The 242,613-nt window shown below is 40.3% G+C and overlaps 7 protein-coding genes across 10 annotated transcripts; 5 read left to right on the forward strand and 2 right to left on the reverse strand.

The window, feature by feature from the left end:
• Positions 1-20,928: 20,928 nt before the first annotated feature.
• On the forward strand, positions 20,929-113,477 carry LOC146314534 (nesprin-1-like). Its single transcript, XM_084737083.1, has 69 exons — positions 20,929-21,430; positions 26,413-26,474; positions 33,218-33,313; positions 33,978-34,061; positions 36,952-36,972; positions 37,140-37,232; positions 38,774-38,955; positions 39,377-39,573; positions 40,355-40,467; positions 41,760-41,798; positions 44,236-44,343; positions 44,791-44,928; positions 45,202-45,366; positions 45,559-45,671; positions 45,806-45,974; positions 46,250-46,346; positions 48,399-48,604; positions 49,077-49,241; positions 49,943-50,095; positions 50,887-51,030; positions 51,195-51,371; positions 51,658-51,816; positions 52,065-52,229; positions 53,183-53,317; positions 54,327-54,488; positions 54,587-54,795; positions 54,885-54,993; positions 55,466-55,630; positions 55,719-55,886; positions 56,578-56,742; positions 57,793-57,933; positions 58,025-58,185; positions 59,917-60,073; positions 60,862-61,089; positions 61,196-61,294; positions 61,411-61,598; positions 62,904-63,027; positions 63,872-64,038; positions 64,161-64,314; positions 64,452-65,107; positions 65,535-65,714; positions 66,165-66,318; positions 67,125-67,283; positions 68,507-68,689; positions 68,808-68,909; positions 69,299-69,502; positions 70,230-70,437; positions 72,268-72,380; positions 74,079-74,284; positions 74,378-74,539; positions 74,635-74,914; positions 76,412-76,584; positions 78,905-79,214; positions 79,356-79,520; positions 82,477-82,836; positions 85,575-85,711; positions 90,764-90,941; positions 94,314-94,496; positions 95,803-95,946; positions 97,277-97,432; positions 99,131-99,295; positions 99,882-100,054; positions 100,259-100,412; positions 100,613-100,756; positions 101,208-101,372; positions 101,892-102,209; positions 103,900-104,055; positions 106,763-106,933; positions 113,145-113,477. The coding sequence occupies exons 1-69, from the start codon at positions 21,286-21,288 to the stop codon at positions 113,475-113,477; spliced, it is 11,715 nt and encodes a 3,904-aa protein (XP_084593209.1). The 5' UTR covers positions 20,929-21,285.
• A 535-nt stretch (positions 113,478-114,012) lies between these two features.
• LOC146314535 (nesprin-1-like) lies at positions 114,013-129,007 on the forward strand. Its single transcript, XM_084737084.1, has 15 exons — positions 114,013-114,161; positions 114,417-114,584; positions 115,965-116,141; positions 118,025-118,171; positions 118,951-119,076; positions 119,204-119,380; positions 119,471-119,736; positions 119,974-120,130; positions 120,346-120,744; positions 121,525-123,129; positions 124,996-125,333; positions 125,466-125,610; positions 126,651-126,869; positions 128,380-128,663; positions 128,803-129,007. The coding sequence occupies exons 1-15, from the start codon at positions 114,021-114,023 to the stop codon at positions 129,005-129,007; spliced, it is 4,554 nt and encodes a 1,517-aa protein (XP_084593210.1). The 5' UTR covers positions 114,013-114,020.
• Positions 129,008-129,135: 128 nt separating this feature from the next.
• Positions 129,136-157,111, forward strand: LOC146314536 (nesprin-1-like). Its single transcript, XM_084737574.1, has 26 exons — positions 129,136-129,287; positions 130,390-130,542; positions 131,541-131,723; positions 132,449-132,586; positions 132,909-133,094; positions 135,040-135,162; positions 135,369-135,551; positions 136,349-136,492; positions 139,620-139,850; positions 143,794-143,934; positions 147,007-147,120; positions 147,288-147,449; positions 148,934-149,128; positions 149,232-149,405; positions 152,556-152,747; positions 153,783-153,914; positions 154,076-154,176; positions 154,394-154,544; positions 154,791-154,919; positions 155,060-155,230; positions 155,331-155,546; positions 155,682-155,783; positions 155,894-156,013; positions 156,352-156,552; positions 156,647-156,820; positions 156,938-157,111. The coding sequence occupies exons 1-26, from the start codon at positions 129,177-129,179 to the stop codon at positions 157,097-157,099; spliced, it is 4,089 nt and encodes a 1,362-aa protein (XP_084593700.1). The 5' UTR covers positions 129,136-129,176; the 3' UTR covers positions 157,100-157,111.
• A 1,564-nt stretch (positions 157,112-158,675) lies between these two features.
• Positions 158,676-195,734, forward strand: LOC146314537 (nesprin-1-like). 4 transcript variants are annotated; one of them, XM_084737570.1, is made up of 36 exons: positions 158,676-158,809; positions 158,976-159,125; positions 159,845-160,021; positions 160,105-160,260; positions 160,358-160,513; positions 160,607-160,777; positions 161,212-161,345; positions 161,471-161,675; positions 163,073-163,255; positions 163,390-163,536; positions 163,666-163,820; positions 165,012-165,159; positions 165,247-165,341; positions 165,426-165,660; positions 166,617-166,811; positions 169,202-169,327; positions 171,660-171,815; positions 172,816-172,974; positions 173,391-173,557; positions 177,770-177,932; positions 178,492-178,679; positions 179,089-179,239; positions 179,937-180,119; positions 180,358-180,495; positions 181,160-181,351; positions 181,993-182,311; positions 184,403-184,471; positions 184,920-185,053; positions 185,586-185,712; positions 185,822-186,033; positions 187,199-187,405; positions 188,155-188,283; positions 189,158-189,421; positions 189,711-189,800; positions 190,453-190,511; positions 194,272-195,734. In XM_084737570.1, exons 2-36 carry the CDS (start codon positions 158,982-158,984, stop codon positions 194,546-194,548), a joined length of 5,811 nt encoding a protein of 1,936 aa, XP_084593696.1. In that variant the 5' UTR covers positions 158,676-158,809; positions 158,976-158,981; the 3' UTR covers positions 194,549-195,734. The 4 variants fall into 4 exon arrangements, with proteins under 4 accessions (XP_084593696.1, XP_084593697.1, XP_084593698.1 ...); XM_084737571.1 differs by lacking the exons at positions 158,676-158,809; positions 158,976-159,125; positions 159,845-160,021; ... (11 more) ...; positions 166,617-166,811; positions 169,202-169,327 and adding an exon at positions 171,160-171,295; XM_084737572.1 differs by lacking the exons at positions 158,676-158,809; positions 158,976-159,125; positions 159,845-160,021; ... (14 more) ...; positions 172,816-172,974; positions 173,391-173,557 and adding an exon at positions 175,633-175,882.
• Positions 195,735-195,797: 63 nt separating this feature from the next.
• Positions 195,798-213,575, reverse strand: esr1 (estrogen receptor 1). Its single transcript, XM_084737575.1, has 9 exons — positions 212,877-213,575; positions 211,727-211,956; positions 208,168-208,284; positions 206,728-206,909; positions 206,386-206,539; positions 203,110-203,248; positions 200,837-200,970; positions 198,927-199,110; positions 195,798-198,128 (listed from the first exon to the last, which is right to left on the reverse strand). Exons 1-9 carry the CDS (start codon positions 213,311-213,313, stop codon positions 197,783-197,785), a joined length of 1,923 nt encoding a protein of 640 aa, XP_084593701.1. The 5' UTR covers positions 213,314-213,575; the 3' UTR covers positions 195,798-197,782.
• A 4,733-nt stretch (positions 213,576-218,308) lies between these two features.
• On the reverse strand, positions 218,309-224,049 carry dcph1 (damage control phosphatase 1). Its single transcript, XM_084737577.1, has 5 exons — positions 223,775-224,049; positions 222,578-222,683; positions 222,225-222,466; positions 221,147-221,312; positions 218,309-219,312 (listed from the first exon to the last, which is right to left on the reverse strand). Exons 1-5 carry the CDS (start codon positions 223,831-223,833, stop codon positions 218,530-218,532), a joined length of 1,356 nt encoding a protein of 451 aa, XP_084593703.1. The 5' UTR covers positions 223,834-224,049; the 3' UTR covers positions 218,309-218,529.
• Positions 224,050-229,312: 5,263 nt separating this feature from the next.
• zbtb2b (zinc finger and BTB domain containing 2b) lies at positions 229,313-238,999 on the forward strand. The gene is made up of 3 exons (XM_084737899.1): positions 229,313-230,097; positions 235,301-235,481; positions 236,786-238,999. Exons 2-3 carry the CDS (start codon positions 235,309-235,311, stop codon positions 238,203-238,205), a joined length of 1,593 nt encoding a protein of 530 aa, XP_084594025.1. The 5' UTR covers positions 229,313-230,097; positions 235,301-235,308; the 3' UTR covers positions 238,206-238,999.
• Positions 239,000-242,613: the final 3,614 nt, after the last annotated feature.

Raw genomic sequence — 242,613 nt, forward strand, 5'->3', positions numbered from 1 at the left:
GATGTGACTGAGTGGGGTGAGGTTAAACTGTCAAGGTAATTGATTTGCCCCTGGCTTTGGTTTATGGGTTAGGTATATAATTTGAATCCATTATATTTATCATTGTATGTTTTCTGGGGAGTTTAGAATTTATCTGGTTGTGAATTTTGCCTTTATTACCCCACAAACAAACCCTATAAACAGAGTTGCCTGTGTTTGGAAATGACGAGTTTTTCATGTTCAACAATTCCTAAATCTAAACAATCACCCCTCCCTCCCCAACTCTGTTGTGGCTAAGAGTGTTTTTTTCCCAGTAAACATCATGTTTACTCAGTCACTGTAGACAAATAGTTCACAGCAGAGCTTTTAAAGGGAGCCTCAACCATGCAGATGCAGAAATCTGGACTCACAAATAGCCTGTGGAGGGCTGTTCTGTTGTCCTGTTGATTCACACCCATAAATCCCCCCATTCACCTGCTCTCAAAGCCACTATCTTATTAACATAAAGCCATTCCATAAATTAATCCCGGAAGCAGATTGCCCAATACTGTCATCACAACAGATTGAACTCAACATGCATCTGTGCGTTTCAGTCTGATTCGTCTACCAAATAAATTGAGCTGAGGATCTGCCATCAATTCATCATTTATCAGCTTTTCTATTTTTCACGGCTTCTATCTCTCATTTTATTGAATGAGGCTTTGGCCGGAGCATGTGCATCTCCCCTTTCAGCTCCTCTAAGAGCTCTCCTGAGATGATGATGAAAGGACTTGTCTAATGGGATTACACATCGTGATAAGTGCTCAGAGCCTAGTGGTTCATCACACCTCCCTCCTGCATTTCAAAGAGTGGCATTGATCTGCTGTGTGCAGTAGCATATGTTGGATATAGAGTTTTGGGGAGATGTTTGATGGATTGTTTATGTGAATCACAGATTGTCTTAAAAACTGCAAAACATGCATATGAGTTCGTGTTTTCTTAACACTTCTTAGGAAAATCCACCCTTTTATAAAAATCTGCAGTTTTTTTAGAGAAGTTGCTCAAGGTTTGATTTGTGAGTTGGAGAAAATCCCCCTTTAACCCAAGCAGCAGTAGGGTAGACTGAAATGGTGATGTCATGAGATAAATCCTGGAGCTGCTCACTAAGCAGTGAATAAAGGACCGACCCCTAGTACACTCTAGGAGAACATGGTGACTAAATTATGAGGACATTTTTACAGTTGAAGCTACAAGGAGTTTTTACCTGGTTATAAGAACAGTTTCAAATTTTCCTTGGCAAAGCTACAGTGAGAGGAGATTTTTATTTAGATCATTTTATTTTTGACATTTTATTTTCTGATTATCACTGTGGAAACACTACCCCTTTTGTTCACAGGAGCCTCCAAAATCAAAATATGAGAGTTCCTTGTAAGAGCTTCATCAGTTTAGTATGCACACACTTTTTTTTATCTGTTTAGTGTACTATACATTTCCACAGAGGTGGGTTCATAACTGTTGAAGAGGCTGCGGTTCACATAGAGTTCAGGATCAGCAACTCCAAATTCAGCATATCTTACAGATCTAACTATAATGTAATAGAACAAAAAAAGGAAAGAATTTTTAAAAAAGTGCATCTTTTAGGTGACCAGCAAGTATTTACTGTACACTAATCCATCGAGATAACATGTATACTTACTATCAAGGTACAATCATACCTCAATAAAAAGTCCACAATATGATATTTATTGTGATTTTTAAAAACAAAGAGAAATTATGAAAAAAAAAGTCCTTTGAATCTGATTTGTACAAAAATTTGCCTTTTTGTTTTCATTTAAAGTGCTCTGCTCTGAAATAAAATAAAAGTAGCCAGCTATGACCTCAGCACATGCAAAAAAATGGCATGCATTGTCTTTCATAATGCATAAATGATGTATGTTCAATTTCAAAACAAAAACAATGCAACAGTCAATAACAGTCTCATTATAAAATAAAAATAATAAAATAATATACCATGTAATATCATGGTAGATATTGTAACTGTCCGGTATGGTAATGTGTCAGTTCTGTTTTAGGGTGGATTTTACCTTTAACACAAATAGAATGCCTGCCCTTTCTAAGTAAGAAATGTGTTGTTACCATCATAAGTGAGGCTTGCTGCAGCTAATTCATTTCCCTCTTTTCTCCGTGTTGTGTCTCTTTGTCATTTTCTCACTTGCTGACATACACACACACTCAAAAACCTAACACACACATGTCATGCAGTAGAACCATGAGAAAATAAGCTGGCATGCTATTGGTCCTGATGTCTCAATGAGAGACTAGATCCATCCCTTGTGATTGGACAGCAGGTGGCAGTGCATACAGACCAGGAAGCTGTCCTGTCTGCAGAAGTGACGAGGCGAACACACACACTCTGTACACATACAGTATACACTTACATCATCATCATCATCAGGAGGGGGAGGAGCTTCACAGAGTGTGAGGATTGCAGACTGCTACTGCAACAGGGATGACTTCAGAGGAGAAACACAGCAGCATGGGCACGCTTCAGCCTTCATAGCCTGCAGTCAGAGTGAAAACACAGAGCTGCTGCAGTCCAGTGAGAGTCCTGATCACAGCATGACAGCCTCGCCAGGGTGACGCACAGGAGTAAGGACGTGACTTTGTTGACCTTAGGACAGCGGCATGGCATCACCCCGGCGCTATGGACACTCTGCTCGGGATATAACCAACGTGATGCAGAAGCTGCAAGGTAGGCATAAAATGCTTACTCACTGACACTGCTCCACCTCGGCTTGCAGCACTTTTAGAGGTGACCTAGTGCCTGTCATGACACAGCAGAACAGTATGATCTGACTGTCACTGAAAGAATGTCTTACATGCATCTTGTCCTTCCTGGTAAGTCTTATCTGTGGGGTGTTGGAATGGTTTGGTATGGGAAGGACATAACTACTGGAATATGCAATGTCACAACGTGCAGCACTCAAGTTCACTGGAAATGTTAAGGTTATAATCTGTTATATTTTGTCTATGATTCATTTGCTATCAGTGCTTTAGTTTGCTTTCTGTGGAGTTTTTTTCCCCTCATAGAGATGCAGCTGTTAGTCAGTGCGTAAAACTGCACAGTATGGCAGGTTTAAGGCTGTTGAGTTGCAGCTTTTTCTACTTTTGGGGGCTGAAATAACCAGTAGAAATGAGATAAATTTGAGCCTGTGTGTGAGAGATTGCATTATTGCATTTTTCTTGTATGTATTTACTATTGCTGAATAATTAATTGAAAGTTTGTCAAAACTGCAGTGTGGTGCACTGCAATTTTCAAACTGCAGGATGCACAACATTTGTTAAAGGAGAAAGACATAGCAATTGCAAATGCAAAAATGAGTACTGCAGTCCAAATATCGAGTTGGAGCCATAGACTGTATATTAAATAGGTTGAAATCCTATTTTATATACAGTCTACGGTTGAAGTGAGTTGTTTCACCTTACCCCCTCCTCCCCAGACTCAAGGAAGTTCAGGCAGGCTGCAGGAACACTGCAGGAGCGCAAGACAAGCGTAAAATTGTAAATTGGCAATAACAAGTAAGGACGGGTCCTACACTGTACATTGTCTGTCAATGTAAAGTTAAGCCCACTGCTCTGAAAATAATCACTCTGGAGTTTGAGTTCAGTGACTGCTTGTCTCACTGTCTGCCAGACTCAATTCTCATATTGCTCAATTTATAGATATCTACTCCCTCTAAAAGATGATAATGACTTGTTATGACTTGTAAACAGACAATTACTCATTTGGCGAATATTGTTTGCTGTATGGTTGCTGTGTGTTTCTCTGTGTGTACATGCTCACATGTGTGCAGATACAGTACAGTATGTGACCACATGTGAATAGACTGGAAAGCAGACAATAGCAAAGCTAATCCCCAGAGAAGCTGACATGATGAAGTCTATTCCTCCCGCCTCACTGCTGTAGTAGCAGGACTATCTTATTACGGTGATATTCTCACCCAACAGTACGTATAACAAACTGGCATGAATTACAGTTTACCTTTGGCACATTAAAATAAGCAATTCGGTCTTTCTTATCTTATCTCACCTCTGCTCTTGAAACTTTTTTCTCATTTGTACACTATATTTACAGCAGATATCAACATTTATTCAGTCTTTTCCCCGTCCTAGAAGTCAAATAATGTGGGTGTATCATTTTTCTACTCTAGTTCACTAGCTTCCACCTGTAAAACAGTGTATTTCTGCGTGGCAAAATCACACAAAGTCCTCACTGAATGAATCTGATTGATGACACTCGCAAAATAGCAGGAAAGTCAGGTGACACCAGAGCTGAGATCCAATATGGCAGCTCCCCATGTGGCTTCTGAGGTGGCAGTTTCTGTGAGAGCTGAGACCAGCGTCACCAGACACGTGGCTCCTCTGCATCACTGTGTGCAGGTGTGGGTGCACACTTTGAATCCCGATTGATCTAATTTTAGAAGCTTCCCCTGAAGCTGCCTCTCCAGTGGTACAAAGACAGACCGATGTTTTTATACATATTCAGTGAGAATTAAACAAGTTATCACATTGCATAGGTGTGAAATCGATCCATTATTTATGCATCATTCAAAAAATAAAAAGCAGAGAGATCTCTGTTTTGTAAAGGCTGCAGAATATTTTATGCACACTAAAAATGTTGTTCCAGATATCTTTGCAAGCTAACAAGGTTTACCTGTAGAGAGTATGCTGTCATATGGGAGTCCACTGCTTGTAGCTACATTTAGCTACAGTCTCATTTAACACTACAAGGTAGCAAATGACACAAGCTGTAAATAATGCAGTTTTGTCCCGAGTGTGGCTTGCTCCAAAAATACTCTTCAGACCGGGTCCTGCAGTTGGGGGTGTGTGTACGCTGGCTGGTGAAAACCTTTATCTAATTACACCAAACAGTCGTTCACCAACAGTTGCTTTGTTGTTGATGTCTCGTGGCATCTCGCCATTTCAGATAAGATGTGTCTAGTTGCCCTGGTTATCCTCACAACATGGATGGACTGAGGATTTGTGGAAACAAACTGCCACATTTGTACTACCCAGAGAGACACATATACAATTTCAGTGGCATCTGAATTACATTGGGTGTCTTCTGCTTGCCTGGAGTAGAAATATACTTTAAAGGGGTAGTTTTGAGTTTTTGGATTGGGGTTGTATGAGGTACACACCCCCATTTTGGAGAAGTAGAGATGAGTACTGGCACAGAAGCTAAGCAATTTACTGCTGTGGACAGGATCAACAGTGAATATGTTTTAGCCACCTAAAAAAAGGCTACCTAAAAAAAAAGCAGCTTAAAGTACAATACCAAAATCCAATTTAATATACAGTCTACAGTTGAAGTGAGGACACTTAGGCAGAAGAGCAAAACTAGCATAACATTGTGCATTAACAAAAAATAATCAATGACTACTACTAGACTCTAGGTTGCTCAGCTATTTATAACTCTCAAATGTAAAGCTAAGCCTATTATCCAAAAAACAAAAACCCACTGCTCTGAAAATATGCACTAAAGTTTGAGTTCAGTGACTGCCTGCCAGGCTCCATTAACATATTGCTCAATTTAACCGTTATAAACAATATTTTCACTGCCTAACTTTGCTTTATCAGACAGCCTTTCCTGTGGGAAACTACCATTATTTAAACCAAATGTTGCTCTCTCCAAATCCACCAGACTCCTTTGACAAAACTACTGATTTTATCTACCGCTGCCTCAGTCTGTTAGTTTTTTTTTCTGCTATTGTGTGACTTTTGTGTTTTAAACTGTTAGCTTGGATTCACTAAAGTCACACAATGACACAAACAAATTAGCCAATTGATGCAGCAGTGGACCAGTAGTTCCTGTATTCTACAAGATACAATGAGTGTGTTTACCAGTGGATTCTGGTTGCTTTGGAGAGAGCGATATTTGGTTTTTATTACAGAAAACTCCTGTCAGAAAAGGTTGCCTGACAGCAATGTAAAGCTGTGAAAATATGCTAAACATAGCAAAACTTTAACTTTGATTGATTTTTCTTTGGTGGCTAAAATACATCATGTTGCTTATCCTGACCACAGCAGTTCATTGATTAGCTTCCTACACCTGCGCTTCTGCAGCTTCTTTAAAGTGGGGGCACTGACTATGGATAAAAGACTTCTGAACTATTTCTTTACGTCTGTGTGTGAATGGATTTGCTCAGATATCAGCTACATACAAACCACTCTTCTTTATTCCATATATATTCTCCTCTGAGTGCATGATCACATTAGCTTATTTACGAGGGGGGGCGCGGAATCTAATTTGACGTGACATTTATTTGATGTGCTCTGGTTGCCATCCATCTCCTGGGAGACGAGAGCTGAACCTGTGATGATATCATCAAGACGTGTTGTAAGAATCAAAGAGCAACACTTATGTTTTCATTAGTCTGAACATAAAACATCTCATAGCATAAGTGGAACATAACATCAGCATGTGTTCCTTGTCTTTGGTATCATGCAGCGTTTCTATAGGAAGTCACAGGCTTGGTCCCAAATGACAGCACTAAATGAAATCAGTTTCCCCTTTGGTCGGCTAGCTTGTTTTTCATTTCTCAGGGTTGCAAAAATCGTGTCTCTCCGATGGGATAATCATTCAGAAATTTGTTATATTGATGTGTGACGTTCACATGTTTTTGGGGAAAACTTGATTGCAATCTAATTTCTCACCTCCTGAGAATTAAATACAGGTAATCCAATACGATTTGTATCTCTTTTAACACCTGATTAGATTAACGTATTTTATACCTCCTCTCAAGAGAGGACAATGTTTTCAAATTAGCCACGTTTCACAAATCACCAGATACCATGAAATGAACTATCCTCCCTTCAGGCTCAATTTGGAAGCTGTTAGCAACCGCTCAGTGCAACATCAAAACAATCAAAACTTTCGCCCCAGTTCTGGGTCTGTGTTTTTCTCCTTTCAACCGTCTCTTTTGGTGTACCTCTCTGTCGCAGCGAAAAAACAGCAATTAGTGACACCATATGGCAGAGAACGGCGAGGCCGCTTTGAACACCTCCCAGCCTGAACTCCTCCATATGCTGTGGAATTTCCTGTTTGTTGTCTCTCATTAATGAGAAAAGCGATGCACTGTTTTTCCTATTTCAATTCCTCACCTGTTTTTTGCCATCATGGGCGGCAGAGGCGTACATTCCCACCCACACCTCTGGGTTTTACCGTCTGCTAGCCTATCAAGCGAACAAGTCTGCTAAGTCTCTCTGTGTTAGGGGCACCTGCTGGAGTTTTCTGAGCGTAGGCTGCATGTAATCCTGTGCTGGCAATTTCCTTGTGATCAGATACAGGCAGAGATTGCAGCAGATTGAATTTCTCAATCAGTGCAGGTTTTATGCAAAGCTTAGTGGCTGCGTTTAAGAAAATTCTGCAGTATAGTCCAATTTAATGTACTTTTGTTTAAGGAGGATGGTGTGTAGGAAGAGAGGTGAAGACGAGGGTAAAGGGCAAGGGCAACAGAGGTCAGCACATCTGGGAGACGTGAGTGCCACGCTGAGAGTATTAGATAGATGAAATTGGGATGAGACAGACAGCAGGAAAAGCAAGAAAATGAGACTGGACGAGCTGAGAGCCCACACAGTGAATCTGTGTTTTTCAAATCTGGTCTTGTTTTATTAAGATTTTATGTATGGAAACCCATTTCTAATCATTTTAAGTCTAAATACTGAGTTAGTATCTCAAAGTAACAAGAACATTTTTTAAGGAAATTACTTAGCATGTCAAAACTTGGCCAGGCTTTCTGGTATGTTTTGTGCAAAGTTTAATGTCTATAAAGAAATGCAGTATGGTCTAAATTTAATGTCATTTTGGCTAAGGAGGATGCTTAGCAGGAGGAAAGGTGAAGAAGAGGGTAAAGAGCAAGGGCGATAGAGGTCAGCACATCTGGGAGACATGAGTGCCACACTGAGAGTATTGGATGGATGAAATGGGAATGAGACAGGCAGCGGAGAAAAAGCAAGAAAATGAGACTGGACAAGCAGGGGGGAGACCAGTTTTTAAGCTGCTGATTGCTAGTGGGACTGGCACAGATCCTCATGTTGGCACTGGGCCAGGGTGACATCCTGTTGCCAGGGGCGACATTATGGTTTGGCCGCAGCCAAGGAAGGCCCAAGCAGACGGTCACCTTGAGCCATGCCAGCCTCCTGTTTAGTTCTGACACCACCATTTATCGTCTGTGGCTGCGGATACCGTGGCTTCACACACACACATATGCCCACACTCACACTCAGACGCCGAAACAAACACTTGGTGTTAAAAATAGCCGCGATGCATCTTTTTTACCCCCAATCATACCACTGGGAGTCAGCAGTTTAGCTGAGTGGTTAAACAGATGTATAACAGCTCTTCAAGGCCGCCGGACCGTTAACATGAAGCCATTACTCTGTTGTAGCCTCAGAACTGTGGCAGTAAGGCCAGTGTGGGATAGAGCTGTTATTTATTCTGCAGTTTCTTCTCCTTGTCTTTCCAGATTGTGTTTGTGACTCGTTGCCATAGCGGCGGTCGCATGACAGCCAGCACAGGCTTTTTTCGCCCTGTGGGCTTATTGGCCGTATCTGGTTCAGCTTCTGCTTCTGAAACAGAACATTATGTTTGATAAAATGACGTGTGTGTGTCTCTGTTTGTGTGTCTGTGTACTAAGAGGTGTTTAGTCCATGCTAGTTTCTCAGTGACAGCTTCTATTGCAGATGAGATTATAATCTGTTTTGACCTGACAGTCAGTGAGGGTTTGAGTGACATATCACAAGATTAGGTCACTGGGGGTCCCACCCTCACAATATGGAGGGCGGGCCAGACTTCATCTACTATAAAGCCTCTTTCAAAGATCCCACCTTCATGAAGGTCAGGGTGTTTTCCAACAATAGTTCAGTCAAGCGAAATATCAAACATAAGCATCTTTTGTATTGTTAGTTCAAACCAGGAGTGAAGAAATTGTATGTATGTATGCAGTATTACTTTCTTATGACATTTCTGTGTGTACATTTCTGCCAAGCTGGATGTCTGTTGACTTAGCTGAATTTTGCATGACAGATTGCTTAAAATGTTATGCAACAACTCATGACATTTAAGAAACAACTAGGGTCAGTCCCCTCAGGAGTTTTCAGACTTTTTCATGATTATTGTAACTTAAAATGCCCTATTTCAAGGCAGGTTCTTTAAAAACAATATGCTGCATGTTTTGATTTTTGCAATGAAATTGCAGTAGCTAGTAAAAATTGCAATAAAACTGCACGAAATTATAAAAGTGCACAGAGCATTGTTCAATATCAACAACAATGATAAGCCTTGTGTTCTTCTCAGTAACCATGACAACATAAGATATAAAGATACCAAAAAATGGTAAATAAAAAGCATTCATTCGCTTCATTGAGATGCATCTGCATGATGCTTGCACTTTGGTGCGTATACCCTCTGAGTAGTTGTAACTGTAACTAATTCACCTAAGGACTCACGCATATGCATTAGGCTACAGCAGTAAGCACAATTTCTATATTTTACATTCAGACCTTCTCCCATTACAATGGTCTGGATGTCTTGTTGGCAGCACACAGCACATGTAGTTCCTTTTTATGACATTTAACATGAAACATTAAATGTGTTGAAATTATGTCTTTGTGTAGACTAGATTTTGCCCACCAGTAGAATATGACTTCGAAGAAATGCCTTCACGCTAATCAGCATCGTCCCTCTTCAGCCTACTGAACACCTACTACTGAAGAAATTATCAGAATGATTAAACAAATTTGTGTTTTGTCACACAATGTTACAACCTCATTGTAGCTGGTTGAAAAGGAGGCGAAAAGAAGTCATAGACGTTCAGGCTGAATATTGCCCAATTTTTAACTAGATATCAACATTGAATCCTCACTTGGAGCTCATTGGGAAGCAGCATTTGATTAGATGCAGATGCAATGAAAGGAGTATTTACGGGACCCTGCAGTACGAAGTGTTGTTGACCCAGTATGGACCATTACATTCAATGTGGAGAAAAATTACAGCTTTAGGTCACACTGATTCCACGATACACTTCCTTCAGCATTTCTGGAACATCTCTGATTCTGTCTGTCAGATTGAAGGATCAGATAGTTTTGATGGACATCCAGAACAATGTCCTCACAGATAAAAATCCTGACGCTTGAGCATGTGACCTTAAGACACATTCAGCCTCTGTCTGTAATACTTTGAGTCTCGTGCATGGTCTTATCTTTCACCCACAGACACCTCTGTCCCTTTTTTTTCACCTGTCATGACGTGATTGGATGGTGGAAAATTCTGCCTCTGGCGGTCCATTTAGCGCTCGTTGGTTTTTAAATAGAGGTCAGATTGTGATGGCCCGACCTCTGAGGGGTCAGCTGGCCGGATAGCGTGATGGTTTCAGCGTACCTGAGTAAGTTAGTGGTGAAATAAGTAATTCACAGTTTTTATTTTAATCTCCTTTGAGCTTCAGGTGTGTTCATCACAGCAGCAGATATTTTTAAATAATCTGTCTCTCACAGACAGCATTAACATTCTTTTTTTTTAGATGGGTGAATTATTTAATATTTATGCACACCATGTTTGTAAGGTAGGCCTATTACACCTTAGACAACAGTCAAATCTGCATGTCATGACTTCCACTGAAGTGTGTTTCTGAAACAAGTACACTATGGCCTATATTTACTTTTAGGTTTTTGAATAGATAGTTTAATTTTTTTCATTTTATTTAGATTTTTTTCTTTGTATGTTGATGTCCCATGCTACAGCAAATCTGTGTTTTTCAAATTTGGTCTTATTTCTATGTTTGGAAGCCATTTCCATCAGAAAAACAATCCTGTTAAGTTATAATAATGAGAAACGTTAGTTAGTATCTCAAAAAAATGACTTGGTGTCTCAGAGTAATGAGAGACTTTATTGAAATAATGGAAAACATCATCAAAATAATAAGAAAGTCTTTTTTAATTTTCACTTTTATACTTAATATAGACATACAAAAAGAAAACAATCAGACTCACAACTAACAATAACAATGCAGAAAGCATTAATGTTCAAAGTACATCTGAGATTCTCTGAATCTTTCATCACTTATTTTATTATCCATATCTTTGTAACATTCTGCACTTTCTCAGCTGTCTACTTATGTAGTGTCATTGTTTATTCATTCAGGATTCAATTACCATGTCCTCATGTTCCTGAAGGGAGGGGGTCCATCATCCCTATTCATTTATCTTCAATGGAAAACAAAGCAATAGAAATGCTCTATCTATGAAATGTTATTTCCTGTTGTGTTGCATGCTGACATCTGTCCCCTTGGGCCTTTTCTCACTCGGAGGCTTCCCACTCCAGACAGAAACACAACCTACCACCTGACATAACAAACCCTGTTTTTCCCTGCTTTTTAATAATTCAACAATGTTCAGAGAGAAAAGGGGAGCATTCAGGGGATATTTAGGAAATCTGAAGGAAATGAATAATGCCTTTACAGAATGGCTTTACTAACTGGACAGGTGGTGGTTGTGTTTTAGAGAAAAACAAAACACATACATCTGCTGGTTGCCAAAAAATTGGTTTGGATTCACTCACAGCAAGACAGAAAATGGCCACAGCTGTATACACATAAATACACTCAAGTGGCTGTGTGCGACAGGATTTTGTAGATGATTCTGGCTTTGATCCAGTCAGTGCTTTTATTTCACAGCAAAGACGAGACTTATAACTGAATTTACGGCTCCGGCCACAGTGATTTATTTAGTGTGCTGACGCCAGGCCTTTCACTTTACTCGTCCCTGTAATGTGCGGCGGGCCACTGAACCTGGATAAAGAGCTTAGACTGTCTGACCCACTCCTGCACTCCCACACACAAACACAAATCATCACGCAGGCGTGCGCACACACACACTCATGCACACACACATTCAGAGAGAGCAGCAGAGAAACATCAAGCTGGAAATATTTTTTCAAAGCCAAATTGAGTCTTTCTAATGCTCTTAGTGCCTCTGAGTGGCGTTTTGATATGACCCCTGGTGCCTCCATTGGAATAGATGCTTTGTATTAGCTGCATGTTCAGTCTGTTTGTGTATGGTGTTAAAATGTGGTTTTGTTCAGCTGAATGCATTCACCTGATAGAAGAGCCCCTGAAAAGCAGGAAGAAGACTATGCGATAAGGTGCAATGTAACACTGTTTTGCCACAGAATAGTCTTTGATTTTACTGTCAGAAATGAATCAAATTAACAACATACATGACTATATTTTTATACCTTAGGTGATAATAGTTTTTCACATTTATTTGACAAAACAATGTTATGTCTTTATTATTATTTTATTTTATTACAGGCCTACTAGACAGGATTTTTAAAAAAAAACAGCATATAGTGGCATATAAAAATATTCCCTCTCAATCATCACTGGACCTCTAGAGGTGTGTGTTGGTGTTTGTTTCTGCAGAGACCCTGCCCTCTGCCTTAACCAGTAGTAGAAATTGGGAACAAACAATCAATCATTTAATCATGAAAGGAGCAATAAGTTACAATTGTGCATGCAAAAATGAGTACTGCAGTCCAAGTAGCGAGTTGGAGGCATAGACAGTATATTGAATATGTTGAGCTCTTACATAACATACAGTCAGTGGTTGAAGTTTGAAGTGGTTGAGGTTTTTTTACCTGGCTCCTTCCTCCCCAGACTAATGGAAGTTTAGGCAGCCTACAGGAACACCGCAGGAGTGCAAGACGTTCACAACATCATACATTAACAATAATAAGTGAGGACGAGTCCTACACTTAAAGTTGATCAGCCATTTATGACTGTCAGTTGTCTGTCAATGTAAAGTTCAGCCTGTTATCCTGAAAACAAGCCCACTGCTTTGAAAATACAGACTCTGCAGTTTGACTGTCTGCCAGACTCCATTAACATATTGCTCAGTGTCACCATTATAAACATCTACTCCATCTAAATGATTAGTAGTTATGTCTTAGGACACTTAGGACACTGAGGCTGGTGCATTGTTATCAGACAAGTGTGTATTTCAACTTAACCTTGATCTCTGGTGACTCATTGTGGTCATTTAATGATTCATTACAATTTATTATTACAGATTTTTCCTTAAATAAATTACAGAACACATGCTTTTTTCCCCTCATTTTTATTTTTTTTCTCTTTTGATTTCTTTATTCAACAAATGGCTCCACTGGACAAAACTATGTCAAATGATGGCAGTACTGCCATTTCTACACTATTGATTAATTATCAATTAATATATTTTTAATCAGTCTAATTCCTAACAGCAATTGACTGGTAGATGATAAATATTAATTTCCCTATGTGGGCCGCTTAACCACCCAAAGTGTTGGTATTTGATGACCTGACAATGTGACTCAACAATCAACTATCTACATGACTAAATGTCATCTTACAAATCCTGCGTGTTCTACCTTTAAATTTTTACTACATATTGTTCTGTTTGATTGTTTTTGCATTTTTCCGTAAATACCTTTTACTTTTTTTTACTTTAATTCATTGGCATGCTCATCTGCCCCATTGCATTTTGTGTGTGTGTGTGTGTGTGTGTGTGTGTGCCTCAGTACTGCAGGTGCTGAAATTGCTCAAATCACTGTATCAGTGGCCTGGCTTTAATGAACACTGTGATATTTGGACATTTTTTGTTAACCACAAAGTGCCTTCTCCGCACATCTGGTGCTGAAAAGGGAGTGATGGTGCTTGAAAGAGGAAAGGGGTTGTTTTGATAATCACTTTGACTTGTTCCCCCCTTCTTACTCTCTTTAATGTGGTGTCATTATTACTGAAATGTAATTAGCTATGCTAATGGGCTGGCATTTGGACTTCCGTCTCAGCACTTATGTTGGGACTGGTAAAAATGTGCTGTAAGTGAAGTGGGATGGCGAATGGAGAGGCTGAATGGGCACGTGGGGGTTGAGTGGAGGTGCTGAGGGGTGTGATAGAGGGTGTTATTGAGTGTTAGGGCTAAAGTACTCCAGCGGAAGTGCAGAGAAGGGTTTTTTAAATTAGGAATTGTTGGGGTGAAAGAGAAGAGCTGGAACCAGGAAGTGGATAAAGAAGCTTTTGGGAGGAGTAGAGGGGCAGAAAAGCTTCCAAAACCTGTTAAATCACTTTGTGTGTTAGTGCGGTGGATTATGTGTGTGTGTGCATGTGCTGGGTGTGTTCTCGCGAATGTGTTTGTGCAGTATGGAGCAATTACGGGGTTCCTCTCTAGTACACAACAAAGCCATCCATTTAGTGCATGATAGCTTTAACAGGCATGTTCCATTAATGTTGTACTGCAGAAGAAAATGTATTATTGCCAGAGAAGCTCCTAAAAAGCTCCTGTGTAGCAGCATGGTATCAACTATGGCTGCAACTAACAATTATTTTCATTATCAATTTATCTCTAAATCACTTTCCTGATTTATCAATTAGTTTTTTGGCTCATAAAATTTAATAAACCTGTGAAAAATGTCTTTTTTTTGTCCACAATCCAATGATATTCAGTAGGGCCCATCCAATACTGTACTTTTGGGACCAATACAATATTAAGGAGTAAAAAAAAATCAGATACTGATATCAGATATTCTTTACAATGAATCTAATATGCAGAATATATCCATAAACACATATTTTTTGTAATGATTCCTCCAAAGTGGTTAACACTGTAATATGTTGGCAGCAGGATAGTGTACACTTCTATCTAGAAGAGTTCACTGAGTAGAGTGCAGATCCCCGCCAGACAACAGAGGTGAAGCACCTGCTGCAATCCCACTACAACTAACTGCCAGATACAATCAGCAGAGATTTGTAAAGTTCATCCAGAATTAACATGACCCCTGCATACATTGTCCTGAGCTGAAACAAGATTTTAAACTGAAGTAGTTGTTGATCACTTGCGCCACCTAGTGGTCAGTTAAGAAGAGGGGGAAGTCAACTGTCAATGGTTGTATAAAACAGAGCAGTCAAAAAATAGAATTCTTACTGTACACGTCTGATTCCAGTGAATAATTTCCAGTGAGAAACATGCTGTCTTCACTTTAGGACTATTTTATTGATAGAGAGCTGAACACCTTTGACCTTTGACCTTTTGGGTATATATCACTTCATCATTTTCTCCTATTAGATATTACTTTGTTATTTTGTCATAATCAGTGTATGAATTTTTGAGTTATGGACAAAAATATGTTTAGTGTGGTCACTGTGACCTTAACCTTTGACCTTTGCCAACCAAAATCTAATCTAAGTTAATTTTAGATGTCAAAGTGAACATTTGTATCAAGTTTAAAAAAATTCCCTCAAGATGGTCTTGAGATATTGAAATTGAAAATTGAAATTCTGAGTTACAGAGGTCCTTAAGCATACAGTCAAGAATGTGCACAAAAAATAAGCCTAATTAGTCCAGTAGTGAGCAAGATGAGCTGCAGACAAGCTGTAGGTCTTTTGATAACATAGCACACAGGTGACTGCATGATCCCCTCCCTCCCCTGACGGCTGGCAGGGGCAACAAAGAACATTATTATCCAAAATGACATCAGGACACTGAAACAGTAAACTTTCACCTGTATTTTTAATAACTATAAATACAAAAAAACACAAATAGGCCAAAATATGTATGTATTAAACCTAAACTAAGAAAGATAAAATTCTGTCTATAAAGCTAACATTTAAAAACATTTTTTTTCTTTTTTAAAGTTTCCATATAGGTGCAAATGGGACATGTATGTCAATACATGTATAGACTGATATGGCTGTGGTAGGCCAATATCAGACCGATAATCTTGACTGATATAGCCGTTGACTGACACTGAGCCACTGGTTGTGTTCTAATATTCAGTTTACTGTCATAGAGTTTTAAAAATAACAGAATATATTCACATTTGAGAAGCTGAAATCATAAAATGTTAACATTTTGTCTTCACAAATGACTCAAAATTATTAATCAATTAAAATTTGCTGTCAAAATTAACACTGGTATCAACAGTGCCATTGTGACTCTCACTAGAGATGTATTTGCTATACTGGTCGTGTTCTTGGAATTTAAATGTCTAGCAGCGTGAATAATATTAAGATGATATAATTGAATGAATGCATTACTAAATTAATACTTGCCAGTAGAGTGTCTAACCTTGTACAGTATATGTGGAGTGCCTGTCTGTATCTGACCGGCCATAATCACTGCTGGTGAGTTGTGGAGTCATTAATAGATTAAGAGAGATCAGAGATGGTCAAGTGCAGAGCAGGGTCATGTGGGAGGCTGCAATTTAAAAGCTGAGCTTATGCTGAGCTTGTTCATTTTTCCCTGTCCTCACATGTCCTATGTCATCTTGTGTCTTCCGTCTGTCTTCAAACCAGACACTTATAAAGAGAGAGAGAACATTGAAAGCTTTACTCATCCACTAGGTGGCTCTGTGCCTCTATTCACTCCTCATGAGTCTAAATAAGAAGTCTTGGCTGCTCAGAAAGCAAACCCAAATATCCTTGGGGTGAATAGATTACAATACGAGCAGAAGCAGCGATATTCCACCCTGCAGGAGGCCGTTTGTTTTTCCTTTAATGGCTGAAAAGAGGCTGTTCCTCCTCTCCTCAGGAAGCCTCGCACCCTGCAGACATACCTGTGTGAGCGCCGGGCGCTGACCCACGTCCAACCTCCACAACCTCAGAGAAGGATCTGGTGTTTTGTAGGGCTGCCAGGGGCTCCATTAGGGATCCAGACCAGCTGAGGTTCAGTCTGTTTTAACCCTCCAACCCCCCTCCCTCCTCCTCCCCCCTTCTCTCTCTTGGAGAGACGGGAACACTCTTGAGGTCTGCAGCCTAAAGGAGTCTGTTGGTTTATTCTCGCACATACAGTAGACGTGAAAATGATTCTGTCTCTGTTCAACGAATCTTAGCGTGTGTGTGTGTGTGTGTGTGTGTGTGTGTGTGTGTGCACCTGCTCGCTGCTTTCAGCTCCCATGGTGAAGTCTAATAAGTCCCATGAATCCTCACCATCTTGTTTTGATTTTGTCCTGGGGTTGTTTTTCTAAACAGTTTATCTCTCCAGGGATGTTCAGCTTTCTCACTTTCTGCTCTATGGCTGCTAACTGGAAGAATTCTTTAAAACATACAGACAAGAACAGATATATTGAGTTTTAATAGACTTCATCTGTGTTAATTTTGACAGCGAATTTTGGTTTAGTTTGAGTCATAGTCAAAAAAATTACATTTCTTTAAACCTGCATTCTTATTTTTTTTCTTACATATGACGGCAAATCACTAATCTTATAGACACAGTGTTTAGTGTTTACTAACACTAAAACAGTACTCCAGCACACCCAGTCACCTTTTTTTACCTGGGGCATTATGTTCACCATGGGTGTCTTTATGTCCTCTAAATTTACAGTGGGAGTTAGTAGTAGTAGTGGTAGTAAGATTACATGAGGCTGAAACTGAACTTCAGTCTGAAAAGCTTGTGTAGTTTGTGTAATATAACTTGTGTAATGGTGTCCTTCAACCATTGTGGGGTATTGTACGATAGTTTTGCTGTTTTATGTTCCAAAATGCAAATGTTACTTTTTGTAATGTGTTGCTCAGAACATGGTAGTTTATGTTGGTAGTGGCTATTTTTCTGTTGGTTTATTGTTACACCATGAGTGAGGCAGCTAGTGCATTTCTTCATTTCAGCTGTTTTGCAGAATATTAATTTGGCTGCTGTTCCCTTATATTACGTGCAAATGCAGAGTAGAAATGAAAAGTGCTACTAAACTTCAATTTGCACCTGCCATGATACCTATATTAGATGGGATCAGTCCCATCTCTAACAAAAACTATGACAAGAACTATCAATAAAATGAACGCTGGACTATATGGACTTCCAGCATGGCTATAATTGGTCTCTGTTGCTTCCTTGTTAATTGTCTGCGTAAAACCAAAATCACTGTCAGGCTACAAAGAGCCTTGCTGACAGGTTCAGCACCTTGGATAGTTCCTTCACACTTCTGAATTAAAGTGTAGCTCTCCAGGAATAATTTATCAGACAACACCTCTGACTTGGGAGACAGGCTGATATAAATAAAAACAAATTGTCCATGAGCTTGTCAGTCAATATCGTCTGTTTCATTATTTACATCATTGATATTGTGTGGGCTGCAGAAACAGCAATACGTAAAGAACAATAGATTTTTGCTCTTTTCTCTGGCTGCAGTTTGGGCCAAAGGTAATATTATTGAGTAGAGATTGTGTGTGTGTGTGTGTGTGTGCACTGGATTCAGCTTTCTACTGGCGTAAAATTGTGTTTTTATGGTCGAGAGTGTGTAAGTAAAGGCAATGTATATGTAAATACAAATAGAGGACTGCATGAATATTTCTTTGAACTCTTGCTCTCAGTCTTTCTACGATACCTGTACACTTATACACACTCGCACAGAAATCATACTGTGTATACAGAAAAATAGACACTGGTCTCAAAGACAGGTCTGTGGAGCAGAGCTCATGGTGGCACTATAGCGTCCAGTTTCAGGGCTGTTACAGGGAGGAGTGTCAGCAGTGTGATTATCAGCAGACAGATAGCGGATGACAGCTGCCATTGGTTATTGATGACTTTCATAATTAAAATCCCTTATGGGGGGAACCCAAAGAACAAAAGGGAAAATCACACAAATGATGAATGGTCCCTTCATCTTTAAGGCTGATATAAGACCCACCAGCCTATTCTGCATGAATATTGCTTTTCCTGGAAACTCTCTGAATGTGGTTTCAAAGAAGAGCCCAGTGCTTTTAATATTGCCAGGGCTTGTGTGTGTGTTTGTGTGTGTGTGTGTGTGTGCGTGCGTGTACATTAGATAGGATGAGGGCAAAAATATGAGGAAAATAGACAGAGTGAATAAAAGAGAGCATAGGTCAGACAGAAACAGAGATACAGATCAGATAGTGAAAAGGAGAAGAGGTCAACGTACTGCAACACTCACATTTTCTGCTATAATTGTACTGCAGCAGTGAAGGGGGTTGGTGTAATTTTGGCTCAGTAACATTGGTTTGCTTCTGATCCAGTTCTTTGTATTAGCTGTGGTAGCTCTTGCAGTTGGAGAGTGTCTCTTTAGATGCACAGTTGCTGAATGAACAATACCGCCATTGTCTGCACTGTTTGTTTTCCGCCTGGTTTAAAGCTTAAAGGGATAGTTTGGATTTTTTGAAGTGTGGTTGTATGAGGTACTTATAGATAGTCAGAGTATTATGTACAGAAGATGGCGGTTGGAACACCCCCAGTTTAGAGGAACACAGAGGAGTACCAGCGCTGAAGTTTAGCAGTTTACTGCTGTGGACAGGAACAACAACAAAATGCATTTTAGCCTCTTAAAAAAGGCTAAAGACTTCTCTAATGGGAAAAGTGATGTTACATAAGCCAAATGACATGAGATTCCGGTAGGAGAAGGACTCCATTTTTACATCTATGATGCTTTTTGGCCATTCCTTGAAATATCACTCCTTACAGACCAACCAATCTCCGGTGGCAAAATCAGTAATTTTACCTTGCAGAACACAGGACGTGCAGGTCTAGTGCTGCCTCAATCAGTTAGTTTGTTTGTGTTATTGTGTGACTTCTGTATTTTTAAAGGATAGTTGGTTTCACCAAAATCACACAATATCACAGAGAAACTAACAGATTGAGGCACTGGCACACCAGCAACTTCTGTGTTCTGTGAGGTAAAATGATTGATTTCCACAGAAATTTGAGAGGCAGAAAGGAACATAACTTCCATAAGGATTCACAGACTCGCACAAGATTTAGTGGAAAGGTCACAAGCCAAAAGACAGCTGATTAACTGTTAATGTCAACATGTCAAAAAGGGGGCCTGGGAGTCAAGAGGCAGTGGCCTATAACAAAAAGGTGCATTACTTTTAAATTGTTCGCCTGTAACATGACCAAAGTCGAATAATTTGTCGTAGACTTTTGTGGAAAGCATCATTGCACTTAGCAGAGTTCCTTTATCATTAATGATATGTACCCCACCCCCTGCGATTTGGGGCACTTCTGTTTGACTTAACCATTTGTCATCAAGCCTTGTAGCAGGCATATGTACATAGCTGGTCTGGGCTATTGCAAATTTGTGCTTGTTTTTTTAGGTAGCTAAATACCTTTTTTTGCTGACCCTGTCTGCAGCATTACAAATTCAAATAATCTGATAATCAGAACTATCCTTTTTACAAGCAGCAGCACAATGTCCACTGCAATACACATGCCATGTTCAGAGTGAAATGAGGTTAAAACACACTTAACATCAGTTCCTTTGTTCTGGACTTTCCTATATCATCTATAGACACTGAATTCCTGCTGTGTACACCAAACCTAACCTCAAATATTGTATTCCCCTCCATTGTATTCTGTTCCATTCACCGCTCGCTCCCCTGGAGAAAACAAACAGACAGATGTACTGTATGTGACTGTGGTTGAGATGAAAGCAGATCCCTTTTGAAGAGAGTACAGTAGCAGATCAGACAGGACCACTGCCAGTGATAGTGTGCTCCCCTGCAGGCTCTGTGGAGTAAAAAGCTGCAAGCCTCAGAGCACCGCATGCTTTCTGTGTGTGTGGATGAGAGACACAGAGAGGAGGGGTATTAGAGTGCCTGCAACACATAGGGAATTCCTGCACGTCTGTCCCAATGCTGTGTTAGAGCATTTGTATGTGTGTGTATGTGTGTGATGCTGTCAGACTAGAGCTCCCACTTCCTCCCCTCCTAACCTGCTAAACGGTCCCCTTCAACCCACCCACCATCCTCCTCACTGCTCACTTCTCTCTCTCCACATCAGGACGGGGCTGCTGTGACATCACTCATTCCCACGCGCTCTGATTGGCTGGCCAGTGGAGGGAAGTGTTCCCGCAGCCCTACAGTGAGAAATTAAGAGAGAGGGAGAGACAGAGTACGTGGGAGGGAAAGACCGACGTAGAGAGTGAGGGAGAAAGGGACTAAGCAAGACAGATTGATGCTGAGGCAAGCCGGTACTGTGCTGCTCACACACACACACTTTGCATCACGCGTACACTCAGATCACACTCCCAAGCTGCTTAACAGGCAGGAAAACCACTGAGTCTGACTGAGTCTGCAGCCCCGATACTGCAGGACAGGACAGAGGACAGCAAAGACGAGAGGAGAACAGGAGGGTGAGAACATCCTCAGAGCAACAGTTTCATCGCCGTTGTCATCTCAGGAGGTCCAGTGCTATAGGGAGTAAAGACACCTCCCCAAAAACAGGGGGAGAGGCAGCAAGGGCAGGAGCAAGGGCAAGTGTAGCCTCTCCCGGAGGTTTGCCGTGCCGTGGATGTCCTCTCAACGTCCCCATGAAAACAGGCGGGAATCAAGGCGTAGTCTGGGGCACAAGATGGCACGACGAGCAGGGGGTGAAGGCTCCCCGAAAAAGAACACATCCCTCAACCTGGTGACGGGGTTCTTCCACTACCTCCGTGGTAAGTGGGACAGTGTGTGCATGAGTGTGTGTCCCATCCTTAGACAGATAGTGTGAGAAATAGAAGTGTGTGCGTATATTTTGCATGTGTGTAGCATGGCACTGCAGTGTGTGCCTATACTGTACGTGAGCATTTTGCAGTGTAATTTCCTTACTAAGAGTTCCCTGCAGGGGAGGTTTATTTTTGGGTTGTGGTGTGGTGCGTGTTAAGCGAAATGGGCAGACATTTGAAGGGGGCGTTTCCACCTTGGCAGAGTGTCTGTCTGTCTGTGCGTGTGGAGGTCGCTGAGCTCTCTGAGCCCAGAGCAGGTGAAGCAAGCACACCCAGCAGTTCAGTGCATGTGTCACAGCACAGCGGGCTGACTGTCAAAATGTTTGATTTCTTATCTCTCTGTGCGACCCTGTGGCAGTCTGCCTGTCGGCTCCTCTGTGTTTGACTGTCTCACTGTCTGATAGATTAGATTAGATAGGAAGAGACATTGCAGTAATGTTCCTTTGGATTTGTTTACTGTCACATTATGAGGGAATGAGCAAATGAACAGAGAATTGGCCAGGATGGCTGCTTTATAAATTTTTTTTTTTTTTGCTATTAGTCTATTCATGCAGGGGAGAGTCACAATAAAGGGACAATTCAGCCCAAAATTAAAAAATAAACTTATTTTTCCACTGACAAGTATTGCTCATCATCTATTTAGATTTTTTTAGTGTGAGTTGCAGATTTTTGAAGATATCAACCATAGAGATGTCTGTCTTCTGTACAATATGATGGGTTTAAATTGCTCTCGGCTTGTTGTGAGCAGTTTCATGAAGGAACTAGTTTCTTTCAAGTAGAAAGAAGGTAGTTCTGGGATATTCTACTGCAGAAAGAAAGTAGTTCCTACATAAAACTGCTCACAACAAGGTGTGTGCATTATATTGAGTAACTGGGTCATGATTTCTGAAAAGAGACACTAGTTTTGAATTTTTCAAGTGCATTTTTTGGTGTTTTGAGCACCACAAGACACGTGTAATTTAGTCTCATTATATTAGAGAGAAGGGAGGCATCTCTACGATCAACATCGCCAAAACTCCTCAACTCACACCAAAACAATCTAGATGAATATATAGCACTACAGGCCAGGGGCAAAATATGTTTTTATGATTTTGGGGTGAACTGTCCTTTTTAGATGTAATGCATTACAGCTGTAACACACATGTTTACTCTTGCACCATAAATGTCATCGTGACATCTTCATATCAGCATGTGGCCACTGTAGTTCTTAACATCTCATCTCTGAGAAATATCAATGTGATTTGTGCACTCTACAGGGAATGGCACATGGAAAAGCTGTTTAGCACACATGTAAAAGTTAAAATCCAGGAGAATTTTTTTGAATATAACGTTTTGTTATGTTGTGGAGCTAGAATCTACATGTTTGTCTGCATGTATCTGTTCTTCATCAGTTAGTATTTAGTATTTTCCTATATTATGCTGCTGGTCTCTAAGGAACAGAAAAAGGATGGGTGCAACCAGTGGCTTGGTTGTAACACATTAATAATCCATTATTACACAGAGCATCCACAAAAACAATGAGCTGTATTGACCAATAGGCTGCTTGCATTTAGTCAGATGTCATTTAGTTATATTGAAATCAGATTAGGGTTGTATGGCTAAGTAGGTGTAATCAATGTACTGCCAATAAGGATGGACACAAACGTACCAACTGATATTTTTGATAAGTTGTAATAGTATTATTTTGATTTATACAGAATGTGACCCCATCCTTGGAATGAAATCAATGTAAATTTAGTTGATTTAATGAAATATTGTTGATTTGCCATGAAAACTATTTGTTTAATGCTGTTTTTAGCCACATTACAACCGTAGCTCATGTTGTTACAAATAAGACTCAAATGCATTTCAGTTCTAACTTTGGACAGCATCTAGTTTCCAGTTTCAACTTGTTTTCTCTATCTAATAACTTAGAGAGGTTTATGATAGCTAGCACATGTAAAATGTTTGCTAGAAGAAAAGTAAAGCAAGAAAAATATTACAGTTGCAGTGACTCTCCCCTACTTCCTTCATTTTCTGTCTTTTTAATTATAATCCATCAATAGACACAGCCTCTGAGACAGCAAACTGGATTTTAATGGTATTTCATTAAGGTCATCTTCACTATAGGGGGTCAAAGTGGGCTGCAGATGAGACTAATGATGATACAGGCCAACACTAGCCGAGAAGGTAATCAAGTGTGTTAAAACGCTGCTGCAAGGCTTGGTTTGCGGAGGACGGCTGTTTCCCTTTGTGATATTGAAAGAATGTGACTGTGTGTATGTGTGTGGTTAAGTGAGAGTGTGTGCGCGCATAGTTCAAAGTCACCTCGTCCCTGAGACTGAGAGGCTGGCACCGCGCTTGTGCAGACATGTTCTCCGCCACACGTGTTCCTGCTCCAGGATGAGGGAGGCTAAATCTTTCTCATTCTCATCCAATATTACCGCCCATCAATATTTGATTACTCCTGGACCCCAATCATAAGATTAATTCATAGACAGGGGACCTGCTCAGTGGCACGTATGACTATGCGTGAACGTATCTGCATTATGTATGAACAACTCCCTCCTTCTCCACCTCACTGATGCACATACACACACACACGCACACACACACACACCGCTTACTGTTCACATCTGCCCGCAGTACCTAGTGACACACTAACCAACTTGTGTGTAATCAATCCGTCAGCATATTTCATTAAGGTAGAGGAAAGCACTGTGTCAGACGTCCTTTCTCACTGATAACGTGCTTATCTCTGGGATATTGCGCTGTGGTGCAGACAGGACAGAAAAAAACTTGTCACATGTGCCAGTCACTGTACATGATTGGATCCGTACAGTCCCAGGTTGGCTATAGATCTGTTTTGTGTATATTATAATGAGATGTATATGACAGTCGCGCATGAATTTGTCGATTACAGATGTAACCGTTGCAGAAGTCCCAGCTGTTATTGCGTGGGCTGCAACAACAATGAATTCTGCTGTCAGAAGGGAATCAGGAAGGAAAAATTACAGCAGGAAAGCAGTGATTGGTTCTAAAAAGCCTGCAGAGTATATATATTTAAAGCTATCTCTGTACTTCAGTTTAAAGGAGAAATAATATATGTACTGTAATGAATCAGAAAATGACAATGACATGTCATCAGAGATCAAAGAAACATGCAAAGTTAAGTGTTCTCCTTTGAAATTTCTATTTTGCTCCAGAATAACTGTTTAAGTTTCTCTGTTTCACTTTTATGAAAGATCAAATTAATTCAGAATGTTCACAGAAGGAGTCTCTGTTTATGATTTGTAAGAAATCATAAATAATCTTTTAAAAGCAAGCAATATGCTGATGGAGTCTGGCAGGCAGTAAGTCAAGCAGTCACTGAATGATTGACAGACAATTCAGTACAGTTATAAATAACACGCTTAAACCATAGACTGTATATTTAATAGGATTTCATCCTATTTAATATACATCCTAAGGCTTCAACTTGCTATTTATTTATATTATTGGATGAGCAGTTGTTACATATTGTTTCTTTAAGGAAACCTGCTTAGTTGAAATACTGGCTGCTCCAGCAACAATACTAGAGCCAACATGTTCACCTTTCAAATTTCCACTCCTGTACGGAACATCTGTTTTTTTTCATGGAGCTCAAATTAAAATAAAATAAAATAAATTTAAAATTAAAATTAAAATTAGTGCTGAATCTTGACCGAATGAGTTGTGAGTGTGTCTGTTTATGAGTTGTAAGAAATAATTAATAATCTTTTAGAAGGAGTAGATGTTTATAATGGTTAAATTTAGCGATTTGCTATGGTGTCTGGCAGGCGGAAGGCAGGAACTCAAACTCTGCAGTGTGTTTTTTCAGCACAGTGGGCTATTTGTTTTCAGGATAGCAGGCTTAGCTTTACATTGACAGGCAATTGACAGTTATAAACAGCTGATCAACTTACAGTGGAGGAGGTGTCGTTGCTTGTCACTGTCAAAGTATAATGCTCATCTTGACTTGTGGAGGTTCATCATCCCTGCAGCCAACATGCCTCAAGTTTGAGTCTGTGGAGCAGAAGGCAGAGGGACACAGCTTGCTCCAGTATTTTGACTTTGGACTGCATCACTCGTTTTTGAACACCGGGTTGTTCAATATTTTACCTTTGAGCTCTTATCCTCTGCACTTCTGCAAACCACACTAAAGCTTGTGCATTTAAGTTTGCTTTTTTACCTTTTACCTTTTTACCTTTTTTACCCTTATATGTATCCCTGTGTGCGTGTATATAGATATATAAATATTATATATATATATATTTTATATATATATATATATATATATATAAGACGAGGTTTGATTTACTTCTTGTCCTCATTTAAGTTAAGTGGCTTTTTAGGGGACATCGTCAGCAGACATCTATGCTATTGATTGTGCTTTTGCTAAATGGGCTTTATCATTGCAGCCACCACAAACAGTGCCCCTCCCCCCCCCCCCATGCATAGGTAAATCTGGTCATTTAGATTAAGGCTGGCTTCGTGTGTAGTTCTTATTGTACTGTACAGTATTGTAGCAACAGATTGCATCCTTGATCTGTGGTCAGAAAAGAATAAAACCCTCTTATAGATCATGGCAGAGGTACATGTCATCGTATAGGACTTATAAGAACCACTGCCCTTCTATCATCTAAAGGGCATCTTTGAGAGCAGGATTTTCTGTCCACACTGAGAGGAGTCCAGCTTTTGAAAATGTCATCTTTAAATGTCAAATGCCTTCTCTTACTGCATCAGTGTGAGGTATGATGCAGTGCAACTGCGTTCAGACACATTAGATAGGAAGTAATAATATCAAAGTTAATTACAGTTGCCAAACCCAATCAACCCTCAAAACAATAGACAATGAGAAGATTGTGTTTTAATCCCCTCTTTGTTTATTATTGCATGTGACTGATAGTGACGTTCTGGGCTCTGATTTACAGATGAGCAGGAGGCAGTGCAGAAAAGGACATTCACGAAATGGATCAATTCCCACTTGGCAAAGGTAAGAGAGTCTGGTTGATTCCCACTGCTACTGCCAGCATTGTGTTGTCTCTTCACACAAACACCGGTGCTGCTGTTTATGGATTGAAAACTTCCCCATCTCATTGCTTTTCCACCTCCAGTCACGTACTATGTCCACCGTGCTCTCTGTGACGTTTGCTTGGTTTCCAAAACACACTGTGGAGCTGGTCATGGGACTCACCATGCCAGCTAAGACCACACACACACAGTCTTTCTTACTTGCATGCCTTTCATATTCCTTCTCATTTGTCCAATCTCATATAGCTTGTAGCAAGGATTTACTCTCACTCTAATTATCACTTTCACATTTAATACACTGTATATCTTTTTTCCTGCAAGCCACTGTCAGTAATTTAAGGCTTAGTAACGTATAAGCTCTCTATCTCACTATAGACTAATTTAGATTGTTCAGGATAAAAAGACTGCCCCTCATTTGCCTCCTCAATGAGCTTGGATGCTAGTATTTCTGTAACTTATCCTAAACAATTACACTTGATACAGCTGCGTGCTGAGGGGCCATCGTATGTGTGTAATTATTGCATTATACTGCATTAGGCTCCTCAATTTAACCCATTACTGCTTGAACAGCGTGTCAGGAATGGATGGACAAGGCAAATATGGCACACTGAAACACAATTAGGTGTTATATCAATCTGCGACGCTCCTCTCAAGGATTCCTATTTGATTACGACAGCTGTGGAGGCCTTAGAACTGCAGTGACGTGGAGCAGAAAATTCATTTGAAAAGCACTCTAGAGGGAATAAACCTTGACGTAATATTACATATCACGTCTCAGGACCGTGCCAGCAGAAAATTACACACAGCCCCAACACTTAAGTGCCTTGAATTTTTGATAACGTTTAAGGTAAGCACATAGTTTATTTATTAAGTAATTTTGACGCAACAGAGTAGAGCCACCGCCCTTTTGCTATTTCATGGTCGTTGAAAATTCTGGAGTGTGAGTGATTAAGGAAGACGATGAGAATACCAAGGAGAGGGGTCTCCAAAAAGTCTGGATTTAAAAGCATGAAGGACATTGTGGGAAATGCACTTATTCTCTGTTCTGAGAGTTAGATGAAAAGAATTATACCATTCTCACATCTGCATCGTAAATATTTGTTGTCACAATACTAGAATTTCTAACTTTGATATAATAGCTTGAAAAATATTAATATTCAATAACCTTTTCAAATCATATAGAATATAACATGACAACAGATATTCAACCAGAGCAAATGAGATGAGTGACATGAAGAAGACAGAACTGTTAGTAAGTGAAAGGAGGCGGGACTATGTCAGCATTGAAACAGTGTGTATGTACTTGTTGTCAAAGAGAAGAGAGTGAGAAAGCACAATCAGTACCAGTGTATCGATACTGCACAAAATGAGCACTGAAAGCATTTCAAATATCCCAAATCAATATGTATCGATAAATCACTATTTTTGATATCACTAGTAAGTATCTAGATGGATCCAGCAGCTTAGCTTAGCATAAAGACTGAAACCAGATTTAATTTATACTAACTAACACATTACATCTTGTTTAATCCATAAAAAAGCGCAGTGTAACCCAAGATTTAATCTAACACACAACTCTCTGTAAAACCATAACATTTTGATTTTGCACTTAAAGATGCAGTAAGTGATTCTGAAGAAAGATGGTTGATTAATTCCAGTGCTTTAGATTGGTGGCTCAGACCATCCAGGGATTGAGACTCAACAATCAACTATCATTCTCCAGAACTGTTTACTCTGCATTTACAAATCCGTACACATGAAACAAACAAGATATAACACGTTATACAGTGAGCGTTACAGGTACTGGTAGGCAGATTTTGTTACCTTCAAACTGACCCAGACCAGCTGCTTTCCCCTGTTTTAAGCATTTATGCTATGCTAAGCTAACAATCTGCTGATGCCAACTACATATTCACGAGGGATTCATGATATTGGATTTTTTTCCCAATACACCAGTATTTTCCAGCTCATATTGGCTCATCACACTCACCATGTAAGCATATTATTCAAATGTTTGACTATACTTGTGAGATTCTTGTGCTAAACTTAAGATGTAATACGTTGTGTCTGGTGGACCACTAGTCCTGAAACTGAAGCCAGATTCTTGCAAAAACAACACCAATAAACTGGCTACACAAAGATCCTGGAAATGTCATTTTATTTCATTTAAATTCCATTTAAATTCAACTTAATTAACCGATTCAGCTAATCAATAGATTAGTGATACTATCACAGTGCCATCAGGAGAGATAAGCCTCTCTCTCTACCTAGTTGATCAAATTAGTTGCTCTCCTCCTTGCCTATCATGAAACTGCTTACCCTTTCACCTGATGCCTGACGTTGCCATAGTGACACTGATTGGCCTGTATTTGTCTTCAAAAATGTCTCTTGGTCGTCATGGCAGCTTGGTAAATGGTCGGAGAGCTTTGTGATGAGTAAGGGGTAAAAGTCAACTCAGCCAGTGTGGAGGATCTGTTGTAATAAGGAGGCGCATTTCTTGAAGATGTCATTCTGTAGACGAGTAGAGACACTGCGGCATTTTATGGGTTCGTCTCACATCTATAAATACTCTACAAGGAAGCATTTAAAGAGACAAATGTGTGTGAGAGTCAGACAGACAGAAGGATAGAGAGAGGGAGGAAGCTTTAACAGTTGATTTAGCTTTACTCTCAGAAGAATAGATCATGCCCTTGGCTATGCAGATGATTAGGCCACTCCAGTTATCACAGGTCTTTAATTCAGCGCCTAAAGGTATGTGATTAATCGTTAGGTGAGTTGAGACATGGCATGAGGGCTTCCTTTCACTATCACTCCCCTCCCCCTTACTTTTCCACTCCACAGGTACAACAAAAGAAGTCTTATGAGGTCTGACAAAGAGTTTCTATGAGGGGACGTATTGGAGCCGGTAATTTATACAGAAGATTAATGACTCTCATTACGTGCAGTAGTTCACCAGATTAAGTCACCAGTTATAGACCAAACTGGAAGAAAGCAGCGGGGCAGTCCTTTAACAGGTTGTTCATTTCATTTAAATTGAGGTGACCATGCAGTTTCATATATAGTATATTGGAGGATATTGTTTGTCTGTGAATTTTGCTTAGAATGGTAAAATTCTAGTTCTCGAGCACGTATCAGGCTTCAAAGTTGCACCCTGCACTGCAGTCGAGTGACGGGGGGGGGAGAATTCAGTAAACGGGTCCCAAGTTTCCATTTTGACAAATCCTTTCTGAGAAGGTTAAAGCTTAATTACAGAGTGGCCGGTGTGAGCAGCTGAGGTCTCATCGTCGCACAGTCGTTTTCCACGCAAACAGCTTTAGTACAGTAATCAGTGAACCAAGTGTTCTTAGAGATTACAGCAGCAGGAAAGTGAAGCTCCCCAGCTCACACCAACCCCCTTTTTTTCTTTAGAGGGGGATTGAGTGGATGACATACTCCATGCACACTAAATTCAAACTCGGCACATCATGGCGCTTGGTGTGTGCCAGAGGCAACTTAGCTGCAAGGATGTTCTTTGTACTTTTTCAATTTTCAACCTGCCAGCTATGCTTGTGGCCTCTTAGATTTCCTTTTCTTCCGTGGGTGCAGTAGATAGCAGTTTCTTTTGGATGGCAGCGGGACAGGAATTTCATGCAGGCCACGAAGGCCATGGCCACTGTTTAACTGCGATATGGAGTGGCCAATGTTAGCTCGCTCACACGCAAAACAAGGATGCTGAGCATTGTAAAGTGCATACCTGCTAGACATCACTCTGTCAGCACAGTCATTGTGAGCATGTTAGAATGCTGACGTTAGCATTTAACTTGAAGCAGTGCTGTGCCCAAGTACAGCCTCACAAAGCTGCAAGCATGGCTGTAGACCTGTTGTCTTGTTCTCCATCATGAAATAATAAATGAAGCCAAAATATGATTTAGGCCACACAATGGCTGAAGGAATTTTAGAGTACTGCGAAATGCCATTGTTGGAAGTTTTATTGTTATTTTCAAGCAAACAAGTTGGTTGACATAAGCAGCACTATATAAGAACAGGCTCTTTGAATGACATGTAATGGGATATAACTTATAGTTAGACATCTATAGTCAGTTTTTTTTTTGCAGTATTTTACATATTGTTCATGGCACAAAGGTAATTCTCTCTGTACAGTTATTTTTATTGGCAGTTGTAGTCCAGTCATCATTTGTTGCAGGGTTTGCTTGCAGCCATTTTTTGGCTTTCGTGCTAGCAGCCAAAAGTATTTTAAAGAGACATTCGCACATCATTTGGTACCATAGGTTTGTGTGGGGTTTCGGTTTTCGGGTTTCCAAAAGTATAATGTAACCTCCTGTGATTTTAAAGAAGAAATTTCTAATATATTTGTTTGCTTTAACGTACAAATTTTGGCCTTTCAGAGGCTTGCAAATAACTTCACCTTCAAAAGATATGGACTAAAGGCATCTGGTGTCAATTGTTCCTTCAGACTGGATGTATTGCAATTCAAAATGAAACCGTTTAGTCGTCTCTTTGTTTCTGCCCCTCCCTCTGTCTTTCATACTGTTGATCTTTTGGAATCCACCGAGTCAAGTGTACCAGGGGAATAACATGAGAGCACAGACAGACGCACATCGAGAAACTCCTCTGCTCACAATCAATTATGGCCCAGACACTCATATGTAATTAGCTCATTAAGCCCTTGATTTATTTTTTTTTTTTAGCTCATGCGGCTGAGCAGAGGAAATTGATATGACTTTCTTATTTTGTAATTAGTCAGAAATTTCCTCATTAGCTTTAGGATTATAATGAACAAATAGGTAAATTTAACTTCAATTAGCTCATGGTATAATTTATGCATTTGAAGGGCTCTCTGTATGTGTTTCTTCAGTCACTTTATGATAGGGGCACAGTTGCTGTCTGTATATTCTAATATCTAAAGCCATGAAATGACATTAGAAGAGGAATTAGCGAGAAGAGCTACTGTGTTTGCTAATTAATTTTGAAAGACGGGAGGTTAGTGTCCCTTCTCGTTGCCTTCTATCATTTTTCTCGCTGCCACTCTTTCTACTCAATTATACCACTCTCTCATGTATCCACGATGCTGCGGGTTGTATGTTTTTCACTCTCACACCACACACACACTCCACTTGCACGTGCTAACACTGTCACACTCGTGCACACATCTTCGCTTCCGCCTCTCCTTGCGTCGCTCTTTCCCCCTCACTCCCTTTGCCGCTAATCTCCCTGTGAATGGCCCGCTCGTCTGAATGCTTTCCCCCCTCTAAACCTCTCCTCAGCCCCAGCATGTGACTGTGCTTTAAGAGAAATCCTTGATGTGGCGCCGGCAAGAAACAGAGATATGTGGATTTCCCCGAGTCTACAAGTCTGTGTCAGGTCAGGGAGGAAGTCAATGAGAGGGATACAGTTTGAAATCATCAGCATATTTTAGGATTTGAAGACCTCATTCAGAGCCTGCTGAGCCTCTGCTTATGGCTGACTCTAGCTGTCAGTAATACTTGGCATAGCCAAACTCTTTTGGGGCTTCAAGAACATTTTTTGCAAGATTTTCCTTTATCCATGTTTCACAAGTTGAAATTAATGTCTTACAGTGTAATATATTTATTGTATTTTGGTTTATTTATGCGCTGCGCTACTTGGAGTGGGATAATGTTCAGAAAAAAAAAAAAAAAACATATCTTGCCTCATAGTTTCATGTACATTGCAAAAGCTACTAAGACTTAAATCCCAGGGTTTTACATTCCAGAAAAACTGAGCAAGCTTTGTGTGAGTTCATGGCATGTGGAATTTATGTAAACAGTGAGTTAATGTAGCTAACAATGCCCAATTACCAGGCACCTATTTAGAAATGTCTCTTACACATCATAAAAATTGAGTGCTGCAGGAATGAGTCCTAAAACCCCTTTAAGTTTACATCTCTGGTTCCCTCGTCTCAAAGTCAATTTTTTGAGTAGCTTTTTGGATAAATGTCTGAAATGAAGTCTGTGTTTAACACAAGCTTTACAGATTTTCATGTATTTTTTTTTTATACAACATAAAATACATTAGTAAATACCCCACTCATGAATTTTAAAGCTTTATGTGTCTTTAAAAAGGCCACCATCATCATCACGCCAAACAAGAGTCACTTAGTGGTGGTGATGTGAAGTCATGTGACTGTGATGTAGTTTGTTTATTAGTGATGCCAGAATCAGACTGATACTCAAGTACTGATATCGGTATCAGACATGAAAAAGTGGTATCAAGCCATCCCTATCATTTATATGCAACATTAATGATTTAAGCGTTTTACTTTTGCATTTATGCTTCAAAAATCATAATAGTCATATTTATTTGTGAATATTATCTTGCTGAACAAAATCTGTTAAGAATCAAACTTCTGTTTGCCACAGATCTTATTTTCTGCACTAATCCAGACTTCAAAGGAAAAATCCCATGAACTTTTTGTGGTGGAAACCAGAGTGATACTAACTTCTGGGCTGACCTACAAAAATACATCATCCCTGCAGTGCTCTATTGTGCCTTAAAAAATTAAGATGTTTTGAATTATTTTACTTACCTTGATCTTACGTATCAAAAGTCAAAAGCCCGAACTTTTACCATTTCCACAGGCATTACATCATTTCTATGTGTGCTTGTTTGAACATATTATTTGACAAGACTGAGGTCAAGAACATTTTCACAATAAAGGCTCATTGGTGTGCTTGTTTTCTCATGTAGCGTGTCCCGCCTCTGGTGGTGACAGACCTGTTTGAGGACATCAAGGATGGTGTGATGCTGCTGGCTCTGCTGGAAGTCCTCTCTGGACAAAAACTGGTGAGTCTCATTGTCATTTGTACAGCATGTGATTTGGCCGCAGACTTCAAACACTATGTATCCTCTGATCTTTCTGGATTAAATTTTTAACTTGAGCGTGATCTAACAAGGAACAGGCTGATCAAATAACAGAGAGTCATTTGTAATTATTTATATAATAACAATGCAGCTGCCATAACATGTTTTCAACAAATTATAAAAAAGCTACAGACTTAATGCAGTGCATGTGAAATGAACCACAATTACATGGAAATGCTGATTGATCGGCTTTTATTGGGAAGTTTGAATGGAATAGAAAAGCCCAGATTAACCAGGACAGATCATAGTTCGCACACACAACACATACAAAGACAAACACACACATCTTGAGGATTTTACTTGGCCAATATTGCCTTAGGTCTAAGCCGTCTATGTCCTATTGATCTGACTGTTTATAGTCAGACACAGCCCTGCTTGGACCTCTCTGTCTTTCTCACGTAATTCCTAATATTATTTATTCTAACAGTATTTGTGTTTGTTGTTGTTGATAATGTCTGACTGTAATTACCATACTTGTGCTATAGCAAAATAACTTTTCCTTTTAGAAATTGCATTGTTGTTCTTTACCCACATGATCTATTTCTTTCTTTCTTTCCGTCTCCATTGTTCACCTCATTCCTTCCAGCCATGTGAGCAGGGCAAGAAGCTAAAGAGGATCCACTGGGTCGCCAACATCGGTACAGCTCTCAACTTCCTCGAGGGTAGGAAGGTGAGAGTTCAGCTCCTTCTTTTCATGTGTTTTTTTTTTTCTTCTTCTCTGTTTTACCCCTCCCGCTGCTCTCCCTGCTCAGCTGCTGCCTCGTGGGTACGAACATTGAATCCTGACCTTGTGTGACCCGCTTCCCCTTCATCCCCGCCTCTTACTGGCTCCTCCTTCCCGCATCTCTCATTTTCCCCCGAAACCAATATGCTCTGTTTTCACAACCCTGCAACGATTTATTTGAGTACATAAATGAAAATGAGAAATCAGAAATTCAAACACAGACTTTGATATATGTTTGCAGACCATAAAAGCTAAAAAAAAAAAATCAATGAAAATGCAATTATTGGACTTCGACTTTCCTTATTCTATCACGTCAACTGATCCAGCACGCTTGCACTTTGTGATATTAGTACTCTCCAATTTTCATTCTTCCATCTGTTGTCTTCACTTAGGATGAAAAAAAAGTGGTTTACAATTCATTTTCCAAGCTTCATTTACAGAATTGCCTCCAAAAATGCTTAATGTGGCTTGGATCTAATCATATAACTGCATTAACTGCCCTTTGGTGAGATTGGTAAAAAATTCCCAAAGCTTCACCCAACTCGTCCTTGGATATACATAAATAAAGCCATAAGTAAGAGCTGGTGTCTGCAGGGACATTGATTTGTCTTCCTCAAGTGTGACAGGGTTAAAACCGTAAATCCTGCACCAGTAATCTGCAGTCTGGAGATGAGACGTCACTGGGCACTCTGCTGTTTATGTCTATGTGTATGTGTCTGTGTGTGTGAGACTGCGTAAATCTGTGTGTAGAAAATTAAATGTAAATACGCTCTGTGTGCAAACCCGATGTATGTCTAGACTGTATTTACATTTTGCTTTAGAGGCTCAATCACTTCTTGTCTGATACATGTCTGATCTTCTGTCTGTATCATATAAGCACTGTTGAGTGTTCAGTGGTGTTATGATGTACTATTTAATCAAATGTATCTGTGAATTGTTGAAATTCTGTAATATACACGGCTGGGACAATACAATTATCTCCAGATTCAGTATCACAATACTTTGGTGCTGATTCAATATGAATTGCAGTTCTCCAAGTATTGCTATTTGATATTAGGTGATATTTTTGTTTTCTTTTTCGACACTAGAACATGTGAAAAAGTTGAATCATGCACTTTCAGAGACTGTACATCATGAGTCATGTTTCCAGAACCACTGCACATCACATGCAAGCCAGTTTTTGAGTTTTATTTAAGCAGAATCACTGCTATCCTGCATTTGAAATTCTTCAAGAGTACTGCTACATCTAGCTGTTCCTCTTCAGCAAGCTAATGCTATAAGAATATTATAACTAAGATGGTTGATAAGATTTTAGGTCAAAATGAATAGAGCCCCTGAAAACTGCACACAGCACGAATGTGAGTTTTGACCCTTTGAGGCTGCTGTAGCTGCTCAGTGTGGAATGCTGAAGCCAGATTAGCAGATTGAGTGAACAATGTGAAATCAGCAGCTGTTAGTTAGTTTCCACACAGCAGAGGAAATATATGGCTGATAGTCTGAGCTTACATGTAGCTTTATGTAAAGCATGTGATGTAAAATGGATCCATCTGTTAAGATAATATTTCTGCTATTGCAATGCTAATTTCTGCTAGCTTGTTAACTGGAATTCTCATTATGTGTTAGCATCGAGCTAACAGACTACGCAATAGTTAAATATATAGGAAAACATTGATTCACGAATCGTACAAATCACTGCTTGACATCAGGTGACTGAGTCGCTGACTGATGATTCAAACCTTCAAATTTAAGGAGTGAAGTGAGTTCAATGGCAGTTGAGCAATCTTGATGTCTCAGTCAACTTTTTCTTTTCCTGTTTCCTGTAATTAAATATTCTGTGCGCTAGGCTTCACTATGTTGAAAAGAAAAACAAAATGTAAAGGTTAAAAAACATTGCTGTAAAAGTGACATATATAGTCACATCTTTAAAAAAAAACAAAAAAAACAATTAGCTAACTAGCTAGGTAATCGGCATCAATCATTGGCTGCCTAGCTAGCTAGCTAGTATTTTGCAAACATTATCTAGCTAGTTAGGTAACATTTTGCTAACACTAGCTAACTTAATGTGGCTTTTATGGAAAAGGAGAGAAAGCTGATCAAGGTGCAAAGCTTGCTCAACTGTTAGTGGACCACAGAGCAAACAGGATTGGGACTTAGGAAGGATAAAATAATTCTCAAATATGTTTGTGAATAATTTGAACAAGACAACTAATCTGTTTACCTACACAGCAATGAAACGACGCCTGCATGTTTACCTATGTTCTTGTTGCTAGTGTACGTTGTCATGACACGGAACACTTCCATTAACCCTTCTAGCACCACACTGCTATGTTGAGTTGGCGGGGTAGCCTGCTGTGTTTTCTAATATGAAACCATGTATTGCATGTATTCTTATCAGCCGCTATCCCACGTTTCCCCGCGATGCCCTCGCCTGCCCTCAATCTCCGCCTCCATGCTTGTTCATCTGTACTGAGTGCCGTGTATTAACATATGATAACCTGTTGTGCTGCAGCGCCTCAGTAATATAACCCTCTGTGTGAAAATATAGAATACTTCATCATATCAGGTCATACAGCCCTCTCTTTCTCCCTTTTCTCTTGCTCTTTTCTCTGCCCCTGTATCACACTCTCTCTGTCCATCTCTGCTGGATATAATCCCTGTTGCCTGTATAGTGGTGATAGATCTCTCCTCTCAGCCAACCACTCAAGTTATCTCACCTCAGAGATGCTACAGTATCTGCTATCTCACAGTCAATGAGCCGTCCCTCCTCAATCAAACACATCCAGAGTGCCTCTAAATGCTTTCTCTCTGTCTTCTTCTTTTCTTATCTGCCCTCCAGTCTGCTTACAGAGGATCTCCGGTCAGTATTCCTAACGTTACTGCTCTTGTTTGTTAAGGACAAAGAATAGATAGGGTCAGGATTATCTGCATCCAGTAGTGTTGAAGATTATGTTCATACTGTGTATTGTTCTCTTATTGTTCTGTGTATTGAGATTTTGAAATATTGGATATTGTGTTTTGACACAGATCAAGCTAGTGAACATCAACTCCACAGACATCGTTGATGGACGGCCGTCAATTGTGTTGGGGTTGATGTGGACCATCATCCTTTATTTCCAGGTAACATTGCCTTTAGTTAATTTATAAAGGATTAGCAAATGCAACAAGCATAATTCAAGAATTAAAGGCATAGTTTAGATCATTTAAAGTATTTAAGTATTTAAAGTGGGGTTGTATGAGGTACTTATCCATGGTCAGTGTCTACTTTAGATGTACTGTGTCTACTGAAACATATTTTAGCCATCTAAAAAAGGCAGACAGCCTTTTAGATTAGGAAACTGCTGTTATACAAACCAAATATCGCTCTCTCACCAAACCAACCAGACCTCGTTAGCTAAATCAGTCATTTTACCTTGCAGAATGCAGGAGGCTGCTCATACAACCCCACTTCAGCTAATCCACACTATCCCTTTAGATTTTAAAAATAAAAAAGCGAGATAAAACAAGGAGAAGAAACATGGTGCTAACTATGTTTCGTGGTGTAAACATCTTATTCATCAAATCACCACTAATAGCTCATTAATAGGACTTCAGATTGACAACTTCATGGCTGCATATTATTTTGTACATCCTCAAACAAATGTTTTAACCCAATAAGTAGCCAAGTGTTGTAAACTGGCAGTGCTTATTAGGAAAACAGGAGGCTTGAAATATATGTTTTTCCAGCTCACAAAAAGCTGAGCAATTTGAACTATAAAGAAATTTAAGATGGGAAAATCAATCTTCCAAAGCATCCCCACTGAAAACGAACAGTTGCTACCTAAGGCTATTGAGATTCACATCAACACAGACTTAATCACAACACTACAGTCTCTTAGCAACATCAGCACATGCAGATGCCTGCTATTCCAGCAAACATAAGGATATTAAATAAGAGATGTACAACAGTGGAAAATGTACTTATTCACTTACTGACACATAAATGTATTTCATTTCACAGTGATGTTTATGGATTTTCTGGGTTGTGAGCAGCAGAGAAGAGGAACTGAGAAGTAGATTATGTGTGTGCATGTCAATAAATCTTCAGCAACTGACCAGCCGGCTGAGCTGGAGTCTAATATTACACATTGTGATAGTTGCCAAAAGTTATACACACATTTAGATTTGTGTGAAGATTTGTTTCTCCATGGATTGATGATACTGTCAAGGCTCTGGGTTGTTAAATATGTCATCATTTGACAACTGAATTGCAATCCTGTCCAAAAAAATACAGTAATTTCTGGGTGATGTGTAACATTAATTTTCAACTTTATGTGAATCAACAAGTGCACAGAAAACAAAGTAAATATATAAAATGTAAATGCACATGAAAGTAAAGTCAGTGCATTGGAAAGTGAAGCGCAAATGATCTCTCCAACCTATTATTAAGTTGCCCTTAAGCAGTGGGAAATGGGTCTTCCATAAGTGCTGTTTATCACTAACGAATGTCCGCTGCATCAGTTGCAAGAGCCAGACACGAAAGACAGTTATACTTGTATTAGTAATTACAGTTATTAAATTTAGTGCTCTTCAGGCAGGCATTATTATTAATGAACAAGGGTCATTCTTGAGTAAGTATAAATGGCCTGATTTGTCTTTGCCTGATTTCTTGTTCTTTTCAGATTGAGGAGCTAACAAGTAGCCTACCAGCACTTCAGGGCTCTTCCAGCAGCAATTCTTCTCTGGACAGCTCCACCAGCAGCACTGAGACCACCAGCCCACCTGTCAAAAGAAAACTCCTCCCACCTCTGCAGGGCGGCGCCAGAAAGGCTCTACTAAGATGGGTGCAGCACACAGCCACCAAGTATGTCCTTCCCTCCGTACTAGTTAATTGACCCCCTCTCAAGTCCTGTCCCCTTTTTTGGTCTGTGCTCCAATAACTGTTTACTTAGTTACCTAAGTTAGCTAAGTTATCTTATTTTAGCAAAATGATGGCTAATTAGCTAGTAACTAGCTGCTAGTTTTGCTACATCAGTCATTAGCTAGCTGGTTACATCTGAGTTACACCTCAAAGTTGTATGGAGAAAGTTGATTGAGGTGTCGCCACTGCCAAGCTTGCTCATCTGTTATTGGAGCACATAGTGAAAAAGGGATGGGTCTTGGGAAGGGTCAGTTGTCTCGCTCATTAAAAACACAAGAAGAGAGAGAGAGATAGTTTTTCTTCTCATCAAGCTAATGAGCCTTTTTCCACCTGCTTCAATGTTTCAACTGTCTGTTCCTTTTAGACGTCTGGGAATTGAGGTGAAGGACTTTGGCCCCAGTTGGCGGACGGGGTTAGCATTCTTTGCAGTTATCCATGCCCTTCAGCCCAATCTAGTTGACATGGAGCACGTATGGAGGAGGCCCAACCGCGAAAATCTGCAAGAAGCCTTCTTATTGGCTGAGACAGAGCTGGGCATTCCACAACTTCTTGACCCAGAGGGTAAATGACATTTTTTTATTTATTGTATTTTGTTGAGACTTTGTCATTAAGTTTAGGAAACTGAATCGGTAACAATATCATTGGATCAGATTAATTCTGCAGATTGTTACTCACTCAAGTAGGGCTGCAACAATTATTTTCATTGTCGATTAATCGGTTGAGCAATTTCTCAATAAATCAATTAGTTGTTTGGTCCATAAAATGTTGAAAATGGTGGAAAATGTTGATCACTGTTTCCCAAAGGCCAAGGTGACATCCTCAAATGTCTTGTTTTATCCACAACCCAAAGATATTAAGTTAACTGTCATAGAAGACTAAAGAAACTGGAAAATATTCACATTTGAGCTCCACACACAGATAATTGTAAGAGTAACATTTCACCACATAGTTGCTCTGATGATTTATTTATTTTGGAATATTGAAATACATTTGCGAGCATCTATCGCAGCCTCAGATGTGCACCTCAGTGTCACTTCCAAACACCATCTGTGCCCCTTCACGCCTGCCCTTCACAATGAACCCTGACAAATTCAGCTTGACATCAGTATAATTAGGGTCCATTAGGCCATGAGATTTAGCATGGTGGAACCTCCAAACAAAAAAACAAAAAAACAAAAAAAAAACCACTGATCTGAAGTGCTGAAGGTTGTTTTCATTTAAGGTGCCAGTTTGTTAATATATGTCAGTCAAATGCCTCCTTATTAATTCCAGTTATTTTACTCAATGAGAGAAACTGATCTTGATTTGACTTCTGATTACATTCATTTGGTTCCGTCCTCAGATGTCGATGTAGACAAGCCGGATGAGAAATCTATTATGACATACGTAGCCCAGTTCCTGAAGCATCATCCTGACCGAAAGCAGAGCGACTCAGACGGACAGCAAGAGGAAGAGGTAACCAGCTGTCAGATTTATCTCAGTCTGGACATGCCATTCATTGTCTTCTCTCTTTCTGCATCCTGTGTGTTTTGTCTTTCTCTTCAGATGTCTTCAGTCGTCAGCTGTGACATATAGATGCCATTTTGTCTTTGTTTAATTAGTGTTTAAGTGAAGTGTGCACAGCTGGAGCTCTCTAAATACTGTTTGATGCTTGTTTTAATCTATGTAAGTTTGAGGTGGGTGAAGCTTCCTTCAAGGCCACGCACAGTAAAAGTCAGAACAATTACAGAAAACTGAATTTCCTTATTTTAAAATGTACTTAATGCTTTCGAAAATCACCACCTATTGGCCACACTGATCCACCTCTTTCAGTTTCAATCTGATTCTAAAATCTGAATTTGGATATCCGCCAATGCAATACTAACCTGAAAACAGTGCTTTTTTCTTAAAGTTTAATATTATTATTATTATTATTATTATTAGTAGTAGTAGTAGTAGTAGTAGTGTCATTATTATTGTAGTAGTAGTAGTAAGATTACATGAAGCTGAAACTGAACTTAAGTCTGGAAAGCTTGTGTGGTTTGTGTAATGTAACTTGTGTAATGGATGCATCCTTTAGTCATTGTGGGTGCGCTGTAGGATTCTGGCTTGTGACATTCATATGTGCAGTTTATAAAGGTAAAATTTTATATAATTTCCCACAATGCATTGCTGATAGTTTAAGTTTGCTATTTTATGTTCCAAAATGCAATTGTTACTTTTAGTGGTTTGTAGTGGGTTTTGTTGGTAATTGTCATTTTTCTTCTGGTATATTGTTACACCATAAGTGAGGTGGCTGGTACATTTCTTCACTCCAGTTTTATAACAACAGATTTATTTGGACTTCTTTTCCTTGTATTACATGTAAATACAAAGCAGAAGTGGAAAGAGCTCCTAAGCTTCAATTTGCATTTCTTAGCTCCACTTTTACCAAATAGAAAACATGCGGCAAGCACAGAAATTTAGATTGGGATGCTTTAGATGGGAAAGTGGATCTGTGACATGAGTATGTGATACATGACAAATGTTTTACAGCAAAATCGGGCCCTGACACTGATCTTAAATCGGATAGATCCCATCTCTACGTGCTGCTCCACATAGGTTAAAACAAACAGTAATTTCACTCATCATGTGACTCAGGTCTGGCAGTGTCTTTCCTTTCCTTGTTGCACATCTCTCTCTGTGTATTTCTCCTTGTCTTTCTCTCTTTGGTGTTTGTGTGTGATGACTGCTTTCCTGTGGTTGTTGTGCTGGCCTCTGTCCTCCAGCATGGTCTTACTCCTCGCGATATAGAGGAAATGTTGGAGGTAGGTTATATAGTAACTTAAAGATCCTAGGGGCAGGTTTTCCATCATTTTCCGCAGCTCAATGCAATTAGCACCCATGCACATTCATAGTTTCCATATAAATATGATTAATGCTTATTTTTCTGTCTTTTCTATTGGATTACAGTATCACTGCCTACTGTACAGTGTACGGCTGAGATTAAACATTGTTTTTCCATGTCAAAATCCAGCCTATATGCTAATATTGGCTCTTTATCTTACCTGATGGGATATTCCTGCCGCAGGGTTTTTGAGCCATGATAACAAAAGGAAGTCCAGTATAATAAGACGTGATATTACCATTTATTAACGTTACCACCTAGCGCTATGGCTCCTGGTTCCATTAGCATGACAATGAAAGCCTCTGGCATTGGCAGTGTGCATTGATACAGCGTATTTGATGGAAAGCTTGTGAATAGAGCTTGCCTGTTTTTAAGGTTAACGGTGTCAGGAGCTGGGATGTGCTGTAAAGCCTCTTTAACTGTCTGCCTTTTGTGTTTGACTGTGATTTGTTGTCTTACAACACTGATTAGGCTTTTGATGGTTGTTTTGTTTCCCACCTGCTTGTTGTTTGTCGACACTTATTGCTCATACACTAATGTTTGTTCTGAATATTCTCTTTCATTGTATGAAAGTCAATTGTGTGTTCATATAAAACAACAAAAATGGGTCGCACATTCACCAATAAGATGTAACAAGCTGTACAAGCTGTATCAAATTAGACAAAAATGAGAAACAACATAGTATTAAACCCTTTATCAGACCTTGTTAGAAGCTAATTAGGGACACATTATTACAGAACAGTACTGTAAACTAAAGTGTATTTTTTCTGCTGTTAGACCCTTATTAGACTTTATTAGAGGATAATTAGGGGCACATTACAACAGAACTGGCAGCATGGTGGCGCAGTGGTTAGCACTGCTGTCTCACAGCAAGAAGGTCCTGAGTTCAAATCCCTCAGCTGGCTGGGGTGCTGGGGGGGAGCTGTCGAGTCTGTGGCTGGGGCAGGGCCTTTTGGTCCGGAGTTTGCATGTTCTCCTTGTGTCCCCGTGGGTTCTCTCCGGGCACTCCAGCTTCCTCCCACAGTCCAAAGACATGCAGGTTAATAGGTTAAGTGGTGACTCTAAATTGCCCATAGGTGTGAATGTGAGAGTGAGTGGTTGTCTGTCTCTATGTGTCAGCCCTGCGATGAACTGCCGACTTGTCCAGGGTGTGCCCCGCCTCTCGCCCAGTGTCAGCTGGGTTAGGCTCTGGCCCCCCGTGACCCTTCAAGGATAAGCGGTTGCAGATAATGAATGAATACAACAGAGCTGTACTGTAAACCTGAGTGAAATCACATATCTACTACTTCCCCATGTAAAAAACAATATATCAACCAGATCTACTAAGTAAAGGCCAGAAATATTAAAGTAAAGGAACATTTTTTACTGTTATACTTTATACAAGCCAAAATAGTAGGCATCAGTCTTGGGTACTCTGTCAATTGTCTGGACGTTTTATCTCAAGTGGTAGATATGCGATTTCACTTTAGGTTGCAGTACAGTTCTGTTGCAATGCATCCCTAATTATTCTCAAGTAAAGTCTAGTAAGGGTCTAAAGGTGGGGAAATAACGCACTTAAGTTTACAACACAGTTATGTTGTAATGTGTCCCCAATTACCATTTAATACTGTATAATAAAGAACATATTTTTAGTTTTTGCCTGATTCAATGCAAAGTACAATGCTTGTTACATGTTATTAGTGTACTGTAAAATGAAGTGCAAACCAAAAGTGTAGTTTTATAAATACAAATAGCAACTGAACTGAAACTGGTTATAAAATAATTTGCAGAAGTTGCGGTGAGAATAATGTTACAGATAAAAGTATGCTTCCAGTCAGAATTAGCTTAATCTGTGTTAACGTCTTAGGCTGTCATAAAGAATAAAGTTTATATCCCTACATGAGCGAATGTGACGTGATAAAACTGAATAGACTGAGAGTGAACAGCTCTCAAACAGAATAGACTATCCCACAAGCTTTTGAGCAGCATAATATTGTCGTCATGGTTACTTAAAATCCAATGAAATGTTAGTAGGGGGTCTTAGACAAAGTACCCTGTTTAAGCTGAGTGTTTTTGGCAGCTGTGGGTTTTTGACGTTTTTGTCCTACAGGGAGACACAGAGGATTAGGGGAACACATGTTTAACAGTACATGCCCTCTCTTTCACCCTCCATCCTTTCATCAACCCCTCAAACATCTCTCCGGCTAATAATTTTTTCTCTCCATCTTTTTGTTTCTCCCTTTCCCTCACGCCCCATCGTCCTATCTTTCATTTGTTTTTCATTTCCCCTTTGCACTTCCCAATTTCCATGTCCATCTTTCCACCCGTTGATCACCCCGCCACCCCTCCACCACCCCTCCGTCACCCTGGCCTCCTAGAGAGAGCAGCGAAAGAGCCTGAGGGAGCTCAAAATGTGGCTCGACCAGCTGGAGAGAGACGCGATACAGGCCCAGGAGACCGAGGGCAATCTCGCTCAACAGTACCAGGTTAGTGTGTGTGTGCGTGTCGGCGTGTGTGTGCAGTTTCAACTGGGCACACTGGGCACAGACGCTCCTATTATTAGCTTAATCAGTGGCATTACACTGTGGGGATCAGACGGCAGCCGTCATATTTTCAGTCAATCTGGCTTATTTCACCAAGCCTCAGGATACTTTCCATATTCAACAGCATGTGGGATATCCCCATTTTCTTTGCACATTATTCAGAAGAAGAGTCTGAGAATCTGAAGCCAGGAAGAGGGGACAGCATTCAGAGGCAATTAGCCACAGATTTTATGAGGGTCTGATTAGATACCAATGGGAAGACGGTGTAACCCCTGAGAGAGCGCTTGGTCTGATGTCTATATACTGCGATTTGAATATTTTTAGACGTACTTTCACAAGCGACAGAGAGCTGTGAATTCTGAACAGATTTCGCATCTCCTTTCTTTTCAGTCGTTCAAGAGTCTGCGTGTCCAGTTGGAGATGAGGAGGAAGCAGGTGGAGGTAGCTCTGCAGTCCACTCAGAAGGATGGGATACTTACTGTGGATCAGGCTCTGGTCAAACAGGCCTGGGAAAGAGTCTCCAACAGGGTGAGAGACGCAGGAGGCACCAAATTAAAACAATAACAAACAAACTATCAGATCGACGCATTAATAGACCAGAAACCCCTGTGTTCTGCAAGGTAAAATTACTGATTTTGTCAAAGTAGTTTGGTTGGTTTGAAGAGAATAATATTTTGCTTATGTAACAGTGATTTCTAGTTGGAAAAGGCTGTCTGACAGCAAGGTAAAGCGGTGAAAATATTCTAAATATAGCGTAAAATTAACTTAAACTTGACTCCTAAACTGTGTTCTTCATTTCAGCTGCTGGACTGGCATCTGCAGCTGGACAGGTCTCTGCCGGCTCCTCTGGATATGGTGGGGGTGTGGCTGCATGAAGCTGAAGGAGCCCTGCGACAAGAAATTATCATCCAGCAGGCACATGACGTGACAGCGAGCACCGTCCACAGAGCTCTGGAGCAGCACAAGGTTAGAGAGACACAGACAGGACAGGCACAATGCAGAAAAAAAAACCAGATTAATTGATCATTTTAAAACTTTGCTTAATTCATAGATTAGTACACTGCAAGCACAGATTCTTTTAATTGTTATAAGATTTTCTGATCAGGAACCAATATTTCGCTCATGTGTTCATATGCTGTATGTGTTTTCACTGTCCAGGATGTGTTGAAGAGCCTGGAAAGTCACCAGCAGGTCTTTCAGAGGATCCATAAAGACAGAAGTGTTGATGGAGTCCCTGTTCCCCCAGACCAGCTCCAAGACATGGCTGAGAGGTAGTAAAGACAATTATATTAACCACCTCACTTGATCACAGTATTTCACATTCTGCTTTTCAGAGGAGAAGCAGGATGTAAGGGTCAAGCTGTAGGTCTGATACCCTGTTTTTGTAAACTTTGTCTTTTTTTAGGATGAACTTTGTTTCTACATCTTCTAGCATCCACTTGGCTAGAATGGAATTCTTGGAGAACAAACACCACATGCAGGCCTTCCTCACTCTAGCCGAGTCCAAGCTCAAGTCCTGGATCATAAAATACGGCCGACAAGAGACTGTGGAACTGATGCTCCACAACTATATTGTAAGCCCAGGTTTTCACCACAGTTTTCACTTTGTACTGTACATGATGGGCTGAAATGTTAATTAATCTTTAGGGTTGGAAAGTTAAAAAAGTATGGAAAGTTTTTTTTTGCTCTAATGTTTATTTTTTGGACATTATTTGATAAAAGTCATGAGGTTAAGAAAATATTTCTTGCTGCAGAGTATATGACTACTAGTTTTATTGCTGTGTATCCATCATGATGTTACTCTCATCACATGTGGTATCATTTTCCTATTTGAAACTGTCTTCATCAGTCATTTGTGGAGAAGCAACATTTCTTTGAAAACTATGAGGTATTGTTCCAGTCCCTGAAGCAGTCCACTGAGGCCTACGTCAATACTGACAGCTCAGGTGAGAAGCCAAAATGTATACAATAAATTTGTTTGATATAAATTCAGTAGAGAATTCCCAAATGGCCAGATTCTATCTCAGGCCTCACAAGGATCTGGATCAGTTAAAACAGCCATTTTCAACCCATTTTTATAAATATATTAAGAAATTTCAATATTAACAGCACTGAGGTGTTTCATAACAGTAATACACTACAGTACACTAATATATTTTAGTTTTCAGTTAAAAAATCATCTTAAAGTGTTTCACTACCTTTTTAACATACAGAATTAACTTTCTTGGATCAGGTGCTGGTTATATGTTATTATATGTACATATGTTTTTGATTAACAGTAAAACCTTGGACTTTACTGGTAACTGCTAAATGATGACATTTTGAACAACCAGACACTCTTTTATGTATAAAATAACCAGACAGGAGTGTCTGTTTTTGGCTGGTTCAGCAAAGTAAATATTTGACAAATTAATTTACGTTACTGCCAAAATTCAATATTGCTGTAAAGCAGTCCTGCTCATTGATTTGCAATCATTGCCCACTTTGGTCAAACACATCCAGAGTTATTACTTGTGGGGTTCTAAAAGACTCTGCTGGGCCCATTACTGTTGTAAAATTTATTCATAAAGGACTAATTTCTATTTGCAGACTGAAATAAATTCTAAAAAAAACGGATAGATACCTTCATGTGGCAAAATCACTCACTGTTTATAAATTTATATATGATCATATGATCCAAACCTAATCGCAGTCTTTTCCTTTGGATGTTGCTTTTATTTGAAATTGACTGGCACCAAATATCTCAGCCATTGCACGCATATCTCAACTTTATTCTCCCCTGTCAACAACTCAATATCCAATCAGGTTTTCTCTTCCATCAGCACAGTCTGCCCCTGTCTGCTTTTATAGCTCGATAGATGGGGAGAGTCTGCAGGCTACAGCTAAATGAGGTTCCTCCACTCCCAGCTCTCAGTGGGGAATACGACCCCATTTGCTAGTTAGGGGCTGCTCCACTTCTGCAGGTCTCTGGGCGCAAACTGAGCTAGCTTGTTGGTTTCATTAAGTTTCAGGGTTGTGCTGCTCTAGGGTATGCAGAGCACAGAAGTGAGGTGTGGCGAGAAATCAGGACATTTGAGGCTTGATTGGTCGACCCCACAAATGAATTGCCCCCACCACCGCCATACCCGCGTGAGCCTTGGTGGTAGTTAGCACCTTCTGCTCTGATTGGCTGGATGAGAGCTCATTTGGATATTTTTAAAGCCTCACTCTGACATTATTGCAAACTCAAGATGGAGATGAGGCTAAGGGGATTGACATGCATGCTACTATCTGATTAATGTGTACCTGAACCTGGGTATTTGTATTCGGCGGAGACATTTATCAGCCCTACACTGGCTGACAATAGTTTGTGGCACAGGACTTGTGAGACCAGAGCGATGTTACTCATGAAATGGAACACAAGCAAATATACTACATCTCCCTGTAGTCAGAGTTTTTGAGGTCAGAGATTTATCTGCACAGGCATGAGGCTCCATCAGCCTGTATGTGCTCTTTGTCTGCTGTTTCAATGAATATGTTTACCATATCCTGTGTTTTAAAGCAGGTGTTATGTAACTTTTGCTGCACTCAGAAGTGACAGTTATATAGTATATGTTAGGGCTGGATGATGTCTACCAATTTAGCATATATGTGTCCACAGTGAAACAGCAAGGTGAAAGATGATTTCATTGCTAGGTCTCTTTGTTTAGTTGTGTTTCAAGTGACCTAAGCATGTGCAAATGTCCTTGGCAGTGTATGCTTGAATTGTTTATGTAAGATTGCAAAACAAAAACAATGCACCAGCCAGTAGCAGTCCTTTTATAAAAAATAAAATAAAAATAATAATCATATCACGGTAGATTTCACAGTCGGGTATAGTATTGAGACATTTTTATTGCAATATTCAATATATCGTTACATCCTGGTATGAGGTAGTATTGCTAAAAGAAGGACGAGACTAAACGCAGAATTGTCTGTATACCGAACCACACGGACTAGGTGATGTGTCTCTCCTCTAGCGGATGAAGGTGAGATGGGAGTGCGCAGGTTCATGCGGGAGGTGGTGACCCAGTGGAGGAGTCTGTCCATGGAAGTGCGCAGTGTGAGGAGCATGCTTGAGGAGGTGATGTCTAACTGGGAGAGGTACAGCTCCACTGTGGCCTCCTTACAGGCCTGGCTGGAGGACGCAGAGGAGGCCCTGAGCCAGCCAGAAAACATAAAACGGGTATGAGATGAACTCTTAATATCATAGAAAACCCCACCATACACTTGGCAGTTTTTTTTTGTGTGTGGAGAGATTAAGCATCCCCTCATATATGCATTTATTTGATGGACTCAGAGTAGTACTGTAGCAATCACATCTACGTCAGCCCAATTTCAAGCATTTGGTCTTCTAAGTGGAATCCTATTAGCAGTCTCCACTCAAGTATCAAATGATCTCCTTGACTTACAACAAGCCACTAAGGATATTCCAGTTGTCGCATTGCCATGGTTACCTCAGATTCACATCCCCACCAAGGATTAGACAGCTAATTACCCCAGTTTTTTATTGTCCTCTCTTTGTTTCTTTCTTTGAATACCTTTCTTTGTTTCTTGTTAGAGTAGCTGTCTTTGTTTCTGACACTCGTTCTTTGTGTTGTTCTTTGTTTCTTTTAATTTCTTTGTGTCTCTGTTTAATGAGTCTGTCTCTCTTCCAGGAGTTTTTCAGGAATCTCAGCCACTGGATGGATCAGCACGCAGCCATGAACGACGCAGGGAACTTTCTCATTGAAACGTGTGATGAGACCGTGTCACTTGATCTCAAGCAGCAGCTGCTTCTTTTGAATGGACGATGGAGAGACCTCTTCCTCAAAGTCAAACAAGTAACACAAAAAAATTCAACTAAATATACCGTGTGTCAGAGAAAAGACAGAATTGGATTAAAATGTGTTTCCAGGTGAATTTAGTGTTTTTTGCTGATTTAGTCACAGGATGGTAATGACAAAATGAGTCTTAAAGGGATAGTTTGTATTATTTGAAGTGGAATTGTATGAAGTACTTTTCAATAGTCAATTTATTAGCTACAAGTAGAGCCCCCAGTTTGGAGAAGCAGAAAGGAGTACCAGCATGGAAGCTAAGCAATTAACTGTTGCGGGCAGTGTCAGCAACAAAAGGTATTTTAGCCATTTAAAAAGGTACACCTTAAAAAAGTTAAAAAGTTTTAAGCGTATGCTATATTTCACCACTTTGCCGTCTGACAGCCCTTTCAGGTGGGAAAGTGCTGTTACTTAAGCCAAATAGCGCTTTCTCCAAACCAACTGGACTCCATCTATGAGAGTACATTGCACAGCTTCCTTGCCGGAACTCCTCTCTGCTTTTCCAAACTGGGGCAGCCAGGCTGGCATCTGACTATGGAGAAGTACCTCATACAACCGCCATCAAAAAAATCAAACTATCACTGTCAGAAAGTTTTCTGTTTTTCCATTTTAAATGTGTGGTACTATTTAACACAGGCTTGAAGAAGTTATTGCACTCCCTCAATAAAATCAACCCTCAAGTTTGTTTTATCTTTCCTTTGCTGCAGTATGCCCGTGCAGATGAGCTGGAGAAGTGGAGAAAAGACCATCTAAAGGCTGTGTCGGCCCTGAAAGAGCTGCTGGACACAGCAGAGGCCAAGCTCACTGCTCCTGTCCAGGTGTCTTTCCTCAATGTCAGAGCTTTTCTGCAGGACGTGGAGGTAAGAAAAGCTCCAGATTAAAATTACCCTGATAGCAGCAAGTAGTGAATAACAAACAGGATTTCAGGTGCCGATTAGATCACTGATTCATTTACATTTGGACTGTAATGAGACAGGGGCCTGTGGCTCATTCTCAATATGCATAACAGCACATTTTGACATTTAGAGTGATTTTGGCATTGGGATGCACTAGAACATGGCTAACTCCACAGCCAGAAACATACTCCACAAAATAATTTCATTATAATCACAGTTCATACTGGTGCTGGAAATTCTTGAAAACTTGAATATTGGATTGCTTGCTTGGATTTCGGATAAAGTGCTTGAAACTGCTTGAAATTATCATTGCCTTGTTTATATAATAAATTGTTACGTGACTGAATGCTTCACTTTTTAGATAGAGAAATAAAACAAATCAGATACCCAGCCTGGTTGTATATGATATCAAGTCTACTTAGACAGGTATATATATATATTTTGGTATATGTATATAAATATGTATTTTACCACAGCTTACCACCTTGAAAATTCTTGAAAAGTGCTTGAATTTTACTTTTAAAAAAGAGTAGGATGCCTGTATATTTCCATTATTTTATTAGTCAATGAATTTTCCCCTTTAGGCCTTTGATAGAGTTTCTTAGAGCGTTATGTCCTGCTGTTTTGAAATCAGAGCTGCAGACAACCATGTTACTTATACTGTAGTTTCTTTCATTGCCAAAAGCAGTTTTGATCAAAGTGCATTCAATTTAAGAATGTCTGAGATGACCCTTTGCCTCCACATCTCATCCCAGAATACCAAGCAAAAGGTTGTTGCCATGGAGACACAATACAAGTTGGCTGCCCGCAGTGCTCAGCTCCTTGCCAAGGATGCGCCACAGGATGAGGCTGCCAGGGTCATGGCAACTATGGCAACAGCCAAAAGTCAGCTGAGTAAAGTAGGTATCATTTAAGAGCGAAACATGAGTAGCGTGAATCTAAGTCTTTCTTTGAGAGCAACACAGTTACCTTTCCTCTTTGGTATGACTTTTTTCAAATTCTCATTTCACATCACAGTCGCTTTCCGTGTCACCGTTTAATGGCCTGTGTCATTTGTCTCCAGGTGAGAGAGCGGTGTCCCTCGCTTGTGAGGGAGTGTCATGTCCTTCTGCCGCTGTTGGAGGAGATGGAGAAACACATCACTGCTTTTTACCAGGCCCTGGAGCGGGCCAGTCGCATCACTGCTGCTGCCAGAGAGCCAGACTCACAGACCCAGACCCAGCAAAAACAAAAGTGGCAGGTTAGATGTAATGACAATGAACAGACTGAACTTAGATGTTTACCAGGTAGAAGCCATGTTTACAGCTAATTTTAGTAGTTTTAGTCATCATTCTGCATATATATTGACATACATACATTGACATACTCATGTATCTCGTGACTGAAAGTAATATGTTATCCTAATCAAAATATTTCTCTTTATTCTTGCAATTTGTTCTTGTTCTTGTATTTTTTTTGTTTGATGGGAAGGGAATTGCTGATAAAAAAATAAGTGTTACAATTTTTGTTCCCACAATTGTACTCAGGATTTGTTAAACCAGCAGCAAAGTTGTAAACGCTGTCTGTCAGTGATTGAGAGGAATCACCACACCCTGCAGAGGGCGCTCTCCACCAGTAAGGCGCTCCGAAACTTCGACCTGTCTTTGCTGCAAAAGAGAGTGGCTGAAATCCAGAGCTCAGCACAGGTTAGCGTTAAACATACATGTTTACACGTACATATAGCAGGATGCCACCCAGGCTCTGCATTACCCACAACACTGATTATATTAATGAGATTACAAGAGCATCAAAACACCCAGGAGGCAACAGTGTAGATTAGACGTACTCATGTGTTTCAGTATTCATTTGTTTGCTGTAAGATAAATAATGTAATTACACTGTATTACCGAAGAGACCAATTACAATCACCACTTCCTGCTGTCCGTCCTCCCAGGCTTTGCTGAAGGAGGTCGGGGAATGGAGGAGGCAGGAAGAGGCCAACAACTGCCTGAGGAGGAGGTTTGAAGAGTCGAGACAAGAGCTGGAGAGAGTGCTGAAGAAAGCTCAGAGCTGCTTGAGAGAGACTGGAGACGCTGAGGAATTACTGAAGAAACACACTGTAAGATCAAACTTGTAACCTTCTGTACGAGAACTTGAAGGGTACAGCTAATCTGTAAAGAAGAATACTGGTCTCTTAGTGTGTGCTGTAGTTTTACAAGGCTTCCAAATCTTCTCTTTACCACAAAGATAAACAGTTAGGGTGTACAAAACAACAGAAAACCAGAACTCAAAATACATTTACAAGTAATTTTTATATGGGAAAAGTACAGTTAGGGTTTTAGATATAACATAACTGGAGGGGGCTGGAGTCTAGGGACATCAATTACTGCACGAGGCAACAGAAAGGGAATTTTATTTAGTTACCTTTAACGTCATCAAGTTGGCAGTCTGTAATGATCATACAAACAGAACAAAAAGGACGATAAAGATCAGTTCCATGTATTACTCAACTTAATCAAAATTATTCTTAATTAGCATTAGCAGCAATTATCAAACAAAATTCCTGTATCCCGGGAGTAACCAGTTAGGCTCCAAATCAATTTGAAAACTAAAAGGGAATCAGTGTAAGGAGGCAACCACAGGGGTGATGTGATCACTCCTCTCTTATGGGTAAAGAGTTAAGCAGCAGTATTTTGTACCAACTGGAGATGGCAGACAGAAACCTGGCTGATACCCAAGTAAAGTGCATTACATTAATTTAGCCAAGAATAGATAAAAGCATGTACAGCTTTTTGCATATAAAAAATGTATGAAAAAAATGCCTAGTTTAAAGAGATACAATTATCTTGAGCTGGAAGAAACAAATGTTTTTGACTTGATTATCAAAACACAGCATAGCTAACCCTAACCCTAGATCACTGCTTCCTGCTTAATATTATTTGACAGACCGCCATGATTAGCACCAGAAAAGGTGATAAAATTTGGGGAACCAAGTACAGAGAATGGATTTATGGTTGTCTACCTCAGTGTCAAGCAAAATGCCTGCTGATTTCATCCTTTTTTTCTGCATAGGATTTTTTTGGCCAACTGGACCAGCGAGTACTGAGCGTGTTCTTGAAGGCGTGTGATGAGCTGACTGACATCCTCCCACAGGAGGAGCAACAGGGGCTGCAAGAAACTGTCCGCAGGCTGCACAAACACTGGAAGGTCAGGGGTCAACATGCTTTAACACTCTCACTAATTACTGTACATCTCTGGAGGCGCTTAGCCGATACTTCATTAACTTAACCAGGAAGACCTTTGGCTTTGATAGAGTTCCCTCCAGTGTGATTCCAATTAACCTGTACTAGTTGAATTTAACTGTAACCTTCTCAGTGTACTCACCGTCTCTCTGGACGATATTTGGTCTCTGACAGTTTTAGGGATGGAACAACAAGAGACTAAAAGTCATTTATACTACGCTCCGAGTGAATATTTAATTTGGATTGGCTGCAGGGTGTCCTTGAATTCCTGATAATGAACACCTACTAAATAATTCCAGCGAACTGTCTGTTCACTGGTCCGAAAATAATGAGTAAGTAATGAGTAACCATAGCAACAGGGACACAACCAAAGCTTGTGTTTACAGTTTATTGTGACACATTAACAAGCTAACATCATTTTTTAACCTGTTCTGATGATAACTTTAATTAACAGTCTAGAAGTGGCAATAATTGTGCCACATTTGACATCGTTTTGTCAGGTGGAGCCATTTGTTGAATAAGGACATTTAAATATAAACTTAAAATGAGAAAAAAGAGATTAATTTTTGTGTCTTATTAATCATTAATGATTAATTGATAGTTTAAGGAAAATGCATGTCTAATTGCATAAGAAACATATAGGATGGTAATGATTGTTCTAGATATAAGTCAGACCCTCATGTGTTACCAGGGAAAATGAGCTATGAATTGTGAAAACCTGTGAAAACACATGAAAATATAAATTAAGGTTGTTATTGTTTTTCTTTGGCAAGTGACAGTGGTAAAAGCAGGATAATGACCATAGAGTTATCTAGTATGTCTAGGATAAAGTACTGTGAGCAGGTCATTATTGTGAAATAAACCTGCGCTCACATTTGGCATTATACCTTACATATATTATACAGCGTATACTGTACAGCATATCTTACCTACCATGTCTCCTGTGCTCTGTATCTCCTCTGTCTTTTCTAAAGGACATCCAGGGTGAGGTACCGTCTCACCTGCTCCGTCTAAAGGTGGAGGTGGAGAGAAGTCGTATGGCTGTAATCATACAAGACTGCAGAGCAGAGTTGGACAGAGAAATGCAGGCCCTCTCTGGCACCTGCACCAGCGAGCGTGTGATCAAAGAGCACAGAGTGAGCCTCGGATTAAACCAAGAGTGAGAGTAAAAGAAAGATGAAATCACTTAGCGTCATCTTCATCAGTTCAACTTTTCCTCCTCTCTTATCTCCAGACTTTCTTCAGGGAACGCAAACCTCTGACTTTGTGCGAGAAGAGGATTAGAAACATGGAGGATCTGTGTCACAAGTTGCCTGACAACGACCCGGCTTATCGAACGCTCGACTCCACCAGAAGGGTTGTGGAAGAGGTTACAGAACAAATCAAGAGCACCCACCTCAAGCTGGAGCAGCACCCTGATAAATGGAAAGAGTGGAATGAGAGGTGAAGAGTCGTCGCTGTATCTCCAGCATCTTAAAGTCTGACATTTCCATCACTCTAAAGGTGTTCAAAGTAATTGTTCCTCTTTCTAGGTTCTGTGAGCTCTCTGATTGGCTCTCATCTCAGAGGAGGCAGGTGAGGCTTTTAAGAGAGACAGCGAGAAATTCCAGTCATCGGGAGCAAGTTGATGCTGCTGTTCAGGTGAGATACCACATCATATTTGCTGCTGTAGACTTAAAGGGATAGTAGTTATAGTTATTTTAAGTTGTGTTGTATGAGGCACTTGGCAATAGTGAGTATAATACCTACAGCTGATGGGGGTAGACACGCCCACAGTTTGAGGAAGCAGAGAGCAGCTCCAGCATGGAAGCTAAGCAATATATTGCTGTGGACAGGGTTGGCAACAAAAGATATTTTAGCCACATAAAGAAAGGCCCACCTGAAAAATCAATATCAGTTTAAATGTACGCTATATTTAGAATATTTTCACCGCTTTACTTTGGTACACTTGTTGGAACACTGATATTGTTTCGTTTAAGTAAGTGGACCCTCTTTTTAGGTGGTTATCCTAAATAAGCAATATTAAGTAATACGAACTATCCCTTTAAGAATTAAGTTATGCTCAGCTTCAGTGAACCTGCATTCCCCTTTTTTGTGCTTTCACCGCTTTCAGGCACTGCAGGAAGCAATAGATGCCAGAGAGGAAAGCCTGTTGTGGCTTAAGAGCCGTCTTACTGGGTTGTCTGAGGTCAGCTCTGAACTGGAGGTCCAGAGACAGAGAACAGCCCTCGCTAAACTCTCAACTGACCTGCGGGCACTCTTTTCTTCACTCTGTCAGGTATACCAGGATGTTCTCAAAGCTAGAAATTTGTCTCTCTGCAGCATTTCTATCTTTCTGTCTGATCTTTTGCTTCCATCGTTCACAGTGGGGTGAGGAGGGCTCAGCTATGTTCCAGTATGAGGAGCTGGGGGAGGAGGTGCGTGGTGCTCTGGAAGAGGTTCTGAAAGCACGAAGAGAGGCTGAGGAGCAGACCAGCAGGATTCTGGATGCTGGAGGCCTGGAGGAGGCCAAACAACTTTACCTCATCCACCAGGTGTGTATAGAGGGTATGCACTGTCACTTTACCACTGGGACACGGCCCTTCAGTTGGACTGAGTGGCAAAACATCCTGCAACATGGCAGCCTTTAGTAGGGAAGCTGTGAAGCCAGGAGTAAAACACTTTACTATCTGCTTTAAGTAAAAGCAGTTGGTCTCGACTGTGATCCTTACAATATACCAAAGAAGCAGTGATTCGTGAACAGGAATGGAGTTTTCTGACATTTATATGTGCCTGATTTTGATGCTGGGGAAACACACAAAGCAAAGAAGGAAAACAAATGGACGACTCCTAGGCAGGTTTTGTTGGCGAAGTTAAAGTGACCTTATATTATTAGAGAGACATGTTGGCATGCTCTGATGCGATGTGTTTGTAGAACAAAGACTCAGTTACATGGAATATAAATGAATCTCAAATGCATCCCGATTGCCTTCAGAACTGTAATTAGGGCTGTCCACTTGTGACTGGATCACCCAGGAAGCACGTTAATACCAGGTCTGAACAGGGCTAATCATGCTGCAGACTGATCCTTCAGTTTTAATAGGCTAACTTTGAAAGTCATGTAGTGTGACCACCAAGGCATTACTTTTTAAGCATTTGCTTCAAGTAATGGATTATATTGTCATTTTGCTACAGAAAAACGCATTTGGTTCTCATCTGATATGTTTTCATGTGCATGTGTTCTAGCAACACCTAAAGCGCCACCTTGCTAACAGGAGAGAGGCGGAGCTTCTGGTGTCCCACTGCCGCCAGCTGCAGAAAGGGGAGGGGCTTAGTCAGTCTCTGCGGGAGCTGGAGGGAGCATTCAGAGAGGTTGACCGTAAATCAGAGGCGAAGGAGCACAACCTGCAGGTAGACAGAGCCTGGATTTTTCTCGTGTCAGTGTGCTAATGATTGCATGTGTGAGTGTCAACACACGCCTCTGCAGTGATTATTGATCGCTCCATGTTGAACCTTAACCAGATATTGATTGTTTTGTGGTATGTTCATTTTGTTTATTTCTGTTGTCTTGGGATTTGTTTATACACTTCTATCAATGTCCCCAAATTGATCAGAAAATCAACATGCTTCTGCAAGAAAATGAAGATGCCTGGAGTGCCATAATTCATTTTCAAAGGGAAAACCACCATTAAACAGATGGTGACTTTGTCCATGTTTTCCAAATACTGAAATCTGAGATATGGACTTATCAGGCCATAGCACACTTTTCCACTTTGCATCAGTCCATCTCAGATGAGTTCAGGCACCGAGAAGTCAGCAGCATTTCTGGATGTTGTTGATACATGACTTTCTCTTTGCATGGTAGAGTCTTAACTTTCATTTGTAGATGCAGCAACAAACGGTGTTCACTGACTGTGGTTTTCCAGAGTGTTGTTGAGTCCATGTAGTAATATCTTTTATACAGTCCTGTGGATTTTAATGCAGTTTTTAATGCATGCCTGAGGGATTAAAGGTCGCAGGCATTCAATGTTGTTTTTTGGCTTTGCCCCTTATGTGCAGCATTTCCTTACAGTTTAGTGGTGAGCAATGTTTTTATACTGTTGGACTATTTGCCCCTGCAGTTTTTCACAAGTGGTGAACCTCACCCATCCATGCTTGTAAACAACTGAGCCTTTCAATGATGCCTCTTTCATACATGATTATGATCCACCTGTTGGAAATTCCTGTTTACCCGTGGAGATGTTTTTGAGCATTCCACAACTTTCTTTTGTTGCCCTTGTCCCAAATTTTTTGAAACATGTTGCAGGCATCAGATTTAGAACAGTGTGTATATATACAAACAATGGAGTTTCAGTTTGAACATTAATTATCTTATCATTGAATTTTTTTTGATAGATGTTGTTTTTTCTGTATGAAACTTTACCCACATACATCATTCTGCTGTTTCTTCATCATCTCAAGGCAACTCTGAGCTCCTGGCAGAATTTCGAAGAAGAAAGAGAAGCAATTCGGAGGTTTATCAGTAATACCAACAACGAGCTGCACAAAGAACTTATTTTCAACAGCCTGGACAGCCTGAAAACTGAACTGGAGCATAACAAGGTGTGTATGTGCAGCATGAGCGTGTGTATGTTTATAAAATATGTGCTCTGTGTTTGCTCATACAATATAATGGTTTCTTTCTTGCCCTTAGGGACTCCTCACAAAGGTTGAGGAGTGTTCTGTGCGAGTGGATCTCCTCCTGGAGAAGGCAGCAGATATTCAGCTCGGTCCAAAGAATCAGACTCTTCTTCTTCAGCAGGCCCAGTCCACCAGAGAGGCAGTCACACAACTTCAGGACCACCTCAACAAGAAGTATGCCCTATCTCGAGCCTACCATCTCCTCAAATTATAATGAAGTGTACTATCGCTTCTGATTTTGTTTGATGAGTAAAATTCAAGTGAAGAGCCAATTTTCACTATGAAAATAGCATACTTATTCTCATTATGGTGATTTATTATGGCTTGTGAGCTGGGCTTTTACTTTAACAGCAAAATTGAAGTTCTGTCATAGTAATTTTATAGAATGTGACAGCAAAATCACACTTTTTTGCCTCTTTGATAAGCCTTTTTATATAAGTGGAAGTTGGCACTCACACTTACATAAAAGGGCTTTTGATGTGAATCTAGAGAAAGTGAAGCACATAATTACAGTAAGATTATATTTTACTGACATGTAGAGGCTGTTCATACCTGGTAGGAACATGCATCCTGGCTGATCCGATGACAAGTGGACAGGTGTGAATGCACCCAAGACTAATTGAAGAATCATTTGAGATATAATCACTCAGACCACATTTTTAGGTGGTCTGGGCTGCATGTGACAACATTCTTTCAGCAATGTGTGCACAACGTGTCCTTGACCATGCTGAAGGACCGCCTACTCAACTGATGTCCTGTAAATACGCCAGTTGGTTCACTGTAATGCAAATTACATGTTTGCCTGCTAGGATAGGCAGCAGAAGTTTGTGAATGTGCTAGTAGCCAAATATTCTCAGACTCACTTAAAAATAGCACAGTTTTGAGTTTTGAGAATTTTGTAAAACATTGTCTATGACAAATTCATAATTATATGGGCCTTCTTGTGAATTTGGCAGTTTTTTTACATTAAGTTATTTCTTTCTTTATGTGAAATAAATTTTGTCTCTTTGTCCCAGTGTGTTGCTTGCTACTGGTGGGCCACCAGTTAAAAACAATAAGGCATCTGCAAAAGTCAGCGAATGTTCTCTTTGAACATTAAGTTGTTTCTTTCCTTGTAAAAAACATTGTGTTGCTGTGAAGAGCAGACAGGAGAGACGCTTTCTGGTGCGCTGGGACATACATTTAAAATTTCTCCCCTGCAAACACAATATTTCCCAGCAATGTTGTGATTGTGGCCGTTGTAATGATGTTACTCCAACATTACAGTTGCAGCGTTTCCAATAGTTATGTTGCTGTTACATTGCTGAAACATTACAACATAATGTATGTATGGTAGAACACCAGTGCTTGTTCAACGTCCTCTGCATGACGTTTCCTGTACTTTATGTATTGACGTTGCTGTAATGTTGAGTAACAACTCTGTCATTAATACTTCTGACATCTGTGATGTGAAAATATCAAATTTCCACACAGTCAGAAAGTAAAAGTACATGTGTGCATCCTGCTTTTAGCTCAAGTTTAAAGTCCCAGCACATCACAAGCATCTCTTCTGCCTCTGTGCGCTGCTGACAGGGCAGGTATAACATGAGACTCATGTAGGTTTGTATGGGGTTTATTGTGGCTCTGAATTTAAAAAAAATAAGAAATGAATAGTTGAAAATTTGAACTGACAAAAAAACCCTGTTCATTTGAATAAAAAGCAGAAAAGTGAGGTCCAATTACAAGTGGTCACTCAAGATGCATTGTAATGCCAGGTGTAAACAGCCTCTTAGTGTGTGTTTCCTGTTTGACCTGCCGTTTGCGTGTGTGTCATTGTTTGCTTGCATGTTTTGATTCCTACAGTACATCTAGAAATGCACACAGTAAGTTTTACTATATTTTGCTGCCTAATCTTGTGTCTCCCAGTGTTGTCCAGCTGGAGATGATGTGTATGTGGTGGGAGCGCTTCAGCAGCGAATCAGAGGCCTTCTCTCAGTGGATCAATGAGAAAGAAAAGGAGCTGGAGGCTGTCGACGCCACCTCCTCCGTAGATCCTCTGGACAAACACATCAGCACAGTGGAGGTATGTCTTCTGTCTCATTCTTTCTTACAATTTCACTCTTTAACCTTGTTTTTTACCCCTTGGTGGTTTTTATTTCAGGGTAGTCCTCTTGAGGAGATTAAGTTCCCTACCCTGACTGCACATTGCTGCAATTTTTACACAACTCCTTTAATAATCCACTGATATTTACAAATAAATATGCATCATCCACACATTTTTAGTAGCTCCACGTAAAATGAGTTTAAATTGCTGTCTAGCCTTGTGTCTGTAATGTACAGTATCAGTGTGGCCTCAGGGTTATTAAGATAAAGATGAAATATGATGACATTTTAATCTAACCCCGAGGGGAAAGTGGGTCAGAGCTGCGGCAAAGACGAGGATATAGAAAATAAATTGATCATATTGAAGGAAATATAATCTTGGTTTGCCAGACCTCAGCCTTGTCAATCTCACGGAGGGCTGGAGAAAAAAATGTCAGGAAATATTTGGGATAACAGGACTTGAGAAATCCTGCAGCAGCCATTTGATAAGTTGTGGATTTGAACACACTTACCCTCCAGTCAGTATTTTTTTCTAGCCAACTTTTGTGCTTGATTTTTTTCTAGACCTTCACGAACCTGATGAGACACAACCTTTATCTGTGGCAGATAAAGGAATTTCTTGAGGATAAAGTGTGCTATTGTATTAGGCCAATAAAGAGCGTCTTTTTCTTGTGCTATTTTTCGTTCTGCCTTGTTTATTGTATTTTTTTACAACTCGTGCCTCCCACACTTTTTCCTGACTATCATTCTGCTGTTGTATCCCTGCAGGCTGTGGGGGAAGGTTTAGAGGAGAGGAGGGCAGCCCTGTCCCACATGGAGGCAGACTGCGAGGCCCTGTCGAGGTTTGTGACCCCCGGAGAGGCTGGACACATTCGTGCACGGCTTACGCAGATGAGGCGCTACTGGGAAGAGTTGAAGGGAAGAGTAGAGCAGCTGGGAGGGCAGCTGAACCAGAGCGCATCGTACAGGCAGAGATACAACGATAACCTTGAACAGGTATACAGCAACACAGAATGGAAAAGGTCTGTGCAGAATTTGTAATTAAGACTTTGCAGTTCCAGTGTGTTATTTTTTGAATAAGTTATTTTTTTGTCATTATCAGGTCAAGAAAACAATGAATGACCTTAAAGAGAAGCTGGACTGTCCAATCACATACTGTACATCATCATCTGAGACCTACAAAAGTCTCCAGGATCATATGGTAAGAAAAAAAAACGCAACAAAAAATGGCTTAATGTTTAATCACTGCATCTATATGGAATTATTTATTTGAACATTTTTTTACATTCTACAACAAGTGCATTTCCATTTACCCAGGAGGTCTGCCAGGCTGTTGAGCAGCTGAACCCCAGGCTGATGGCTCTGTGTTCAGCCATGAAGAGGCTCGGAGAGGGCAGCCAGCTGGAAGAAGAGGTGGCTAACCTCAAGAGGCAACAGGGAGAGTTTGTGGCGAAGGCCACAGAAAAACAATCTACATTAGAGAGCCTTCTTGCACTGTGGCAAAGGTAAACAGTAGTGTGTGCCAATGTCTGTGCATTTATTTAGAAAACTGGAGCCCTGGCAAAATTAATGACAATGAAACATTCATACTTTACCAGTGTATTTGTCTTAAAAAGAACACAAGTCTGTTTTTACTTTATGTGCCTTGTACTCCAGGCTTTCTTAGTAGTCTGCTGAATGTTTTACCATGTTGAATACACAGACATGAGGCATCCTTTCCAACTGTTAAGTAAATAATGTGTGGAAACTCCCAGAAGTGTTTGTGTCTCCGTTATTGTGTGAAAATTCATCTGTCAAGTTCTTAGGATCTTATCTAAGATTTTATCAAGGCTGCTGTGTCTTGCTGGGCTGACAGTGTTGCTCTGTGCCTTGTGTTTTCGTGTCCTTTCAACACCTAGAGGAGGTGTGTTTGAATATTTCAGGTGTGTCACATTACAAAAACACAGGACATATGAAAATGTTTCATAAGAAACATTTGGAGCACAAACTGCTGAAGGAATTATTTTACTGTACTATGCTCTTTTCCTTTTTTTCAACTGTTTTCCTGTCAACTTTGGCCTCTGCTCACACATATATCTAACTCTGATTGTATAAACACTGCTATTTCCCCTTTTATTGTGCTTGTGCTCTTTCTGCTGAATCCTCCTCTCTCTGCCAATTTCCTCTTTTATTCCCTGAATCATTCCCTCATCTCAGTGTGATGTAGAGGAGCGAGATCTTGTCTTTGACTCAATCTGTCTGTCCCCCAGACAGCCATCGCCTTTCTATTCTAATAACATGCTTTTATTATCACTTGCTTTGATCACACAATAGACTTTCACTGGAGCGATTATTGCTTAGTCTCTGTATTATTAAGGAGGAAAAAAATAATGATCCAGACACACTGTAGCTGTTTAAGTGCTGGAGCTCTGGAGCTTATTTTTAAGTATTTACCCAGCCAGTAACTCAGTTATATTTCTGCTGCTGAACTTCATCTTTGTTCACATGTGTGTCTGTGTGGTTGTCTGTTGCTCGGTAGTCAACCTCATCTCCTCCCCTGCAGGTGTATGTATGAGGGATTACTTGCAGCACTGGGTGCTCTGGAGAGATATGGTTGCCCCATTATGACCCTGTCACTGATACTGAAGCTCGGCCCGATAAAAAAATAACACAGGCAGCACCACTGTCTGTGTGTGTGTGTGTGTGTAGCATTGCGTATTCACTTTACGATCACAGGCTGCTCCTATCAGTTTATTGTTTATTCTATTTGTTCTGCATAAATTGTATTTTATTTGAATACATTTTTCTTAGTGTCACCTTTTCACCTACAGATTTGAAAAGGAGAGTTCGTCCATGAAAAGCTGGCTGGACAGGTGTGAGTCTGTTTGTTGTCCAGACACCGACCTGCTCTCTGCTGACAAAGTAAAGCTCAGGAATGAACTGCTAAATGTACAGGTAAATCATGAGACTGTCCGTCTTTTTTTAGTTCCACATAGAGTAGGAATGTTAACGATTAATTATTAACCAGTTTATAGCTGTTGAGAATTTAACTGATTAAAAATGAATTAATCGATAATGTAGCCTACGAAACCATTTTTTTTCACACACCATTTTCTCACAGTTTGGTTTGGTCTGCCTTGTTTAAAATTCCTCCCCATTTGAGGTTGTTTTGTTTGGCGGTGACATTAAGGACAGACAGACAAGACCAGCCATTTAGCGTGAGATCCGTGTTGTTTAATTATCTATTTGTTGTTTGTCCTTCATGAATTAATGTTTTATACTAATGTACTGTGAGAATTCGAGAAAAAAAAACAGGCATTTAGTATCTTATTATTAATTAAAAATTGATTGTTAATGTTCCCACTATTGTTAATGGAAAATTCATCAAATTTGTAAGCCTTATGTAGAGTGTTTATCTGCTAGTGTTGGGCGATATATCAGTGAGATTGAGCTGGGAGATATGTGTGAGTGGCAAGTTTACTACATTACATATGCACGGTATCTTGCACACTACAACCAATAAATACACCAAATAAACTTACAAAGTCTCAAGAGAGGAAATATTTTTACACCTATTTTCTTTGTTAAACAGAAAAATACAACTGTACACCTTCTGAATTCAAGTTTGTCTTTTACTGAACTAAAACTAGCTTAACTGCTTTGATAACTCATCATAAAACATGCACACTTTATTGAAAATAGTCCGAAAAACAATAAAAATCACCCAAACCAGTTTTATTTGTTTTTTTTCCAGTTATGTTGTATTGCATAATTTTTAAATATTTTTTCACCAATACAGGAAATGCAGAGGGAGACGCCGTCCTATGAGGCTCTCCTCCAGGGTCTTGTGAATCTCGGAGTGTGTCTTTACCCCACAGCGCCTGAAGCTCGTATCAAAGAACTCAGTGATGACCTCACGCAAATACAAGAGAGATGTACTTCTTTGAAAAACAGCATATCACATAGGCAAATGATTTTCTATACATCTTATACAGATAATTAAATTAATTAATTAATTTATTTATTTATTTTTAACTTCGGCCCTCATATTCTTCATCCACACTTTTTCTCTTCCTCCTCCCCGTTAGACGTAAGCTGCTGGAGCCTCAGTTGTCACAGTTGGAGCAGTTTGATCAGGCACTGTTGACTCTGACCCAAAGGAGTGAAAACTTCCTGTCTGGCTTGAGAAGTTCTTCCCAGGTTGATATTGCTGATTTCGAGGCCGCAATTACCAAGATGAAGGTGTGAAATCAATAATTTACTGTCAGCAATGATGTCCTTTATGGGCTTTGTTAATCAATGCAATTACAGTAAGCAAGTTTATATTGATTGCAGCTGGAGTTTATATAAATTTGTCTAATTGAGCCATCTTGTTGTAGGAGCATGAGGTGCAACTACAGACACATGCATCGCTGAGAGAGACTCTCCAGCAACGAGAGTCCTCCCTGCTTCGCTGCTCCACCCCGGAGGCCCAGCAGCAGCTCCAGGGCTGGAGGGAGGACTGCCTGCAGCCCCTCAGTGAATCCCAGCGACTCCTGCTCCTCCGTAAAGAGTGCCTGACTGAGTTGAAGACTTTCCTTCAGAAGCACGGAACGGCAGCTAAGGCTGTGCGCCACCTTCACGAGGCCGTGGAAGGCAGGGGGAGCTGGGACCGCTCCAAAGCCGAAGAGCTGCATCGTGGGATAGGGGAAGTGGCTAAAGACGTGGCCAGGCTCGAGGCTGAGGCGGTCGGGTTAGATTGCCAGCTAAGCAAAGCACACCTTCACCTGTGTGGGGCCGAGTGGCGGGGCTCCAAAGATGTTAGCCATCCTCAGGGAAGAACATCGTGCAGGGGACAGGCAGTGGCCCTCACTATGGCTCTGGAGGAGGTTCAGAGGGGTGTGGGGTGGAGGCAGAGTGAAGCAGATGCTTTAGGGGCGTTGTGGAGCTCCTTCAGAGAAAGGAGGGAGGAAGTGATGAAGAATCTGAAAAAACTGGAGGATGAAGCGAGGCAAGAAGGGGCCCGAGAGAGCTCTGTACAGGCATACCAAAACAGGTGTGTACAGTACCTGCTAACCAAGAAACTTCAAGCCACTATCAGCATAGTTGATATCAGCTGATACTGTATGAACTCATTACTCATGAATCTGAGTTCACCCTCCCAGACACAAACATTATATAGCTTTTTTCAGGCTAACAAGTCACCTTATTAGAAACAGACGATGAAAAGATCATTGTTAGAACACATCATTGCTCCTATACCAGATATGTTGCTGTAGTGTTTTATTAAATGATTAGTCCTGTGAGCTTTTGATTCAGGTACCTATTGTATACCAAACTTCTCCAGGCTATGCAGTGCATGAATAAAGCCAAACTATAGATGAAGAAATCCATTTAAATTTGATCTCCTGAAAATTGAGATATATTATGCTGGAATCAGACTAGTAATCCCCATTGTTTTCTCCTGCATCTATTTCTCCCAGGCTGCGTTTCTTCGTCCAGCTGGAAGATGAGCTCCAGTCCCTGCAGCACTCCCAGCGGTGGTTAGAGGAGAAGGGAAGCCAGCTGGCCCGGAAGGACAGCGAGCTGGCTGGGGAGGCTCTCAGGGAGGTAGCACTGGTGCAGACAGCCTGGGAGAACGTCAGGACTCTGATCACCAGCGGGTAAGGAGGGGGGGAATGACAGAGAGGGATTTTGACTTATTCATCTCATTTAAATTCTTTTGCTGTGTTTGTTTTTAGTCCCACTGTGCAGAGTTTAGAGAAGCAGAGAGTTGAAAAAAAAAAGTTGCCAGTTGCCAGGACAACAAATACAGACGTTTTGTGTTGGTAAAGCCTTCCAAGCACAGGAAAATAATGAGAAAATAAGAAGGTACAGGCAAGGGGCGGGATCTTAACAAATGCAGGCTGTGGGCCCCACCACACACTTGTGGTGGGTTGTGGGTGATGATTGAGAGAGAGGGATTATTTTCATATGAGTCTGAGTCTCTGCATTGTTTGTTTGTTTGTTTGTTTGTCTTTTTTTTTGGGGGGGGTGGGGGTTGCCTTTAATATTCAGTGCCAAATGATGTGCCACTAATAGCCTTGATGCTTTTCTTCTCTTTTCACATGCAGTCAGGAACAAAGTGGAGTTGTGGTGGATCTACTCCGCCAGTTCCACCACCTGAAGCTGATTCTTGCCACTGTTGTGGAGAATGCTCAGGCCGTCGCTCACAATCTGCCCGACCACAATCATAACGCTGAGGAGGCCAAAAGGACGTTCACACGGGTCAGTGTCTTTTGTAGGTTTGATTCATTTTATTTAGATTAAAGTAACTGCTACTGTTACTTTATTTAAATAATTTTATTTTTGATGTTATATTTTGTGTTGCAGCAAACATTGCAGCTTTTGTTCATAGGGGCCTCCAAAATCAACTTAATATGAAAATTCCATGTAGTGGCTTTAAGAAACCAATTTTCGAGTTCTTCGAGACTTTCAAGGCTTGTGAGATGTTCGAGTTGATTGACTTTGCTTTCCTTTTTTCCTTTCTGGTTGTTTGTTTTTTCTTAATCTCTGTGTGTTTTGTTCTGTTTTGATTATGTCTGATTTCTTTGTGATAGGGTGAGGAAAGCCTAGGGCTGAATTGTGTCAGTTGTTTTGCTGTCATGCTAGCATAAAACAATTAAATTTTATCAGTGAATGCTGATGATTTCATGTGCACATTTTAAGTTTTTTTTTTTTAATCAGCACTTGTCATATCCTTAAGTTGTGCATGTTAGATCTTTTCTTTTGTTTTTTTTGTGATGCTGCTACCTATTCTGTCCTTTCTTCCAACACCATGTTTTGTATGTTTATACTTCAGACAATTTAGACGGTTTGTTCCTTTCTTAAAATCACAGCTCTATATAGTTCTGCAGCTACAGATTTACACATATCAGACTGTGAGGTGCATGATATTTCCTGAATATCAGTCACTGAACAAAATTTTCTGCATTTCAACAGCAAACCCTCCTCTCCCTCCCAGTTTGTTTAGTATCTCTCCCTCTAGTGGTGAACTCTTGTCATTCCCTCTGTGCTGCTCTCTGTCCCTTCAGCATGAGACGGTCCAATCCGAGCTGAGAGACAAACAGGAAGACATGGACCACCTCATCAGCACAGTGGAGGACCTGCAGAGAGAGCTGGAGAAGGTTCCCAACTCTGATGCGTGCTCCATCCAGAGAGACATGGAGACGTTAAGAGACCAGTGGCTGGAGGTGAGCGGAACTTGAAAACACGAGAGAAATGTAGGCAGGACTTTAGAAATACTGAGGTCATGAGTCCTATGCCCTCCTTAGAAATATTTGATGCCTATGATATCAATTTATGCATTTTAATGTATTTTGAGTAAAAACAATCACTTAGGAAATAATGTATTTACCAACGTATAAACTAGATGAAAATTGGGCTAGTGGGACACAGGATAAGTGGCTAATATGGCCAGTTTTGAAATTACTTTTTCAGTTCAGTTTCTTATTGCATTGAACTTACTTTCACTGTCAAACAAACTGCAGCATCTTTCATGTTTTGCCCTAAATTACCTGTTAAGTGTTCTAAACACTCATTACTTGAGTTCATGAAAACAATAAGCCATAACCTAAAAGTTTCACATGGCATAATAAAGAAAAAATAGTGTGTACAATGTCTAAAAAGCTCTTTAAATTTAATATATACCAAAATAATAAATAATGTCTAACAAGTTGTGCATGTAGAAATAATGCATACCAAATTTTGTTTACAAAACCTAAGCAATTTGACACTTAAATTTAATATTTTAAGAGAAAAATTAAAAAAGATAGTAGCAATGGGCCTGAACACATGTTGTGCCATGCAGTTGTCTTGGTGAACAGACCGCTGAAATCACCTGGCTGCTTTTTATTTAGACAAATGCATAACTCAGTCACATTCTAAAGCTACCCGTTCAGACATGGTGCAATAAAACTTTTATTTTATGATATTAATAAATGTCCTCATCATGACATGTTGTACTCCATGATTTTTCCAAAAAGTGTCTGTTTTACCCAGGTGTGGACCCGAAATATGATAACGACTGTGAAAACTATAAGAAGATTTGTGCTGTTGTTTACTGTAAAAAATCAATTATGACGTCCATGGTGCAGCTCTTGCGCTGCTCTCCTCTTTTAATGATATTTATTTCTGTCTATTTTTTCCCCTTTTTTCCATTTTCTCCTCTTGTGGGATTTAGTTGGCTGCTCAGCTGTCACAAATGAGACAGAAATATAAACAAGTCTAGACACGTTATCTGCCTTTCTGTCTCACTCCTCATCCCCACATCTGTCAAACCAATTAAGTCTCGTTTTCCTTCCGTCTCCCAGTAAAGCACACCGTCCCTCGTTACAGAGAGGGAAAACTAAACACAAAGAGGAGGAGAGATTCCACCTCTCCTGTTGATTGAGATGTATTCTGCTGGTTCCTTCAGGTCTCAGAGAGAATCCAAACAAACACAGAGAGACTTGGCTACTGCGTAACCCTGTGGGATGACCTCAAGTCCATGGAGCAGGACATTAACCAGTGGACGTCCAACTCCATCCCTGATCTCACTGACATTGTCACCAATCTCAGCGATAAAGACATGACAGAGGCCCAGCTTGCAACCTTTCAGGTCAGAGCACAGTGGACAGTCTGCATGAGAGAGTATGTGAATGATGACGGTGGAGAGACACTCAGTTCACAGCGGGTGAGTGTGATTTAATTGAAATGTCCTGCACTTTGATCTACAGGCTGAGGTGGAGAAGAGGGAGCAGAAGCTGGATGCCCTGCAGGAGAGAGTGACAGAGCTGAAGGACCGAGCCAGACTGCAGGAAACCCCGTTACAAATGCAGGTGAGCATGATGAGGAAGAGAAATGCAGGGGCATTTGTCTGAAACAGAATATTTAGTCCATTGTTCTTTAGGCAGGAGGTAATCTTACACCAAAGATCTGATATAAAGCTCTGTGTAGGTATAGCACTGAATATGGAAGCCAGTAGTGAAATTGATAATAATACAGCTATGTGTTTGTTATAATTAATTTAGTGAACATCTTGATATTATTGTTGAGTGGCTGAATATTTTGTGTTTTCTTGAAACAGTGTTCATCTGTGATGCAAGACAAATTTAAATTAGAGCTCTAGTCCTAGATAGATATACTTAAAAAGAACATGAAAAGCACATGAAGGCACATTGTTCACTTTTTGGTTGTAAAATGTTCCTAAATATCTTTATTTAACCAGGTCCTGGAGTCAGACCTGAGGAAGAAAATGGCCCATGCACAGGAGGTGTACAACCAGGCCAAACACACTCTGACCTACTTCAGTTTCCAGAAACAGCGACTGGAGGATCTCATGTCCCAGATGGCCGAGAGGCTGAAGGCAGTTGAGGGTTCATTATCTGACCTCACTGAAGCCACTTCTCCTGAAGACATTGGTACAGTAAAGGTATGACACTTTTCCTCTGTGGTGCAAGAACACAATAATTCAAGAAATTAACATATTGTACCTTATATATAGAATACTAATACTTAACACCAAAATTAAGCAGACAGTTTTCCTCTACTTATAACTATTTCTATTGCTTCATATTACTACTGACTATGTACTATATGAAGACCCATTAACATAGTAACCATACAATATTAGATTGGTAATCCCTTAATTATTTAAATTACGGACCATAACTAGGTGAGGCAAGACAAGTTTATTTATGTAGCACCTTTCAATCACAAAGGAAATTCAGAGTGCTTTACACGAAGTGAAGGTATGCATTGTAAGGCATTTAAAAACACACACTCAAGAATAATCCATTGAAATAAAATACATGAGAAGTTGAATTAAAGATAATTATTATGATGGTTATAGCAGGACACACTTTTACTCAAGTCCCTACATTAAATTCTGAGCACTGACCATGTGCATAGTAGGCCTCAAATAGCTCAGGTAACCATTGTAATTATGGTTAGGACCCGGTTTATGAAAAAAGCCCGAAAAAAGCCTGAAAAAATGTATCTTAGACTCTTCCTCTCTTAATTAAAGACTTAGGATAGGAAGTTTCTTTAATACACAGGACACATCAGCAAGGTGAGTACAGTTCAGGTCAATGTCTCTTTCCACCCACCTGTAGCCCTAATTATGAATATACATGAAGCCTACTGCTTGTCATTAACAGGACCTGCAGAGCATTGTGCAGCAGCAGAGGGCAGACATGGACTCAGCAAGGGATGCCCTGAGTGCCCTGTGCAGGTCTCATCCCTCGCAGGAGCTGTCGTGCCTCTCCTCTGACCTCACCTCCATCGCCAAGCAAACAGAGGCTGTTGCCCAGCGCTGTGCCAAGACCAGGGGCAACCTGCAGGATGGACTACAGCTCCACTTCAACGGTAAGAGATATGAAGGTGTACTTCAGTTTATTAGTTTATCAGAATACCCATTAGCTCATGCAATGATGTCAGCGAGTCTTTCAGGGTCCAGCACAGACATTCAGCAACAACACATTACTTTTAAAGTCCATTTTCAAATCATTATACACTACAAACAAATTAAAACATCTGGTGTTTGTTCATGCAGTTAATTGTGTTGAGTAGTCTCTTTGTTTTCTTAAAAGTGGCTCTGGTGTTTGTTTTAATGACGTGATTTGGTGAATAGTTCCATCCCGTAATGGCTCTGTAAATTACATATAACCTAAACTGGCCTCGCTAGTCAGATGGTTATGTCTGCTTCTGATGTACACTACTTGGTCAGAAAAGTACAGTGGTTTCTTGCCACTCAAGACATTCCTGGAGAGGAGCAGAAGACGGCATTGTAGTCTTTTCTTTGCAGTAAGTCAGGACAGATCACTGTGCATTTGATAAAAGTTAGTGTACATTGAACAGAGAAATGTGGTAGCTTTGTTTTTGAGCAAGTTGGATTTTTTTTTTTTTAGATCTTTCTTAGCTGCAGACAACCAAATGACTGAACAGCTTGAAAGCTCGGATCTCTTGGTTCGAAGTGTTTGATGTTACATACCTACAACATTTCCTTCTAACGGCAGAGCTCTTTCCCATTTTAGTAACAATATTATCAATATCACACAAGTCTAGCATCCAAAATAATTCCAAGTAGCTTAGTTTTTTAACCTGTTCTGTGGGCTTTTGGTCCAAACACCTTACTTTTTTTTTTTTTTTTTTTAAGAATTATTTAACACTAATTTATTCATCCCATTCAGCCACTGTTCTGAACTCAGTGCCCAGTATCTGTTAGCTTTTGATACGTTGATGCCACACTGTACATAGTTGAGTCATTCACATACATAACCATTCTTGCTTTATTTAATACTGGCGGGAGGTCATTGGTAAGTATAGAGTAGAGGAGAGGTCTTAAGCAACTACCCTGAGGAACACCACATTTCAGCTCCTTGCTATCAGAAAAGCTTCCATGAAAAAACACCCTCTGCTTTCTCGCAGACAGGCAACTCTCCATCCTGGACAAAGCAGTGACTTTAAAACCATTACATTTGAACAGACAGTGATCAATACTGTGAAAAGCAGCCTTACAATCCAATATTAGTGCACCTACCAGTCTCCTGTCATCAATGCTTCATGCAGTTTTGATTTTGTGGTGTTAGGTTTAGTCTAGATAATCTCTGATTATTAAATTCTTTCCTAGAACCTTCATACAATACATCAAATAATAACAGCACTCAGGTAGCCACTATGACTTCTTCCCTTTTAAGGAGAAATAAACATTTTATTAGCATTTAAAATCTCATAATCACCCAATCAAACAGTGCACAACTACATGATGCAATGTCATTTGTTCATGTTAGTGGAGCAACAGATTTAGTGTTGATTATCCTACATTTTTCCCCAGAGCACACTCAGTCCGCCCACCACAACACACTCTCCATTCACACACATTGTCTGGCACACCGGTGCGCTCTCATTGCTCAGACACACACCTGTGCCTCAGAGAGTAATGCCGCTCTCGTCACATCTGCTCTCGAGGGAGTCATTTTGGGCTTGTTGGCAAGGCAACCCAGCGCTGCACAGCATGGACACGCCCACACTTCCCATCTGTCTAAACATATCGCCTCTTCTCGCTCTCCTCCTTCGGGTTTCTTTGCTCTTAAATCTTCTTTTCCTTTATTTTACCACACATCAGTTTTCCTCAACTCGTCACCATATATGTTATTTGCTTTTAGTTTACCGTTTTTTTTCTATTTCTCAAAGCAGAGCTTGTCCAAGACTTCCACTCCTGGCTTGCAGAGCTGAAGTTGGAGCTGAAAGATTGTTCTAATCAATCAGGAGACGTTGCTGTCCTTGGAGCCAAGTTGCAAAGGCTAAAGGTACTGTAAGATTTCATGTTTTTATACTATATTTCTCATAGTGCAGTTGTTAGGGCATCATGGTAAACTGAAAGCATTTTTGATAACTTCACTTGTTGATACCAGCATGCTATCAAACTTTGACACCCCGAAATTACTTCATAGTGAGAGGGATACATTAAAGCAAGTAATAATTCTATCACGGTAAATATTTAAGTTAATATTTAATGTGAATATTTAAAACTACCATGAGGAGTTTTTGACTGGTTAATACTGATGCCTCTAATGACCCATGTCAGGTAACAAGATCATCATCATGAAGATCGGCTGTGTTTACATTTTTCCAGGCAAAGTTACAATAAGTCATACGATAGCCAGTTAAAAAGAAGCGGGAGCTGATTTTAGGAGCTGAGCTTAGATAATTTTATTTTTGTCATTTTATTTTGTTGTTATTGCATTGAAGCACTACCGCTTTTGTCCAAAATCAACAAAATATGAAAGTTCCTTGTAGTAGCTTTAATATGAAATACTGTCTTTAAGTCTTGTTCTGAGGATTGTGGCTCATTATTCCTTGAAATGATCAGGGATACCTCAAGAAAGGTTGTAAAGACATAAATATTTATTAAACATATTGCTGGTAGCTGCTAAAAAGACCCTCAGGCTTTGTTTTCACAAATCTTTGATTTTATTGTATGGTAAAAAATTGAGCCCTAACTGTAAATAGTTTACACTGTTTTTTATTTCCCCTTTTGTTTGTTACCGTGCTCAAAATAGGGCAGAGTCCTGCACAAGTATTGTTTTGCAACCCCGCCCTGGCCGACATCCCCAAAGCTGAGAACCTGAACTGACGCATTATCCACAATTATCTCTAAATCAGCACCTGCCTGGAACCGTTAATATAAGCCTCGTGACCTGACCTGCACTTGTGATTGAACATACAGGCACAGTTACTGACTTGGGATGTTCTCAACTGGCGAAACAACTTTGCTCCTGCAGCTTTCAAAAGTGTTTCCATAGTGACGACAAGCCTAGGCTGTCAAAAGTTAATGCTTTTCAAAACTTTTTACAAGCACCAAAGAAACTGACAACGTTATTTTCATTAGTGCACCAAAATTCTCCCAAATGTCTGACTTGATTTTTGATGTACTGTCCACAATTTCATATCCTCAGCTGGCTCTTTTTGCCTTTATGTTATCTATTTTAGCTATCAGCTGATCTGTAGCGCTGACAGATGAAACAGTGAAGTCCCATTGTCTTGCAGGACGTGGGGTCCAAGGTTGTTTTGGATTTTGGCAATAAAATCCTGCCGGCTGATTATACTTGATATTACTGTAATAATGGATATAAATGTCAAAAATACTGTAGAATTATTTTAATTTCTGAGTTTTCCAAGGAAAACAAACATATTTAATGCATTGTATTTGTTATAATATTGTTCTCATCTGTTGCTCGCCAGCAATTAGTTCATTTATATCTGTATCCACACTGTGAATTCATACACAATATTTTGGGGGGTCACCCACGTACCGGATCATGTGCAAGACTGTAAAAATAGGGTATTTCAGATAAATACAAATGGATGATGAATGTATGCAATATCTGATACTTAGTTTTATCTTTTAAGAAATTATTTATTGACATTCAGCAAACGCATTGCCATAAACTATCAGGGACATATCAGTTTTTATTTTTACCATGTTCCTGCTCCTACATCTACAGGTGTCAGTTGAGCGTACATCAGAAGGTGAGGAGCGTCTCTCTCGGGTTCGTGAGGAAGCCGAGCAGCTCCAGCTCCACCTGCCTAAAGCTGGAGCAGCACAGGTCCAGGAACATCTCTCCTCCTGCCAGAGAGAGTGGAGGATCTACCTGGACATCTGCTCTCAGAGCCAGCGAGACTTGGAAGAGAGCATTGACCTTGTAAAAAAGTAAGTTATCTCCCTGGCTGTGTAATGTATTTATGCAAAGGAATTTTAATTAAATGGAAATGTGCCTCTCCTCTCCCCTCCTCTCCTCTCCAGCTTTAATGGCTGTGTGAAGGGTATAAGAGACTGGCTGAAGCAGATGGAGCTCAGCCTCAAGAGCGAGCCTGTTCTTGGGGCAGAGAGCCAACAAGGGGCCTCAGACCCCACAGAAGAGCTGGAGAGGATGGAAAACCTCCAGAAGGAGCTGCTTGCAAGAAGGTGTGTATATAGTATGTGGGGGTGTGAGGCTGTATGTTACAGATTCCTTAACAGGGGTCGTTAAATATTCCGAACATATCATCGTCTCTTACAAGGGACTCCATCGAGCGTCTCTGCCAGGAGGCCCAGTCGCTGTCTGAAGCAGGCCGGGGGTCAGGAGGAGAGGTCAGAGTGACAGGCCAGCTCCAGATGGAGCACCAGGCCCTTCTGAAGGCGGCCAGGGAGAGGCTGCGAGGCTGCCAAGAGAGCCAGGCCTTTGGAGAGACCCTCCAAGGGGTGTGGGCCTGGCTCGAGGAGATCCAGGAGAGACTGGGTACAGTAGACAGCACCATGGGGACCAAAGAGCAGTTAGAGCAGAGGCTTGAGACAGTGCAGGTGAGTGCGTATCTGTGATTTATATGAAATATCATATACAATGAAATGCATTAAGTGATTGTTGTTGGAATCTTTAAAGGGATAGTTCTGATTATTTGATGTAGGGTTGTATGAGATGCTACTGGAGAGTCAGTGTATTGGCAGCTGACACACCCTCACTTTGGAGAAGCACAGAGGAGTACCAGCACAGAAAGAGCAATGTGCTGCTGTGGACAGGGTCAGCCATTAAAGGTATTTTGACCACTTAAAAATCTGTTTAAGTGTATGCTATATTCAGAATATTTTCACCATTTTTATATAAACCAAATATTACTCTCACCAAACCAACCAGACTCCATAGGCTAAATCAGTGTTTTTACCTTTGAAAACACAGGAGTTGCTGCCTCAATCTGTCATTTTGTTTGTCATTGTGCGACTTTGGTGTTTAAAAGATTAGTTTGAACCAAAGTCACACAATAACACAAATTAACTAACAGACCAAGGTAGACCAGCGACTCCTGTGGTCTGTGAGATAAAATGATGGATTTTGCCTGTGGAATTTGGTTGGTTTGAAGAGAGCGGTATTATATTTGGCTTACATAATGGTGGTTTCCCATCAGAAAAGGCTGTCTGATGGCAAAGTAAAGCATTCAATATATTCTAAATACAGCGTACACACTACACTTACAATGATTTTGAGTTTTTTTGGTGGGCCTTTTTCATAAGTGGCTAAAATACCTTTTCTTGCTGACCCTGTCCAAAAGCATAACATTGCTTAGCTTCTGTGCTGGTGCCCCTATCTGCTTCTCTAAACCGGGGGTGTGACTTCCATCTACTGCAGCTAATACACTGAATATTGGATATGTACCTCATACAACCCCACTTCAAATATTACAAACTATCTCTTGTATTATTAAAGGAATCTTTATGCATTTTTCATATTATAAAAATAGTAAGCAAAAAGTAATTTGAATTAAAATGATGCATATAGCATTTAGGCTAAATAAACACACAATTTTTTCTCGTTTTTCTCCCAGTTCTTTTTGAAGTTGTATGTTGCACTGTAGGTCATCTGTTCTAGAAGATGTAAGTGTTTAAAAATATTGACAAAAAAGCCTGCAACGGGACAGTTTTTTTTCTGAAGCCAGTGCTTTAGATGGCAAGTATTATCTTTATGCAGCTTGTCACTGATGTGCTAGAGAGATGTGAACGTTCTGCTGATTCTAAAACCCTGGATTTCTTCTTCCTTCCAGAAAGTCTGAATGGAGGGACAAAACCAGTAGACACGAGCATAATCAACCATAATTCCTCCATATTTCCTCCAACAGCAAGAATGCACATATCTCTATTGTTCTTTACCTAATCAGTTTACTCTAATCAAACTCATGTGAACAGACTTCTGTCTCAGCCTATGGTTCTTCTAGTGGACACAAGAGGGTGCTGTTTGCTTGATAAAATATTCATCCAACAGTCTGATGTCTAAATCCAGATCACTGTGACCCTGCTCTGTTTGTACAGGACATCCTGCTTTTGAAGGGGGAGGGGGAGGTCAAGCTGAATATGGCGATGGGTAAGGGTGAGTTGGCCCTTCGGAGCTATGGAGCCGCCGGACAGGAAGTGGTTCGCTCCCAGCTACAGGAAGTGGAGGATGCTTGGGCCACGCTGCTTGTGACTGCCATGAGCTGCCACAGGTAGACTGCTCCTTGTGCTTTCACCTGAAATGTAATCCAATGGCTTAATCCCCATATGTGTAATTCAAGAAGTGGTCTTGCCTTTAACTTAATATTCTGTCATCATTGCATTGTACAGCCCCAATTCAGAATGCAAAACCTTTCAACCTCTATTTAGGTTGATTACAGTACAAAGACAAGATATTTAATGTTCAAACTGATTAACTTTGTTGTTTTGTGTAAATATAAACTAATTCTGAATTTGATGCCTGCCACATTTCAAAACGGTTGTGACAGAGGTATGTTTTTCACCTTTTCTTTTAACGCTCAGTAAGCGTTTGGGAACTGAGGACACTCATTTTTGAAGTTTTGAAAGTGAAATTCTGCTACATTCTTGCTTGATATACGACTTCATGGGCTCAACACTGTGGGTTCTCTGTTGATGATGTCCATGATTTCCCAAAACAATCATGAAATGTGGATTTTGTGAATCTTTTAATGATGTTATGATTGTAGATGGTTAAATCTCTACATTCCTTGCAGTTTTGTGTTAAACTGTTGGACTGTTTGCCCACACAGTTTTTCACAAAGTAGTGAACCTCCATCCATGCTTATGAGTGACTGAGCCTTTCGATGTCCCTTTAATACCCAATCATGATACTGTCACCTGTTACTAATTAACCTGTTCACCTGTTGAATGTTCCAAACAGGTCTTTTTTGAGCATTACACAACTTTCCCAGTCTTTTGTTGCCCCTGTCTCAACTTTTTTTGAAACATGTTACAGGCATCAAATTCAGAATAAGTATATATTTACCTAAAACAATTAAGTTTATCAGTTTGAACATTTATTATCTCATTTTTGTACTTAATTCAATTGAATACAAGTCAAAAGAGATTTGCATGTCAGTGCATCATGTTTTTATTTACATTTAACACAGTGTCCCAGCTGTTTTGTTTAGAGTTATAGAAAAGACCTTTTTCGTGGCAGCCAATTTGATATGAAATAGGAGGATAAACACAGGTGTTACCAAAGATAATAATTAAGGTCCAATACCACTTAGTGTAGCAGGAACTTTCCAGTGAGCCCATATGCACAATAGCAGCACCTTGACTCTGTTTGACCTGCATGGAACAAAACTTTAATCAATATCATTGGTAATGCCTGTGTTTTCTCTACTATTTCATGTCAGAATAGCTGCTGTGGAAAAGATCTATTGCATCTGCAGGAAGTGGAGGAACTCCAGTGAACTCTGCACACATTTTTATTAAATTCATTTTTGTCTTTTTTTTAATGTGCCATTAAAACATTTACCCGTGGACATTTTAGAGCCAAAAATCCCATCTCTTGGGATGAGGTTATTTTCATCATGATAGATTGATGTCTCAATGCCATTAATTACCATTAGGTTAAATACATAATGAGAAGTATTTGTCTCTTTTTGTAACTCTGATTGATGTACCTGATTTACTGTGTTCTTTTCTGTGTGTGTGCGTGCATAAAAGCATGCACATGCATCTGTGTGTGTTTGTGTGTTTGTGTGTCTGTGTGTGTGTTTAATTGAGCAATTATGGCCCCTCCTAGAAAAATTTGATCTCATTAGGGCCTAAATGGCGGATGGCAAACAGTGGGTCACACATGGGGTGTGTTTTGGTTTTAAGGGGAAAAGGGATAACAGGAGGCACGGGGTAGCAGGTGAAATAGAGGGGTGTGTGTGTGTGTGTGTGTGTGTGTGTGTGTGTGTGTGTGTGTGTGCAGATATTGGCGTTATTTGTACATGCAGGGATAACAGATGGCAGGGAAAATTGTGGCTGTGTATCTGTGTCCGTGTGTGTTTGAACCACCCAATAAAAGGGGATAAAGGCACTCAGCCAGTATTGCAGACCATTTATATTTCTTGGCCATATCATGGGTTTGAAATATATAGTATACTGTGCCTGTATATGTTGTACGTTGGGCATTATATGAACAGATTTTACAGATTTTACAAAGATGGTCTCATTTTAAAGCAACTGCAAGGAGTTTTAAACTGGTTATGAAACTGTCTCAGTTGAATACAGATGCTTCTTTGACCTACATAAGCAAACAAGACAATAAGAGGGAAGACTGGCTGTTTCTGTATAGTTACATGAAAGTTCCTTGTAGTAGCTTGTGCATTTTGTTGATAATGCATACTTTTACTTTTGTATGCAGGACTTTTACTTGTAATAGGGTATTTTCACAGTGTGATACTAGTACTTTTACTTAAAAGTAGTAAAGGATCTGACTACTTCTTACACAACTGATAATCCCCCTGTGTGGCAGTCACAGACTAACACAGAGATCAATTGTCTTCCGTCCAGTCGATTAGAGTGGACCGTGTCACAGTGGGGAGGATACCTTGAGAGTGCTGCCCAGCTGCAGTGCTGGATGGAGGCTGTAGAGCGGGAGGTGTGTGCCCCTCTCACCCCACAGCCAGGGCCCAGAGAAAAAGCCTCCCAGTTAGAGAGACTTCGAGCCCTGCTAGCGGAGCTAGAAGACCACCAGGTGGCGCTGTCCAGCCTAGAAGAGAAAGCCAGAGAACTGTTCAAGAAGACTGGTGATGCCAGCTTTAACCATGGTGCCCGCACCCAGCTGCAGGCGCAGTTTGATGACCTCACAGCCTTGGTGGAGGTACGATGGTTCTGTATCTTTCAGTATATTTTGTAAATTAAAAAAAAACTTGAAACTCCTGAGATTACCTAATTTTACAATATTACAAACTACTGAATAAGTGCACTGTAATTTTCGAGTCATTGTTGTCTGTCTCTTTAGGAGCGAGTACGTCTAGCGCAGGCAGTGGTGTTGGAACACCAAGAATACCTGGAGGCCGTGAGAGAGCTCACCGACTGGCTGATGACTGCTGGAGAGGAGCTACAGCATTGGTCTGATACATCAGGAGACTCTGCCTCCATCAAAAAGAAACTGTCAGAAGTGAGGGTAAGGCAGAGTGTCATCATAAAAAAAATTCTCTTTTTGATGCCAGCTGACACTTCTTTTGTTCTCTTTGTATACACTTTTGTCTAGATTTGACAAGTGGACAATTCCTGAAAAAAAAACCCTGATCAGTTCCTGATCCATACATTGACAGATAATAGTCCGCCACATCTGACAGGTGACAGGCCTATTGTGCAGTAGAACCGGAATAGGTGTGATTTATTTTATTACTCTGACATTATTGTCAAAGCAAACTATTTTACATTTATTTGAGATGCATCTATTGAAAATCAAATGAGCCTCTGTGTTAACACAGTTCGGACCGTTTGAGAAAACAGACCCATCATATTGTCCATTTAGCAGTGTTTTCAGTCATTTCACATCATCTTTATCTGAAGTTAAGATTGATTCTTGGGATGTCACAAAAGTTTTATGTCAGAAATGTAAAATATGTGTCCAGAGCATTAGCATAATTAGAATTACTGAACATACCTATAGGGACAATTTTTCAGCCAATTTGGACAATATTGGAGTGGTTTTGTGGGTTATTGTGGAGCCATTTCTGACATTTTTAAAATGACCGTTTTCAAACCAAAAGTGTGGTGAGCCAATTTTGATGAGGTATCAGTCAATTTTGAAGCTTTAGATGACACAGATGCAGATAACTTAAGAAATATCTGAAATAACTTGATTTTGTTTATAATTTGTAAATAAAATAGGATGTTTATGAACACAAGTACACAAATGATGCAGGACAACATCACAGTTTGTTATTGGAAGTAACAATAAAAACAATAAATCCCAAGTACATATTTTGATGACAGATGACAGTCTGAAGAAGGGGTCAGGACAGAAATCACTACTTTGACCTATGGTTACTTTACTGTTAGCCTAAACATAACAGCCTTTAGCCTGTAGCCATTACAAACATCATGGAACATACATGTAGTTGGTTACATGGCAGTGCCAGCTGTCTCAAACAAATATAATGGTAACATGTATTTCAGCATAAACGTGTCAAGGATAGCATTTAAGAAATGTTGTTAATGTTACATTGATGTTAACTGAAACTAGAAAAGCGCTATTTGTGCCAAAAAAGATTTTAGGCTCTGGGGCTTCAAACTCAGCAAACACAGTTACATCTGGTGGTTCGTTGAAGTGATAACGGCCCTCCAGGTTGTTCCATTCAGGTGAGGTGGAGGTGCTACAGCTGCACTTGCTGCTGTCTTCAACGTGTTGTTGATGACAATGCCTACCATCACGGAAGAACAACAACTTGATGTAGCGGGGTTCTGCTTCTTCTTCTTTTGGCATTTAACGGCACACTAGAACACTAGTACTACAGCACTAGGCGTATATACTATCCTGTCAAGTCAGGAAGGATAGACCCTTCTTATGCTCCTTTCTGCTCTGTGCTCCAATGACAGTTGAGCTAGTTTGCTACCTTGGTGGACTTTCTCCTTTTGTTATTCCTAACTTGGATATGCTATGTGCTAGGTTTGTTTATGTTGAAAGAAATATACATTTTGATGGCAGTTAAAAGATGTTGTTGGGGAACCTGTGAAAGTGATACATATTCACATCTTAAGTTAGCCAATGTTAGCAAAATAGTAACTAACTAGTCTACATCAGTCATTTGCTAGCAAGTTAGCTAGCATTTTGTTGGCATTATCTCGCTGGTTAGCTAGCGTTTGATAACATTAGCTAACTTAAGATATGACCCTGTTTGAAAGTTAAGGATTTAGGACTTAGGCATTGACTTGGTACCCAAGCATTGGTTCTCATGACATCCCTAATTCATTCATCATCATTTGGACCATATTTGTTTGCTGATCCTTACCTATGATGATTATTAAGCAGACGCTAATTTCATTCAACACTGTAAGAGCAGCTGAATAATCAACCCAGTGTCATTCTAAGTACAATATAAGTATTGTTGAGGTACAATAAGTGTGATATCAGGCAAGATTTCACTTAATTAATGCCACTGTCAGTGTAAGTCACAGACATGTCTCAAGGATGGGTGTATTTTTTTTTTTTTAAACTACACACAATTGAAAGGTATTATATGTATTATCTGTTGCTAGGGTAACTGATTGCTGAATTATCTGAACCTATCTAATCTTAATGGACTCCTGCTATGAAGGAGGGCAAACTATGTCGGGAATTGGAATTGGCTCTCAGTTTGTTCCCATATCACAGCCAAATATCTCTATTTCTCCTGGAACATTTTACTGCAGTTGAGTTGGTCTATTACTGTGTAAAAAAAAAAGAAGGTAAAAGAGAGCAGCAGTGGAATTAATGGATAAGCTTTTCGCTGCTCAATATTTCTGCAATTACGAAGGAGAAAAAATATGTGAGGAGATATTGATTTGCATTTAAATTTCACACATGGGTCCTAATTATCACATTATAAATCTGTGTTTGTAGAGCCATGGTGTGAACATTTCAGTAGAAGAGAAATATAATTTGTTGTTTACACAAGCTACTTTCAGCATTTTCATTTCCCATTCATGGTCTCAAGGTTAATGTTCATATCCTTCTACTCACAATCACAAACATGATCAGATGCTGTTTTTTCCCCCCTTTTAATCCCTCAATCAGCTCACTGCTATCACATCACACTCAAGTGTTTGCTTTTCACACCCTCTGTCTTCCAAGTGCTACCTTTACACACACAGAGGGATGAGAGATGGAGGCAGAGAGGGATGGAGACAGGAGATGAAATTAGTAATAGAGAGAGAATACTGAGATGGCAAATGCAAATGCAGGACATCAGAACAAATGCTGCAAAGACAGAATCAAAGAGATAAAAAAATAGAAAGTGAAGGAGCAGGAGACGTATAAGATCTACGTGGGCAGCTTTAAATAGAATCAACTGCACATCCAGAGGCTGCAGTTTCCGTAGCCACAGTTTCCGTAGCAACTTTGTCTCCTGTCCACCCCCCCATCTCATCAGGAGCGTGTGGAGTGTCGGCTGTTGGAGGGCCGAGAGCGCCTCAGCCGCGTGCGTCGGAGCGCAGCAACCACGGCAGAGCACACAGCAGCGGGCGGCTGCGAGGCCATGGACCGACAGCTGGGGGCGCTGTCCCAGGCTCTGGAGCAGTGGGAGGGGGCCGCCCTGAGGGCCAGAGACGGTCTGGAGGGGGCCCTGGCTGCCGCTGCTGCCTCGGAGGAGGAATATGACCGCCTGACGGCTCGGCTGGAGGACGAGTTGAAAGAACTGGATGGACGGCTGAGAGGGTGGAGCCAGGAGTTGATTAAAGCTGAAGGGCGGAGCAACGGCGAGGAAGCAGTGGAGGGATGGCAGCTGGCTAAGGTATAGTAACATGAGATTTAAAGGCATATTATGAATGACATGCATAATATTCCTAAAAAAAACAATGTACAGACTAGGGTGTAAGAAAATATTGATACAGTTCAGTATTACATTGTCATGTTTTGTCATCCTGTATTGATTCTCAAAACGTATCGTGATATTGTGATGCACACAACAATTTGTGGCAGTGATTTATTTTGTGATGTGTAAGAGCAGTGTAAGAGCAGAGTTGTGACATTGATCTTTAATGTTCTGATTGCGTTAAAAAAGTAAACGTTTCCAGATTTTATGCATATGTTGACCTATTATTAATACTGACAGTTTTTCTAAAATTAGATTTAAAAATAGCAATATATCACCTTGCTTACAGTATGGCAAAATATGAAACCCCTGTATCGTGATGCGTATCGTAAAGCCATATTCTTAACAATACACAGTCCTAGTGTACACTCAGATGAACACAATCCCTCTGAAGTGTCACTTATGACCCACTAGAAGTGTGTGGTGGTGTCTGTATCTGCAGAGACCCTGCCCTCTGCCTGCTTACTTTCTCATATTTTGCTTTACTCTGGGCGCTCCTGGGCTTCACCCTGTTTGGCAGTCATGTGTAGCGCCCAGCCAATACAGCACACAGATTTTGAGGTCAGAATATGCTCATTTCTGCCCCTTTTTGGTGGAGGCAACGAAGGCTTGTCTCTTCCATTTGTAATTTCTAGGACTCTTTTGCTCCTTTTTCATCCATACACATGACTCAGTACGTCAGCCCAACACAGCAGAGTTTGCAGTGCGTATTTATTTATTAATTTCTGATGACCGCTCTTCTTGAGTAAAGCATCTGAACGGTGGATAAATGCTTCATTTCCTATAATTTATTTCCCACAATAAAAGTCTCCTGTTATTTTCTTATCTAAAAGCTTTTATTATGAAGCAGCAAAATCAAGAAATGTTGGTTTTTAATTGTCAGTAACTGACACCTACCTAAATGACACCTATCACCTGAAAGCAAACATGAAATAGTAAAATAAAGCAGACACCTAAAAATACAAACAGATACACAGGAGAGACATTAAACATTAAACCACAGAGATTCAGTTAGAAGTTACAAAAGTACTGACAGCTGAACACACAGAGACTTTTAAAAATGCCTTTTTCTCTGCGTGTTTAAAAACCCTGCATATACACACTAATTCTGGTGTGAAAACGTTTACATCTCTTTCTGTCGCTATTGTCTGTTGAGCTGCAGAGGATGAGCCAGCTTTGACTGGTGCTTTTACAAACAATCCTGCATATTTTACCTTTAAATAAATGGTGACACAATGTCTAAATTATTCACTGTTCATCTGCTCACAATAGTTTATTTAAAAAATGGTAAATAATAAAAAAAAAATCTTCTATTCAAGCGGGATTTGGGTTGGCAAACTGAGATGTGTATAAAGCTGACATTGGCTTGACTGTGCAGTGCTGTACCATGTTAATTTTAGAGAAAGTGATTATCATGGTTTAATGGAAAGTACAGGCGCACACACACACACACACACATACACAAACAGTGCAGACATACATCCTCTGCATTCAGCTGTCAGTAATTATCCATTCTATTGGTAAATCCTGAAAACAGATTAGTTTGTAAATCAGCTTTAGCGGGATGACGAAGGAGTGACAGCTACAATCCCATCAGTTTTCCTTGTTTTCTCCTCATTCTGTCTTCTGCCTCTGTCCCCTCCTCCTTTTGTTTTTTTGGCCATTATTTTCTACTATCTCTCCCTCCCAAACATTCCCCCTCTCCATCTCTTCCCCTTTCCCCTTTCTGTCCTCTCACTTGTTTGAACTGAAGTGTATAGTGATGTCTTTCTCGACTGCAGGGGTCGTTTCTTCTTGCTCCTCGCCTCCCCTGCTGGTCTGTGTCTAACCTCCACAGGATGTTTACAATGTGACAATTTCTCTGTAATGTCAAAGACCACGCCAGCACGCCCTCGCACTCCTCCACTGGGGTTCTTCGGCCATGCCTTTCTCCGGTTTTGCTCAATTTGGGGCTGTCAAAGAACAGAGGAGGAGTCTTCCCCCTCCTCTGCTTCTCTCTCTCCTCCTCCTCCTCCTCCTCCAGCCTGTTTCCTGTATCGAGCCTTGTTTTCGTTACGCGCTCGTTTGTGCGCGTTTGAACCAATCCTGCATCTGTGAGGGCTGACAGCTGAATTCCACCGGGAGAGAGCGTGAGAGAGTGAGAGGGGAGGAAAAATGTGTGAGAGGGATTGAGTGCGAGGAGTGGGAGGAGGGATAGAGTAAGAGGAGAGAAGAGAAAGTAGTAGAACGTTAGGAGGAGAGAAGGAGAAGAGAGCAACGAGTCCATGAGAGCAGGGAGGGAGGGAGGGTTGTTTATTGGTCATACGTCAGACCGGAGAGCTTGTACATATTTCATGGGACAGGATTTCATGACTGTGTGAGTCCAGAATGTGAGGCACGCTGAGGAGAGCGGGAGAACGGTACCCTTCCACAGCTCCTTCCTGACACACTCCGCGAAGAACAGAAATGCTATTGTACAAGCAGCACTGTGAGTATGTGTTGGAGCGTGTGTGTGTGTGAGAAGAGTGAGAAGGACCAAGCCAGGGTGTGAATAGGAATGCGAGTGCACTTATTGAAGGGTGTCATGCAGATCCGTTGGGTGCTTGTCTCTTCCTTGACACACACACATACACACACACATGCTCTGAGCCAGCTGGTGTCTGTTTTGTGTTGTTTAGGATATACTGGAGGGCTTGCAGAGCGCCGAGCCAATGGCTGAGAAGTTGAAAGGCCAGCTGAACGACCTGGTGCGATACTCAAGAGACCTGGGCTCACAATCAGACCGGGTCACTGCTTTGATTAAGCAGCACAACAGGTGAGAGGTGTCTTTGAGCTTTAGTTAACTGTGTGTGTGTGTGTGTGTGTGTGTGTGTGTGTGTGTGTGTGTGTGTGTGTGTGTGTGTGTGTGTTTTCATCATATGGATCTGGAAATGAAACTGAGATTTATTGGCTAAGGCTGGGTGGTAACTTAATATGACTTTCAGTGGATAATATGATAATATATTGTTCTATAGATTTCTGTTTAATTGAATAATTAAGATCAAGTTGTTATTAAAAACTAACAAAATTAGTGAAGAATGAATAATAGGGAAACAGGTGTTTTGCATAATTAGATAATTTCTTTAAATACAGAAATATCAAACATGAGGGAGTGTTGTTGCACTGAAAATTAGCACAGCTGTGATTTGGTCATAGATAATACTGACGGCCATGTTAGTCTGACTCACCAGATGTACGACTTGTTTCAGTCAGCACTGTGGCATCCACTATCTGTGTTTTCGAAATCCTTGGGAAACAACAACCACCTCTGAGCTGCAGCCTACACACTGAAAATGGCAAATTAACGCCTGGGATGCTAACAGTATCGATATAACCAAGCTAGCGGCAGTTACCTTTCATTTTGCAGCGATACACTCATTTTAATAGTCAGGCTCACCTTCCAATGTGCGCTGTGGCTATGTGAAACTGCAGCTATGCTAATATTCAGTACAACAGCACAGCCTTAAGTGTGATATTGCTTTTATACAACAGTTTTACAAGCACCATTCATTAGTTAACAATTACAAGCAACAACACATTATGAACTGCTTGTTATTTATTTGTTTGTTTGTTTGTTTGTTTGGCTCTGACAACACAAGTAGTTCTGCAGCTGGGATGGGACTGGACAACACATAAACATTAGCTACTTTGTGTAGGTTGACAGATTACAATAGGGCTCCCCTTTACTTTTCCAGATGGATCCATAAAACTGCCTTGAGACTGTTATCAGCTTTGTCTTCTTAATGAAATGAATGTCAATGTTTATGTTTTTGAGACCCATCCTGGTCTGAGCCAAACAATCAGACCAAGACTGCTTGGAAAGGGTCGTCTCGGCCTGATTCCAAGCGGACTCAGGGGCGGTTCATTTCTGGTCTGGAAGCAAACAAATCAACCACAGGATTTTATGATTGCAGGTGTGTGATTTTAGCAGATTTGAAAAGTTAAACACCAATAAATCCATCTGATGATCATGCAGTCTTTTTAGGAAGCGATCTTGTAATTGATCTGTATAACCCATGTATATATTTCTGTCAAAAGCTGTTAAAACTGGCGTGCTTGTATTCTACTCTGAGTCCATTTTCAGTTCATTAAGAACAAAATCCATACTTGCATTACATAACCAAAACACGTAACCTTGGTAACCTGTGTCAACAATGAACTAATTTAATAAATATACTACCCCTAGCAAAGTTAAACTTTATAATTACACTTACTGAAGCATTATTGACGTTACGCTTGAGCTGCCTTGGTCACTGGCTGCCTTACTCTGTTATATTGTTGGTTTTTACTCCTGCCATACATTGTTGGATTTTTCTGCCAGTCTTTCCAGTGCTTTCACATGGTAATATTTATCTGAGATAGTACAACCTTAAAGTACTATTGGTTTCGTACTAAGGTTTTGGATACACTAAAAAAACCCCACATACTGTTTTAGTGTACAAAAAAACATAGAATTACAGATGCAGCCTCAGTGCTGTTATACTCTGTGTCAATGCTCATTGAATGCCTCTTGTCCAGTCAAATTATTTGGTCGGAACTAACTGTTGTAAAATGTTGCATATACAGTATATGCTGCATCGTAATAACTGACTCAGAATCTATCTTTAATAATGCTGTAATTAATATTTAAACTATATTGCCGGGCCCTGTGGAGAAAGTGATCAAAAATGTACAAAACAGAGTGCATAACATGCTCATTCATTCAATAACACAGCAAATGAATCCAAAAACCACACTAGAAGAAGGGCAGAGTTCTCCCTCAAAAACACCCCTCGTATTTCTGAGTGGGCAGGATTAGCGCTCAGTTTTACAGGCTTATTTGTGTTAGAGGAGTGTGTGCATGTGTGTGTGGCCATCTCGCACACAGAGCCCTGACGCACGTGTCAGCTAGTCGAAGGTGAAGGATGACAGAGAAACACCTCAGCCACCAGTTGCTATGCGACATTTAACTACCTTGCGTTCACCTCCTCTTGTTCACTGTGTTTGTTGTGGTTTGTGTCCTTCTTCGCCTTAATTTTATGCAAGGCTGAGTATGATTTGAGGGAAATCAGATACATTTGGGTGGTTGGGTTTTCCATGCTGATAGATTGCATGCCTTAGTCTATTTACTGAGCCCTAATTGCCTGCTTTTGAGCCCACAAGTTAGCTTGTGTTCATTTAGCACTTGTTTGTGAACACAGCATTCAAATGAACAGCCGTGCGTACAAAAGAACATGCACGATACATATTCAACACATGCATACACAAGCATAGACTTTTACAGTAGCACAAATTATCCACTGAATTTGCATGAATGTAAAATTAACCCAGTTATTTTGAGACTTTGCAGTGAAGTGTGAAAAAGCACTGTGACTAACATTTATTGGCAGACAACCTGAGTGAGGTCAACTTGTTGGAGATGCTTTGGCGGGTAATTGGCTTTGGCTGCTGATTGGCAAAAACAGCACCCTGCCTCATTCACTTGGCTTTTTAGTCTGTAATAGACTTGGCCTCTGTGCTCTTTGCACCTGTCCTGCATTAAGCACTGCGGAAAGAAGAGCAAGGAGAGAGGCAGAGTGAAAAAAAGAGTTAGAGGAGAAGAGCAGAGATAGAGGAGGAAAAGGCAGTTTCTCTTCATAGCACATGCCAGATTTTGTCTGTCACAGCAGAAAAAAGTGCTTCTTCCACACTCATCCTATTCCCACTGTGTTACCCTTTCATGCCCTCATCGCATCATTAAAACTCAAGGGTGTTTGTGTGCATATGTGTGTGTATGTGTGTGTGTTGTGTGTGATTTTGCCTGTTTCTTTTCATGCCTCCCTTTGGACTGTAACTCTTGCTTAAACAGCTGCGCACCTTGTTTCCCTGCTGTCATCCTTTCCATCACTTCTCCCACTCCCCCTTCTTTAACCTTCACCCACTGCCCAATATGTATGAACCTGTGTGTGCTAGTGTTAAGAAAATCAGAATAAGAAAATAATTTTAATGATCATGTCATGTGAAATCACACAACCTATACTGTATTCAGGCCAGAATCCCTAGAAATTATGTCCATATTGTACAATAACTACCAGTACATGAAGTAGTATGTTCTATAATTAAAACTTTAATACAGTATTACAGACCTTTAATTAAAGATCTATGTGGGATTTTAAGAAAAACCTTGTTATTAATGACACCAGTGCAGTGGTATCACTCCATAGGGAATTCTGGGCATTGGCCAGATGTGACATACACAAGACTGAAAGTGATTGGCCAGTATCATGTTGATAGATGAGGTTAGTAAAGTTAGGCTTGTGTTGTGGTAGTCTGACTCACCAGATGTACTCTGTGGGTATAACCCTGTCATTGGACGACTTGTTTCAGTTGGCATTATCACATCCACCATCTATGTTTTCGAAGTCCCCGGTAAACAACAGCAGCCTCCAAGATGGCAACCTGCGCACTGAAAATGGCGAGTTAGTGCCTGGGACACTAGCCGTATGAATGTAGACAAGTTAGCAGCTGTTACCTTTTTCTTTAGCAGTGATTTAGTCATTTTAATGCCAGGGTTCACCTATGACGTGCAAATGTTCAACAAAAACAAGTTTCCACCCAACACTATTTTGCTGGGGAACCACTGCTGCATCCTGGGCCTAGTGCTGCCCAAGATGATTGTGATTGGTTTAAAGAAATACAAACAAGGCAGGGTGTTTTTCCCCTATAACAGAATCATAATGTGTGAATCCTAACTTTCTTCAGCGATATGCGCTGTGGAGGTAGGTCTGGTCATACGAGACTAGTGTTGTGGTGGATGCTGGTCATTTGTTGTCAATAACAGACTCAATTTCTTAGCTAATGTTAGTTAGCGTTGCACACTGTTGGCGCTACTGGGAAGCTGAAGAAAGGCAAGACACAAGCATGTGCACATCTGCCATATTCTGCTAATAAATCCCCTTTAATCTTACACACTGGACTTTACTCATACTATACTTGCCGTGCACTGATTTTAAAAACATTGACATTGGACATAAATGTTGCACAATTGTTCAATATCGACATTATTGTCTGCTGAATAGGCTGCTTTACTCACTATTGACCTTAAAATGTGACTTAAAGTATTGTGGTACATGGTCTCTGCTTCCTTTTTCTATTCATTCTTTCTTTTAGAAATCTTAGCTCTCACCTCAAAATGGACTTCTATCTTGTAAATTTCAGTTCTGTTCAACATGTCGAAATCATATACTAGAAATTTGTTATCACCAGTCTGTTGTTGCTGTGTTCCATGGTTCATGTTAGAAATTTTGAAGGATTTATAACAGAACAACAGGAAAAAAAACTCCTGTTGAAACAATACAACCCACTAAAATGTCAAAGTATGCCTTTAATATATCATTACCCTTTAGTGTAACCTCTCACTCACATACTGTATCCCTGCCATATCCTTTCTGTCTCATCCTTTTTCTTACAGCATCAATCTGTCATCCCTTGTTCCCTCCATCTTGTCACCCCTGTGAACTCTTGCCCCACTCATATGTTGCCTCTCAACCCCCTCCTACGCACTCGCCCTCACCACCATCCCCCACTCTCCCTCTTTCCCCAGCGCTTATTCCTTCCACTTCACCCACTTTGCCATTTCTCCACCTGCCTGTTTCTCACTCCTACTCAGGCTTCACCTCCTCCTCCGCCATAGCGTGACGACAGTTTGTACAGTATCTGAGCATCTGCACATGTCTTTGTTTTGATGAGCACATGGGCAGTAGACAGCAACAACCACACTTCCTCTGGTTGGAACCCCTTTCTTTCTTTGTTCATTTCTCATGCTGGATTTCATGTTAAATCAGTCCTTGACGTCTCTGTTGTCCCCCAGTCTCAGCCTTCGTGCGTCCAGGGAGTGTCAAAATAAGGAGCGCTTGTTGGAGCAGAGGTTCCGGGCAGCCCTGAGAGACTTCCAGCAGTGGTTGGTCAACGCCAAAATCAGCACCGCCAAATGCTTTGATGTGCCACAAAGCGTCGCAGAGGCCTCCACCGCTCTGCAGAGGATCCAAGTAAGAGATATAGTTTTCTCAGCTCTTGTTTACAGTGGACACTTGTTAAATTCTTATTATGTTCTCAAAACAATGGTGCTATAAAATTTGTTACTATGGTGTTTTTGCATTACACGTTACTGATATCACTTGGAAATCACACTTTTTCTGCCTGTTCAGCTGCTCTTTCCCAGTTTTAATTCTGTTTATTGCTGCTTGAAATATAAAGTCCATCACCTCCTGCACACCGGAGAGTTTTCCCAGGACAGACCTACCAGACACAGAACAGCAAATATACAGATTGAATCACATTTTGGTTTATTATTCAGGGATGGAAAGCACTAGAATTGATATTTATTTGAATGTCACTGAATATTACTTTAATCCCGCCTTTTGAGAAGGACCTAAATTTTTAATAACCTGCTTTGGTTGCAGAATAGATAATAATAATCATTCATGCTGTCATGTCTGAGGACTGCCACCCAGAATGGCCATATAGTCTGACACTATTGGCCATTAACTAGCTCCAGTGAAGCAGTAATGATTTCAGAGCAAGCAGCGGTTGATAGAAGAGTTAGGGGAGTGTAATTTATTCAGTTACATAAACCAGAGTTATACAGGCTGCTGAGGTCTTTTTGTGTTCCTACACTGTTAAGCTGCCATTTTAAAGGAGTAGTTTGGATTATTTAAAGTTGAAATTTATGATGTACTTATTAATGGTCAGGACCAGCAAAGGAGTTAAGCAATGTACTGCCGTGATTAGGGTCAGCAGCAAAAGGTATTGTAGCCACTCATTAAAAGGTCCCCTTAAAAAACAAAACAAAAAACATCATATTTTGAATAATTCTTTTCTTTACTTTGCCTTCAGACAGCCTTTTCTGACAGGAAATCACTGTTATGTAAGCCAAATATTGTTTTCTCCAAACCAACTGAACTCCATAGGCAAAATCATTCATTTTACCTCACAGAACACAGGAGTTGCTGGTCTCTCACTGCCTTGATCTGTTAGTTCGTTTGTGTTATTGTGTGACTTCTGTCTTTTAAAAGGTTAGTTTAGCTTCACCGAGGTCACACAATAACACAAAAAAACAGAACAACAGGACAAACAGGTCAAGGCAGTGGTAAACCAGCAGCTCCCATGTTCTGTAAGGTAAAATTACTGATTATGCCTATGGAGTTTGGTTGTTTTGCAGAGAAACATATTTGGCTTCTATAAAGGCAAAGAAGGCTGTCTGACAGCAAAGTAAAGCAATGAAAATATTCTAAATCTAGTGTACACTTAAACTGATATTGAAATTTTCAGCTGGACCTTTGTTAAGTGGCTAAGATAGCAGCACTGTAGGAAATGCCCCAACTATTTATTGATCTCATACCATCCTACATCAAATAATCCAAACTATCCCTTTTAAATCCTCAGAAGATTGTGTGCGCTCTTAATCCACAGTTGGCAATTACAAACTAGTGCTGTATTTTAATTTCATTCAATGGATTTTTCGCAGGCTAAACAAAGCTTGCTACCACAAAGGAAACTGCTCAAAGTAAAATGATGTAACAGTTGAAGAATCAATCCACTTTCAATGGGCGATTGCTCAAGGGGATGACTGTGTTGACATGCCCGCTGTCGAGTGTCCTCTGGTGGGCTTGTTGGAGTGGCGGGACCTGCCGTGGGCTGGATAAGCCAAAAGTGGGCACATAGCCAAGAGGGATGAGAGAAAGCTCCACAGCGGGGTCTCTGTGCCATTCTCTTCAAAAATATCTGTGTCTCTCTCTTTCTGAGAAGTCTCTGTGTCTTTCTCTGAGAAGCTGGCAGGTGTAACAGTCTGGCAGCCTCTTTAGAGCACCCCAGGGCCCTGGCTAAGAGTCGGGTGCTCGTCAGTTAACGTAGACGTCCCTACATCCCTGCACCAGGCAGTTAATTACCTCTCAGACACCTGACCATGTCCACCACTGCATTACCACCAAGGAATTATTATTGCTTTGAGCTGAGCTTAAATAGTAAGACAGTAATTCTACAATAATAAAGAGCAGAACCTGATTTTACTCCAACATTTAAGGTTTTTAGTCAGTGCAGGTAATACACATGGAACTTAAAGTTTGGTTGGTTCTGAGAGAGCGATATTTGACTTTTACAATAGTTGTTTCCTGACAGAAAAGGCTGTCTGACAGTAAAGTAAAGCAAAGAAAATATTCTAAATATAGTGTACACTTCAACTGATATTGATTTTTTTTTTTTTAGGTGAACCTTTTTTAAGTGGCTAAAATACCTTTTGTTGCTAACCCTGTCCACAGCAGTTCATTGCTTAGCTTCATTGCTGCTACCCTTCTCTGTGTTGACCGCCATCTACTAGATAGATAATACATTCATATAATCCCACTTCAGATAATCCGGACCATCTCTTTAAGTTATTTAATTAACACTCACTTGAAGAAATAGCTCAGAACCAGTTATTTTAAGCAGTTATTTTAATGTTAAAAGCATGTCAAAGAAGGGAAGTTTTTGTGTGTTCTCCTTCAGAAGTTTCTTGTGTAGCTCTGAAGATGAGAGGGAATGTCATAAGAGTGTATGGCTGTGAAAGAGAGAGGAATATAGAGTCGGTCATGTTTTATTTATTATTGACTTGGTGAGGAATGTGGAACAATGTTTCCACATGGCTGACCTCCAGGAGGGCCAGTGTGGGAGGGGCGGGGGGCATCCATTGTGTCACGCTTAATTGGTGGTATACAGTTACATTGGCAGGGGGAGAATGGTGGTAAGTGTGAAAAAAATACAGTGAATGAATTGAGAGAGGAGACACACACACAAAGAAAGACAGAGAAGGACACTGACTTTCTCTGTTTGTGTTTGGCTGTAGTGTGTGTGTGTGTATGTGTGTGTGTGTGTGTGTGTGTGTGTGTGAGGAGGCTGAAACTGTAGTGTGTGTAAGTGATGTGCTGACTGCACAGATGGTGGAGTGGTTCCTGCTGCGCTACTGTCATCGGCTCAGCTCTGAGGGAGGGGTGTGTGTGTGTGTGTGTGTGCGTGAGGGTGGGTACGGAGGAGCTATGTAAAAACCAACACATTTCAGGCTCGCTGACTTTCCTTATCTGCCTCCCTGGGTCAGACGCCTCCTTCTGCCCACGCATATGGAATTGGTAATGGCTCGGTGTAATTACTACTTTTGACAGTGTAAAGTGAGACTCTGGGAATGGCGAAAAACAGAGAGAGAATGGCTGTATTGATTTTGGTTACCCATCAGCCATTGCATCAGAAATGGAAGACAAAAAGAAGTTGGGGATTGTCATTCAGTCCATTTTTTTTTCTCCTCCTGTCACTTTCACAGCCATCCTCCCTTTGTGTGTGTGTTTGTGTTAAATAGTCACAGTCCCTTTGTCTTTGTCTGTGTATCCCCACAGGAGTTCTTGAGTGACAGGGAGCATGGCCAGGCCAGGCTGAGTACAGTAGGAGCCAGCGGGGAGCTGCTGATGGCGGTGGTGTCCAAAGACAGAGTGGAGGGAATCAAGGCCAAGGTGGCGAACGCCAGGGACGACTGGAAGAGCCTGATGAATAACCTGCAGATGAGGGAGGATGCACTCAAGGTTGGTCAACAATGACTTTTGTGTGGATGCTGCTGTCTTAGCTGAGGTCTCCCCTGGAAAAGACAGTCTGGATCTCAAAGGGACTATTTAGTTAAATAAAGGTTAGCCATGTGGTTGGGATGTTGAAATGAGTGTGTCTGTTTTCCTGACAACAGATGTTTTATGGCACAAGGACTGATTTGGTTTAATTTGATTTGTGTCAGAGGGCCTACGCATAGAGACATGGATATGATAGTCATCTTAAATCTGACACCAGAGTGACCAGAATTTTAGCCACTGCTGAGGAAGCTGCTTTAAAACTGTATTTTTAAACCACTTGCTACTCCACAATGAAAAGTAGTGAAACCACATCTTAAAGCTACCGCAAGGAGTTTTTAACTGGTTACAAAACTGTCTCATTTTAATATTGATGACTCCATATGACCTACATAAGCAAACAAACAACACATAAGCTGAGAAGATCAGCTATTTCTGTACAGTTTCTCTTAATGCCTGCCACCAGGCCAGGTTCTTTAAATATCATATAAAATGAGCCTGTTTACATTTTCCCAGGCAAAGTTATAGTGAAGAGTACATTAAGCACTTGACATTAGTCAGTCAATTTGTGCAGAATCATTTTATATGTGAACTATATGAGAAGCTCTCAAGTTGTATTTGACAAATTTAAAGAAGAAATCTGTAATAAATCATAAATAAGGGCCATGATATGTCATCAGAAAATAAGGAAATACTCACAGCACTGACAGCAACACTACCGCCGTGGTGTCCTCCAATTAAATTTCTGTTCTGTCCCAGAATGACTGTTTATGTTTGCACAGTGTTGCCAAATGATTAAGTGTCTGTGTATAAATAGTAAGAAAATCATCAATAATATTTTAGAAGGAGTAGATGTTTATAACGGTTAAATTAAGCAATGTGTTACTGGAGTCTGGTGGGCAGTCACAGACCTCAAACTCCAGAGTGTGTATATCAGATCAGTGAGATTTTGTTTTCAGCATAACAGGCAAGTGACCGTTATAAACAGCTGATCAACTTACAGTGGAGGACTCCTCCTTGCTGGTTATTGTAAAATTACAAGGTTGCGCTCATCTTGCACTCCTGCAGTGTTCCCTCAGCCTGAATGAGCGTCCTCAAGTCTAAGGACGAGGGGACGGGGGAAAACAACTTGCTTCACCAATAGATCATCTATTCAATATAATTTCAACCTATTTAAAATACCACCTATGGCTCCACTTCGCTATTTGGACTGCAATATTTTTTGGACGTGCAGTTGTTACATACTGCTCCTTTTATGTTATCTTTCCAGAACCTGCAGTCCCAGATGACAGAGTTTGAGGCCAGTGCTGAGCCTCTGCAGGACTGGCTGAACAGCACAGAGGTCAGAGTTCAGGAGAGCAGTGCTCGGCTACACGACCTTCCAGCCAAGAAACAGGAGCTCAGCAAACTACAGGTACGTGGAGGCCAAAGTCATGCTCATTACACAGTTACACTTGACTGCAGTCAACGTTGGGTTCTTAACCAGCAGATGTCTAATTCCTTACAGTATTCCTTACAGCGCTCATGTTACTACCTATAAATTGTGTGGTTATTAATGGGTCTGCACCCTGGTTTTTACACTGTTTCATAGCCACTCTTTAAGCAATACGTTATGCAGTACATCAGCATTGTAATCCATACTACAGGCACCCTTTTCCGTTAAACTGCATTATGTCATACTGAGAGTGCACCTTTTATAGCTCTCTTCTCAGCTGCGATCACTGACATTCTCTCATTTCCTCTCTTCACTCAAGTAAGCCCTGTCATTACAACATAAATTGAATACTAAGTAGGTTTTCCAAGGATACTAAATAGTTGTAGCTCTCCATCAGATATGCATCCCTCAAGTATAATCTCAAATCAGCTGGGAAAAAGGGAAGGACCTAATTACATTTGTCGAGCACCACTGGATCAAAATAGAGCAGCGTCTTGACACAATAGTCAGAGGAAAAGTCCAGAAATCTAATTAATTCTCCTTCTGTCACAGCTGAAGCGCTGCGTGGCTAAAAGGCCCTTTTCAGGATGCGATAACAGCCTCTGCCATGTCTGGCAGAGACAAAAAAGGAAGAGAGGCACAGAGCGTTAAAAAGATAAAACTGACAATAGAGAAAAAAATATATCAAGCCCATCTCAAAGCTCTGCCCTTATCGTTGTTGCTATTTTTGTATTTACTCTGTCGCCCACTGTAGCACTTCTCTTCGTCGCCTTTTGTCTGGCCCTGCAAGCAATTACATTTCTTCCCCCAGCACCTCAAGTATAATACAATACATGCAGGCGTGAGTGTCTGAACCTGTGTTGGCAAAATCCTCTTTACCTTTTCACATGTATACCCCCTGCCTTTGCAGTATTTTATCAGGCTCGTCTCCTCTCCCTGTGCTGTGCTGTGGTGTCTCACTGAATAACTGTATTTCTGTTTAAAAAGGAACATCAAGAGAAATACTGCTGATGCTGTCTTTTATGATGTTCTTTCCCCTGTCTTTATCCACGTATTTTGATGTGTTCCTGTTGCCCTGTCTGTTCCTGTGACACCAACCTTGTTTCCCCTCCTCTGTGCCTCTCACACCTCCCCCTTCTGTCTTTGCTTTCATATTTTTTGTCATTTCATTTTGCCCTTGTCTCAAAATTTCACGGTGCTTACACACAACCTGCTCCACTTCTTCTGTCACTCTTAACCCTGCCACCCCACATTCTGCTGCTCCTTCATCTTCATTTCCTCATCACCCTCCTGCTTCATACTGGCCCAGTGTGTATTGGAGGAGATGGCCAGTCGGGAGGCAGAGCTGAGCAGACTCAGGGAAAGAGCTCATCGTCTCTGGGAGGGACAAGCAGCCGGCAAGGGTTTCGTCCACCGTGTGTCCCAGCTGTCAGCACAGTACCTAGCCCTCAGCAACTTAACTAAGGTAACGCTGCTGCCACCCCTTTCACCTCCTTTATTGTCTCCTTACTGTATCTGTGCTTCTGCCAAAAAAATGCTGCTGCATGCTGAACTGTGCTTCGCTTGATTCATGTACTATTTGAGCTTAAACCTGTGGAGCCTTTTGTCCAACCACGTTGTTTACTGCCATTCTCTGTTATTTGCTGTGTCATGCATTATTCCCAGTCACACATCAGTCATGGTTGCTGTAATCAGTTTGCCTTGGGTAAAAAAGATTGGATTGCACTTTATTTTACAGTGCACTAATTAAACATAACAAGCCATCCTTTGTATCAAATTAGACAAATACTAGAAATAATATGTTCTTTATTACATTGCATTATCTTTTATTAGACTTTATTAGATGGTAATTAGGGACACATTACAACTGAAATGTACTGCAAACTAAAGTGAAACCACGCACCATTTCAGTCAATATGTAGATCAGCTCTACTAAGTAAATACCAAAATTATAGTGGGCAGGAATATTTTGTCTTTATTTTGTCTTATCCCTTTGCACCTGGTATTAAAATGTGATCTGGATAAGTTATCCAGATTGATGTATGTAAAGATCTGAACACTATGCAAGACAGACTACCTCCAGACGTGCTCTGACAGAGCCAATCACATTCTCAGGTAGCATTTACAGCTTGCATTAACATGCAGTTTTCCTTTTCTGGGTACCCTCTCCGAATACAGATTGTGTTTTAATACCAGGTATAAATGGGGTGTTTGTAATACTGTAGGGAGATAATGTGATTTGATCAAACAAGTAGGAGTTGGTCTTGGCCACTCTGCCAATTATATGAGACCACCGAAGGAAGGTGTGTCTCAGGTAGTAATAAAGGTAGGTAATAAAGGTCTAGTAAAGGGCTAATATTGTCTAATAAATAACATTTCTTCTTGTTGTCTAATTTGATACACAGTACAGCTTGTAACATCTTACTGGTACAGTGTAAAATAAAGTGCGACCCTGTAAGTCTCGGTATCTGTAGTAATTTACCTGAACACAGTAATCTTTCACTTGCAAAAGGTCCATGTGGTTGCAGCCTCATCAACATATAAAAGGCCAAAGCTGTGGAGCTCACCCTTTATCCACTGAAGCACTTCCAAAATGCCAGAGCTGAAATGTGTCAGAGCTTGAGAATCTGACCTTTTTGAAGCTCTCATTAGTTTGGTCACACTTTTATGATTAATTTAATACAGCGAAGAACAAAACATTACACTGACCGGAAAGCACAGTTCTCTTACCTCAGGACAATGAGAGTGCCCTAACAATGATGAATGAGATTTATTTTCTTTCACTGTCTAGCTAGTGGAGTGCTATTTTTAGGTCTTCTTCCCTGCCAGACATGGAAACAGGAATGAAATCATTTAAAATTGCCACTTGTAGATTGTTATTGTAGCTCTGCCTTTCTCCGCTCTACAGTCACACAGATGTTTAAGATGTTCGAGTGATGACTGAAAAGAAAATACATTGTGTTTGTACTGCACTGGGTGGGTGGGGAAAGTCTCTGGAGACAAATGTGAGGAAAAACAAGGCTGTAATTTCAAATGTAAACATACATATATGAAGACACTGTTGTTGTGCGCCCAAAACAATCAATTTAGCACTACCCTGTTTCTCAGAGTCATTACATGAATTAAAGAGAGTATTTACAGTGCTGTGCTCTGATCTCTAAAGGACAAGGCTTCCAGGATTGAACGTATTGTTGGGGAGCACCGCCTCTTCTCTCAGGGCCTCAAAGAACTCCAGGACTGGGTGTGTGAAGCTCAGAGGGTCCTCAACACCTGCATCTCCGCCACCACTGACAAGGGCGTGTTAGAGGACCGGATGTTACAGCTGGAAGTAAGGAGGGACAAAACGGGTGTGGGATCCCTTAAAGGAATGCACCACAATTTTCAGAGATTGGGCTAATGGTTAATTTTAGGCACAAAAAACTATGGATGTCTTTGACCATCTAGAAAGCATTTGTTTAACCTGTTCCTCTCCACCCTTCCCTACCACAGACTGATTTTTGTCATTTTTAGGGACATAGAGTAGGCCAAAATAACAATTTTTACTGCATGTTTTTTGCCCAAAACACATGGGATTCACATAAAGTGGGTGTGTCTGTAAAGGGGGGACTCTTGGGTACCCATAGAGCCCATTGTCATTTGGATACCTTGAAGTGAGAGGTCAAGGGAGTCCTTTGAAAATGGCCATGTCAGTTTTCCCTGACCAAAACTTAACCTAGCTTTGTGTTATTTAGCCCTCTCCCTGACAAACTAGCATGACATAATACCAATATCTTCAGTCTGGCTCTAAAACTGAGCCCGCTGCAGCCTCTGAAAGAGGGAGTTGAAGAGGTTAATGGTGTACAAAGCAAAATAAAGATATGTATTTTAGACTTCAGATAGTTATTTTATGTCTGTGCCTCCACCTCTGTCTGTAGGCGCTGCTGGCTGCTCGTCAGGAGAGGGAGATCCAGTTAAAGATGCTTCTGACTCGGGGAGAAGCCGTCCAGAGGAACACTTCAGCTGAGGGGGTCCCAGTGATTCGCAAACAGATCCAGGACCTCAAAGACTCATGGGACTCCTTGCTTTCTGCCTCTATTCAGTGTAAAAGGTTGTGATCATTAACCAATCTATCTGTCAAAGTCAGCTGATAAATGGGACTGGGAACTGTCTAGTTCAGCTTGATGAATTTCAGTTGGTTGAAAGGTTACGGGGGCAATTAGATTTAAATGCAAGTGTATGGTGTGTGTGTGTGTGTGTGTGTTTGCTTTAAATTTGCTCCCTGTGTGTTAACATTGTTATGTTGATGTAACAGCCAGCTGGAGGGCGCTTTGTCACAATGGACCAGCTATCAGGAGGACGTGGGTCAGTTTGTCCTGTGGATGGACCGGGTTGAGGAGACACTCAGCTGCTCAGACAGACAGTACTCTGAGATGAGAGACAAGACCGCTAATCTGGGAAAGACCAAGGTATCACATCAAACTCAGTTTCTTGCTACTTTTGGGAGAAGTTTTGCACTTTTTTAAAAATGTTCTCCCCAAATTTCACCTTTTTTTATGGTATGGCCTACATCAGATACTTGCAGTTAGACTCATTGATACACCAGAGACTGCCAGTCGAGTAAAATTTACCAGACTGAACGACTTTATGTGCTTTTATTTCATTCCAGCTTCTCTATGAAGAAGTACTGAGTCACAGCAGTCCTCTGGAGACCATTGCCACAAAGGGGTCCAATATGGCTGAACACTACACTACCCAGCAGGAGGTGCAGCAGCTGCAGTGTAGATACAACTCCCTCAAAGAAAAGGCCAAGGTACTTACAGTCCAAACAACATACGGCTTCATCTTTTCCTCTGCAGGCATTTGAATAATAAATGATTATTTCTCTGTACTGACTTCATCTTGTTTCATAAATCTCAATTGTGTTATTGAAGAACGTGACCTGCATGTTGAACACTTTAATAACTTCTCTAATAATCAATTCATTACACATTTCATTTTGTTTACATATTTAAAGAGAAAGACATTATTTACAGCTTCAGAGTAGATTACATACATTTCGCTGCTCACATATTATGTTAACGTGTAGCTTAGTTCAAAATATTTGAAGTCAGTAGTCAGGCAGGTAGTCATTCTTTTCAAAAACAATTGTTTTTGTGTTTTGTGAGTTTTAAATAGTCAAAATGATAAAACAAGATCCCACTGTGATATTAACTGGATGAAACCCTTCTTTCCAGTGATCTCTCTCACCTGTTGTATTGCAGAATGCTGTCAGTAAGGCCAAAGGGCTGGTGCTGGTCCATCAGGAATATCAGAGGGGTTTACATGTGTTTGAGGACTGGCTGGAGCAGGAACAGGCTACTCTGGCCTCGATGTCCCATCCAGAGGGAAACGTGGATACACTAGAGAAGACACTGCGACAGCTACAGGTATTAATTCTGTGGGGTACTGTGTTATAAAATACAGTAGTAGTTATTGGAAAGCCCTGCAAAGTTTAATATTTGTTTGGTTTCACAGTGTGATTTTGCTGCTTCAAAATAAAAGCTTTTAGATAACAAAATAACAGAATAACAGGGGGCTTGTATTGTGAAGAATTTTCAGTAATTATGTTTGTCCGCCATTTTTCAGCCACTCAACTTGAAAATTAGCGTGTCTACACACATGTCATGTTTCCATCAGTGCTGATAAATACCCATGACTACTGCAGAGTCATTTGATGTGGGAATGAATGCCGATTGTATTGTTTCCCACTGAAGACAAAAGCCAGATGTTAGTGGGTGTTATTGGGTTATTTGTCTAGTATAAAAGTGGCTTTACTGTCATTACACTTGGCTCAAGGATAAAACAGAATTTTCAAACAAGTCCGTAGGTACCCTGGGTTTCTGATAACTAAACCACTATAAACTCTTCAGTCAATCTTTGTTCCTGTCTTTTTATTTCCCTTACAGCTCCTGCAGGAACGCTGCTCAAATGGCCAGTCTCTGCTCTCCTCTGTGCTGACCAGCAGGGAGAGAGTAATCCCTTGGGGTATACCTCAGATTGAGGACCGAGCGCTGGACACCGCTCAGCGAGAGTGGGGGGCCTACCAGGGCCGTCTGGAGGAGACGCAGACCCAGCTGACCTCCACACTGACCAGACTGAGGCAGATGGGCCAAAGGTTCCTGAGCCTGGCTCAGTGGCTGGAGGAGATGGAGAAGGTGGCAAACATCAGGCGTCACCGGAGGTCAGACAGAGCCACCAAGGAGACTCAGCTAAAGAAACTCCAGGTTAGAGAGACACTTTGAAGTGCATATAAGATTTGACCTCTTGTAATATTTTGTACAATTGTCATTTAAAGCTCAAAAGGAAGATAACTGTAAATTCTGCACTTTTGATGTGGATGTCCAATCATTATTGATCATAAATGTATCAGCTAAAGCAATAAATTCCTCAATGTGTGCTTTATTGACCAAGAAAGAATTCTACATGTACTTAGGTGCATTGCATGTGAGCTTCTGACACTCATATCACAGTGTATCATCATCCTAACTATAGCTATTACTTGCCAGCCAAAACATAGTGTTAGGTAACAAAAATACTCATCTAGCACGCCCCCTGGCTACCCAGAGGAGGAGACTAGAAATCCAGTAGTGCATTCAGTGACATCATTGTGACATCACTGAAAGAGGAAGAACAACAGATTTCATAGCAGAAGAGCCCAGTTTTCTCAGTCAATACAGCACCCACTGGGGAATTTATTGGTTCATCTGACTACATTAACCATCAACACTGATTCCTGCCTCCACATTCAAAAAATTTTCTTTAATATTATCTTCTTCTGTAGTATCGTCTACCAATGTCCTTTTGTCGTTCACTGGCACTAGAGCTGCAACAGTTAGTCCATAAGTTGTCAGCTGTTAAATTAATCTACAGCAATTTTTGATAATTGATTAATCATTTACAGTATTTTTGTAGGAATAAAAAGTCCAAACTCTCTCATTTCAGCTTCTTAATATGAATATTTTCCAGTTTCTTTAGTCCTCTATGACAGTAAACAGAATATCTTTAGGTTTTGGACAAAAGAAGACATTTGAGACACTTTGGGCTTTCAGGAACCCTTGATCAACATTTTTCAACATTTTCAGACATTTTCTGGACCAAAGGAATAATCAATTAATTGAGAAAATGGTTGATAGATTTAATCTTTTATTAATATAGTTGCGGCCAGAAACTCACAGTAACAAATACCTTTCGTCAGCAGTAACACTCTACTATACTGTAGACCACACAGTTACTTAAATTCAATTTTGGACAAGAAGAAGAAAAACAAGTGGCTAATTTTTTCCTCGATACTAATTTTAGATCCTAAACAGCAAAGAGGTAAATCCTTTAAAAGTGCTTTAAATGAATCCTGTCAGAAGTCATTGTGCTGTCTCTGATTCAGATTTTCTCCTTTGACTGTCAGTCATATCAAGCACGTTCTCAAAACAGCAGACTAATTTACTCACTAAAAATGCAGCCACATCAATGTCCAAACCAAAATAAAGATTTTGCCTTTAAAAATGAAAGTTATGAAGCATTCCAGGGTCGTGTACTACAATGCATAACTTTTATTATTTATGTATGCACTCGACTCACATCAGGCATTTGAATGAAAACAGCAGGGGACAGAATATTTCCCTACTGGGTCTCCTCCCTTTGGAGTACGCTTCCTGCCAGTGTCAGGATGTCAGACGGTTTCAGTATTTTCCTTCCCTGCATTTAAACAAGCACACTCATACATCCACACATCCAGATACAGACCTCTTGCCCCCTATCTAGTTTATAACATGATCTGTTCTTTCTTGTTTTTTTTCACTCATGTTTGCCCTTTTCTTGCATTAAAAAACATAATTTACAGTTAAATCATGAATATTTTTGACTGGATTTAGCCAGAATGATGTTAATTATACATTTCTCTCTGTCCGCTCTGAACAGGGGTGTCTTGAAGCAGTGCTTGCGCGGCAGGGAGAAGTCGATGGCCTCTCCTCTCTGGCCCAGCAAGTTCTGGAGGAAACCTACATCAGTAGTCGTGTCAGCGTTACTGCCACCCAGCTCACTGCCCGCTACCATTCCCTACTGCTCAACATACAGGTAAGAAACTCGCTGCTGTCTGCTGTTTAATCATTCATATCTTACAGATACAGATGCTTCCATTTATTAAAAACAGAACTACTTCCAAACAATCAACATCATGTCTTAATATATGTGCTGGTTTCATACAAATCAGAGACAAGTCTAAGATTTAAGTGCAGAGACCAACTAGCCAAACTTGCAGAGTCAATGAAGTGCTATGGGTTATTGAAATACAGTTATTAAACTATATTTATTATGTAGAATGAAAAACAATAACTTTGATTTGGGACAAGGGTAAGGAAAAAGGAAAAACAAATAATTTCGAGCCCTGTACATCTCTCTAGTCTGTTAATAGGTCTGTATAGAATAAAGAAACTCGACTCCTCCCTTTTAGTTTTAGAACTGTGAGATTTTTAAAGTTGTGTGACTTGATTTCTTGGAGACGTACAGTACAGCATGTAGAAGTCATCAGCTGTTGTAGTTATAACCCTTATCGAATCTATGCTGGGCATTTTTACTTTGTCTTTACATTAGGGTCAAGGAGTTTCTCTGGTGGTCAGGAAGTCCGGACCTGTGCAATACTTAATTTCCTGTCCACCAACATATTTTCCTAGAAAATACCTTCCTGTCAACAGCAGTTGAGAATTGCAACACGTAAAGCCTTAATGAGCTTTTGGGTGTAGGACAAACGACTTTTTTGTTATATTGTCTCACTGATGGATAAAGAAGTTGTGTGCATTGCCGTTGGGTTCTCTGGCCACAGTTGGCTTCTCACACATGGTTTTGCTCTCTCACCATGGAATTTGCCCCAGTGAGAGTTTGGACTTTGTTTCTGTAACACCCCATTGAAGTAGCTTTGAGAGTTATGCCTGTGAGCCCGGCCTGTGTTGCTCTGTATACTCAGATCCAGCCTCTCTATTTGTCTGCTCCTCTGGGGGGGACTAAAGGAAAATCAATGGGGCTCCTCTGGTCTGGGGCTAAGGCTGTAATTAAACGCTACAGAAGGCAATCTCACACCCGGCACCAGCAGTGGAAAAGCTTTGCCTGCGCTACATTGATTTTTACACCTTCAGTAACACATCTGAGTTTATGTGTGCGTGTGTGTCTCCCCCTCGCTCCCTCACTTTGTTTCTTTGTCTCTGTTATACCCACACCCCTTCCTTCCCCTCTCAAAATTGACTCAGGCATGTGTATACTTACCGTCAGGTCATTGCATATGGATGCAGACACATAACATCCCTCTCATACCACGGATGCCTGTAATTATACTGTGTGAAGAGGGGGCCATATGGGCTTGAGGTGGGAAGCTGTTACCTCTGTCTAGTCAGGAAAGGTGTGCACTCAGCACTATCAGCTAATTGGAGCCTCTCACCACAGGATTTGCAAGTTGAGTGAATAATGTGTCAAACCTGCAAGAAACCCTCTCCATCCTCATGGTGTTATTGACTCAAAATCTCAGTCAAGTGGATAATGCGTCAAAAACATAAAACCCTTCTCCACCTTGTAGTGAAGCTATTGACATTCGGCAGATGAATGACAAGAGGAGAAACAGATATTTTCTGTTTTGATGGTTGATCAGAGAGATTTTGGTCCTTGGTGGCCAATGTAAGGCTGCTGAGGCACATCTCACACTTTAAAAGAAAGAGATACAACCCATGTTGGCTGAATTTTCCCCTGACCAAACAGAGGCAAAGACTTACTAACAGTTTTAACCTCTGAAACAAAAAGGTGTTGAAGTGAGGTTATTCATTTTTATTTCAATTATTAATACATTGTATTAAATATAATGTGAATATTGTTGGGTAGTACGGTTATGTTGTTAAAATCTTGTCTTGTCAAATTAAATAGAAAAAAAAGAAAGTACTGGGTCAGTATTGACTTTCTATTAACCCTTTATGGGACACATTATGATGCCAGTTGGTAAAAACCATGGTTGTAATGGTTTACAATGGTTCTTTAAGGCAATATTTTACCATAATGGTAAAGAAACTTAATTTCAACAGTCAGTTAAGAAACTGTAAAATAAAATAAAATAAAATCACCCAGTCTTACATTGATTGAACAGATAAACCTAAATACACACTACCAAAAATGTAACGGTGTGAATCCTTAATGGGACGATCTTAGTTCAAGGCAACATTTTATTCATTTTATTTAAGTTTACAACTTTGCTAACACAGCCATGTCTATTACATAGTTACTTACTATGCCCAGTTCCATGTCTTTCTAGTAGTCTTTTATTTCATGAACCAACCACTAAAAGCCAGTCTTTTGTCTCACAGGCCTCTTGCTCTGTCATTCTCTTTTTTTCTCTCTTCTTATCCTCCGCCAAAGTCCTCTTCCGTCTCTTCCCCTCTGCCGTGTTGTCTGCAGCCTTAGACGCTGAGCCTGGTTATATTGCCCGATTGCCTGGCTCCAGTTCTGGCCCGACACTGGCATGGCTCTCAGCAGCTACATTTAGCAACCATTTACTGTCTATCATGAAACTATAAATTAGAAAAACAAACAAAACCAGAAAACCTGAAACCATGAAATTTGATGTGATGCTCTCATCACATTTTACTTACAGTAATTTGTTCCATTAAAACATGCAAAAATCTGTTGTAGGGGCACTCTGCTAACTCAGGTGATAGAACGCGTGCTCCATGTACTGCGGCTGAGCCCTCTGCAGTGACCAGAGAACTCTTAGAATTTACTTCTGACTTCTCATCCTCTCATTTTTCAGGACAACATCAAGCAGCTACAGGAGGAGCTGAAGAGCATCGAAGAGGCTGAGAACCTTTGCGTGTCCTTCACCGACTGGCTCAGCTGCACTCAGAAAAGCTTCACGGCTTTAACTGACAGTTCTGAACCTCTGGACCGGGTTGCCATGGAGAGGAAGATGAAAAAACTAGAGGTATGTACCTTAATCTGTACTGTAATTAACATGTGGTGGGTAGATGGTTGAAAATTTCACAGTCAAGGCTCTGAACCTGCATTTGTCAGTGAGGCGTTGGATACGAGGTGCAGCGCAGTGCTTCATACATCTCCCTGAACAGGTTGCAATAAATCAGCACAGACGTTGGGCATTACTGTGGCAATTTGATGAGTTAGCAAGACTTTGGTTTGCAGAGGAGAATATGAGCACAAACACACGAGTCCAATATCCAAGCCAGCAAAAATGTCCTTGTGCTATCTCGTTTCCTGCCAAGCAACATATGGTACCTGCTAGTAACATGAAGTCTACAGATTTCTTTGGCAGCTAAAAATGCTTGGCCAGTAAAATATGTATGAACTACCTGTAAAGCATTCAATGTATTTATAATATTTGGATAGCACTTTAGACTAAATAAACCTAATTGTAACAGTTTCTGTTTGCGCTGTTTGAGAAATGGGCACTGGAGGGAAGTTGCCCTGTTCAAACACGCACAGACTGTAATAAAAAGAAAATCACGACTATCGTTCGCTTGGCATAGTTGATATCGAGTGTGTGGAGGATTGGATGAGTATGTGTGTATCGATCGGCTCTTTATGAAGACAAAGCGGGTGCCGCTTTAGAGGAAGCACGGTAGCAGGAAGAGACCTCCCACTGTGAAGCAGAGGATGAAGAAGCGCCGGTGTCAGGAGCCTGCTGGCACAGACGCTGTAATTGATGCAGTGCCCTTACCGCTTCACATCACACACACTTTCACACACACACACACACACACACACACACACACACACACACACACACACACACACACACACACAATTCTCTCCTCTCGCACTCGCTTCATATCACAAAACCAAAGTACTAACTAACAAGCTGCAGCAAACTCTCAAACCCATGAATCCTCTGTGATTTCACATATTTTTCCCACTGTCTTTCGCTATCTATCACCAGATCCCATTTCTCTTTGTCTTCTTTGCACACATATCCATTCACAGACACACACATAGACGTTTACAATACATCATCTGGTGTGGGCTTTGCAGTAATCCCAGTCTGGGATCGATGCTCTGTCTCTGCATAGGGACTGAAGACATGCTGTCACCACATGTGTCTTTCCAGCACTGCAGATAACACGCGAGTGCTCCATCACTTTCTCATTCTCCTGTGGCGAGAGCTACAGGGCCTTTCAGTGAGCTGGGATGATTATGCATTGACACAAAGACCAGTAGTCAATATCTGTGTCAAGGACCATTAGTTGGATTTAGACTTCATTTTATACTGAATAGTACCTGTAAAAGCATGAGTCATACAGTGCTGCTGGCCCAGTTAACTAGAAACATATTGTAGCCTCATTACATTATTGTGGTAATGTATCATGGTTAGACATATATTTTTATTCTTCTGTGCTGGTGTGACAGCTGTGGCCATTACATTTTCAGGTTTTCCGTCTGATTCTCATGAATGCAATATCTTATCTAATGCTTTGACTGAATTTCTTTAAACTCAGCACAAGTATTGACTAAGTATTGACTCAGTTAACTCAAGAATTCATACCCTAATTTTGACAAAATTTCACACAAATAGCTCATAGGAGAAAATGATGAGGTGATGACATTTTATATCTAAACGGTCAAAGGCTTCACTGTAACATCATAATGTTCAGCTCTCTATCAGTCCTCTGTCCTTCTCTGTAAAAAGTCTCTTAAGTGAGGACGTCATGTTTCTCATTGGCAATTATTCACTTGAATCAGACATGTCAACACAGTGATACATGTAATAGCCTTTAAATCCCATCAGAGTCTGTACTACATATACAGACATGCATGTAAACTGGAACTTGTCTGGTTGGCGGAGGCATATAACCACAAGGTAGTAATTCTGTTTTCAGAAGGCATTATTTGTCACTTTGAACATCTACAACTATGCCTTTTTCTTAAAAGCTACAGTGTCAAAAACATTCCACCTTGGCAATGAAACATTTTTCATGAGGTTCGAAGTGGGTTGATTTATGCTTTATTAGTGTATTATCAAATTGCACGGTTTACTTATAAATCTACAAGATGTAAGGCTGTCAGGATGGGGATGGTTTTGACAAACATAATCTTGGATAACAAGTTTAGCTGAGGTTGCTGGAGTTTTCCAGATTCGATAAAAAAAAATGGACAGAACTGCTAACATTATTCTACACCCTGATATAACAACATCCAGTACTGGCGTCCACACAGTGGGGACCTGTAAACCCACAAAATGTTTTATTCAGCTAAAGGGAATGATCTTTGGCCTTGGAAGTAGCACCATCCTGACTGTTAACACTAGCATTCATTTAATTTATCACATCTCTGTCCCCATTGAGTGCATCTTAACCTTTTAATGTCTTGAAAGACTTTAGTTGTTATATTATGTTGTTTTATACAGCAGTGTTCCCCCTAGGGTGCTTCAAAAAACACCCTCCACAAAAACTGGCTCCCACAAAAATTGTATACAGAGCAAAATGCAAAAAAGGAAAGGGTTTCTCCTCCTCTTAATTAAGCCCCCTCATCTTCTCCCTCCATATTTTTTAATTTCACTGACATTTCATAAATGTTCAAGGGCAAGTCCCTGTTGCTTTCTAAAGCACACAGCCAGGGTTTTTCTCCTCAAGGTAAAAGCAAATAGATCCATGTTTAAATGTCTTACTTGTTATCAGAAATAATCCCATGTTTTGGGTTTTACAAATGCCACTAGAACAGATAATTGGCTTATTTTACAGTTCTGGCTCAGTTGTTTTCACTGGATTTCTGCCTGTTAGGGACAGGTACTGAGAACTGATACTAAAGCGGTATCAGTTCCTGACAGGTCACCATTGAAATATCGACAAGCTTGTGGACAAATGATACTGATATGTTACATAAACAGGGCAAAATGTTCAAAAGTCTGGATTCACTATTGAATGAAAATGCAGTTAATTGCAATAACACAGGAATAATAAGAAAAATAACCGTTTAATCTTTTTGCATCTTTTCCTGCCATGTCTTTTTTTAAGACCATCAATGAGTACTATCACTGTTGACATCGGTATCAATAACATCCTAATTATATCCTGTGTAGAATACAGTAGAATGCTTCTGTGCAGCAGTTTGCCGCAGTCCATATATTTAAATCAATATCAGCAGAGCTAACTGCTGCTCCCAGGGTCACCTTAGTCATGTCCTACTTCTGTGAGTAGATAATGTAACTGATGAACATGGTTGTCAGTGCCACAGTAGATGTTTCACAGTAGATAATGGAGCCTGAGAGAACTGATGCAGACTAAGAAACAGAGTCGCTGGTCCTCATCATTTACAGCGGGTGCACAGAACACTTGACATGGATAATTGGGGCTGACATGCTGCAAGACAGTTTAGAGCATAAAGGGCACATTGTGTTCAGGGGCTCATATATAATGTTAACCAGATTGTCTGCTACTGGATCATAGTATTAGCATTATTCTATGATATCAGTCTAAGCACGTTTCCAGCCGTCCATCGGTGCCTAATTTCATCCTAAGACTGATTGTGGCACCAAACTGTGAAAACCAAGACCACTGAATTCTTATGTTGTGCTTGCTGGAACCATTAGATGCTGAATTAAACTATGAGCGGCCTATTTTTTTGGTTGTATGGGAAAAAAATAGCAACCCCTCCAATAAAACAACAGAGAAAAAAGAAAAAAACAATTAAAGAAAGAAAACAAATAAAATGAATAAAATAGCCATAAAAATAATTTTTAAAAATATTTGGGTAAGCACTGGTGTTACTTCTACTCCTATTTCAGTCGCTCACACTGCCTTTTCGTACCAACATCATGATTACAGGAAAAAGGGGAGCAACAGGAATCACCACAGATTAGTAGATCACATAAATAATGTCACATAATATCACATACCAGGTGCCACTGCCAGTCAAAAAATTTGAAGACAACTATAGTTAAACTCAATAAGACAAAAGCTGGGAGATGTGTGCAAGGTGAGACAAAAAAAACAAAACAAATGAACTCACATATGTCAAGAAAGAAAATATTTTCACAGCAATTTTTATAAACGAGCTTTATTTGCCTCGTTAACTCCTTAAAACACACTTCATTGTAACTCAAGAGACAGACAAAAAATAAAACTCATCAAAACCGCCCTGGTCAGTCCCTTCACTTATGAGCATTTTTTCATGTAAAAATCATATATTTGAATGGTTCTTCAAATAGTATTTGATCTAAAACACACAATAATAATAGATAAAAAAAAAAACCAGAATGCTTACTAACCACCAGTTTCATCCAGATATTACAAGTTGAATTCAACATGTGGACAACCAGTGGTGTTGCTAAGAAGGATACTTCATGTCAGGTATGAGATGAAGGCAGATGTTTCGATATGAAGCAGAGATAATGAGCCATGCAGAACTAAATCTACTGTAAATGGCAATTACTTCCGACTGCCTTGTTTTAGCTCGCATGTCAACCATGCAGATTTGTATGGAATTGAGATATGCTGAGTGTCTCCTATTAAGGTCATAAGGCAGGGCCGTCAGCATTGTTACTGGAATGATGAACACACCTGGAGCTTCATATTAAACAGCAAACATGGACGTGTGCACACAGACACAGGTCTTGTTATATTATTATCAACAGTAGTAGCTGGAGGTCTGGGGTCGTTGCAGTGTGAAACCACTCTCTACTCAAGCAATAATAGACTGATGATGAAAGCCAGATAGCATCCCATGGAGTGGACGGCTGTGTGTGTGCGGGGTGTGTTGTGGTTGCCCTGGAAACCCCCGCAGCTACGGCTGCCTGTTAAGGGCCCTTATAATTGGGTCCTCCTTTCATATTATTCACTGTGGTTTCTCCACACCATGACCTCCACATCTCACCGTGCAGGTGTCAGCTTACCTGATGGGTTCAAAGCCTTTCAAACACACTGCCAGGCTGGTCTGGGTGACTGGGGCAGCCTGGCAGGTGGAGGTGAAGGACAAAGAAATCAGTGATACTGTGTTTGAATGTTAACCTCAAAGTCATGGAAACTTTGATACTGGATTTCATTCATCCTAGCGCAGGGCCATTCACTTACACTTTTAGAAGGGCCAGATTTGCAAACAGTAAAATGCCCAGGAGCTGGATGTTTACATTTCCTATGTCTGATCTGTAAAGTTAAGAATTTAAATGTGTAAAAGAATGCACCTTTTTATGTTTTTCTTTATTTTATTATTTTCTCACACCTGGAAAAAGTACAGGAAAATAACACTGCCTTGTGGGAATTTCTTCAGGTTCAGTACACATATTAATTTGGACTCAAGGATGAACCAGATTTTAGTGGTCAAAGGTCAAGGTCACTGTGACCTCATGACCTTTTCATTCTCGTGAACATGGTATCTCACAAACACATGGAGGGAATTTCTTCAAATTTGGTACAGACATTATGTGTCCATTGGGACTCGAGGATAAACTGATTGGAATTTGGTGGTCAAAAGTCAAAGATCAAGGTCACTGTGACCCCACAAATGACATTTTTGGACATACCTCCAATATACCATATCATAAATTCCACACAAATATCTAATCGTACAAAAATGATTTGAGTTGATTACATTTTAAATCCAAAAGTCCAAAGGTCAACTTAACTATGACATCTATCAGTCCTCTGTTCCCTTCTGTAAAAATAGTCACTAAGTGAAGACAACATGTTTCTCACTGCATACAACTGCCTTGTGTCTTTCAGTTTGACTCTTGTGAATTCCTGCTGCACAAACAACCTGAGTTACAACTTTTTAAAAGCATCCCTGTCTCTGTGCTTAACAGACTTAACCAATGAATGGGCCAGTAGCCTACTAATAAAATTATGATTTTCTAATAAACAATGTTATCACCTATAAACTTAGAACCCTAGCAGGTTATTTAGATAAAATCACAATGATATCCTTTTTTCATATTTATAAATGTTCAAAGGGCCAGATTGTAGGTGTTTAAGGATTGGATTTGGCCCTCTGGCTCAAAGTTAAAGGTCTGTCCTAGAGAATATCTTCTACAGTTTTGGTATACCAGTACAGAGAAGCAGTCTTTTACTTTCTCTTCTAAAACTCAGCAGTATGTAAAATGCTCTAGTTTAAGTCTTTCATTATAAAGTACTGGTGATAACACTGTGGCAGGATTCATGCTGAGTTGTATATCTGTTCCCTCTTTTACCCAGACTCTCCAGTCTGAGCTCCAGCATGGGCACAGCTTCCTGAAATCGCTGAGGGAGCGGGCAGAGCAGGCAGCAGGCTTCCTGAACGAGGCTGGTGCTGAGACTTTGGGAGGGGAGGTAGAGGCTCGTCTTGCGCAGCTGGAGGAGCTGGCAGGTGGGCTGAGGCAGAAGCACAGCTTCTTACAGCGGGCCTTACTGCTGGCGAAGGAGTTCCAGGACCGGTATAAAGCTCAGGCCCAGTGGTTGGTGGAGACCAGGGCTTTGCTCAGCACCCCGGTTGAGCCTAAGGCTGAACTGTACCAAAGAAGAGCACTGCTGGCTAAGTATAAGGTATAACAGCAACTATGTAATTTCTCAATATTTTCTTTCTGATTATGGTGTATTTACTCTGAAATCATGAGCCTACCGAGCACCGCATGAAGACCACTCCACGCTTAGTAATTTTGCACTTTGGTGGGTTCAAATGGCAGCAAGACCTTACTGAATATTGTTAGATTCTTCTTTTTTTCATCTCCAACATTTGGCATCCAGTGTAATGATGCATTACTGCCAGATATTAACAGACCACATGGATATCCTCCAAAACTGAATATACTTTAGATAACTGCTTATCATTTTCCAGAGTATACCATTGTTTTTATATTGATAAATGGTGTGCTTTGGAAACTAGATGACAGTACAGAAGAACCCATTGGTCTTAAATTAGCTAAAAAGGCAGCAAAATCACTGGTGTAATCCTCCAATATTGTTCAATATTGAGGAATACAACACTAGTAACTCCACTTGACATACTTACATGTACTATGGATGGTCTTTACTCTCTACTAGAGAATACTAAAGATACATGTTATCTGTCTGTGTCCCCAGGCTCTGTTGCAAATGGTTCAGTCCCATGATGGATCCATCAGATCAGTGGTGGAGAAAGGAGACGCTCTGCTGGCCTCTGTCCACTACCCGTCCATCAGAGACAAAATGAACAGACTGAAAAAAGACTACACTGAACTCTGTAATACTGCCATGGTATGTTCTCAGATAACAGCAGTTATGTAAATTTCCATGCACGAGACTTAGCAGATTTGCAAGAAATACTACATATTCACCTGCTGGTAACTCTTAAAGTAATACAGATAAGATCGGTTTAAGGATTTTTAATCTTCACAATAAATCAGGCATAGATAAAGGACATGTAACTCAGTATCAGGAATGTGGTTGTGATGGTTTGTTGCATAGGCTGATTGCAATCAGTATAATTTGTCTGTTAATGATGTTGTCCAGGCCCATGTGGAGAATCTGGAAAGCCAGGTGAAGGAACAGGAAGCGTACCACAACGAGCTCCAGGAAGTGGAGCGCTGGCTGCTCCAGATGTCCAGCAGGATGGTGACTCCTGATCCCACTGTGGGTGGCAGCCTGGAGGCAGCTACTCAACAGCTGGCAAGGCACAAGGTGACCAATCACATTGCTTGATTTGTTTACTGTTGTTTGCCGAGTTTGTAGCAAGCAGCCTTAATTAGAGAAAAAAAAGAGCTCAGTTGCACTCATGTTGATCCTCAAGGAAATTACAAATATTTAGACTTCAGCTACATGGTATATATTGAGCTGTCTGACTCAAAGTGTTAATATAATTTTTGATATCTCATTATTATAATCAGTGAACATCTTTTACATCTAGTAGAACTTCCATGTGTTTTTTAAGATTTCAAGAAAACTGTTAGGATGCTACAGTTACTGTTTTGTTCAATAAGTATTAATATAATTATAATCAAAATCATATACTGTGTTGCAATTATTAATCATTAGTATCACTTCTGCTGGTAGCTAAAGCACTGTTATTCCATTAACGACTTGTTGCTAGTGTGATTTTTCTCACACACACACACACACACACAGTACCTCGTGCCCAATGTTTTTGCAATTTATTGTTCAGATCAAAAGTGTAAAAAATACAAAAATAGGTTTGCACACCAGAAACTGCTCCTTTTGGAAATTTAATAGTAAAATTATTACTATCACCACGTTACATGTGGTGATACTATTAAATTTCCAAAAGGAGCAGTTTCTGGTGTGCAGACTTTTTTTGTATTTTTGTATTTGTTCTTCTGTCCAGCACCCAGTATTTATCGTTTTTGAATGTGCGTGCTGTTTTTGAGTCGTAAATCAAAAGTGTGACACAATACATTTGTGGTTGAATCCATAATGATGGATTATGACTGCTATTACATGTTTATATTGTCTGCAAATTCTGGTCAATCTGGTTGTCATGTGTGGCTTCTCACACCAGACGTGAAGCAGTTCTTGACTGACTGATATGGACACCGAAGTGAAAAGTGGGCATTTTTCTGTTTCTGCGGTTTTCCGTTTTTTCCAGTTCGTGGTCATGGAATAAAATAGCCTTCAGGGTTTCTGCAACTATGATTTTATTGCCTTTCTGGGAGGAAGCTTTGAAGGCTAACTTTTCCCAACAGCGCATCATTAGGGTGACTGTCTACTCTCAGAATGCATGTGCGTCCTTTGACTCTAGCTTTAGCTCGATGCTAGCATATAATGGAAATTCCCATAGATGTGCTAACGGACATTAGCATTGTGGCCGCTGTAATATTATCTCAACAAACGGATCCATTTTACTTCACATGTTTAACATAAAACATCTAATTTCAGGCATATATTTCCCCTACTCTGCTGTCCTCTGCTAATTCTCTTCTTTCATTCAAGTCTTTCCATTCAGGCGTGTCTAATACCATGAGACCTCATTGTGTCTTATCAGTCTGCTCTGACCTCCTGTGTCATCCTCCTCAATGATCCTACTTGTGACTTTGTCCTCCACAGGCCATCATGGAGGAAATCGCGGGCTTTGAGGATCGCTTGGCAGGCCTGAAGGAGCGAGGAGCCCACCTGGTACAAGGCTGCAGTGACCGTGTGCAGAGCAGGCTGAGACAGCACGTCCAGGCTCACCAGCAAGGCACCAGAGACAGCTACTCTGCCATCTGTAGCACAGCACAGAGAGTGAGTGAGGAGGAGGAGATGGAAAGGGGGAGGGAGGGGACACAGATGGGGAGGAGGGGGAGCAGGAGGGAGGGGGTGGGAAGATGAGAAAGACATGTATTCTATAATTGAAGTAGTAAAACATTTATAATGTAAGACACATCAGGCATGTGTGTGCACATTTGCACGTGCATGCACAGACAGAAATGCTCTACATATCAGTGCTGTTAATATCAAGGTTAGGAGGGATATTTTAAAAATGTATTCTGATACAATTACTAATTACCTGTTAAAAAAATATAGCCAGTAACCTCATTCAAGTGTCACAGTGTTAAAATCATGTAACTTGATTATTTCCAGTTACTCTTGGATTACCTCAGTACTAAATATGGTGAAATTGTTCAGCCTAATATAATGTTTTATGTTCATTATATGGTTAAATAATTGTTTGTCCAGCTTTTTGTGTAGCTAATGTTAGCAGTTGTTTCTTGTTACTACTGTTAAGTGTTAGTCTGTGTAGTTAACCTTACAGGTTGGTTAGCGGTTGTTTTGTGTAGCTAACATTAGTGGTTGTTTTGTGTAGCTAATATTATCAGTTGGTCTTAACTGTAAATGCTTCTTAAAATTAGATGTCGAATCCTTGGATGATGACAGTATTTTCACAGCTGAAGCCAGAACATGCACTGTACTGAGCTGTTGTTCCTCTTTTCTGTTTTAAAAACAAAGTAATGTTGAAATTTCTACCCAGTGAAGATTTTTTTTTACTAGAGGCCATGATAATGAATTGTCTGTAAGATTAGCATGTTGTTGTATTTTAAAATTGTAACACCGCTAATAACTTTCATTTCTACTGAGTGTATCCATAATCTGATTACCTTTTTTTGGTATTCTAATTATGTAATCCCATTACATGTAATCTGTTACTCCCCAAGCCTGGTTAATATTCCAACAGCCTCGGCATCCACTTAATCCTAACCCATTCTGACACTTAAACCCATCTCTCAGTGCAGCCTTTCACTGCCAGCGTAGGGGGCACGACCAATTAAGGTTGCCAAAGTGGAGCTCAACAGCAGCCATACTCAGACAGACCCCACCAGCCAAAATCACTAACTCAATCTCCTCATATTAATCTCCGCATATCCCCTGTCAACTCCACTTTTTCATGCCTGAGCCAAAAATGGTCACACGCCACTATTCAGTAGATCTGGCGAGCCCTCTAATCCAGCCCCACTCTGTCATTTTGGCAACCTCTACTCTGTCATCATAGCTCACCTCCCAAGACACCACCTCCACCAGCACTCGCACATCCAATCTGGCATTGTGTGATCCAGCCACACTTTACCACTACGCTGCTGGCTTCTCTACAACTGCGCCTCCAGTGTTACGACGGCTGCCAACTGTGTCCCAGCACAACACAGCTCTAATATCCTGCCTGCCATTTGCCACTATGCCAAACTTCTAGCCTTTGCCAAATACACTGGGCAGTTCGCCAATATGGCACCCCCTCCTCCTTCTTCCCCTCTTTCGGGCTCTCATATTAACACTGTCAATCAGACCTTGCTGTTTCACTCTCCCCTGGAGGGCATGGACGCCTCCACATTCAACACCTGTCAAATACAACACTGCATAACTGCCTAGTACTTGTTCAGGCTTTATCATTTAATGTGCCTTTGTGTTTGGCCATGCTGTACTGGCTTCAAAGCTATCCAGCCGAGCAGTGTATATATACAGCGCTTATGGTTTCTTTCATTTTACATTTGTGTCAATGCATGTGTGCATTGCTGTTGTTAGTAGAAACCATTTTGTCCAATTTTTGGGTTGAAATCCTTAAGCATTTACAATATTGAAATGTAAGTCTTCACTTGAGCTGTTATAGCACTGAAAATTCTGTCTGTGTCTTACAGGTGTATCAGAGTCTTGACCATGAGCTACAGAGACATGTGAGTCTCCAAGATACACTACAGCAGTGTCAGACCTGGTTGACTTCAGTCTCAGAGGAACCAGAGCCTCCTGCACATCCTCCTCTCAGCCTGGAGGAGGCGCTACAGCAGGTCAGTAAGCCATTATTCCTTCCCATGAAACGGCTTGCAGAGGGCTTGTTGCTTATGTGTTTTATTTAAAAACAGGCAGCTAGGGAGGGACTTGTCGCGGATATTGGTTGGCATTTACTGTGACGTTGAGCACCAAATTTGCTATTACACCCCACATCATACAGTTAAAGTGGTGCATGGTTATAGGAAGGAGAGCGTTCCTATTAGCTGACTCTTTTTAGACTGAGAGCTCCCAGTGAACACGGCCAGACCAGGACCAAAACAGCCTCTGAGACCAACAGAGGCCAGTTTAATGACAGGGAATGGGTCACAGTGCCGATAGTTTTCAGGCCAGGTTCTGCTCCCAACACCCTGTGGTTGAGTCACGGCTAACCGAGCTAATGTCAGTTAACGGTTAACTCTGTTACTTTAGGAATAAGTAAAGATATCTTTACACCGGGCAACTCTGTAAACAACTTCAGTACTGTATTCCCCATCAGTCTCAGAGGCTCTGTGTGTGATAAAAACACTTTTAAATATATTTAAACATTAATTTTGACTTAATGGGAACTTTAACAAAGACAGGACTTAATTGACCAAACTTCCATACTTCCTAAATTATGAGCAGATGTCTGAGTTAATGGAGTTCATATACATGGCTGTCAAATAGCAGTTTGCTTGATTGCATGTTTTGGGGTGGGGATTAAAATGTGGGTACATATAGTTTTGCAGATTGTCCAGAAGGGATAATATGATCAGTCACTAAAATCATAGGACCATTAACGGACTCTTTTTGGCAGGTCAAGCAGGAGCGGGCTCTCCAGGAACAGGCCAGCACTTACCTCCAGCTTGTGTGCTCAACATGTGACCTCTCCGAGGTGAGAGTCAGAGAGACTGCAGCAGCTATCCAGCAGGTCAAACTGCAGGTCAGTTCGTTTTAACAGATTTCAGTTTCAATGTCAGTGTTTGCAGCTGTCGTAGTCATCTGCTCCACTTTTAAAATTTTATACTCATACTCATTAATTGATTCCACTGTGTTTTTTGGGGGGCTAGATTGAGGAGCGTATGCTGCTTTGTGAGGAGGTGGCAGACAGCTGGAGGGACATTGAGGAGCAGAAGGCAGATCTGGAGGTCCAACTGAGAGAGACAGAGCAGCAACTGCAGAACCTCATCAGGAGTCCCGCAGAGCTGGAGCCCAAGATCGCACAGAACCAGCTGGACAAGGCACAGGTTTGTTTGGTTTATATGCTGATGATAAAGGATTTTTGTTTTATAAGTTTACTTCACAGCAACACTGTAATGTTGTAATCTTTCCTGCAGGAATTCCTTCAGCAGATTAGGGAGAGACAGTCTGAGGTAACCCATTTGAATGAAGCCACCAGTAGACTGACAGATGGACAGGTCTCTCCTGCCCTGGAGGAGATAAGGAGACTGAGAAGAAGCTGGATGGACCTGGGCCAGCGGGCAGAAGAACTGGAGGCCCAACGGGGGGAGGACATGCAGCGAAGTGGGGAGTACCAGGAGATTGTTGTTGCTGTGGAGGAACTCTTTCACCAAGTATCAAGAGAATGGGACTACCTCGCCAGGTATCAAGCTTCTCTGTGGAGGTTGTGATGTTTCTTTTTTCTATAGATTTTTTAACATTTCCTGTTGGATGTTTGTATTTATCAACAGGAATGGATAGACAGTATTTACTGTATAAACACACACGTCCTCTGTGTTATAATCATTCCTTTGTCTTAATCTCAACAGAGACAATTTTGTGTCTTTATTTCTTTTGCTTCTATATAAACCAGATGTCCCTTATGCCTATGTGTACCTAGGGCTGACACAGAGAGTACAAGTGAGCATCTCGAGGCTCTGAGGAAGCTTTCCAGTGACTTGGAGGAACAGAAAACAACTCTAGAAGACCTTAGAGACCAGAGACAAGCTATCCTGCCTCGACTTAGCCTGCTAGACAAGGAGCTGGTGAAGCAACAGGTAGACCTCCGTTCTCATAGTTCTTCAGCTGCTCTTTAAAATGGAAATAGACAGCTTCTTTATTGCACGGTACAAACCATAATACAACTTGAAAACAAAAACAAAAGGTTGAGAGTTCAAAACTTGTCTGTTTCCACTTTAAGATGGTTGAAAAACCATAGTAGTGTAGAGTAAAGGTACTGGTTCCAGTTTCACATTGTTCTGTCTCTCACTAGGTGGGTCATCTGGAGCAGCGCTGGGCCCAGCTGGAAACCCTGATCCAACAGAAGATCCAGGACTCCGCACTAACACTAGATGATCTGGCTCGGGTTGAAAGCCAGTTGAGGGATGCTCGGGAGTGGGTGGAGGAGCAGCGGCCCGCTCTTACCTCTGCGCTGAAAACCAGCCCGCCCCCCGATCTGGCCCAGAGTTTCCTGTTCGACCACCTGAGTGTGTGCGTAGAGCTGGAGGCCCGTCAGCAGCTGCTGGGTCAGGCAGTGAGCGAGGCCCAGGCTGTGGCCTCCAGACTGGGACTGAGTGAGAAGAGATGCCTACAGGAGCTCGTCGAACAAGCCCAGACTGAGGTGGAGGCTCTGGGGTCTCGGGTGGCCCAAAGGAGGAAGTACCTCAGTAAGGTAAACAGATGGATTTTTGTACTGGATGCAAGTAAAATTTTAATTATGTCCTAAAGGATGTAACTTTCTCCTGATCAAATAGTCTGATTAAAACAAGAAAACCAGGCAAGAATTTAGCTGTAAAATAATCTTCATGTTATTGCTGATTAGACTCTGAGGCTGGTCAGACCTGGTATAAACATACATCATGGATGATCCGATCACAAGTATGTCAGTCCACACCTGGCAGTACAGTGTGTCTCCAGAAGTCTGTCAATTGAACACTTGTGATCACATCTCACTTCCTTACTCTATATGCAAATAAACACTAAACTCATTTCATCATCCATTACTGTCCATCTGGCTGTTCAATATGAAGAATCAACTATTTGTTCCTTTTTTTGTTAGCACCATGCTAAACCTAATTATGAGCAAGGTGCACACTTTTACTTTTTCTGACTGTGTGGAAATCTTTCACATCACAGATGAAGAAACGTGTTGATGACCGAGTCAAACAAAGTAAAAGTGTCCCAGCTCACCATGCAGCATCTCTCCTGTCTGCTCTTCATAGCAACACAACTTTTGCACAAAGAAAGAAACAACTTAAGGTTATGCATTTAATGCAGAATTTAAAACTGATGATACATTCACTGAGGCAGTTTCAATAAACACATTTGAAAAATGTAGAACAAAATGTATTTTAAACCAGATCTCAGTGCATCTTGGGTGCATTCACAACTGTCCACCCAGGACACATGTTAATACCAGCTCTAACCAGGCTTTTAAATTCTTCCCCTGCAGGCCTTCACGGAGAGGACACAGTTCCTTCAAGGTCTGGGGAGAGCATTGTCTTGGGTACAGCAACAGGAGAGGAAGGCTTTGATAGATGACCACATAGCGCTTCTCCCTGAGGACCTAGCCAAACAGGTTGCTGCTTGTCGGGGCGTCCAGAGTGGTTTACGAGCATACCAGAGAGAGCTGGCATCTCTGTGGGTACAAGGGCGAGAGCTGGAAAGAGATGCCACTGACAAAGAGAGAGCAGAAACCCTGGCGAGACTTGAGAAGCTACAGGCAGCATTTGAAACCGCCCTCCAGAGGACGACCCAGCGTCTCACAGACTTGGAGAAAGCTTTGACCTCCAGGAAGTACTTCCAGGTCGACCTGGACAAGACTTGCCACTGGTTGAGACGAGCAGATGCTATCACCTTCCCTGAAATCAATTTAAGCAATGTTGAGGATAGCTCAGAGTTGCAGATACAACTGTTGAACTTTCAGAATGTCCTGGAACAAGCTTCAGAGTATGAGAACCTTCTTCTTATCGTCCAAAGAATAGGCCAGGAGATCCTCCCTACTCTGAATGAGATTGATCATTGCTACCTAGATGAGAGACTCAATGCGCTGCCTCAGCAGTACAATGCCATCCTAGCTCTAGCCAAAGAGAAGAAAGACAGAGTCCAACAAATAATCTTAGAGCGAAAAGAGTTCAGCACTTTCTTTGATATTACTCATAATGCACTTGAAGAGCTTCAGGAGCAGTTTGACAATCTGGAGAAACAGACTATCAGTATTAAAGAGGAGGAGCTTGTTCGTCTAATTAATGAACACAGAAATATTGATGAAAGTATATTCCATATTAGTCCCGCTGTGAGAGAACTGCATGGTAAAAATGAGGGGTTTCTCAGCAGGGGTCAGCAATACAGAGCTGAAGAGACACAGCAGCTTGTGGGTCTGCACAACAAGCTGAAAAGGACGAATGATCAGAGAATTAAACACTTAGATGATTGCTTGAAAACACTAGTTGAACACAACAGAATATCCACTAAGTTGGACTCAGAGTTTAAGTCTGTGAAAGAGAAGCTGGCCAGACTTAAGCCAGACACAGAGCTTGGTGTCATGGATAAAATCACAAGTCTCTATTCGCTGCTTGATAGTCTGGATTGTGTGAGTTCTCAGGCTGAAGAATGTAACCAACAGACTAAAGGCCTCAGTCTGAAGTTTGATCCCGCTGCCTTTCAGGAAACTACGCTGCAACTTGAATCATTGCAGTCTTTACGTTCTGAAGTAAAATGTTTTGTTGAAGAAAGTGAAACGAAGATCAGAAAGAATGAAGATTTCACAAAAGAAACTGAGAAAATGTTGGAATGGTTGAGGACTATCAAGGACAAATTAGAAAAGCCATTGACCCTTTCAGAAGTCAAAACTGAGAGGATTTATGAGGAAGTGCGCAAACTGAAGATTGTGGAAGAGGAAGTGAAAAGTAGATTGAGGATAGGGGATGCATTGGGGAGCAGAGAAAAGCAAAGATTTTGTAGTAGAAAAGAAACTGTTCCTGCCCTCATAGAAGAGAAACTACAGGAGCTGGCAAAGCTGGGAGCTGAAGTTCAACAAGGAATTAGCAAAAAACAGGTATGTGTTTATGTTATTACAATCATTGGGACATTTTCTGTTTTTTGTCTTTATTGATTATGAAAAGCAATACAGAAATGCAAATGCAAATGCACTGAAATAATAATAATATGATAATTTACGTGCCTCATTTGATGGTCATCAACTGATGCTCCAGTGGCGCACCGCATCAGATTTGAAATGCCAACACACAAGAACCAGCAGTATTTCAGGGATAGGTCACCATTTATATATATGTTTATTTGTTGAGTATCATTATTGTTCATCACAGTTTATAATAATGCAGTGACAGATGTTTCTGAGAGGAGATGAGCATATATAGAGCAGATCTGTCTATTTGTTGCTGTTAACAGCGTCTCTGCAGTGTAGTTCACTTCACTGATAAACCACAGAAATGTTCGGTAACATTTATATTGATGATCAAAATAGTCTTAGAATCACCTTGACCTTGTACTGTTTATATTCACACACTCTTTATAAAAAAACAGATGCTGTAGCTGCAGAGAAAAATCTTTCGAAATCTTTCTTATTTGGCCTTCCAAAATCAAAACTGTCTAGTTTGGGCCTAAAGGGAAAAACACATGGCAATAACACATTGACTTATGACACTATGATGTTGTTAACCTGTTAGATCATTAACTAGTCACTTTAATTTTTAAATCAGGCAAATGACAGGTTTCCAGATTTTCTAAAATAGTCTGTTTGACATTATGAATCTATTTTTCCCTAGATGTTATACAAGGTACTTTTCCTTTTTCCTTCATCCACATAGTAAACACTGGGAGCTTCTCAGGTTTCCAGAGTTGTAGCAGCAGTTTTCTGGCCAGCAGTGTGGATAGAGAGATGGCCTGGGCTTTAGGCCTACCTTTCACTCTACCTGGCTCAGCCACCCCAAATACTACAGTTAGACGACAGGAGCAAAAAATCTAATAAATTACCCCGACCTATGTATAATATTGAATTGTATCAAAATCTGCCTCACATTTATAGAACTACTGCTTTCCACATTTTGGTAATTTACAGTTTCAGTACCCAGTTATTTCTGCTAGTCTTCATGAAATTAATTTGACAATGGACTATTTCAGTTTTGTTGGATGTTGTAAAAATTAAACACAGTGTCTTAAGTGTATGATTCAACACTTAAGAGACTACTCAAAGCAACATGGTGAGGTTTCTGCTTGCTCGTACAGTGGGACATGAGTCCTTTATAGTGTCACAATTGTAGAAATATGGATACTTTCCATTCCTTTATTTTTCTAATTGATACAAATCTGATCAGAAGAAGATGGAAATCACTGTCAGGAATCTGATCCATCATTCATGGCCGGAACTTACTGAGTATTATTTTCCGTCTCCTGTTCACCCGTACAATCAATATTAATAGGACTGGGGAAGTTAATTTCCCTAGAAGACAGTTCAGAAGATTCCATGAAGTTTGAATAAGCACTGATGTTATCATTAATTTATAACTGTTGTGGGGATTTAATGTGCTTAAAAGTCACACCCCAAAGACTCTATTATGGTGAATAATAAGTAAAAGTTATAATGACAAGTAGCTGAGCCTTTTCCTAATCAGCAAAGTTTTTCAGTGATGAGGAGGAGAAATTTGACCTTTGACATTTTAAGACAAAGCCGAAAAATACTTGTCAAATTCCTTTTACTGTGTCGCACATGTTACTACAATTAAAACTAAACATTAAAGTGAGTCTGGAACATGATTTTTTAAACACATCTGCAGAGATAGTGTACTTAAAATTGTTGTTGTAATGATTTTGGCATGCTTTTCTAACTTAATTTGTGTGAAGAAATTCATGTAGAGAGAAGCGAAAAACTGAAGTTAATGAGATCACCTTCTGCGTGTTCTAGCTGGCTGTGGATCAAGCTCTTTCCCTGGTCCAGAGGCACCACTTATCTCTGCTGTCCATGCAGACTTGGCTGGACTCTGCTGCGGCTGAGCTCCAGAGGGCCAGCTCGGGGGTGGAGCTGGAGAACCAGACAGATTGTGTGCGGGACCTGGAAGAAATTTCAGCGCAGGAGAAGAACTTCACAGCTGGTTTAGAGGAGCTGAGGACTTTGGATCCTCTGTTGGAGGATTTTATGGAAGTAGGAACGATGAGTGAACTTAGAGAAAAAGTTGAGGCACTGCAGCTGAAAAACACTGAAGTCAGACAGCAACTGGATGCTTACAGGGAGCTGCTTCAGAGGTGTGTATTAGTTTTAATGTGGAGCATAGTAACATGTATACACAGCTGGCATGTGCAGTCCATATAATGCATATTTTAATAATTTTCATAATAAATCTCCCTCACTAGTCTGTGATTTGTATTTTATCTCAGCTGTGCAGCTCTGTGGGCCTCCTTCCAACATGAGAAAGAGACGCTAGTTGAACAGATGAATGACGCAGAGACCAAGATGGCCATGTTCACTACAGCTAAAGCCATCAGTATCCAGCAAGCAGAGGAGAAGTGTCAGAGATATAAGGTGGGACACTTTAAAACACTCTGAAAACAGAGACACTGTGGAAAGTATTAGAAGTTGTTGATTTTTTTAGATATCATCTAACTTGCATGTGCCGTGTCCCACGTGGCTGTTACATTAAACTCCGGCATTTGTTCTTGTTGTGGCAGCAGATGTCCATTAATATTTAAGTAGTGCAGTTTTTATATATTATTCCTTCTCCACATAAGTGTCTGTAGAGTTGCTTCTTTTATGAGAATTTTAGTTCTCCATACTGCAAATGTCTCAGAAGCCTGCATTTATGAAATATAATGGTTGTATCTGCTTTTATCTTTTTTTCACTTTAGTTTTTACTGATAATTTTAACATTTATGAACACATGAAACCAACAGATGAACTTGTAAACAAACAAACCCCAAAACACAATGATGCAAAAAAAAAAAAAATAGAAATCTTTGTTTAGGAGTTATATTTTTAGTAGTCCATCCATCCTCTGTTTCTTCAGCTAAATCAGTCATCCTTTCCCGTAGTCTTTGTTGCTGTTTTGGTCCTTAATAATGTCCATCTCTCTGGCTTTTCTTCCAGCTATGTTTCTTGCAATCTCAAACAATGTGTCCGTTTATAGAATAAAAGCCTTTAGCCTTTAGCACACACCCATATTAACAGGGCAGTGTAGCAGCAATCTAATAGCACCATAAATTATATTCAATAAAGAAATTTGATTAAATTATTCCAAATGCTACTTAAACAGCTGCAAGAAATAACCTAACATAGTCTATATCAGCCCACTGTGGTTCATGATATTTATTAATCAATAAATGTACTTCAAAAACCTCTTCCCTGTGGGCAGAGCAATATTTTAAGTCATGAGCAGGGTGTGCTGTCATGGTGATTGATCATGTTATAAATGTCTAGTTGACCAATCAGATTGCTTGGTTAGAACTACTTGTTGTATAACTAGCTTTCTTCTCTCTGTCATCATAGATTTCTTTAAAAGTTTACTTTTGACCCTGCAAATGATTTTGAAATAAACATCTGTCTGATCTGTCATCTTTTGTCTTCAGTCTCTGGTGGCTCACATCGACCTGCTGGAGTTGCCTCTAAATGCTTTGAAAGAGAACGCAACAGAGTTAGAGCAGATTATCTCTGAGTCCAGCAAAGCAGTCACCAGCCACTCTGTGTCGTCACTGTGGCAACGGTGGACCAGGTTCCGCAGTGTAGCTCGGGCCCAGGAGAGGGCGCTGGAGGACACGGCGAGGGAGTGGAGGAACTTCACTGAGAAGGTAAGACAGGATACTGTTGGTGTAACGGTACTGGATGTGTATGTGTGCTCTGCATGCTTAAGTGCATACGGTATGTGTGGTGAGTGTACTTCAATAATAAGCGTGTACAGTGTAAAACTAACCATTAGTGTGCCTAAAGAAGCTGTTTACACTCACATGACTCTTACAGCTGACAGACACTAGTCTATAAAATTGCTCTTCCTTCTACAGATTTAGGTCAAATGCAGCAGCAGCAGCAGCTGAATACCAGTTGGTGTGCTGTGATGTAACTCCAGGCTTCGGGCCAGTAGTTTCCTCCTGCCAAAAACACTGTGTCATGAAGCGTTTTCCCGCCTTTCGACCTATTTCAAGTGTGAATGCTGTCAGCTCGTAAGAATTCCCACAAAGCACTGTTTCTAAAGGGAAAATTAGGTCACACTGTAAGGACTGGTGGTCACTTCCTCATATGTGGCACGTTTCCTGTTGTCCACTAGTTTTCAATGGCCTCTTTGTTCTACTGGACATGATGTCATTCCCTGCACTTGAATCTCTGTAGACTGTTTCCGCCTTGACCACCACAGCGAATACTGTGTTGCAGCCATAGATACCCAGCTTGCTTTGCCCAGGGCCTACTTTTGCAAAACAACAGGAGGCCTGGAGCCAGTTAATAAACAGACTTTCATATTTATCAGACAAAATGGCCCATAACTATTTTTTCTTTGAAATTCTTTATTTTCAAATCAAATTACTTTTTAACTTATTAACTATATCAGTTTGGTACAAGGATTGACACCAGGTCTAAATGACAGATAAATCAGGAATTTTACTGTATTTAACAGCTTTTATCCTTTTGATCATCTTGTGTACTTTTAAATTCATGTGTCATAAGGTTTGAAACCTGTGAATGACTTTTTTGGCTTTTTATGATAGAATTTGTGAATGCAGTTTTTTCACATTCCCTCTGTGGTCCACAAAAACTAAGGGTCTGTGAGCACAACATGGTAAATCAAATATAGAGGCTAGAGTCAAACTTAAAGGTGCCCTGTGGAGTTTTCTTATAAACAACCAAAGATATGTTGACATTGAGTGTGTCTACTGTGTGCTAAATGCATTTTACATGCTCAACACGTCAGTCTGACTGATGTATTGAGCGTTTCTTTCCTCATAAAACTGTTGCAACTATGGGCCATTTAAAAAAAAAACCATAAGATTCATCTTGTTTACATCAATGTTTACTAGCTTGCAGTTGTCTTCTTACTGCTATTGCACTTTGCTACGCTTTTTGTGCATTACTGTCACCAACTGTGGAGGAATTTGCAACCTGTTGCCATGAAAATATGCCCTGTATAAACAAAACAGGGATGCACTTATAAAAACATTGTGCTACAGTGCTACTACTAGTGATCAAAAGCTCCACTGGGTAGCATTAACTAGTCAGTCAACACAGATGTACTAGCCTGTCAGCAAATTATTAACCCTAAATCTGCTGCATCAACTGATCCTGACATTTTGAACATATACTTTTCCTCAGATGGAGAAGGTGCGTTCTGTGTCCCAGGACCTCCACAGTCGTGTCCCAGACAGCACAGTTGAGAAGGCTGCGACCAGAGCGGCCCTTCAGAGCCTCCTGGAGTACCATGACTCCTTCAGCTTGGAGGTGGAGAGGGAGCAGTCCATCCTGGCCCTGCAGGGACAGCACACTCGCAGCCTTAGAGGGCAGGAAGAGGAAGAAGCAACGGAGAAAAAGACAGAGAATGGACATGATGAGACACCATGTCTACAAGAGATCAGAAGCATGCAGGAGCAATATGACAGGTGAGCGACCCAGTTAGAGGGAATAAAAGGCGCTCTCTTTTGGGCTGACTCTGTTATATATGTACTAAAAATGTATTGGTGTATCCCTCAAACATGTATGATTACCTTTGAAAAAAAAACATTTTTATCTCTTGTCCAGCCTCATGTTGCGGGTACGAGCCAGCAGGGCTCAGGTACACCAGGAGTTGAGGGAGAGAGAGGAGGTGGAGAAGGAGCTGGGCTTGGTCAAAGGCTGGATTCAAGATACTCGAGGCTTACTACTGAGTCCCACTGCAGACCTGGATTCACTGCTACAAGAGCTTGAGGTAGGCCGCTTTATGGATACCCACCCACACAAGACCTAACGACAAACTGGGGTACAGAACTCTGGCTTTTCTTTGTTTTTTTTTGGGTCATAAATGCAGTATCATGTCATGACAGAAAAGACTGTGATTTGCAGCTCATCATGTGATGTTGTCTGTGTTGTAGACTGCACATGGCGAGGTCATCAGCAGGCGTCAGAGTGTGGAGCGCATGACAGAGCTGCAGCAGTCCAAGTACCAGGACCTCCAGGCTGGTCTGCCTTCTGAGCTCAGCATGCAGCTGGCTGAGGTGGCTCTGGCTCTGGGCTCCGCTGAAGACCAGGTGACCTCTCTTGGCAACAGTTTATATTAATGTTCTGTTGTGTCAAATGGGCGTTTAGTGCGTTTGTAGTTGAACAGAGTGCCTGAACGCTCAAAGTTGGGCTGTTTCGATTGTTGATGTATTTATTTTTGTACTGAAGGAAAAATGGTACCACTTTACAATAGGACTACCCTTAAAAATTATTAATAAATGGTTTATAATTAGGTTGTTAATTAGCTTGTAAACAGTTTACAAATATTGCAAGTTATAACAAAGTTTTCAATACATTAATGTCGGCTCACTATTTGGCAGGATTCAGTTACTGCTAACTACCAATGAATCTAAAGAGATTATTTAATTAAGAGATCATTGTTTAACTTAAAATTATGTTGTACCAAGCTGCTTTTTAGTTAGCTAGCAAAAAATATACATTTCTAAACGTGGATTTACCAAACTGAGGTTGGTTTTTAATTGTCCAACAGATGTCTGCTTAATTTTAAATCCGGTTCTACTCACCTAGCTAAATTCTGATTAAAACCAGTCTTAGTTTGAATTAATCTTTGTTGGTTGCCTGGTAGCTCAGTCAATAGAGCGTTCGCCCCATGTTTTGAGATTGTGAGTCCTCTGCAGCACTCCTTCCCCCATTTCCTGTCATGTTTTTCAGTTGTCTTGTACTTTTCAGATATGCTGATGCTGGGTAAATGCTAGTAACTTCTTAACAAATAGGATAAATGCTGCTGAGCTCAGTAAGCATTGAGATCTGAGGCTTACTGATTAATGTGAGTGTCACTATGAAGAAAGAAAGCAAGAACTGAGCACACTGTATGTCGAAGAGGTGCTGGATTATTTACACAATATTATTATAGGTGTATTAATAACATGCTGTAAATATTATTTTTTTTAAAATATCACAATACTATACCTAGTATGCACCAGTGTAAAGCTTGCACCCACTTGTGTGAGTTCTACTGTGTGATCCAGAGACTGCAGTCCCTGCCGCAGGGCTCTTACTGTATCTGGGGAGTATATGCTGAAATATCCACAACCATTTAGCATTGTTTAAAGGCTTGTGTTAGTTTCTGACCGTATAGTGAAATGCGTGTACCTCTGCCATCTGCTTTAGGTGCAGGCACGGGAAAGGGAGGTGCAGCAGACCAGAGACGTGAAAGAGGACTTCAGCTCCAGACTCCAGGACATCGAGGCGAAGCTGAAGACCATCGCTCTGAAATTGGAAGACAAGGGTGCCGACCTGGAGGAGGCCAAAGAAGACACCAAAGTAATCAACCAGACAGATTGACTAATTAACAAGCAATTAACCCCTGTTAAATTGGCTATTCATTTTGCAGATGTTGAGGTTAATGAGTGTGTGAGAGTTGGAATGGCATGAACTGAATTCTGCCTTCAACACTGACCCACTTCTGAGAGGAGTATTCCAGATGGGAGTCTGAGCCCCTTCCCTCCTGTTCTCCTTCTTGTTGCCCCAACTTTTTTCTTCTCTCACTTCTTTGTCCATCTGTGGACTCACAAAGTCTGGAGTGTGTGTAGTTAAAGGGATAGTTTGTCATTTTTGAACTGTTCCCTCTACCAGCACTTCTAAAGCTTTCTGATTAATTGTCGCATTTGGTTTTTGTACAAATTAAACATACCACAAGGAGTTTGTAGCTGGTCTTAATTTGATACTGATGCCTCTGTAGTTATCTACAGCGTGCAACTGGAAGAGCCTGTTTACATTTTCCCAGGCAAAGTTACAGAGAGTAGTATGGTAAATAGTTTAAAAGAAGCAAGAGGAGATTTTTCTTTAGATAGTTTTATTTTTAACATTATATTTTGTGGTTATTACAGTGTAAATACTACTGCTTTTGTCAACAAGGGCCTCAAAAATCAACAAAATATGAAAATTCATTTTAGCTTCAAGCAAGCAAGATGTAATGTGTTGAATATTAAGCTTCAGAGTTTCTAGTAGGCAGATTTTGTTACCTTTGGACTGCTCACCCCTGTTTCCAGTCTTTATGCTAAGCTAACTAAATACAAAGCTACAGATGGCTATAGCATTGTAAGTGTATATCCCAAAATGTCAAACTATTCCTTTAAAGATTCTGTTCTTAAGTTCAAACAGACAGAGATAGCCACTGGGGATGTAAGGTTTACTGATGTTCATTTTTCATTTTTAACCCACACTTGCACTCCCCATGTTCTTTCATCTTTCTCCACTTGACATCTCCTCCTTTCTTCTCCCCTTTTGTCTAACCTTCTTACTCCCCTCCTGTCTTACAGGCTCTTTGTGAAGAGTGTGAAAGCTGTGGTCGCACTCTGGCAGAGTTAGGAGTAGCCGTGCAGGAGTTTGGGGAGCAGAACCCTCTGCTGTGTAAGCAGCTGGGCGATGCTGTGGCCAAACTGACAGAGGTGCAGCGCCACACCACGCAGCAGGTCCAGGACAGAGCCAACAGACTGAAGAAGGTGAGATGTCTGTTCAGTTCTACATAGACCTCCTTAAAGACAAGTCCCCAATATCGCTAGCATCTTTGTACTTTTTTAAAGATTTTATTTAGACTGTTTTGCACCAACAAAGATTAATTTGATCTAAGATAAATATTAATCAGAATTTAGTAAAATTAGGTTTAAAATTAAGCAGAGCTCTGTTGTACAATTTAAAATCAATCCCCGTTTTGTAAAGCCAGGTTTATTTATGTAAACCGAAGTTTAATAGATTTTAATCAATATGGAGATGCTTGCCCAAATTAAAATAAGTAGATAAAAAAAAATAATAAATTGGAGTGATGTTGTGATTTAAGTAGTGAAAGAGGGTGTAAAAAGGTTTCTGCCCTTCTTCTTTCTAGTAGAAAGAAAGTAGTTCCGATAGATTCTACCATAGAAAGAAAGCAATTCCTACATGAAGCTGGTCACAACGAGGTCTGTGGATTGAGTTTGTTAGGAGTATTTGTTTTGGCACTTTGAGCACCACAAGCTGAGTGCCATCTAGTTCCATTATATTGGTGAGAAAGAAAATTATGTAGATGGATAAATAGCACTACAGGTAAGAGGCAAAAAATAAGAGTTTTTGATTTTTGGTTGAACTGTCCCTTTAAAGGCCCTTTTTTCCCAGTTCAATTGAGATAATATATGGTGTTTTATTCATTTTTCTCTGCATAAATTCTTCTGTCTTTCCGTCCTCTTGTGAGCAGGCAGAGAGACAGGTGGAGGAATATCAGGGTATGAAGGCGTTCATTTTGGGCTGGACAGAGAAGGCAGAGGCTCTGGTCACTGGGAGTATCATCTGGAGCTCTGCGTCCCAGCTGCAGGAGCAAATTCGAGCACATCAGGTGAGTCTTAATGAGCCACACAGCAGGGAGTGGGAATGTCTTAAAGATGTCTGAGAGCTGCTGCAAAAAATTGGGTTACAACAATTAGGATAGATTTTATTTTTATTTTTCCAAAAAAATAAATACTATTATTATTTCCTGCATTAACCTCGTAAATCTGAAGACACCCCACAAATTCAGAGCTAATTAGATTTGCATACTTGTTTGATTTGTCAGTGAAATGTCATGTACTGTACAGCGTGTTGGCCAGCCTTAATTAGTGTAATTGCATACATAAAAGGCTCCTCTTCCTGACTTGTAATTTATGTTCCTATGGTGACAGGCGTTGCTGCGGGAGTGTCGGGGTCTCCATGGAGACTTGGAGGCCATGGGGGAGAGAGAGGGGCAGCTGGGGGAGGTGTTGCAGACGGAGGGGTGGGTCCAGCAGGTGAAACACCTCAGCAGATGCACGGAGGAGCTGCAGCAAACTGCCAAGACTCGCCTCCAGAGTCTGCAGGATGCAGCAAAGGTAAACAACACTCACCTTCACAAGAATCAGACATCAATAATACTTTACGTCTTAATCGTTTTAGGGCACACTGATCAAATTATCTTCATCAAGAAATGTAGCTGATCTGCACATCCCTTTGGAGTGAGTCAACCAGAGCTACAATGCAACAGTGCCCCCTTGTGGTCATTAACTAAGCATAACACCATCATAATGGAATGCATTTTTTAGCTTGTGCAGCAGTAATCTGTTAAACTAATCTGATTGCCATACAGCTGGTACCCAGATGACAGTCTGTTGCTGATTGTTGCTAATAACATTGTGTGTTTGGAAATCTGTTTATGAATTCCTCCTGTGATTTCTGACTTTTCTGGGTCTGGAGGGTAGACACAGCACAGAGGTTATTTATACTGACTGGTAACTTGATTTCCTTCACATGAAATATATCTAGGTCAATTATATATTGGAGTTGAAAGGTTTTGTTGTTTTAAAGAGATACCTGCCTTTTTATTTAGGGATCACTTTACACGCTTACACATTTAAAGCAACAGTAAGTAACATTGTGTGTCCAGAAATGAGTACTGCAGTCCAAATATCAAGTTGGAGTCATAAAGGGTGTATAAAATAGGTTGAAATCCTATTTCATATACTGTTTATGGTTGAAGCAAGTTGTTTCCTCCTGCCCCCTCTGGTGGTGCTCCGGCAGGCTTCAGGAACACTGCAGGAGCAGAACACAAGCACAACATTGTAATTTGACAATAACAAGTGGTGACGAGTCCTACGCTGTAAGTTGATCAGCTGTTTATAACTGTCAGTGACTGTGAAGTTAAGCCCGTTATCCTGAAAACAAAACCTCACTCCCTGAAAATACACGCTCTGGAATTCGAGTTCAGTGACTGCCTGTCTCACTGTCTGCCAGACTCCATTAACATACTGCTCAATTTAACTGTTATGAACATTTACTCCTTCTAAAAGATTATTAATGATACATAATAAATCCTTATTTTGTGTCTGAAATGTACCAGCCACTTTCATATTTTACAGCATTTGGCTGTTGCTAATTTCCAGCCCTGATTACGACTCATAATCAGACGCTTACTCGCTCGGTGAACATTCTGCATTAATTTGAGCTCCAATTAAAGTGGAATGGGCAAACAATAACACAAGTTATGGGCCAGAATACAGATTTTCAAAAAACACCGCAGCTGTAGTGTTGTTGTTAGAAAAGCATGTATTTCAACTGTGCTGACACATCATGGTCATTTTACAGTAAATATATTACACATTATAATTATTGATTAATATCTATTGCTGCAAACAGATCCACATCATAATATTTTTTGAAAATCCATTTTTACCTCTTGTGTATAAAAGCCACATTCTGTGATTACAATACAAACAGTATTAGGTGCTCCTATTAGAGCAGTGGTTCTCAAATAGAGGTCCATGGAACTCTATCTATAATTAGACTTTTAGCAAATATTACTTATTTACCCAAACTATTTATTTCTTGCAAACAATTTTATAAGCTTATTATATTCAAGCCCAGGCTAGATCTATTGTGTCTGTTGTTCTTTTTGTTTTTTATTACACCTGTTTTGTATTTTATATTATTTATAATTTAGATATATTTTATATTTATATGGTATATTATTTTAATAACCAAAATTCAGTTTAATTGTTTATTTCTCAGGGACAATGCATATTAATAAATACTGGTATAAATATGCCAGAATTAGCCAAAAGACTAGTTCATCCATAGACCCTGACCGCATGTAAACCTAAAACTGGTATAAAAATCTGTTTTGTTTTATGTATGCACCAAGAGTGAGACACGCTCTTTCAGTGTGTCTGATTGCATGTTATGAGTGTTCTGTGTTGACATGCTACAAATATTTATGTCTAATAACTTTCATATACATTTCTCTTGTGTTGCTCTGTTGTTGCTCTTGTGTCTGTGTCTCAGGACATGTTGCGTTTGGAGGCAGAGGTGAAGAACCTCCATGCTGCTGTAGACCAGATCCAGGTCACACTCGCTTCCCCAGATCTCAACAGGCTCAGCCTCAGAGAGCAGCTCACACAGAGACAGGTAAACGATCACATTTAAAATCTGCATTATTGCTTCATAATCAGCATTTAAACATGATTCAAGTATAAGATTCAAGAAAGAGAATTCTGTACAAACACACAGTGCGTGTCTACAGTTGCATCACTTAAACTTACAAGCAGCCATCCTGAACACAGTATTGCTTAATCCACCTTATTCTGTAACATCCTCCTCCATTCCTTCATAAGCGTCTGCTGGTGGAAATGGAGGGCTTCAAGCAGCAGGTGGCAGCGGTACAGCAGTGTCAGAGCGCCCTCCGGCTACCAGAGGAGGTAGTGGCTAGCCTGCCGATCTGCCGCACAGCTCAGACTCTGCAGCAAGAGGCCAGCCAACTGCAGCATACCACCATCCAACAGTGCAACATCCTACAGGTAGAGGGCAGTCCTCTTATTGCAAATGCTGTTGATCAGCTGTCACATGTCAAATCTGAAAACGAATGATAGAGCTGAGCTGAGTAGAGTTGTTGTCCTGTTAATGTAGATACTGGATTACCAAGTGTTTGTATAACATTTCCTTTCTCCCTAACACTACCAAATTATCTGTGAAATGACTTACTGTACAAATAAAAATCCCCATACCTCAAAGCAGGTGGGGTGTTTTTTACAGTGGGTCATTTGTTGGCCTATTAGAATATTAATATAGTTCTACATTGACTTATCAGTTGTTGAAATTGCTCTGAAATCTGCTGCAGTGTCCTAACAGGCCCTCTCAGGAATGTCTATGTTTTCTTTGAGCCCTCATCAGACCAGTATAATCCTCCAATCCTTTGGTTCTGGGCTGATTTTGCTTTTAAGCTCATTTTAGTGAAGATTAGCCTTTAGAGGAAGAAGCAAACGACCTTCTGAGACTGTCTGGAGGACAAACAGCTAAAACATCATCGTTTTAACCAAACACACCAAGACTTGAAACAATGAACCTCACCTCTTTTGTCTGTCTGATCTGGTGTAGAGGCCCCTGTTGGTGTTTATTTTGCCATAATAACGTACTCACTGTCATGGTAGCATTTTCACAGTGGAAGTAACTTCACTCAGCTGACATCTGCACATGACACCTTTGATCTCACAACATCGTTTCCCTTCAGAGATCAATAACATATATCACATTTTATGATTGTTTTTAACTAAAGATGCAGCCTCAGCTTTACCTTGTTATGTTTCTCCTTTCCCAGGAGGCCGTGGTGCAGTACGAGCAGTATGAACAGGAAGTTAAGAACCTCCAGAGATTAATAGAAGAGGCTCACCGCATCATCCAAGACCGGCCTGTCTCCACCAATAACATACAAGAACTTCAGGCTCAAATACACCATCATGAGGTGAGAGAGGACAAACACTTTGTTTCTTATATATATTTTAAATACAAGCATGTGGACACACAATATATGCTTTTTGAACATTGCATTCTAATGTGGGTATTGATTTGCTGCTATAACAGCCTTCACTCCTCTGAGAAGGTTTTGTCAATCAGATTTTGGAACCACGCTGCAGGGATTTTCTCTCATTTAGCCATGAATAGTATTAATGAATTCTTAACTCATGTTGGGCAATAAGGCCTGACTCGCAGTCTGCCCAAAGCTGTCCAAAGGTGTTGGATGGGTTTTGGGGTCAGGGCTATTTCTTTATTGACCTAGCTTTGGCTTTGTCATGTTTAAACAGGAAAGGCCCTTCCCTGAACTGTTGCCACAAAGTTGGAAGCATACCATTGTCTAAAATATGATTGTGTACCACAGTATGAGGATTTCTTTAACTGAAGCTAAGGGACCCAGCCTTAACCATGGAAAAGAACACTACAACTAGAGTTTCTTTCAAGTAGCACACTTTAAGATTAGTCTTTATTTGCTGAAATTGTTTTTACTCAATTAATGCACAGCTTGTCGTGACAAAACAGGCTGTGAACTAACAGCAGCAGTATTAAAGAGCTGTGGGAGAGGCTGTAGATGAGCACCGCACACGAAAAATCTTAAATAAACCAGGATAACAACTGCCTCAAAGGGCACTTTCTTCAGACATTTAAAAACATAATAATCTCATGTCTAAAAATGGCTTTTCTAATGAGGCCAACTTCTCCAGCATCAAAGAGCCGAGAGCAAGAGAGGCAAGGGTAGTTTGAGTCATTATACAGTATGTTTCCTGTACTTTGTAACACAGTAAAACACCATAAAAAGAGAAGTTGATTCAGCAGGAAATATACTGCCTATCTGAGAGGAGTTGTGGGCAACCCTCAAGACTGAATCACACTGTCAGTAATTTAGTCATTGACCCATTATTGTTACTGATTGTGTCAAAATTATCAGTTCAACATCACTTTTCTTCTATTTATACATATTTGCTGCCCTTGCACAATATGGTGTCTTCTTCCTAATGTCTTAAATTGAAATGCAAGCAGGCAAGTACTTGATATTCCAGAAAACCCAAAACAAATACTACTGATTTCTGTCACGCTTTATTTCACGGGACATTAATAAGATGTAACAAGCAGTGCTTTGTATCAAATTAGATGAAAACTAGAAATAAGAAGGTCTCTATAAGACAGTATTAGACCCTTTATTATTATTTAGAGTGAATTACTTCCTAGGGCGAGTTATTGGTATTCAGTATCTTTAAGGTATCGACTGAAATAACCCAGTACCAAGTGGTATCAAAATTTCTCCAGTCAAATTCTATCCACATTCAATCCTTTTGCAACCCAGATCTGGTACTGTAGTTTTTAAATGATCCTCAGCCCTATTATTTTCTACTGTCCCATATTAGACTTTATTATAGGATAATTAGGGACACATTACAATAAAATGGTGCTGTAAACTAAAATGAAATCACGTGTCTTTGAATAAAGTACTAACAGGTGAAATTCATGCATTTTTGTTTGCAGTAAAGTTCTGTTATAACATGCCCGAAACTACACTCTAAATCTAATAAGAGCCCTAACCGTGGGAAATCATGCTTTTTTTTACAGTACAGTTCTGTTGTCATGTGTCTTGAATTACCCTTTAATGACATCTAATAAGAGTATAATAAAGAGTCTAATACTGTTAAATTCAGGACCTATTTCTAGTTTTTGGCTAATTTGATGCAAAATACAGCTTGGTTTGTCTTGTTGGTGTACCATTAGGTGTATCATGTCTAATTAGGGTATAACTATTGTGGAATAAGGAATGTATTCTAATTTGATATAAAGTACAGTTTGTTACTTCTTATTAGTGTGCTGTAAAGTAAAGTAAAGTGGGACCAGTTTCTTCCCCCTTTAACATCAGAGCAGTGCCACAACATACAGCAGCTGTGGGAGAATACTGTGTTGTGTCTCTACAAGCCCAAGTCAGGCACATTCCTCATTTATCTGATGGCGCATGTAAATATAATCTACATAGACATCCTGTTTGAAGCAGTGTGGACGTTGAGGTGGTTTTCACCTGAGTTATTTCAGCCCTGCGCTCTCGGTTGCAGTTGTACTTTGCTGACTAAGTGTGTTTGATCTCCCATGCGGAGTGCGAGATCGAGAAGGAAGGGGGTGGCAGACTGAGGGAGGCACAGACCTGCAGAGAAACAGATCAGGTCTCTACAGAGGCAACACATTTTTTTTAATTACATTTTAACATTCTCTGCATGGTTTCTGGCAGATTTTATCTACGAAAATATGAGCCCAGAGATTTTCTTCAGTTTCTGTGATACTGCTGAGTGACTTGGCGTGGCAGTGTGTTTATGTCTGAGTTTGATCTCTAAGCTGAGCTGCAACTCCACTGGCCCAGTTAGTCACATGACCTGATTATCAGTGCATTGACCATCTGCGGGACAGAGGGAGGAGAAGGAGGAGGAGGAGGTGGAGCTGGAGCCGGCATAGCTGTAATTTGACACCATCTATGTCATTCTTGCTCCCTAAACACTCCCTCTCTTCTTACGGCTCTCTTTTGTTGAGAGGAATCTGCGTCGAGGATTGGTTGGAGGAGGGCAGCGGCAGGCAGAGGAAGGGGGGGGTTCAAGCAGTGAGATCACTTCCTGTTTTTCCTTGCCATTTGTGTATGTGTACAAGAGGGAGTGTCTGAGGGATTTTGAACTATTTCTGCGAGGGTCTCTGTCTCTCTCGCTGTCTCTCTCAACCAAACATCCTGTATGTTAGCTTCACCGCTGCACTGAGTCACCCGCCTCTGTGCTGCTCTGATTGGCTCAGAGATACAGAAGAGAGGGAGTGAGGCAGTGCTGTTCTCTTTCTACGCTTACACACTGTGAAGCCAAAACGCGAGAGAGACTGGGGGAGAGAAGAGAATGCTTCCACTCCACTTACTCCCCTCGCACCGGCACCACATTCAGCACTGAACTGCCTCAACTACCCCCCTTTTTTCAGGATCTATTTAACCAGGAACTATTGATCTTCCATTGTGGACTGAACCACAGACTCCTGACCCTGGGGGTGGTGGTGTTTTCTGCTTTCTGGGGGGGATGTTTTGACAGGAGCTAGCCCAGAAGATCCGTGGCTACCAGGAGCAGATCGCCTCGCTCCACTCCAAGTGCAAGATGCTGACGGTGAAGGCCAAACACGCCACCATGCTGCTCACGGTCAGCGAGGTGGAGGGCCTCTCGGACGGCATGGACGAACTGAGTGATGAGGAGCTGCCCAGTGCTGTGGTAACCGCCGCTGCTGCCGCCGCCAAGCAGCTTCCAGCACACCCCTCTGTCGTCATGGTGAGTGGCAAAGCCTTTTTTGGACACATACACAATCACCCAGAGACTCACACATGTGCATACTGTGTGGCTATACGCCTGTCTGGCATATGTTTGTGTATGTATGTTTGCATGGGTGGCCTCCGTATCCCTTTCTGTCCAGACCACTGGTTCTCAACGTGGAATTCAGGGAACCCCAGGGGTCCTTTTGAGGTTTCTAGAGGGTGTTTACAGTTCATTACACTATAATGTAATTAGTTTAAAGTTATCCCAAATTAGAGGATATTTGAGGATTGAGGATGACAGTTATGATTACTGGTTTAACTCTTGAGTATTCTTATTTTCCTAGGAACTATTTACAAAGTTATGTCAGTTCAAATCCAAGTTAAAGAGAGAGTTTGGATTATTTAAAGAGGACTTATATGAGGTACTTATCAATAGTCAGTGCATAAGCTACAGTAGATGCTGGTTGACATGCCCCCATGTTAGAGAAGCAGAGAGGAGTACCAGAGTGGAAGCTAAGCAATGTGCTGTTGTGGACGAGGTCAGCAACAAAAGGTATTGTAGCCACTTAAAAAAGGGTCCATCTAAAAAAAATATCAATCAGTCATTTTACCTTGCAGAACACGGGAGTAACTGGTCTATTGCTACCTCGAAAGGTTAGGTTGTTTGTGTTATTGAGGACTACAGTGTTTTAAAAAGGTTGTTTGGATTCACAAAAGTCAGACAATAACACAAACAAACTAGCAGATCAAGGCGGTGGTAGACCAGAAACTCCCGTCTTCTGCGAGGTTAAATGACTGATTTCATATATGAAGTTTGGTTGGTTTGGAGAGAGCGATATTTGGCTTTTATTACAGCGGTTTCCTGTCAGAAAAGGCTGTCTGACAGAAAGGTAAAGCTGTGTATATAGGTCGACCTTTTGTTAAGCACCTAAAATCTACTTTTTGCTTAGCACTGCTTAGCTTCCGTGCAGGTACCCCTCTCTGCTTGTCCAAACTGGGGTTGTGCCGACAAGTATCTACAGTAGCAAATACGCTGTGCATTGATAAGTACCCCATACAACCCCACATCAAATAATTGAAACTGTCCCTATAACAAAAATATAAAAATTTCTCCAAAATTTGGGCTCCTGGGATGAAATTTAAATTGGGCTGCAGGGCTGCATCTTCTCAGTGATCCATGACAAGTAACTGTAAAAGAACTCCTAGTTCAGAATAGGCTTTTTCTCTCTATTATTATACTGCTTCTCTGCTGTCTCTTTTTTGTATTTCACAGAAATAACTCAGGTTTTTTCTCTCATCCTCTCTACACCTCAAGTGTTACTATTCTGGCTGCTCTGTATTACTGCACTGAGACTGTGCTGTGTCACTTCACTCTGCTTCATATTAGCCTAAATCTGTCTGCCTTCTACTACAGTGTGTCATCCTCAGCTTGATCATTCATTTTTCTTGTGTGTTGGCACATTAGAAACCGCCTCACTGCCTTCTCTTCCTCTGCGTCTTTCGTTTCTGATTCAGATTTCTTTACCTCCTTGCTCCGTTACTGCTGTTTGTGGTGTGTTTGGTCTCAGCAGGCCAGGAAACAGGATATTACTGCATGAGTGTGTGTTTGTGTGTGAGCAGAGCCTGAGTCTGTGTCTATGGCAGGTTGCTAGGACTGCCGATATCCTTGATTTGTTATTGTTGACATATTTAGCATTGTGTTGTTGTTACCACTAATCTCACTCTGTAGAACTACTGACTTTCCCACGCATGCCGGTGTGCTGATGCCCTTCGTTGCCTTGCATTGCATCATAAAGCCCGGGAAAAAGTCCTCAGAATATAACAAGGTCCCGAGTCAGTCGGCCAAGTTCTGCATTAACTGCCAAAAAGCAGCCCAGTAGGGCTTGGCTCACATTTCAGCTCTGCCTCTCTACTGAAGCATGCAGGCACAGACAACTGTGCTACTTCTAGGACAGCTGCTGCTGCCGCTGCTACTGCTGCTGCTGCTGTCTCACCAGTCCAGTCTTTGTTGGCTGTGCCATGATTTAGTTTCAATTTGGGCTTTGGTCTTCCTGTCGATTCCCTAGGACTTCTTCTTCTGACTCCTAATGTAGTGGTCTTTTCACTCTTTAACATTTTTTAGACTCTTCCTAAGTCCCACCCCTTTTTACTCTGTGCTCCAGTAAGAGTTAAGCAACTCTTTATAACAGTTGAGGTCAACTTTCTCCTTTCCTGGTTCCTGCACTTATATATGCTATTTGCTAGGTTTTGTCTATGTTGAAAAGAAAGCCACATTTTGAAAATAGTTAAAAGATGTTGCTGTGGGACCTTTGAAAGTGACATATAGTCACATCTTAATTTATTCAATGTCAGCAAAATGCTAATTACCTCGCCAGTCTACAATCATTAGCTAGCTAACATTTTGCTAATGTTAGCCAACTTAACATGTCAGTGTCATTTTTACTGCAAAGGAGAAAGCAAACTAAAGTGCCATGTTTGCTCAACTGTTATTAGAGCACAGAGCAAAAAGAGACTAAAGAGTTTTTGAAGTGGAGTTGTATGAGGTATTTATCCACAATTAGTGTGTTACCTACAGTAGAGGGCAGTCAGTATGCCCTCAGTTTAGAGAAGCAGTAGAAGTACTGGTGTATAAAGTTAAGCAATGTTCTGCTGTGGACAGGGTCAACAACAAAACATATTTTAGTCACCAAAAAAAAAGACCCATTTAAAAAAATCAATCAGTTTAAGTGTACGCTATAATATGTGTATTTTCACTGTGTTACCTTGCCTTCAGACAGCCTTTTCCAACAGAAAGCCAAATATTGCTCTCTCCAAAGCTGACGGACTCCTTTGGCAAAAACAGTCATTTTACCAAACAGAAATCAGAGGTTGCTCGCCTACCGCTGCCTTAATCAGTTAGCTTCTTTGGGTTATTGTGTGACTTCAGTTTTTTAAGGGGTAGTTGGAATTAATCAAAGTCACACAATAACACAAACTAACTAACTGATTGAGGACACGAAGACAAGCACCTCCCATGTTCTGCTCTAGCAATATTTGCATTATGTAACAGCGGTTTCCCATCAGACAAGGCTGTCTGATGGGAAAGTTAAGAGGTAAAAATATTCTATATATAGCACACACTTAAACTGTTTTTTTTTTTTGTTTGTTTGTTTGTTTGGTGTAGGTTTTTTAGGCAGGCCATTTTAGGTTGCTAAAATATGTTTTGCTCAGTACTTCTGCAGCTTTTCCAAACTAGGGACATCATCTACTGCAAACTGACTGTAGGGAAGTACCTCATCCCACTTCTAACTATCCCTTTAAAGAGAAATTACCGTGGTAAAACACAGATCAAGCATCTAAGAAAACTTTAAACCTTATTTGTGATTTGGATAAGGTCTGGAAGCCACTTACAAGGGAAGTCTGTCTGTAATGGAAAGGAAATGACTGTGGTTCTGAAACTGCAGCTCTACAGTATGAGTATGTGTGTGGTGTTAGTGAGCAGTGTCAGTGTGTTTTTATGTGTGTACTTCAGCTTCGACTTCCTGGTAATGGTCATTCCTTTCCCCTGATGTATCCTGTAAAAAATCTGCGTGGCTCATTCATCGCCAGTGGAATCCAGTGTTTGTCCATTTGCTAGCACAGAGCATTGCTACAGTAAATTATGTCTCTTTAACGCTGTGCTATGGCTAAAGCGTTGCAGTGTTTGATGTCAATAGCAGTAATATGATCTAACTGGTCTTCCCTCAGTGTTATTTGATTACTCACTGTGTAATTAATCAGCAATGTGCCTACTGCAATCAGCCTAACCTGCGCTCCCCCATTAATTTTTATGCTCTCTCTTCTTCTCTGTCTTCATTTTTCTCTCTGTCTGTCTCCTCACTCTTTTGATCCGGCCGTTTTCTGTTTGGTCCCCCTCCCTTTTCCTCCACCTGCTTCTTTTGATGTGTGTGTTTGATGTGTGGTGTGTTACGTGTGGTCAGATGACAGCCGGCCGCTGCCACACACTCCTCTCCCCTGTGACGGAGGAGTCAGGGGAGGAGGGCACCAACAGCGAGGTCTCCTCTCCCCCTGCCTGCCGCTCCCCCTCCCCAGGGGCTAACGCTGATGCTCCTCTTAACCAGGTACTGCAAACCCCACCCTGGTTACCACCAAACGCCCTCCTGCATTACCTGACCTGCTCAGCTTCCATACTACCACCCTCCACTTTACATTTTACCCTTCAAATTCTCAAAATGTCATAAGAGGACACCATCTTAACCTGTGCAGCAAAACAATGTCCACCTTAACGAGTCACTAACCAAATATTTAGACTTAACATTTTCTGTATAAAACAATGGAGAGCAGTTTGCTAATGGGATGAGATTACTTTACTGTTTTACTGTTTATTTGTGCAGTTTTTAGTACGCATTAAATTCAAGATGTCAAAGATTATTGCAGCAAGTGAGTTTGCATTGGAATTATGATAGTAATTATGAGTTTTTTCTTTGTTTCAGTTACTATAAGATTTTAACCAGAGGTTGACTGATTATTGGCCTGACCCATAAAACAAATTAATTGAAAAATGTGCTACTTTGGTTCTGATCCAGTTGCCCGTCTCTGTCTGTAGTACAGTCGGTAATGTAAAGTGTAATTAGGATACTCTATATACTGTTGGATATTTTAAAGGAACAGTTCACCCCAGTTCTCTTTCCAGAAATCGTGATCTGGTTACTCCACAGACCTTGTTGTGAGCAGATTCGTGTAGAAACCATTTTCTTTCTAGTAGAAAAAAAGTAGTGTATTAGAGTATTTTGGTTTTGGGGTCAACCATCACTTCTATACTAATACATCATACATGTCTTTAATGGTTAATTTATCTTTTGTATTAATAATCTGAAATACAAATTTTCATTTTTACGGCAAATGTTTATCGGTCTCCTTGATTTCTTATAATCAGTATCTGCCCTGAAAACCCATATAAATCAATCCCTACTTTAAAGACAGAATGTCGACTATGTGACTAAATGACTTATTGAGATGGACATGTTAGCTCTGCACCCCATCCCATCACCACTACCTGATCCCCACCACCAAACAATGACCTCCCCATCATCACCACTATCAACACAATGGGTGTTTGAAACAGCCGGAGAGCTGCTCTGCTGCCCCCGCTTTTCCCTGTTTATCAGCATTATGTTTGCAGATTTACTTTGCTCAAGAAGATTTGTTTGCCACTTGCTTTTTTGCTGAGATAAGAGAGAGAAGCTGTCATTTTCTACAAAACATCACAAACAACTTTATTAATCCCACTGGGGGCAATTTGTTCGGAGCAGATTGTTGTACATAAGTAGAGCTATATTAGCATAAAGTAGGGGTTTTTTTTGCGCAATGCAGCATTGAAACAACAGTGTTATGTTGTTACGGGACAAACAGTAAAGGTCATAGTTGTTTGTCATCAGTGTTCTTTTTTTAGAAATTATGAAATGAAGATGCAGTGTTTCTGTCTTGTGATTGGTCAGTGACCTTAGCTGTTGAAAGAAAGCTAAAATCAATAAAGACAAGGCAGTTCGAAAGTGATGGAAAGGAACTATCATGGGAGAGAGTTTAAACTAATCTCATGGGACCTCAGCCAGATGCTGCTGAAGTGAAAACGTCCCACGACGAATAAAACAGATGGAACTCATAGGTGAGAGACAGTCCTTATTACTTGGGGATTCTGGAGAGAGATAGTTGATTGTTGAGTCTCATTCCCAGGTCATAAAATACTGATAAGAATGAGATTCAACTATTTTACCCACATGTAGGTTGAAGTCTCCCCTCACAGGCTAGATTTTCTAAAGTCTGAAAACAGAGCCAAGACAGAGCAGAAGTCTAGGTTATCTCAAACCACTTGAATTACTTTACGCTTAAAGGTTACTGTGGAATTGACTAATTATGCCAAAAATAAACTGAAACTATTCCAGCTTTAAAGTTTGATCCATATCCTCTCTGTGAAGTATGCGAGCTTGTGGGTAGCCTTATTTACCAGAACTGAGAACTACCATAACCACCATATGAATGAATGGCTTACTGAGTTTGATTGCCATTCCAGGGGAAATGTGTTCATAATGCATTACAAACTAGAACATATGTTCAGTGCTGTATGAACAGCAGATGTGAGCACATTTCCTCCAAATGTGGCACTTCATAGTCTTTGTTGACCGCATGTTTGAGGACATAAGGACACATCAGAACCATCACATGCTCTTCAGTGAACATCAGAAATACTGTAGAAATATATTCTATATATTGCAATAGGAGATAGCTCAGAAAAAAGTTTTAAAAAATAATTTTGACAAGTTTCTTTTTGAAAAAATAATTTTTGCATTAATGTTTAGAATAATGCAGGTCACCAGTAGATAAAAAAAAGCAAAAAAATTGTTCCATCGAGGACCACCCACATTAGCAGACTGGTGTAATGTGACTCCAGGGTTTTACAATAAGGATTACACACCTGGCTGGAGCAAGTAAAATGCCATGTCAGGCTAGTATATCTAGCAACTCAAAATAGTTTAAACTATTAAACTCTTTTGATAAGTATTAATGGTAAAGTTTTTCATGCAGAAATACTGTTTTCAGCCTCTCAAATATGGAGATTTCCTGTTTTTTCTCCATTTATTCTCTCATTAAACATATCATTGGGTTTTGGACTGACAAAACAAGACATTTAAAGACATCACCTTTGACCTTGTGAAACTGGAATGGACGTTTTTCACTATTTTCTTACACTTTATCGATGTTGCAGCTCTAGTTTAAACATGATATTTAATTTTGGTCTTTGTCATTTAATAACTGCTAAGAAAATGATTTGCAGAGGGCCACGTAAAATTTGATTTTGGGTAAGTACATTTCTGAAAAAAAACAATAATGTTGAGCTGTGAATGCATGATATTTTTGTGGTGTAAAAATTAACATTTACTTCAAGACTCAAGACAGACATTTGATGTATGTTGGAAAAGATGTATTGAGTTTATCAACCATAAAGAATAGTGTATTCAGTTGTATTGCACCCCCTGGTTCTCACAGACTTATGTTTGGTTTGGTTTCAAAAACACTGTATAATGCAAGAATCTCTGTACCTGTTGACTTTTTACAGAACTAACAAAGAAAGCATAACTTGTACATCGCTCTCGCACACAATCGAAACCTGTTCTGACTGCGTTGTTGTGCCACAGGGTCGAAGCGCATTAAGTCGAGCACCCCTCCAGGAACTGTACGACCCATCCATGGAGACCAGTGCAGCTAACCTGGATGACCTGCAGAGGTCCTGGGAAACACTCAAGAATGTGGTACGTCACATCACCAGCTAAAATTAGAATTTGGGGCAACTTGAAGTGATATTAAATTGAAAACTAAAAACGTACCTACAACCCCCTCTACTACCACAAATCACTTGATAGTACCGTGGATTTTACCTTCTCTCATTGCTTTTTTCTTTCCTTCTCTCCTACCACAGATCAGCGAGAAGCAGAAGAGTCTGTATGAGGCTCTGGAGCGGCAGCAGCATTATCAGGAGTCCCTTCAGTCCATTTCCACTAAGATGGAGTCCATAGAGGGAGCGCTCAATGAGGGGCTGGAGCCTAACAAGAGCCCAGAGAGCCAGATGGCTGCACACCAGGTGAGAGGAAGAGGGGGGACAGAGAGGCCTGGAGATATTGGGGGAGTTGTGTTGGTGACAGAGAAAGACAGAGGAGGACTAAGTGCAGCTCAGATAATTACAATGAAAGTAGCAGGAACATAACACTATACCGAATATCATGATATTGTAATTAAAAAAAATGGGTAACACTTCCTTTTGCAGGCCCCCAATTTCATGGTAAGTAGGTGGTAATTAGATAAAAAAAAAAAAACATAATGTCAATTTTTTTGGAATTACCCCAAAATTACCCCAAAATTTACCCCATATTTTATGGTAAGTGGTGGTAATTAGTGGTAAAGTGGTAATTAGCAAGTAATATATTTGAACTATCTATGAAATTACCCCCAAATTACCCTAACATTTTCCCTAAAATTTATTTCTGTTTTTCCATGCGTCAGATCAGTAGAGATGCTATTCATTTTATAGAGAATTTTAATTTATTTTGAATATTTACATGAGGGCAGCATTGTAAATGCTTACTTATATGTAACTTCTACATAACAGGCATGTAACTGAATTGTAAAAGCTTAATTTCCAGTTACTGTCTAACTTATGCTGATCATGCCAGCTCAGCTTCCAACCACTTTCTGCCTAACTTCTGCTAAGTAGGCCACTAAATTGAATTTGTTGTATTTTAATATTCAGCTAGATTCTGCCTAATCTCTGCTGATAATGATGTGAATATTAGATATAAATAAGGTGTCTGTGTTAAGAATATGATATTACTACTGTTCTGATCTCCCTTATTAGCTAATTATCACCTACCTACTCCTATGAAATTATTATATATTTAATTAAAGAACTTATATTGACAGCTTCATTGTTTTTATTTTTGCAACCGCACATACATAATTCAAGCATTCATTGCAAATTTGCACATTCTTAGGACGTGATTCATTTTATCAAAGAAGGAAAACTTAAAGTATACATATATGTTGTATGCATCAGGTTTTTTTTTATTTAATAAAGGACAAGTTTCAAGCCATAATTTTTGTTTGTTTTTTAATATTCTGATAAATATCATATCATGGACTTCTTACTGTGGTATTATTGTAGCTTAAATTTTTGGTATCATTACATTCCTAGCAGTACATGTTAAATGTAAATTCAAAGGCAGGCAGAAGACATCTCTTGGGAAAAGCTGACAAAAGACAAGCCTGTTCAGAGAAACAGAGAATGATTGAGGGGTTTAATATTGCACTAGCTTGTGCAATGGTTGCACAGACTGCATGGCACTGCTCTCCGTTGCTATGCCAACTTCACAGCGATGGCCGATACAGTTCCTTTTTGTAATGCTACTGTCAGGCAATTTGCACAAACCCTCCTTAACTGCTGTCTCTCACCATCTTCTTGTCAGTGTCTTCCTCTTCTTCTTTCACATTTTCATCTTTTTCAGATCTTTTCATTTTTTTAGACCATTCTCTGTATTTTACCTCATACTTTTCTGATCGCTATCTGTCTAGGCTCTGATGGATGAGATCCTGATGCTGCAGGATGAGATTGGTGAGCTACAGACGTGTTTCTCTGAGGAGTTGGCAGACAGTGACAGTGACGGCGAGGCTGGTGACCAGCTGGCTCTCCAGTCCACCCTCACTGTGCTGGGAGAGAGGATGGCCACCATTCGAATGAAGGCTTCTGGGAAAAGGCAGCTGTTGGAGGTGAGCACTCAAAGATGATGTTCATTTAAATTTTCGAAATGTGCATACTCTCGTTCTTATTTACATATTGAATCTAACATGTCTGCCACATTGCCCACTGTAGGAGAGACTAAGTGAACAGCTAGAGGAGCAGCGACAGGAGCAGGCGCTGCAGCGCTACCACAGCGAGGCTGAGGAGCTCGACCACTGGTTGCTCAGCACTCGTGCCACTCTGAGCTCTGCCCTGCAGCCCCTGAACGAAGACCTTGACATGGAGGAGCAGCTCATTGACTGTCAGGTGAGATTTACATTTCTGCTGTCATCAAAGGCTGGACTGAACCATTTTGAGTTTGGTTTATTAAAGGAATAGTATGGATTATTTGATGTGGGATTGTGTGAGGTAGTTATCCATAGTCAGTGTATTACCAACAGTAGATGCTGGGCGACACGTCCTCAGTTTGGAGAAGTAAAGAAAGGTGCCAGCACAGAAGCTAAGCAATGTACTGTTGTGGACGGGGTCAGCAACAAAAGGTATTTTAAAACATGTCTACTGAAAAAAATATATATATCAGTTGAAAGTGTACACTATATTTAAACTATTTTCACCGCTTTACTATGCTGTCAGATAGCTTTTTTGTTGACAGGAAACTATCATTATACAAGCCAAATATTGCTCTTTTCAACTCAACCAAACTCCATTGGCGAAATTGGCGAACATTGCATCACCGAACACAGGTGATGCAAGACTATTGCTGAATCAATCAGTTCATTTGTTTGTGGTATTGTGTGACTTCAGTGAACCCAAACTAACCTTTTAAAACACAGAAGTCACACAATTATACAAACAAACCAACTGATGAAGGTAGCAGTAGACCAGTCTCTCCAGTGCTCTGTGAAGTAAAATGATTGATTTTGCCTATGGAGTTTGGTTGGGTTGGAGAAAGCTATAATTGACTTCGGTTTCTCTTTGGAAAAGCTGTCTGACAGCAAAGTAAAGTGGTGAAAATATTCTAAATATATCATGCTCTTAAACTGATATTAATTGTTGTTTTTGTTGTTGCTAAAATACTTTTTGTTACTGACTGTAGTTAATATACTGATTATCAAAAAGTACCTCATACAACCTAATCCAAATAATCCATGGTAGATTATATGCATCCTGTTGCTCTCCTGATATGAGAAGATTTTTCAAGTTTTCCTCAACTGACAGTCAAGGAAAACTGAATTCCTATGACTGCCCTAGGTGCTGTATGAAAGTCTGTATGCAATTGTTTTATTAAGAGGGAGCTATGAAAGGCTACAGTGAAGTATCTGGCTGCTTCACTGTTCCAAAAATAGCGCCTGTCCTTGGCTTAATTCCTTTGGTATTATTTTACTGTTACTATTTCAGTCACGCACAGACTGTTCATTTCATCCTCAAAAAGCTGAAAAAGGAACCATTTCAAAACAGAACTGAATAGGAGGCTTCTACTGTTCAATATATTGACACTTTTTTTAGGATTAATACAATGGGATTAGGATTAAGGTCTGAACCCCCCCCCCCCCCCCCCCCCCCCATCTCCCCCTCCTCACTAGTCCTCAAACATTCTTCCACCAGCCCCACTCATCCAGTTTCTATGGTAACATCACCTTTATCTGCGTGGTAATTAGCTCCTATGGCTAAATGTTAGCAGTCATGTGTCCAGTCATGTGTCTTTGTAAAGATTTTATTTAGATCTCTGAAACAGGAAGTAATATACCAGTTTCAGTGTTTTGACCACCAATCAAAAAAAGAGAAAAGAAAAGATTAAAATAGCTTGTTTACGTTTTTTGTAACAGGGTTTAACTTGTGCAGTGTAATCAGCTTTATAAATGAGTACCACTGCTTTTTACTGAGGCCCCAAACTGAACTATCCCGACACTTGTACTCAGTTCTGATCTTTTATATGCATGTATATTAATTTGTTTTTTCAGTATGTAACATTTCCACTTTAAAAATGCCTAAAACTGCTAGACATATGTTAGATATCCGGTTGAGTTGTATACTTACATGATCCCAAATGTTCCCCAACAATGTACAAACACAGAGAAATCCATAATTTAGCCCAGGTAACAGTTCATTTTCTGCTAGTTGCTATAACATGCAGGAAGACATAGGATACATCAAATATGTCAGAGAGTGAGGAAGGAAGTCGGTGCACATGATTAAACATGATGTGAAGAAAAATTTAATATTCCATCATCCATGAATATGATTTCTGTTTGAGTCATGTCAGATAGATTTTAATCATGCTGTAGCTCTGCTCAGTCTTTTGTTATTATTTTAATGTGAGAGAGACCCCTAGCAGCAGAACTTACATATTGCGCATTGAAGATCTTACAAGTGATGGTTTGACAGCTTTTTTGTGGAGGCATGTAACTTAAACCCTTTGATACCACATAAATAAATTAATATCTTAGCATTCATTCAATAATGCATTGTAATTGGCTCATCAGCAGTGATACTGTCAGTTCTGTGCCTCAGCCAAAGGAAATCAATGTTTAAAGTGTGTGTTTGTAGCAGCTGAGAGACAGTAAGCTGATTACAGCTCACATATGGGTCCTGTGGAGCTCAGGTCTAAAGGTCCAGCCTATGTGGATCTTCATCTCCAGGGGGTAAAAACTGTCTGCAAGCGTAGATTATTACAGTATGAATTCAATGGTTTGGGCAAAGTGTGAGAGGGGATATGAGGTTAGAGAAATGAAGTGGAGTGACTCAGACAGGGAAGGAGCAGTAAAAAGTCTTTGGTCAGATAATTTTGAAATGTTTTCAGTAATTTTTGCACCCCTGTTTGTTTGGCTGAATTAACTTTGTTAAGTAGTTAAACAGTTTTCTTCCCAATAAATGACACAGTGACAGCACTGGATAGAAAAGGAAAAAAGTTATATGGCGGCCCTCTGTATTATAGAGAAAAAAGTCTTTGTGGATTTACTTCCCCATTTCTGCAAAGGGCCCTTGTATCCTGGTGTGAACGAGGGGGATACAACCTTAACCCCCCTCTTTTCCACCTCCATACAATTGTACCACTTTTCACACACACATTCTGGACACTGAAAGGGAGGGTCTCGTTTTCTGTTCTCCTTGTTAAGAAATGTCGAGTGGGATATGTTGAAAAGGATTTGAAGGGAAACAGAGTAAGCTTGATAAAAAGAGAGAATGAGAACTGATTAAATTTAAATCTCAAGAACAGTGGGACAAGGAAAAACTGAAAGTTCCATTCATTGATTGATTAATCCACTAATCATTGCAGTCCTTAACTGCTGCTTAATGATACAGGCAAGTAAGCCCCCGAAGAAGATTTAAATTATTTTTTTCCACATGAATGACTCCTTTGGCAGATTGCTGCTGACAGTCAGGATTATGAGATGGTTACTTAAGATTTAAGGCTGCAGTTTGTTTATTATCAACTGTGGCTCTTGGTTTTTCCAGAACATGCTGTTTGAGATCGAGCAGAAGGTGTCGTATCTCTCAGAGCTGTCCGTCCACAGCGAGAGCTTGCTGTTGGAGGGTCGGGCTGAGACCAAGGAAGAGGCGGAGCAACTCACATTCAAACTACGCTCCCTCAAAGACAGCCTGATGGAGCTGCAGCAGATGCTGCAGGACAAACAAGTAGACATACAGGTGAGAGCAGAGGTCATGTGTGCCTTCATTAATCGTCTATGTTCTTGTCCTCTGCTGTTCGTTATTTTCAGTTCTCTTCCCCTACGCATTCCCACATATTTTTTCCATTTCCCAGCTTTTCCTTCCTCCCTTCCTCTGTGTCATCTTTGTTGTGCTATGCTGCATTATGTGACACTGTGTAACCGTATCAATGGTAGTATTGTGCAAATTCTAAAGGTCACGTCATGCTCCTTCATAAAAGTCCACTGTTTTCCACAATGGGACAACAAGAGGCTGTGTGTCTCACAATGGGCCTCAAACAACAGACAAAAGGATGGTACCTCATCACATGCTAACACTAAATGTACTGTATCAGGTGTGTTTCTGATGACACAACAGTTTGGTATTTTTGCTTTGTGGTTTTGTCCCATTTGGGAAGGTAAACTAAAATACCTTCTTAAATCTCTCAGTTTCCACTGAAAGTAAGCTGTCCCTTGTTGCTGACCTCTTTCTACGTGTTTTTTTAGTAAATAATTACATTCATTTATTCATAAAATCACTCTATAACACTTAGGAACTACAACAGCTTAGTTGTCAGAGATTATTTGAAATGCGGCAAACTCAATGTGACTCGCAGTAATGTTAAAATGTGCTGAAAATGTGGATGTTGTTTCTACCTTTGGTTGATGCTGGATAGTATTTTCTCTAAGTTTTTCAAAGCAGGTAATTAAACATGATTTTAATGATAATTTAAGGTAATACTAAGTGTCTGGAATTTTAATGTGGTTTATCTGTAATTGTTTTTTCCCCTAATACACTGTATACTGCACTGTATATATAATACTTCAAAATATCGATTTATTTTAGCAGAGACATCTTTGCTAGACTTTAGTTAATTGAAATGGACATCATCATAAAGGTCACTTAAGTTTGTGCACTGTATGTACAGCATATGTACCAAACTTTCAGTCCTAAGAAAGAAAATTATTTTTTTTGTCCTCCTGTTTAACTTTTTGAACTGAATTATGTGTTCAAATCTCTCTTTCTCTCTCCCAGGGGTCATTGCAGGAACAGGAGGACAGTGAGCCAGACTCATCTCTTTCCCAGAGTCCTAATGTCCAGGATTGGCTTTCCCAGGCCAGATCCACACGCACACAGCAGCACCACGACAACCTTCTTCGACAGAGGGTAAGAGGAAGCTGAACATATAATTTTATGAGCCTGTTCTGATGACTCTTTTGACTGCCTGGAGTGCCAAATTGTTCATGGATATTATTATAGATAGGAAGTGGATACTTCTTTTTTACTCCCACACTTCATGACCTAAATGCTGTCTGGTGATTTCCTAGGAGCTGCAGGAGCAAGTAGCTGAACAGAGGAGGCTGCTGCAGTCTGTGGCAAATGTTGGAGAAGAGTTACTGAGCCAGCAGACCACACCCAACGGGGACAGGTACTGTTTTTTCTCTCTATTCTTCTCATGCTTACTTTGTTCCCTTCCACAGAATAAACAAACATTCTCCTGCCACACATTCGCTCTGTAATTAGGAATTTCTGTAATTGGAGTTTTAGTGTGATTTTATGTATTTTTATATGTTTATTTTGAAAAACAGCGTTAACATTTATCAAAGATAATCTCACATGACAATACACCCCTCTCCCTCCCACAGTGAGGTGTCCATCCCAGGTGGAGTGCTGCTGGAGACTGAGACCCTGTCTCCTTTGGACCAGCTGAGACAGCGCTGGGAGAACCTGAATAAAGATCAGAACACAAAGCTGCAGCTCTCTCTCAGCTCACTGGAACAGGACCAGCTTAGCCCGGTACACAGCTTACATCTTTTCTGTTTTTAACAGAACTTCTTTTGTGTTAAGTTTTTATGTTTTGAGTTGTCTTAAACTACTACAATTTTAAAAAAAATTCAGTGTGGGTGCAATAGTGACTTCCACTCCAACTTGGGATGTTAATGATAAATCAGTAATTGATTTATTGCCATTAAGTTATTTTTGCTGCCCCTCTGATGTTATATCATATTTTCCTTGCATCTCATTTGTCACTCCTCTGTGCAGGTGCTCCACCGATCCCGTCTGTCCAGTCCCAGTGTGGTGTTTAGAGGTGAGTCTGCCAGCCAGGACACTCGCTCGCCCAGTGCTTTGTTTGAGATCTGCAGCCAGACTCTGGAAAGAATCGCCGAAGAGGTGAAGTACTACTTCATTTTAGTATCTCATTAGTCATGGTTTCCTGTTCATTTATGTGTTGTTAATAGAACAAAAGAATTCTTACAGCTTACAGACAGCTTTAAATGTACTGACTAAATATTCTTTGCTCATCCTCGCAGGCAAATGGTGACAGCAAGCTGTTAACGTCTTTAGGAGGGACAACAGTCCAGCAGGACCTGTATGCTGCAGTTTCAGCAGCCTCCTCATGGTTGGATGCTGCTGAGAATCAGCTGCTCTCTGGTCCTGTGCTGCTGTCTGAAGACACAGAGACACAACTTACAAATCTAGAGGTACTAAAGACACTGCAAGCAGAGGTTGTTATAGCCACAGGTTGACATGAACATAAAGCTACCGGTTGACTAAGTTACTGACTTCAGCTCTTCTGTTCAGGGTCTGAATAAGCAGCTAAAGTCGATGACCAGGGAGGTGAACCAGTGCAGAGACCTTCTGGGTGGAGGAGCAGGCCGGCTGTGTGGAGGAGAGGAGCAAACCCTGATGGAGGAGACGCTGGAGGGGCTGCAGGAGAGGATGGGTCTGCTGGACTCCACCCTGGAACAACACTGTGACAACATGAGGGACAGATTGCAGGAACACTCCAACTTCCAGGTACAATTGAAAGACTGATGCTTTGAATTGCTTCTGGAAAAACTCAGTCCAATTTTGATCAAACTTGGAGCATCTTTTTGGTGATGAGGAAACTTGCCTTACTTAGTGTGAACATTGTTTCTGTTGTCTTTCCAGAATGAACTGAGGATGTTGTTCACAGCTCTGAGTGAAAGTAAACATCAGTTGTTACAGAAGATGGCGGGAACTGTGGACAGACCTGCATCCAAACAGATAGAGGTATGATACAGACCAAGGGCAGATACAAAAATGATGCAAAACATAGAAATTCCACAGGTGCAGTGAATTCTGTGAAGACATTTTCTTTGAATATGTTGCATCTTTTGTAGACACTATCAGAGGTAGAGGACAGTCTGAGAGAGTTTGAGCAGAGAGTGACTGAGCTGAAGACCAGAGCAGAGGGACTCCAATCAGACCAAATCTCCAACCAGGAACTTCGCAAACTACAGGTAATATCATTTATGTTTCTCTTCCGCTGCTCACCTAGGGTGATAACCTTCCACACCAAAATACTTAAGGGATAGTTCAGGTTTTTTGAAGTGGGGTTGTATCAGTAGTTACCATATTACCTACAGTACATGGTGGTTGGCATGCCCCCAGTTTGGAGAAGCAGAGAGGAGTACCTACCTTCCTTCACCAGTACTCCTGCTGCTTCCCCAACCTCTGGGTATGTTGACCACCATCTACTGTAAGTAGAACACTGACTATTGATAAGTACCTCATACAAGCCCACTTCAAATAATCTGAACTATCCCTAAATGACTGACATGTTGATGGTTTTGTGCAGGATGCATATGAGGAGCTGGTGCTGATGGTGGGCTCCAGACGTAGCAGCCTGAATCACGGCTTGTCTCTCAAGGCTCAGTATGAAGCTGCACTTCATGACCTCACAGACCTTGTGGACACCGCCCAGGACAAGATGGCAGCCGATCAGAAGATGACGGTGGCTTCTGTCATAGAGGTCCAGATGTTACTGGACAAACATAAAGTAAGGATGGCGGTAAAAAAGGGCAGGATAAAACTGTTTGTCATTTAGACACCAATTTCTTTCTTCTCTAACATTGTCTCCCATGTTAATACAGGAGTTCTTCCAGGGTCTGGAGTGTCATATGATCCTCACCCAGACGTTCTACAGCAAAGTATCTGGTCTGGTGGCACAGAGGGAAAGCCAAAACCTGGAGGAGACCATGGCCTTAGCTCACAGTGTGCTCAAACAGGCCCACAGGAGGGGGGTGGAGCTGGAGGGCATACTTGAGGTTGGATTGAATAGTTCATACAATGATAGCAAATATAAACTGTACAGTTAAGTTGAAGGAAACAACTTGTAGAATACGATAACTCAGCCATTCTCTTCTTTGTCCTCTCTTTGACAGTCATGGAGCAGGCTTGTGGAAGACTACCAGGCTCTGTGTAGACAGCTGGAGGCTGTGGAGTGTAGCATCCCCACCGTAGGCCTGGTTGAAGAGACAGAGGAAAGACTTATTGAAAGGATCAGTCTCTACCAGGCAAGGAACTTTATACACACAGAGATGTAGTCAAGCAGAATGTTGGAATATTGGATTTTTAATTATCCTCCCGTCTCTCCTCCAGCGTCTGAAGGGCAGTCTGACAGAGCATCAGCCCCAGCTGTACCAGGTCCTGGAGGAGGGCAAGAGGCTTCTTCTGTCTGTTGGCTGTTCAGACTTGGAAAACCAGTTGACCCAGCTGGGAGAACACTGGCTCTCCTCCACCACCAAAGTCAACAAGGAGCTGCACCGCCTTGATTCTACACTAAAACACTGGAGCAGGTCAGCGTCCAACAATAGTCTTGTTTGTTTTGTTTGCCAATTTGTCAACAATGAAATCTCAGATCAATTATGTAGCTTTGTGAGTCAGTCATAGAGTTTTGGTCTGTAATCCTGTTTATGATCTCTTGAGGCTGAATACAATGAATATTATCACTTAAGACTGGATTGTACCAACAAAGACACATATAATCTGTGATAAATTTCAATCAGAGTTTGGCAAAGCTAGGTTTAAAATCAATAAATCCAGTTTTAAAATTAAGCAGAGCTCTCTTGCACAATTAAAAACGAATCTTAGTTTAGTAAGTCCAAGTTTATTGATGTAAACCGAAAATCAAATAGACTCGAATCAATATGCTTTCTTACCCAAATTCAAATGAATAAATAAATAAATAAATTACAAATTTGACTGCTGATAGGACCTAATAAGTAAAAAATAGGGTGAAAAAACTTTAACCACTCTGTATTCTGCTCTGTATTTCTTAACAAACTGTTACATTGTTTGCTAACTAGCTGAAGAGTAAAACAAAATTTTGCGTTGTTTGCTAGCTAGATAAAAACTTGTTTTTTTAAACAAATGTTATATTTTTTGTTAATTAGCTAAAAAAAAAAGAAGAAAGAAAGAAAAAGACACATAAAACTTGAGTCTGGTTGATTCTGTTCCTTAGCTCTCTTTGATTTTTCTCAATCCACCTCAAAAAGACAGCTATTTTAAAGATTAAACCTCCTCAAGTGTAAGTTTCAAGTTAACACTAAAGCACATTTTATATTGGAGTTTAAATTTAATCTCGTTCAGAGTAAAAATAAACTGACGTTTGAGGAGAAGTCTAAGTTGAATCTTTCTTCAGTTTAAGACAATTTAAAAGTTTGGTGCTACAGAATTTCAAGTTAAACCATGATTTAAAAATTAGAAATTAAAAATTAGTCCTTGTCATCGCAAACAAGCCTAAATCTTTCAGAAGCTAAATTAAAATATCATGTTTGTATAAATGCATATCATGTGTCTATGTGTATAAATTTCAGGTACCAGAGTGAGTCAGCAGAGTTGAGCCACTGGTTGCAGTCGGCTCTGGATCGGCTGGAGTTCTGGACGACCCAGTCAGTAACAGTGCCTCAGGAGCTGGAGACCGTCAGGGACCACCTCTATGCCTTCCTGGTAAGTTTGTTTATCTCATGTGCAGCAAAAATGTATCACATATCACATTATAACAGTGTCTGTATTTTTAATATATAAATGGTTAAATTACAACTTGTTGCTGTTGTTTTTCTTCTTGATAGGAGTTTTCCAAAGAGGTGGATGCTAAATCTTCCCTGCGTTCATCTGTGCTGAGCACAGGCAACCAGCTTCTGCGACTGAAAAGAGTAGACACAGCTGGTCTCAGGACTGCGCTGGGCCAGATCGACACTCAGTGGGCAGAGCTGTTGACTCGCATTCCTGTCGTACAAGAGAAGCTACACCAGGTATGACAACAGCAGCTGTTACACTTGAATGCCTGTCAGCTGTCGCTCAATTTAGGCATAATTTTAAAAGTAATTTCTTATGGGGCTAATCGATATTAGCATAGCTGGTGATGCTGTATTTTGGCTTTTTCTGTGACATTGTAACCCCTCTGCTCTGATCCCTTAGTTGCAGATGGAGAAGCTGGCATCACGGCATGCAATCACTGAGCTGATGAGCTGGATCTCTCTCATGGAGAACATCATAGAGGAGGACCAGGACAAAATCATGGGAGCTGTAGGCTCAGAGGTGGTCCAGAACTTCTTGCAGAAGTACAAGGTAAGGAGCTATTTTTTTTTTTTTCTGTTAAAATGCAAAGAGTTCAGAAGTTATACAATTCCTGCCAGGGTGCAAAAGAAGCTCTCTGTCACCCCTCTTTTCTTTTATTCTCTCCACTTCATCACAAGACGTGAATGTATCTAATTATCAAGTGAATTTGAAGCAAACTTTTGAAATGCAGAAAAAAAACATGTTTCCATCAACTTGTTTGGAGCAAATAAGTTAGGATATACAAAGCCTAATTTTGTCAGAAGTTGGCAGTATAGAGTAAGTTATATAAGCTATAAGTTATTCATGACTGTAATAAACAAAGAGAAGAAATAGAGGCCGAGTTGATACTGCTTTAATTAGGGTAATCTCTCTTCCTCTACAAATATATGATATTGAGTGACTGCCCCTTGCTTCATTGTCATTTTGTGAGAAAATCAATAAACAAAGTTTGGAAAAAAAAGAAGAAGTAGAGGTCATGAGCTGGAAACGAAACATCTGATCAGTCATGTGAAACGACTGTTCACTATGTCAGGACTTAGTCAAAAAAGTTTTTTCCATCCATCTACCATTAAGTGCATCAACCCTTTGTGTAAAAAGGCAAAAATGGGAGTTTTTTTGAACTACACCATTTCCATCAACCTCTTTGATGCGATACTTGAAAATGAGAATATAAATGCATCTATGGAAACAGGGCTATGGTCTCATCAAGTGTCATTTTTATATCACAGGGTTTCAGCATTGATCTGACCTGTAAGCAGCTGACTGTCGACTTTGTAAATCAGTCAGTGCTGCAGATCAGCAGTCAGGATGTTGAAGGAAAGCGCAGTGACAAAACCGACTTTGCTGAGAAGCTGGGAGCGATGAACAGACGATGGCAGATACTACAGGGGCTCATCACTGAAAAGGTACTGTTCCAGTCACAGTGTAGACCTGTTCTTAGACTTCAGCTTGAGTTCTTGAGCTGTTCTGAATTGTGTTTGTATTGTAGATTCAGCTTTTAGAAGGACTTTTGGAAGGTTGGATGGAGCATGAAAATGGAGTTCAGGCCTTGAAAACCTGGCTCACGCTACAGGAGGAGAAACTGAAGAAGAGACACAGGATAGAGGATGTAGCATCGGTGCAGAATGCACTTAAAGACTGTCAGGTACACATACATACAGCACTGCTCCGCCTGCCACACACAACTGGAGTTTTTATAATGTTTATATTCCTGAAAATTAAACATGTTTTTGTTGTTTCAGGAGTTGGAAGAATTAGTGAAGGAAAAAGAGAAGGATCTAGAGAAAGCAGAGGAACGAGGAAATGCTCTCATCCAGGATAAGAAAGGAGCAGCCTGCTCTGTTGTCAAGGAGACGCTCAAAGGACTGAACCAATCCTGGGCTCATTTGGACCACATGGTGAGTTTCTCAGATCCCTTACCCTCATGACTGTTTAACTTTTCCCACTGTGCTTTAAGACACACACGTTTTGTCGTCTGTGCTTTCTACCAGATAAGTCAGATGAAGGTGAGCCTGCGGTCAGTGCTGGAGCAGTGGACGCTGTACCGGCGAGCTTCAGAGGAGATTAATGGGTACCTGATGGAGGGGAGGTACTCTGTGTCCAGGCTGCGCCTCCTTAATGGGTCTCTCGAGGCAGTGCAGCAGCAGGTGGAGAGTCTGGAGGTGAGGAGCGCAGAAAATAGACTACGCTCTGTATTTTGGGAAGGTGGCACACTGCTGAAAAACTTTGCTAATAGTGCATTAAGTCATGTTTGAGGCATTTCACTTTGACAACTGTTTGAGGTTTTTCACTGAACGTGAACATCTATTATAGGGATTAATATTTTTCCAGGAAATTGGACATGTTCTATCCCAGGGAAAAAAAAACGCTATCTTGGGAAACTGCATTTGTTTTTAAGTTATAACATCAGCTACAGCAAAATGCACTGGTTATATTTCAGTGTTCACGTTATTATATTTCCTGGGAAATGTTTTGGTTTCCCAGGATTAAACCCTGATTTACAGAGTTCAAAAGACAATTGTCAGTGACGTCTTCATGAGATTCTTCATAAAGATGAAGATGAAATTAACTTTTTGTGTGTATGTGTGTATTTAAGAACCTGCAGGAGGAGATGGATAAACAGGAAAGTAGCCTGAGGAAGTTTGGTTCAGTCACACATCAGCTACTGACAGAGTGCCACCCGTCTGTGACTGAAACACTCAACAGAGCCCTCCGGGACGTCAACATCAGGTCGGACTAACAAAAGCACGTCTCTGAGTGACTTTGAATCAAACTGCAGCTATAATCCATCAATATCAACTAGCCTCTGAGCTAAGGTCAGTACGTAACAGCATGTTTCTCTTCCTCCGTTATAGGTGGAACAGTCTGTTAGAGCAAATCTCAGAGCAGCTGAGAAGCAGTAAAGCCCTGCTGGGGTTGTGGCAACGCTACAAGTTATTGTATGGCCAGTGTGTGGCGGTGGTTCAGAAACAGGAAGAATGTGCTGATCGCCTGCTGAAGAGCGCCACCGACAGGGACATCACAGAGGAGGAGAGCAATGCCTGGATAAAGGACTGTAATGTAGGTAGAGATATAACACAGGAGTCATGCGTATGATTATATGAACATGTTTTCAGTCAGTAGTTAACAGGTCGATGTTTTTAAACATTTTCTCCTGTAGTTATCTTCCAGGACCAAGATCTAGTGTTTGATTATTACTACACCCACACATTTTGTGTGGCTTAGAATATACTTTTTTCTGCTCACCCTCAGTCTCCTTTCGTCTTGCAAATAAGCCCTGAAATGGCTCGTCAGCTCACTATGAGAATTCACGAAGCCCCTATCCCCTCTGCAGAATACCAAATTGCACCCTGTCCTTTTGTCTGCTTGAATGTAGATTCACAGCACAATCCAACAAAAGCCTTTTGAAAAGGAGACTGCAAAGGGAAAGACAGGCCCCTGATTTACACTACAGGGATCCCCCGGTGTCATGCTGGGCTTATAGGGCTGTGCTGCACGATGTCTAAAGACACGCTGTCCTAATACTGTAAGCAGACCGTTAATTTTAACTGTGGATCACTGATAAACAGTTGGTAGACGCTAAGTGGGTTGAAATTGTTCTTGGTGCATGGGGCTGTCCTTTCTTGAAAGATATTTTTACAGGAAAGCTTTACACAAAATCTTTGTTTTACTCATCCTTAATTTATTTATTTTTGAAAAAGGATCACATTGCTCTCTTTGGGTCGCAAAAAACGTACCACTCTTCGGCAAATTGGGCCCGTTCACGCTATTAGACGAACACCAAAATATGAAAATTATGTGATAGTTTCTGTTTTTCATGACTTAAAGTTTATTGAGTTTAATATTAATCAACACAATACAACAGCATATCAAAACCCAACACAGTCCAGCACCAGACTGAGGAAATAAAGTGCTTATAAAATAGTAGGTAAGACTGTAATACTAAGAGTAAAAAGGACAATGAGACCATAACAGAACAGATAATAAACTAAGGTAAATGAAAATAACAGTTGTAACATGACATGTAAAATAAATTTGTCAGATGCCAACCATACAACTGTTACATGGATATTCATAGTCCTTCAAGGATAAGTGTTAAAACAGTGTCCATGTGTCTCAACAAGATACAGAGTCTCTGAACATTTACAGATGCTTGTAACAACATGTTGTAATGCACAAATATCAATATGAATGTACACTACGAGCTGGGCACTTAATGAAACCAATCAACCTATTACTCAAAAAGTGAAACATTACATATTTGTGACCCATTTTTCCACCTTACGTATTATTATATGTCAAGGCTGTGATTGCCTTTGCATTAGATATACAGTTCTGTTGTTCCTGTGCCATTAGTGTACATGTAACTACCATGACTTTGTCTTAACTTCTCAAAATTCTTATACATTTGGTGATTCTGTTCCTAACCTGCCTCTCTGATGACTTTACTGTTGCAGACGTGCCTTAGTGAGCAGGCCTCAGTGCAGCAATCCCTCGAGCAGCTGCAGGCTTTAGGGGAGCAGCTGAAGAGCCAAGTTGACGCCTCCTCCTCTGCAGCCCTACAGTCCGACCACCTTTCATTCACACATCGCCTAGCAACACTGGAACACGCCCTTCACAGGCAGCAGGAAGTACTGCAGGTTAGGACAGCAGGGATGGGTTGGCAGAATGACATACACTGTTTCCCACATACAACCTCATTATATGATTAAGAGGATTTGATTTGTAGGCCAGACCTCCTATATTCTGACTGTGTTTGTCTGATGGTTTGTAGTCCGGATCTCAGGCCTGTGAGGGTTTCAGAGAGCAGTTGGACATGCTGATCCATAAAGCTGAGGAGGCTGAGGAGGTGCTGAAGGAGTCCGACTCAGTCGGCTCACCAGAGCTCACTGTGGTGCAGACACGTATGGAAAAACTGAAGGTATGAAAATGCTGCTGTCTTGGTTTTTCTTGTGTTAATTGTGTTTGAGCTTCTGCTGATTTTCCCACAAAAAGACTGAGCATCTGCTTAAATTCATTCCACTGAAAATGTGTAATAATGTGTTCCCAGGTTCACCTGCTGAAGCTGAGCAGTCTGTCTCCAGACCTGGAGCGTATTAACGAGCTGGTGTACAGACTGCCGGTCAGTGACAGAGATGTTAAACGGCTGCAAAGTCTCAACAGAGCCTGGGCCACTCACACAGCTCACCTCACTGAGAGATTCAGGTACCTAAAACCTTCAAATTAAGTTTATAGTAGGACTGAGCAAGTGCCCACCACACTGCAAGTCAAACAGCCACCAAAATAAATATAAGAAGCTATATTTCTGAAATCAATCAATCAAGCAATATTTGTATAGCACCTTTCTTACAGGTTAGTTTAATTCAAAATGCTTAACACATGACTGACAACCTGATAATAAGACAGAACAAGTGTAGACTGAAATAGAGTGAAATAAAAACTATAGATAAACAGTAGTAAAAGGACAAAAGAAAGAATAAAAATGATGTCATTTCTATACAATAAAATACATTTAAAAGCTATGATAATAATAAAATAGATTTAGATTAAAGCCTGGCAAGCCCGGCGATGAACTGGCGACTTGTCTAGGGTGTACCCCGCTTCTCGCCCAGTATCAGCTGGGAATAAGCGGTTACAGAAAATGGATGGATGGATGGATTTAGATCAAACCAAGATAAAATAAGCTAAAAAGACAAAATAAAAACAAATTAAACTTACAAAAGATTGAAATTGCAAGAATTATTTTTTGTTTTTGAAATATAAGAAAATTAATTTAAATTTCATGTTCAAAGTGCAGCAAAATTAGCCGAAATTGACTTTTTTTTTTTTTGACATGTTCAAGAGCTTAAGAAATGACTGCTTCTGTTTTTCTTTTGTATAACTTTGCAATGACAACATGTTTGTAATTTCTCCCTAAAAACCTTATTAATATGAATGATTTACACATAATATGCCAATATAATTGATTACAAATATGATTACTGATATGAATGAATATGAATGTGATTAATTCGGCTTGATGATTTTAAATTTACAATAAGTCACTAAGCCTGCAGGTATAAATGGTGGTGAGTCATGAAACAACTTTTTGCCATGGTACTTTTACACCTTTTTTCAGAAAGTAGGAGGCCAAAAAGTTCTTGGGGTCCTTACTGATAAATAATGGTTAAAAAACCTAAGCAGATATATATGTGAATGTGTCCTTCACTTAAATATGACCTAACGACCTGGCAACATATTATTTTTATTTGGTGTGTTATAACTAATCTGTAAAGTACGAACGAAGAAAAATAAAGTTAATAGTGACATGTAAAATATGTATTTTAAAGACGTACTAATCTTCTTCTATGTTAAGGTTGTTAATATTCCTAACAAAGTCTCTTTATCGCTCTCCAGTAAACTGCAGGCAGTGTTGCTCCAGCAGCAGAGTTTCCTTCAGAAGTGTGAGGCGTGGATGGACTTCCTGTCTCAGACTGAACAGAAGCTGGCCGCTGAGATCTCAGGCAACTACCAGAGTCTGCTGGAGCAGCAGAGAGACCATGAGGTCAGAGAAGCACTAAAAGTACACGTGTAGTAGTGGCTGTATTTGCATGTACAGTGTTGTTATTAATATAAATGTGTTCATTTGCAGTTGTTCCAGGCAGAGATGTTTAGCAGGCAACAGATTCTCTATTCCATTATCAGTGATGGACATCGTATGTTGGACCAGGGACAAATGGATGACAGGTAAACACATGCACAGTCACCTCATTAAAAAAAATCCAGTTGTGAGGAGCTTACATGTTATTCTCACTGCTGTCCCTTTGACAGAGACGACTTCAGTGTGAACCTGGCCTTGCTTAGCAACCAGTGGCAGGGTGTGGTGAGGCGGGCGCAGCAGCGAAGGGGCATTATTGATAGTCTGGTACGCCAGTGGCAGAACTACCGTGAGATGGCAGAGAAGCTGCTACAGTGGCTTCAAGAAGTGACCCGAGATCCAGATGTGCATCAGCCAGGAGAAGCAGTCGCCCTGCAGCAGGCCAGAAACCTGTTAGACCAGATACAGGTTGGTTTTGTTAAGTCCTTCACTCATCACCTTGTTCAGATTTCTAATGTTGTCTAAAATATTTATGCTTTATTATGTCTGCAAATGACAGTTCTGATTAAAATTAATTTTAAGTACACAGCACGTGGATGAGGATGGTGATGGGTTCAGTCTCTGACACTCCCACTTCACCCCGCGCTAATTATCTTCTCATAGAGCTTGTTTAAAAAGTTTGCATCATTTATGAGGTCACTGGAAGAGGACACTGAGACAATTAAAAACTTCAGAGCCTCATTTTTCACATCCACCGTATTCAATCTTATTGCATACAACATACAATCATATAACTTAACATGTATCATATGATACAATAAAATATAATACAGTACAACTTTATTGCCAGTTAACACTGAGATTAATTTTGTATCCTCAGGCAGTTCTGTTTTAGATTACACAGAGATTAAATATGCAGTACACATCTGACAATCAAACATACAAAACACAGCAAACATTCATGACAAACATCAAGTGCATATGACATTATATCCTATTTAAAAATACACCAACTTCAAATTTCATATTTTAAACACTATGTCAACTGAAGCAAATTTAAAATCACAGAATATAATTATCTCTTCATCTGGATTAATGAAAAACTCCTTTTTTCCTGGGGGCTTATTTGTGTGCCCCAGACACAGATCTGAATTTAAACTAGATGACTCTAATCCCTGTAGCCATAGAAACCCTTTCCTTGAACTGTAGAATCAGTATTTTTACTTAACCACTGAATAGAACAAAAATAAAAATGCCTTTGTAAATGAGTCGCCTCTCAGTGATCTCGAGTATAAATAAAGGTTGAATGATTGAATGAATGAATAAACCTCCTACTAATAAAAAAACAACCCCTCCTCCAACCTTAGACTCCTTTAGTTAACCTGTGCACCCTCTGCCCCCCGTCCCTGTCTTCGCTCCTCCAGCTGAAGGAGCGAGTGCTCCAGAGGCAGCAGGGAGGCTACATCCTGACGGTGGAGGCAGGCAGGAGCCTGCTGCTGTCAGCCGACACCAGGGCCGAGTCCACCCTGCAGACGGAGCTGATGGAGATTCAGGAGAGGTGGAGGCACGCCCACCACCGCCTGGACCAGCAGAGGAGGGAACTGCACGGCTTACTCAAGGTCAGACAACACTGGAATAAGAGTGAACATGTGTTCTTGTGTAATTCTTTGTTTGTTTGTTGCTCTCTTGGCTCTTTCCTGCCTAAGCTAAAAATCATATGACAGCATAACATGCAGACTGTGGTGTCTTTTTTATTTAAAGTCCAGATGAACCAGAATTTTGAGTGTATCTAGGTGGGACATAACATTAGGAGAGATTTAATTTTGAATGTTGAAAAGTAGCCGTGTCTGTGTCCTGCTACTGAAGGTTAAAGATTATTTAAAGGGTGGATGATCAAATTGCTTGGGTCAGTCCTACATAAGCACATCATATTTTGTTTGTAGAGGAAAAAGAACATGATTGGGTTTTGATATGAGAATACAAAGAAATTTAGTTTTTTTTGTTTGTTTTCTGGTGTAAATTGTTAAATGGATGTATGATAACTGAAAAAAAAACAAGTACAAAGTTGTTCAGTCTGGTGTGATGGGAAATGTAGTGTCAGTTGCTAGGTAACAGACATAAAAGTTGATAAATGATGTTGGATTGAGTGTTTAGAGTTTCCTAACCAGAGATAAGATAGGATGAAGCAAGGTAAGATAGAATTCTTAAAGCTAGTTAGGTTAGGATTTGCTTGGAAAAAAATTTTATCCTCTTCCTATTTTAGATAAGAAGATTGGAAGTTTCTGTAATATGGCCTCTTGCTGGATTATAAGACATCCTGTACTAATGCAGCTACATGAAGCCTGTGTTGAAGGCTAAGTTAGAAACTGTGTCTCTACCAGCATAAAGGTGCTTTGAAGGGTGCTGAAGGGCATCCGAGCTCTTAATGAGTCCACCCGGTTGTACATGCAGGACAGTGAAACCAGGTTATCGCATGAATTATGCAACGCTGCACCTTATGTCCTGAAAAGAAGCGAAGGACAGAGATGGAGCACCCTCACTTCTGTCCTCCAATAAATTGCTAAGCATCTGCACACACTCTTTCACACTTAAGCATTACAAAATTGCACAAAAAAGTGCCAGCCCAGGGCACACATCCACATTAATACGCACACACACATGCAGAGTGCAGAATCTGTGCAGTGAGCTGTAGTGATTTGAGCCCTGCGAGGCTGTGATAATGCCCCGTTCTGAATGGGACTGAGTGACGCAGTTTAAAAGATGCATGTAGGAATTTGGCTTTTTTTTTGTTCAGCATGGTTCTCTCCTCTCTTCCTGTTCTTCTACGATCTCAGCTAATCTCTCTGTCCTCCTCGGTTTGCACATAGAGAGCAGCTACTGTAGCTATTCTAGTCCTGCCCTGCATGTTCTTTTACCATGACTCTTTCTTCAGGTACACTCTCAGAAATAAAGGTGCCAACTAGAAGCATAAACTGTTCTTCAGCTTGTCCCCATAGGAGAACCCTTTTTGGTACCTGGTAGAACATTTTATAAAGGTTTCACTTAGGACCCTATCAGACAGTTCTTCTGAGAACCCAACATAGACCCAACTGTGAATGGTAGCTCCCAGAACCTTTCAATGGTTTAATGGTTCTACACAGAACCCTCTCTGGATGTTCCATCCCAGGTTTTCCACCTTCTAATGGTGCTGACAAGAACACATTCAGGGGATTCTAACAAGAACCCTTTAATATTCCAAGGATTTTATGTAGAACCCACCTTTTATATTCCAGATGTTATATCTACAACCCACCCAGGGGGGTCCAAAGAACCTTTACTCAAAGAGTTCTTCAATTATTTCAACATCAAAGATTTCTCTGTCCTCCAAAAATGGTTCTTTGGATAAAAAGGGTTCTTGATGGAACCCATAGTCTTTCACTGAACCCTTGACAAGCCCTTTCTTCAAAAAAAGAGTTCTTCTGAAGCAAATGGTTCTGGGTAGAACCTCAGCCCTTCAGGGAGAAATCCTTCTGCTACCCTTTTTCTCAGAGTGTATGCCACATTGCAGCAGCATTTCTTACCAAATATTACCCTGTTTTACCCTGAACTGGACCGTTACTCAGACTCTAAAAATAGCTGTAATCTGCCCTTTGGAGCAGAACCTCCCTCTTTTGTCATGAAGCAGTGTTAACTTTCTTTTTTGGCTGAAGGATTCGTGCTGTATCACTCTGTCTTATGGTCGCTTGGGAGGTTCAGAGCTGAGTGGGTTGTCTACGGCATGATAATTGATGTGGCTTGACTTCAGCACCGTGTTGATGTGTGTGTGCGCTGATGTGTGTGTATGCCTGTCAGTTCATGATTTTGTATTCTGCAGCTTACCCACACTGACGCTGATACTGCAGGAAGAACTCATAGCAACTTCACAGAGTACAAAAAGACCTGCAGTCTGTGTGCGTGTTTGAGTGCATATGTGTGTGTTTTATGCTCTAATTCTTACTGTGTGTATGTGTGTTTGTGTGTGTGTATGTAGAACTGGGAGCGATGTGAGAAGGGCATAAATGCGTCACTGGAGAAGCTGAGGGCCTTCAAGAGAAAGTTGTCTGTACCCCTGCCTGACCACCATGAGGAGCTACACTCAGAGCAAATCAGATGCAAGGTGAGGAGAACATAACACACACACACACACACACACACACACACACACACACACACACACACACACACACACACACATATATATATGTTCAAACTGCTTCCTCCTTCCAAGTTAATTTTTTGCATCTCTGAAATGTCCCACTTGCTTTTTCTCTCACTCTCATTCCTTGCATTATATACACATGCTTACCCTCTTTGTCTCTCTGTCTCTCTATTACACACAAACACAGACACGCATAGACACACACACACACACGCACACGCACACGCACACACACACACACGCACACACACACACACACATAGGCACAGACCCAGACTTGTCCTCACTCTGCCCCTTTAATCTGGCTACGGGGACAAACAGATAAACAGACAGACCAGTAGCAGAAAAAAAAAAAAACTTTATCTATCAGCTGCTGTCTCATTGTGTGACCTTGTCTGTTTGGTTTCAGACTGTTGGTATAAATTTTGTCTATTGTCCTGCAGGGGCACAGCTTTTGAATTCTTTTTGTTTTATTAAATAAAGTTATGCTTTATATAATTAATTTTCTGTATTAATTTTTCAAAGAAAAGGAATGTCTGTCCTAGTAAAAAAAAATGTTAATATGATTCAGGCTGAAATAATGCCAGGATACTCACCCTTATTTCTTCAAGGGCTGAATGATATACAGATAAAATCATATTGAGATTATTTTCACAAATAATGCAATATGAGTTACAATTTTAGTAAGAAAGGTATTTTTTGGATTTCATTTTCACTGAAAAAAAAAATCTATCTAAAAATTATGATGTGATTTTGGCTTTTTTTCCCAACTGATATATCAGTCGACTGAAATCATCAGCACAGCTACACTGGTATTTGCATATATGTTGTTTGATGTGTGCCTGAATGAAAACTTAAAAAGAAAAAAACAAAAACATAATTCAGATTGTTTTTATTTGTTTTGTTTCTTAATTAATTATTTCCATCGGGTTGGATTCTCCTTGAAAACAGATGAAACAAGCTTGTGTTTACATTTTCCAGACAGAGTTACAGTAAGTGGTATATTAGCCAGTTAAAAAGAAGGTTTTTATTTAGATGATTTTATTTTTGTGGTTGTCACAGTGGAAACACTACTGCTTTTGTCCTCAGAGTGCTCCAAAGTCAGCACAATATAAAAGTTCCTTGTAGTAGCTTTAAACTGTAACTCAATTTACATATCTTCATCTCAAGTGTTAACTACTTTTGAGAGATCATTGCAAAAATGTGTGTTTATGTACAGCGTATATTCTGTATATTGTACTTTGTATAAAGAATACCATCTTATATATTGGTATCAGAGTTAATGTTAATATCAGCAATGGGCCCAAAGATCAATTAAAAGATCAAGGTGTCAGTCTGTCCCAAACAAACATGTTCACATATGTCTGAAGAATATGATGTGTAGGCCAGGGCATCTCTGCAGCACCACAGTGCTTCATGTATAATGATATATCATGACACATTTTACCTTCATAAAAAAAAAAAGTTACAGCTCCTGTGATCTGGATATTTCACTTTCACTTAATTTTTCAGTCTCAGCAATCATCACATTTTTGTGTGAAAATTCGCATTATGATCATTTGCAGCTTGTGACAATGCAGGTATACATGGTGGTTTTGATAGTACTGGACACAGTGTGCAGTCATGTTTCATGCATGGCACGTCCTCCTCAGGGAGGAGGAGGAGGGAGGGCTGTAAGAGTAGCATCAGCTGAGGAGAGAGGGGGTGGGGAGAGAGAGAAGGAGAGAGAAAGAGAGGGTGCGTGCGCATGAGAGAAAGAGAGCGAGAGCATCCCTGTCGGCAGTGGGGGTGTATTTATGTATGTTTGTGTGTGTGTGCGTGCTTCCTTTTGTGTGTGTGTGTTGCGTAATGGAAACATTCTCCGGCTTCACAAATGACTACAGCGCAGCAAAACCGTCACAATGACGGAGGAGGAGGAGATGCAAGGTTAGATGAGTCTGTTACCTTATCCTGCCTTTCACCTTGAATGTAGCTGTTTTGTTGTCATTGAATGTGAACGTGTCAGTGTTATTTTTATGCTACTTTCATTTAGGTAAAACTTCGTGTCGTTTTCCGAAATGTCTTGCTGTAATCATCGTTGTCAGTTTGCTGCTTTGCTTTTCCTTATCACTGTTTCTGAGGGTGCAGCAGCTGCAGTTGAGCTTCAGTAGTTCTGCTCTGTGGTTTTCCTGCTCTGTCTGACTGTGGCTATCGGTTTTGAGGAGAAACACAAATCAGTCTTTGCATTTAGGACTGTGGATGTCCTGTCTGTGTATTGAACATCATTTCTCATCATGTCATGTGGATACAGGAGTTGGAGAGCAGCGTGGAGGGCTGGACTGATGACCTCACTTCCTTGTTCTTGCTGAGGGACTCCTTGGAAGGTGTGGTCAGTGCAGATGACATCACAGTCCTACAGGAACGCCTCCAGCTGCTACAGTGCCAGTGGGAGGAAGTCTGCCACCAGGTAGATTCACACAGTTCACATGAGCATGATTTATGTTTTTGCTTGGGTGTTTCCCCAATAAGTATGCAGAGCACTTTTTCTGTGGTTTTGTTACATCCTGAAGTTGGTCCTCACTTAGCTGAAGCATTCAGAAGACTTGAAAATAAAGCTGTAGAATAAAGATCTGCCTTATCTGAATTAAAGGAGAAATCTGTAATATATTTTCTGTAATAAATTATAAAAATGACCACGATATGGCATCAAAATTAAGGAAATATGCTAAGTTGAAATACTCGCTTCACTGATAGCAATGCTACAGCTGTGGTATCCTCCTTAGAAATGCGTACTCTATAACTTGTGTTAATGTTTGTCCATATAACGCCATGATGTCCCTGTAGTGAGTTTGTGATTACTTTGCTAAAGATGTCTCAATCTTTTACATGGCTGAAGGTGATGTCTCCATCTACATATCTGTTTGTTCTGGCAGATCGTACTCAGTGTATTAATCTATCAAAATGACAAATGGCCTTCAAATTTTTCTGTCTTTGGTGGTGGAAAACATTAGGTTGATGCAATCTCTGGTTCTGATCCCAGCTGAAAATAGAGAGTGTTAACAGCTGTGGTACATTTGATAAAGTGAGAGTTCAGCTGTGGCTAACTTTCCATATCCATGGTTAACACTGAAGGCGTCAGTGTTATTGTGAGCTGTGTGGTTCTCTGAAGTGGTGTTTGTTTAAGAATGAGAGAGGATTAGAAGAACAGGACTGGACAGATACTGGTTGTTGCCTGGGTTATTTTTCAGCTTTCCCTGGTTGATTTTAGTCTTCATTTTGCAATCAGACCTCCGATCTTGTTTCTTTGGCCAATTATTTTTTCTACTAAACCACAAAATTGTCACATAGTTTTCATGTTTTTTTTTCTTTTTCTTATCATCCCTCTACATTCCTTTTTACTCATATCCTTCCTTCTTCCTTCCTCTTGTCCTTTGTCCCGCCATTCCCCTCCCCTTTTGTCCCCCCAGCTCTCCCTGCGCAGGCAGCAGGTGAGCGAGAAGTTGAATGAGTGGGCAGTGTTCAATGAGAAGAACAAGGAGCTGTGTGAGTGGCTCACACAGATGGAGAGCAAGGTCTCTCAGAATGGCGACATCAGCATTGAAGAGATGATCGAAAAGCTGCGCAAGGTGATTTCAGCACACAGCCTTAACAAAAGGCACATCTGAAATGCACACATTATACACAAACACAACACATCTGTGAATGAAGGAGTGCACTCAGTACAACCAGGGTCACAATGTCGGGTTGAATCCAAACTGTTTTGACATTTTCAGATCTTGGCCTTTGTGATGCTCTGATTTATTTGCTTACTTATATAATATATCTACTGCCCAAATCATCCATAAAATATGATGTTTATTGTGATTTAAAATGATCATTCTTCATAATGGTATGTAGTGTGCAGTGGGTGCATTGCACCTTTCACAGAGCATGAAACAGTAAAAAAACAAAAACATAATGCACAGTTGCATGAACACACACACACACATACACAACACCCTCACACCTCCTTGTGTTAACCTGTTTGGTGTCTCATTCTCAGGACTACCAGGAGGAGATCAGTGTGGCTCAGGAGAACAAGCAGCAGCTGCAGGTTATGGGAGAGCGCCTGGCCAGGGCCAGCCAAGACAGCAAGGCGACCGAGATCCAGCACAAACTCAGCAAAGTCAGCGAACGCTGGCAACACCTGCTGGACCTCATCGCTGCCAGGTGGGTGTATGAGGGTCTCACAGAGACAGAGTCATTTGATTGGAGAGATTGAGTGGGCTATATAAGGCAACCCCAAAAACTTGAACAACTAGAGACAAGTCCTGATGAAAAAAGGGAGGTAACTTTGTCATCATGCTTACTCTTCTCCATACATATCCCACACTGCATTGCCCACATGTTTTTTTATTAGTGAAGGCATGCCTTGGCCTTGTTACCATGGTATCTTTCCTGACACTCCAGCACTCGTGACGGGGAATTCATTTTCCCACAATGCTGCTGAGGCATTTCCTGAGTTCCTTGCTGGTGTCAGTGGGGCCTCCACTCAAGTGGAGCTTCAAAACAAGCAGAGAGAGGTCACATTCCTCATCCCTCCTTGACTTGCTTCTTTTGTCTCCATCTACCTTTTTGGCACTCTGGACACTTCCGCAGAGTTGGAAGCAGTCTTGTACTGACCAAGTGTCTCCAAAATGCACTCAAACTGGAGCAGAGTTGGTGGTTTAGCATTCTTTCTCATTACTGTGTCAGTTTAATCTAACTGTAAAGCAAGGCTTCTCTGTCTGAATGTTTGTATGTATAATTAGTTTATCTCAAGACTTGTGCATCTGATGTACTTCAAACTTTGCATGTGTGTTTCTGGATATCCACAGAAGTGCAGTGTCAAATTTGGTGCAATTTAGACATGTGGCATGTTCAATATTAATTAATGTTGAATAAACAGGCGAACAGTGCTCTGTGCAGCAGCAGGGGCTGAGACCCATCAGTGTCAATGATGATAAACAACTGTGTGTCACAGTGGTGGCTGCGCCCAGTCAAAGCAGGATTCCTCTAGAGAACAAGCTGCAACTAGAAAACCTTGCTCATGATCATCTTAAGTGTTTCAACACAATGTGGTGCTTTATAAGGTCTGCAAATTGGAAATTTCTTCAAATGTCACAGTAGCACAACTACACTGCACAAGCACTGGAGTGCTCTGTAGAGACAGCAGCATCTTGTTTAATTTTTATTTTTATGTGTCACAGTAATCTTTTAAATTTGATCTCCAGTATTTTCCCGATGAAGCATTCAACAAATCTGTCTAATATTATTATTAATATCATAACAGCAGTAAACGGCAGCAGTGCCGTGGAAATTAGATGATAATGAACAAATGATTTTCTAACATATTGAAATATTAACATTTATTTGGGGCCAATTAATTGATAGCCCATATTAATCAAGAAATAAAAAATTGTCTCTCGAATAATCACTAAATTAGTTGATAGATTAATCGACTAATCAAAAAAGAGTTATTTGATTATCAAAAAAGTTAGATGCAGCCCTAGACTTTATAACCAGACGTGTAGAGGCGCTGGGAAGTTTTAATAACCCTACATAGTCAGTGTTGAGTGAAAGTGTTTTGAAGAGCAACATCAGAGGCCAAGCAATCAGCCCATTTTGAACAGCTACATTTTGAACAGGCCCTGGAGCAGCATAGAAAATATGGAAAACATACTAAACTCTTCTTTCTGAATGCTGTGAATTGAATGTGACCTGACCCAAACTTTGCCGCCAACTACCCCTCCCCCAGTTGCCTTCCGGCTGTTGCCCTCTGGGACAGTACTGGACAAGGGAAGAAAGACAGGCCAATGTCTGACCTCATACAGACAGCTGCACTCTCTTTGTCTCTTATATCCGTCCTTTACTAAAAAACAACTGGAGAAGCAGTTTGTATCCATAGCAGAGAGCGGAATATCTGACAAGTTTTCTTGAGAATTTTTATCTTGTGGATTAATTTTTTTGACAGTTTTTATTTTCTGAAGAAACAAAAATCTATCAATATTCTCCTGCAAGCATCTTTTATTGGAAAACTTCCAACGAAGTTTACTGACATGCATGGAGCCTGCAGCCTTTGTCTTTGTGTGTATTTGGTGTGTGAGACTCAGATACAGGCCAGCTCTGCAGCACATGCCTCTGACTGTAAGTCTGTTTTTAGAAACAGCAGCACTTGTCACTCTCAGGCACTCACTCACACACACATACACATATACACTCACGCCTGTTTGGGGTTCTCTTTTTTTAACCTTGGAGAGCAACAGTTGATCAGTCACAGTTGTGCTACCCCACAACTCCGTACTCCCCCTTCAGCACAGACAGACGTTAGAGAAAGTCCCATGTGGAGCACACAGACGAAAGAGAAGAGTGTTTGGATCAACACCGTAACACTTCCTGACGTTAACGTTGTCTTTGGGAATTCCGCACCCCCATGGTTTTGGATTTAGGGACGGATGATATGGCGGGTTGCCCGAGTGAAGAGGATCTGCCTGACTGCGACTGCGATGTCAACAGGCAGGACAAACTTGAGAATTTACGTTGAAGACTTCACTGGAAACAACAATGTTGTGTCTTGGAAAAGAGTGAATCAGACATGTGCTGTCTTCATGGAAAGCTATGTTTTCATGCACCTTAGATAGATTATGTTCTTTTGTTAACTGTGTAGAAGTGTGAGAATGATGGCACATTTTTAATCTTTGCCATGATTATTAATGTGGAGTGCTGCAGCGTTAAGACTGTTACAAGTATGTTTCTGTGACAGATTGTTTTATTTATTTAGTTTTGGCTTCATAGTGCAGATCTGGTTTAACTAGTGTGTCAAAAGAATTTCTTAAATGTTGTTCTAAACAGTCTGGGTTTCCAGCAGAGGGTGGAGATTGATTTACAGGACAGAACAATAAGTTCCAGACAGTTTAGACAATAGCAGGAGTGTTGGTGTCACTGTCAGTCTAAGTATAGCATAGTTTGATTGACATTGAAATTAACCCCACCTTCAATGAAGTTGTGCAACATTGTAAGACAAAAAGTTAAAACAAAACAAAACAAATTTATATTTGCAGGTCGTATTTGACCCAAGTCTGGTGTGCAATATATTGCCCTATAGTTTAAACAGTCAAACTACTGCATCCTACACTGTGTTGCATTGTAAGATGCTTCATAGCAGACTGAGGAATTTTGAGATGTGGTGTGCAGCTGACACCATGCAACACATATTGCCACAGCTTATTAGAGCTGCAGGATGACACGTGATAGTAAGGTGACCAGCTAAATCTGTCTATTGTTATCAGATTATAGTGTTTAGTTTGTTTGGCTGCTGCCTTCATTCTTAATTAAGTCTGTGTTGAGACAGTGAGAGTTGCATTGCTCTGCAGGGTGCGGTGGTGAAGCTGGCTGTTGTAAGAGTTGGATGTTGGCTAACTTAAACATGTTTCACATGTCACTGATTGCAGTGGTGAGGGCTTAGAAATGTCAGGCATTGGCAGATCCAAAATGGTTCCCAGTTGTCGTGTAGGTCAAGTAAGGATTCATCACTTCCCAACAGAAATATCTGCACAGATCTGAAATCATTCTCATCATATTCACATTAGTCTCTGCTCTGCTTAACTGAACATGACACACAGTAGCTCTTTGTTATGTTGTGTCTGCAGTGTAGATTCTACCAAAGAGTGCTTTCCGTGGGATTTTTTCCATTCTTACTTTAAATTCACAACAAGCTCCAAAGAGATTTGTGTGTAGGCCTTTTTTATGTTATGTAGAGTTCTACATAAATAAAAAGAAATAAGCACAATTTCTAAGAAAATCAGACATTTTGCTGAAAATGTTTAATATGTAACTTTCATGCTTTTTTTTTCATTTGCCTCATCCACTCCTTCCCTCAGCAATTTTTGGGTTCATACCATTCATAACACAGATTTGGTGCAAAGTTCAACCATTTTGACCATTTGAGAATGAATAAAAATGGTCAAAAATCACTCCAAAATATCACATTAATACACTCAAGACCTTGCTGAACACCAGAGAAAAATTAACACTGTGATTTGATTTAAAACACTTTTGACATTTTGGAGATTTCTGCAAGAACTTCATTATTCCTCGATTAGATGGGGAGCAATTCTGATTTGGAAATTACTCAGAATCCTCCTTGTTGTCAATATACCTAGGAAATCATTCCATGTCCCAGGCCTCTAGTTTAATACCACCTCCGATATACTTTTATTTGACCCTTTAATCAGAAAGTGAATTATAGTTTATATTTACATTTATATTTAGCATATTTTATAGTTTGGTGTTATGTTGACTGAGGAAAAATCTGTCAACAAATGTCTCACATACCAGACTCCCACTCCTTCAGCGTTCACAGTTACATGTGCTGACTTCCCTTTGACTTTGTCTTATGTCCAGGGTAAAGAAGTTGAGGGAGACCCTGGTGGCGGTGCAGCAGTTAGATAAAAACATGAGCAGCCTGCGTTCATGGCTGGCTCACATCGAAACCGAGCTGTCCAGGCCCATCGTCTACGACACCTGCGACGACCAGGAGATTCAGAGGAAACTGAACCAGCAGCAGGTAAGTGGAACCAAGCACAACAGTTCTTAACATCCTATCTTAGACACATACTACGAGACATAGGCACACTCGGACGTACAAGCACCTTCACACACTCAAGCAAGCACACATGTACTTTTCTGTAAATACTAAATAACAACAGAACAAATGACTCAAACTGAGTTGGTGGAAAATCAGTGACTCTGAGCCACATGAGGAAATCACAGCATGACTCATGGATGCATCTCTGGCTGTTTGTTTAAAGCTAGCCTGTAGTCAGTATCAGTATCCTTCCTGCTGCCAAGATGCCGCTCTAAATGTGGACTGGATTCTGAGACCCCACTGACCTCCTTCCTCTCCAGAGCTGCAGAGTTAGCTAACACATGCATCTACTGTAGTTTTCGTTGGCTAATGTGCTCCTTCTGCATACTGTAGTGAGACATTTCCTGATTTAATCTGCAACATAAAAGGAGCTTGATTTCTATCATAAATAATAAACACATAGGAAGCAAAGCCATGGCGCCATATATACAACCGTAAATGCTGCAAAAATGTGGTTATAATTCTGAATGATTTGCAGGAGCTGCAGAGAGACATTGAGAAACACAGCACAGGTGTGGCGTCTGTGTTGAACCTGTGTGAAGTCCTGCTGCACGACTGCGATGCCTGTTCCACAGAGACAGAGTGTGACTCCATTCAGCAAGCAACCAGAGGGCTGGACAGACGATGGAGGAACATCTGCGCCATGTCCATGGAGAGGAGGCTTAAGTCAGTGCCTCCTGGATAAATTCAGTCATTTATATGTCATTTAGACTTTGTTAGCCAGTGTTAAAAGAGTTGATCATACACTTTTAGAAATGAGGGCTCCAAAACCCCTTCCTAAAGGGCTGAGGTTCCACCCAGAACTATTTGATTATGAAAACCCGTTTTTTGAAGACAGGTTTTGTCAAGGGTTCTTTGTAAGACTAAGGGTTCCCTTAAGAACACTTTTCATCCAATGAACCCTTTTTAGAAGACAGAGTTCTTCATGGATTGTTGAAATTCTTGAACATTTTCATCAAGGGTTATTTTCTTAGTGTACATAGTCGAGATGTTCCTATATAAAATAATAATAATTTACATATTTATTTTTTAGAAGATGTATCTGTGACGTTACTGAGTTGGTTTCTCTGTGCAGGATTGAAGAGACGTGGCGGTTGTGGCAGAAGTTTCTGGATGATTACTCCAGGTTTGAGGACTGGCTGAAGACCTCAGAGAGAACAGCAGCTCTGCCTAACTCCTCTGGAGTTCTGTACACTGTCGCTAAAGAAGAGCTTAAAAAGTTTGAGGTTTGTCTGTCTCACTTTTAGTATCAAAATGTGGAGCAAAAGACAGCGTGAATGTATAAATAGCTGCTGCATTCAGTACTGATAGAGTAAAAACTAATGGAAAGAGATTTTTTTTTGTTTCAGACATTTTTCCATGTGTGCAAACAAAATTTCTAGATAGAGAATGTCACTGCAAGGTAGAGGAAGAGAAAAGAGTGTCATGTTGCTAAACTCGTCTGCACTGGTCTGCTCAGCTGCTGCAGTCAATCACTGTGCACGTGCACATTCCTGCTAGTTGACTGTCTGGGATCTGCACTACTTGTGTCTGATTACAGAGTTCATTTTAGATAAACATACAGTGGCTCTGCATATTTCAGAATTGGAATCGTTAACATGAACTGAACACTTATTAATTAGTTAATTAATGTTTTGTTTTTTGCATTTTCTTTCTCACTGCAGAACAGAAAATAGGTTTACAAATCCGATTTTACAGGCCTTGTGTCATCCTTGTGAACTGCTTGCTTTCTTTGTGCACGCACTTAAAAATGTTTTAAGAAAAATGTAATATTGTGGGGAAGAGTCCCGTGTACCAGGGCTGGGTGCTTATTGCAGTAGCCTGGATTTGATTCCAGCTTATAGCCCTTTGCTGCCTTTCCTGTCTGTCTCAGCCAAAATGCCTCAAAAACCTAAAAATCTGTGTGTCTGTTTTCTGTTGCAGGCCTTCCAACGTCAGGTGCAGGAGTGCCTGACCCAACTGGAGCTCATCAACAAACAGTACCGTCGTCTGGCCCGGGAGAACCGCACTGACTCCTCCTGCCGACTCAGAGAAATGGTGCACGATGGGAACAAGCGATGGGATAACCTGCAGAAGAGGGTGGCCGCCATCCTACGCAGACTCAAGGTACTGGTTTGTCAGCTCACTGACTGAGGTTTGAAAGAGTTGGTTATGCAACTGAGGGCATTTGGGTCTAATATACATTTACAGTCTCCATTAGTTCTGACATTCTATATTCAAATTGGCTACAGAGAGTATAAATAAATGCCCATATTAAATATCCAATGATACATCAACTTAGTTTATTTGAAACGATAATGCAGAACAATAAACCATGGTTGTTTGTACGTCTCCCTCTGTTCAGCACTTCATCAGCCAGAGAGAAGAGTTTGAGACGGCACGAGACAGCATCCTGGTGTGGCTGACTGAGATGGACCTGCAGCTGACCAACATAGAGCACTTCTCTGAGTGTGATGTTCAGGCCAAGATTAAACAGCTCAGAGTAAGACAAACAGACAGAGTGCTGAGTTCTTAGATGCAACACAACAAGCCAACATGATTCATAACACGACTGAGATGTAACAACAGTAAAGTGTAGATTCCATGTTTCAGAGCAGAACGTCTATTGATATCAGTCTAAGTCACATCAATAGTGCAGAAGTTGAAATATAGGATTAAAATATGTTATAGAAGAATAAACTAATATATAACATGAACGTTTTACTGAGGTACACAGGTGAACAGTAGTGATGAAAAGAATAAAATTCTAATGCAGACAAGTTTTGTAGTATTACTCGTGTACATATATGCTTAACTGATAATGTGTGGAAACTGCTCTTGTAAGTGTCTAAGTTACTTATCAAATAAAATGATCAAATATCTCCTGGTTAAAGTTCCTTAGATACAAAGATTTTCTTGCTTTCCTCCTGTTTGCATTACTGTAAAATGAAAGCATTGCAGTTTTATGACAATTTTGATGCCTTGCTTTGAGTTTGGCTAAACTGTGCTGGGAATTTTCTGTGATTTTAACATTTTATTGGATACATGATTAATTACGTACTGAAAAAATTTCAATAGATAATTAGATAATCTGCATTATTGTTTGATGGGTTTCTGTTTTACACTGACCTGTGCTGTGTGTGTGTGTGTGTGTGTGTATCTGTCAGGCGTTCCAGCAGGAGATCTGCCTGAACACGGGGAAGATTGAGATGGTGTTCAGACACGGTGAAGCTCTGATTGAGAAGAGCGAACCTCTGGACGCAGCCGTCATCGAGGAAGAGCTGGAGGAGCTGCAGAGATACTGCCAGGAGGTGTTCGGACGAGTCGACAGATACTACAAGAAACTCACACGACTGCCTGTGAGTAAACATACACACATCAGGAAGCCTGCAGAAATACTCATCTAACAACACAACAGTATGTCCCCAGTGAAAATTCACACTAAACTCAAATATGTTAATAAGACATTTATGCCTGATGCTTGCAAGGGGTCAGGGGAATCTGCTTTCTTGCTTGCTTTCTCTCCGCATGCAGAACTACATTCTCTGTAATTTGTTATGCAAATTACTGTTTCACTGAGCAGATTTGCGTCAGAAATACATATCAAATAGTGGAGTTAATGTGTTTACTGATGACAGTGTCACAGTGAAGAGAAGTGAACTTTTATGACAGTTGACTCTGTGAACTCACAGTGTTCTGTAAACACATTACAAGATTTACACTACAGCTGTCCTACTCCACCACCTGTGACATGGTGAAAACATGTGTCCAACATAGTTTCATGCTGACAGCTGCTAAGGAACACAGTACACACTCATGTTAAATGCACGCACACACACTCACCTCACAGTACCCCACAAACTGCACTCTCACACGTCACAGTCAAACATACTTGAACTTCTGCAGCCTTTATAATGTTCAAGCCTTTAATTTCTGTGTGTTGTTTTGCATTATTCTGTCCCTCCCTTCTTTCTAAAATTTGTCTGTCTTTGTCTCCCAGCTGGCCGACGATGAGCTCGATGGTTCAGATAGAGAGTTGGACATGGAGGAAGGAGGTGACCTCTCTGAGCTGCAGTGGGGCGACTCCTCTCTGCCCCGGACATCCAGCCGACCAGCCTCAGGCACGACAGCCCTCATCCGGGCAGACCGCTCGGGACGCGACACCCCGGCCAGCGTGGACTCCATCCCTTTAGAGTGGGACCACGACTACGACCTGAGCAGAGGCCTGGAGAGCCCTGGAGGACGAGGCCACGCGGAGAGGAGCCGAGAGCAAGAGGAGGAGGATGAGTATCTGAGGACAGCTACCACAGTGCTGTCAGGTTGGTCCAACTTTACTACTTGACTATATGATGGATGATTGGCTTTATGGATATTTGCTGTTCGCTTGTGGATTTAACCATAAAATATTTTTGGTAAAGTGCTATTTTACAGGTTTGAAATTTCCTAAGATGTTTCCCTGAAAGAATTATTTGGTGCTTATTATAGGGAAACAGCAACAGTGTTGATTCCATTCTTGCACCCTGCAGATCAGCTTAACATGCAAACATGAGTAGTTAACATACAATGTATGATTTAAAATACATGTAGGAAGAAATTTTATTTTTCCTTATATATGGAAACAATAAACCAGGTTGTAAACATGTTGTTGTTCTGCTGTGAAGTTGGACATTTTAATATGGGGGTTTATGTGTATTGACTTTGGAGACTTTGGACTTTGGAGACAGCCTTAAGTGGCCTTTGAGGAGCTGCAGTTTTTGGCGTTTAATTAATTTTTTGCTCTGTATAACCAGATTAATTTTTTTTTTTCCTGGAAACTTCCAAGGTCACTATTAGGTAACATGTATTTCCAACACGTTCTCATCCCAGATCCTCAAATACCGATGTGTTTGTCACACCTCTCAGCATCTCGTACAATGCAGAAGGTACTTGTTACATCTCTTTCAGATGTTTCTGACAGGAAACTTCTCTGACAGTTAAATTTGTGGAACGGTCACAGTTTGGTTAGGTCAAGTCACCAAAACCACTTGGTTAGTTTTTGGAAAAGATCATGGTTAGAGCTAAGTACGTTATGTAAGACACATGCATGTAATGTTATTAATGTTAATTATGACTGATGTTCGAACATTCATTAAATTATAAAAAAAATCGAATAGTTCATGTGACTATCATGTTTTACCGGCACCTGGAGATAATGTGGTACTACAGGCCCAGGTAGCTTCGCCGATAGGACTTCTGCAGACCCTGATGTGTTGTATTTCAGAGTGACGGGCTGTTTACTGAACATTTACCGGCTCCAGACTGACACCATGTCAGAGAAGCAACACAAATCGTTATATCAGCCTCCAGCCTCAGGAGACACATTAGTTGAGTAAGGAAGTGAGTAAGACACAGTAAGTGTATTTTTGAGGACAATGTGTGTGTGTATTTTAGACTGCTTTCTTAACGAGCGCCAGCCGGTATCGGTTCAGGCTGTAAGATGGTTGAATACCAGCTCTCGTGACCGGACTTCAAACTGGAAAGCTGTAAGTTTTTTGTTTTAGTATTTACTCTGTAGCTTATCCTGTTGAATTTGGCGCTGCTATGTTGCTAATATGGCTGTTCCTAGAGGCTTGGGTGTTGTTGCGTTGTTATCTGTTTTTCAGGTTGCTTTTTGTGGAAGTTTATACAGTAGCGCGAGCTGCTGAGCTGTGTTTTATGTACGGAAGCCGGTGTGGCCCTCGTGTGTGTGTTGCTGCTGTGTATAAATGGGTCTGTCTGGCGGGGGACCTTGCTGTCGTAGAGCTCAGGGGTTTACAAACTGCGCCTCCAGGCAATTTCAAATAATTGTCAAATAGTGTCTAGTGAATATTGAATAGCATTTTGGTTGAAATGCCCAACCCCACTTAAAATAACGTTGACCTCGGGTTTCATATGGGACACAAACCTGGATGAACCTCCTGTGTTCATTCAGCCTCATCTCCTCTATACAGAGACTCGCTCTGTCTTGAAACTGCTTTGCCTGATGTGGATAGATTTACATTGAAGTTATGCAGACACTAAAGGGTACTTCGTGTGTCTGGTATTGACAACCTGTGAATGAGAACAAGCTGGTATTTCCAATATTGAATTGTGTTAACATTTTGCTGTGGAAGTCATCTTGAAAGCAAGGCACTTAAAGCAGCCTTTAAAATGAGGATAATCCCCACTAAGAAGTATTCAAATGATAGAAACAAAAAATAAAAACACTGCTCTGCCTTGGTGAGAAAACACAAAAATCCTTCACACAAACATAAAAAATAAGAACAGAAGAAACAAGAAAGAAAGTCAAGATAAAGTGACCTAACATAAAGACAATTCATAGATTAGCACAGATATCACATTCAATCATTGCCGCATTATAAGTAGTGTATGTCGTATGTCTCTCTTCCCAGATGTAGTTATCCCAGAGAGCCCAGAGGCCTATATAAAACTGACTGAGAACACATTGAAATCATCCTCTGGTAGGAAACAGCAGCCTCCTGGTGCCGCAGCATGAGATAGGAGAGCATGCCATAAACTATGACTAAAACAAGCTTTTTTAACTGAATTTTACTACCATACATGAAAGCTTCATTCAGGCTGCATGTCCCACCATTCAGAAAAATCTTTGTATATTAAAAATGCAAAGATGATATCACTGCATGCTGACATCCAGATCACTAAATTCTCAGCCATTTGCATTTTTATTTGTCTGTTTTTTTGTCATTTCACAGCTAATGTCATCATTAACATGTTAAAACCCGACATCTGTGTTGTTTTCTGCCATGCCTTTTATTTTCCATTTCAGACTAATGCATGCCATCACAGCATTAGTCTAAACCAACAGCATGCTCCCAAAAAACACTGTAATTTAAAACTATGTTTGTTTGTTTGTTTGTTTTTTTTTAACCTGTTGTGGTCTCCGTGCAGGTGAGCCAGGCCAGCTGGAGGCCAGTCTCAGACAGCTGGACCAGGCTCTGGATGCTGGACGATACCACCTCCAGCAGAGAGAGGCCACCGCCAACAGCTCCAGCCCTGACATCGACTCCACATACATGGGCTATGTGAGTCTTCAACATTTGCTGACATACTTAAAAATCAGCATTACATACATTGCAACTAATATTACACAGATGTACCTGTTGTCAACACCAAGGCACTCACCTGGTTATTACTTTGGTAATTACATGACAGATACATGTGAAACAATTGATCCAACCTTGCAAAGTGAAGTGAAGTGATTCTTTGACAAAACCCACCAGAAATTTGTGACTTAAATCTCCAACAATTACACTAACTTTTTTTTATTGCAAAGTTATACTTTTTTTACATGAATTTGAACATGAGTTTTTCTTGGAAAATTAACCCTCTTTAACTTTTTTTTGCCCTTCAGTGTTCCTAATATATCGTTGTACTTACAGCATTTTCTATGTTTTCCATTTCTATTTTCTTCTTTAATCTTTGATTGTAATGTATGTAAGTAGCTATGTTTTGACATTTTTATGTGCACACATTGCTACTTTTTTTGTTTTTAAAGAAAACAGACAATTTTAAGAAGTGCTGTCTAAGTACATGTAACTCATATTGTCCCTCCAGATGCGTCTGATGGGAGAGTGTCGAGGCAGTATCAATGCAGTGAAGAAAGTTGAGGGAGAGCTGACTGAAGATGAGGACGACATGCCGGGACTCACCAACCCCACCAGCACTGACACTCAAGGAAAGGGTCAGTCACACACACACACACACACACACACACACACACACACCACACAAACAATCTTCAGACTCTGTGTGAGCTGGGCTGTTTAACTGACCTGATTGTTTCCCTCCAGGTGTGATCGAACGCTGGGAGCTGATTCAGGCTCAGTCTCTGAGTGAGAAACACAGGCACAAGCAGAACCTGCAGCAGTGGCAGCAGCTGATCTCAGACCTGCAGACCATGAGGGCATGGCTGGGTCAGTCTGAGGCTGAACTCAGCCAGCTGCGAGGGCTCGACCTCAGCACCGACATACACACCATCCAGCAGAGGATCAAGAGGCTCAAGGTTTGTTTACTGCACATCTCTTTGCGTCTTGTCTCAGTTGCTTTTTCAAAGCACCAAGATATTGTCTTTAAAAATATATATATATGTAATCCTATTTACTGCGATTTTTGACTAATGGTATAATAATATGTGATATATTCTGTGACAATTTGTGTACACAAAGAAGACTGGAGGAAAGCACACCAAAGAAAACGCAAGAAACCCCAATAATCCAACATTAAAGGGTCGGATAAAAAAAAAATAGTGCGTTATCAGATATGTATTTGTAAAAGAAAAAAATATTTTTTTTTACAGGGCTAAGAACTGAATTAAGTGAACATGGATAATTCCATGTTTTTTCCCCTGAGTATTTTATTTTCTCTAACTTAAGAAAGTGCTGCAAATCCTTGTTCCAGTGAATAAAGTTAGGATGTTGTGCATCTTTCCATTAAAGTAAAATTAGGTGTGAATAGTATTAGAACTTACAGGCACGAGCAGTGGGAGCTGAGTTGCTGCACTTACATGAGGGACCAACATCCAGGAAGTATTTCAGAAGAGTTTGTCTTGACAGTGGTAAAAAAAAATAGGGGTAATTACAAATACATTTATCGGCCAAAATCTCCTTGCAGCAGAAGAACACCCTTACTAGGAAGCTGTTATGAAATAATGATTTTCATGTTTTCTTGCATTTTGAAATTGCAACCATCAGTTTTGCAGTGTCAGTGTCTTGTTATCCTGCACATGTTGTCCTCTCTGGATCAGTCCCTGTACAGTAAACTTTCAGGAACTGCACATGAAGTACAGTTTGTCTGCAGTAACTTGACCCCACTGGCCTTGTTTATAATGTCCTACTTCACGTGCCAGGTGCTGACAGTTTTGCCCTTACACTCACCCTCACACACTCATATTCACACACTCACACTGTAATACCTTGTACAGCTGTTGCTGCCTGTAAAGTATTAAACAGATATCACTAATCTATAAATACACACATCTGAAGCCTACTAACATACATCTATCATGTCCCAACCATCTCAGCATAATTCTGCTGCATTCTTGTCTGCTGGCACACACGTATTCTCAGGTTCTTCTGTCTAGTATCCACCTACGGTCTGACCTGGTTCAGGGTTCAGAATATCATGTAGATGCTGCTTTAAACACTTTCTTATTTGACTCATCTCTTCAGGAGCTGCTGAAGGGGATGGACGCCCACAAGTCAGAGGTCTTATCCATCAATCTGAGCAGTGCAGACTTCCTCCAGTCGGAGCCCGACTCTGAGGAGGCGTGGGAGTTGCGGGACGGACTAAAAGAGATGAATGCACGCTGGGATCGGCTTGGGACCTCGCTGGAGGACTGGAGGGAGGAGCTGCAGAGGGCGCTGATGCAGTGCCAGGTACTAAAAACACACACACACACACACACACACACACACACACACACACACACACACACACACACACACGCACGCACACACACACACACACGCTTGGGAAAAGTGTCAAAAGTAATAGCTATCTTGTGTTTTTCCTGTCAACTTGTTTTCTTTATGAATCCATAATTAAAACACTTACTAGACTGAAAAATTTGTCAAATTGTATCCACACTTTGCAGTGTAATATTTGCCTCTGCAAAAAGCACTTTATCTTTTGATGAAATAATGCTAGAAATTTATACTTCAAACACGAGCAAACAAACAGACATATGCATATCGACTCCACGTCTTCATCAGGGTCTGGCAAGCACATTATCAGTCAGCGTAAAATCCCAGCTGTAGGTGATATTCTAGCACATAATCTGTAGAGGGCGCTAGATTGATGCCATACGCCCCATACACATACATGCCCCCCAAAAATAAATATTTTTGACAGTGTTTAACATTAAGTGAAAATATATAAAATTCTGATAAAATCCAACAAATGCTTAGAAACAATAATATTCAAGAAATTGGGGGCAACAAAAATCATCCATAGCCCAAAATATATGATATCAACTTCACATACATTAATGAATTCAATTAATTTTCAATAAAAATATAATTATATACAAAGAAAAACATCAAGCTAAAAGTTGCAGTGCTTTTACACCAATAAGGGATTTACAGAGACCAATATCTAATGATGATTACACCATCTGTCCTTGCAGGAGTTCCACGAGATGAGCCACGGGCTGCTGCTGTGGCTGGAGAACATCGACCGCAGGAGGAACGAGGTGGTGCCCATCCCTCCCAACCTGGATCGTGAAACATTACGAGCTCATCACAAAACACTGACGGTATGTTTCTCTCATAAGAGGTTCGTGTACAGCAGGCTTGTGTTTTGTGTGGGTTTTTTTCCCACTTCACTATTAAAGCTTTAATATTACAGTATAATATCACCTCCAAAACTCACTCAAACCACCAAAACACTTAATAGAAAATAAGCTCATTCCAACAAAACATATGCAACAAGTCTGTCAGAAAGCACCGTCACCATAACACAGTGACCTAAAACACTAACTTTTGTCTTTTAAGTTTAAAGTTTTAAGCACCACTGGGTTCTTTAGAGTAAAGTGAAATTAAGGATACCAATAACTTGTGATCTGTTGTGATTGTAAGGTTTTTGTACTGTTTTTTTAACCCTTGTAACCCTTAATGTGTGTGGATTGGTTTGGTGGTCTTTGATGCAAAACAGTCTGAGAACCTCTGTTCTAAAGATAACAAATGTTTACACTTTATTAACACAGAGAAAACAAAGCAAACAGCAAACTAAAGCAAAGAAAAAGTCTCAAAATTCGTTGTCTCCTGATGTCTCAAACCAGACATGGAGCAGAACAAGAATAACTGATAAGGACTGGGCATTTTTCCATTTTTCTATTTTCACAGCATATCATGCAATGGTAAAGGCCTCAAGAGTCTGGAAATTTTTGTTTTAGGTACCTTGAAAGTACTTGAATTTTACCATTAAAACACTGTACAAACAAAATAACAGAATAAAAACATTAAAGCAGAGCAGGTCTGATTACCTTTAATTGATTTTAACTTTTAAAAAAATTATTTTCCCTCAAAAATATCACAAACCCATTGTAAGATGAAGAGAAAAATATTGTTCATTGTAAAGACAAGATGTTGAACATTACTGACTCCTCTGTCTCTTTTATTTTCTTGCAGCAAATCAAGCGTGAGCTGCTGGACTCGCAGCAGAAGGTGTCGTCCCTCCAGGAGCTGTCAGCTCAGCTGCTGGTCAACACTAAACCTCAGACCCTGCTGCTGCAGTCTCAGGCCTCGGAGCAGAGCCGGGCTCAGGGCAGCGAGTGTCTGGAGGCCCAGGAGAAGGTGCACGTGATCCTGAACAGGCTGAGGCTGCTCCTCAGGGAGGTCAGCTCAGACCTGGAGGGCCTGGAGAGGAGACTGGAGGCCATGGACACACGGCAGGTCAGAAAACGCTGAATGTAGATTGAATGAAGGAGGGGTGACTTTACAATCCGATGAGCAGCTGCTGCAGAGGCCTCACAGCCTCAGTCACCTGCTCTACCAGCTGAGCTACTTGTCTGCCAAACCTCTCTTAAACAGTTAAAATAAAATTAAACGTTGCAATCATGAGGAAAGTAGGATTTACTGCAGGACTGTTGCCGTAGACTGCATGAGTTTAGCTAGTTGTATCTAGATAGCAGGTTTATTTAGGTGTGAATATTATACTGACTGTTGTTGTTTTATTTTTCAGGATTCTGTTCCATTGCCTGTCAGCAAATCAGAAGTCTGTCGATCGGCCGGTCCTGTGTCAGAGGTGACCGTCCAAAGTCGCAAACGATTGGTAATGTTTTTCCTCATTGTGTCCAGCAGGGGGGGGTTTAGCCTCTTTGCTCAGTAACTGACAGCAAAATAACATCAGTCAACCTCCCCTCTTGTTCCTGAGTAGATATTTCTACTCTATCACCGTTTCATTTTTATTGTTAATATAAATGTTTTCCCTTTTTCCAATTGCTCTGCTAATAAGTACATGTAAAGATGTGTTGCTGGCCCCCACCCCTCCCTTTTTTTGAGATGTTTTTTGCTGCCCACATATCATGTTGATCTGCCAAAAACGTACAAGAAAACCTGGCTTTTCGTTTCCCATGAAAAAAACTCATATCTCATTTTGTTTTAAAAAAAATGGAAGAAAGAAATTACTTTTTCTGTTTTATGACTGTGTAAATAACAGTTAAACATTTAATTTTGCCAGTTTCTTTTTAACTCACCTTGTCAGGATTTAGTCTTGAGAAGCCAGATTTCTTGGTCCTGAAAATCAATCACCGTCATTGATTATGTTGCTGCTCTTTGGTTGTCGATGAATCCTTCTCGAGCGATGTTATGGCTCTTTATGTTATTTGTTTTTTTCTCTCATCTGAGGCTTTTTGCCTTTATTTGCCCTTGACTGAAACATTCTTTTCTTTCTTTTACCCCTCCCTGCTCATTACGTGGTACAGCCCCGAGGCAAAAGTAGTCAGGCCCACCCAGGACACCCTGAGAGCGGCCCGCGCCACAGGTACCTCTCTCCTGGACTCTAGAAACACGGGACGATGATGGAACCAAAGCTGCGCCTCATAGAAACTTGATTTTTCATTAATTCAACCCATGAGAAAATCAATTAATCACAATCAGACATTGTAAAAAGAATATTGGATCATTAGATCGTTTAGATTTTTAGCCTCATTAATTGATTGCTTTTAAGGCTTTAACCCTGCGTTCCATGATCGTCCCTTATTCTAGAGACCATGTTACCAGCTCTTAAACGAGTGGGGACTCGCCTACATCAGGCTGCTCCCTTCTTCCTTTAAATGTTTGATTTCACTGCTTCTCTTTGCCCTGCTGCTTCTTGAATGGCATCATGAAATATTTGCCTCGTCATACTTTTTTTCCCTTCCCTCTCAGAGTGACTGTAGCACTCTCCTCCTCGCCCACTAGATGGCGTTATCTGAATCCCAGTGACCCCCTTGTTCCTTTTAGCTGTTTTTTCTTTCTCGTGTTTCCTTCCTCTTTCATTCTCCTCATAGATGAAAGCAGGATGTGATGCAATAACTCCTGCGGGTTTTTTTTTTTTTCCTTCCTCCTTAACTCCCACTTTCTTTCCTATGTTTCCTTTCCAGACCTCTTATCTCTCCCACCTCTAACTCTCTCGTCATTTCTGATTTAACTTTCTATGATTTTCATAAAATGCCAACAATAAGACACAGGCCCCGTGAAGACTCAGCCTAAACTAGTCTTGCTATGAAATAATGTCTTTGTTTTCCCCTGATAACATCCTCTATATGACTAACAGGGAGTCTGTCACAAACTAATGGGCTGTGGAAACTGATCCAGCAGAGCAGGAGGAGTCGCCACGCCTTAAAACATGAGCCACATACAGTATGTAAGGGTCATTCTACAGAACTGGTTCAAAGTCACGGTGGTAAACATCTTAAAAGTCTTTGTCACCAAACTTTGTATGTAGAATTCTAGTAATTGAACAGTTAAATCTCATTTTGTATTTTCACAAAGTTTAGTTTTTCCTCTCCCAAAATTTATCACCACTGAAACACAGTAATAAATATAGTAAGTATATTGACCTATTAAACATTTTGTTTATATCTAAATTGCAAATATATTTTTTATATTTTAAAAAAGTTTTCACAGGTTAATTAATAGAAATTTTAATTTAAACATTTTTAAGTTTTTTTTTTTTTTTAAGATTCGGTGTATTTTTTAATTCTTCTTTATTACATAGGGCATAAAATTGATCATATTGATTTAAAAGTTAAGGATAATATACACTGAACAAAACACTATTATAACATCTCAGTTGGTAATTCAATGTACTTAATTTTTGACCAAACATCCCGTGTTTTGTTTGACTGTTTTGGCAGTGACAACTGTAGAAGTATTCAAATAACATCATATACAGAATTTTAAAGGAGTAATCTGTAATTAATCATAAAATTATCATGATATGTCATCAGAGATTAAGGAAACATGCCAAGTTGAAATACTGCAGCTGCAGTGTCCTGTGATTTTTTTTTTTTGTTTCAGCCTGTAACTTGTTTTTACTTTAATTAGAGTTCAAACTCAGTTACGTTAATTAGTTCAAATTAAAATTAAGTTTATATGAAAACACTAATTTCCATAACTGGGATAAAATTTTGTTAATTTCCTCCAGAATTTAAGATAATTTTGAGCCAGTCTCAAAGATGTTAGTCAGTTGTACACACATAAAATATTAGATTTTTTCCCCGAAATAACAACCAAAAATGTTTCCTTAATTTCAGGCAAAATAGGTGCATGGACACATGGACTCTTATACAGTGATGGTAGTGACATGAAAATGTGGGTCAATTTCTTTTGCATAAAGCTTCATGATTTACAAAGAAAGTACAAAATAAATTTAGTTTTTCGATTTCTGCTTTCAATAAAATCGAAAAGATCCTTTTAAATATGGGGGAAAAAGCAAAAATCATTTTAGTATCTATGAGTAAATCAAAGTCCCCTAAAAATTATGTTTTTATATATATATTAAGCTTACTGCTATCTCAAATGTTATTTTGGATTTCAGTAGATAATAGGATCTTCGTGAACATCTAAGATTTGCACGTTTTTTTCCTGTTGCTTTTTAAATGAGTTTTTTGGTTGTGGGACAGCAGTTTGCACCAGTTTGGTAGAAAGGCCCGTAAACACTCACTCGATGTCTCGTGTTGCTCACAGCATCGGGGAGGCTGGAGGAGTGTCGGCGTTTCTGACCCTCCTTCAGCCTCCGTCAGGATGAGTCGCAGTGAGAACATGCTGTTCCTGCCCCTGAAGTCTTGGCTCTAACAGTGGAAATCTCCAGAGAGGCATTTGGCGTTTCTCCTGCATCTGTTTGGAATGAGACGTGACATTGAACTCTCACACACTCGGCACTCAAGCCGGAGTGTTTCCCCCTCAGAGAGACACAGCCGACTGTCTCTACGGCTGCTTATGGTCGATTCTCTTTTGTGTTTGTGCCCATTTTGTGTGTGTATGCAGGTCTACTGTACATGTGTGTCTCTGTGTTCATATTTGTGACTCTCTCGATCTCTCTACCTGTTGGATTTGTTTGGTTCTATTTGCTGTGTTTTTGTTGAGTGTTTGTTGTGTATTCATTCTTTTACCAGACATGGGTGAAACAGTATTTGCAGACATGTTTGTTTTAACCTACTTAAATGATCAGAATTATCAGATTTATTGCAACTGCGAATTATATTCAGTTTTGATTAATCTGACAGCTATTTTCTCAATTAATTGTTTGGTAAAAATACAGTGAAAAATGCTCATCACCATTCTCTAAAGCCCAAGGTGACGTTTTCAAATGTTTTGTCCAGCATGCAGCTCAGTACCCAAAAAATTTTAATGTTTGAAGTATGTTTATACAACAACTCAGCAGCCAGTAGCAGTTCTTTTATTGAATGAACATAATGAATGTAATATTATGGTAGATGTCGTCACAATTCTTCATGGTATCATGACATTTTTTCATCATGATATTGGAATATTTAAGACCTCAAACAGAACTTAAGACAGTTTAATACTTTTTAAGGCCTTTTATTAGTAAATGTGGATTTAAGACTTTTTAAAGAAGCAGTACTGTAATAAATCATAAAATGACCATATGTCATCAGAGATTAAGGTAATAAGTTAAGTTGAAATACTCGCTTCTCTTATAAACGCTACAGCTGCAGTGTTCCCCATTGAAATTTCTATTCCAGGGTGCAATAACTGTTTCACGTTAATTAGACTTCAAATTGATGCTGAGTAAGTGTCTTTTTATGAGTCATAAGAAATCATTAATAACCTGGAAGGGGTGTAAATGTTTGTTAAGGTTAATTTGAACAATATGGCAGTGCAGATGGCAGCCAGTTACTTAACTCAACATCCAGAGTGACATACAGTCATAAACAGCTGATCGATTAAGTGGAAAACTTGTCCTTGTTGTCTGTTTATGATGTTGCATTCGTCACGCAACCGCAGAGCTTCTGCAGCCTGCAGAGCTTTCTAGAGGGGAGAAACAACTTGCTTCAACCATACATTGGATTTCTGATATTCAGTCTATGGCTCCAACTCAGTATTTGGACCGCAGTAAGTCTGTAACCACCTGTGATCGTCATTCTTTTCTTATGATGTTTGAGCATTTTTCACTACATAGATGAGCACAAAAGAAGAAAAACCATCAAGGGGTTTTGACAACAGTGATTTGCAAATACTAGTGAGCTCAGGTCTGCTCTCTGCCGTGTTTAACTTGTGTCTGTGTCCTCCTGCAGCCGGAGCAGATCACCCGGCGCCGCTGGCTGCGTTTCCTCCCGTTCTGACCTTCCAGACAGCGCCTCATCGCCAACCACCTCCCCCGCCAAGGGCCAGTCCTTCCTGCTGCGGGTCCTCAGGGCTGCGCTCCCCGTCCAGCTGCTGCTCCTGCTCCTCATCGGCCTGGCCTGCCTGGTGCCCATGACCGAGGAGGACTACAGCTGCCATCACGCCAACAACTTCGCCCGCTCCTTCCATCCCATGCTGCGCTACACCAACGGACCTCCGCCCATATGAGAAGACGCAGCTGAGTATCGTCTTACCCACTGCTTTGCCAAGGACTCCACTGACTCCTGTGAATGTTTCCTCTTCACCCCGTGCCCTAAAGCTACAAACTGTTCCCTTCGCTGGGGAGCTTCATGCATGATGAAGTGATTCAGAGGTGGTATGAAGACTTCTCTCACTAACATTGCACACCCTGAAACCCTTTAAAACCCGCTCTCCAGACTAAATGGACCTTCACCTGGAGACCTCCTCCTTCCCCAATCCAAATATTTCACGTTGTTTTAACTTAAATGTGTATATTATTTTTTAAGGTTTCTGAAGGAACCTGTGAAATCAACGAAAAACAAAGCACTATTTATATACTGTTTGTTGGGAGCCAAAGTCGACCGTGCTTTTTGTCCATGATATCCAGTGCTGCTACTATTTATTTAGTGTTCAATCAGTTCATAGATTGTTAGTATTGATGAAGCTAAAGCACCACCTTGAGTGTGGGATATTGTACCTGACAAACTGTACAGTAATACATGCAGTCTGAGTAGCAATCATTCACGATGAAGAGTTTGTTTCCAAAAGACACATTTGAAGAATTACTCAGACTCGACAGGAGATTTTTCTGAAGGATGAGACGTCGCTCAGTGTCTTTTTGCTGGCTTGAGTTTGGAAATGAAGTCTTCATACGATTTTAAAGCTAAAATCTGAACCTATAGCACTGACATGAGCACTGTCGAAGGTACTGCACTGAAGCCGTCCAGCCAAGATGGCCGACTTCTTTCCCCAAAAGCCAAGGCTTGTATTCCTGTTTTTATTCATTTCAGTATTTAATCAACTGGGGCAAATATGAACAAAAAAAAACATATGAGCTCTTGTTAAAAAACTTCAACTGATTTGTATATTATTGTTGAAAGTTATTTTTTTATCTTTCTGTTTGAGCATGCACTTGAAAGTCCCCCCTGCTTTTAAGAAAGCCAAACAATCACTGGTAGTGTTTTAGTAGACAGCTGTGACATGAATATAGTGTGCTTTGTAATAACTGCGATAATTATTCTGCGGTGATGAGACACCAGAATCACTGCCTTGTTAAAACAGAATCTGTAAAAAATGATGAAATATGAAAATGGTTATTTATGTATGTACAGTTTGCTAATGCCGACTTCATGAAGAATACTCTCTTTGCAAATAATAAAACATGAAATATTTACTTCTGTGTATTCTTTCACTTGTTTTTGCCACACAAACTTTAGAGAAACACGGTGATGAAGAATATTTTCCCAATTAATGCTTTTATTTTTATGCACAGTAAACAAATGACAGTCAAGTCAGGTTTGACTGGATTTACAATGTTTTTTTTTTTTTTTGGTTCTGAAAAATAGTCTGATCTGAATAGTTTCTGACTTAAGAACAGGTGAAAAAAAAAAAGTATCGTCTCAATTTTTTTCCACCTGCCACAACTTTTTTTCCAGGGTTACGAAAGAAAAACGAAACTTAGGTAAGTGATCCCGGCAAAATCTTTCTTTCATCTGTTTCACAGATTAAAAGAAAAAATTAAGGAATTTATCTTGGCAATCCTGTTTTACCTGTTCTTAAGTCATAAACACAGGCGAGGAAACAATTTAGACCAGATTTCCAAAACAGATCTGATTGTTGGGCATAAAAAGAATATGTCACTTTGGGCTCAAGGGATATTTTTCCACTATTTTCTGACAACCTATTACACTTGTACTTAGTGTATAGCAGCAAATAAAGAAAAAAACCTTATGTCCATGTCAGATATCTTCTTAATTGTATCAACAAATAAAAACAATTGCATACAGCGGACATACAACTAATAATATCTGGGTTTTTGGAGGTGTGTAAATCCAGTCAAACTCAACATGTAATCACTGGATGAGTGGATGAATAGTTTGTAGCTGGTTGATATGTTGAACAACTGCATCAAGACAAAAATCTATGCCTCAAATCAGCTTGGAGCCACTCAGAGCTCACAGATTTCTTTCTCTCTCTCTCTCTCTCTCTCTCTCTCACACACACTCTCACACACACACAAACACACATATTTAAGACATGACAAATTCAGAAAAAACTTTGGTGCAAGTAAGCATAAAGAACAAACCTACTATAGACAAAAAGCTGAAGATAGGGTGAAGTTACCCAAAAGTAAAGCTTGGCTTCCTTCATTATGTTTTCAGTGCTCTAGGATTTCATTGTGACATTTCAAGCCACTCAAAATTAAACAGATATATCCTCAGCCACTGTTCATTTCATAATTTCATCATTCAAATATGTTTTTTCCAAGTATATCAAGTTAAAAATTTGTGCGCATAAGACACGATACCTGACATGTAGTCCTTAATGATATTGGAGTTTAAAGGACCAGTGTGTAGGATTATTGGCATATAACCAACTGACTACCGCTTGCCTCACCCTCCCCTTCCAAGCATGTAGGGGTGACAGGGATCTCAAATTCAACTTCAGGGAGGGGGAGCTGTGCTGCCAGTCTGAGTCTCCTCTCTAGAGCCAGTGTTTGGTTTGTCTGTTCTGGACTACTGCAGAAACATGGCGGTTCAACATGGCAGCCTCCACGGTAGAGAACCCACGCACTCTATAGATATAGATGGCTCATTCCAAAGCAATAAAAACACAGCGATTCTTATTTTTGGGTGATATACTAATATATTATGTTCCATTTCTGCCATATTCTGCCAAGAAATCTTAAAATCTTACACACTGGACCTCCAATTCTTTTTTGGCTTTAAATTCAAACATCATTACACATTCATTTTAACCAGTTTTATCATAGTTTAGTGTGGAATCATCATCAAAGTGTAAAAGTAGAAATAATGCCCAATAGCCCCTTAAACCCAAGAGGAAGTGCACTTTGGTCAAAGCGAATACGAAGAAAAATTAGCTGCTCATCATTTTAAAATCACCGTAGCTGAGAGAGTGCCACAATATAACCTAACACCTGGAAATAAGAAGCTGTACTGTAAAGCTGTCTGAGACGGACTCAAAATCACAGATATTATGAACGGCAGCGCAGAAGATCAGCTGCATTGAAGCTCACATTATGGTGAACTGGAGTAGTGCAAAGGAAAAATGTCTCCCTAAACAGCTACGACTATAAAATCACTTAATTTTTTAAATAATTTACTCATGATGCAAACTTCATCTTTCACTCTGTTCTACGCTCTCCACACATCATCCATTAAATGACCTTTGACCTTCACATGTTGCTTGTTGTGCTCTGTCTCATAGGATGTGGGCGCAGTCAGAGCGGGACCCACCGTACTGCAGGACACCGGGACCTGTTGGGGCTCGGCTGCTCACGTTCTCATGGCTGACTCTGGAACTTGAACCAGCTGAACAGGAGCCTCCACCTCCTCCTCCTCCTCCTCCTCCTCCTCCTCCACTGCTGCTGCCGCTGTTATTGTTGCTGCTGGTGGTGAAGGGAGGCTCTCTGTTGGCCTGGGACCAGGACTCGGCCGGTCTGTCTGGACGGTGGATGCGGTGAGCGTCCAGCATCTCCAGCAGCAGGTCGTACAGAGGCACTTTGTTCTTGCACTTCATGCTGTAGAGATGCTCCATGCCTTTGTTGCTGCAGGCAGCGTAAACAAAAGGGAGACGAGGAATTATAGCGAGTTCATGAATCAGTGTGTTAATGAGTGAAGCTCCACTCATCAAGCACACAGTCAGAGGAGCTGTGAAAACATTTGATAGAGTGTAGGACCCCTTTCTCTCTTCAACAGACACTTAATAGACACAGTCTTCTCCAGTTTGAAGAAGCAGCAGGAGTACCAGTATATGAAGCTAAGCAACGAACTGTTGTGGGCAGGTTCAGTAGTAAAATGTATTTTAGCACCTTAAAAAAGTGTATGCTATATTTAGAATATTTTCACCATTTTACTTTGCCATCAGACAGCCTTTTCTGACAGGAAACTGCTGTTATATAAGATAAAATGTCGCTCTCTCACTCAACCAGACTCAGTCATTTCACCTTGCAGAATACAGGATTTGCTGGTCTACCGCTGACTTAATTTGTAAACTTGTTATTGTGTGACTTCAGTGTTTTAAAAGGGTAGTTTGGATTCACCAAAGTCACACAATAACACAACTAAACTAACTGACTGAGGCAGCGGCAGACCAGTGACTCACATGTTCTGCGAGGTAAAATTACTGTCCTTGCAGATGGAGTCTGGTTGAGATTTCTTTTTTCTTAGTGACTAGAATACATTAGCTTCTGTGCTGGTGCTCCTCTCTGCTTCTCCAAACTGGGGGCATGTCGACCACATCTACTGTAGTTAATACACCAACTATCAGCAGAACATGTTGAAATAGAAGTAGTTTAATATGGTGAAAAAAAACACAAAAGAGACCTTTTCTAATTTGATTTCACCTCATGTGCCTGATGTGGGAGAGCAGGAGGAGCAGCTGGGCCTGCCGCCTCGACTGCTGCTGAGCCGAGCATCCTGATTGGCTGATGTGATGTATGAGAGCGTCCGTGATGGTGTCGAGCATGTTCTGCACTGCCGTGCCGTCGTGGAGGGGCTCCATTGTGCCGGTGCAGAAAGAGAAGGCACCTGATGGAGAGAAGAAATAATGGACCTCTCTTTTAGACACCACTTGCAAGAGATTCAAGCTAAAAACACAAAAAACAACTTTTACTTGATAAAACATCTGACTCACACATGCATATAAAGCCAGGGCATTAACTGCAGATGTTTTTGCCCAAATAGCAATTAAAACTTCAACTTCAGCAGCTCTAGCAGCTGTGCCAGCAGTGTCATCTCGCTGGTATTTCAGTCTACTCAGTTTCCCATATAGAATATCTCAATCACCGGGACAAACACAACCCTCTGTGCCGTCTCATGTTGTCATGGGAACAGTTATCAGGCATATTGACGGTACAGGCCTTTCCAGAACACTCTGTCCGCCTAAATGTGCCTGAGTAGCGTTCAGACCAACACCTCTGTGGGTGTAGTTAGTTTGAAGCCATTCGGTATTTACTCTGGGGAACAGAAACATGCGACAAAGTGGTGTGCATGCTAGCAAAACTGTGTTTTAAATTAAGGAATTAAAGGTACAGTACGCAGGATTTGTCAGTTCTTTTCTATAAACGCACCAGAAAGACAGTTGATTGTTGAGTCTCACTCCCACATCACAGTACTGACACTTTGGCTTAGTAAAGTGTCCCGAAAACAGCACATTAATGTGAAAACACGGAGGCGCAGGCAGAGGGCAGGATCTCTGTGGATACAGCCACCATCACACACCTCCAGTGGGTCAAAAGTGATAATTGAGAGAGATTATATTTATGAGTCTACACTCTGTTTTTTTTTTTTTAGGAAAATCCTGTGTAGTTTACCTCAAAAATTATTTGATGGGGGGGTGTATGAGGTACTTAACAATAGTGTATTAGATACAGCAGACAGCACAGCACCAGTTTTGAGAAACAGCTAGTACACTGCTTAGCATGGAAGCTAAACAATATTCTACTGTGGACAGGGTCAGGAGCACCAAGTATTTTGGCCACTTAAAAAAGGTCCACCTAAAAAAAATAAGTATCAGTCTAACTGTACCCTGCATTTAGAATATTTTCACTGCTTTACTCTGCTGCCAGACAACCAATTCCAACGGGAAAGCGCTGTTATATAACACTCTCCAGACCAACCAAACTTCATAGGCGAAATCAGTCATTTTACCTTACAGAACAAAGGCGCCGCTACTCTGCCGCTGCCTTGATATGTTAGCTTGTTGGTGTTATTATGTAAGTTCGGTGAATCTTAATTAACCTTTTAAAACACCAAAGTTGCACAGTAACGCAAATAAACTAACAGATCGAGGCAGAAGTAGCACCGGAAACTGCAAGGTATAATTACTGATTTCACCCATGGAGTTTTGCTGGTTTGGAGAGAGCGGTAATTGGCTTATATAATGGCTGTTTCCCATCAGAAAAGGCTGTCTGGTGGCGAGGTAAAGCAGTGAAAATATTCTAGATATAGCGTACACTTTTACTACTACTGATATTGATTTCTTTATATTGACCTTTTTTAAGGGGCTAAAATACCTTTTGCTGCCGACTCTGTCCACAGCATTAAAATGCTTATTTCCTGTATGCCTCTCTTCTTCCCCAAACTGCGGGTGTGCTGACCAGCATCTGCTGAGGATAAGTACTCAGTATGCTGTTATTAGAGAAGTGTCTCTGCTGTCCACGATCACAGTTTCCAGGCATCTGTTTGCTCTCAGTTTCTCTGAAAATGTTTCACAAGACAGCGACTTAAATTGTAAACACATATGTTGCCTCACCAGAGTTGAGCAAGATGATAGCTTTGAGGCAGACAAACTCCTCAGGTTTGAGTTTGAGCATGCGGAAGCGGGACGTGGTGGCCAGCAGCATGTCGAAGATCTCAGCCATGCCTTCGACACAGTCGCCTTCGTTCCTTAAGGACAGCATGAGAGAAAACATGAGGAATGTGGTTTAGACTTTAGAGTTTGAATTTCTCTTTCCTTTTGTATTTGAAACTCTGTAAGTCACACATGAATAAATGATCTCAATGCATAGAACATTAATTCAGAATGCTTACTATTACTATCTGTTTATCTCATCAGGTATAGAGATACAGTCAACAAAAACATAAACACAACACTTTTGTTTTTGCTGCCATTTTTCATGAGTTGAGGCAAAATATCTAAGACTTCTTCTATGCACACAAAAGGTTTATTTCTCTCAAATTTTGACAGGTGGTCATGATAAAAGATCACCCTAAAATGCTAATTTTTTATCTTGAAAAAAAAAAAAGATATATATTAGGCACTGAACTATGGTTATTTTACACAGGGCTAGAGATACTGTTTTTTTTTTTTGTTTTTTTTTCTGGCAGGGCAAAGTCATGACCTGCTCTACTCTGCCTCTGATTGGTGCTCAGTGTCTTCATTTCTTTGTGTTGGTTAATGTTATGCATGACAAGTGATTGTTTAGGGTTATGGTACAAATATCAGGGTAAACCAATCAATGTTTCTCAGTGCACAGTTGCAAGGAATTGGGATTTCAGAGTCTACAATTTATAATATCATCGAAGATTCAGAGGATCCAGAAAAATCTCTGTACATAAGGGACAAGTCCGAAAACCGACATGACTTTCTACAAGATATTATACTAGAACAATGAAAAGACACGTTTTGCATGTGTTACAACAGTGTGGCTTCATAGGTAAAGAGTTCAGGTACTAGACTGACCCGTCAAAAAAAACAACAGTGGTATATCAAGTAAGAATGGGAAATAATTTCACTTTCAAAACTTCAACAATTAGTGTCCGCGGTTCACAAATGCTTACTGTGTGTTGTTAAAAGAAAAGGTGATGGTAAATATTCTCCCGTCTCAGTGTTTTTGGAACATGTTGCAGGCATCAAATTCATATAAATACTTAAATATCACGCCTTTGAACTGTATTCAATTGAACAGAGGTCCAAAAAGATTTGCAAATCATTGCATCATGTTTTTATTTACATTTTTACACAGCATCTAAACTTTTTGGATTTGTCAAGAAAGGTCATTAAAACTTAGAAACTGAACTACTGATCCATATACAGCTTGAACATTTCAATAAGCAAAACAAAAACGGTTTGGTTTTTCCTCGTACAGTGCAGCGCTGCAGCTCAGAACTTGGGTTCTGACTTCATCTGCGACCATGAAACTATCCAAAGAGCGGCCAGATAAACAACTAATGGACTGAATCACTGTGACGCTCCATTTGTCGGCACAGTTGAAAAGTGACGGAGAGATGGGTGATATCCAGTGGTTGGAGAGCAAGATAAACTTGAAGCAGAGAGCCAAGGGAATTTGTCAACCCTGACCCACAGCGTTTTAGTCATCATGTCCAATTGGTGAGGACACTCATATGGGGACCAGGTTTTAGAGATAATACTCTCTAATACACTTTTGAATCAAATGGGACCATCAGGCACATCAGAGGGTAAAAGCTCTGTCTGTCTGTCTGTCTGTCTGTCTGTCTGTCTGTCTGTGTATGTCTGTCTCTTTCTCTCTCTGAGCTGGGTTTGGTGAGCTTGTTTACTTTGAACATGGGGGGGAGGTGGAGGGAACAGGCTGTGCCTGCAAAGCAGAAAACAGCTATGTCTCATGTCTCCCTGCATCTCTATTTTCTTCTCCTCTCTGTTCGTCACTTAGCTCTCTCTCCTCCACCTCCTTCTCCGTCATCTCTACCTGCGTCCTTCTTCCTTTTCCATCATTCCTTGCATTGAGGCTTTGATTAAATCTCTGTCCTGGTTGCCAGATCAGCACTGTAATGATGGGGGTGGTATTTCAGGTTAGGGAGAGGCTGCTCTTCTCTCCATGGGGAACATGTAATTAGTCTTTCACTCTATGACAGGCGTGTTGGGATGGCACAATGGCAAGCAAGGTGTGAAATGGAAAATCTACAATGCTGATGTATCACTCTTAAGATCCGTGTGAGAGTGACGGGGGAGAGAGAAATAGGGAGAAAAAGCAGGGAGGGAGTGAGAGATAAAGAAGTATAGAAAGGTGCATGTTGCACAGAAGTCGGGCTAGTATTCGTCGCTACCTGTCCAATATGAGGTCCTGTGCGAAGATGAGTTTGCCGGGACAGTGGATGGACCTCCAGATGAGCCCGATCATCAGCACCTCCAGCCAGGAGCTCTCCAGCAGCTGCACCTGGTCGTGGAGGGACAGCTGCAGGAAACCTAAAAAAAAAAACATGGTAACATTTTAAAATAATCAACATTAAGACTTGGTTATTTTACTGTCAACAAACATTCAAATTACGTTTATATAAGCTTTATAAAACATTTATTATTCAATTATTAAGTATTATGAACATCAGTTGCAATGTTATAAAGGCTATCCAAATAATGTTTATAGATGCACTATACAGTATTTATTAACCATTTATAAAGTATTATAAGGAGAGTCTTGCAAAGCAGTAAAGCATTCAGTAAAGGAGGCAATTGCTTAACTCCAACTGTGTATTTTTAGAGCAGTGGGCTTTTGTTTTCAAGATAACAGGCTTAACTTTACATTGACAGAAAACAGTGCTAGACATTTATAAACAGCTGATCAACTTATCTTTTAATTATTAAATTTATTTTGAGGCTTTTTGCCTTTCCTGGACAGTGACAGCTGAAGACAGAGAGGAAAGTACTCAGAGTAAGAGTGTTACAAATACTTATAAGGCTTTTATTAACATTATTGAGGAGTCTATACACTGTGCTAATAAATGTTGTATAATCTTAACAATACGTTGCAAAAGGACTCCTGCACACTATGTAACTTGCAATATATTGTTTATTTGTGACATTTTGCTACTAGACTTTCATCAGGCAAATGTTTGCCTGATGATGATGTTGATATATTGCAAGTCAGACTGTGTGAGAGTCCTTTTTAGTTGCCTCTCTCCAACGAAACTATCTTATCTAACAGATGTGCAAAGTGTTTCCTTTGTATAATCTAACAATAAAAATGTTTATGATGCTATTATTAACACAGTATGTGGATATCTTGATAAAGCAACAATAACAGCTTAGTAAGGGTTTAGCAATGACATTATGTAAGTTAGTCTGTTAAGTTGCTATTATGAACAATTCTGAGAAATTCACAAGGCTTTTATTAATGTTCTTAAGCAGTATACAGTATAAACTGTTCATAATAGGTGATTATAACTGTCTTATTATCTAACAACAAACATGTTTATGCTCATATTTTAAGATTAACACAATTATTAATAACAATTTTTTAATAAACACCTTATTAGGGTCTTATTACCTATAACTAATGCTTATTATAAGCACCTTAATATGTTGCCATGTCATAAATGATATCAACTATCAATTTAACATTTATTAATGATGTTTATTATGAAGTGTTACCAGAAATAAAGTGCACATTAACAAGCTTTTTTGTTAAAGGACGACCGTGACCGACAGATGACAGTTAGAGCAGATTTAACACTATTTACAAGTAAACTCCAAATAATCGTCACTAAAAACTTAACTTATTCATTAACACTGAACAACATGTGTTGTATCCTGATCACAGTAATTAAATGTAAAGTGTTGTTGTTACAGCAGTGCTGATTATTTGAAGCGGTGGGTGTTAACTGCAGTGTGGCGGGGAATATTAACACACACAGAGTTAAATGTTTGTGCACCTTTAATCCCACACAGAAAAACATGCACGCTCTTGTTTTGCGGCGGGGAATGGCTACTTAAATGAAACCATCTGCAATCTCTGTGCTCTCATAAGAAGCCTTATCGCTGGCACTCAGCTGTCTCAATTCATATGTAATTACAGCCAATTCATTCCCATTGTCCCCCTCTGTACCCTGTTTGGGACCCCTCGCAATTAAAACTGTGTGCCTTTGGGCTTTTAGTGACGCACAAGGTTGTAATACCTCAAAATCAGGATTTACTCACTTAGAGAGCTTGTCATGTGTGTACGTGTGAGAGTGTGTGTGTGTGTGGGTGCATACAAAAGGGTGATGTGTCCTATACCGCATTTAGGCTCTATGGGGTGCCAGCAGATTGGCCAAACAATCCTCTCAAAGGTGATGACTGCAATTACGGTTGCTGTAATGGCTCTGCATTTGTGTGTTTGTGTGTTTGTGTGTGTGTGTGTGTGTGTGTGTGTGTGTGTGTGTGTGTGTGTGTGTGTGTGTGTGTGTGTGTGCTTCCACTATAAAGGTCTCCCATCACCTTGCTGTTGCCTCAGCAGTCGAACAGACAACAATCGAGGGCCATCACCTCTGTCACACAATATATCTCTACATTCAAGTCTTTAAGAAAGACGCCGTTTCCGAGTTTTTTGAAATCCTAATTTGGACAAGACATGCAACAGGTGTCACTGTGAACCTCGAGCAGACCTGACTCACATGTTGTGCACCTGCCCTCACCTATGCACTATTTCTGAACATCTATCCAAAACTACAGGCATAAGCTTGAGGCCAAATGTGTGGACAGTTAGCTGCGAGGTTAAAAAATAATCAGAAACAACAACTAAAAGTAAATATAATATCTGCTACAATATTTCCAAGAATTTTGCGACTGCAACATGGAAATGATCTTATCTCTAAGCAAACTCTAGACTTGACTAAAGTGATCTTCCTGTAAGTTATGTCGGCATATTGCAGCATGTGGGGAACTTTGCATTAACTTTAAGAACAATGTGACAGGAGTCATCAATTAAAGATGTGGGGAATTAATAGCGACACACTCCGTGGCTACGTTTGTCTTAATATGTGTTGCCAAGCTTCAGTCTCCTCCACCATCGCCATGATTTCAGCTTCCAAAAAGTTTGTTTGTTTGCTGTTCTCTTTTGGTTTGGTTTTGTGCTGCATTATATGAGGAGAAATCCCTGATCGTACGGCAGGTGTCATTAATTTGAGATAGATCTTAGTATCTTTTAAGAATCAAAATTAAGCATACCATCAGAAGTGATCTTCAGACTAAGTTCAAGTACAAATCTAAGAACAATTTTAATTGAGGCCCTGAGCCCTGATTATGTTACTGAAAACTTAATATGAAGTTAAAATAAATGTTTATGTTTTCAGTAACTGTCTGTGTTTAAATGTTATGCTGTTTATTTTTGCACTCTGTCAATGTTGTTGTCAAACAGGAAGCATAGTTTCTCATCATTACACCTACCAGGTAGCTCCTCCTGTCTCATAAATTTTAACCACTGTGCTCAATCTAAATCACCCAGAGCACTGTTTTCTGAATTATATGTTCTATAAAAACAGTTCCCATATCTGCACACATGCCAATACTGATATATGATAATATAATATATCGGCCGACAAATACAATACGGCCAATCTAAGCAGTACCTGGAAGCTTCTTGGCCCAGGCGATCATGTGGACCAGCTCCTTGTCGGCCATGCTGGTGAGCAGGGTCATCATGGTGACCTCGGTGTAGGGTCGGCTCAACTTCTGACGGGAGCACAGTATCGGTGGCTCGGCACCCTGAAGCAGGAGGAGCACCTGAGGAAGCGGTAGATTAACAATCTGTCGGTAAATTCATCCAGAACCCACTGTGCCCTGAAACTTAGTACGAATATTCACGGCCCCTGGAGGATGATTCCTAATGTTTCTTTCAGATCCAGATAGTGTCCAACACCACAACAAGGCATTTCAAAAACAAATATCACTGTCTCCACATGGATGAGCACCTGGTCAGGAGACATGCTGATCACAGATGATCTTCCTCCTCCACCACCAGCACTGCTGCTGCTGTGTTTCCTCCTGTCCTGAGGAGGCACTGTTCTGTGCTCCAGGTCCTTAGAGGCCTTGTCGCTGGTGCCGGTCCGTCGTTTGTCACGCCGCAAAACACGCCCACGGTCCTTGCGCACACCTTAAGCACACAGCAGGGGCTTAATACTAAATAACATGCAGTTGCGCAGAGATATGCAGACACGCATGCACACAACCACACAGAAACACATCGTCAGGCTTTTTCCAGACGCACACGTCACCACATATCCTGTTCATACCACAAAGTTCAGCAGAGCAGATTAAATGGATGCCTGTGTGATTCAAGAAGAATGAAAACAAAAATGTGGGTGTGTGTTAATCAGTAGTTGTACTCCTTGAGAGGAAATCGCTTCAAGGTCATGTTAAAGTTAGTCTCAAGCTTATCTGCATCCACCAGCGCTCTCATATGTGAGCCAGGCCTCTCAGCAACAAGCCATGTCTGGGGGACGGCAATTAGTTTGGAAATTTGCTCAGAAGATTGGAATCAAAATTATCTTATTTTGCTGAAAGAAAAATAATATACAGACAAGACCTTTACGCAGGTTTTAACAGGGGGGCAGCAGGTTAAAATCACAAAGGTCTGCAGAGGATCTTGACTCATTTTCAGAACAACTGGCCCGACGGTCTGTAATGAGTTCATAAAAATGGGATTTTGATAAAATTGAGAAAAAATAATAACAGCAGACAACAAAATGGGCAAATGTGCAGATGAACTGAGAGATTAAAATGTGAAACAATTTTGTGTCTAGGCCGAGCTGATAATTGCGAAAACATAAAATTTGTTGTTAAAGCACCACCTTGAGGTCAGTGAGTGTCATTTTTTTTGCCTGAGAAGTGTTTGGATTTTGTTATGCGACTGCTGAGTTTTGTGAGTTTCTTACAGTTTTTGCTGCACAAACACTTCTATTGGAGAAAAACAAGAAGAAAGAACAAAAACATTCACAGAAGCCTTTTTAAACAACTGAAGCAAGAAAAAAGCAAAAACAATAAGGTAACACATAATAACGTAATGCAAATTTACTAGTAGGAATGCAACTAAATTACTTTCATTATCAATTATTTTGCTGATTATTTTAACAGTTAATTATTTAGTCTATAAAATGTCAATCCCAGCAAAGTTATTTCATCCAACCATCAGTCCAAAACTGAAACTTACTTGAAAAATGACAAAAAAACAACAAAAAAACAATTATTCAGTAGTTGGCAACTAATTTATTTTTAATGGACTAATTGTTGCACCTCTATTTACTAATAGACAGAAAACTGCAGAGAAGAACATATAAAATAAAACAAGCGACAAAAGGAGATTGGTCTTGGAAAAGATGGAAACTCTGCTGTCTGTCGGTGCTTCTACCCACCTCCTTTCATCATGCCCACTTCGTAACACTTCCTAAGACGACAAGCCTGGCAGCTCTTCCTCCGATTCCTGTCAATAGTGCACTGATTGGTTGCTGGGCACATATAGTCATTGTGACCTGAGATGGAAAAAAAATCTATTACCTCAAGCTCCGCACTCCAGTGTTCAGTTCAGATTTAGGTTATTTAGTAGCCAGGAACACTCCATTCCCATTCAGAAATGGATCTCAGATGGAGAAAATTAAAAAGTGGCATCTTGGTTTTGTCATTGCCATGGAGACTATTGGTTTCTTTATGACCAGTCTTCCATTGCCAGACTTATCGATATGACAAAACATCACAAACATGACTAAGCCACCAACAGCACATGATGCTTTTGTCTGCATGGAGGTTTACTGTTGTGTTTACTATTAACTAAATTGGTTATTTTTTGTTATATTGTTTACCCATTCTTGAAAACTGGGACAAATCAAATTCTATCACTAAACTTTAAAAATGATTGCTACTAACACTCTAATTACATGTTTTGTTCTGCTCTCTTCTTTTATTTCTAAATTTGCCCTTGTTCCAGACAAGAGTTCACAAATTCAAAAGCCTTCAAAATCTAAACTTAACAATAACAACTGACAAAATAGGTATAATAATGTGCAATTATAATCACCTTTATTTTAAAATATATTTTTAATGAAAATGCTGGCCCCTTCTTTGTAAATATTCTTTGTAAATATACTTTGCTTGTAAATGTACTTTTTTTGTGTAAATGAATTTTTGTACATGTATTTCTAATTCTGCAATTTTGTATTGTTTCTGCAGTGTGTTGTACTTTGTATATCTGCATGTGTGATCACATGATCTGTGGGGTGACCACCACTGGTTGTATAAATAGAGGTGTGTGTCTTCATCTTGTTCATGTCTGATGAAGGGCTAGTACCCGAAACATCACATGTGGTACTATTAAATGTCTTAAAGGAGCAGTTTCTGGTGTGCTGACTTATTTTTGTATTTTTGTATTTGTTCTTCTGTCCAGCACCCAGTACTTACTGTTTTTGGATGTGCATGCTGTTTTTTTAGTCTTCACTTCCTGGTTTAAAAAATGACCATAAGCCATAACAAGTCAATTCTGTAGCTCTTCTAAATGAAAACTAAATAAGAAATATTAAAACTGTGGATTTTGAATAAGCATTAAGAGATCTCTTAGCAACTTTAAAAAACTAAATGGCTGCTCACTACAGCTACGATGGGAAATGAAAATGTGTCACATTTTGTCAACTCTGTCGGATATTCCATCTTACAGAGCTGACGTCTATGCTCTCGGTTCTCTTTAATAACTAAATAATGTTGCTGAAATTAGAACTTTTTTAAATTCTAGTCAATTCAATTAAAAAGTAATAATAAAAAGTCAATGCCCCACTTGGGCCCAGTCAACATGCTCCTGACACATAACTGACATGAGTTTTTCTTCTGTTGTATTCATTTATAAAATATGGTTATGTCAACAAATAATTTTATGGTACACCTAATGTGTGTGTTCTTTGTGTTATAAAGGATATTATATGTTGTTTATCCCAAGGAAAAATACTTATCAAAAGAAATTATAAGGGGGGAACATTATAATAGTATGTATTTCTTGAATAAAAACATGTCAAACTTTTTGATTATACAACTTATTAAATAGTCTTGTATTTAATGCAACAAAAAACATTAAACATTTCCTGTGTTTTATATAATAATACAATGACTTTATGTGTGTCTGACAGAGTTGACAGAATTCATGTCCTCAGCCACAATAAATGCTTTTTAATGAAAAATTAAATCACTAGGAGTTAGGCCCATTACAAGGTTTAACAGCCAAGAGTTTGATCTTTTATAATATATTTTCTCAGCATAAATGAAGAGTAAAAATCAAAGCCTCCTCAAAATACTGTTTTCTCTAAATTCTCAAGAGTTAGTGTATTATATATTATATTTTCTTTACATATATATATATATATATTTAACATGTCTCAAATAAAGCTATTCTATTATGTTCTATTCTGGGTTGCACATTATGTCTTATAAAACGTTTTCAAATACAAACAGAAGAAGAAATGGTTAAAACAAACCTGTGAGTGAAAATCATAACGCTGTAAAAACAACCTGATGAAATTTAAATTCTGTTCCCTTAAAATTTAACAGCTCTCACTTTCACAATGTCAAAACCTATGACACATTTATTCCCACTTTCTCTCCTCTGCTGCGTTCCAGTTTGGCTGTTTATGTCTCTGTTAAGGTTTCAGTCAGTTCACTTCAGTACCATGAGCCGACCGAGCAGCTGGCAAACTAAATCATCGTCCTGTTACAGCCAGACTTTCACTTTTTCTTTTTTGGATGTTCTTCAGATTCTCACATGTGCCTGATTAAAACACTCTAAATTTTCTTTTGCTCACTGACAGGAAAACTTTTATGAGTGATTACTGCAGTAGTTTTCAAACTGGGGTCCTCGGGTGGGTTGTAGGGGATCCACATCAAAAGGAGGAATAAAATTATTTTAAAAATATTTTTTGGAAGTTGGAACAACAAGAAAAGCAGTAGAGTTTGCCAATTTGACCGACTATAATTAAAAGCGATCCTTGTTTGATCAATGAGTCACTATGTTTAGATTCGTAAACACAAAACCCTCTCAGATTAGGGGTTCATAGTCTAATGTGAGGGTCCTTGATATGAAAAAGTTTGGGAGGCCCTGGACTATTGTATTGTTCTTTTTTTTCACATGGGCATATTTTTCACAATAGATGGCATAAAAAAATCACTTATGAGCATTTATTTGTCTAATTAAGTGTAGTTTATGTGTAGAATTTGAGAAAATTCTTCAGCATTTTTGCATGAAATATGAAAACTATACAGGTAACATTTGAGAATTACATCCATCGATACTGGAGAAATTCATATCATTATTTACTATTCCAAGAAATACTGGTTAAAATATCTGATTTGACAGATTATGCCAAAGCATTTAATTTTAATTCTTAAGCAAAATGCACTATCAAAGTCAAAGCAAATTTGTTTGTTGGTGTATTTCACTTTAAAAAGGGTCACACTTTTATTTACAGTACACTAATAAGACAGAAGAAGCTCTACTTTGTATCAAATTAGACAAAAACTAGAAATAATATTCTTTATTAGACAGCATGAGACACTTTATTAGATCTTCATTAAAGCAGACACATGATTTCACTTTAGTTTTTAGTACAATTCTATTGTAATATGTCTCTAATTACCCTCTAATAAAATATAATAAGGGTCTAACTGTGGAAAATAATACACTTTAGTTTACAGTTCAGTTCAGTTGTAATGTCTCCCTAAAATACACTCAAATAAAGTTTAGTATGTGTCTAATAAAAGGTCTAACAGACCACATTATTTCTAGTTTTTGTCTAATCTGAATCAAAGTACAGCTTGATGTGTGGTACTAGTGTATTATAAAATAAAGTGCAACTGAAAAAATGTATTAACATTTGTTGTAACAGTGATGTCAGTTAGATTTGGTTCGGTCAGCACTGAGGAATATTAAAGGTTACTTACCCTGGATGCTCCTCTTAAAGAAGGCCTTGCAGCCCTCACAGGACCACACCCCATAGTGGTACCCAGAGGCATAGTCACTGCACACGGCACAGAAACGCATCTCTTTGGCCATGTCAAAGCCACCACCAGCCCCGACTCCAGCCCCCGACTCCCCCACACCGTACGAGTCGTCACTGGTACCACACTGATCGTCTCTGGGAACCGGCTGCTGATTGGATGGGACACTGGACCTGCCATGAGGAACAGATTAAATAAAAGTACTAAACTGTAATGCAGATTAAATAATGTTAATAGCTCTTTTCCATAACATATGTGGACACTGGCAAAAAATTGACTTTTGTCTTATATTTTGCCTTTATCTTTGTTTACATAAAAAGTTAGCAACTACTTAATTACAGATCAGTTCTGACATTTATCACAGCAACTTTACTCTGACAGTGGCAGAGACAGAAACAGAGTGCTATTTTCCACCTGAGCCAGAAAACAATCTGTACGAGCACTTCTGTTGTTCTTACGTATTGTTCCTTTTTCAAGGTCCTTGACAAAGTCCTTAATCTCTGGAATTAGAAACCCGGGCGAAGCTTGATCCTTTCCACAGAGATAGTGGCAATGTTTTGTATAAAGCAAGAGATTAAAAAAACAACAACTCAGTTATATAATTATTATTTTTTTGTTTATAACTGCATTGTGGGGAGTGAACAGAACGCTGATGCTGTGAGTGAAGGATATTAAATCTACTTATGTGGGAATACTGAGCCCTACGACCATTCATAAAGAAACTCCAAGTAAGGATTTATAGTGTTTTTATTCATGGATATTATTCTTTAACTTTTTATTCAAATCATGATGGTGTTGGCAAAAGAACCACAGTGAATAAATAAATCTGGAGGGTCTATGATCTGATTGCACCTCTCATATCAGTAAAATAATCACTGGAGTACAAAATAAAACTGACCGAACAAGATTCAGGCACTGGAGTGCCATCTCTCCCAAATAACCTTCCCTGCAACGAGATACTTTACTACATTTAAAAATAAAGTAATTCATACCTGTTGATGCAGACTCTACAAAAATAACTTTTTTCCAAGCACAAAACAGACACTTTCTCTACTCTGGTGCTCCGCAATGAAGAAAAATGATCTTTCCTCACCTGTAGACGGGTGTTGAGGTGGTTTCCAGATAGTGGTGGCTGGGAGGGTGCATAAAGGGGCTGAGCCGGGGGCTGGAGGGCACAAACACAAGAGGACTGGTGGGCCCGCTGCCCAGGGACTGAAGGCTGCCATCTGAGGGTGGTCCGTGGGCGTCCAGAGGAGCAGAATAGTAGCCAGGGGTGGAGTGGCTATAAAGAGGAGTCGGGGCAGGGGTGGGGGCGGCATAGTCGTACGTCCCTTCCAGGAAGTCCACAGTGGCTACCCCTCCGGACTCCCGGCTCTCTTCGGGGTACATGTCACTGAGGGGGGCACGCAGGGGAGGCGAGGGACGCTGTGGGGAGAGGGTCTCCAGCTCTGAGAAGGCTGGGTTGATCCTCGGTCTGACTACTGGTCCGCAAGGCTGCCTGCTCTGCACCGGGCTCTGCCTGAGCAACATCACAGCACAACAGCACTGATATGCAACATGATTTAGACTTGCTCTCCCATTTGCTGGGAGGGGGAGTGGAGTGCTGCTCTCCCTCTCTTGCTGTCTCTCCTGCCTTTTTTTTCCAATAAAGCCTGTCAGGCAACTTGAAGAGTCCACTATTCTCCCAGTCCCTTTGCCCTATCTGTCTTGAGCTTCCGCCCACCAAGCTGAAAAAAAGAAAAAAACACCCAAAAAGACTCCTCCCAACCTCCATGCTTTTTTTCCCCCTGCAGCCTGTCTCTTATTTCCTCTAATACATATCCACTAATGTGCAGAAGGAATGGAGGATGGACAGATAAATAGTCATTCCCAAATAACTTCCCAATTCACCTTTTTCTTAAATTGAAAAGATTTTATTGGTTGCAGCTGGTGTCCAGAGAAAAAGCAACTGTAAAGTAAACAGTTTCATTTAGCTGATACTCAGCACACTACCAGCATGACGTACAAGCGGTCTATTTGTAGCCAGATTATTGAATACACCTGAGACCCTGCAGTAAATCAAATCACTGTGGAAATGAGAAACATTAGGACAATGGTTTTAAACAATGAGCAGTTTGAATAAAGCCAAAATCTACCAGGATACACCACTCACCTCTTACATATGAATCATCCTTGTATCTGTTGTTTGAGTCTTCTCTCTGTCTCCCTCTCTGCTCGCCTCTCTCATCTCTCTGGCTCTCAGACATCTAGCCGGGCTCAGATTGGACACAATGGGAACAGTGGAAAGGTTATAAAAAAGGATAAACAAATTAAAGATGCGGCCAAATCGATAATCGCAGTGTGTTTAAGTGCCAGGTCACCATAACACAGCAAACAGAGCAGGAGGTCAAATCTCATTCCAACAGCCAATAATTACACAATCAATCCCAAATTAGGAGATTGATGGTTATTTTCCTACAGATGCCATATGACCCAAATTGTGTCTTTTGATTAACATTACAAAGAAATTAACAGACATGTTTCATTGAATTTTCATTAAAAAGAGGGCGGCATATGTTACAGGAGCACAGTATGGACTGGTTAATCATAAATGTATCAGCGCTGGACACAGATGAAATGGAACACCGTATATAAACAAATCAAAGGAAAGGGGCAGAGTATTATTCATGCAAATAAAGATTTGAGGGAATCAACGTTCATGTTTACAGCACAAATGTTTGTGGCTGTCAGGGATACATTTAGTTCTTGTGTGTTTTGGGATGTTCCGAGCTGAAACACCCCTAAGAAAACTAAGAAATTATAAATGTGGGGACTTTTTTTCCAAACATTCATAGAATGTGTAAAATAAAACCAGTTACAACAGGGTTTCTATGAAGAAATAATTATTCAGCACTTTTTTTATTTTATAAAAGTGCTGCTACTGACTGCTGCATTGTTTATTTCAACTTCACAAAGATAATTCAAACATTAATTGCCATAGACAATTTATGACAATTTTTGCATGTCCTTAAGTCATGGCTGGCTACTTTCATTGTCATTTATAAAAGAAGGAAAGCAGAAGCACTTTTAAAGGGATTACCTATAGTGCTATTTATCGAACTGTCCTCTCTCCAATATAACGGGACTAAATGCCACTCGGACTGTGGAGCTTCAAAATACATTTGACAAACTAAACAGCAATGTCAGTTTCTAGTAATCATGACCCAGTTACTCAAAATCATCCACAGACCTCGTTGTGAGCAGTTTCATTTAGGAACTACTTTCTTTTTATGGTAGAATCTACTGGAACTACTTGATCTCTGCAGTGAAATCTACCAAAAGTACTTTATTTCTACTAGAAAGAAAATAGTTCATGATTGAGACATTGCTGTTGAGTTTTTCAAACCGATTTTTTGAGCACCAAAGCCATTGCCATTTAGTCCCATTATATCAGACAAAAGGCAGCCATAACAAAAACAATCTAGATGGCTAAATAGCACTACAGGCCAAAAGAAAAATACATATTGTATATCCAAAATTTAAGACAGTATCTAGTCTCCTATCTAGTCTCAATATAATATTGATATACCGCTCAGCTGTGATTTAAAAAAAAGCACTCAATATTTTGAGGCTTGAATTAAATATACTTCCATGCCAGCTGACACAAACTGTCGATTATGCAAAAAATTCATACAGATCAAGATGGTCACAAGCAACTCTATGTCTATCTCCCCCTCTGAGGAAAACCTGAACATTTGGCACAGAGCACCTTTTCCCCTCCTCTGTGCAACATCATTCTTGAGTAAACAACCCAATTTTCAGGACATGTCAGGTCAAGTGGAAAACAAGTAGTGCTGATGATGATATATATATATATATTTTTGCATTTTCCCTTGAAAAAAAACGAAGACACTGTTGCATTAGAGAACAGGAAAATGACAGGTGAGAAACAGCAAAATCACCTAAATGGCACTAGATTGGCAGGTTCTTGGTGTAATTGACTTCATTTTCATAACAGACCACATTCACAAAGCATGTCAGCAGCCTAAATGATACCATTCAGCTTTCTCTGCTCATTCTGGAATTGTAACGCACATGTTGCAGCATTTCCAGCCGTTTTGTTGGCTGTTTTCCTGGGTGCAACCTGACCGTGAGTGCACGAAAGGTCATCAGGCAAAAACTGTCGTAAAATAACAATGAAAAATGTCACGTTACTGGTGAACATTACCTAATGATGGTTTATTTTGAGTGTGTACAGATGCATTGCTCACAATTTAAGGTAAACAGACTTTTTTGACAGCAGCCATTTTGACATGAAATGGTACAAATTCCAGTTCCAGAAAATTTGTGATGCTGTGCAAACCGTGAATAAAAACAGAATGCAAGGATTTGCAAACCCTTTACAACCTATATTCAATTGAATAAATACGAGCACAAGACATTCAGTGTTCAAACTGATAAACTGTATTGCATTTTGCAAATACACACTGACCCTGAATGTGATTCCTGCAACATGTTCCAAAGAAGTTCACCAATGTGATACATCACCTTCTCTTTCTACAACACCCAGAACCCTGAGGACACAATGTCCATGATTTCCAAAAAAACAGTCTGAGATGTTGACTCACAACCGTAGCACACTTTTCATCAGTCCATCTCAGATGAGCTCGGGCCCCACAGTAGTTGGCAGCATTTCTGGACGTTGTTGATATATGGCTTTTTGGTAGAGTCTGAACTTGTATTTTTAGGTGCAATGAACTGTTTACTGACAGCAGTTCTCCAAAGTGTTTCAGAGCCCACATAGTAATATCTTTTATAGAATCATGTCAGTTTTTAAAGCAATACCCTCTGAGGGGGGGTCAAAGCTCAAAGGCATGTTGGTTTTTGGCGTTGCCCCTACGTGCAGATTTCTCTGAGTCTTTTAATATTATTAATGATTGTAGATGGTGAAGTCCATAAATTCCTTGCAGTTGTGTGTTGAGAAACATTTTAAACTCTTCTGTTTTGAAGGCAAAAAAAATTCAGAATGAGTCTACACTTACAAAAACAATCATGCTTATCACTTTGAACATAATATATCTTGTCTTTGTACTGTTTTCAACTGAATAGAGAGGTCAGAAAGGATTTGCAAATCATTGGATTCCATTTTTAATCAATGTTTTATGCAGCATCCCAACTTTTTTGAAATTGGGGTTTGTAGGACAAGCACAGGCATAACCAATAATACTAATTAAGGTGTCATTCCATTCAGGTCAGAGTCAGGGTGCTGCTATTATACATGTTGGCTCACTGGGAGGGCTCTAGACTGTGTTTACTCTACTATTTCATGTCAAAATGGCTGCCTTGAAAAAGGTCTATTGGATCACAGTATTTACTGCACAGGCACGTAAAGAAAATACTGTTGCTGCACTTGACCAATGTTGAGACAAATAAACTGACAAAATACGTCACTGTTAACCACATCATCCATTTCTCATGTTTGTAAAGTACGACAGCAAGGAAAAAGACCAGTCAATGCAGTTCTTTATTAAATCAAACCCATTAGTGAAAATGTAATATTTCCCCCAGCAGCAGTGAGAAGAATCCAGTTAACATCACCTTTGAGGTACTGACACTGACAATGAAGATTTAGATGACATAACAGCGTGCAGAGAGAGACAACCACTTTTATCTATGAAGATACAGAGGTCTGGGTTGCCAGTTTACACAAAACAAGCACACACAGTCACTGTTATTGTTACACTACCCCAATAACAGTCTCCCATCTTTCAAACTCAGCAAAACAATTAATCAAATGATGTTATGATCTGCCTTAAGAGATTTTTTTGCATGTTCTGATGCATGCATATCAAGTAAAACAACCTGAGCTGAGCGTAAGTAAAAACAACCGTATATTACATTTAACACTCCTCAAATGCATGCAAAAACTACAACAGAGATTTATACAATCCAATTCTTAATCAATAAATGTTAACATCTATATTATTACCCTGTAAACAATAAGACTTAATACATTGTGCAAAACACCTAAGCTATTTGTGATAAAAATGCACAACACATAAGCTATTTGCAATAAAAAGCAACTTTGATTTGTCACCTCTGAGGATAAATTTGAACTGTGTTCAAATTATGGAGAAATACAGAGATCTAAAAGTACTAACATATTAACTATGAACTCTTCTCATTTCTCTATTTTGTGCCCCCTCAGCCTGTCTGGGACCTGAAAATCAATCTCAGCATGCCATCTGAAGGAAATTTCTTAAATGCATCTCGAGGAGAGAGGAGGCTTGCCGAAAAAACTATGAGCAATGACGCAGAGGTGAATTGTGAATAAAAGAAAATGTAAGGAAGGACTTTTGGCCGAGATCGTATGATACAGTGGTAGAGCATTGCAAAAAAGATATCGCCACATTTCTTTCATGTTGGTCATCTTTCATCTGGGACAGCCCAAAATTGCACGGTGCATACGCAGCTCGAGATGCAAGGGGAGGAAGCGAGGAAAGGAATCAAGGATGTACAATCTGAGAAATGAGAAGAGAGGTCTGACATGGTACAAATCTTTAGTGAAAATATTTATTAAATGTTTGTTACTGTGCATTTCAGTATCAACCATGATGTGCTAACCAACGACGAGAAACAAAAACACCATTTAACAACCTTGTGTAACTTAACTGTTTTATGGCTTAAAGGTAACTCCTGCTTATGGTACTTCATAATGTAATGTTCTTATGAATCCACATCTTCCCAGTGAGATCCTGAGGTCAGTCTTACTGTTCTGACTTTGGGTTGTAGAACTGAATGACAGCGTACTTGCCACCTGTCATCCAGTCTGGCTCTTGGGAGGTGAGTTTCTCCCCTTGGCCCACCTGCAGACCAACCTGAACGTTGGCCTTTAGAGTCCTCAGACTACACAGTGGTGCGGGCCCAAAACCTCTGAGCGCAGTATCAAAGCCCACTGTGTGATCCCAGTCCCTATCCCCCACCAGCTTTCTGTAGTTAAGATCACCTTTAAACAGAACAAGGTCTGCCTCCTGCAGGCTCGCATACAGGTCAGGAGCATCAGCTGCCATGTCACAGAACTCATGGGGCAGTGTCCAGAAAGGATGGTCATGATAGGACCACACGCCCGCCTTCAGGTAGCTCTGCCACTTCACACCACTCTTGGACATCCACTTGTGATTGGCCGCCGTGGTCTGCCGAATGACCCACTGAAAATCGTTGGCTGTGACATCAGAGACAAACCACGGGAAGGATTTGCCACGAAAATGGACCTCACGGGCAAGGCCGGAGGAAACCAAGAAATCAGCAAAGACCAAGTCAGTGACTAACTCAAACCCGGCATTGTCCAGAACAATGTCCACTCGGCCTGCAGTGGTTTTCCCCGGCTGTGCTGGTCTCTGGGCGGAAAGAAGAGTTGACCATACCATGTTGGAGTCATCCACCAAGATGAAGGACTGCAGGCTACTGAGGGAATCTATTGGACTGATCTTCTGTGAGTTGTCTTGACCAGCAGAGATAGACAGATCACACTTGTTTCCCCATAGAGAAACCTAAGATAAGATAAGATACACTTAATTGTCTCCAAGGGGAATTTTGGCTTGGGCAATAGTGCTACACAAAGCACAATAATAAGAACAGAAGATATGTCAAACACTGCATATACCTAACAAAATAAAAAATATTAACACATTATAAAACTGAGGAATAAAGCCCAGTTCAGGCCAAAGATGAGGCAGTTTAAGAACATTGCAGGGAGACGTTGCAGCAGTGCGAACAGGCCCATCTCAGTTCGACTCAAGCCAGCTGATGGCATCGCCTGCAACAAAGCTTGTCAGTTTTGGACAGAGGAAAGGGAGGATCACGTCATTAGTTTGTTTGAGGAACAGCTGTGTCTGTACAACACAAGGCTTTAGGCCGCATTCAGACAGAATCAGGCGTTGTGCAGTGGTGTGTTAAGAGTGTATTTGAGCTGAGTACATAACTGCTGTGAAACAATCAGATAATTGCGGTTTATTTCTCTGATTCACCAGCTTTCTCTTTACCAGCCCTCACTCACCTGGTCGCCCACAGCTGTGTGTTGTGTCTCTGGGTCATCTCAAAAGTTCATGAGATTTGTATGTCAAAGTTCATAGTTTCAGTTAAAATCACTCTTACAAGATCTTTTCATGGGGTTCCCTTCTAGACACAACTGTGCCTCTTTCTGCCTCTCCCTCCACTCCACAAACACCTTTTATGTGTTCGACGTTTAATCAACATCAATGCAGAAAATGCCGATCACTGTTCTCATTCATATTTTCAAACACTACAAATTATATCCAGCTACCTGAACTGCCGCAGTCAAAGCTTTAGTACAGTGAGTCATTGTGATGGAAATGATGCAACATCTCGTCTAGTTGCATTGGTCTAAACTGGCACGTTTTCAGAACGTTGCAGAGCAGCACATTGCAAATGGATGAAAGTCTCAACTAGTCTCGTGGCAAAATCTTTGGTCTGAACAGGGCTCCAGAACATAAAAACCACAAAAACTATCCTGACACACAATAGTGTTGAAACGTCTGTTTGCATTATTAAAGCTCTAAATTGAACAACTGTGCTCCAGCTCTTTTTTGTGCCTTTGAATTCGATGTCCTCGAGCTGAGAAGCACCTAATTTCAGCCACATGTTTGCTGAATGACGGGTGGGGAACCCTTGTTCTATACTGTATAATGTATATACTTATATAAGTGAGGACTGTCAGTGGTTTGACCAGTACATATATAGGTGTAGGAATGAAGATAAACCTGAAAGTGTTGTTTTTGCATTTAATGAATGATTTGCCTGATAGTAAAAGTTCCAGACTGTATGATGTTTCCTGGGTCCCTCAGTATTTAGTTTGCTTGTCAGACAAAGATTTTCTCATAAACAGCATGAAGGGGTGTTCTTTTTCCCCCCATCACTTTCATTGCCATTTTCATCACATTGTCAATTCTCGCTTTTAAGAAGAGTCAAATAAAAAGAATTAAACCTGAACCTATTTCAATTTTTTCCCATATGAACCTGAATAGGTTAACTTATAGAGAAAATGGATGAACCAACAGATCAATTTGCATGACTTGATTCATTCATCGCATAATTTATCAGAGATTTTTCATTGAAAAGCAGCGTGAAATGAGGTTGACAAGATCAGTGAGACCCTAAATGATACTAAAAACCTCCATAGAGCTGAGGGGACCTGCAGAGTAGTAATTATTACCTGTGGTTCGTCATTTCAAGCAACCTGTTCGGATTAAACAATCAACCGAACCACTGTTGATATTAAAATATCGATTAGTGCAGCTTCTGCTTTCACTCACTTGATTGTCATGTTTTGAGCTGGTATAGAAGACACATGACACACATACTGACCTGCAGCAGTTTGTTAAAGTGCTCAAGCAGCTGATTCTTAGAGAGTTCCTCGATGTTCTTGTTGATGCCCTCCAGGTACGTACATAAGGTCATCACGGCCTGCTGAGACTCAAAAAAGCTTTGAGTCTTGCCCTCATTAAAGACGTCATAGTCACTGATGGGAGGACTGAAATAAAAGCAGAAATTAAAATTCTGATTGGAAGAGAACTTGAATACAATATAAAGAACGAAAAGCTGTATTATTTTTGCAAATAATTGAGTTTTAACAGTACAATATCTTTGAAGACTTCTTTTACAAATGGAAAATGACAGCACTCAATTTTGCTGTCTGAAGGAACAATCTAACTATGCTGGATTTTTCAAAAACACCTTTCACACTTACAGTCTATCCCTTCAATGTTCAGGATCATCATGTTAAGTCAAACAGCTGAATGGTAGATAAACAATTTATTTCCAAACGTTCCTGTTATTTTGTTAGCAATAAGCTTTTATTATGAAGCAGCCAAATCAGGAAATGTTGAGATTTTATCAGCAGTAGCTTGACACAACTTCTACATCTGAAAGCAAACATGAAACAGTAAAGTAAGACAGATATCTGACAGTGAAAACAGTACTGTCATAACTGCTTACTGAACCTTTGTGGTTTGAAGTTTAGTTTCTCTGCTGCCTCCCTAGGTATAGCCACTTTTTTAAAAACATGCATATACATACAAATTTTGGTGTAAAAAGATAAGTAACTACTGTAGGTGCCCATGATTACCGCCACCTGCCTGACTGTCCCTTGCCTCATCTATTCCAGCACTGCCATGGCATGTAAAACTTAAATGTTCCTGAATAAAGCTGCATGTGTGAATAGTGAAACTCAGAAGCAGTGCTTGGAAGGTTGTCCCAGTAATTCACTGGGAACTGTGTGTGAAGGACTGACAAGAATGCTTTCTGAACAACTGAAATAGCAGAAATCAACACCTTAAATTACTATTGTCGTATTATTGGCAGTCCAGTGTGACTAACTTTTCCTATGATTTTGCCTATAAAAACAACTTTAACCCAAGAGAAATATACTAGAGATGCTTCTCACTTGAGCCAGAGGGCCTCTTGTATCCTGCGGTACATGTAGCACTCCACATAAAGCCATGGAGACTTGAACCAGCTGACAGACTCCTGGTCCCCTTGCTGTCTCTGGTGTCTCTGCAGGTACTCATTCCAGGTCTCTGTATCTTGCAGGGCGTCGGTCAGTGCCAGCACTGGTTTATCAGTTTGCAGCTCATTTCTCAGCTTAGACAGCAGAGATATTGTTTGTTTCTCTGCTTCGATACCTTCCTGTATGAAAATAAAAGGGCACACAAACAAGAACAAATTCAACTTTTCAAAAGAGCCTGTAACTAGTTAAAGAAAACAACCTGAATTCAGCTAATCAATAACACTCCTTACCTCTTCATATTCTTCAAAGAACTTGTTCTTGTTGCGATGTATTGTATCTATGACTTTGGTCAGGATGGTCGGCAATCTGTCTTTCACAGTCAAATACGCAAATGACCTGTTGAAAAACAATATGGTAGAAAATTACTAAGTACATTTACTTAAGTACTGTGCTAACAAAAAGAACAACTCTAAGGTACTTATACTTTACTTATTATTGTATTATATTGTACTTTTTTACTCCACTACGTTTAACAGCTTTACGCACTAGCTACATTTCTGATTAAATTTTCCATACCCCTCCTGTCCAATGAAAACAATATATCCTCAAATCAGCTGATTTTGAGTGTGGATTTTTCCAGTAAACTAAAGGATTAAGCATCCCTTTATGGGTTGAGAAAATTCTCCAACTTTTTAAAAGTTAAATAAACTATTTCAGAAACCTCTTGGGTTAGTTGAGAAATGCACAAAGATAAAAACAGGCTCATGGAAAGTTGACTTGTTAGAAAAATACGTGGTTCTCACAGGACAACGACACTACATTATATCATACAGAACATGATGCAATGCTGTAGATAAAACTACCCAACAGTATATAAAGTAGTTTAAAGTTAGCTCAACATTAAACATCTACAGGAGTAAAATGTAACATCCACACTGATGCAACAGTTAATCAACATTATAAACACTGTCAGGGACCATTTTACTGCACAATGAGTGCTTTTACTTCGATATTTAGTACATGTGGCTGATACTACTTTATTAATTAAACAGCAAATAAACAGTAACTTTTAATGTGATATTTTCATAGCAAGGTATCGCTACTTTCACTTGAGCAAAGGATCTGAATGCTTGTCCCAACACTGTAAAGCCATCGACGCTTCACTTAAACTTCCGGATTCTGTAGCAGGTGTGTGTACTAGTAGCCTAAGCTAGCCAGCTAATTAATATAGCAAGATTTAAAGTTAGCCCTTGCTTTTCAGACTGTAAAAATGATACCTGCCTATATAACAAGTCAACGTCATATCCTAGCAGGTGTGCTCTCTGTAATTAAATACCAACTGAATGAATTTCTGTTAGCAATGAGCTAATGCTGCTGTTGGTTTGAACACGTCAGTCCTAACGCCATAGCTGTTTTAGATGCAGGAATGCAGTTACCAACATTATTTAGCGAACAGTAGTAAGTACTTAAATCAGCTGTCAACATACCCAACCACTTTGGCAGACAGTGAAGGGGGAACTCCGTGCACAGTTTGATCCGCGGCCATGATTTTTGCAGTAGCAGATTATTCAAATCCAAACTTTATCGACAAAATTTCCAGGACACGAACAAAGTTTCGGGCTCCGCGTGAAGCTTGAACGCGACTTGTGGCGTTTTTCTTTCTGTGGATGTTACGTGATAAACCACATTGTAAGCGGTTTGGCGTGTTTTTCTGGTAATTTCACATTTTTTTCTTTTCTCTTTAGCTGCAGACTTGGGGGTTTATTTCGTGTACGATGCTACCATCTAGTGGTTTCAGTGTAAACTGCAATGTTGGCAAGTTGTGTGTCACAAGTATGTTGTTGCTGCGATATCTACGTATTTTAAAGATGTCACATTGTGCCGTGTTTAATCTAATACAACTGGCTTTCCGTACCACATATCATCTCTCATGCTAAAATGCATCAAAATGCGTGATTTCTGTGGTGTATAAACGCGTAGTATGCGCTGCCGCATTGCGCATGGCAGTCTGCTGTTGCGGCACCACCTCGAGCATCCCTTGTTGTCCTGAGCAACGGTTGTCATGGATACATTGACTCGGCCTATCAGGGAAGGGGAGAATTCGAACCCCCAAGGCTTTTTGGCGGGAAAAGAAGGAGGGGTAGAGTACGATTTTGGTACAAGAAAGCATTTCTCTACCGTGGCTGGAAAGCCTGATTACATACTGATATTCATGAATATATGGACATGTTATAAAGTCATTTGTGAGTTTAAAACGTTGAGTTTATGTAGCAAATTGCGTAGATCTGTATTTTGTGAGACACAGCGATGATTTTGGCTACCAAAATCGTTTTAATAACACTTCCTGTATCTATTTTCTTTGCAAAATGACTGTATTTAGTGGCTGACTTCTCTTAATTTTAGTATCTTACAAAAACAGTCTGTTCTCAGGGATGCTTTTAGTTGCTTATCAGATTCCACGCCGATATGAAATTCGAAAATAAAAGGATTAAACACTGTGGCACTTACAGCAGAACCACCCCACATTGGTCTCACCCTAGGACAAAACAAGAGCACAGACAACAAAGTAATCACACATAAGGTTTACGGTCAATTTTGGAGTTAGGGACCGGGACGGCCTCTCTACTCTTGACTCTCTTTTTTTGGAGAACATGACCAATTGATTGGCTGCAGCCACGATCACTAGGCTGGAAAAATACGCATATCAATTAATTCTGGCGGTGTTTTTTTTTTTTTTTCTTTCTTTCCTCTCTCAGTCACTATGGGAACCCGGCGGGCCGTTGTCAGGATGTGGGGTCCTTGGGAGTGGGAGTCCAGCTGCGTCCACCTCCGGTGTTCATCACCGCCCGGCCTCCCATCCCCCCGCCGGGCCCCAGCCTGCATGGCCGGATCTGTTTTTCTAAACCGAGAGAGGAGTGACTCACCACTCCGGTTTCAAAACAGGCCATGGACGGAGGGAGGGAGGGGGGAGGGCGGCAGTTAACGTTAAAGGCCCTGTTTAAACAGGTGTTTCAGCTCACCACAGAGCCGTGTCATGCAACAGTAGGCTTATGAAGTATTTCATTTAAATGTGTTGTCTGCACAGTCTCGAAATTCTGCACTGACGTCAGGATTGGCCAAATCACACGGAAATCTCTATTTTTTTTTTTTTTCACGTTTTAAGCAATTTCACGCAGACAGGGCTGTTGGTTTTGAAAATGCATTATTGCAGGAAAAATCAATTTGGCGGAAACCATAGAAGGGAAGTCATGTGAAAGTCCAGTCTGCATCTCTTTATCTCTTTTGAATAAACTGTCCTGAAGAAAGGAGACACAGGAAGCTACACCGACTGAGGCAGACAAGAGTACATATTTTTTCCAGTGATCGAGGATTAAGCATAAAAATCTATTGCAATGACTGATTTTAAAGCTACTACAAGGAGTTTAAACTGGTTATGAAAAAGTCTCAATTTAATACTGATGCCTCTATATGACCTACAAAATTCAAGGCCACCATCCACTTTCTTTTGTATTCTTAATTCCTGCCGCCAGATCAGAGTCTGTGAAATTAGATGAAACAAGCCTGTGTTTAAATTTTCCCAGACAATGTTACAGTGAGTGATGCATAAGCAAGTTGAAATGAAGCAGATTTTTATTTAGATATTTTATTATACTGGAAACACTACCCCTTTGTCCACAGGGCTTTGAAAATCAGCAAAATATTAAGGATCCTTGTGGTAGTTTTAATGATGAAAAACAGTGAGCTGGTGTGGTAACAGTTTATCTGCTTCTTTCACTAACCCCCGCTGTGAACCTTTCAGCAGAGTAAACATGCATTTCTTCTGCTGTCATTAACATTCACTATTGCTCTAATTAGTGTTTGTTTATTAAACATGCAGTGCTCCCACAGGCCTTAATTTTCATTTGCGGGTTTAGTTTCAGTTAAGTTGAAGACAGGATCAGATCTAGGTTTGTTTTTTGTGGACAAGACAAGAGACTTTGAGGTCCTCAGGCCCTGCTTCATAGGCATTTCTCCCCCCCTCCCATGTCCCCTGTCTCCTTTTACAGACAGACTCTCTCCACCCATTCTCTGCCTGCCCAGAAAGCATTTTCAGACAGCTACAACTTGCTTAGTCTGGTCCTCCTGTGGACTCCCTGTCCTGAGGCTGAAGTGCACCTCTGTAATAACAGGTCTGAAAAAAAAAAAATTGTTGTTTACACTGGGACAACATCCACCAACTCACCGATGACACCATGTGATGATGACAAAATACTGATGTGATTCCAAAGTGCGTTTGTGAAAAGGTCCTCCTACACTTCCTGTGCCTTTAGACAGGCAATGTGTGGTTTGGTTGAAATCTAGTTCCAAGACCTAAGCTGCTTCCCTCTACTGATTTCTATGCAAGCAACCCTTTGTTGAGATCACAAAATAACAACTGGAACAAACCCATTAGGGCTGTGCAACTAGCAGAGTAAATGCCCCTTTCACATAAAAGCAACAAGTCATAAAATGTTTTTTTTACTAATGAAGTGATTGCTTTATTCAAGCTACCGTAGACGTCTGACAATACTGGATTATGGTATGCAAGGGTGAACACTACTGCTGTGCTGCCCCTAATAGCAGCCTTTGAGTAAAAGTCTTTTGTAGAAATGTAGTGTTGTGGACAGGGTCAGCAGCAAAACATATTATAGCTACCTAAAAAGGTGCACATAAAAAAATCAATATTAGTTTAAGAGTATGCTATATATAAAATATTTTCACTGCTTTGCCTATATTAGCCAAATATCGCTCTCGCCAAAGTTACCAGCCTCAGCCTCTGTTAGGCTGAATACAGCTACCTTCTATCGATTAGTTTGTTTGTTTGATTAGTTTGTTTGTGTTATTGTGTGACTTTGGTCAGTCCAGACTAACCCTTTAAAACACATACACAACAGATCGCAGAAGTGGTAGACTAGCAATTCCCATGTTCTGCAAGGTAAAATGACTGATTTCGCCAAGGAGTTTGGTTGGTTTGGACAGAGCAATATGGCTTACACAACAGCAGTTTCCCTTCAGAAAATGCTGTCTGAGGGCAAAGGAAAAGTGGTGAAAATATTCCAAACATAGCATACACTCAAAGTGATAGAGATTTCTTTTTTGAGGTGGCTAAGATACGTTTTACTGCTGACCCTGTCCAAAATAGCACATTGCTTAGCTTCTGTGATGGTACTCCTCTCTGCTTGTACAAACTTGTGGTGTGTTTTCCTCCATCTACTATACCTACATTGTCCAACAAAAACTACTTAGGTGCTTGGAAAAACGTGTAACTTCACAAATTCAAGAAGGTTCGGGACTGCCCAAATAGCACATAATTTAACATTAAAACATATAATTTTGTACTTACAGTGACAAGTACAACTACAAGGCAGTATTTGCTAGTAACCAATATAACCTGCTATGAACCTGTTTTTTATTATCTTGTGTCATATAGTTAATAAGACTTGTGTGGGAATTAGGTACGATGCTTGTGAGACAAAATTAATGGGGGTAACAACAAGGAAGGGAACATGTTTTCCATTGTTTGCACATATATTTCACATCCAGCTCCCACAAGGAGACCTAAGGTAAGACAGAAGCCTTGTCAAGGGTGAATCCACACTGTCCCCTTCACACAGAACCAATGAAAGCTTGGTCATTTATCCTTTTCAATTTTAAGGTTATATAAAGCAGTTAAGAGTATGGATTGTGTGATTTAATACAAACTTGCCTTGCTTGATCATTTGCTGTAGTTTTCACATTACTTTGTTACCAAAAATGATGGTCTCAATGACAGATCAAATGATTACAGTAAAAAAAAAGGCAATGCTGCAATTCTAAGAGGAATACGGTTCTGTTTCTCAATATGTTCTATCATTCAAATACTCAAATAAAAGCTTCACACTTTTTATTATTGTCATTAATTTCACTGTAATTCCATCTATAAATAAAACAATGACAGAATTCTGATGAATATTTGGTCATGATTCATTCATTCATTCATTTAGCAGTGATACACCAATTACAACCACTCTCATATGTATTGACAATGTAATTTAGGCTTAACAGTAGCTATAACTAAACTAAGTGTAGTCCAGATGCTTTAGAAGTGATGTTCAAATAATCATTAGAAAATTCTGACATTAGAACCCCGTGGATTGAAACCCCATTTTAAGCATAACTAAGACTCAAACAGCAACAGACATGAGACAAAACCAGAATTATTGCCCTAAGCTTTACAGCTGTATCGAAATTACAGAGGAAACACTGCACCTTCTGTAATAAAACATCTAAAAGCAAAACTCGGACCAAAATCTTAATAAATCTTGTGTGAAAACATTTGCTTTAGAAAGCAGTTAACCTATGCCAACTTCAGTTACTTTCATTGGTGCATTACACCCTAATAATATTCAAATGAAAAGTACCTTGGGTAATTTATTAACCTGGCACTGTTTTTTTTTTTTTTAACTTTAGTAGATTTTCAGTAGTCTTCCCACCACTCCTGACTAGGGCTGCACGGTTTGGTTAAAAAGTCATATTGCAATTATTCTGACTGAAACTGCAATTGCAACACACAATATGATTCATGGAAATTATCAGTTTTGCGCAACAATTTTCATGTTCACTAAAAGAAAAAACCCTCAAAATCGTGATGATGTCATATTTATTGGAAGTCTGTACCAAACAAACATATTTTCTTTCATCTTGAGAACAAACTTTTTACACCAGGTCATCTGTGCACTATAATGGTGTTTTCTCATACATTTCTCCTTTTTCAAAGAACTGCAATTTGGTTCTGTGATTTGGATTTTGTACTTGGCCATACTGTGATTTCATTGCAATTGCAATTTACTGTACTACTCACAATAGTCTTTGATATCAAAACCTCAGAGAGTAAAATAAAGTTTTCAAACATTTTTAAAAAAATTAATATTGATACCAAAACTTGTTGAAATGTTATATTTTACAGCAATAAAACGTATTTTTAAATTTATAGTGGCATTTTATGATTACCTCATATTTTGTATTATTTTGTTTTATCTCTTTGCATCACATAAATCTTGTCACTCATTACTTAGGTAGGATTCAAACGGGGGAAAGTCACATTATAATGGCCGTAATGTAGATTTTCACCTCTAAGCTATGAAAATATTTTACTGTTCGTGTTATTAAAGCTAGAGTCTTGTTTTGATATCGATATAATATCCACAGAAAATATCTGAAATGTTTATGCCTGTTAAATATACGTATGCGTCCTTTTATCCAGTTGAAAACTATCATTTCCACCGAAAATTCAGATGCAAATGAGAGTCAAAAGTGGGCGAAGCAATGTTATTTCAGTCTGAGAGGGTGGGAGTCGACACACGTAGCGTTAAACACTCACCAGCAGCCACACTTCGGTTTTATGTTTAACGTGTCGTTAACGGCAGAGACAGACGCAGCCGTTAACGTGTCTGTTAACAGTTAATGTTCGAACTGACCGGCTGTCAAAAAACCTGGCAAGAAGCAGGAGTTGATGTCACGACGGTTACACAGTGCGGGAAATTAACGTTAACTCAACCGCCCCCTTGCTCAACGGATTTTACAACGGCTGTTTTTTTTTTTTCTTTTGGCTGGTTTTTACCCACAGTCATGTGATTGTAACGTAAAACCCCTAACCGGAAAACAGCGACGGACGACCCTCTCCGCCGCCAACGAATGCTGCGTTTGCGAGGAACAGTACAAGCTGCTGCGAGCCCAGAGAGGACGGACGAGTCCCCGGTAACAAACAAACAACGGCGACACGGCAAACTCCACGGATTTAAGCGGAGTGCAGGTACGTGTCTCTTTTAGCCACACACTCGCCCGTTCGTTTACTGTTGGTGTGACGTTATTTGGCTACTTGTGTGCGCTTTGGCTGTCTGTAAATTGTCACGGGGAAGTTAAAAGAAACGCGTTCGTGACCAGCCCCATCCCCCTTGCGTCTCTCGCTCTCTTTCCCCCGTGTGTGTGTGCGTGGTGTGCGCGCATGTCCGTTTGCTCGCGTTAGCAGATAGCAACCGAGAAGGCAGAGGCAGGGGTCCGTCTGGGCGCGCTCCTTTTTCTATCCCCCCCCTGTTAAAATGCTCCACGCGCTTTAGCTGTTATTTTCTTTTCTTTCGCGCTGTTGAGCCGTTTTGTTCCCATGGCGTGTTTACGTTCTTCACGTGCTCTCCTCACAGGCAGTTTTAACGGTGTATTTTCAGAATAACTGAAAATCTCACCGCGGAAGTAACTGTTCTTCCACGTGTCTACATCTCATCAGGGGCGGTGCTTTATTGTTGCAAACAAGTTAGTATTGATCAACACATGGTAACGCACTGTGGCCGTCTTGCTGGATCATGTGAATAAAGGCTGAATTCACATGGTCAATGGTAAAGTGGCTGATCATCAGTGGTGTCATCCTAAATCGTGGCAGTCAGTGACATTTTCATGGTGTTCTTTCAAAATAAGCGCTTCAAAGATCTGTGCAGCCACCAAGGCACCATGCCTGAGGCTCATGGGCTGACCTGTGTCAGGCAAACCATAGCCCGTGTGTTTAAGAGTGACACTACTAAAACTAAAGCCTTTATTTAGAGACAAATGTATGAGTTGGCAGATATTAATGTCCCGATATGGTGCCAGCACAGCTGTATTGTTTATATCGGTGTCAATATGTGTGGGCGATATGGCACTAAAATAATATCACAGTATTTTTCTCACCACAGCTGTTGAGCTCCCTTCTTGAGATTATTTGGCTCCTCTTGTACATAACAATTGTAGGTGATTAATCGACTATTAAATTCATTTTCAGTTATTTTGATAAGGGATTAATTGGATTGAGTATTTTTTTTGGATAAGTGAGTAAAAACTCTGATTCCAGCCTCTTAAATGTGAATATTTTCTGATTTCTTTACTCCTTTATGACAGTAAACACAGTATCTTTGCTTTGTGGACAAAACAAGACATTTGAGGACACACTGCACTGATGGACATTTTTCACCATTTTCTTACATTTTATAGACCAAACAACTAATAGTCGATTAATTGAGAAAATAATCAACAGATTAATCGACTATCGAAATAATTGTTAGTTGCATAACTGAACAGTTGCACTTCTCACATATTTCTCTGGCTTGTTGCACATCTGATCTTTTGTTACCAAGCCAGTCACACATTACTGAAGTTGCTTCCCTTTGTGAAACTAACTCTCTCACCATAATATGCCATTATCACAATATGAATGAATAATATTGTCATGCTGTCATTATCACTATATTCATTTGTAATTTTGCCATGAATTATACAATAAGGCACACCCCTAGATATCAGTGTATATGTTGTCTGATATTTTCTTACAGAATATAATGCAGATTGTGGTGGCAAGGCAGCTCAGTGGGTAGAGCATGCGCCCCATGCACTGAGGCTGTGAGTCCTCTGCAGTGGCCGTGGACTTGACTCCCGCCTGCGTCTCTTTGCTGCATGACATCCTCCTTTCCTGTCCTCATTTCTTCTATCCTAACCATTAAAAACATAAAATCCCCAAACTGTAAATTGTTTGCTTAGAGCTGCGATGTTTAATTAATTAGTTACATGTAAATTAATTAACTGTTAAATGAATCACCTAAGTCTAAAGTCCTAAACTTTGAGTTTCAAGTCCTAAACAAGTCAAAATTTAATGCCATTTTAACAATAGAGGCTCAACTTAGGGTTCTTTGTGCAACTTCAAATGTCAAACCAAGTTGGAAGTTGTTGCCTCTCCATCTGTAAGTTTGAACCCACATGTTTTTCATTTTGCAATTCGATTTTTGTTGACCACCACATAATTTTTGGAAGCGAAGGACATTTTCTTTGGGATCATTTTTTCCAATACTATTTTTAAGTCAAAAGTCTCAAGTCCAAATGAAGTCATGAGTCACTGGTGTTTAAGTCCAAGTCAAGTTGCAAGTCTTTTTTGTCAAGTTGGGTCTGAAGTCATCAAATTTGTGACTGGAGTCTGACTTGAGTCCAAGTCACGTGCCTCGAGTCCACACCTCTGGTATAAGATAGATCATTCCAAACAATTGTGCTGTGATGTACCCATGGGAACGGAGGCTAAATAGGGAAGAGAAAGATCCTGGCAGAAAGGTCTGACAAGAAAGCTGATCCTTCAGCAAAAGAGCAATGGTTTGATCCTTTTAATCAATGGACCTGACTGTTAAGATGAGAAGTAACAGGCAATGAGAATGTGTAAATGTCTTGTGCTTCTGTCACATGTTGTTCTGGATCTGAAAACCAAATAAACCTTTTTAAGAAAATGTTTATTTTTACTTCTGCACAGTTGAATTATACACAGTTGCTTTGTTGGGAAATGTTTAAAATGAAAAGAATGCTATTCATAGTTTGGGAAATAACCACTGACATTATAATTAATGGCATTATGTGCATCCTCCTGGAGAGGAGTCTCCAAAAAACTACTGCTACTGAAACTACCTTTAAAGAAACAGATGGTAGTTTTGGTCACATTCACAATTAAGTCAGTATTGCACGTTGCCACAGTGGTCAACTAAAGTAAATAAGGAGCCCATTCGTTTAAAAACATGTCTGTCTTGATATGGATTTAGACAGTGGGTCTTGTGGTAAAGTATTTCTTTAAATTCTGGACTATCCTAAAAAATGTATGCATGCCAACCACCAAGTGAAAGTGGCTATCTTCTACAGGTGCAACAGCTAACAAGTAGTGATAAAGAAGTAGGAACTCAGGAAAAGGGTTAGCGCAACCGTAAAAATATATATATATTGTTTGGTGTGTGGCTGAAAGTAACACAACTGTTTTCATTATCCATTCATCTGCTGATGATTTTCTACAAAATGTTATGAGGAACTAAGCTGACATATTCATGGTGTATTCACTTGTTTTGTCTGACCAACAGTCCAAAAACCCCACAATGTTCAGTTTAATGTGACTAATAAAAGCAGCAAATTTCACATTTGAGAGGTTGAACCAGAACCAGAGATTGTCTGACATTTTTGCAATTATCAAAACAGCGGCTGATGAATTTAATTTGAGGTCTCCTTCAGTCTGTCCTCTGACAGAAATGATGTGGATAGAATATTAGAAACACCCCTTTAGTATAGATGTAAGGCAATACAATGCAGAGCAACACAAACTACAGCCTTGAGCATGACCCAAATGTTGAATCAGCACCTCTCTAAAACAGTGTCAGCAAAAACTGGACTTTATAAATATTATGAAGGTAGGCTTTACTGTAGGGCTGAAGTATTTGTAGCTAGGTGTGCCTAATAAATTGACAGCTGAGTGCATATTGAAGTTATGTGTGATACGAACATGGTCGATGGCTATTTTACATCTTCAGTGCCCGTTGTTGCTGTCACCCCTGCACAAGATACGGAAACCTAGCCTTTTCCTGGAGCACTGCACTGCCAGCATCTTTGCCCTCTGACCTCCCTGATGAAATACACATGTAAAGGGCTTTTTCAGTGTTTTTGTTACCAGCAGAGTTATGCATTCGATGATGAGGTTTCCATCATCTCCTGTCTTCGTACCTTTTCTTGGCTTTGTGGTGTGTGCGGAGAAAGTGTTGGAGAAAGGAGATCACCCTGCCCACAGGGCTGTTTCCATTCTCCACTGGAAGGGGGTAGAACCAGTTCTGCTTCAGGAATGTGTGTTGACACCCACAACCCTGATCATGTGATGGCTCGAAGCCCTTGTAGTCCTCTAGTGACCTTTAGGGTCAAGAGCTCCCATCTCATTGGTCAGCAGAGCACGCAAATGTCTGATACGTCCCCTGAGATGGAGTTTGGACGGCTTGGGCTCCATTAGAACCAAGCCATTAGGCTAAGGCACATACAGGAGCTGCAATGAACGTTTGTTTTCATTATTGATTAATCTGTCGATCATTGCTTTGATTAATCATTTACTTATTTGGGTCATAAAATGACAGAAAATGAAGAAAAATGTTAAGTAACTGTTTCCCAAAGACCAACACCACATCCTCAAATGTCTTGTCCAAAACCTAGAGATATTCAGTTGGCTGTCATAGAGGACTAAAAGACAGAAAATATTCACATTTGAGAAGTTACTCAAAATGATTAATTAATTAATTATCATAATAGCTGTAATTATACATTTCCAAGTAATTATAATGGTTGTAACAATTAAAAAAAATATTTTTAAATGAATCTCCATCTATTTTAATAATTTCTCCTTTTCCAGCTTCTTAAATATGACTACTATCTGGTGTCTTTGCTCTTTTATGACAGTTAACTGAATATCTTTGGGTTGTGGGAAAAACATGAGTACATCATCTTTGTCTCTGGGAAACTGTGATGAAAATTTTTACCATTTTCTCACATTTCATGGCCAAAATCTTTATAACTAATCTAGAAAATGATCGACAGATAAAACCGACAATGAAGACAATCATTAGTTGCAGCCATGTTTTGTCCAAGTATACCATCATCTCTAGAGTCTGATCAAAGATATTATGTAAGAATGGTATCTTGAAGTTGTCAATAAATAACTCTCTCTGTCTGTGTACACAACTGGTTTAAAAACTATTAAGGCAGCTTATAATTAAAACAACCTGAACACTTTGGACTGTAATTGTTTTAAAATGCTGTTTGCTGTTTATTTGCTCTTTATTTAGAACAAAAATGTTTCCCATGTCCTCAAAGAAGTTTTAATCCACAAATAACTTGTTTTTAGTCAAAATTAGCGTAGTAAAACATGTCCAAACGCCCACTTGAGTGATACAGTGAAGAAATTAGACCAAGATGTTGTTGTTTTGCTAAACTGTGTCATTAATTGGCATACACTTCTGTGACAGTAGTGCTAGACAAATTGTCTCCAGCATCACAAAATGATTCTTCATTGCTGTGTTAAGATTAGCCTTCAGTAGGTCGTTAGATCACCACTGTCAGCTTGACTCTCTGCGGTCACAATAAACTCTGGTCTCCTTCCAGACAGGAAACTCATTGCTGCTTGTGTGTGTGTGTGTGTCTGTGCGCCTTTTGTGCAGGTTGAAGAATGGAGTTGGCCAACCATGGTCTTATCCTGCTGCAGCAGCTTAACGCTCAGAGGGAGTTTGGCTTCCTGTGCGACTGCACCGTGGCTATAGGAGATGTCTTCTTCAAAGCCCACAAAGCTGTCCTCGCTGCCTTCTCCAACTACTTCAGAATGCTCTTCATTCACCAGGACAGGTACAGGAGGAATGCATTAACATCTGAGACGAGCTTAACACCTGCTAAGATACTTTTTGTTGTCACACCAAATTCTGGTGCCAAACATACAGGCACCACGTCAAAATAACGCTGACTTGTTCTGATGTTGTCAAACATTGAAAGATGTTTTCCTCTGTAGTTGAGCACTGGAGTGTATCTAAATCTTTTGGTGTGATGACCCAAAACTAATGTCATTGTTCAATCAATGGAACAGACTGAGGTGACAAGTTGGAGGGTCCGTAAGGGCATGAGGATCAAAACATGGTATCTCTGCTGCCCTGTTTGAGTGTTATGGCGAGGTTCCCTCACTTAAAGGGATAGTTCGGATTATTTGGTGTGAGGTTGTATGAGGTATTTATCCATAGTCAGTGTATTACCAACAGTAGATGGTGATTCGCACACCCCCATATTGGAGAAGCAGAGAGGAGTATCAGCAATGTCCTGCTGTGGACAGGGTCAGCAACAATAGGTATTTTAGCCACTTACAAAAAGGGCCAACTATAGAAATCAGAATCATATTAAATGTATATTATATTTAGAATATTTAAATAGTTTTATTTTGCCATCAGGCAGTATTTTCTGATGTAAAAATCACCATTATATGAGCCAATTACCGCTCGCTCTCAACCAGCCAAACTCTCTGGAGGAAATCAGTAATTTTACCTTGCAGAACACTAATGTTGCTGATCTACCACTGCCTCAGTCAGTTAGTTTGTTTGCGTTGTTGTGTTACTTCAGTGTTTTAAAAAGTTAGTTTGGATTCACCAGCGTCACAGAATGATACAAACAAACTAGCAGCTCAAGGCAGTGTTACACATGCAACTCCCATGTTCTGCAATGTAAAATGACTGATTTTATGTTTGGTTGGTTTTGAGGGAGTGATATACACACACTTTAAATGATATTGGATTTTTTAGTTGGCTAAAATATGGTTTGCTGCTGACCCTGCCCACAGCAGTACATTGCTTAGCTTCCCTGCTGATGCCTCTCTCTTTAACCATAGTAAATACACTGACTGTATGGTATGAAAGTACCTCATACTACCCCAGTTCTAATAATCTGAATTATCCCCTTAAGGATATCCAGACACAGATTTATTCACAAGTTTTTAACAAGCTGTATCCAGAGAATACCATGTTTGTGAAGAAATGCAGAGCAATCACTTCTGTGAGTTGAAACCTGTATCAACTGTTGCATCTTTTTATTACGTAAGCTATTATCTAATATTATCAAGACCTCAGACATCGTTATCACGAGTTAACTGTGACGTCTTTGTGTTTCAGTGACTGTGTGCGCCTGAAGGCTGCTGATATACAGCCAGATATCTTCAGCTACCTCCTCAACCTGATGTACACGGGCAAGCTTGCACCCCAGTTGATAGACCCCGCACGACTGGAGCAGGGCGTCAGATTCCTGCATGCCTATCCACTCCTGCAGGAGGCCAGCCAGTCTGTGTATTCACACCCTGAGCACAGCATCAACCTCTCCACCTCCCTCTACGGCATCCAGATCTCTGACCAACAGGTAGCGCTGTCAGCTAGGGTGCCCGCTCGACGGCAGCTCTCCTCGCCATTTGACATGGAGCAGCTGAACTCAGAGGGGAAGTATCCGTCCACACCGGCTGCCACAACTTCATACGCAAATTCCTTACCGTCCAAGCAAGCTTCCTCACCCCTAGAAGTGGAGGCCTCAACCAGTGGCACCAAGCCGACACTTGAGGACGGGCGAATGGACTTGCTAAATGCAGATGGTTCCTCAGCCAGTGCCATCCTCCATGTGAAGCCGAGCATCATGAAGAGGAGTTCCTCCTTCAGGAAGCATTACTCCTGCCATCTGTGCAGGAGCCGATTCACCCAGAGAAGCCTCCTGAGAGAGCACCTCCTCCAGCACACGCAGGCTCTGCAGCAGGTACCAGTTGAGCCCAGTAACGCACTCTCACCTGTCACAACTGGAGAACACAGCACGCTGGAGGTGGAGGGGGTCCTTAAGGGAAGCAAGGGGGCATCAGGTGCCCCGGCTTCCACTGCAGCGGTAGAGATAATCAGCGACAGCGAGCAGACGCCCGTTTCAGGCACCAACTCGGACTCTCCCCGAGCAGAGGTGTCCACGTCCAGCTGGGGGGTGGGAGGGTTAAACTCTCAGGCAGACACACCGCCTCCGTCAGACATTGCGGACATCGACAACCTGGAGAGCGCCGACTTGGACCGGGAAGTGAAGCGGCGTAAGTACGAGTGTTCCACCTGTGGGCGCAAATTTATTCAGAAGAGCCACTGGCGTGAACACATGTACATCCACACGGGCAAGCCCTTCAAATGCAGCGCCTGTGGGAAGAGCTTCTGCCGGGCCAACCAGGCAGCCCGCCACGTGTGCCTGAACCAGGGCGCCGACACCTACACCATGGTGGACCGCCAGAGCATGGAGCTGTGCGCCGCGGGCGACGACAGCAGCCAGATGGAGGCGATGTTCATGGGCTCGTCAAAGCCTTACAAGTGTAACATTTGTGCGACCACCTTCTCCAGCCCCAACGAGGTGATCAAACACTTGTGCTTCACACAGGGGGGGTTGATGGGGCTGCAGGGAAACGCGGGCGCCACAGAGGCACTGCTTCAGCGGGAAGAGTTCTCCAAAGATGAAGGCTCTGATTTGTCCAACTCTGGCACCCCACTGGAACCCATAAAGACTGAGGAGATCCTCGTAGAGTAGTGCCAAAACTGTGTGTTTGTCCTTTTTAACATGTTAATTTTCTAAATTATGGTTAATAGGTAAGGTAAAGGTGAAGATAGTCAGGGTATGTGTGTTGGAGGCTTTCAAATCTACTAAAACTTTTTTTTAATTCGGTGTAGGTTTTCTTTTTTTGCTGCAGTATTTTGGATTTGTTTTGCCCCTGAAAATGACAAAAAAAATATATTAAATAGAGCCTAAATAGCCTTTAACTCCCTGGAGTCCAAGCCAACATCATTAGAAAATCAAATAAAACCTTTGACACGAGGTGGTGTATCGGTATTAGACTCTCTACCACATTTTATTTTCTCTTAAGAGCTGCCACTGTGGTGAGGCTGCACAGGCAGACTTTAAGAATAAAAGGAAGAGGAAGCTGAGACAGTTCCGGAGGAGTCAACGGGTTGTGAGATGAGTTGGCTGTGCTAGATTTGAGGAGGAGAAAGAGGTGCTGGAGCTGCACTGACAAGTTGTTCCTTCTTGGTCATAAATGAGATGCACGTATAGATTATAATTCCAGAGAAAAGCACACAATAATTAAGACCCAAGACAATCTGTTCTCTTTTTTTGAGTCTGATATGCAGGAATACGTCTTCCATTCATGTTTTGGTTGACTCAGTGGAATGAATACCTTGAAATGTAACGTAATGACCCTTCTTAGCAACCGTTGAGTTGTTTTACTCTGTTTTGTTGACTGTGCTTCGTGTAATTATGTTTCCTGTGTCATTACACCGTATTAAAGCACAATTGCTCCTTGCTGAAAGTTGGTCACAACTAGAGACAGTGGTCATTTTGATTACAGTTGAGCCACTTTTATTCTTTTTTACTCATCTTACTGTTTGAAGAAGCAGCATGTTCCATTCAGACACACATACCTTGATGGGAGGCTGTCTTGTACAATATTGTACATCTTTATATAATTTGCTTGAATCTACTTCTAAAAGCCCTTAATTTTTGTTTGACATGCTTTTCTAATTTTATATACAATGCTATATTTACAAAGATTACTTTATATTGCAAAATTTGTATGTATATTAATAGACAAATAGCTTTCAAAATAGATTACATTTGGTTTAGCAAAGGTATATGTATTAGGGATGGGCATGATGAATTTAACTTTAACTTCTTCAAGAAAAAGGTAAAAAGATTATTTGGGATTTTAAAGTCTCCTCCCCTGATTGTTAACCCTATTAATTTTGTGCAAAGGGAAACATTATCTCACGATTGTTAAGACCCTCTGACATTTATATTTGTTCAGAAAAAGAAGTAGTAATAGCAACAGTAGTCATTTATAGAAAAGCAATGTGGGAAAGAATATGCAGGTAAACATGGTGAAATGTTTGTGATGCAGATGTAGTAGAGTTGGGGAGCTTTAATAAGAAGTTGTTTGCAAGAAATTCTGAAATGACAGGGTGATCTATACCTGATTATGTGAATACATACGTGTTATGGGATTATAAAAGATGCTATTTATTATAACTTACAACAACATCAGTTGTTTGAGATGACAGAAACATGTTCTATGTACTACTGATGACTGGAAATTGTGAAGAATCTTTACATACATGTTCGATTAATGTGTAGCAGTTATATGATTTGTCATGCTGAAACCTGAAGCGTAACAGTAGCACAGCATAATGCAGGTTGTTCGGGAAGAGATTTTTCAATTAGGCTTTTTTCAGGCCAAGATGGTCAGGTTTATGCGAATTTAAGATATAGAAATGAGCATCGCTGTCTTCTTTTTCTTTTTTTCTTTTTTTTTTCATTTTAATTGACCCTTACTACATCTCGCCTCTTTCACTCTGTGCTCAAATGACAGGTGAGCAAACTTGTTAGCTTTCTCCCTTCCTGTACTTAAATAGGCTATGTGCTAGGCTTGTCTGTCAAAAAGATAAACAAATTTAGAAGATGGTTAAAATGTGTTGTTGAAAGATCTGTAAAAGCAACATATATTCACATCTTACGTTAGCTTGTAGAAGCAAAATGCTACCTAACTAGATAACTAATCGACATTGATCAATAGCTAGTTTGCTAGTATTTTGCTACTATAAGCTAACTAGTTAGCTTATGTTTTGCTAACATTAGCTAACTTAAAATATGACCCTATGACTTGGTTGCACAAAAAAATATTAATTTTTTTAACCTAGCTTTTTAAACTAGCTTAAAATGAAAGATTCAGTTTAAACCTCTTTAGTTTTTCTGAAGATTACATTTAATTGTGTTGCACTAAAACTTTAAGTTCTAATTCAAAATGCGATCCAGTATTAACTTTAAACTTTTAAATAAGCTGCCCCTTTGAGGTTGATTGGAAAAAAAAAATTTTCTTGAACATTCGGGGTGGGAAGAAAGTAGAGCCTCTCTGCTGAGCCGTCATGCCAGGCTAATTAGGCTAACAAACAGTGTAACAGTAAATGTGGATTTAATCATTTTAAACTTAGTTTTGCTGAACTCTGATTAGAGCTAATCAGATTAAATTCATCTTTGTTGGTGCAACCAAGTCTGTATGTTGGTTTTACAGGAAAAGTTGACTTTGGTACCAAGTTTGCTCAACAGTTACTGGAGCACAGAGCACAGGAAGTGCATGTTGGGAAGGGTCTGTTGTGAATCCAGCTATACATAACTTACAAAGATGCATTTTTAAATCTTTACATATATGAATATTAAGATGAACTTGTTTTAGAGAGGCTTGTAAAATGGTCTTAATATTGTTCCTTTTAGTTGAAAATAAATTCTACATTGTGTTGTTACTACAACATTGCCTTTCTTGCTGCAAAAATTTTAGGTTGTTTGGAGAGCATGTGATCTATCCAACTTTATCCAACCCATTATGTTGCAAATGAAGCCAAAAAATATTTCTCTCAGCCTGAAAGTTGTTTTCCAATTGACCCAATAGTTTTAGTGTCTTATAACCTGACACAGCCACAGTAGCTGGTCATTCAGAAGATTTGTGATGTTGGCTAATTTTCAATATTATTTTAAATCTGTGTTGTTAACGAAGCCACACAAAAGCTCATTAGTCTGTCTCCTGTGTAGGAAATTATGTTAACTGTAACCTTTGGATTTATATTGACTTGTTTTCTTCTTTCACTTATTTTAATAATTTTGTGAAAATATGAAACACATGCCCATCCCTAGTATTTTAAATATGTGTAGCTTTATTTTGAGCCAATTTTACCCAGCTTCAAGTACAGGTTGGTGTCAGTGAAGATGAGGCCCAGTTCCAGTTTTGGTTCAAGTCGGATTTTTATTTTTTAAATCCCACAATGTTAAGTATTGAAAAGCAGTTGCTGCTTTGATGCAATGAGCCCAGTGTTTGGCTAGATGGAGCCGTTTCTCTTCTTTGTCTACTCAGGTCTAGTGAGGGGGGAGGCTGTCTAATTTGAAGTAATATCTTTAATAGTGTTTTTGTGGTGTGGTTGCCAATGATATGACCGTCTTTGCCATAAATCAATATGCCACCACATTTTGGTTACCATAAAAAAAAAAAGCCCACCAAATATCTGTGAATTTAATCTTACTGATTAACAGGGAAGGATTCTTGTTTGAGTTTTGATTCAAGCTCGTTTTGTTGAGGGAATTGAAATGCTGTACTACTGACATTCATTTCTCAGAGCTCAGTTGATACACAGAAATATGCACACCTTTATGAATATCCCTCCTCGGTCCAAGTTGTTCCTCTGCCACACCAGTCTTGTAACTTAATATGTGTGTGTGTTTAAACATCTCAGTATCTCAGGAAGATGAGAAGTTCCACATTGTCTTTTCTGTCCACTGTTGTTTATCACAACAAAAATCATTCATTTCCATCCCATGTTCCTCCTCCCCAACGCCCATCTGGCATCTACTGTGATCAATCTGTGTTCTCAGGAATGTGAGTAATTTTCTGTATAAACAACTTTGTTTTTTGTTTTGTTTTTTTCAGTGAAGAATGAACAATAAAAACATGTCTTTTTATAATTGTGGATTATTTCCGTCTCATCTTTACCTCAAAAAAGCTTCAGGAGCTGCTGGTCATTCTTCATATCTGTCTGTTCATTTAGTGTTTAGAAGCACCATATAAACCTCTATTAAATAGTTTATTGAACATTTTAGTTTATAATATGCAGATACAATGGCATTTGCTATGATGGAAATATTACAGAAGCTTAATGCATTTACTTGAAAAAAAAAAAAAAAAACTTTTTCAGAATTAATGAGATTATTTTTATTCAGAAAAGCGTCTTGGAAATCCGAAAAAATTGCATTATTTACATGAAAAAATATTGAAATTTTTTCTTCATGCAATACGCTTCTGTAAACTACATAAAGAAAGAAATAAAAAAATATATGGAAATAAGGCACAAATAAATTCAAATAATAATTGTGAGTATTTTCATTTATTTTCACATTTATT

This window comes from Lutjanus erythropterus, chromosome 15 (assembly GCF_056507025.1).
Source record: "Lutjanus erythropterus isolate fLutEry1 chromosome 15, fLutEry1.hap2, whole genome shotgun sequence".
Classification (NCBI taxonomy): Eukaryota; Metazoa; Chordata; class Actinopteri; order Lutjaniformes; family Lutjanidae; genus Lutjanus; species Lutjanus erythropterus.

Bases quoted from the DNA above. Each gene is read 5' to 3' on its own strand.
- LOC146314534 (XM_084737083.1), top strand. From the start codon at position 21,286: ATGTCCTCTCAACGTCCCCATGAAAACAGGCGGGAATCAAGGCGTAGT. The intron at 37,233-38,773 runs GTAACATTGCCT...TGTTCTTTTCAG, and splicing joins CCATCATCCTTTATTTCCAG to ATTGAGGAGCTAACAAGTAG. The intron at 65,108-65,534 runs GTGTGTACAGTA...TATTTCTCCCAG, and splicing joins GTACAGGCATACCAAAACAG to GCTGCGTTTCTTCGTCCAGC.
- LOC146314535 (XM_084737084.1), top strand. From the start codon at position 114,021: ATGGTTCAGTCCCATGATGGATCCATCAGATCAGTGGTGGAGAAAGGA. The intron at 119,077-119,203 runs GTCAGTTCGTTT...TTGGGGGGCTAG, and splicing joins TCCAGCAGGTCAAACTGCAG to ATTGAGGAGCGTATGCTGCT. The intron at 123,130-124,995 runs GTATGTGTTTAT...TGCGTGTTCTAG, and splicing joins AAGGAATTAGCAAAAAACAG to CTGGCTGTGGATCAAGCTCT.
- LOC146314536 (XM_084737574.1), top strand. From the start codon at position 129,177: ATGACAGAGCTGCAGCAGTCCAAGTACCAGGACCTCCAGGCTGGTCTG. The intron at 155,547-155,681 runs GTACAATTGAAA...TTGTCTTTCCAG, and splicing joins AGGAACACTCCAACTTCCAG to AATGAACTGAGGATGTTGTT. The intron at 155,784-155,893 runs GTATGATACAGA...CATCTTTTGTAG, and splicing joins CTGCATCCAAACAGATAGAG to ACACTATCAGAGGTAGAGGA.
- LOC146314537 (XM_084737570.1), top strand. From the start codon at position 158,982: ATGGAGAAGCTGGCATCACGGCATGCAATCACTGAGCTGATGAGCTGG. The intron at 160,778-161,211 runs GTGAGGAGCGCA...TGTGTATTTAAG, and splicing joins AGCAGGTGGAGAGTCTGGAG to AACCTGCAGGAGGAGATGGA. The intron at 182,312-184,402 runs GTTGGTCCAACT...CTCTCTTCCCAG, and splicing joins AGCTACCACAGTGCTGTCAG to ATGTAGTTATCCCAGAGAGC.
- esr1 (XM_084737575.1), bottom strand. From the start codon at position 213,313: ATGTTGCTCAGGCAGAGCCCGGTGCAGAGCAGGCAGCCTTGCGGACCA. The intron at 208,285-211,726 runs GTAAGTAACCTT...TTTCCATCTCAG, and splicing joins CTTTAAGAGGAGCATCCAGG to GTCACAATGACTATATGTGC. The intron at 206,540-206,727 runs GTGCTCATCCAT...CCGCTTCCTCAG, and splicing joins TCAGCATGTCTCCTGACCAG to GTGCTCCTCCTGCTTCAGGG.
- dcph1 (XM_084737577.1), bottom strand. From the start codon at position 223,833: ATGGCCGCGGATCAAACTGTGCACGGAGTTCCCCCTTCACTGTCTGCC. The intron at 222,684-223,774 runs GTATGTTGACAG...GTTTTTCAACAG, and splicing joins CTGTCTGCCAAAGTGGTTGG to GTCATTTGCGTATTTGACTG. The intron at 221,313-222,224 runs GTGAGAAGCATC...CTTTTATTTCAG, and splicing joins CAAGAGGCCCTCTGGCTCAA to TCCTCCCATCAGTGACTATG.
- zbtb2b (XM_084737899.1), top strand. From the start codon at position 235,309: ATGGAGTTGGCCAACCATGGTCTTATCCTGCTGCAGCAGCTTAACGCT. The intron at 235,482-236,785 runs GTACAGGAGGAA...TTTGTGTTTCAG, and splicing joins CTCTTCATTCACCAGGACAG to TGACTGTGTGCGCCTGAAGG.